The sequence below is a fragment of the Sceloporus occidentalis genome, unplaced genomic scaffold (assembly GCF_023333645.1).
Source record: "Sceloporus occidentalis isolate IW3139 unplaced genomic scaffold, rSceOcc1.0.p SCAF_3, whole genome shotgun sequence".
Lineage (NCBI taxonomy): Eukaryota > Metazoa > Chordata > Lepidosauria > Squamata > Phrynosomatidae > Sceloporus > Sceloporus occidentalis.
The window spans coordinates 238,247,798-238,516,163 of record NW_028316983.1 but is presented as its reverse complement, the minus strand read 5'-3'; the positions used below and the strand labels follow the sequence as shown (position 1 = coordinate 238,516,163).

General features: G+C 40.0%; 3 protein-coding genes across 6 annotated transcripts; 1 reads left to right on the top strand and 2 right to left on the bottom strand.

Moving 5' to 3' along the window:
- Positions 1-27,268: 27,268 nt before the first annotated feature.
- TG (thyroglobulin) lies at positions 27,269-194,300 on the bottom strand. The gene is made up of 44 exons (XM_089517988.1): positions 194,269-194,300; positions 192,245-192,351; positions 189,918-190,061; positions 188,749-188,934; positions 187,554-188,600; positions 184,376-184,963; positions 178,519-178,755; positions 176,159-176,296; positions 175,134-175,211; positions 174,198-174,310; positions 173,390-173,501; positions 171,647-171,847; positions 167,016-167,225; positions 161,768-161,922; positions 155,003-155,159; positions 150,332-150,556; positions 144,971-145,120; positions 143,832-144,002; positions 134,994-135,116; positions 133,570-133,685; positions 130,207-130,315; positions 128,968-129,165; positions 127,026-127,193; positions 125,782-125,847; positions 124,121-124,201; positions 123,221-123,358; positions 122,221-122,397; positions 121,294-121,405; positions 120,152-120,231; positions 119,859-120,002; positions 116,212-116,265; positions 105,609-105,743; positions 104,339-104,503; positions 102,106-102,328; positions 98,572-98,665; positions 94,771-94,930; positions 91,050-91,249; positions 51,793-51,957; positions 50,163-50,330; positions 45,396-45,577; positions 39,370-39,477; positions 31,397-31,537; positions 28,751-28,944; positions 27,269-27,542 (listed from the first exon to the last, which is right to left on the bottom strand). Exons 1-44 carry the CDS (start codon positions 194,298-194,300, stop codon positions 27,430-27,432), a joined length of 7,665 nt encoding a protein of 2,554 aa, XP_089374114.1. The 3' UTR covers positions 27,269-27,429.
- SLA (Src like adaptor) lies at positions 63,311-90,941 on the top strand. The gene is made up of 8 exons (XM_089517989.1): positions 63,311-63,418; positions 68,780-68,885; positions 76,061-76,160; positions 80,501-80,587; positions 82,349-82,452; positions 84,510-84,641; positions 88,030-88,162; positions 89,274-90,941. The coding sequence occupies exons 2-8, from the start codon at positions 68,822-68,824 to the stop codon at positions 89,476-89,478; spliced, it is 825 nt and encodes a 274-aa protein (XP_089374115.1). The 5' UTR covers positions 63,311-63,418; positions 68,780-68,821; the 3' UTR covers positions 89,479-90,941.
- Positions 194,301-204,376: 10,076 nt separating the features above from the next.
- PHF20L1 (PHD finger protein 20 like 1) lies at positions 204,377-266,772 on the bottom strand. Of its 4 annotated transcripts, none has more exons than XM_089517984.1 (21): positions 266,669-266,772; positions 263,974-264,087; positions 253,663-253,834; positions 253,375-253,459; positions 252,054-252,142; positions 245,675-245,737; positions 238,943-239,150; positions 238,306-238,431; positions 236,201-236,283; positions 229,798-230,050; positions 225,397-225,582; positions 224,994-225,200; positions 221,950-222,006; positions 221,426-221,530; positions 219,928-220,092; positions 218,893-219,074; positions 216,617-216,716; positions 214,556-214,751; positions 211,053-211,422; positions 208,087-208,252; positions 204,377-206,319 (listed from the first exon to the last, which is right to left on the bottom strand). In XM_089517984.1, exons 2-21 carry the CDS (start codon positions 264,054-264,056, stop codon positions 206,177-206,179), a joined length of 3,039 nt encoding a protein of 1,012 aa, XP_089374110.1. In that variant the 5' UTR covers positions 264,057-264,087; positions 266,669-266,772; the 3' UTR covers positions 204,377-206,176. The 4 variants fall into 4 exon arrangements, with proteins under 4 accessions (XP_089374110.1, XP_089374112.1, XP_089374113.1 ...); XM_089517986.1 differs by having other exon boundaries at positions 225,505-225,582; XM_089517987.1 differs by lacking the exon at positions 225,397-225,582.
- Between the last annotated feature and the right edge of the window lie 1,594 nt (positions 266,773-268,366).

Genomic DNA, 268,366 nt, shown 5'->3' with positions numbered 1-268,366 from the left:
ACATGCTCAGAGTTCACCTATAATTATGTTTATTTATGGCTGCCCTGATAACTGAGCAAGTTTGATGGTATGGAAAGAATCTGCAAGCAGCTCTGAAAAAGGTCGCTCTCAAACTATCTTTCCCAGACTACAGCCCTTGAGGTTGGGTGGGCTACAAATCCCATCACTGGGCATGATTGGGATGATGTGTATTGTAGTATATCACACCTGGAAAGCATGCACCTGGGGGAGACAGCCCTGCACTAGGAATGTTGTATGGTTATAAGGACTGGATTGCTGGATCATAGCAAAGACCACCAACTCAAGTATTGTGTTTCCATCTATATAGACACATTTTTCTGAGAATCCACATTGGAAACAGTTGTCCCCTGTGGTCTTTCTGCAGAATCTGGTCCATGCAATCAGCATTGGCTCCAGGTTTTGTAAAAGCCTTGGGAAAGATGCTCTTAGTTATCCCCTCTCTCTGAGTGATCCAAACTCTTCCTTCTTGTATGTTGTTGTACCCCTTCAAGTCATTTCTGACTGATGGTGACACTAAGATGAACCTGTTACAAGGTTTTCATGGTAAGGTTTGTTCAGAGGGAGTTTGCTTTTACCTTCCTCTGATGCTGACAGTGTGTGACTTAACCAAGGTCAACCAGTGGGTTCCCATGAGCATGACCCTGATCTTGAGCCTTGCAATCCAACACTCAAACTGCTGTAGCACACTTCACCAACTCTTCCTTCCACTGCCCATTAACTTAGAGCTTGAAAAAGTTACTTTTTGGACTATAACTCTTTGAATACCCCCCCCCCCAAACACACACGCACATCTGGACTGGCTATTCCTTCCAAGGGACTGTCCATAAATGGTAATTTGATTTTATTTAGTTAGTTATTGGATATATATCCCAACTTTCCTTCAAAATGGGATTCAAGGTGGCTAACTTCTTCAAGCCCTGTATTTATTTGCTTTCTCCTCTGAAGCAGCTGGCGTCTTTCACCTGGTAGACCTGCTATGGGTTTTATTCTAAACTTTTAAAGAGCTACTCAAACTGTAGAACATATCTGCTTCAGCACCTTGGAGACCTCCTGTAAAATTCAATCTAAAGCACAGAGAGGAGTCACGATTCACATCCCATTGATATGTATGTAAGCCATCAGTTGACAGTCTGATTTTTCACAGACAGCACATGGCCCAAACATACAAAAGCATACAAGCAACCCTCCAAATCTCAGCCAAACATGTGAACGCAACTTTTTAATTTCAGTTTTTAAAACTGTATTTACTGTAATTTTTTTACAGTAAATTTTTATTAAATCTCCCCTACATATAATTCAACAAAAGTATAAAGCACACAAGACACAGACATTTCCAAAATCCAACATACCTACCTACACATGTATAACAAATATGTAGTGTGTCTTCAATTGTATGCTTTGCTTAGGTGATAATTTTATTTGCATTTATTATGTATCACTCTGGCTATTTAAGAGCTGGAGAGCCAGCATGATGTTGTGGTTTGTACGTTGACCTGTGACTCTGGAGAAAAAGGTTCAAATCGCCGCTCATCCATGACAACCCACTGGGTGACCTTGGGCAAGTCACACTCTCTCAGCCTCAGAGGTTGGCAATGGCAAACTCCCTCTGAAGAAACTTGCCAAGAAAACCCTGTGAAATATTACCTTTAGGGCCACCATAAGTCAGAAATGATTTAAAGGTAAACAACACAGAGACATATAAATGTTAATACGAAATAGAAAAACATTCTATATGAATTAAAAGAAACAGCTTGATGCAATGAACCTTTCATGACATCTTGTTGTATTGCAGTTGTTATTGTCAAGAGATTGTGTGCCTTCACATTGTTTCTGACTTATGCTGATCCTAAGGCATCCCTAGCATGGGGTTTCTGGGTCTGAGTGTGCTTCCATGGCCAAACAAGGAACTGAAGCCTGGTCTCTAGAACTGTAAACCAGAATTCAAACCAATATACCACACTGACTCTCAAAAGATTGTAGTTGTACTGAAATACAAAAATTACAGATTCAAGATACACAACCCAGACATGAGATTGCCTCTTCCATACCCTCCAACATTTCACAGATGAAAATGGGGACACATGTGACCCATCAACATTAGAGCCTGATCAAGATGACAAGAGGTATCAGTGAGGAACAACAGACAAGGCAGAAGAGGTGGCAGCAGTTAGCTTTGCCTGTGTCCACTGGGAAGAACAAGATTTTGCCTCTTCCACTCCTCTCCTCCCCCTGAATTGAGTGTAAATTACTTTTGTACTTTGAATTCACTTTGTAGCAAGTGAAGTAAGCTGGAGACAAAGGGAGAAAGTGGGCAGAGAAATTGGGTCATTTTAAAAGAACCTGAAAGAGCGGGACAATAAAGTTTTAACCATGACTGTCCCTGCCAAACTGGGGAGGGTATATTCTCAAGCACAAGAATTACACACTCATGATGTACAGTCCAGACATGGGATAGCCTCTTCAATGAAGATCAGCACTTGAAAAAGTTACTTTTCAGGACTGCAAATCCAGAATGCCCCTGTCAGCATGGCCTTTGGCTCTGTTGGCTAGAGGATTTGGGGATGTAGCTCAAAATGGTTAGTTTTCTGAAGCCTTAGTGAAATGTAGGCCGTAGTCCTGACATAACATAAGGTTGGCATACAAGACAGGACCTCAGCTTGTCATGTGCTTAATCTGTCTCACTGGAAGTGGAAGCTCAGTGCAGTGTGATAAATGGAAAATGTTAGCATTGCCAGAAAACCTAAAACCTGCAGCCCTCTGAGCCAGCAGAGCAATGCCAAGCCACGGTGGAGTCACCCTGTCCATTCCTTGGGAAACAGGATCCCAGTCAAGGGCCTGTTCAAGTATGACCTCACACACATTAAGTAATGCATACTTCTGACTATTCCACAAATACTGAGAAAAGTAGCCAACAATGTGCATTTGGTAGGCCAGTAACCACAGGGGTCAATAACCACAGAGTCTTTCCTTCTTTCCAATTGGATGAAACTATTTATTTAGTTGAAGTGTGGGGGAATGTTTTCAGGCCCAAGAGCCATACTGGTTAAAAGATCATGTGCTGGAACATATTTAATGAGCACATTGCTGAGACGTGTGCTTTAGCATCACCTGCAAAACTGATGGATGAGATGACCATAGCTGGAATATATATCACATTTCTACTGCAATATGGTTTGTTCTGGAATTAGCGGGAAGACTAAATTGATGCAGATTACCAGCATGATGGTTCAGCATTTTAAGAAGGAGCATCATGTGATCTTACTGATGGAGAAGATTCTTTTAGTCAAGGGAGCAGGATCTGCCATGTCAGATGTCTCCCCTGCGTAGCAATGGCTTTCCAGGGCTACATGTACACTGCAGAATTAGTGAAGTATGACACCACTTTAACAGTCATGGCTCAGCCTTCTGTAGTCTGTCTGTCTATCTATCTATCTATCTATCTATCTATCTATCTATCTATCTATCTATTTATTTGAGTATTAGAGCTCTGGTACCACAATAAACAACATACCCCAGGATTCTATAGGATGGAGCCATGCCAGTTAAAACAATGTCAATCTGCATTCATTCTGTAGTGTGGTAGCAGCCCAAGAAGCTTGAACATGGATTTTCCCCAGCTCTGCTACTTCAAATACTTTAAACCAAAAGTACTGCTTAAATTATAAGTGTCTTGGGTTCAAACTTAGGATCAGAGTACTTTATCATGACACTGTGGCTCTCCCATACTTACCCTGGCGGCACAGTGGTTAAATGCCTGTACTGCAGCCACTCACTCAAAACCATAAGGTTGCGAGTTCAAGACCAGAAAAAGGGCTCAAGCTCAACTCAGGCTTGCATCCTTCCGAGGTCGCTAAAAATAAGTACCCGGATTGTTGGGGAAAATTAGCTTACAGCTGTAAACCGCTTAGACACTGCTTAGGTGGTATGAAGCGGTATATAAATGAAGCTTGTTTGTTTGTTTTGTTTACCTGGTAATGAGAAAAGAGAAAGAGAGCTTGATAGGCCTATGAACTGAACTATGTCTTTTCTACCTAGGAAGCTTCTATCTACCTAGGAACTAGAGCCTGGAAAGGTGTCTCTTTTAGACTACAGCTTTCAGAATCCCCAGTGAGCAAGGCCACTAGAGAACTGTTAAGAAAAGCCATTAAAGATGAAAAAACCAACAAACCCAAAGTCTGTTTGTGTGTGTGTGTGGGGGGGGGGGGGACCAAGACTTGGTTACAGAAGCCCCTAAAGCATGCAAGTGTGCTCCTATGGCCATCATGGAAAAACCATATGATACCCACCTTTCCCTAGTGGTAGAAGAAAAAGAAAGAAGGAAGGAAAGAAGGAATAAAAACTAAACATTGCAACTGAGAGAAGGGGGGTATCTAATAAAAACAAGGATGGACAGCTTGCTAAGCCATTTGACCATGTTCAAGGTAGTTACTACATAATACTAGTGTATTAATTTCCATCAGGGAAAGCCAGCTACAGATCTTGGTCTTTCTTCAGCACTAAAAAAACAGAAGTTGAAGAAACAGGTGTTTGCATGAGAGAAGGGGACACCTATTTAAAATTAATTCATGGTTTTGATCAATATTTATACCCCACTACATTCCAGAATACAGTCAGCCCTTCTTTTACACGGATTATGTATACACGGATTCAAAGATCCACAGTTTGAAAATGTTCAAAAAAAGTATACATTTCAAATATCAAACCTTGATTTTCCAGTTTTTATAAGGGACACCATTTTGCTATGTCATTATATTTAATGGGACTTGAGCATACACAGATTTTGTTATCCATGGGGGATCTTGGAACCAAACCCCAGCATATAACAAGGATCCACTGTAATTATACATTGTAAGCTGCAGTCACCCAATGAAAGCTCCAACTCATAGCTTGGAAATATTGTTTTTTTGGACTAAAAATCCCAGCATCCCCCAGACAGCATAGCTATCCTAGTTTAGCAGATTCTGGGAATTGCAGTATTGATTCTGGGAAATGTAGGAAGAGTGTCCTCAAGCACAGCTGGTTTCTCTATGCACATGACATGAAAACACGTTCTGTTCTTCACATCCTCCCTTCAGGAACCCTTTAACAAATATTTTCCTTCTACTAAATAATTATGTTTTTCATAAACTTGTTCCCGGCATGTGGCACAAATAAGGGGAAAACAAAGAAGCCTCTTTTTATGAGTAAGAGTTTTTTTTTAAATGGGCTAAATATACTCCATCAATACAAACAACTCAACTCCCTGAGTGGAATACAACTTAGCAAAGGAGGTATACTGTCCTGTGTTGGGATGCCCTTAAGCAGTGGTGTTGTACTTAGTATATTCGACACCTGGTGGGGATCATTTTTAATACCCCACCTCCTCTCTTCAATAGCCTTTTCATGTTTGGTGCAGCTGCTGGCTGTGTGGGAAAAAAGGAGACTCAGGGGTAAGACAGACCGCCCTGATAGAGAGCCATTCTGCCATCTCTGTCAGCACCAGATTGGGGCTGCAGCAAACGAACACCATGGGCCCAATCCAGCACTTTGCTGGCTCTAAAAGAAACAGCAAAATGCTGCTCCTTTTAGATCCAGCAAAAAGCCGCCCTTGCTGCCACGGTGACACTTTCCAGCACTCCTTTTGGCGTGCATCACCTGAACTCCATGCCAACGGAACACTGTGATGCTGCCCACTGTGTAGGCAGGCAGACAGCATCACACTGGCGTGGGGGCAGCATCGGGGCATGTGTCATCCAAACACCACACCCCCATGCCGCCCCAATGCTGGCGCTTCAAGCTGGTCTGTTCAGCAAAAAGGTAACATCCTGGTTTTTAGTCCAAACTGGAAAGCACATATTCACAGTAGAAGAATGAGAGGAAAAAGTCCCATGTGCTGTGCAAAAATTAAGTCAAAAACTTAGCCCAATGCATTTTGGCTTTCTCACCGATTGGGCTTCTTCAGGGACTCTTCTGCTGGTAATTGCAGCCTGCAACTCTCTATCCAAGTGGATATTTGATTGTTCTTGTTGTGGCTTCAGGTCATTTCTAACTTATGGAGACCCTAAGGTGAACCTATCATGGGGTTTCTTGTCACATTTCTCTAGAGGTGGTTTGCCATTGCCATCCTCTGAGGCTGAGAGAGCATGACTTGCCCAAGGTCACCCAATGAGTTTCAGTGAGTGAGCTGGGACTGAAAACCTGGTCTCCAGAGCCATAGTCCAATGCTCAACCCACTACATCACGCTGGACATACGATTACTAACATCTAATGTCCACTTGCATAGAGAGTGAAGACTGCAACTCTAGTCAGCAACTCATAGGGATTGCTGGTTTTTTGCTTTGACTTGTTGTTGTTCTTTTATTGTTGCTGTTTGGCATAACAAACAATGATTGGCATCCCATTCAGTAGTTATGAGATTGCAAGCTGGACATAGGAGTTCATAACTTTTGGAATTAATATTTACTGTTTTTAATGACTGAAAGCAACCTGAAAACCTTGCCTTTTCTGCTAAGCAGTGTCCCAACCAAAATATTTCCAAAGATCTGTAGATTAGGGCTCTGGGAAATGACATGTGTTTGTGTACCACTCTCCCAGTTTTAGGGTGCATTAAGAGAAGCAGTTATGGCAGGACCCCATGAGGTCTCCCCAGCTGCCTGGTTACTGCCATTGAAAAAAAGCAACTTCTCTAAGCTCAAATGTCAACACGATGGTGACGTATTGAAGGCAAATTATTTTCCTGGCGTGTCATAATCACTTGACTGTTTTTCATTTCTGTAAAGGAGTCCATGTGTAGCTTTTTAATTGGTCCTAACCTAGAAATGCTGAGTTAAGCCTCTCAACTTGGCCATTGTCCCACACATACACCCTTCATTATTTGAAACTATTTGGGGGAAAAATAATCGAGCTAATTTTCAAGCAGCTTGTCAAAAACTCTTCTTCTCCTTCTGATTATGTAGCTCAGAAAGCCAGGAAAACAAGACAAAGATCATACTGGATGCCAGGTAGAATCCAAATTGATCATCAAGCAGTACTAAGGTCTCAGCAGAGGATAAGGACAGTATAATGCAAAAGACAAAACAGTGAGGAGTGAAGGATGGTAAGCAGTTAGAAAGCCTGATGATTCTTGGGCAAAAGATTGATTTTAACCAGAAATCTTATATTCCCACTCTAGATCCAAATGGTGAGACAGGAAGAGCAGAGCTTTCCAGGAAGATCTGTCAAGAAATCTGGTTAAAAAAGCACCCTCTGATGGGTTAAGACCAGGGATAGAAGTCTTCACACTCTTTATCCTTATCTGCAGGGACAAAGGACTTTATCACACAAGGCTTTCTTTAAAAATATTTAAAAATTAAAGGTAAAGGTAGTCCCTTGACATGAATGTCTAGCCATAACTGAGTATAAGGGGCGGTGCTCATTTCTGTTACTAAGCTGAAGAGCCAATGTTGTCCGAAAATGAATTCAGTGCTCATGTGGCCAGCATGACTGCACTGAACCTTGCTACCTTCCCACCAAAGTGGTACCTATTCATCTACTTGCATTTGCATGCTTTTGAACTGCTAGGCTGGCAGAAGCTAGGACTAGTAACAGGAACCATCCCATCATGCAGCACTTGGGCCTAGAACTGCCAACCTTCCAATCATCAGAATTGGCATCTTAACCACTAAGCCACTGCATCCCAATCATTTTAAAATTACAAAATACCTGACAACATTTGAGTCATCAGTACAACTGCCAGAAATTATGATATCAAAAAGTGAGGTTGAAAATGTGATTACAAGGTTAAACCTGAAAATAGCAAGGTTAAGCCCTAAAGCCAACAAGCAGATACTATAACAAAGAAAAAACAAGAGATAATAGAATTTTTCATTCACTCAAGCCTTTCAAATGAGAATTAAAGCTGGATAATAGCACCTTCGGCAATACTTATCACATGACGTCACCTCTTGAGGATCTTGTCTAGTTCTTTCATCACTAGTCTTCTTCTTATCTTTTGGCTGCAGTGTCCCAGATTATGGAATGACCTGCCGGAGGAGATCCATCATATTACTAGTCTGAACAGCTGTCAAGACAGATCTCTTCCAGCAGGCCTTTCAAGAATAGCTAAGTCAGCTACTCATTCGAATGGACCATCACACTGAATATTCTGTAACCCCGTTTTCTTGTCTCTGGTTATTTTAATGGATATTTTAATGTTTAATTGTTACTTACGATGTTTTAAGGGAGGGAGGGAATAATTGGGATTACTTTTGTATTGTATGGGTTTTTATTGTAAGCCGCCTCGATCCTGACAGAAAGGTGAGGTAAAAATGATGATGATGATGATGATGATGATGATGATGATGATGATGATGATGATGATGAATGTTTGATGCATGATAGGGGAATTATTTTACTAATTACTAAAAGGAGGCCTGATGGCGCAGTGGCTAAATGACATCTGCAGTCACAAGGTTGTGAGTTTGATCCCAGGGCTCCAAGGTTTACTCAGCCTTTCATCAGGTCAGTAAAATGAGTACCCAGCTTGTTGGGGCAATTGGCTTACATAGTTTTTTGTGGGCTTTTCAGGCTATGTGACCGTGTTCTAGAAAAATGTTTTCCTGATGTTTCACTAGCATCTGTGGCCACAAAACCCACAAAAAATATGGATACCAGCCATGAAAGCTTTCGACTTCAAATTGTCTTACAGATTGTAAAACGTTTAGAGAGTGCTGCTATTTTGATTTCTTCATTGTCTAGGCTGAATTTATGAAGACCCTCTGCGATCACTATTTTTGTTTTATGTTCAGCCTTTACATTTTCTTCTTTGACCTTCCTTAATAATTGTTCCAAGCCTATGAAGTTTTCTGTTATTAGTATGGTGTCACCTGCATATCTTAGATTGTTGCTATTTCTTCCTCCTATCTTCACTCCTCTTTCTTCTGACTCTAAGCCTACTTTTTCTATGATATTTTCTGCATACAAGTTGGACAAGTAGGGTGATAAAATGCAGCTTTGACTGATCTCTTTGCTAATTGGGAACAATTCTGTCTCACAGTAATCTGTTCTACCAAAAGCCTAGAGATTCCTCATCAGAACTATCAGATGTGGTGGAAATCCCATGACTTTAAGAGCCTTCCATTTATTTGTTTTCTTAGCAGTCCACAGTATTAGTAGAACTCTCATCCAGCGCCACATTTCAAATGAGTTCATTTTCTTCATGTCAACTTTCTCCACTTTCCAGGATCTTGGCTAATACAAATTACTTTTCTATCTCAACTCATGACTAACTGGAGTCCAATTGGTATCATTTGGTCAACTCCAAGCATGACTAAGGCCTGTTACAGACAGCCAAAATAAAGCTGCTTTGAGTCACAGTGGAGGTATGGTGTTTCAATGATGCATGCGTCCTAAGAGTCCAGAACCCACACCAAAGCCACACTCCAGTCCTTAGGGCTGGAGTGTGGCTTTGGTGCAACTTGGTGCAACTTCTGGACTCTTAGGACGCATGCATCATTGAAACACCATACCTCCACTGTGACTCGAAGCAGGCCTAAGTCTCAAACCAACCCCATTTCCCCCCTTTCTCACTCCCACATTTTAAAGCCCACATTTCTGGAACAGGAAGCACTTGAATACAGTAAATGTGCAAGGATTAGATCTGAGATAATATGGAATACAAGAAATTTAGACAAAAAAGTGGGACAAGGAGTTCAGGAAGAGACATATCATTATTTTAACCTCATCAACTGCTCACTAGCTTTACTTCTAAGGAAGTAAAATAATGGCAAGCATAGAGAGAGTAATTCTTATAAGAGCAAACACATGGCTGCATTTGAGATCAACTTGAGACATACAGTACATACATAGCATCCCAAGAAACCATTATCATTGTCCATACCTATGCAAAGGGATTTGAAGGTGTGAATATATTTCAGTACACAAAGCTGTTTCTCTTTCCAGTAATCCTTTCATTTTGGTTTCTTCCTTTTTTCCTCTCTTTCTTTGAGAACTGGCATCTATAAGTCAGAGAATGTATGTCCAGGATGGTTGAAATACCCTGCAACACATTTTTTGGCTATTGCTATTTCTAATTTCAGGTTTGTATCCATTTATCCATTTGTGTGCATTTTACATAAACAATATTTGTTTGTTTGTTTGCTTATTTATTTCCTGCTCTCTCCTGGAAGATTGTCCTGTTCATCCAATGTAGGTTGTAAAAAGGCATTCGTGATATTCTCTGACACTTTCTTGTCTATCCATCCAGTGTGATTTATTCTGGGGAAAAGCAGCTTCCTATGATCCAAGGAATCCAGGGGTGACCTGTGGATCCATTGCTCTCAGGATTGTGAATCAATACATACATGTCTCATGTATACAACATATGTATACATGAGACACAAACAGGAGTCCGGCCACTGCGCTTTAGAGATGGTCTTAGGCAGGCAGATGAAATTGTTCATTATTTTAGACTCAGGCATGCTAACATTTGGAAAGAGCATGGCTTGGCTTGTTCCTTCTTCACTCCCTCCTCTTAAATTTCATTCAATCAATCATGACCTGATCTTCAGAGAACCAAATGCTGGAACACTTTTTAGGAAAGTGTTAGAAAGAGAGGGACTTAAAAGCAACATCAACCATCCATACCAGTTGTCTTGAGTGACTTGTTTGCTTTGTGGGTGCCTAGAATCAACTTAATAGTATTTGATCTAGCCTCCCCCACTGCAACTCCCACCTAAAATATGCACTGTGGATTCTGGCCAGCAGCTTCAGCCAATAAATCATCTGCTTACAATCTCTCAGCCTCCTTTCTGATTTACAAACAGGTCTCTGTGTTCTTTATGTGCCATGACAGAGTGAAGTATCTCTTGGGAACCTGCCCAGAACAATATTGTCAAAGAAATCTGCTGCCATGTGGCTCTGAGAAGTTAAGCAATTGCTATTTTTCAAAAGGCATTTCTTTTCTTTTATTAACATCCTTGTTGTTGTTGTTTTTTGTCTGCCAACATTTGCATCCTAGTATAATGTGCTTTCCATTTTATTACTTTTTTTAAAAAATGATTTAAACTGCAAAACAGTAAATTTACAAAAATCAATATATGTAGGAGCAGTTCCATCACACATCATTAAAAGATCAATTATCTTGAAATTTTTACATCACAATCAGAATCTACACTTATAACGACCAGCATCTCTCAAAACTTAGCTTCTAATTCGTTTCCTTCTTATATCTTTCACCGGCAGGTTACAGCTTGAAACTTCCAACTTTGCAAACTGGCCGTCTGAGTTGCCTGGAGTTGCATATGCATCTTGCCTGCCATAAAATATTAAATAGTAGGTGTGATGGCTTATATAGCAGAAAAGCCTACTGCAATGACATGGTGATCTGAGACACAGGTGCAGAGGTAACAACTGGAAGGAGGGAAGCATGAGTAAAGTCTGTTCATGATTGTTTCAGTGAAAAGGTATCTCCCAGCAATAACATGGAAGAGATAGTAAGGGAATGATAGAGGAAAGTGTGTTTATTAATTGTAAAAAAATAAAAAATTAAAAAAAAAGAGTGAGTCCAGACTGGAGTTGGAAACTGTGCAGAGTTTAATTAAGACATTTTAACACTTGCTGGTCAGTTCTGACAATGAATGTCGCTGGACTTTATCTATAGTTTCTTAAGAAAAGTTTTCTGAGTTTTAACTATTGAAGCTTGGTTTACAGAACTTGATATCCTGCTGGACTTGACCGCTGTGAAAAAAGTCAGGTTCTGACTGATATTCTTCTGCCTTTGAAAATCAAAAGTTTTATTTTTTATTTTTTTTTAAATGCATGAATTAGAGAGCCAGAAAGTTTTTAAGCAGAATTGGTCGTTTGGATTCAATATTCTGAAAATACAGGATCCAAACAAAGTGGTTTTCAAGAAGCAGATGTGTTCTTTTATGCTAGCTCTGTGACATTTTAAGGCAACCCACAAAGCTATATTTACAGTCTTCCTTCACACCACTGAACCCCAGCATAATTACAGAGTGTTTTCATTTCTCTCCCTTCCTTGATCATTAAAAACAGAAAGAAGGGAAAGGATGCATATAAGGCTATTTAGGGTGAGGTGGTCCTTGCAAGAGCAGAGGGAGGATGATTGTGTTTAGTAAGATTCATAGGGTACAAATGATATAATTGCTAGAAAGCCAGAGTGGCATGGTGGTTTGAGTATTGGACTATGACTCTGGGGACCTGGGTTCATTCCCAGCTCAGCCAAGAAACTGATCTTGGGATGTCCTATGCTCTCAGCCTCAGGGGAAAATAATGACAAACCTCCTCTGAACAAAATTTGCCAAGAAAACCTCATAATAGGTTCGTCTTAGGGTTGCCACAAGTTGGAAACGACTAGAAGGTAATCAACAACAGCAACATTGTCAAGATATCACAGATGATTTCCTGACTGATGTTATGTATTTTCCTATTATATTCTGCTTTCTACAGGACAGAAACTCTTTGCTATGGCAGCTTCACTGACTACTAGTTCATTTTGGGACACAGTCCAAAGTGTTGGTTATGAGTGATAAAGCCCAATATAACTTGGGTTTAGACTATCCAAAGCTCCTCCTGTGAGTCTGCCTGAGTTTGGGATCTTTGGGGGAGAGCTTTCATTGAATACCACCACCCTCATAGGCACAGTTGGTGCAGACATGAGAAAGGGCCTTCTTGGTGGCTGCTCTCAGCCTGTGCAATTGCCTTCCATGCTAGGCTGGCTACCTCTCTGCTCTTCTTCCTCTTTCCACCCAGCAAAGAAATTAATATGTATTTTTCTATGCATTCGTCAAAACGAATCCGTATCTGAACACACTGGAACAGGTACGTTTTGTATATGTCGTGTAATAATAATAATAATAATAATAATAATTTTTATTTCTATCTTCCCGGCTCTCCCAATGGATTGAAGCGGGATCACAACATGGTTAAAATTACAATTACAATATTGCAGCATTAGTTACTGCACCATTAAAACCACAGTTAAAAGAATAAAAGCATAAGAACATAAAAACATAAAAACCTGAAAACATTAACAACAATCAATCACGGGGGCAGCTGGTCTCGTTCCATGCTAGTGGTCTTCATTGGAGGTCAGGAGGATAAGCACGGTGAAAGAGCTCCCCCTTCTTGAAGGTTTCTAAGGATATAACAAGGCGGGTCTTCTCTGGGAGTCCATTCCAAAGTCTAGGGGCAGCTATACTGAATGCCTTTTGGGAAGTAGAAACATGTTTGGATTCTGGTATCTCCAACAAATTCTTCCCACTTGTTCTAAGAATGCGGGGCGGATTGTATAGGGAGATGCATTCCTGTAAGTAACCCGGACACAAGCCATGTAGGGCTTTAAATGTAATGACCAACACCTTGTACTGTGCCCGGAATGCATCATTACACACTTTCTTCAAATGTATTCAGTTTTCAGTGCACAAGGGGCATGGCTAATTACATCTGCAAATATTGAACCAAGAGTGCAAATTACATGGCATTATAGCATTTAGCAGGCTGCTCCTCTCAGCAGTCCTCCTTGTTGATTCAACTGCATGGTGACTGTCCTGAAGTAAGTCTGCTTCCGCACTGCAGAACTGATGCAGTTTGACACCATATTAACTGTGATGGTTCCATCTTATGGAATCCTGAGATTTGTAGTTTATTGTAGCACCAGAACAATCTGAGAGAGAAGGATAAATATCTCACAAAACGAGTTCCCAAATTTCATAGCACTGAGCCATGGCTATTAAAGTGGTGATAACCTGCAATAATTCTGCAGTGTAGATGCAGCCTAAAACAACTTGAACCTCCATTTTCTGTGTCTTTTTCATTTTGCATATAAAATAAAATTAAATGAATCATCACCAGGAGTCTGCTACAAAATACTGAAACAGATTGTGTTCAAAAACACAGTGACAAAACAATGCACCTGGAAAATAATGTCCATGCCTCTTCTTTCCCCTATCAGCCATCACCATGGCACTGATCCCACTCCCAAAGCTACACAGGTGTTATAGGGTTGTCAGGACTGGCCAGGGGATTTGGGAAGCTGTAGACCAATCAAGTAAAATTTTACAGTGCTTCTCAAGCAAGCTACCCCACTTCATAGAGCCTCTCTGTTTTCTATCAGATCCTGAGCATGTTTAGACTGTATTCAGTGGCCTTCATACAAATCTACAACTTAGCCTTACTTTTTTTAAAAAAAAAACACACATCTCTTTCCTTTTGCAGACCTTGCTGTTTTCTCAAACATGCTGATGCATTCTTCTTGTTTCTCAGTGGCCTTGTTTTAGGATTTGGCTACAGGACTGTTGGCACTCACCAGCTGAATTTGTTATGAGCGTGATCCAATTTCTGTGCCACCAACCTAGCACATTGCAGAAAGGGGGAAAATAGACAAAGAAACAGGGACAGGCCTGCTGGAAATAATATTGCATTGTACAGTCAGCCTGTTGGACTATTTAACTCGGCACAGGTGGCATCAGTGGTTCAAACTCTCAAGCAAGGGCCTCTTTTGATATGTGAGTTTGTTTTATTCTGAAGAGTGAATCTGGCACCTTCTGAGTCCAAGACAAAGCATGGGGTCTGCAACAAAAATATTCTGCATCCCCAGAAACTGAATGGTGGACGATTAAGTAAATATAAAAAGGAGGCACACTGTGTATAATAAAGATGTGCAGTTCACAACCACTAGTGATAATTTGGATGGCTATGCAAAGAGGAAATATATATTATTACTAAGTACAAGGTTAGCCAGTGTGATTTGAGTGTTAGATTAGGACACTGGGAGACCCAGGTTCAAATACCTGTGTAGCCATAGAAACCCACTGGGCAAGTCACACTCTCTCAGCCTCAGAGGCAGGCAAAAGGTCAAGCCCCCCTGAACAAATCTTGCCAAGAAAGCCTTTAGGTCACCATAAGTCAGAAACAACTTGAAAGCATATTGCAACAAAAAGGTTGAAGCTAATCCAGCAATAGGCCTCTCAGTATTATTTGGGGGATCCAATTACTCTATACCAAGTAAAGATTTAGTTGGTATTTTTCCTCCTAGTGCCATGCTTAGTAATAATATGTCATTTCAAAGATGCAAAGAATCTGTTTTTCCTAGCTGAGTCGCCAGCGCTCAGGGAAAAGCTGACCATATTTGTACCTGATTTAAAAGGGACCACCAATTTATCCTATAAATTAGGGCGGAAAAATAAAATGCACAAATATAGGATTGGGGACACCTGGCTGAATGAAACTATGTGTGAAAGGGATATAGGAGTCCAAGTAGACCACAAGTTGAACATGAGTGAACAGTGCAATGCAGCAGGCAAAAAGGCCATTGCAATTTTAGGGCGCATCAATAAAAGTATAGTGTCTAGATCAAGAGAAGTAATAGTGCCACTATATTCTGCTTTGGTCAGGCCCCACTTAGAATATTGTGTCCAGTTCTGGGTGCCACAATTCAGAAAGGACATTGAGAAACTGGAGCGTGTCCAAAGGAGGGTGACTAAAATGGTGAAGGGTCTGGAAACCATTTCCTATGAGGAATGACTTAGGGAGCTGGGGATGTTTAGCCTGGAGAAAAGAAGGTTAAGAGGTGATATGATAGCCCTGTTTAAATATTTGAAGGGATGTCATGTTGAGGAGGGAGCAAGCTTATTTTCTGCTGCTCCAGAGAACAGAACCCGGAACAATGGATGCTAGCTACAGGAAAAGAGATTCCACCTCAACATTAGGAGAAACTTCCTGACAGTAAGGGCTGTTCAACAGTGGAATGCACTCCCTCGGAGGGTGATAGAGTCTCCTTCCTTGGAGGTCTTTAAACAGAGGCTGGATGGCCATCTGTCGGGAATGCTTTGATTTGGATTTCCTGCATGGCAGGGGGTTGGACTGGATGGCCCTAATGGTCTCTTCCAACTCTACGATTCTATGATTCTTTGATTCTATGATTCTATGTATCACAAGCCCTTTTATCAATCATTTTTTCATATAATAGCCTAGAGTATTGTCCACCTGCTTCACTCAGTAATTTATGGGAAGTGCCATTGTTTAATAGCTAAATATTGTAACTGAGACCCAATACGGCGTAGCAGCTTGAATGTAGGGGCAGGACCCTGGAGATTGGGGTTTGATTCCCTGCTCAGCCATGGAAACCCACTGGGTGATCTTGGGTAAGTCACACTCTCCCAGCCCCAGAAATCCCTATGATAGATTCACCATAAAAAGGTAAAGGCAATCCCTTGACATGAATGTCTACTCATAACTGATTGTAGGGGGTGGTGCTCATCTCCGTCTCTAAGCCAAAGAGCCAGCTTTGTCCGAGGACTGCTCTGGTGGTCATGTAGCTGACATGACTGCACTGAACACTGTTACTTTCCTACTGAAAAGTGATACCTGTCTATCTGTTTGCATTTGCATGCTTTCAAACTGCTAGGTTGGCAAAAGCTGGAACTAGTGACAGGAGCTTACCCCATCATGCAACACCTGGGCCTTGAACTGCCAACCTTCCTATCTTCTGATCATCAGACCTGGTCTCTTAACCACTAAGCCACCATAAGGTTGCCTTAAGGTAGAAACAACTTGAGGGTACACAGGAACAACTAAATATTGTAACTAATCTGTTAGAAGAGTAAGAGGGAGGTAAATGTTTTCATTTAAGAAACTAAATGAAACTAAAAGCACTCCCAACAGATGGCCATCCAGCCTCTGTTTAAAAATCTCCAAAGAATGAGATTTCTCTTTCTTCTCCTCTGCTTCCAGCCAAGTAGGTGGTTAGCATCTTGGCACCAGTATTTCTGAAACTGTAGAGAGCCACTCTCAAGTGATGAAGACCAATGGCTTTCAACATTTGATCCTCCAAACGTTTTGGACAGCCCACATACCCAAAGGCAAGTGACTTTGGGTGCTGAAGTTTCAATTATCTAAACCACTGAGTGCAATGCTCTGAACTAGTATAAAATGGCTTTTTATGTTTGGGGGTGCTGGGGTTTAAACAGGCATTGTCCAGGGATAGTTGCATGATTTCCCTGTGAATGATTTGTTGCTGGAACATTCCTGGTTATTCCTGGGATAAGTCCTCTCTAATCGCGATGTTGTGTGAAAATCTTAGCCATGATTGCGCGACTGTACCTGGAAAATGCATATTTAACCCCCTGATTTTCTCCATGTGGTAAAGTCTGTAATGCTATGCCTTCCAAAACAGGAAGATATTTTGGGAATCAAGAGGAAAAACTGAGAGGATGGTAATTTTGCTTCCCTTTCTCTGAGGCATCTGCTTCACTTTGCCTATTGGTAGGGCCAGCCTTGGGCAAACAGTAGCTTTCCCTTCACTTGGCATCCTTCATATACTGTGTGAATAGAATGACAAAGATTTATTCTGTACCACCAGTAAGCAAGCCAAAAATCTTTAGAGTTTTACTGGTGTTGTTTTCTTTTCTTTTTTAATGTTCCAGTGTGTATAGTGTAACCTGGAAACCTGGAATCCACAGCATTTCTTGTGTCCAAAATTATCCTGCCAGTCTGAATTTTACCCTGTCCTTCTGGTATACTTTCTTGGCCAAATGAAATAAGTAATGTGAAAAAGTAAAAGAACAGCACGAAAATCATTCAGCTTCAGTTCAAAAAAAATTTTTTCACGTCAAAGGAACAGTCACAAAACCACCTCTGTAGCCATTTCAGTAGCGTAAACGACTAAATGCAAGATTAGAAGCAAGATCCTACATTGTGTAAATCTACCTGCTTGTAGTTAAGTGGTGGTTGTGCTAAACCACCCTTCAGCTGAACACCAACATCATGCAACCAAGCGCATAGGAATGAAGTGGTGCATAGAAGACACTGAGAAGTAGCTACACACCAGCCAAGAATAGAACACTGCTTACACAACTGTGAACTGAACATGAATGTTACACCATGGCCAGAAAAATACAACCACATTTGTTGTGTGTCTCCAAGTCATTTCCAACTTATGACCACCCAAAGGCAAACCTATCATGGAGTTTTCTTGGCAAGATTTGTTCATACATACAGGAATTTATGTGTGAATAAAATGCAAAACATAGCCAGCCAGCATCTCTCTGGACAAACACCAATGTTACATAAAGCTCCACATTAAGATGGAGTATTGTTTACTCATTCGATATTAAAAATATCACCCTTCCTTCAAGGATCTTTGGGTGCATTTATGGTTTTTCCCTTTCCTCCCACTCATTTTTCTCTTCTAACTGGCTTGTTGATATGGACCCAGTCCAGTTGCCTGAATTCCTGGGGTCTACTGTGGAAGCTATAATAATAAGTGCCTTCACTATAAAATTTGTGCCACAAAATTTGGCATGATTTCATGCAGCAACAAGATGGATCATTGGCTTGCAAGCAGGGTGATCAGATGTCTTCCTTTTCCAGGACAAGTCCTACATTTCAACCTTCTGTCCAGGAGGAATTTCAAAATAACCCCCCGATTTGAGCATGACTACGAAGAATGAATTTACATTTATATGAGCATTTTTAGCTTTTATTTTGTAATGTCCAGCATTTGTCTTGAATGTCCCACCTTTTGTAATGCATTGTCCTCCTTTACAGTTAGGGCATCTGGTCACCCTGGCAACAAGTTTATTTCTGGCATTGAATAATTGATATTTTGTCATGCTTAGCAGCAAGAGGGAGTACCCATAAGCAGTTTAAAAGGTGTGTTGTTGCTCCTAGACAACTCCAGGAAAGGCAATCTCTTTTGGTCAAAAAGGGGGGACAGCCTGAAGGGTTTGGGGCCATAGAACAGACTGGAGGGCAAATGTGACCCAAGAGCTGCATTTTGCAACCTTCTCTGAGCTAGTGCCTTCTCATCATTCCAGGGAATGATGGGAAGTGTAGTCCAACAGTTTTGGAAAATACCAGGTTGCGGAAGGCTGCTACACACCACTTCCATGATGGCATGATCCAGCCAAAACTGGAGGACTTTTAAACCCCATTCAGTTCAATGCAATGAACAGAGACACTTTCATCTTAGAGAGTTTCCTTCCGTTTTGGTTTCCCTCCTCGACTTATTTTATCATCTCTCTGTTCTTCTCCTTGATGGACAAGGCATTTGTGCAGAATGACTGTAATGAAGTCGCTCCCAGCTTTTCAGACATTGAGATGTCTGGATTTCATATGCAAAGGAGAGGGGGGGGGGGGATAAAACAAGTGAGGGCAAGAACTCTATGGCCGGGTCTTCATTTAAAGGCTGTGAGTCACCAATTGCTGGACGGAAATCTGGAAAGTTTTAAGCTCCCCTGGCAGTTTCAGACACTCATAATGGAGAGGTGTGTGGAGAGAGAGAATTCTTTAAGAGACAGCTGCACATTTGATCACCAACTTCAGATAGGATTTTGTGAATGATTATCAGACCACATGTCAGCTCCTTTACAAAGAATGAATTTGTTCAGTGGAAAACTGTGCAGGTTTAGAGAGTCACAGAACCTTGGGTTCCAAAAGAAGACTAGAAAAAAAGATCCTTGGACCAGCTTCCCATGAATGAGAGACCTCAGTTTAGCCATCTTGGCTTCTAGGAAGAGTCCAGTATTCATTTGCTCCTGCACCTTTTATTTGTCTTTTTTGGCAGGCCAGGGTAACTGCAGAAGTCTCCTCCAGCATTGCATTTCAAATAACTAGTACTCTGCTTCTCCCAGATTTTCTGAAGCCTGCAAAGTTAAGACATAAGCTCCCCACTGCCACCATGCCTTGGCCCCATTCCTTGTTGGTACTATTGATTTTATATTCCACAAAGCCTTCAGGTTTCTGGTTTCGTTGCAACTTAGGGTTGAAAGAAATTGTGTTGGTCTCAACAGTCTCAGTTTAAGGAGTATTTTCACATCTCCTTACCTGGTTGAAAATATGAACTTCATGTGGAGCAGTTGTATTTGTGTGACATGTCAACACACACACACACATACATAAAATGCATATTTTTTAAAAGTGGATGGGTAAAACACAGAGAAAACAGATATGTTTGTCAATAGGAAAACATTGCCTAAATTAAGCAAAATGTGCAGATCAATGCACAAATTAAGAAAAATTGTTTATAACTTGCCCAAATTGCTGCACATGGAGAAAACTCAAATTCTTGGTATCCAACAGAGAAGCAAAGTGCAAATTGGATTCAGAGAATTTCAACAATGTTGAGCAAAAGAGTTGCAACTGTAGCATAACTGAATCATTGCCAGCTTTTATTCCTTTTTTAGCTTACAATTAGCAACTCAAAAAGACTTTTACTTGGGATATTGACTTATTTGGGAGAACGCATGGTGCTCCATTATTTCAATAACTTACTGCACCTTCTTCCTTTGTGAATGAGACACAGGAATTATTATGTGCAACCTGATTAAATGAGGTTATTCTAGAGTCTAAGATGGACAAAACTGTCTGTTTTACTTTCTCGCATATTCAGTATTTTATATGTTAATTTGGAATTCAAACACTCAGTTATGTAACAAACATCAAGTTGAATGCACTCCTTTCTATCCTCAGAAAATTGCCCAAGCTGTTATTAAAGTAACTTTTTAAGCTTTGGCTGGAATCTGCTCTTCTTCATCTTCATTTCTGAACAGGTGACATTGGGTCAGATATTTGATTTCATGAGGCAGCAGGAACAGCTGGATAATTTTAGCCCTCTTCATCCAGGAGCTACATGACAGGCAAACACACTGTAGTTCTTCCCACTGTGCCATCACACCATCTTGATTTTGGCTTATTTTAGAAGCTAAGGCTGCATCTGCACTGCAGAAATAATGCAATTTGACACCGCTTTAACTTCCATGGCTCAGTGCTATGGAATTCTAGGAACTGCAGTTTGCTTTGGCATTAGAGCTCTTGGATACTAAAGGCTAAATATTGCTCACAGCTGCGAATCCCAGAATTCCATAGCATTGAGCCATGGCAGTTAAAGTGGGGTCAAACTGCATTATTTGTGCAGTGTACATTCCACCACAGTGCCATAATTTGGGTTTTGGTGTGTCCATTATTTTGGGCTGGGTGCTGTCTCTCGAACATTCCACAGTGTCTCTCCATTGACACTACTATGTCCTCAACCTCCTGAGTCCAGATCCAGATCCCTGCTAGATTTGAGGGTCCAGGTTAAGATTCAGTTAAGATTCAGGATAACCACCACACCTTCTTTTCCTGCTAATGTATTTCACCCACAGTATCTAGATAGTAAAAGAAGATCCTTAGAAGATCTGTTTTTCAGGTATGAAAAACAGTCTGTGAATCCAGCAATGTGTGTGTATGCACCTTCAAGTCACCTGCTGACTTGTAGTGAATCCCTGAAGTTTATAGGGATTTCTTAGGCTGGGAATATTCAGAGGGTTTTTTGCCAGCTCTATCCTCTGAAATATAGGTTACAACATCTGGTATTTGTGGGTGGTCTCCCATCCAACCCTTAACCAGGGCTGACCCTGCTTAGCATCCAAAATCACATGGGATCTGATGCTTTTTAAGGTACTTAGGCCCTGTTGCCGGATCAAAGGAGGCTGTTATTTTTAAAACATTCTGTTATTTTTTGTTACTGAGACAACAATAAAGTGGAACCAATAAGAAAAGAGAAAGACCACACTTTTGGTGGATGGTTTCCATCAAGGAAGCCAGAAGTCTGGGTCTGCAGGACCTGAGCAGGAACCTTAGAAATCTCTCATTGATAGGGTCATTAAAAGTCCAAGTTGACTTTACAGCAAATAATGATCGAGACAGCTCCAGTTTCCTGCAAAATAACAAGCAATATTTAGACAAAAAACAAAATAAGACAAGTGAAAACCACAATTATTTTTCTGGGTTACTGTGGTCATAATTCCACTCAGATGAGCCATAGTTTGAAGAATGTCTCAAATGTTCTTAAAAGGAGACAAACAGGCGGTTCTTTTCAGAGTTGAAACCATTCACAACAATATGGACTCCTTTGATCCCACCAGAGCTGGCTTCCACAAACAGATTTATTGAGGCTGTGTGCTGGAGGCTGGAATAGCGGGGTTCAGCTCTCTCTCTCTCTCTCTCTCTCTCTCTCTCTCTCACACACACACACACACACACACACACACACACACTTTTTTGTGACACAATTTCACATGGATGAAATATGCCTACTTCTGTCATCTCTGTGCTGCCAGGGATTTTGTTGTTGCTCCTTAAATTTTGGTCAAGTGGAATCTGAGTATGTATTTCTCCATGGTTGTCAGTTTAAGTATATGTAACTGTATTAAGTAAGTAGTATATTTCATGGAGACAGCATGGCATAGTAGTTTGAGCGTTGAACTACAACTCTCGAGACCAGGATTCGATTCCCAGCTCAACCATGAAACCCACTGGGTTACTTTGGGCAAGTCACATGCTCTCAACCTCAGGGGAAGGCAATGGTGAATCTCCTCTGAACAAGTACAGTGGGCTCTTGGTTTCTACTGGGATTTGGTACCAGGATTCCATGTGGCTACTAAAATTTGTGGATGTTCAAGTCCCAATATATACAATGGATAGTAAAATGGTTTCCTTATATAAAATGGAAAAATAAAGGTTTGCTTTTTCAAATCCATGTTTTTTTCCCAATATTTTCAAGCTGTGGGGGCTTGAATCCATAGAAAAATAATATGTGGATATAGAAGACCAACTGTATTGCCAAAAAACCCTCCAATATTGGTTTGCCTTAGGGCCATCATGAGTTGGAACTGACTTGAAGGCACACAGTAACAACAACATCATGATACACTGCATATATTAATACAAGGATGTTTTCTACTGCACTTACAACAAAAGGAAATTTTTCGAGAGAATTTTGAACCCAGAGGAACTGACTTTTGGTAAATTTATTGTTTTTACTCATCAGCACCAACTGACTGCTGTAAAGATCTGAAAGGCTTATATCATTTCACCCAGTCCTTTGAAAAATTGGGGTAAGGGACATGATTTGCATATTTCTGGATTGTGTTATGTTCTATTCAACGTCCATTGTAGAAATAGGCTTTAAAACTTGAGGCTTTACTATATTGTATTACTGTATTGCATCTGAAGGAGTGGGTTTATAACCACAAAAGCTCATGCTGAAATAATAATAATAATAATAATAATAATAATAATAAATTAGTCTTAAAGGTGCTGCCACATTCCATTTTTTCTGTCCCCTTTCTTTCCTCCTTTTAATGGCACAAAACAATAGATTCAGTCGTGAAACTGTGTATGGATTACAGTATTCCAGATTGCAGGAATAGGAGTGTGGGATGGGGGCTATTTGCATGGGCTGCCCATGAGAGTGGACATCTTTTTTGCTCTACTTTGGCTGGACTACAGTGTTCTTGCACCTGACTATCTCTGGAATTCTACATGCACTTGTTAGTTACATAACTATGTTAGTTGTGTAGCTATTAGTGTTTCCCAGCCTGACCTCCTCCAGCCATGACTTGCTAGGCATCAGCCACTGTGAGCCATGAAGATTTGTTCTTTTGTCAATCAGGACACAGCAGACTGATGTTTCCACCATCTCCTCCTGTGAGTGATCTCTGGTGCGATGGTTGGAAGTGTATCACTGTTGCAATTCCTCTTTACACAAGAGATTGCTTGTGGACGCAAGGTGGAGAGGTCAGTATGCCATGTCTCAATCAAATGAAGAACAGATTCCTATCATTCAAAGGGGGTGGGAATGCCTGGTATGTCAAGACTGGTACATTTTTAGAAGCCCTACATATTCCCTACACTATTGAATACATAGAGATCATGAATACAAATCAGTTATGAACTCTGGTTGCACATTCATAAGGGCGATTATGAATTCCAACCAGTAATGCAGTTATCCCATGATATGGAACAGATTCCTGTTGGTGTCGTGTGTGTGTGTGTGTGTGTGTGTGTGTGTGTGTGTGTGTGTAAATCCTCCTATGGAAATTGTTGGACGTTTTTATCTAATGCAGAACACCCACACACACATCAGAGCTATTCAAGTGGAGTTATGCCATTGGTGTCAGTGTGAATGCAAATGTATGTGTACATACAGGTGTGCATCTGTGGGTGTGAATGCACCTGTTGATGCAAATGTACATTCAGTTGTATATTTGATTGTGCCATCAGTTGTGCAACATTGCCATTCAGTGTAAGGGCTGAATAGCACAATCAATGACTTGAATCCTATATGTGGACCTACTAAGCTATGCTGAGCCATATCCCAATTCCTTTGACTTAATGAACAGTCTCTGAAACTCTCCCCACCATCACCATCCCCTGCATTGTGGGATGAAGACAGAATCAAAGAAGTGTGGCAGATGCAAGTTTATTATGGCAGCACTGAAATCACTGGAGGACCACATTGGATCTCAGTGCTGAGGTCATCGTTTCACATTTGGCTACTGCTCTGCAGAGGGTACATCTCACACTGGGTGACACCCGAAAAGAGAGGTGATACCCAGTCGAGCTGTTCTGGCTTGCCACAGTGCCTGCCACACTGCTGAATTAATGCAGTTTGACATGGCTTTAACTGGTATGGCTCCATCCTATGGAATCCTGGGATTTGTACAGTTGGCCCTCCATATCCAAGGGTTCTTTATCCTCAGATTCAAGCATCTACGGCTCAAAAATATTTAAAATATGTATCAATTCCAATAAGCAAACCTTGATTTTGCCATTTTATATAAGGGACCCCATTTCACTGCTCCATTATATTTAATGGGACTTGTGCGTCCACAGATTTTTATATCCACGGCAGGTCTTGGAACCAAACCCCAGTAGATACCAAGGGCCCAGTATAGTTTGTTGTGGCACAAGAGCTTTCTGACGGAGAAGGCGAAATGTCTCACAAAACTGCAGATCGCAGAATTCCACAGTATTGAATTATGGCAGTTAAAGTGGTGTCAAACTGCACTGAGTCTGCAGTATAGATATAGCCTTAGACTCAAATAGAGCATGGAATCTTTCAATAAAATTTCATCCTCTTTATTTTGACAATCAACCCTTTTTGTTGACTAATTTTAATTATGATGCTGGAATCAAAGCTTGTCTGAGAAGTTGTATTTTGTTGTTTTGCTTCATGAACAACAACTCTAAGAAATCTTCCATTCAGCATGGCCATAAAAGGTAAGTTTTCCAAGCTATGACCTTGTCTTTTAAATAAAGGTAAATTTGGCAATGGAAAATATGGAGATAGAGAAATGAGAGACTGCTAGGGCAAGCTGTGCAAAATAGAAGGCGTTTTGTACATATCCAGTGCATAGAATGTTATTTTTTGGACTGTGACGCTTATTCCCATTATTCCTCACCACCAACATGATGAAAAACCATGCTGATTGGGAGATTCTGAAAGTAACAGTTCAGTAAAAGTTTTCACCTTGCATTGTGTATTCTTTTGCTTTTATGTCTTTTAAATTTATCTTCAACACATTTTTTGTTATTGTCGTCATGTGGTTTCAAGTCATTTCTGACTTATGATGACCCTAAAGAGACCCTACTACAGGGTTTTCTGGGGCTGAAAGTGTGTGACCTGCCCAAGGAATCCCACTATGTTTCCACAGCCAAGCGGGGAATCGAACCCTGGTCTCTAGAGCTATAGTCCAATGCTCAAACCACACTGGCTCTCAACACATACACAGAAGCAAATTGAGAGAAACAATGTGTGTGTGTATTCATGTGTAAACGAAAGCACTTTCCACTTCTGTCTACTGCTACATGCCTTCCAGCTACATTGTAAATAATTTCTTCTTGAATCTTTCATCTTCCCTAGAATTAACAGGTTATGCTAACTACCTCTGCCACTGGTATTCAGCAGCTATAATTTCATACTTAAATATGGGATTCTACTATGTCATTTGCTCTGTTTCATTTTCTTTTTAATTGACTGAGTACTTGCATAGTTTTGATCTAGGAAAATAAAAATGTGAGACAGCAGGGAAGAATGAAAATGGCACTGTTCTAAGTGTGGGGAAATACTCATGTTTCCAAACCAACTTGCAAGCACAGAGGTTGCCTGGTCTCAGGGCTTGACCCTAAGTCTCCAATTTTCATGTGCCATCTCCAGGTAGGGTTCAAATCCTCCAGTTTTGATGTATTCAGCTCTGATTAAGATGAAAGGGCTACATGGTAACTTTCAGCTAAGCTAATAGACCAGCAGCTTGCTACAGTTTCCAAGACATAATGGATCTGTTGTTGCAATTTGCAAAGACTCTTATGAGGGATCTACACATTTACTTACTTAGCTTCCTCCTTGACTGCCAGTTGTTGTGATGCCAAGGCTCAAACTCCATTCTGCTTTGCATCTGCCTTCTGGGTAGAAGCAAATGTGTGTAAGTGCCCTCAAGTCACCTGTTGACTTATATGAAAATAGGCTAAGTTAAATGTTCCTTAGCCCCATCTAGATAAGGGGAAAAGAGTAATCCACTTCACCTTGAGCTGCAACCAGAACATTTCGCTAAGATTACTCTTAATTTCGAAATGGAAAAATTTCTTTGTTTTGTATATTTTGAATATATACTCCACACACTCCACAAACCAAGGGTCCTACAGGTATATATTCTTCACGTACTTTCATGTCACAACTCTTTGAAGATGCCAGTCACAGTTGCAACAGAAACGTCAGGAATAAATTTTTCTAGAACGTGGCCACACAGCCTGAAAAACCCACTGAAAACTATGGATGCTGGCCATGAAAGCCTTCAACTTCACTTTCAAAAAACAGTTAGACCTTATATCACAGGGGGACTGCATTGCCTTCTAGATATTGTTTGACACCTACAACCCCTAGTGCAGGATAATGGAGGAGCCATCCAACAACATCCCACATGTTTTCCGCATCCATTGTAAAGATACAGCTGGCCCGAAATTAATCCAAAATTAAGGAGTTTATCGCACCGCTACAAAGCCCCAGCTTACCTCTCCCAAGTTGAATTCTAATTCAGGAGGCAGCTGGGTTCTTTCACTTGTAATTTGCCACCGAATCCGCTGGCCGAATACAGCCTGACTTTGAAAAGCAGTTTGCTGAGTGCTCCTGGGACCCGGGCTTCATCCAGGCTGTATTCAGCCGGCAGATTTGGTGGCAAATTATGTGCAATAGAACCTGGCTGCCTCCCGAATTAGAATTCATCTTGGGAGAGCTAAATCAGGTTTTTTTTTTTTAGCAGTGTGATAAGCTCCTAAGTCAGTGACAGTCACAACTAGATATTATACATGCAATTAACAGGCATGCTGTCTTGAGTATTTTAAGAAACAGAGCCATTTCAGAATTGTTTTGAGGTTTTATTGAATGATGAATGTACAATCTGATGCACTGATATTCAACATATTTGATCCACTGGATAGTGTCATGTCATTTTGGACTTCACCTGTCTCACATGACAGCAACCATATTTGATATTAAAGTAATCTAGTACAGACACACCATTATGATACAACAAGGTCATTCACCAACTCAGGGGCAGAGTAACCTGACTTTGTCCAAGCAATCCAAAATCAGATGGAAAAGCTATGTTTTATTTGCTGTAGGCCACCTTGTCTTCTGGGAGCTTTGTCTGAGTAGTTTTAGAAAAAGAGGCTTCAACCAGTTCATCCCTAGGCTCACTTGTGGCAGGCTGCTCTCTTCTGCCTGAAATCATAGTACAAACAAGAATGCGTCATACAGGGAAAGTTTATGCAAATAATCCTTTCTTATTGAGGCAACCGCTTCCACCCAATATGCTCCACCAATTACTTTCTCACTTTAGTCTGGTAAACAGCCGTCTGGGATTACTCCAGTGGATTAATTCTTATTTAATAGCCTGTCTACAGTTTCCGCTACAGATAGATGGTAAATTGCTTAATGTTAATTCAATTAGTTGTGTGTTTGTTACCAGTGAAGTCTAAGCAAAACATTGTGCTGCAACAATTCTGTCTTGATACAGATGGATGTTTTCAGTATTCTTAGCTTGGCTTCAAAATTCTCATAGCAAACTTCATCAAAATATACTGCCCAGGAAGAACATTTGGGGTTCAAAGCTTTGGAATCTTTTTAAAGAAAAGCAATAATGACACTCTCTAAGATTTTTTTTTTGAAAGGCACAATTATTTAACTTCCATGCATACAAGTCACAGTTCTCAGCATTCAGAAGAGAATACTCATAGAGAATCTGATTTGTTTTGAAGAATTGTATGCTGCCTTCCAAGACCACCAGAAAATGGCGGTGTGCAGGAGCCCATTTTAACTCCGGAGGGACACCACAGCCACCAAACAGTGTGACGTCCCTCCAGCGCCCAGGTTATGTCACAAGTGCACCACTGGTGCACTCATGACGTAACAGACATGCGCAAATGTGCAGACACTGCAATCCCTTATGTAAAGATGACGGCACCCAGGTGGACAGGATGCTGCCATCAGGCTGCCGCCCACATGTAGTAGGGCTTGGGAGTGTGCGGTTGGTGCATGGTCCCGAGCCCTACTATTGCCTCCAGGACACCGCTTCCTGGTGGTGTGTACTAAGCCTAAGACATGTGTGGCCAAGCAACACCAGAGTGAGATCAAGATGTATTTGCTATAAGATGACAAAAGTTATTAAGGAGGAAAAACACACAAGCTAAGAGAAGCTGCAATAGTTTGCTTTTGCTTCAGTCCATTGGAAAGGGCAAGATTCTGTCCCTTCCTCTCCTTGCTGCTAAGTTAATAGAGAGCAAACTATTTTTGCAGTTTGAACACAGGGACTGTCCCTGACAAATTGGGAATGTTTTAGGCATGGGATTCAACCCTGGGTCAAAGGTTTTCCAACCCCTGGGTCATATAGTCCTAAAGACATACATGAAGAAAAAGAATCATATACTTACAACTTGTTGAAGCCTTGAGTGTTTTGATATAATCAGACCAGAATGAACATTCTGTTTTCTTCAGCTCTTTCCGGTTCTTCAAAGAAGCAGTAAATTCCTTATAACTGTCTCCACCAGTGTCTGCTCGAAACATAGGCCAAGGTGATGCAAGTCCAGTCATTTTTCTAGAGAATTTGTAAGGGCCATTTGGATTTCTAGAAAAAGGAACAGGGTTAAGTAGCTGATGATTCAGCCAGCTTCCAACCCCAACAACTTGCACAACTTCTATTAAAACATTAAGAATATAAAACCTGTTTGCTTTCCTTCTTTACACTATGTATTGCTCTGGATACATGGTTTTGGAAACAATAGGGTCCCATGCCTAAGTTCAAGAGAGCTATGGGAAGACAAAAGGAAGGCACTGTCCCCTAATGAAATTTTCTTTCACTCTAAAATTTCCAGCATCGCAGTAAATTAAAACTTCTGTTGACAATTCAGAAATACAGTTAAGGTATCCAGAGAAAAGGGGCAGGCAGAGTTACCAAGGGAATGAAAACACAGCAGATATAAGAGTTCTAGGTGTGAGTGGGTTTCAGTGTATCACTCTGCAGTGCTAGAAATTTGGGAACTAAAGGAAAAATTCATTTGGAAAGGGGCAAAATTCTTATTTGGAGGCAATGCCCTCCTTTTGCTCACCTTATAGCTACATGGATGAGAGAAGCCCATGCCAATAATTAAAAGGGGAAAGAGTTATTCTGCAAAATGGATTAACTTCAAAGATAATAGCTCTGCCAGTGCTAATAGTTATTAGCAATGCTAATGCTAATTAAGAACCACTGTGGCATAGTGGTTTGAGTCTTGGATTATGACTCTAGAGATCAGGTTACATGTCCTCAGCCTCAGGGGAAGGCAATGGCAAACCACCTCTAAACAAATCTTGCCAAGAAAACCCCATGATGGGTTCCCCTACATCAGAAATGATTTGATGGTACACAACAACAACAACAAAAATGCCAATTAAACTGAACTTCAATGTACAGAGACAGTAGATGCCAGAATATCAAATGGTAGATCAGATGCAAACAGAAATGAGTTTCCAGACTCATGTGACTATGGACTTTATCACACAAGGAAAATTGGTGGATTTAAACAGCTATTATCCCATGAAAATCATGCAATCACAATTAACATTTTCACACACATCGCGATTAAATTGCCATTATCCCAGGAATAAACAGCAACAAATCATTCACAGGATATCTCCTTGAATGATTTGTTGCTGTTTATTGCCTGTTTATTCCTGGGATAATGGCAATTTAATCGCAACGTCATGTGAAAATGCTAATCACGATTGCGTGATTTTCATGGGATAATCATTCTTTAAACCCCTCATTTTTCCCTGTGTGATAAAGTCCTTACTCTTGTGAAAGACTGGTTGGAAACTGCTGATCTTGCAAAAGAATCTCCATGTCCTCTTGCATACAAGTTTTGTGTTTTGCAGTACTTAAGAATATAAGAATAGCCATGCTGGATTAAAATAAGTGCTTGCTTTTGTCCAGCATTCTGCTCACATGGCGGTTTGTCTATAACAGAGGTAAGCAGATTCTGAAGTTTGAAGACCCAGTTTTAGTTTATCCCATATAGTGCATGTTGTGGTGATTTGGAACATCATCAGGAGAGATGTTGCACTACATCAGGGTTAGAAATTATGTGGTCCTCCAGATGTGGTTGGACTACAACTCCAACAGCTCTCAGTGGCATAGCCAGTGGTATGGAATGCTAGGTGCTGCAGCCCATCAACATCTAGAGAAATGCATGTGTTGTACTCCTGGACTTGATGCGCTTTGAGGTTTCTTCCAATTGTGTAATTCTAGGATATAGCCAAGCAATGTATTTACTATATCTAAATGGAATGTTCAGGGGAAACCACTGTAATTCCACCATGACAAATATGGATTTTGAAGGGGAAAAAAACCCTTTTGGAATTTTTATGTGTAATATGTGAACTGGGGTGATTGCTTCTGCTTTGTCTGGTTCTTGTCAACAGCTTCAGGGAGTGTCTTCTTTCTTTTTTTGACTTCCTCTGATCAGTTTCATTTGTTCCACTTCACTAAAACAATACTCAGCAACAGTTCTGAAAAACTTCATTATCTCAGGTTTAATGGTGTTTGCAAGTGTCTTCTTGCAATTTCAAGAGGACTTGGAAAGTTGGGTATTTCGAAAGGACAAACTCAGCTCTTTAAAAGCCACATCTTAATTCAAGAATTGATAAATGTGGAGCTGGGGGGGAAGGGGGAATTTTTCACCATCACATTCCCTGCAGAATCTGCAGATACAACTAGAAATGATGTTATCTTATTTTCAGTTTCGTTTTCTGCTAACCTTTGTCTGTTTTTTGGGGGGAGGCTACACTCTGTGGAAGGGTTCAGGGTTGTGTCCACCACATGTGCCCCTTGAATATTTCTTTCCACGTGCTTGCAATTGAAACTTCTATTAAAGTTCAAGGTACTTAGGGTGCAGCCAGTTGTGTGCCACAGAGATGCACACAGAAAGACTATGAAAAAGGAGCTCAGAAGCTTTGCTGTGCCTTTATAGCCTGTCATGCAGCCAATTGGATCACAACACTTGCAGTACACACCCAGGTTTTATAAAGCATGCAATACACACCCAGATTTTATAAAGTTGGCGAAGTACTGCATTATGGCTAAAGAGAGGTTCTTCTCTTCCAGAGGGTACTGATTTTCATACTCAGAATGGAAAGGCAACCCAAATGCATACAGAACATCAGGCAAGAATTCCAGGCTTGAACTGAAAACAAAACAAAAAGAGAAACTGAGGAAGGACATGATGAAAAACATACCACCAGTCTATTTACTGCATGTGGGGGAGGATTAAGAAAGCAAATTGAGTAGAACTGAAGATGTAAAGGGGGATGGTGCCAAACAAGAGCTCACAGAAATTCAACACCTCTTGGAAAATTGCTACATATGTAATAAGACATCACCAGGAAGACCATAAAAGATGTGATAGAAAATGTTATATTTTAAGGGGGGGGGGGGGGAAGGATAAACAGGTTGAAACTGCAGCCAGTCATTTTGTCCATATTATGTTAGGGGGGAAAAATGTTCTGACTTAACATCATGTAGCTCCCTGTTTTCATAAAATGATAGAACTGTAATGTCAGAAAGGACCCTTGGGTCATGTGATCCAGCCCTCTGCAACAGCACAGAAACATCAAATGGCATGAAATCACAGAATAATTCCTAGTGAATGAATTCTACCATTGCTACATGGCTTCAGGGCCTGAGAGCAATATATGGTGGCCAACTTCTGTTTTCATTGTATACTTTAAATATATATATATATCTACACAGAGAGATAGATCAGTAGCATGTATCCCTCCACTTTAGTCACAGTTGCTGCCAATCCAACGAAGTGGAAACAGAAATGGTACTCATGATTGGTCTTTATCACATAGGGGAAATTGGGCAAAATCGGAGGTTTAATTAGCTATTATCCCATGCAAAACACGATATTGCACTTAAGATTTTCACGCAATGTTGCTGTTAACAGGCAATAAAGAGGCAATAAAAAGGCAATAAATAGCAACAAATCATTCGTGGGGAAATCCCAAAAATGATTTGTTGCTCTTTATTGCCCCTTTATTGCCTGTTTAATAGCAATGTGTGTGAAAATCTTAAGTGCAATATCACATTTTGCATGGGATAATTGCTGTTTTAGCCCCCAATTTACCCCTGATTTTCCCTGTGTGATAAAGTCCATAGAGAGGCTGCAAATGTTTTAAGGACTGGGATGCATCTAACAGTAAAGCACTCTTCCAGAAACAGTGGTGTGGTGTTTTTTGGTTGTTTTCCAGCAGAAAATGCACTCAGATTTTTTATTTAAATTTGGGGTGATCTGGAGGCTGGTAGGGGGGTCTTTGGGCAAGGGATATAAAAATGCTCCTGATGTCACACAGCATGCAAACCATATGCTGCACTGTTCGCACTTCATTGCTCTCCCACTGTTGTGGGATGTTTTTGTTTTGTTCCACACTGGAAGTGAACTTCCAGTTAATACTGGTTTGGAGAAAAATGCCAAATAATTGGATGATTGGTAGAAGTGCTGCCAGCATCAGTTCTGGGTGAGGAGAGGAAACAAAATTAGCCCCTGAACCAACCAAAATTGTTCCTCTCTGCTGTGGACACTAGGTCTGGAACTTCAAAAAGAGCATAAATGTAATCTGGCCCTGAGCAAAAGAATGCATAACAACATACTTCTGTCTTTGTGTCAAATTAAAACTACATTGAGATACATTCCCACATAGATTCCCATGAAACATGGGACAACTCTGGCCTTTCTGTCCTCTGTCCCATCTTAAAACCTCAATAATACGATGCATATGGAAAGGGAATTATTTACCAGCAGTTGACAAAACAGACCAGAGAGAACTGAAACAAGATTAAAGCATATTTTTGTTCCATTTTCTGACTGTTTAGACAAGGATTAAGCAGGATCAGAGCTCAATAACTTTGTTTTGACAATAATATACTTGTTCCCCCCCCCCTACTTTACCACAATCTTCGCCCTAACTATTGCTCTTAAGGTAGTATGGATTTCAAGAGGAGAAGGGGTCAGGGAATGGACCACTCAGCAATGAGACCATTCAGTTAGTAAAAGGAGCTTTCTTCCAGAAAGTGGAAAAGACTACAACCTCCAGACTTCCCAACATGCATGCACACTAGATAAGGGATACTGGGAGGTGTAGTCTAAAAATGAGCTTCCAGGCTCTGCTTTATTTGGTAATATAATAACAACTGTGATATTACAAGAACTCCCCTGCCAAGTCAGATCAGTGCTCACATTGTGAATCAAGGCTTGTGGAATGCTCACAAGAAAGCATTAAACTGAGCTCCCTCCCCTTTTATTTATGTGTGGATTTGGTAGTTAGTGGTATACCGCACTTGCACTGTTCAGTGGTGATAGGTGTGTCCAATATGTATAATCTGTCTTTTCTTTTCCTTTTTTAAAAAGGTTATCTAATGTGGTGTCCATTACTTGTACCTTTTAGTTGCCATTTCCCAATGTTAAGCAAACTTGGTCTAAAACGACTGGCTTTTGGGGGGGAGGGGGAGGACAGATCCACAGTCCATTGCTAGTCAGCTCTGCTGCATGTACATTCTTATACTATGGGAACAGGGGGAAAAGTTTAGCTGCCCACTGTAAACAGATCAGAGAGGAACTAGCTACTTAGATTGCAAATGACTGTTCGGTTAACATTTGAAAATGTTCGATAATGAATCCATTTAGCCAAGATTTGATGCAGGTTCCTTTGGAACAGAATTATTTGTCATCAAGATGAATTTGTTTGATGGTAGAATTCAGAGACTTGGAGGCCACCCACACTGCAGAAATAATCCAATTTTAATTTCCATGGTCCACTGCTGGGATCTGTGCTATGTTTTGGCACCAGAGCTCTCTGACAGAGAAGTCTAAATGTCTCACTAAACTATAATTCCCACAATTCCATAGCACTGAGCCATGGCAGTTAAAGTGGTATAAAACTATTTCTGCAGTGCAGATGCAGCCATAGCCATGCTAGTCCGGAATATCAGAATGCAAAGGGATCTTGTAGCACCTTTGAGATTAACTGTGTGAAAGAAGTTGTAGCATAGCTTTTGTAGACTTGGTCTACTTCCTCAGATGACTGATGGTGATGCAACGAATAAGAGATCTCCAGGATCTACAGTCACCAACAGCCCAGCTCAAGTCTTTCAGACTCAGGGCTGTGTCTTCCTTGATTGAATCAAAACCACCTTTAATGTGGCCTTATTCTTTCCTTACTGCCTTCTACTTTACCAAGCATTTTGGTCTTTTCTAACAAGTCACATTGTCTCATGTTATGTCCAAAGTATGACAGCCTCAATTTAGTAGTCTTTGGCCCGTTCCGCACAGGCCTATAGTACGCGCTCCGCGCGTATTAGGGTTATAAAGGGGTGTCACTTCCTGATGCCCCTAACCCTAATATGCGCAGAGTGCGCACAAAATGGTGGTCCCCGTTCCACACGGGCGCTGCCATCTTGACGTAGCGGACGCGTTGCATCCGCATGTCGCACAGCACAAATGATGCCACAAGTGCGCCATTGGCGCCTTGCAGTGTCATAACTGCACCGCGAAAAGAAGCACCATTTTGGCATTTCTTTTTTGTGGCGCTGGGGAGCCCCATGGTTTGGACGCTGGGGCTCCTCTACGCCGCAAATGGCGGCGGCGGCAGACCGCCCATTTTGGGCGGTCTGTAACGCGCCTTTGCTTCTAGAGTTCAGGCTTGATTTGCTCTAAGATTCATTCATTGTCTTTTTAGCAGTCCGTTTGTCTTTCTAGCAGTTCATTTCTTTCAGCACCACATTTCTGCCTGCCAACTTTCTTCACACTCCAGCTTTTACAAACATACATAGAAAATGAATGTGTAATATGAGTATAGAAATGTCCACCCAGTAGAGCTGTTGCAAGATTTACTGTTTGAGAATTCAGAAAGAATAATAAATAAATAAAATAAAATAAAAATTATTTGTATACCGCCCTTCCTATGATCAGGGCGGTGAACAACACATTACAATTACATACAATCATATACAATAAAAACAAACTATTATGACTTACAAGGGTCCTGGTGGTAATGAAGGAGCAATGTACTCACATACCAAAACTAATGCCAAAAGGGAAGAGGACCACTACTTTACTGGGGTAACAAGTAATGGCTTCTCCTTTCAAAAGTTACTTCTAAAGGACACTATTAGAGCATTTGGACAATACTTTAAAGTATTTTAAGCCATTCTCTTGTCTGTCCTAAAGGTCCCCTCTCCCACTGAAGAAAGCAACTAAAACAATCGAAAAATAGTGAACAGAACATTATTAACATGGTAAATTACTTTTTCAGAATTGTAACCAGCAGTGGGTAATTTCTCACACAATGTTCATGGGTAACAGGAATGAACTGCTTTTTTAAACTTGGAAATTTCTAGGTTCTGCTGCTTATGAAGCATTTGGAATACTTAGAAAAATAACCAAATATAGATTGATTAAGTGGGTGTGACTCTTGTAACATTTTCAATAACGATGGAAATCATTATCTGGACATCAACGGTCAGCATTTTCAGTGAATAAATCATAGCCTCCTCATAACCAATTATCTTTCTTCTCTTCTCTGCAAAATGTTTCCAAACCTTATTGTCTAGCGCTGTATGAGCTCATCATGCTTTTTATCTGCTGCATTTTAGCTGGCTTTTGGTTTTAGCTATCAAAAAAAAAAAAGATTGAATGCATTGGGGAATGATAGACACATTACATCACTGTTCAAAAGGAGTGAGTCATAGATTTTGGAGGGGTTTTTATGGGGGAGGGTTAAACAAAAGGCAACCATAATTTTGTTATAATTGAGGAAAGACTAAAAATATAGCTGAGACAAAAATAAGTGTTCTGCTGTATGGATCACCATTTGTCTTCAAATAAAATAAATATAAGGGCAATATTTGTCCCTGCTGACTGAGGTGAGAGGGTCTGGAGTAATCCTAGAAACCAAATTAGAAGTGTAATCCAATCTAGAACCCATGTTCTTTCCTGCTATTCCAGAAGACCCAAATAGGTGGATTCAGATTAGCAGAAAGAAGATTCTGATTAAACATCAGAAAGAGCTTCCTAAAGTGAAAAGCTGTTAGAAAGTGAAATAGACTACCACTCTTTCATTGGACATGTTTAAAAAGAAGTGATATGGAGACTTCTCATGGCTACTTTGGTGGTGGATTCTAGAACTGGCCGAGAATTTGACTAGAAGGATATCCAGTTCGCTTTCAACTCTACGATTCTACAAACTGCAAGCATGTAGAGAGATGGATGACCTCTCTACAACTTCTCTGAAACGTACTTGGAAACCAAATTCTTTCAAAGAAAATTTGATAAATGTGGTGATTTTTCTGATCAAATCCAGAAAAATGAACCCTAAATGTCATCAAGGAGCATCAGGAAGGCTGCAACTGCTGTGCTATATCTCACAGATAAAAACTAGACACATGTGGCCAAGAAACAATAGTTTGCTAACATAATGAAAAATGTTAGTAAAGAGAAAGAACAAACAAGCCGGAGTCTGTAGGGAAGGCCAGGATTCCACCCACTCCTTTCCTCTTCTCCTTGCTGAGTTTGTTGAGTACAAATGATTTTGCACTTTTCACTCAGTTTGTAGCAACTGAAGTAAGCTGAAGACAAACAGGAAAAGGTGGTGATGGGAGAAACTGGCACATTTTAAAAGCAACTGAAAAAGTGAGAAGCCAAAGGGATAATCTGGATTGACCATGTCAAATCAGGACAGTTGGAGGATATGTATTGTTGCTCTCTAGAACCTACTACCTCAAACAGTTCCCTCGCTCTACCCTTGGCTATAACCTATACAGTTGCCCTCCACATTTGTGGCTTTCACCTTTGCAGCTTTGATTATTTGCGGTTTTAATTAATATGTTCTCTCTAGGAATCTCTAGGTCCTCCAGTGCAACCCTACTATAAGTTGACCATAGAGTTGTGCTGGAGAACCTAGAAGTTCTTAAAGAACACTTCTCTAGGCATTTGTAGGTCTTCCAGCATGAACATCTGGCAGATGTTGAGTTTCACTGGGGGACCTGGAGAGAGGTGTTCTTTCTGGTAAAAAGAATAGCATTTTTTATTGCTTCACTCCTAAACTCCAGAGAATGTGGAGAAACTCTCTCTCTCCCAATGCTAGGGCTGAGAAGGTCAGCAAGTAGTCTTGCAAGAAGAAGGAAGATGATACATACAGGTTTTTTTCATAGTCAGACCAGTGAAGCCAACCGAAAGCTGGAAAACAGGGTCATAAACTGTGTCTTCTCTCTGGCTTCTCCATGCCTCTTCAGGCAGAAGGAGGATTTTCAAGGCACAGAGGATTTTCAACTTTAAAAGGAGCTCTTAGCAAACAAATTTAGGAGATCCCTTGATCTCAGCTGTATATGATTTCCGATGTAAAAGGTTATACTGTCTAGCCGTCTGTTTGGTTACTGATAACCAGACCATAGGACCATACGTAAGGGAGGCGCCATGGACTCATTTTAAATATGTGGATGGAATTTATTTGATATCCTCTGAAGAAAGCTCTTTCCTTCTGCATCTATTTGCAAGTTTGGCTATGTTTCCTGGTAATATATTAAGCAAATTATAAAGACAGAGCATGAAACCCTCGTTTCCTGAGCTGCGTTGCTTTGGTTGACAAAAGATTGCAACTGGAAAAGAACATCCTGACCTGACAAGATGCTTGAGGCAAATGCTGGATAAGTATTTTGACATCAGAGGACTTTGGATCTTGCTCCCTATACAAGCCTGAAAATGAAGACCCCAATTCCTGCAGCCCCAATCAAGATCTCAACCATTTTGTTTCTATAATTGCATAAATATACTTCCCCGCCCCAATCCACTGATACCTACACAGAAAATGGCAGTGAGGTGTACTGAAAACACATGAAGGAAAATAATACCTCCTTCATGTGTTTTCTGTGCAAACCCCATATTTACTTTACATGATTGTTTAAATTTATACAATGGGTACCTTTGTTTTTTACAATTTGCATGTATACTTTGTGTGTAGGGCTCTTCCAAATTGTTCTAAAGAAGACAGAACATAGCTCCTTAGGTTTTGCTGGATTTTGAAATCTCTGTATCCACTCTTTCTGAAGTTCTGAACTTATTGTCTCATTGCCATACCCACAGATTTTTCATTTCTATGGCTACTCATACAGTCTGTATATAAAGGTCCTTCCTAGGAACCAGTTCACTCCATGCATCTGAAGAAGTAGACCAGGTGTACGAAAACTTATGTTATAACTTTGTTCACATAGTTAATCCCAAAGGTACTGCAACATCCCTTTGCATAGTGAGGTATATTTGTACTCACTTTTTAAAAGATCATTAAAAAATATCAGCTTTGGTAAAAGAATGGCATAAAACTTGAGGAGAAAAATCCCCACCCTTATCCAAATACCTCTAAAATTATTTTAAGGGAGTCTCTGAAAAGTAAATAGAAAATGCTACTCATTATAGCAAAGCAATTTCATTCTGTAATCAAAACTTGTTACTTGCAGCTCATTACTTCATAGCTCTGGTTATCATAGGTGGCCAGTGGATCCTATGGTAATGTGATAGTGAATTCACTCTTACTTTTAAAGCAGACAATAAGTTGCTGGCTGCTGAATATGTTTTGAAGATTGCTCTTTGGGTAGCTGCTTTAGAGTTCACACTAAACCCCAGAGTGGATTCCCAGCCTACTCAGAAGCCATCAGCTGGGCAAGACATCTACAGCTAAACACTGTGTGCGTGTGTGTGTGCACGCGTGTGTGTGTGAAAGGAACAGGAAGCGTCACTGGATGTGTGTGTGGAGGAGGTGCGGACTCCACACACACATCCGGGAGGTACCCGGGAGGAGGAGGTGTGGGGGGCGCGCTCCCCTCTGCTCAGACACAAGCCTTTGCTCATGGGTCAGGCTGCTGGGGAGTATCAACATAGACATAACAATGTGTTCCAAATCAAATCTTTCTCTTTATGTGGACTGATTTTTAAATGAAATCCATTAGTTCTGTCTATCTTCTTACCTGGCCACAGAAGAGCTCTCTGGCACATGGTACATGAAGACATTTCCTCGGTTGTGACCAGCCCAGTGTTTGGCCATGGCAATTGTGGGGCAAATGATGAAGTGATCCCTGGAAAAACAGCAACAGATAAAGCAATGTTATCACCTAGAAAAAAAATGCATTTAACCAAGAAGTACTGTATAAGGATTTTGAGCATCATGCTTTCTGCTTTGGAACAGAGAACTGGTATGATACGAAGCTAGGGCTTACCTAAACATGACAAACATGTATTTGGGGGAAAGGCTGCTGATAGTTTGAAAAGAAATAAATCAATTGAAGTAAGACCAGTGGTTTTCATGGAAAAGCAAAGGGCCCCCGACAGCTTATCTGCAAATTCAGAAGCAAAGGAAGATGAGTCATGGAGATTTACCTTCCCTACAGTTGCACTTACACACTTCTGCTGACTCCTCTTTTCAAGCTTCAGACATAAGGGAAATAACATGGTGTGCTTTAAAGCATATTAATTATATACTGGGTAATAGCAAAGTACCAGAAACCTTTCTACTGCTTTGTCTGAACACAGTGTGTACCCCAAGAACATGCTCCAGAATTCTTAGTATTCTATTGGGTCTCTTATGAGCGCTTAGTTAATGAAATCATTAGAGATTGAAGAAAGTTACTTTTTTGGATTACAATGACACAAGGACTGCCCTGGCACTCAGAAAATCTGCATCTTACCTGCGATATAAAGTGTCAGGAGAAAGTATGTGAATGGCCATGCTGGCTAGGGGATACTGGGAGTTGTAATCCAAAAAGTATTTAAAATGTTTTAGCTTTGGGAATCACAGCAGTAGAGAGGGACCATACATTCATTCAATCCTACTGCAGTGCCAGGTGGAAGCACAATATCCTTGAAATCTGCAAAGTTACTTAAAATGTAAGAGTTAAATAATTCAATTGAAGGGTGTCCACTACCTCTTGAGGCCTCCTGATCCACTCTAATGTATTCCTGAAAGGCCATTGCAGCTCATTACAGAAACTGAGTCCTACTGTTGTCACTATTTTTATGAAGGAAATAGTTTCAAGGAGAAGCTCGTCAGAAGAAAAATAATTCAAAGAAGGAATGCATATTCCCACCCCACCACCACCTCTAGTTCCACGTTGCTGAACTGTCCCTTCTGTAGTTTCCGCTTCCTCTCAGCATTCAAAATGCTGATGCACTGAACATCGCAGTGGGACCATGCTAGGTATGTACATGTGCAATGATTTCATGAGAAGAAACAGTTGAAGAGGGAAAGAGATACACACCAATTCCCCACCACTAGATGCTTTTTTAATCAGAATGTGATATAGCAGCTCTGTTGTACACCATGGCATATAACTTGTTGACATCTCAGGCTGCATCCACATGGCAGAAATAATGCAGTTTGATACCACTTTAACTGCTATAGCTGAGTGCTATGAAAATTCTGGGGTGTGTAGTTTTGTGAGCTATTTATTTAGCCTTCCCTGTCACAAAAACTCTGGTGACACAGCAAACTACAAATCCCACGATTCATTAGCACTAAACCATGGCAGTTAAAAGAAGTGTCAAACTGGATTATTTCTGCAGTGTAGATGTAGCCTCAGATTGATGCACGTTGGTCTCTGACTGAGCTGCGGCCATTGGGAGATTATTATTGAGTCTCTACTCTGGCCTTCTTTTCAGTCTGGTGCCTGCACTCGAGATAAGCTAGACTATAACTCTCATCATGTGCAAATGTTATGGGGTGGATGGGTGTCAGGGGTTAAAGTTAGCACACTGGAAATGCCTAGATGTGTGTGTGTCTGACCATGAGCATCTAGCACTGAGAAGGACAAGGCTGATCAAGCACAGCTGAAGCTCATAGGCTTAAGGACACCCTGGTGCCTGTGTGCACCTATGCCTGGATGATGAAACATCTGTCTGTATTGCACAGTAGGACACTTTACACTGTGGGACAGGAAGTGACTGAGTTTGGGAGACCACATGGTCTAAAGGCTATATAAATTCAGGAGCTTCCAGTGATTGCTTGTGGGTTGTAGTAGGAGAGTTGGTATTCGTGTGTGATCTGTAATATAGCGTTGGTGATTTGTAGCACTGTAAATAAAGATAGCACTTTGGGAGACTCGGCTTGTCTGGTCGTTTATCAGCAGGAGCCGGAGTCAGCGTTTGCTGGAGAGTTCCCGAAGCCTCTGCATTCTTCAGTTCCTGGAAGACATCCAGCTGCTGTTATCTCAACTGGGAGTTGTGAACCACGTTTCTGAATTTGCCAGTCATACTCTGCTGTATGCCAGCATTGGCTATATGGCTCAGATGAGTTGCTGACAATGGGGACTATGATTCAACACATCTGGATCGATTCAGGCTGGGAGGAGGTTGTTCTCTAGTCTCAACTTTAGTATGTCACCTTGATTGATGGGTTAAAGTTTTCTTTTGTAAAGTTGGGATAAAGTGCTCTGCTATTTTTGAAAAGAAAAGAAAATGGTTTTGTTTTTTCAAGCCACCACATACAGTTCTTTACCCTACCCCCATGAATTACCAAGAAATTATTTTAGGCTCAAAAAGTTCACATTTAGCAAGACCACAAAACCACAGGGTTAACTGACTGACTGCCCTGTGTTAATCAGCAATTGCATGAAGCTATTTTCATTTAAAAAACAAAACAAAACAAAAACTAATGTTCCCTCCCTGCTCTGACATGAATCAGGATAGTGTTTTTTAAGAATGCCGATGATTTGAGACTTGAAGACCTTCTGAGAAATATTAGAAAGTCATGGAAGTTGTAGTCTTGAGCAGTTTCTGTTGACTGTAGAGGGAGCAAATGACTGAGAGAGGATATGTGCTGTAATTCCCTTTTAAGGAGACGAACAACAAAATTTTCATATTATTTCATATTTTCATATGCATTTCTCTAAACACGCTGGCTTTGACGCAACACGACATAATCCAATTTCTTTCAGTGGATTATCAATTGTACTTTACCATCCACTGGACTACACTCAGAGTGGAGAGCTGTAATAGGAGAAAGAGTTAATGTACATTGGCTGCAATTCAGAGATCACACAAAATAAAAATTCCATGTACACAGTGGCATTTGTGTGTCAAATTCTGCCTAAAGCAAAATGAGGAGGGCTCTTCAGTGGAAAAGGAAAACCTCATATACAGACCGAGTATCAAGGATTTTGGAGGACAGAGTTTGTTCCCATATTAAGGCAAAATGAGTGGATTATTGTTTCTACTTTACCTAAAGAGACAGGATAAGGGACATTTAATCTATCCTGTTTTCCAGAAAGAGAATAAAGAGTAGAGCAGAGCAAAACAGATAATGAATAGTGATGTTCCAACAATGGGGAGGGAAATAAGAAAATTACTAAAGCTACATCTGCACTGCAGAATAATGCAGTTTGACACTGTTTTAACTGCCATGGCTCCATCCTATGGTATCCTGGGAACTGTAGTTTATTGTGCCACCAGAGCAATCTGATAAAGAATGCTAAATATCTCACACAACTACAAATCCCAGAACTACATAGCATTGACCAATGGAAGTTAAAGCAATGTCAAAGTGCATTATGTCTGCAGTGCAGATGCAGCCTCTGTAAACTAGATCTCCAGGAGTAAGGCTGTCAGAACTCAGGTTTTGGTCCTGAGTGTCCAGGTAAAGCAGCAGTTTGCTACAATTTGTATATTTTAGGGAGGCATGATGAGTACTGCAGTTTGGTAATATATAGAGCAGCATAAAGATTAAATAGTACTGAGTTGAAGGGACCAGTGCCTGGAATTCTATTAGTAAAATATTGCTTTCAGCAGCAGATGACACATGTTGGGATTTAGCAGATTTAGACCAATGATGAAGCAATGCTGATCCATATTACTGCTACAAATTTTTTTCTGAGCTTGGTGAAATTCATTCACCACTGTTGTTGCTGCCAAGAGAAAGGCAGGGTTTTGGAGAACAGTGCCTGAGATTTCTAATCTGTCTCAGCATTTTTTCTAGTGTTTCATCCACCTTAATATATAGTTGATGTTTGTATTTGCATTTTCATCCTAGTTACTCATCTGTCTTCTAGAATCCTCAGCAGATATTTAACCATGGGCGTATTTACAATGTTAACTTATTTGCTGGAGGTAGAGCAAGACTAGCAAGTAAGTTAATAACATCATAAATTATGAAAATGGAAGGCAAGGCTATGAGGAACAAATGTGATGTAATGGTTTGAGTGTTGCACTAGGGCTGTGGAGGATCAAGATTCAAATCCCTGCTCAGTCATGGAAACCATGACCTTGAGCAAGTCACTGTCTTAGCTTCAGAAAAGACTTGAACACACACAAGAGCAGGCTGCTAGAATGAAAAACTAGACAATTCAGCTGCACACAGGTTTGGAATTTCTAACATGTCTAGTAAGGATTGTCAGTATTCAAGATGCTTTTCTGCATGGAGAGAGAGGAAAAATAACTGCAAAGACAGAAGAGGAGCCAACCAGATACAAGTTGGTTTCTTATCAAAGAAACATATGGTGAACTGTCTAAATTTAAACCTATAAAACTACAAATAGGAGCAGCTAAATAAAATGGAAGAAATACTCTTAAACCACAAGTTACAGTATAGGAGGGTTACAATACAACCACTCAGACTTTTTAAAAGCTTATAATAACCTGATCCATAACTTAAACCACTCTAAGTTTCAGTCTCACCAGTTTCTCTGCTCCTCTATATGTTTTCACATTTCACATGCGCATAGCAAAAAGAATAGAAAGGTTTTACTTTTTTTGAATCTCAAGCCCCAGAATCCTCTAGCTAGCCATCATTACCAGTGGTTATGTTGACTTGGGGGGAAGATTCTGAAAATGGTAGTTAAAAAAATTACATTTCCAAAGTTAAGTAAATAAAAAGAGGAGTCCTTGAACTGTGAAACATACCAGGCCATTGAGCCATGGCAGTTAAAGTGGTGTCAAGATGGATTATTTCTGCAGTGTGGATGCAGCCAGAGTGATTTTGCATCATTCTGAAATTTTGTTAGGAAACCAAGCAAAATTCACAGGCAAAGGAAAATGAAACAAGGCCACTAGTGAATTCATAGTTTCTCAGTCAAGACTCATTTTGGTGTGGAAAAGAGGTAAATGTCCCATCGGAAATATGTCTGCAGGGAACCAGACCAGTGGCTCATCCATTGGTGGAACAGTGAAAACGAGTTTGGACAACAGGTGTCCCACATTCCATGACCACATTTTGATACCTGTTTGTATATACTGAAAGAGAGTAATAAAGGTAAGCATACCAACTACAGAATCCAGACATCCTATGAACCAGAGATAGGATTCATGTAGCCTTCCAGATGTTGTGTGAAAGCGAATCCTAACATCCCTCACCATGGGCGATGCTGATCAAGTGTGATTGGAGTTGCAGTCCAGCAACATGGGAAGGGCCGCACAATTCTCATCCCTGCTACATACTAGCAGCAAACTCACTCTCCAAGCCCAGATGCTTATGTAGCCAATATGGCACCATTTACACATAAAGAAGAGATATCAGCAGGATTTGGGGAATACAGATAGTTGGAGATGTCGTGCTTTTTTTTTTTAGAAAAAAATCCCTCAAGATTTAAAAAATGGGAAAAGGTGAGGGAATCACTGAGGACTGGGTGTACTTAGTAGGTACTGCATGTTAAATAACTGCTGAGACTGGGATAGAAAAAGGAAAGGAAAGGAAAGCATGGGGATGAAGACTTTATTTTTTAGCCCATTATTATATTAGTATATTATTTTAGTATATTGTAGTTTTGCGTTTTATTGTTTTGTTCTTGATTGTATATGTCTGGCATTCCACCCTTTGGTGGAAATAAATAAACATTATCATTGTTGTTGTTGTTGTTGTTGTTATACATAATTATTTTAAAAATTGGAGCAGGAAGACAAAATGGACTGTGGAAGAGGGCAAGGGTGTATATTTAACACGTACACACAAACATACAGAGAGTGAGAGAGATGAGTTTACCATCCAGAATAACATAAATGTTTGCCTTACCGAGTGGCATTTTCCAAAGCTCTGGAGAATGAGGCATATTCAGTGGATGAGTGCTCCAGGGAATAAAACCATGTGGCTGCATCCTGCACAATGAGGTTGGTATCTTCTCCCCCTAAAGAGTTTTGGAGAGCCTGGTAGAAGGCTGTTTTGCTGTCGCCACGGCCTTGGGTCTCTTCATATCGCTAGTTAGGGAAGTAAATGGATCATTATCTACCAAGATTCCAAACACTGGGTAAGACCTACCATACTACTTCTATGACTACATCTTCTTCTTCACTTTATGTATTACCCACTTTTTCCCAAACCCAAGGCTAAGAGAAGCTGTAATCCAGATAGCCTTTTCATACTTTACATTGGAGTGGATGAACCCTCAAGGTCCAGAGGCTAATTTTGCACTACCCCCTTTGGAAATCAAGGCACAAGAACCCTGAACCTCATTTTAAAGGAAGTTTGGCTCTTATGGTCCAGGAATAGCATTTTTCCTTTTTGCCAAAAAAATGTTGGGGGTGTAGGGGGGCTCTTTTGGGGGTCCAGATAAGTGGGAGAAGGGATGCATGCAATCTGCGAATTATATTATTCCCCCCACCACCACCCAATGGCATTTTCTAAGAGAAAACCCAAGTTTAGTCTGTTTTGTTTAATTTATATCCCACTTTTCTCCCAATGTGGGACATAAAATGGCATACAATGTAAGTTGAAATAAAATATAGCTAATAAAAAGTTAAATCTATTAAATCTTAAGATCTGCTAGGAGGGCTTTCTTTCGGTCCCACCACCATCACAGGCTCAGTTGGTGAGGAAGTGAGAGAGAGCTTTCTCAGTGGCTGCTCCCACCGTCTGCCATTCTCTTCCATGGAAGGCTAGCCTGGCTCCTTCCCTGTTCTCCTTTCATTGGCAGGTTTTTAATGTGAAATTATTCACAGAGATGCTCCTTATTGGGATGTGTGCTTTATTTTTATTCTACCTTTACCTTTTGTATGCTGTTAAAATATTTTATGCTGTTTTAATGTTATGATTTTAATTGCTTTCATGTTTTGTTGTCAAGCTTTAATGGCTTCTTTTTCTGAGCCACCTTGGGTCCCAGAAATAATCCAATTAAAAGATTAAGATAATTAAAACACATCCAAAAGACAGTAAAAGTATCTTATTCATTAATCTCTATCTTTTTCACTGGTTTGAGTATTGGACTATGAGGGAAAGGTTGAACCCTGCTGAGAAGGGTTCAGTTCCCAGCTCAACCATAAACCTATTGGGTGACCTTGGGTAAGTCACATGCTCTCAGCCTCAGGGAGAGGAAATGGAAAACCTTCTCTAAAGAAATCTTGCCAAGAATACCCCATGATAGGTTCACCTTAGAGTTGCCATAAGTAAAAAATAACTTGAAGGCACACAACAACAGCAACAACAACAGCAACAAGAACTCACACTCATTCATCTCATCCTCCATCTTCCTTTTTCTCCCTTTTCTCTCCCCTATTCTCTCCTCTTTTTCTCCTGGTCACCTTCATTCCCATGGCCATTTCCTACTGATGCCAGGAAAGTTGCCAGAGTAAAAATTGGAGAAGGCTCATCTACCTTGATTTTTTGTGTAGTAGAAAGCATTTCTGCATTTCATTAGTTGTTGCTTGTCATGCAACCAGGACAAAATGTGCCCTTCATACTCTACTGTCATATCAGCAAACCATAATTCAGTCTTTTAAAAACCTTTGTAAGTGCCCTAGTGCAGATCCAAGAAATTGTTACAAACAGTGCCTCAAAAGAATGGACCAAATCGACATGGAGCTGACAACAACCAACAAAACCTAGCAAACCCCAAGGTGCTGTATTATGAGAACACATGCTTCTTTAGAGCAATCTAGAAGAGGCCATAGTCTCACAGTGTCCAACAAATGATAGCTAGGACCAAACCACATCAGAGAGCAAAAGTTATAAATGAAGAAGACATAAGCTAGGAGAGGGATCCAGCAGTTTGCTTTGGCCTGAACCTACTGGGAACGGCAACATTTGATCCCCTCTTTTCCTCTCCCTGCACTAAGTTAAATACAAAGTATGTTTACACTTTCAATTCAGTTTGCAGCATTAAAGTAAGCTAAGAACAAAAGGGGAAAGTGGGAGAAGAGGAGACAAAGTGGAACATTTAAAAAGCAACTTGAAAAGTGAGACGACAGAGGATCGATTGAGGCGGTCCCTGACAAATCCAGAAATTTGGAGGGTACTGGTCTAAAGTTTGTCACAGTTCGCCAGAGAGTAATAATGAGGTTGTCGGAAGTTTCAATGATTGAAATATACTACATGAGCTCAGGTTAAGCTCTCTAGACACACATAGTACAATATATGAATCAGAAATCCAGCCAGCAACAATGAAAGCTGTCAACCATCCACCCCACATTCTCAGCAGAGCCAAGAGTTTTGGGGAGGGCTTTTTCTTCCTTGCTGTTTTAAAAAAAACCTTTAAGATAAAAATATCTTCAAAAACAGAAGGTAAAGCTTATTTATTGCAATGGGTAGGTGCCTTCTACCTCCAAACTGGATTGAATCAGTATTTGAAAAACTGGTAAGCTGAGCATTCCCTCTGCAGTGCTTTCTTGGCAGTAGATGTGTTACTGGCTCAGAAAGCTGCTCTGAATCATCTCTTTCCAAATAATTCCAGAGAAACTGACATCTAATAATAAACCACCTTCATTTCTTATCATTGGCTTGATTCAGTTCAAACTGATACCGCTGTTTCTGCACTCAAAATTACTGTGTGCACCTAGGCCTAGATTTCACATTTGGCAGATCTACATGGTAAATGTGTTTGCACTTTAAATCCACACTTTAAATGGCAGATTAGCTCTCACATGGTGGAATGCTTTTTTTCATATAGGCTAGCCATGTATGCTTCGCCAGAAAGAGGAAAGACATCATTTAAGATACAGATAGTTTTTGACATATATTTTATATAAAGTAATATGATGGGGGAGGGGGGACACTTTATATTTTGTAATGTTAAAATCTGTTTTCTTTTTGTTTGTATTTTGATTTATGTGTGTGTGCTAGTAAAAACATATTTCACAAAGAGATGGCAAAAGAGGAATTTAATTGGCAGAACACTTGTAAATACTACATTTTATTTAAATAGAAAATACCCTCTATTTTGTGCAGGAATATAAACAGAGCTTCAAAATATCATTTTAAGAACATTAATATGATATGAATGTTTGAGACACTTGAGAGACATCAGGCTACATCAGTGTATTAACCTGAACTGTGCTTGGAAAAGTTATTTTTTGACCACAGCTCCTAGAATCCTCCAGCCAGCATAGCCAGCACTACACATGCTGTCTAAGGTATTCTGGTATTTGTAGGCCAGAAAAGTAAATTTTCCAAGTTCTACCCATTTCACCATAGTCTGTTGAGCAAGTGGGACTAGTTGATGGGCAACTTCAAGGGTCCTACAAGCCCTTCTAGGTTCTTTATCATTCAACGAGACTTGAACTAGACAGCTTTTCAAAAAGAGGTCACTTTCTAATAGAGGATTCTCCTCTGTAAAGCAGGACAAGTGGCCATCCTACATCTGGGAAGAAAAACATCGTCACACAAAGAGAATTAGGTAAGTTAGAGAGAAGTCCAGGATTCTTAATTTAAACTATGTGGATTCCACCTTAGCACCCATATAAACCAGTAGTTTTCAAATTTAGTTCTACAGATGTTGGTGGTTTTCAGCACGTGTAACCCAAATAATAGGGCCAATGTTTCATTCTGGGAGTTCTTGGCCAGCAACATTTTGGGAGGTCTACATTTGGGAACCAATGGTGAAAATGATACCACAGAGCTCCCTCCACGTGACACTTTCTGAGTCTGTGAGTTCAGGTTTGGGAGCCCAGGATCCTGCAGGAACAGAGGCCCAAAACACAGTGCAGAAATAATCTAGTTTGAGACCACTTTAACTGCCCTGGCTCAATGCTAGGGAATCCTGGGAACTGTAGTTTATTCTAGCACCAGAGCTCTTTGACAAAGAAGGATAATGTCTCACAAAACTACAATTCCCAGAACCACAGGATTGTGCCTGGGCAGTTAAAGTGATCTGAAACTGGATTATTTCTGCAATGTATTTTGGACCTGAGTTAAATTTTCTGGCCTGAAAATGTATACCAGCCTGTCTTAACCTTTTTACCCTAGAGAAATCATTGAAATAATTTTCAGGTCTCAGTGAACTCCTGCATAAAATTTACTATATCTACAGCTAAAAAATGTTTTACTTTTCCAATCAGGACATCTCACAGAACCCCCTGCAGCTCCTTTTGGAATCTTAGTTCTCCAGGAAATCCTGGTTAAAAAACCCTGGCCTATATGGACTGAAACTCAAGCTAAAAGCCACACAAAAAGTGTATGTAGTGGTATCTTGATAGTTCTTTTGGAACAAAGTTGGAAAATTGTTTGGGGAGTACATGTCCCAGAGACCCCTGCTTGCTAGGTGATACTGGGAGTTGTAGTCCAAGAAGTAACTTACTAAGCTCTGTCCCATATCAATCCCATATCATCATCATGATCATTATCATCTACTCCTCATAAGAAAATCTGATTTAACCATGTTGTTCTCTGAATTTGTTTGCTAGCAGCAACCAACAATGCAGACAAGGAACCATCCAAGAAAGGCATATTGCTTCTCCCTAGTGTATAGTTTTGTATCAGCAGAAGAAAGATCCATTCTTTCTTTTCTTAGCCTGTTTCCATCATAGCAACTATGGTTCTAAATCTGCTTTACAGCTATTTTTTTCTACTTACCTTTATAGCCTTTGCTCGGCTGATCAGGCCATCTTGTTGAGCACTTCCAATGAGCAGGTCAACTTTCAAAGATTGTGGACGCTGCAGAGCTACTGCCAGAGACCCTTGGAGGTAGGACCCATCCACGACTGGACCCCAATACTGAAAAGGCCCACTTATAGCTAGGAGCTGCAATGGGAATCAAGAGACAATCAGTGCTGGGGAAGAAGAGGAAAGACATCGAGGCAATGGTGGCCAATGAAATGAGGCAGAGAATGGTTAGTGGCCACTGGCACTGAGCAGTTCCTGCAGCTAACAGAAAGGAGACCTTCATAATATTACTGAAAGGTATTTTATGAAGACAGACAACTCAGGAAGTGGTTCTCACATCACTGTCCTTGTGCATTGATGGCTAGTATTTACTAGTGCATTCCAAGGCTATCACCAACCCATAGCCACTGGGGTTCCTACTAACCGTTCATCAGTAAGACATCTGCAGCTCCAATCATTGTTGCCTGATCAAGGTGTGAGACATCTTTTCACTCTGTTGCAGCTTAGGGGTAGAGGCCATTTGTTCCTTTCATACCTGATCGCCTATACTGTCTACCTCTGAGCCATGCAATGCTGCCTTCAAACACACAACAGTAGCCCAAATGGACTGTTGTAGTTTGACCGTTAAGGCAAATTGGATTCTTAAAGACTGATGTTACCAGTTAGTCCATTAATGGTGGGCTTACTGATTAGATCAATTTAATTCTATCCTGTTCCCTTTCTAACTTATACTGGTTCTCTGCATTCAATAACAATATTTGATCCATACAAAATAAGAAACTAAAAACTAATTTCAATTGTTAGTCATAATAGCAATAGCAAGTACATTTCTATAGTGCTTATCAGTGAACTAGCACTCCCTAAGTGGTTAAGTCACAGTGAAAGCAGATGCACCGAATCAATGGGAATATGATATTTTAACATTTATGTAAGCTCCATTGATTCAGGCCTACTCTAGTTGGAACAAGCAACCAATGAGGCCTTACAATTCCATTCAGGAAAAAAGAAGAATATTAAATAAATGAATGAATAAATAAATAAATAAACATCAGAGTATATCTACATTACTAAGAGTTTGATAGCCCTTCAAGTTATGACTTCAGTCTACATAGTCCTGGGGTTTTATATAGGTGGGTATTTTGAATTCTCTGCAACAGAGCTCCAGTCTACTTTATACATTAGAGTGTTGCTGTGCACACTTGCATTATGATTTTGTGCATGATTGTTGCTTTAACTTGATATATTTTTCTCTTAATTATTTGAAAATACTTATATGTTGCTTTTCTACTAAAAGAAAGATCAGTAGCTGCCAACATAAAAGGATATTGCTCACTCTTTTAGGCACACACCAGAGCCTGGAAAAGTTACTTTTTTGACAACAGCACCTCATATTCACACTGGCTGGGGAATTCTGGGCATTGCAGCCTCAAATACACATGCACACACTGACTAGATGGTAATTTAAAAAAAAAAACAACAAGCAGAAGATTTCTAGTTTCTACTAAGACCCAGGATAACATTTTCTTTCTACCCACTATGGTGGCCCCTGAAAAACCAACCCATTTTAACTATGCCACCAAAAAAGAAGAAAGAGGTCCACCCTTGTTTGTGCATCATTGAGAGCTTTTGCAGGCAACTGGTGGAGGCAGGATAGAGTTTCTTCACTGCTGTCTGAAGGGCAGCCAAGTTCACGAGCCAAAACAGCAGCCTGCGCCCGTGCTTTCTCTTCACTGATCACTGACATGGGAGAGAACGCAGATCCTCCCTAAAAGGGAGAAAACAGATACCCAAATCAAATATATTGTCAATCCACGTGCCTCCCTAGAGCATATTTCAAAAGCAAAAGAAAAAAAAAATTAAAATCCTGGAAGGATCAATGTATTACTCACAGCAGTCTAGCACATGAAGCAACTGAACACAGAGAGTGAAAATATATATGACCCATGCATTTGTAGCAGCTTCACAGAATGGATCCATCCTATGAAATACCTAGGATTTGTACTTTAGTGAGGTACTTAGAATTCTCTGCTAGAGTTCTAGTATACTAGGGCTGCTACAAAACTCAAGTTCTGTCATTCAAGGCAGTGCATAAACTTGTTCTCCAGAGTTTGTTTTGGACTTCATCTCTCAAAAGTTTCAGCCATCTTGTTTGATGGTCATGGATTATGGGAGCCAAAATTCACAATATAATATCTAGAGAACTAAAGATGAGGGCCACATTACTTGAGCTCTAGTGCACTGAACATTAAATAAACTGACTAAACTAAACATCTCAAGATTCTGCAAGATGGACCCATGGCAATTAAAGTAGTATCAAACAATGCGTAGAGCAAATCCACTTTAAGTGTTGAGCATTATTCACAGCTCTGTCATAACTATGCTTGAATCCCTCTTGGTTGTGTGTGACATAGAGATTAAAATGTAGCAAATGTAATAAAGTGTCTGGTTAAAACTGTTAGGTAGAGGAACTGACTTTTCTGAAGCCGGAGGAGTATTGTTTAAGGTTCCACATATATGGAACCACTGTCAAGGAGATCCAGATAAGAACAGCACTTTAATTTATAGTAGGTCCAGAAACTCACCAGCAACTAATACAATATGTGTGTCACCTATTTGGATTGCCTAGCCCATAACAAGACTTGGTCAACTACACTATTTTAATCAGTTAACATTTCCTTTAAAAAAAAAAACAATTTTTATTACAGGTTCAACACACAGAATCATAGAATCATAGAATCGTAGAGTTGGAAGAGACCGCATCCAGTCCAACCCCATTCTGCCATGCAGGAACTCTCAATCAAAGCATCCTTGACAGGTGGCCATCCAGCCTCTGCTTAATGACCTCCGAGGATGGAAACTCCACTACTAAACAAGCATTTAAATATCCACAAGACAATACTTCACATTATCTTACACCATATCCCCCCACAAAACTTCATAATCTCTAAAATCTGAATATTTCTCCATCCTTTTTTCACTTTTACTTCTATTTCATATTCTATACTGCTCTAGCTTATGTTCTCAACTTAATTATTTCTTCTGTTCACTCCCTTCCAAAACAAGAGTCTTCATTTTCAGACTCTATGTTGATTTTCTTTCTTCAAGGTTGTCATTCTATAATCTGAAGTTCTTGACCATTTTTCATTAAATCTGTCTATCAGCATTTCCATATTATTGTTAGAGACATGCCACTATTAGAGACAGCTCTATATGTCAATCTCCTTATTCTAATCCTTTCTCTGGCCAATCTAGAATGCCCTGGGAAGGGATATAGTTGTGTGCTACTCACATTTCCCATGAAGGTGAATCTGTACAACAGAACATGCTCTTTTGATTCATCTTGTGGTGTGCCTTCTCTTGCATCAGTTCTAACAACATTTTTAACCAGAATGCCTCCCTAGTTCGTGAAATCATAGGTCATGACTCCTGTAGGACAGTGGTTCCATATGTTTTAGATTTCAGTTCCCAGAAGTCTACCCAGTTTGGTCAATCCACATGAATTATGGGAATCAAAGTCCCAAACATCTGGAAGACCAAAGTTTGAGAACCACAGTTATAGAACACATTTTAAACTATGCACTCAGAGGAATGACATTGCAATTCTTTTAAATATGGTATCTACATATTGAAAAAGATACTATTCAGTAATTGCAAAGAGACATTTCCTTGAGATGGAGAGAGTAGAAAATAATCAGGTACCATCTGACCTAGAATAGAAAGGCAAGGTTTCACAAATGAGTCATTCTGAATTTGGAACACTGGTTAACACTCAAGAGTTGTTGAAATTACTACGTCTTTCTTTTTAAAAAGAATAACAAGATAAGACATCCAAAATAAAATTAAAAAATCTGCACAGGGCTATGGCTTACTTTAATCGGAAAACATTCACTACATGAAAATGAACCCACTGGGAACTTTAATTAACACAACTTTGTGTGAATTAATTGTACAAGTATTTGTTCTAGAGTACATATATGGGCATAAAATGGAACTGTAACTTTTTGGCATTTGACATAAATTGTATTTTAATGCAAACTGTGTCTAAGCCTTTTGGTTGGATGCCTTTGCTCTGTGAGTCACTCAGTGCAGCAGGCATGGAAAGTCATCATCCACAAATCCAATCACACTTTCAGTTCTCCCAAATAAATAAAAAAACAAATCACAGTGCCGGGGGAAAAAAAAGATATACCTTGTCATGTGTGAAGGGGAAGCAAATGTTGGGGTTTATCCACTGCCTGCCCTTTCTGCTCCATTACTGTCAGGAACGGTCTCAAGAACCGTTTGGTACAGCACTCCCCCCCCCCCCCTGAATGTGGGTGTCATTACACTCCAAATATAATGAGAAAGAGATGTTGACTCAATCCTGTGCTTTCACCAGATGTCTATGACTCCCACTGGGCCACTTAGTTTTCTGCTGCCCAAAGATTTTGCCCTTTAACTGTCTGCCTTAAAAGTAAACTATTTTAAGAATCTGGAAAACAAAGCAGAGCTCTATGGGTTCCTGATTCATTTAAAGTTAATGGGTGCTATCCAGAGAAAGCTGAGCTTGCCTGGCTCACACCCCATTTCATCACATGAAGGCATTGAAAGCTGACTCCATATGGTGCCCTACTTACTTCTCCTGGTACGGATCTCCATGTGATTCTCTCACGTGGCATGGAGAGACATCATCCCAGAGAAATAGCTTTGTCAGGAATCCCTTGTTATAAGGGATGTTCCACCAGGCTGAAATACCCCAAGGGCCATCATATCTCATCTGATATTGGATGCTAAGCAGGATCAGGATTGGTTGGTACTTGGAATGAGGACATCCAAGAAATACCAGGTGCTGTAGGCAATGACAAATTTTCCTCCTGAGTATTCCTTGCTGAAGGAAAACCTATGAAATTCATGTTGTTGCTGCTGTGTGCCTGAAAGTCATTTCAACTTATGGTGACCCTAAGGTAAACCTATAATGGGGTTTTCTTCTCAAGAGTTGTTCAGAGGAGGTTTGCTATGACCTTCCCCTGAGGCTGAGAGTATGTGATGTGCCCAGGGTCACCCAGTGGGTTTTGTAGCCAAGCTGAGAATTAAACCCTGTTCTCCAGAGTTGTAGTCCAACACTCAAACCACTACACCATGCTGGGTTTAGGAAATTCATAGGGTTTCCATAAGTTGACAGACCACTTGCAAGTAAACACACACACACACACACACACACACTTACTGAAGGATCAAAAAGCTTACCCCTTAAAGGTCTGGCAAGTGTCCCTTTTTATAAGGGATATCCCCTGTTTGAAGGTTGGAAAGCTTTTCCTCCTATATTGATTGAACAGGATACCAATTTTAAATAAATAAATAAATAACTCCTGTATTTTGGGATATGGGCCCTTCATAAATACAGAAATGCATGCTCCATGTAATCTATGAAAAAGTACAATATGTTAATTTCACAGAGAAATATATAGCTAAGTTAACTGAAATCAATACTTTCATTTGTTGTTTAAGTAGAGCATGAACTTATTAACAGTTACAGTATTTCTATATTGTCAACCCTGCATGTCATCTTGACTGTATCTTATTATTATTTTGAAAACCTGGCAACACAACGGTGGTGGATGATGCTGGTTTCTGTGCTACACAGCTATTTTCACACCCATTTAATTTTTATGGCTCCATCCTATGGAATCCCGGGATTTGTAGTTAGCATTCTCTGCCTGGAAGCTCTAGTGTTGTAGTCTAGGGGAGTTTGCTACAATCCTCCAGAAATGAATTTTAAGTACCTTTTTATGCCACAAATCCCAGGATGCTATCAGATGGAACCATCGTAGTTAAAATGGTATCAAACTGCTCTGAGTGCATAACAATCCACATGTCAACTAGAAGAGTCAAATGGAGGGTTGAACACCACGCCAACGTTATTTTGCACTGGGGATGAAAGTTTCAGTCATGAGGGGGAAAAATCAGTTTTATTTATTCCTGGATTCATGTTTCTAAAGCTACAACTTACTTTTGTCCTGAAGAAATGACTTGTGCGCTTTAGCAAATTCTTTCAAAATTAACTGAAATCACATCCTTTCTCATGTGTGCTACTAAATTCACTTGATACAGGATTATGTTGGCCCTACCTGGCAAAGCTTGGAAGCAATGAGTCAGTTACACATTGCATAGTTAACACTTACGCTGTCCAGCGTCTGCTGTTGTTTTCTTTTTAACGTATTCTGCTTGTTTCTATATTACAGCCATTTCTTCATTATTTTTTTAAAAAATAATGTATGTATGCAGAATTTTTTGTGCTCTGTTTTTTAAAAATGTGCTTTAGGCTGTATAGCATCAGTTACGTTTGCTAATCCCTGAAAATATGTTTGAAACAACAGAAAATACTGTTTTATTAAAGGGCGTAATATTCTTTCCTTGTCCTTGGTGGAGCTCCGACTAGAAAGTAGCTAAAGACTTAATAACAAACATGTGCTAGTTCTCTTTTTTAAAATTAATAAATAAATCCACATCCGTTTATTAGCGTTTCCTCCCTTCTTGTTCTTCTGATGACCTCCAGATCAGCCACGTGAGAACACACATTGGAAAATGCCTGAAGTGAAGGTTTTTGCACAAGGAGAAAGCTTTTTCTTGTAGAACACCAAGTCCATTTTGTCTCTTCTTTTATAACTGGAGGGTTCAAATGTGATTTCTTAATAAGTCAGTTTTGGCTCAGGGCAACTTGTTGCTAACCCCATGCAAAGTTTCCAGATGCCGTGCATTTAAAAAAGTTTTAAAAATAATTCAATATCAAACAACAAAATCTTTTGAAAAATCAAGCACAAACACATCTTGAGCAGGACAGCCAAAATGAGAAACATGTTTGGAAGCCCTGTGTGGAATGACTGTAGGTGAAGAGTATGTTTGGCCTGGAGAACTGAAGATTGATTATATGAAAAGCATCTTTAAATACTTGTAAGAATGTCATAAGGCAAATGGACCAACCTAGTTTTGTATGGCTAAGAAGGTAGGGTGCAAACCAATAGATTCAAATGACAAGGAAGGAGATTTCAACTAAATATTAGAAAGAATGTGATGGTAAGAGGTGCCTTGGTGGGTAAGGTGGCCAGTCTTCTGTTCCACAACCTCAGAAGGTGGTAGCCTCTCCTTCACTGGATTTTTTTTAAAGAAATAGCTGAGTTAGTCTCTTGCAGAATAAAAAGAAAGAAGGTAACCACAGAGTCATCTAGATCTACTCCAATCTCCAAAGCCTGAGAGTGCCTGATAAGTGATTGTCCAAAGTTTCCTTTAAAATTCCAACATAAAAAGAAGGAAGGAAGGAGTAGCAAAAGAAGAAAGAAAACGAAACATGGCAACACCTTTAAGACTAACTGGTTTTAAATTTTGCATGAACTTTTATGGAAAGAAGTGCACTTATTCAGATGTACTGCATCCAAAGAAGTAGTTTATATCCATGTGAAAATAAAAAGCAACTAGTCTTAAGGGTGCTGTCACACTTCCCCTCCCTCTTCCTCCTTTTTTATGCTATGCTGAAAATTATTCAAACAGTAAACATACTGGATGGGAGATTCTGGGATCTGCAGTCCAAAAATGTAATGTTTGAATTAAAATAATCACAAACTTTACTTAAGTTCATACAACTGCTGGTGTGTAGAAATGAAAGACGGCATGTGTGTGCTAGAGGTGTAAACCTTTATTTATTTTGCTCTCACAAGAATGATTTCAAAAGTCTTCTTCTTACTAAGTGAGATCTTGAGAGTTTTCTACATTTCTTTATAATTTTTGCATTTCAGGATGTTGCTTGATGAGGGAAAATGCACATAATATTGGGTCTTTTAGGGAGAAAATGTGCAAAAACAATATATGTTATTTTGCTCAAAAATGATTTCTATATAATTTTCCTTCTCCCCATACAAACTTTTTGGGGATAATGATAGTTTTGCAAAAAAAAAAAAGTGCCAAAATATGAGAAATATCACAGGGTACTTAATTCTTCTAAATGGGGGCCAAAGTGCTGCATTGGAGGCTATGATTACTGCCTGTTTTATTGAATCATTTCCTGTATTGCTATGTATTTTATATGTATTATCCTACTAGAGGGGCAGGCTAGCTCCTACAGGCCTCCCTGGAAGAAGTTTACCCATCCATTAAGAAGCCAAGCCCTCCCTCCAGTCCATCTCCCCTGATCCAGGCCTCGGAGGTAGAGAAGAACTGCTGGACCTGATCCCATTCCCCGCCACCACTCCCTTCTCCTTTTGTGTTGTGTCTTTTTAGGTTGTAAGCCTGAGGGCAAGGAACCGCCTAATTAAAAGATTGTATGTACAGCGCTGTGTAAATTTACAGCGCTTTATAAATAAATATTATTATTATTATTATTATTATTAGTAATAATAGTTGCTACATCACTGACATGATACACAACACAGTAGTGAATTGCAATGATGCACAGCAGGGCACCTCACAAGATGTTCCATTCCACAACCAAGTTTCCCATTACAAATTGTGCATTGGAGCAAGTTGCACATGCTGCCTGCTTTGCTTGCAAATGATTCTGACAGCATAGCTATGTCTTTTCTGCCCTCCTGAGAATACAAGGCAGAACTACTGTTGAACAGAAAGATAACAAAAATAAGGGCAACGGAGATTCTAGATAAATTAAAACTAGTAGTAAAAGAGTTCTCATACCTGAGGCCAAACATTGATAGAAACGGGAACTGCAGTCAGGAAATCAGAAGAAGATTAAGAATGGGGAGGGTGGCTATGAAAGTACTAGGAAAGAGTCTAAAATGCAAAGATATACAACGGACCACAAAAGTTAGAATCGTACAAGCCATTGTTTTTCATATTACCATGAATGGGTGTGAGAGCTGGACAGTTAAGAGAGAAGATAGGAAGAAAATAAATTCATTTGAGATGTGATGCTGGAGAAGAGTGCTGAGGATCCTGTGGATGGCCAATGGGTCCTAGAGCAGATCAAGCCAGAAATTTCCCTGGAAGCCAAGATGACAAAACTGAGGCTGTCATACTTTGGACATGTCATGAGAAGGCACAACTCACTGGAAAAAACAATAATGCTAGGAAAGGTGGAGGGAAGCAGAAAGAGAGGAAGGCCACATGCTAGATGGATGGACTCTATTAGGGAGGTCAGGAGTTTGGGTTTGCAAGACCTAAGCAAAGCAGTGGAGGACAGTCTTGAAGATGTCTCATCCACAGGGTTGCCATGGGTCAAAATCGACTCGAGGACAGTTAACAACAAAAAACTTCCCAACAGGATACCAACTGGGGTGTCTGAGGCTGGCACACTATTAGTGGTATACACAACCTTAGGACTGCATATGTTTCTTCTTGGTTGATGAAGAGTTTGGTATTCCCTTCATCTCTCTGCACTAAGCAAAGGCCCTCTGGACCAGCACAGAGCCACTGCAGTCGCCATTGTGGCCATTCCATTCTTAGTCAGGTCAGTGAGAGATTAGAAAAATATCTGGCTACATCCCTGTAGCCAGATGTGAAATAATAACACTATTGATTAAGACCTCTGGAGGACAGTGGCAGAGTGCGTAACCATTTTGTGTCTTACTCAAGGGACATGGCCAGTTAAATCTCCAACCCCCTGTGTACTCACCAGGAAAAGGGTAGCTGGGAGAAGGATCAGTGACTTTATGGTAGGTTTGGGAGTTGGTACACTGGAGCATAGTTCCACAAGCAGAACTACTGTGCTATGCTGGACCATCCAGTGTTTAGGCCATAATGTGTTAAGACACCCTTTCTCATTGAGGTTAACATATGCAAGTATTATGTCCATCTCTGGTGTGCAGATGTGTATTTGTAAGTTACGGAGAGACAGAAAGTGCTGCAGAGAAGATGATCTGCTATGGTAGTTGGGAAATGGCTTTACCTCCTCCTATTGACAAAAAAGGAAGGAAGGAAGGAAGAACGAACATCACTTCTACCCTCTTGAAAATTTGTTGCTCCACTCAAGTTAAGCAATTCTGGGCCACTGGCCTCATAATGAACTTTTGCCTCTGGTTTCAACATTCAGAAGCCCGAATTAACAAATTATGCAGTCACACACATAGTGTCATGAACCATCATTTGTGGAGGAAATGACCAAAAAGATGAAGTAGCTATGCTTGGATTTTGCTGTGTACTTAACACAGTTTTTTCTACAAGACTTCCCGACACAGCCAGAGTCATTTTCTAAAAATAATAATAATAATAAGAAGAAGAAGAAGAAGAAGAAGAAGCTTTATTTGTATACCACTTTTCCGTGGACGATCAAAGCGGTTTCCAATATTTTCTTTCTTACATACTCTCCTGTCACTTCCCATCAGCTGCATGATGTCCTTTTGCCCCCCAAAACTGTTTTTCTTTCACTGGAACAACCCAGAGTAAGAAATGTCTTTCAAAACAAAAAAACTTTTTAAAACAAAAAGAGATCAAAATCATGTGCAGTAAGTGGTTTTTCCCTATTATGTTTTTCACAGAAGGATGTACCAGAGTTTTGAAAGAAGCTAGATGCCCAAAACAGGTTACTTGTATTGAGTTCCCTTTCCCATAAACAAAGGCAGAAATTCTGTGGTGGCTGATGTCCATTACAACTGATGCCATCATGGGTAAACATGTAATTTTCCTACTCTACCGAAATGCATTACTTATATTACATTTAGGGTGCATCTACACTGTAGACATAATGATGCAGTTTGGCATGTCTTTAACTGCCATTATTCCATTCTACAGAATCATGGGATTTATAGTTTTGTGAAGCAACAGCACTCTTTGGCAGAGAAGGCTAAAGATCTTATAAAACTACAAATTCCAGGATTCGATGGGATGGACCTACAGTACTTAAAGTGGTGTCAAATTGCATTATTTCTACAGTATTCACTGTACACAATTAATTAATAAAAGATTGCCTCACTTCTTGTGGTTCCACTGTAACTTTTTAGAAGTTTGTTTTTGTTTGTTTTTTGCCATTATGGGGCCATAGTCTCAATAAATGGTGGAGGGGGTTTCCATACTGGTTTCTGCCATGCCCTCTCTTGTCAATGTTGGGACAACAACAAACAAATTAGGGGAAGTGTGGATATTATTACATAGAGAGCCTTTAGGGCTGAAGTGTGGGGTATAAATACCATAAACAAACAAACAAACAAACAAACAAATAGTGGCTTATAGCATTCAGAGCAACCTCTGTCAACCTTTTTATTCTAGAGGAAATTTGGAAATAACTTTAAGCTGTCAAGGAGCCCCTGTATAAAAATGATTACTGTTCAAAAAGCTTATCTTTTTCCATTCTGATATCTCCCAGAAAACCTAGTGACTTCTTGTGGAACTCTATGGTTCCAGGGTACTTTGGCTGAGGAATCCTGATTCAGTGACTTCCACCAAAAAGTAACCTGAACCAATATTTCATACCTTCCAGCTGTCCTGATTTGGCAGTCTCAGTTAATCCTCTGTTGATCCACTTATCCAGTTGCTTTTAAAATGTTCCAATTTCTCTGTCCTACCCCCACTTTCCCCCTTTATCATCAACTTACTTCAGTTGCTACAAACTCAGGCCCTGTCCAGACCAGCCTGAAAGGCTGGCCTGGGGGCAGAGTCGGGGCATTATACTGCAACGACACACGGCCGACTCTGCCACCCCTCCAGGGCACCCTGATGTCGTGTGCCAGATGCCAGATGACACAGTGCTGGAGGGGTGCCATACAGCCATGCTGCTGTGGTTATGGTGCCCTGGAGGGGGCGCAAAAAGGAACTGCTTTTTACGGCTCCTTTTCGTGCCTCAAAAGGCCAGATTGGGGCTGCAGCATGAGGTTGTCACAGCCCCGATCCAGCTAGGAAAGGGGCAGTGTCCCACCACCTCTTTGGGGTGGTCTGTCCAGCCCCTTGCTTCAGTTGCTGCAAACTGAGTTCAAACTGCAATAGTAGGTTACACTTAATAAACTCAATGGGGGGGGGGGGGGGGGAGAGCAGAGAAAGAGCAGAATTTTGCCCTTCCTGGTGAATAAAAGCAAACTGCTACAACCTCTTTCCAGCCTGTGTGCTCTTCTTCATCTTGACCACACTCTGATGTTGATTGACGTGTTTTGGTTTTATTCACTGGAATGTTGGAGGTTAAGCTATTTTCTTGGCTTCTAGGACTCCCCTCCCCCATTTGAGATTTCAACTCTTCCACATGAAACTGGGTGCTGCAACTGGAAAAGCAATCAAAACCACTCTGTCCCATTTTGAGGCACCTACCACTGCTTCCGGATGAGTTACAGATAGTCCCCACTTTTTGCTCTAGTAACCTCACATTTGGAAATATTGACTCAAAATTCCCTACTGCAACGTGGATAACAAGCAAAAAGAATCCATCAAACTTTGAGTGGGTTCTGCCCCAGTCCTTTAAGAGAGCCAACCAAGGTATTCAGTCCTATCCCCATAGTAAGTATAGCACTATGGATAGCCCCATTAAAGTTCAGGTTAAAATCCAGAGTATATTCTGCACACCGGTAACAATGTGAGCCATCAGTTGTCATGGAAGGACCAACAAAGAACAGGGTGACTCTCTCTACCAAAATGACCCAATGTTTTCCCCCTGGCTTGGCAGTGAATGTGCTGAAAATTTGTAAGGCCTTGGCATTTCCCTGAACCATACTCAGCATTGATCATGTCTGCTGACTCTCCTGTCTACTGCCCACAGTAGAGTCCCAGGCTGGCTTATGGCTTCATGTCATGGCACAGCATGATATCCCAGGCTACTCTAAGATCTCAAATGGGAGGACAGACTACAAATGCTATAAATACTGTAATACCACCAACAAACAAAAGCCACACAGAAATCATCACACAGAGGCAGGGGACATCTGCACAGGATGACTTTGTGGTTCATTCTGCTTACATCCACGGTTTTGGCTGCAATCTCCAAAACCCTGATATGAAATCACAAACCTGCCCCCATGAGCAGCTGGACCACCTCCCAACCCAGCTAAGTCACTAGCAACAGGAACTTTGGCTTATGAAAGTGCGTCAAGTTCTTCCTCATTTCTTGCAAAGGAAGTGTGTGTGTGTGTGTGTGTTGTGTAGCTTGTTTAGCAAGTCTCTGCACTACATGACAGGCTGAACTTCCCCAAAGCTTCTTTGAGGACAGCTGTATGCATTTGATCTGAAGTTGCCTCTCCTTGTTCTGAAACATTTCCACCCAATATGAAAGCTGGATCCCACTGGTGAGAAGAAAGAGGACACTATGCTTGGAATCTGACTGCAAGGTAAGGGGTGATGTGCACCAGGGCATTGTAATTCCCTCCTGTAATTCCCTTGCAGCACCAAGGTCTCTTCTTAAATCAAGTGAAGTTGAATGTGCTTTGCTCAGGAGGAAAAAAATTAAAGACCATTCACCAGGTTTGTGCAAAGAAGAGATCCATGGTACAAAGCAGCCCAGAAACTGCGCATGTAATCTTGCATGAGAGAGCAGCCTCTGTTTATTTAAGTGATGGGGAAATGTGTGGTGCTCCAAAATATGGTCAAATTCCATTATCTCTCACCTTTCTGTGGGCTAGGGCTTTTGGAAGCTACAGCTCAGCAAATGTATGGATTAACATAGTTAATTTATATTAAAATACAGCTGAATGACAAGCGGTTTTAAAAGGACATTGACACAGAAAGTACAAACTGCCTTCCTCAGCAGCCTGTGAGTTGCCAAAGCCAATCTGTCTGCATTCTTCTACCTTGATTTAACTTGTACAGAATTTAAAGCCCAACCCTCACCAGATTTAATAATAATAGCCAGAAATAATAGCCAGGCTAATTTCAAGTAGCAAAACTGGACAAAGGAAAGGTACTTAAAATAACAAAGGTTGGGGAAATAATAAATGGGTCCAGAGAACAAATTAAAGGGGTCCTGGTGGCATTAGTGAAAAGGTTGTGAACCTGGTAAGAGCAAGGAGGAGGCCAACTGAGAATGCCATAATCACTAGCCCTGACCCATCCAAACTGTTCTAAAAAGTTGAGCTTCTTAAGGGGTCCCTTAAGAAATGAATAAAACCAACAAACATGAGGGCAGGGAACCATCCAATTAAAAAGATTGTATGTACAGCGCTGTGTAAATTTACAGCGCTTTATAAATAAAGGTTAATAATAATAATAATTGTCTCAACAAGTCTGGTTTGTTCCTATGGTTGGACAGTGACAACAGCAGCAATGTTGGTTTCTAAAGCAAGTCACAAGTGTCTTGAGAGGACAAAGGCCGCATCCACACTGCTGAAATAATCCAGGTTGGCATTGCTTTAACTGCCGTGGCTCATTAGTATGGAATTCCATGAATTGTAGTTTTGTAAAACACTTAGCTTTCCCTGTTAGAGAGCTCTGGCACCACAACAAACTAGAATTCCCAGAATTCCATAGCATTGAGCCATGGCAGTTGAAGTAGGGTGAAACTGGATTATTTCAGCATTGTGGATGCAGCCAAAGACTTGCCAAATTATTTTGTTTGCATTACAACGCCTAGTATTCCTCAGCTACCATGTCTAGTTATAGTAATTTTACCTATGAGAGAAACGTCATTTTGACGGTAAATATACATTTTTTCTTTTGTTTCATTATTCTCAGAGATCAAATGGCTTTAGAAGATTTTTAAAAATAACAAAACCTGCAAAGCCTGTTTACCAGAGGCAAAAGTTGGGTGAGTTTGCACACAACAGTTTATCACCTTCAGAAGTGTCTAAGGACTACATCTGGATAAAATGTGTGTGTCTGTAGTCTGCCTACATTGCAGGGATTGGGAAATGAAGACTATGCAAACATACTTCATCCTATAATTTTTATGTATATATAAAATCTTTTTTAAAAAAAATCTCTCATGTGTGCATGTATGTGTGTAAGACTATACATCCAGATAAATGAATTAATTTATTTATCTGGATTAAGAGAGTGTGAATGTGTTCAAGAAAATGTGGACATTTCACACACAAAATTTGAGCATGCCTCTATAAGGCCATTTGATTCATTCTGCTATTTTGAGTTCACATCCCTTCCCTCCATTTCTCTTGAACCTTTTCTCCCTTTGTCATTTTCCTTTTTTGGGGGGAGGGTATGTGCCCATTTTAGACCATTTCTTTCTCTTCATTGCAATATAATTTGGCCACTTCTGCACAGAATTACATTTTTAAAAAAGACACACAGATCTGCAAATAGGGAAGGGGGAGATGGAGAGAGAGATATCATCACCAAGAGATAGGGTGTTACTTTTGAAAATTTATTTGTTATCTTGTAACGTTAAAAACAGAAATCAGAAAAAATGAACACCAATGAAATGACTTTTGTCACCTTTCATTGGCCAGAATCTTCTTGGTGTTTTATGTGGATGGAATCACTTAAAATGTACTCAGAGTACCTTCTTATGCAAAACTTTCCCCAGGCTGTTCAAGGGCAGCTGGACAGTTACAGCTGTTATCTTAACTCAAATAGCCACTCACTGGACATGAAAAGATGCCAGGCTGTATTAGGGAATATGCCTCATGCTGCCCTTCAGCTGGCAACTTTGTGGATCTCTGTGTAACCTATGCTGGTGGAACATTATGATCCACTAACTCCAAAGAGTTAGATCCAATAACTCCATAATCAGGGACATCACTAACAGGTACAGGGAGTACGAACCAAAGCAGGTGACATCCTAAGAGGTGTGTGTGTGGGGGGGGGGGTGACACCACTGATCCCCAAACATTTGCCTTTTGGCAGAAACAGGCTATGTTGTTCACCCACGTCATTTAAAACACTGAAGAGATTATGTGAGTGGGGCAAGACACAGCAGGAGGATAAAGGAGAGCCTCCAGGTTTTAATTTAAATAAAAATTAAAAAAATTAAAAATATTTTAAATTAATATTTTTCAATAAAAGTTATTCTTTAACAATTTTCTTTAAAAACATCACATTTTTACCAAATATTCATTTTAACCACATGAAACTGGTTTGTTTGTTTTTTGGGTTTTTTTTACAAACGCTTTGCATGTAAATACACTTCAGCTGTGCATATGGCATTGGAAATTAAAGGTTCAATTTTGCTAGTTGTTTATGCCACAACTCTGGCCATTACATTCAGTGATATATGGGAATTATGATTTATGAATAACATTAGTACAAAAAACACTACTAAAGATTCTGTATGGTGCGGTTTAGGATGAAGTCAAGAGGGGAGATGACACCCTGAGTTCTCTTCAGCTGCTCCTAGACTGTGGAATGACCTGCTGGAAGAGATTTGACAGCTGAATGGACTGTCCAAATTTAAAACAGCATTGAAGACCAGTCTCTTCTGGCAGGCTTATCCAGATGATTTTTAAATTACAAATTTTAAATTATGAATTTTAAATGTGGATTGTTTTATAATGTGCATGTCTTAGTTGCACTTTCAATTGGTTGGATGTTTTAATTAATGTGTTTTAATTAACGTTGTGCATTGTTGATTTGTTGTTGCTCTCTGCCTTGATCCATAAAGACAGGTAGATAATAAAATAATAATAATAGTCCTAAAAAGCAAACCTTGATTTTGTCATATATAAAATAACAAAATCAAGGCTTGCTTTTTAGAAATATTATTATTATTACACCATTTTACTATGCCATTGTACATAATGGGATTTGAGCAGTGGATCCTGGAAGGAAACCCCAATGGATACCAAGGGCCCAAGGCAATAACTTTGTTTCTTTTAACTCTTTATTTTCAAGCTCTGCTTGAAAATTCATGGAGGAATGCTAAATTGCATTAAGCTTCATTCCTTAGAGATATGTCTGCCTCATACAGGAGTTTCATTTTCATCTACCTTGTGAGATGTCTTCTGTTCCACAATGGGAGAAAAGCAATATATTAAATAACAAACAGACAAGTAGTGCTGCCAGTCTGACTTAGAAGCAGATTTCAAAGGATGCACCTATCACTGTATCCACAATTGCTTGGCCTCTTCTTTTAAGAGCCGCATCTTCAAAATTGCAAAGCACTCACACCAGGACAGATGAGAATAGGGTTCATCTATGCAGTGAGTCCACAGGATGAGACAAAGTGAGGACACACTTCCCCATTAAATTTTGCTTCATTTCCCATATTTCCAGTATTGCAATAACTTAAAACTTCCATTGAGCATTTAGAAATACAGTTGAGACATTCAAAGTAAAGCAGCAAGCAAAGTTACCAAAGCAATGCAAACATGGCAAACATAAGACTTCTAGATGTGAATAATATTTTTTAAACTTTCTATACTGCTAGAAATTTTGTGAATGAAGGAAAATGTCATGTGGCAGCTGGCCTCTTATTGAGGAGGTCAATGTCCACGATTTCCCACCACCACCATAGATACATCCCTATCACTCCCTGAAAGAAGCAAGCACAGTTCCTCTGCAGAGCGCATGTTTTTGGCATGCCTAGTTAAAAGCTTCTTAGGTTACATGTACGGTGTAGAAACAATGCGGATTGATACCATGTTAAGTGCTGTAGCTCCATCCTATGTAATCCTGGGATCTGTAGTTTTACAAAATTCTTTGGTCATCTCTGCCAATGCCTTCTGGGGACTTGAAAAACTACAAATCCCAAGATTTTATACGATGTCAAACTGCATTATTTCTATAGGACTTATTCTCACAAGATGTTGGACAGGTGCTGCCTGCCATAGTTGATGATGATACTGGCCTTAGTTAACAATCTGATTTGGCAGAAATCTGCATTGCTGCCTAAGGTACATAACAATGATCTCACTGAAATAATTTTAAAAAACCATCTTGTACCATCCGAAAGAGGAAAAATACTTTGTTTTACATACTTCAGAAATTGGATCCCCATGAAATGATTACAACAGATCTACTCTACTAAGTCATTTAAGAGATTCATTATTATTTTTCTTTTGAAGCAGGATATGCTTTTGTATGGGCCAAAGCAATAGCTTTGGCTTTCATATCATTGCCTTTCAGGTTTCCAGGAAATAGTGCAAAGCTAGTATAAGTTGACTGTGGGGGAAGATCTGCTATTGTGGGGTAAAGTGTTCATGAGAAATGAACCTATTTTTGATTTTGGTCAGTTTGTGGTTAGGAATAGTGGTATTCTCTTCATTTCCCTATATTTCCACATAGAGGAAAAGGGGGTCAGAAAGGGCAAAACACACCCAGGCAAAAGCATTGAAGTAAGGCTACAGAGGCATGTGTGTATGTACACAAAGCTGTGCATGTATGTATACTGAGAGGGTGGGGAACAGACACCAGTGGTTTCTATGCTTTCTTGGTCCCAGTGCTCAAGATGTCTGTAAGTGAATTGTGTTATATGTGTTTATAAAACCAATGAGAATACACAAATGAAAATGACACTTCCTATTATGCTAAGGCAGCATCAATGGAAAATATTGTTTTCACACAGCAATTCTTAGCAACGTATCTTTTGGCTGTGGTTTTCTGCCCCAGATGTGATATGATGGAGATTGTGAACATTTTAAACAAATATGTGCATGTCTCCGATGCATGCAAAATGCCTGATTATTTTTTTAAAGTAAAGTGTGAATTTGATTTTCTTCTTTGTCTTCTTCTTGAACCAAAATGCTGTATCTAAGTTAAAGAAGCAGGTGCCAACCTGAACCTTTTGCATTTGTCTTTGCTAGTTCTAGAGTTACTGCTTTGAAGGAAGAAAAGAGAAGAAAACAATGGGGAACACCATAAAAACAATCAAAACCACACCTGAGATAAACCATGCAGCCTGGCAAATTGGTAAGTGTGTTTAAACTGAGATCAGGGATGTTTAAAATATGCTCAAAGTTTTCTTTCTTACATTTTTTAAAGTGCTATTTGAAAACTGAGAACATCCAGGTGAAAAATGGGAGGGAAACTAGATATATTTAAATATTTATTAAGCATTTCATAAACAGCCTATCCAGATGGATAGATTCCATCGTGGAAGACACAATACTGAGAGTTTCTCACTCATAGAATCATGTGCCTTTTTTGCACAAACAGAAACAGCACTTTCTGCATGGAAATAGTTCTGGGAAGAAAATGCTGTTTCTGTTTGTGCAAAAAAAAAAAAAGTTGCATGCAAATTTTGCATAGGATAAATCCCAAACTACAAATAGTTTTCAGAAACTATGCTGTTTTCACAGACTTTTTCACAGCAAAGAAAGAAACCAGCTAGAATTACTTGTTGCTTCCTTTAAGAATAAACTCAGCAAAGCATTACATCCTCATACTGGACATTTTCCAAAAGTGCTATAAAATATACAGGTGCATGGTTGCTTCAGTGCCGTATTGCTAAATCTGAATGTCTGGATTCAGCTGGAAGGTCAATTGGCAGGTTATTAAATTGCTGACTTCTGTTCATTAATGCCTTCATTTCTGAACCCAAATAGGGGCAAGTTTCCTCTAAACTTCCCAACATAAAACTGCTCCAGAGAGACATTTTAATTTCTGACTGAACCCCAAAGCAGAGTTTGGGAAATTTACTTTTTGGAACTACAAATTGCAGAATTTTCCATGGTTGGGAGATTCTGGGAACTGCAGACCAAAACAGTACCTTTCCCAAGCTCTGGCCCAAAGTAACACCACATCATTGTGCAGATTTAAGACTGTAGCACAAATGCAGAGATGAACCTTGCTGCTGCAGCCACCAAAAAATAAATTCAGTGTCGTGGGGCATGGAGTGGAAGAGCCCCCAGAAAACACTTTGCCAAGGGGTCCCTCAACTTTGGAGCTGGCTCTTTGGTCTATGTAAAAATGAACCTTTCAGTATAAACTGAACAGGAAAATAGCCCTGCCAACAAGTCCTTCTGGGGACAAACCTCAAAAGTTATCACACTTTTGCAAAGGAAGCCCACAAAAACTACTAGCCTGCAAAAACACATACAAAAAATAACCACTTGGAGTTTTGAAGATGTAGGTATATAGAAAGACTCAAATTTTTTGTTCTCCATACTTCTTAACAGCTTTGTTGCCTTCTCTGAACCTGTGCAACACGACTAGATTATTCTTAAAATGAAGCAATCAAATCAGAATGCAGTAGCCTATGACAAGAACAGAATACAGTAGGACTTTTACTTCTCTTGACTTGGAGACTATGATTCTATTAATTCAGGCTAAGATAGCATTTGCCTTTTTTTGCTGCAGCATCACTCTGCTGGCTCATGTTCAAGAGGCTCTTTCTGGCTCATGTTTGTCCCACCTTCACTTTAAAAAAAGTCATGTTCTTTCTATCTCAAATACAAAGCAATGTATAAATTCTCATGAATTCTTATTTTAAAAAGCCCATTCCTGTTTGGTTTGCCAGCATATGAGACTCCATGGCGCATACAATACTTGGTTACTTCTGGCTACCAAGAAAACTCTTTGACGCAAGTATGGGTTATCAGGTTTAAGTCCAGCTTGGGTTCTGAATGTAGTGCATATCAGACAGCAGTTTCCACACTGTTTACAGATTAATTCATCATTATTACCCACTATTATATTTTAAAAGTAGGTTGATGGATTATTCATTATATTTCCATTATTGTTATTGTTTTTTATTACTTTTGGGGTGAGAACACATATTAAGATTGATTTTAAAATGTCATAAAACCTGAGAATTCCTGAAAATGTCTTTTAAATATGAACCTTAAAAGTAACAAGAAAACATTACATTTTACTCCAATAAGGCAATGTTTCCACATTCATTATGTTACTTCTTGAAAGGCAATTTTGTTCCATGTTAGTTATTTGGGGGGGGGGGGGGAGTCTAGTTAAATTTAACTGCATCTTTTGTAATTAACTACTTTTACATTCTGACCTTCACCATCTTTTCTGTTTCTAGTATCTATCCTTGGCAAATCCCAGAGGATAATGCTAAGTATTTTTGCTAATATAATTGCTGTAAACTTGCCATTCTTGGCCTACTTTCCAACTTTCAAATTACTTGGAGAGGGGAGCAGGGAAGGAGCAAAGCCAACCCAGCTTTTAGGATGAGTTAGGTTATTACCACACTGCAGAAATAAAGCAGTTTGAGACCACTCTAACATCCATAGCTTGGTGTTGTGGAATTCTGGGATTTGTAGTTTGGTGAGACATTTAGCCTTCCCTATCAGCGAGCTCTGGTGCCCCACCAAACTACAAGGAGTCATGGAGCCATGGAACTTAAAATGGTGTCAAACTGTTTTATTGCTGCAGTGTGGCAGCAGCTGTGTCCCATTGACTCCATTTTATGGTGACTCTATCATAGAGTTTTTTCTTGGTAGAACTCACTCTGAGGAGGTTTTTCATTGCCTTCTTCTGAGGCTGAGAGAGTGTGACTTGTGCAAGGTCACCCAGTGGGTTTCTATGGCTGAGCGGGGATTTGAACTCTGACTGTCAAATCCTGATCCAACCTGCCCTGTCTTCTTTTTAAACTCATCTTGTGCAGCCTGCCTGATTCAGCATAGAATTTGGACTATCTGTTCATAGTTCTCAAACACTTAAATAGCATCTGTGTGCCTCTCTGTACTGGAGAATGTCTGAGCCAAAATGTACAGTAGTCACTGAAATGAAATAATAACATCCATTTCCCATAACCTGTGTTGGATGTTGGCTGCCAGTCAGAAACCAAGTTATTTTGGGGTTTATACAGTCTCAGAAGGAAGTAACTGGGAAAGGGGGCATAGATGACACATTTGCATGTCTGAGCCAGACCTTGGGAAATTACATCATAAATGTAAATAATTTGTTACCCATTGTGCTGTTTGAAAAAGGATCCATCCTTGGTATTCACTGCTGCATTTAAAAAGTAACTTGTTCTGTAGTAAATTGCTGTTCCATTATTTTTCATTTTTTTAAAAGTAAAACCTGAGGATTGATCAGACTATAACAAAGAACTTGGAGAGTGCCTAAATGCCACTAAAGCCATCCTTCAGAAGTAACTTTTTGGTGTAACTACCAAACATTACTTGCCATACCAATGAAGTAACTCAATTTCCACTTGTTGTTTTATGTTTTGGATATTACTTCTTCCCCCTCCCAATTATTGCTCTCCAGAAAGTTACTCATTGCATGTAGTAATGTTATAGGTAACTAATTTCCAACTTCTGGTTTAGACTAATCAAGATTTGAATCTTGGATATGAGAAAGAGTTGGACAAATCCAGGTGGTGAAGTATGAGCCTTTTCTATCTACATAGTACTCCAGTTATGCCAGTTTTGCACATGGCAGAAACGGCACTTAGACTCTCATATCCAGTCCATGAAAGATATTCTGTCTAAACTAGTTGGGGAAACTTAGTCTCTCCAAATATTTTTGATTTTAGTTCCCAGACGCCCAGTTGGCATGGCCAATAGTAAAGGACTGTAGGAACTGTACCCCAAAATAGCTGGAGGGACAAAGATTCTTCACCCCTGCTAAAATAAATGCCATCCATGTATGCCATCTCCTGAAAAATCTGGTGCTGTGGGCAATTTTATGAATGGCTCTTGGGTAAAGGGCCTTGTCTACCCCTAACAGGGGCCAGCGTGGTTGAGGGTTGGACTAAGACACTGGGAGATGAGGGTTCAAATCTCAAGTGGACCATGGAAACCCACTGAGTAACCTTGGGCATGTCACATTATCTCAGCCTCAGAGCATGGAAATCACAAACCTCCTTTGAACAAATCTTGCCAACATCTTTATCAATGAGTTGGATGACAGAATTGGGGGTATACTTATCAAATTTGCAGATGACACCAAATTAGGAGGAGTAACTAACACCCCTGAGGACAGGATCAAAATTCAGAATGACCTTAATACATTAGAAAGTTGGGCCAAAGCTAACAAAATGAATTTCAACACGGAGAATTGTTAAGGTACTGCACTTAGGGCAGAAAAATGAAATGAACAGATATAGGATGGGTGACACCTGGCTGAAAGAGAGACTTATACATGTGAAAGGGATCTGGGAGTCCAAGTAGACCACAAATTGAACATGAGTCAACAGTGCAATGCTAACAAGGCCAATGCAATTTTAGGCTACATCAATAAAAGTATAGTGTCTAGATCAAGAGAAGTAATAGTGCCACTGTATTCTGCTCTGGTCAGGCCCCACCTGGAATATTGTGTCCAGTTCTGGGCACCACTATTTAAAAAGGATGTTCAGAAACTGGAGCGTGTACAAAGGAGGGCGACTAAAATGGTGAAGGGTCTGGAAACCATGTCCTATGAGGAACAATTTATGGAGCTGGGGATGTTTAGCCTGGAGAAGAGAAGGTTAAAGGGTGATATGATAGCCCTGTTTAAATACTTGAAGGGATGTCATATTGAGGAGGGAGCAAGCTTGTTTTCTGCTGCTCCAGAGACTAGGACCCGGAGCAATGGATGCAAGCTCCAGGAAAAGAGATTCCACCTCAACATTAGGATGAATTTCCTGACAGTAAGAGCTGTTCGACAGTGGAACACACTCCTTCGGAGTGTAGTGGAGTCTACTTCCTTGGAGGTCTTTAAGCAGAGGCTGGATGGCCATCTGTCAGGGATGCTTTGATTGAGAGTTCCTGCATGGCAGGGGGTTGGACTGGATGGCCCTTGTGGTCTCTTCCAACTCTATGATTCTATGATTCTAAGAAAAGCCCAGGATAGGGTCTCCTTAGGTTGCCATAAGTCAGAAACAACGTGAGGGTACACAACAACAACATCTTCCCTAATCAGCACTGCCACATCATATTTTTCACAACAGAAATGTCAAGGAAAGACCTGAGATCCTCCTAGTTCAAGCTGTATACTGTATACCACTGAGCTATGACAGCCACCAGATAATATGAACCAGTCTAAATCGGATCTAAATGTACTGCTTGTTCTAAATGACAACAGCTTGGCATTTTCCCAATACTCCTGTGTGAGGATGTATAAATCAGCCTTCTTCAACCTGGTGCTCTCCTAGGCTGGACTGGAGCTCCTATCATCCCCAGCCAGCTGTAGTGCAATGCAAATGGAAGGTGTCAAGATGGGAAGGGCTATTTAAAGTGACACATCATGGGTAGAATCAAACGCTGTCTATATGCAAAACTCAAAGTTACGGTATTTTCTTCTGATCTTACATCTACAGCATGCACATACGCATGTGCATGCATGAACAAGCAGCCCAAAAATGTATTTTCCATCTTTCTGACAAAGTGAGCTGGCCAGGTTTTCTATGCTAATGGTAGATGAAATTAGTCAAGCCTAGAGAGAAAACCAACGTAACAATTTAACTGAACAGGAAAGTGACCTTGATTTTTCTGACTTCCTGTGGTTTTACATTTCCCTCTTGTACTATTTTTAAAATCTAAAACTATTTTCATACCATGGGCAAGATAAAGATATACTCTGTGTGTGTGTGGCTCATAATGAAATCAACATTGCACTCTCAATTAGCAGCCCATGGCAATGTTTCAACTGGAACAACTGTTGTTATTGTGTGCCTTCAAGTCATTTCTGACTTATGGCTACCCTAAGGCAAACCTCTCATAGAGTTTTCTTGGCAAGTTTCTTCAAAGGGGATTTGCCATTGCCTTCCTCTGAGGCTGAGAGAGCGTCACTCACCCATGGTCACCCACTGGATTTCCATGGCCAAACCAGGATTCAAACCCTGGTTTCCAGAGTCCTAGCTAACCAAACCACTTCACCACACTGGCTTCCACACTGGAACAACTACTTTGCTACAATTTTCAAACCACTATCTAGAAGTATTGTATGTCCAGGACTTAGTATATGCCTGAGTAAAGTCTTTCTGTCTTTTCTGTTGAAACTTATCCATGCCATTTGGGTTACAAAAGAGTTTTGATTACTAAACGAGGCTATTAACAGGACTATATGGGATCAGAAGGAAGACTTCCCAATAAAGAGAAACTGCATCTCTACCCTTACTTTTACTATTATTATTTTATTATTAACCTTTATTTATGAAGCGCTGTAAATTTACACAGCGCTGTACATACAATCTTTTAGTTAGACGATTCCCTGCCCTCGGGCTTACAATCTAAAAAGACATGATACAGAAGGAGGAGGGAGGGGTGGAGGGAAAGGGTAAGAGGTCCAGCAGTTCCTCTCTACCTCCAAGGCCTGGACCAAGGCAGATGGACTGGAGGGAGGGGGAGGCTTCATAATGGATGGTTAATCATTTTCCAGGGAAAATACATACTCACAAGTAGGATAATACATATACAGTACATAGCAATACAGGAAAGGGTTCAATAAACAGGCACCACAAGAACATCAAATAGTGAGCGACAATTATGCAATGCCTAGAAATGAAGTATTGGATTCAAATGCAGACTCACTTTTCATACCCTCCAACTGTCCTGATTTGGCAGAGAAAACCCTGATTTATTTAACTCTGTCATCCCATTTTTCAGCTCCTTTAAAAAAATGTCCTAGTTTCTCTTTCCTCCTCCAACTTTTCCCCTTTGGCCTCAGCTTTCTTCAATTGCTGCAAAGTGAGTTCAAAACGCAAAAATGGTTAACATTAAATAAACTCAGCATGGGGAAGGGGAGAGGTGGGTTTAAAATCTTTCCCTTTCTTGGTTGCATCTACACTGCAGAATTAATGCAGTGTGACACTGCTCTAACTGCCATGACTCAGTACTATGGAATTATAGGATCTGGAGTATTAGGAGATATTTTCCAGAGAGCTCTAGACAAATTCCAGTATTCCATAGGATAGAGCCATGACAACAGCTAAAGGAAAAGCAGACTGTTGGAGCCTCTCCTAGCTTGTGTATTCTTTGTCATTAATAACTTTTTTCATCTTGACCATACTATAATGTTGCTGAACACTTCTGTTTTTTAATCTGTGAAATGTTGGAAAATATAACTTTTTCCCATATCCCTTTCAGAATTACATACTGGGATGTGTCTAGTATGTGATTTTGCTGAATGAAGTGATCAGCACTCATTGCCCTGCTTATTTCACATTTTTTTACTCATTCACTTATTCATTCACTTTGCAGGTCACAGAAGTGATTTTCTTGCTGTTCTCCATGACTATCCCACCCCAGATATAAGCCAGCCTATTTTTCAAGTTGGAGAGAAACTACGTGTGATATCAGAGTAAGTATGTACAGAAAAATCCTATTTCCTGTGCAGAAAACATGCAAAAAAAAAACCACATGTGAATTTTGTGCAGAATAAGTCTTGAACTGCAGTGTTAAACTGCAATTTTCAAAGATTTTGTTGCAGTGAAAAAAAATACTTGTTAGTTTCCTTGAAAAGAAAGTAAGTGAAAAAAATTAGATTTCTACCAGACATCCACTTAGAATTAAAGGGCATCTCTGAGATCCCATTTAGTTAATTTGTCTTTAATACCATAGCACACACAATGAGAGTCAGTATAGTGTTAATGGTTTAAGTGTTGAACTAGGGCACTGGGAGACCAGGGTTGGAATCCCTGCTTGGCCATGGTTGGGCAAGTCACACTCTCTCAACCTCCGAGGAAGGCAACGGCAAATCCCCTCTGAACAAATTCCATCAAACAAACCCTGTGGCAGATTTGCTTTAGGGTCTCCATAAGTCAGTAATGATTTGAAAGCATACAGCAACACTATCTACACCAAGACAACATTTCTCTCATCCACACACCCAATCTCTGCTTCTCATGCCTTCAAGCATTCCTCCATTTTTTGAACAGCATGATTTGGGGTAGTATTATCTGTTGCTATTGTTAAGGCAACTGTGGGTCACGGAAATCTTGTTAGTCCAACACGGAGAGATCTACCAGTAGAGCTACCTTCTTTCCATTCCTGGATTAACACATGCAAATCCCTACCATGCATTTCCATTACGTGTTCTATCCCTAAATTATCTAGCCCCAGGTTGAAGATAATATGAGAAAATCAACATTAACTGGGCTGTCAAGAGTTTTTTAAAAAAACATTTCCATAAATTTTCAACAGCACGTTTTACCACTGTGAGGTGTGGCTTTTTCCTTGCAAAATTCTGGCGAAAGTGTGTGCAGGAGGGACAGCTGGAGGAAATGAGCTTGGCCTGCACATGTGAACCAATTCAATAACTTTAGCAGATCTGAAGATTTCTAGTACTGACTGTCCATCTGGTAATTTTTAAGGAAGGGCCTATTTTTCTAAGTCTGACAGCTCAGGGATAGTTAACATGAGGCCCTGTAGATTTTGCCCAAGCCAGCAATGGTGAGGAATGGCCAAGAGAAGCCCACAACTTTGGTCTGTGATACTTAAGTTTTGATTTACTGGGTCTTCTCTGGTTTGGATACCAGCTTAAATATATATGAACAAATAATAATAATAATAATAATAATAATAATATATTTATTTATATCCCGCCTCTTCTGCTTTGAGGATTGAGGCGAGTAACAGCAAAGTTTATAAAATATAGAACAATAAAAACAACAAGCCCCACAAGACCCCGGCCCAACCATAGAATCATAGAATCATAGAGTTGGAAGAGACCTCAAGGGCCATCTAGTTCAACCCCCTGCCATGCAGGAAATCCAAATCAAAGCATCCCTGACAGATGGCCATCCAGCCTCTGCTTAAAGACCTCCAAGGAAGGAGACTCCACTACACTCCGAGGGAGTGTGTTCCACTGTCAAACAGCCCTTACTGTCAGGCAGTTCTTCTTAATGTTGAGGTGAAATCTCTTTTCCTGGAGCTTGCATCCATTGTTCCAGGTCCTGTTCTCTGGAGCAGCAGAAAACAAGCTTGCTCCCTCCTCAATATGACATCCTTTCAAATATTTAAACATCCCCAGCTCCCTAAGTCGTTCCTCATAGGGCATGGTTTCCAGACCCTTCACCATTTTAGTCGCCTTCCTTTGGACATGCTCCAGTCAATCAACATCCTTTTTAAATTGTGGTGTCCAGAAATGGACACAATATTCCAGGTGGGGCCTGACCAAAGCAGAATACAGTGGCACTATTACTTCTCTTGATCGAGACACTATACTTTTATTGATGCAGCCTCCCTCCCAAGTATAAAATTGGTTAAAAAATATGGTTAAAAATATAAAAATACGACAAAATTAATAAACAAAGCATGAATAAGAAAAATAATAAAAGGAGGGGGATTCAATTTGTTCTGGACATTATTAATCGGGGAAGGCCTGCTGGAAGAGAAAGGTTTTTGTCGCCTTTTTAAAAGCCTCAAGTGAGGATAACTGGCGAATTTCTATGGCCAAGATCCTATATCAAGTGGGTGTTAGTGTAATGCAACAATCACACAATTCCAAATTTTTCCCCATTAGCTGTCAAACCTTGGGAGGCTCCTCTCTGCAGGTGCTTTTTACTGATGGGGCGGGAAGTGCTTCGTCTTCCCTCCCTACCAGTAAACAGGAGAAGTAGCAGCAAAGTCTCAGGGCTTGGCAGCTGGGAAGGAGGAGGATTTGTTAGGATGCAAAGGATAAGAGAATAGCTTCTTACACCCTATCCAAGAGACTGAAAGTGAGTAAGCCACAGTAAGCGAATATATAACTCTACCATATATGTGTCCTATATCGGTAGAAATCAAAGTCAGAGTCATCCATATCATATTTTTTCTGATTTCTATATATGGGTGTAAAAACTGGATGGTCAAGCAAGTTGACAGGAAGAAATGTAGCACTGGAAGGGAGGCCGACTGATACAATGGATGGTTCAGAAGACAAATATATGAGTCCTAGAGCAAATCAAACCTAAACTCTCACTAGAAGCCAAGATGACTGAATTGAGACCATTGTACTTTGGACATGTCATGCATGACTTGCTGGAAAAGTCAATAATGTTGGACATATTGGAAGGCAGGAGACAAAGAGGAAGACCACATTACCAAGGATAGATTCAATCAAGGAAGGCATTGCCCTGAAATTGCAAGAATTGAGTAAGACAGTTGATGACCAAAGCTCTTGGAGGTCTCTCATTCATAGGGTCACCATAAGTCAAAGTCAACTTGGTGGCAGATAACAATAACAACCTACTTATGTACAGTCTCTCCCAAGGTGGGACACTGAGCTAATCTGAGTGGTTTACAAAGAACTCATGGCTGGCAAATAAATTGAAGCAGGGCTTTCTCCCATGGAGTGAGGGAGTTAATTTGAGGAATCAGTTGACACAGAAGGTTAAATTGTACATTTATCACAAGCTGCCTGGTTTTCAAAAAACCCCAAAAACAACAACAACAAAAATCCAGATATTGGAAAATTTACCTTTACTGCAGTATCCAGAAAGCCCACCCAGCATGGCCAGTGGCCATACTGTCCCTCCAAAAGGGCAACTTTCCCAAACTCAACTGATGTCAGAGTTGTACCGGGCAATTCTCTGTCAGACAAAACAGCTGAATGAGAAGTCAACAAACCATGAAAGGAAAAAAAGATATAATCTCATCTGGAAACGAGAAGTCTCAGCAATGCTTTAACTCCCTCCCTTGGGAGGCCAGGTTGGCCCCGTCCTTGTTCTCCTTCTGTCAGCAAGTCAAAAGATGTTTGTGTCATCAGGTTGTGTTTGGTTTTCCTTTTTTTTTGCACTTTTAATGCTGTGTGGTGCTGTTTCTAGATAGCCTTTTAATAAATGTTGATATTTTTATGTCTAATGTTTTAACTATATTAACTCTATAATTGCTTCTTACATCCTATATTTATACTTTTAATTAATGTTTCTGTTTACTTTTTAATTTGTATTACTTTAAATACATTGTTAGCTGTCTTGAGTCCCATTACTGGGAGAAAGTTGGGATATAAATAAATGAAATGATAATAGCAACAATAAGTACTACTACTGCTACTGCTACTAAACCTTTCCGGTGTAGGGAGTATTTTTTAAAAATAATATGGAAAAAAAATCTCAGGTGGAAAGAGGAAGTCTAGTAATTTCACTGATGATCATCTTTATCCATTTTATGTGCCAGCATTCCTATGTGTTTGCTGTCCTGTTGACAAGTAACAACTTTTCTTTTACAACAGACTATGCAGAACTGATTGTAAGATGCTGTTTTACTGACTTTTGTCTTATAACGGATTTGGTAATAATAATTTTTGGTATGTTTTTACATAGGCCAGACATTTATTTGTACTTGTCTTTCCATTTTTGTAAGCCTTCTTGAGTCCAACTTTGGAGGAAAAGGCAAGATACAAATTGATTATTGAGAGCTAGCCTGGTGTAGTGGTTTGAGTGCTGGACTAGGACACTGGAGACCAGGGTTCAAATCCCTACTCAGCCACAAATACCCATGGAATGGCCTTGGGCAAATCATACTTGCTCAGCCTCTTGAGGAAAGCAATGGCAAACTTTCTTTGACCGAATCTTGTCAAGAAAACCCTAGGATAGGTATGCCATAAATCGGAGTCAACTTGAAAGTTGATAACCTAACAAAATTAATTAATTAATTGTACCCATTTTGTTGCATTTTAAGTCATTTGTTCAAAGTCATTTGGTTTGTTTGCTTTTATAGTGAAGGAGGCTGGTGGAGAGCTCGGTCCCTCACTACAGGTCATGAAAATTATATCCCAGAAAAATGTGTAGCCAAAGTTTTTCATGGGTAAGAAATTTTATAATACTTATTTGTATACTTACATCAGAGAACAGGGGTGGGTGGTGGGGGTGGGGGTAATATACTCACCTCCCTTTGTGTGTGTCTTCATATTATTTGCTTTATATATGGAGGGAAAAGTAGTAGAAACAGGATTTAATCCTGCCTCATTTTCAAAACAAGATACTGCATCCAAGGCTCAACCAACTAAAAACTTTCTTTGCCTCTCTAACACAATTCTGTGAATGTTTTATAAATGCACACAAACTTGCCAAAGTGGTAAATGTTGAAGTGCAGATACTCATCATGACCATCCCAATAGCCAACCTCAAAAATCCAAAATCACAGGCAGATGTGTTCAATCATATCAACAGAACAATTCTAGCAGTTTTCCTCTAGCAGATTGTGGCAAAGTTAATGGGTTTTAATTGCTATTCCATACCAAACCACCTTACAATGTAGCTAGCTCACATCAGTACATAGTTGCCGAGGAAATGCTTTTTCCTCCCAGTTGGTATGAATATTACAGCAAAGTTCAGAAGGTATGCAACATCCTGGGGACATGGAAGATGACATAATCATCTTTGTTAATAAAAATATGCCAGTGCTTGATACCAGCTGCCCCGGTATCACTACACCTTTGTTGCTACCATTCTGTGTTGCTATATATACTGGGTGAACAACAATCATAATCTGGGACACACAAAACCGTTCCACCTCTGGGCTCACCAGGGAGAGGAAGTCCACTGACCTTAATCCAATTGCTGCTCCCAATTGAATGACCACTGAATCTATGGGATTTACATCATATCTACCAACATTTCAAAGATTAAATCTGTAACACATGTGGCCAAGGAACCTTGGAATTATTAATGAGGGAAAACAGACAAACTAGGAGAGGCTGCAGTAGTTTGCTTTTGCCTGACCCTTCTGAAAAGGGTGAGATTCCACCTCCTCCTCTCTTCAACTTTTGCTGAGTTGAGTGAAAACTATTTTTACATTTTGAACTCGCTTTACTTGGATTTAAGTAAATGGAAGAAGAAGAGGAAAGTGGGAAGAAAAGAGAGAAACTGGGATATTTTTAAAGTAGCTGAAAAAGAGGGATGACTGAGGATTAACAGGGACTTGTTTGCATGTATGTTGACTTGCAATTTGGCCATTGATGCAGTGCTTCTAATGTTTTTTGGGATTAGGAACTGGATTTAGGCCAGATGTGAGGATTTCCATATATTCCTGAACTATAGCGCCTAGTGTGGACTACACAAATTAGGGTGTTAGACGTTGCTCTTTGAGAACATCCAGAGGACCACCCAATTCCTATCCCAGTTTATCCAACTGATTCTCTACTCAAGTGGGTTCCCCAAGAGCAGCCCTTTACTTTTCCAGTGTAAAATAAGGCTCTTAGTAAATTACAACTTTTGGAGATAATACTGAGTAACGGCAAAATCTACTTTCCTCCATTTATGTCTCAGCTCCAAGCTCGCAGGACGTGATCTGTCTTATTCTTGGAGTTGGGTTGTCTTGCAACACATACACACAGAGAGACTTCCTATACACATGTATAAACAACTATAGTTTCCCACTTCTCTCACGTCGTTCATAACTGACAATTTTCCAGCTACTGGGGGGAAGCTCAGTCTTGCAGAAAGTCAAAGTATTTCCACAGACAGATGATACTGTATTTTCCATGCTAATTCTGTACTTCAGTGGATGAAAGTGGTTTCTCCTTTCACCTGTAAAATTTTAACCTCCCCGCCACTTCTTCTGCAGTTGGTTATTTGAAGGTTTAGGAAGAGAAAAAGCTGAAGAACTTCTGCTCCTTCCCAATACCAGGATTGGATCTTTCATGATTAGAAAGAGTGAAACAACAAAAGGTGAGAATATAGAAGGTTCTTGTTCTTACTTTCACCGCTTACTTTCACCATTTAAACAATGTGAACAGTTATTTGCATATAGGAGATGGGACTCTATAACCTTTATAGAAAATCCCCCCTTTTGTCAGTGCAAGGATTGTTTGATGCTGAGTTTCAACATGATGTTGTCTTCTCACACAAGGGCTGTTGTCAGTTTGTTTTCTTATGAAGAGGGGGCCTGCCTGAAATTGCACTTGTGATGGGGGAAAACTAGAAAAGAGGGCTAGTTTTCAAATCTTAGAATCATAGAATCATAGATTCAGAAGAGATCTCAAGTACCTTCCAGTCCAGCTCCCTGTTATGCAGGAAGACAAAATCAAAGCACCCCCAACAGATGGCCATCCAGTCTCTGTTTAAAAAACATCCAATAAAGGAGGCTCCACCACTCCATGAGGGAATGTGTTCCACTGTCAAACAGCTCTTACTGTCAGGAGGTTCTTTCTAATGCTTAGATGGAATCTCTTTTTCTGTGCCTTGAATCCATTGCTTCATGTCCAAATTTCTGGAGCAGGAGAAAACAAGCTTGCTCCATCCTCAATATGACATCCCTTCAAATATTGAAACAGGGCTATCATGTCCCCTCTTAACCTTCTCTTCTCCAGGCTAAACATATCCAGCTGTCTAAATCACTCCTCATACGGCATGTTTCCCACAGTTTCTGTTGGGTTATGTAAAATCCATTATTTTATTTTTTGGAAGCAGTTCCAGACCTCTGAATATAGAATATGAGGGCTAGCCTCATCATCAGGCAAAGTGAAGTGATCGTTTCAGGTGGCAGATAATGGAGGACAGTTGTAGCAAGTCTCCTGGACTTTCTAGGCCTCCTAAACTAGCTAGGTATTAGTTTAGATTACTCTCCCAACACCATCAGTGCTGAAGACTTAATTGCCAACATAGTTTGGGTGGGGAAGATGAGGTCATTGCATTGCACATAAGCATTTCTAACATTGTAATGATTTAAAACATCAGTTGAACATTTAGAAATATAGTTTTGAAATTCAAAGAACAGGGGGAGGTAAATATAAGAACGAGCCAGTGTAGCATAGGGTTGGATTACAATTCTGAGAAATCAAGTACTGAATCCTCACACAGCCATGGAAACCTTGTGGGTGACCATAGGCAAATCACAACCCTTGAGGAAAGTAATGGCAAACAATTTTTGGCAAAAAAAAAAAAAGCCATAATAGTCTTGACCTAGGGCTGCCGTAAGCTGGAAACTACTTGAAGGCATAAAATAACATCACAAAGGGAATGTGAACATAGTAAATGTTAAGAGCTGTAGGTGTGAACCATTTTCAATGTATCATCTTATGCAGCACTAGAAATTTGGGGACTGAAGGAAAATTTCATGAGATGGGGCAGAATTATTTGGACAAACAATGACCTCATTTTGCACTATCTGTAACTACATCCTTGATGGGGAAGATGAGGCTTTGAGAGGTGGGTTGGTTAGATGGCACCATCTTGTCTGCCTCCAGCAGCAAAATACCTTCAGAGTGCCCTGCAGATAGTACAGTTTTTACCTGAGTCTTTAGCATATTACAAATATGGATAGGAGTCAGCAAGTACGTATACCATAAGCTTAGAAACATTTACCAATACCAGTCAAAAATATGACATTCTGATTGTTCATATTTTCTTATCTGTGGCTATGCACAGAGTGGGATTCCTGTCCCTAGGTTGGGCCTTGAAGTGCACCCCAGGTAACAGTGTACCCCCCCCCCCAAAAGCTCTGGCTGAGGACATAAAAGCTTAGTGTCAAACCTGATCATAGATAAGTAAAAAGACCCACCAAAACATGCAGCTTCTATTTATAATGGGTTCCTTGTGGTCCTCAGGATTTTTGCAACTTTGTTCAGAAATAAAATGTATAGAGTTAAAAGCTCATTGGTGGAACAATTGTGGAGGAGTATTCAATGGGTCTACTCAACTGTCCACATGTTTTTCAGCACTGGGACAATGGACTATTATTTCTCTTGAAAATCATTTTGTTTAACATTATATTTCTGTTTCTCTAGGTTTATATTCATTGTCAGTCCGTCATGTTCATGTAAAACATTACAGAATCTTTCGCCTACCAAACAACTGGTATTATATCTCTCCACGGCAAACTTTTCAGTGCCTTGAGGACCTTGTAAATCACTACACAGGTAAGAGAAAATCCTAATCAAAATATTTTTCTTTTCATATTTTGAACTGATCTGCATCCTGCAGCTCACAACACCATTCAGTTTTAACTTTACACTGCTTTATCAGTCCTTTTGAATTGACATATGCACAAGTAGCAATCCTCATGAAATATTCATTGTTTGAAGATGCTCTGCAAAGACCACATGCCCATTTTGGCCCATTTCCCAAATGGGATGTCACTATGTGGAAATAGGCACAAAATAAATGGATAGGATTTGTTCATCCATAAACTATGCTAATTTCCCAGGAAACACACTTTAGATCTCCATCATTTCCTGAAGTACTTCTCTTTTGTATGCCCTATTCATTTGTTGTTGTTGTTGTTTTTAACTTATATTCTGCTATTCCAAAGATCATAGCGGTGAACAGCAAGTAAGCTAATTAGCAAGTAAGCTAATTTGCCCCCAACAGTCTGGGTACTCATTTTAGCGACCTCGGAAGGATGCAAGCCTGAGTCGAGCTTGGGCCCTTTTGCTGGTCTTGAACTCGCAACCTTGTGGTTTTGAGTGAATGGCTGCAGTACAGGCATTTAACCACTGCGCCACCAGGGCTCCATATTTAGTACACAAGTGTGCAGATGTGCTGATATTGTCCCCCAAAAATTGAACATGCATTTTTTCAAGGTGAAGAGTGAAATTTTGAGGCTATGAAAACTCAGTGGGAAGATCTCTTACTTGGACATTTTGCTTATTTTGCTTGCTTGCAACCTCAGTGTGTTTCTACTTCAGGAAGGTTTTTAGTTTTGGGGAGTTTCTGCCAGAACGGTTTCAACATTACAGAGTGAATCAGATCTGGATATATTATCGCCCTGCTAGTGGATAAGAAAGCATTCACCCTGCAGTCAGTCAGAATATCATGACATTTTCTTTGCTGAGGAACAGGGTTTTCCCTCCATAACAGAGGAGTTATCCTCTCTGCTGAAGGCATGAAACACAATACGGATCTCAGCCATTTCAACTTTTAAAAACAACCTAAAACTTGTCACATCAACCACTTCCCTGCCTGTTCTCTTTTTTCATTATTTCTGAAATATCACTTTGTTGTCCCTTCTTCTCCAACGTATTTCATCGCTATGTTACTTGTAACTTATTATTTCTAAGCACTGCCTCCATGGTCTCCATGTATCACCGTCCCTCAACATATGCAGCCCTATTTGCTTCACTAGTAGATTGCAATGTGGAACGCCGTCCCCCTGGGTACTTTGCATGAACAGACATCAGCACTTTGCTACAGCAAGACAGGCCTCCAGCATGCTTTTTTCAGGGGTTTCTGCAAGTATTGCATTTATAATCTGTCATAAACTGGGAGATATCTAAAGCACCATAAGCATGCACCCCAGTCTTTGCAATCAGAAGCCAAGATCAGTTTTGAGCAGTACAATAGACACAACTCAGCATAAAGAAGACAAAAGAAGGTGGAGGCAGGTCAGAAGGGACATTCCACAGAACATTTGGAGAGGAAACACAATACTACCATTTGACAATTAATGCCAAATAATCTCACACATTTAAAATGGTGTGAAGCCACAACATTTGCCTAATAGCCAAGCAATTTCTCAGAACTCACTGCTTGTAGTGAATATGCAGGAAGGAAAACGGAGCTACAGCCTCACAACTGTAGACTTAGATAAATAGCAATGGCCAGTGTTTGCATCCCCTTTGAGGATAGACACTTTAGCTGCCAAAAGCATAGCATAACAATTTCTTTTGTGATCACACATTTCAAAGGGATTTGTTGCTGCTTCTTGTTTTGCAAATTTGCAATAGAGGATGTGAAAAAGTAGAAGACATGTGATTACCAGCAGCTAATTTTATATCCAGTTTTAGCCTGTTTTGTAGTGCTAGATCAACTAGCAAAATTTTCACATAAACTGATGTTTGATTTTAAAAAAAGGAAGCTGAAATAACATTAATTGACCATGGAACCTTGAAAATGGTACACAGATTTTCAAAAATAAGATGGGGGGGGGATAAACAACCATATCCTCCCCTTCCTTTTATACCTGAACAAGAGCTACAAATGTGAGGAATTTTAATACCCTTAATGTATTTCAAAGCTGTTGACATCTGATTAAACCTCTTCCTAGCAGTTCCCATGATTTTCTTCAAAGAATATTATAATTAATTATTTCATGGTAAAACACAGGATCGGAAATCTGTCAGTGTGCTTTCTCCAGCATTTGAATTTTGAGAATTTCCATGATTTCCAATAAAAACTGAACTGAACTGAATTTTTCACTTTTCCCCAACTAAAATTCACTGAAGTGCCAAAAGTGGTAACCCCTAGGGATGAGTGAAGTGAAGTAGTCTAGTTCTTCTCTGCCTCACCTCTGGGTTCACCCCTAAGTCTTTCTTGTTCTGTTTCTCCATAAGACTACTTTTTAGGAAAAGTACAAAAATTAGCATTTATTTCAAATATGTATTGATGTTAAAGTGTATTTCCTCACAAAATATGTATTTCTAAATGGATTCAGTCGGTCTACTTTAATCAGGATTAACAACAGGATTTAAGAGCACATATTTAAGCCAAGAAAGTTAGATTGGGTTAGTTCTTATCAAAAAATTTATCAAAATTTGCAACAATCAAAATCCATTATTTTGCTCTAAGAGAGTTTTTGCTTCATTCTAATTCTACTGAGAGTAAAAGTGATCCACATTACTCTTAGCAACTTGATACAGTGTAAGAACATGAGAAAAGTCATGCTAGGTCATACCAAAATATCTATTCTCCCATACTATACCTACAATGGGCAATTAGATGCTATTAGAAAGCCTGCCAGAACTTGATAGAAGTTGAGACATCTGTCCATGTCCCCCACCAACTACCTAGCACACTAAAGGCGATACTGTCCTTACTAGCACCCATACATAGCCCTACTCTCCATAAATCTATCCAGCCCCCTTTTAAAACTATCCACACTGTGCAGACATCACTAAATCCTGTGGCAATGAATCCACGGTTTAAGAATGTGCCGTGTGAAGATGCACTTCTTTTCATCTGCCTGAAACTCCCACCACTCAACTTCATTTGATGGCCCCAGATTCTGGTATTGCAAGAAAGAGAGGAAAAACTTGTATTGCTGTCTTTGGTTTTTAAAGAGATGTATTGATTATTACCAAATATAATGCTTTTTTAAAAATGAAATATTGTTTGTCATTTCCCTGTTGTTATAATTTCACTGTAAACTGCCCTGGGAGTCACTGAATTCCCAGGAGAGGAAATGAGGGAGACATTGAGAGAGGAAAGAAAGAAAGAAAGAAAGGAAAGAAAGAAAGAAAGAGAGAGAGAGAGAGAGAGCATGATAAAACTTTGGCTTGCAATTCATTTTGTGCTTCTTCCTTCCTTTAGAGGTAGCGGATGGTCTCTGCTGTGTACTCACTACTCCCTGCCTCACCCAACACACTCTCAACAGTGAAGGAAGGAATCAAGAGCCGCCCGTTGTGATGCGCGACAAAACCTTCAAATGGAAAGATAATCAGAGGTACCACTGGCTTGAGATAGCCTTATGCTCATGAGCCACTATTTTGAACCAGATGGGAAAGTTCTAGGATTGTGGAATCACTCCAGCATTGTAACTGGAATAATTTTTTCACTTTGACAAATCTGAAGCTTGCTTCATTTTTATACTCATTATACTGAATTGGATCCACATTTAGCTATGCTTAGAGTAGAGGCACTCAAATCATCTGTCCCTTGTTCCATTGATTTTAGTGGGTTCATGCATTTACAGTGAATGGATTCTTGCTGGTGCATTATGCTAGCAGCTCTTCTAGGGTCATGCAACTGCATTGAAGAAAGACTGCAAAAATCTCTTGCCTATTCCTCTGATGTCTTACTTGCAGCACCCATGTTGGCATACTTATATAGTGAAACGCACCAAAAGGATTCCTGCCAATTTCTGCATCCCATCTGCTCTACAGAGTTGTGAAATTTATTTTGGACCTCAGTATTCAGAATACTGGATCCAGTTTATTTTTCTTCTGAATAAAAAGAGTGGAAGAAAAGGATAGCCTTCACATATATGTGAAGAAAAAGCATGCGAAGAATAGGTCTATAAGAGAAGGAAAACAGATTAGAGGGAGTCAGGCAATGGCTGACAATTCTACTTAGGCTACATCCACTAAATCAGGGGGAGGAAACTCTCAGACTGTGGGCTGTGTTTGGTCCCACCTACTAAGTTGGAGAGTGTCAAAGCAAATGATTAATATAAAATAGCTATATTTGCTTTGACACTCTCCAACTTAGTAGGTGGTTGGTCATGAACAGGTGGGAATTGTGCACTCTTTAGTCCTATCACTGAACATGAGATATTCTGGAATTCTGTGTGCCAATTAAATGTATCTGGCATTCAGACAAATGGATATACCTAGGCAGATTCTCTGTTGATTCAAATACCAGAATGAGGATTTTTAACAGGGCCAGCATAAGTGGCATGATCTAAAATGCCATCATCTACACAGGTTTGCTTCACAAAGCCCTATTTATATACTCCCCTCCTGCTACTTTTTTATATAACTGGCTTAGTATGAAATTAAACTGCTAAGCAATTGAGATTAAATATTAAACAAACCCCAATCTCTTTCTTTTTTAAGATCAAAAGTAAGCAATGAAGATATTGTAGACATGCTCAGGATGGAGGACTCCGGCCTCAGCTATGGGCTCAGGAACAGCATAAGCTCTTATCTAGCCCTAACAGAGGAAAATGACTCTTCTTATTTGAAAAAGAAGAAAATTCACTCTGTTATATACCGGAGCAAGTATGCATCACAACCAACCTTCATGTATCATGAAAACTAAACCTGAGAAGATAGGACTTGACCAAGCAAGGAACTGAGAAATTCTACGTCTAAGAATTACTGTTTTTTGTGCTTTTGGAAATACCATAACCACCACAGACTGGTCCAGAGACTAAACTTAGAGAGTGACTTTCAAAGTTCAGAGAAAAAAGGAGCAATTGCCAGAGTTGATAAGAAAAGTTCCAGTCATAGCAACATGAAAAAAAAATTATCCCCTGGGAGGACATTCAGATTTTAATAGCTGTGTTTCTATGGATTACCATCCAATTTTACATGGCTATTATAAGCCTAAATCCAATTTGAATCTCTACTGCAGATCTACTGAATCATCTGGACCCTCTTAAGTCCACACTTACTTAAATTCCACCAATTCAATGTATTTACTCTAGCACTAGTAGCTTCAATGTCAGTGGTGTGGGAAATCCATTCTAGGTTTCAATCTGGAGCTACACAATGTGCTTAACCCTACCCTTCTTTAAAGTTTTGATTAAAATCTAGAACAGATTAATAATTCCACTGACACAGAGGCCACAATAGCAGCCACTGTACTCTAGTTGGGTTTAAGCCACAGACACACGCAGCTATGTCCTAAGACGGAACAGAGTCATCTGCTGCCTTTAAATTTAGAAGCAAACGGGAACATCCCCAAAATAAGGCAGTAAGATCTCAGTTGTCAGGAGATGCCCCAGTTGCACAGAAATATGTATAATAAGATTATACATTAAAAGACAAAGATCAAGAAAAATTTCAGTGGCAGATGACATTAGTAAATAAAGTTCATCTAAAAAGTTCAGTACACAAAGGAGCCTGCCAAGGAAACAGGTGCAGAGTTTCATGTGCAACAAAACCAAATGATGGGGTCCTTCTTCAACTTGAGACTGCAGGTGGAGGAACCACATCAAGACTCCCCACACAAAATGTTTCATTCAAGTAGAAAACTAAACAAAGGTAGACTTCTATCAGAGGGTCTATTGCATTCTTTTAAGGTGGAGTCTTCCTGCAGTCTAAACTAATGCAGCCTAGACTTAGTTGTTACATGTAGGGCTGAATTAATTACATCTGAATTAGGCTTTATCAGTGTTATCAGTGCCAGAGCTAGCACATTTTCAAGTTTTATTCAGATAACCTGATCTCATCTCCAGTGTATATGGTTACATTTTTATCCTCTCTTTCATCCAATGAGCTCAAAGCAGCACATGTATCTAATTTACTCCCCATATTCTCCTCACAACAACTTTGTGAGGTAGGTCAGACTTAGAAAGAATGGCTGACCCAAGTTCAGGGAGTTTCATGGATCAGTGGACTAGACCTTGCATTTCCTGAGTGTCAAACCAAGATTCTAACCAGTGCAACAAGTATGTATATAAACTTATTTATATGGGAGATATCTTTGTAAAATATAAATTGCATTACAGTGTATGAACCTATGGTGATGCTGGAAAAAAATGTAATATAAGTGTAAAAAATCACATGTAATAAATCATTATAAAACAAGCAGAAGCCAGTAGATAAAGGATTATGTTATCTTTCACATACTTCTAAACTAGCAATAGAGAAGAAACCAGTGCTCACCATCAGCAACATCTTCTTGAAGAGAAATGAATCTGCACCCCCTGCAAGCAGATGAATGCTGGTGATATCTGCTCCACTGCCATCAGCTGCAACTGCAATTTGATGAGGATCTCCTCCAAAACTTGCAATATTTTGCTGTGTCCATTTAAGAGCTGCTTCTTGATCCAAAAGGCCCCAATTTCCACTTGCCACCTTGGAACCTTCCAAAAAAGAATAATGATGATGATGATGATGATGATGATGATGATGATGATGATGATGATGATGCATTATTTATATAGCACTGTAGATTTGCACAGCGCTGTACATACAAACAATAAAATAGATAAGCGTAAACCTGCCCATGACACTAAGAAATAATAGCATAATACATATAAATAATACATAACAATACAGGAAAGGGTTCAATAAAACAGGCAACAAATGAGGAGATAGACAGATCATTGACCTGATACTTACAGTTGGCAAAGGCAATTGGGGGCAGATCTTGAGACTACAGACTACAGTTGCCAAAATCCTCAAGATAGCATGGCCACTAGCTAGGAGTATAGTCCCAGTAGCACAAACAAAGTGAATTTTTAAAGATAGTGCAAACAGGGTGAACTTTGCAAGCTTTGATTATGACTACGTAAAGAATAGAATGCCTTGAAGCATCTATTTTCTTACACGTCAAGCTACATTATGTGTCCATCTTCCATTTATTACATTTCCATTTTACATGTCCTTTCAAGCCTTAAATTAATGATTACTTTACCAACAAAGCTTGTTGTTGGCAGCACAACAGAGGGCTCCAGATCTTTCAGGAAGAGCAAAAAGGAAGCTTCTAAAAACCATTTTGAGGGGATACACCTTAGGTTCTGACATTGTCCAGACAGCTCATACCAGAACTGGGCACTGGGCCCTGCATTATCTGGACTACTCAGCAGGAAGATGGAGAGAGGCCATTTTATTTGGCCTGTGCAGACAGGGCCAAGGAAGTCACAATCCTGAGTTTGCAAGAGCTGACCTGTTGCTGAAGGGATGTCTTGAAGGGCTACCAAAAGTCAAAACTTTCTTGAAAGCAATTAACAACAAACTTTCATGGACTGCAGCCCACTTAGACAGACTGTACCCACTGGAAAACTTATGCCAAATAAAAATTATTGGTCTTTTTTAGTCTTAGAAGACTAGGCTGTTTTTGCCATGACAGGCTAACAGAACTAACTGCTACCCCAAATTTCTAGTAACAATGATAAACTTGAAAATATTTTGCAAGTCATCAGTTCAGAAGCAGCATAATTATCATCATGCAGTAATGATGCGTTTTTATTATAAGGGAACCAAATCTCTTAAAATAATTATGCTATTATACTGCTTTCAGACTGAGACACTAATGCAAAAGTATGCAGTTTGGCTTTTAATTCTATACTTAGGTACCTTTAAAATGAGCTAGGTTTTCATGCAGCTGCAGGAACAATGTTATGCACACACTTGTATCCCTTTTAATCACTTCTCCTGGTATGTCAGTTCTGTTCTAGTCTCTGGCATGTGGATTATCCTGGACACTCATATGGAAACCCTTTGTTTAAAAAAATGAACTTCACTACTGGAGGCTTTGTTAACTGAGTACTACCTGCTTATGTACCTATGCACATTATTCTTCTATATATGCATCTCACTCTTCTATATGTGCTTACTCCTGAAGCATCACTTGCTAGATAATATTTAAGAGATGCTGATGGAACTTGGTGTAAAAAAGGGAAATAAGAAATTCCTCTAAAGGACTTAAAGGGGACGTTGAAACCTGGGCACCTCATTTTAAGATGGATACACACGTTAGAGCAGGTTCAGAGAAGGGCAACAAGGATGATACAGGGTATGAAGAACAAAACAGTGGAGGAAGTTGAGTGTGTTCGGCTTGGTGAAGAGAAGACTAATGACATGACTGTACCCTTTAAATATTTCAAGGATTGTCACAAAAAGGAGGGGGCAGGCCTGTTCTTTGCTGCCCCAGAGGGTAGAGCCAGTTCTAAGGGTTTTAAGTTAAAGAAAAGTAGATTTTGACTGAACCTTAGAAGGAATTTCTTGACAGAGCAGCTCAGCAATGGAACCCACTGCCGAAAGAGGTGTTGGAGTCTCATCTAGATGTCTTTAAGAAAAAGCTGGCTGGCTACCTGCTGGGGACGCTTTAGCTGATTCTGCATTTAGCAGGGGGTTGGATTTGGTAGACCACGGGCCCACTTCCAGCTCTATGGTTCTATGAAACAACCATGGAATCCAAATGGACTAATCTAAGGTTACCGCAGCCTTTCATCTCACAATGGATTCCACCTCTGTTGCATAGCTCAAGTAGGTTAATGCCACAACAGCAGAACTGGACTCCACAGAAACATTCTACACCATTTGCAAGACATTCTTTGAAATAGGAAGGAAAGAAAAGGCCAAAAATAACTCCTGTGGCTTCAGATTGAGAAACTGGAGAGTAGCACAGAAGTGTAGCATTTCCTTCCCACTTAAGACTTGCACATAACTATGAACTAAGTGCATAGTGTTAAAGCATTTATCAAGCAACAATGAAATAGAGACAGTTATTATCATATCTTGAAGATAAAAGAGCTCAGATTTGGGGAACTAATGTTACAAAAGTTCCTTGGTTCCCTGATAGTAATAATGAACAGTGTCCAGTCAGCACCCAGCATCTTTCTGTAGGTTCCAGTGACTAGAACTTGGAAAAGATACCTTTTGAGACTATATACTGGATATGAAAAATTTCAGAAATCCCCCAACAAAGCTAGCCAGAAATACCAAGAGAGAAGAGGAGATGTAGAAAGTGGGTCCATGCTACTGGTGCCATCCCTGATCAGAGCTCAAGAATATTACTTTTTTGAGGACTGTACTCCCTAGTGGTCATGATAGCTGAGGGGTTCTGAAAGCTGTAATCTTTTAAAAAATTAACTTTTCCAAGTTTTGCCTAAGATACACCCTCTGACATGGCCAATGTATGGGTTGCTTGGTAGACATAAGGATATTCAGAAATATTATAATAGTATTAAAATGTTATAATAAAGAACACATGAAGGACAAATGTTGAAAATGTGTACAAAAAGCTCTTTAATAAAAGAAGGACCCTATACTTTTAGCTATGGCACATCTGTATTTCTAGTTTAATTATCACTCCATTATTACTGCAGGTTTAGAGTTGTTAAAGGTCAAGAAAGCCATTTTGAAAAGTTTGTTGACTCCACCAAAGAAGCTGGGAAGCATTTTATGGTTATGAGAAGGAACTATGGTGATGTCTACATTGTTGTTGCTGCTTCTGTGTACTTTTCAAATCATTTCTGACTTATGATGAACCTATCATGGTATTTTCTTGGCAAGCGTTGTTCAGAGGAGATTTGCCATTGCCTTCCCCTGAGGCTGAGAGCATGTGACTTGCCCAAGGTCACCCAGTGGGTTTCATGGATGGGCAGAGAATCAAACCCTGGCCTGAAGGGTCACAGTACAACACTCAAATCACTTTGAATAAGCAAAACATCAAATAAACTCTTATTTACATTTCATCTAGGCTTATATCAGGGGTATAAATCATGTGGCCTCCCATATGTCATTGAATTGTGACTCTCTGCAGTCCCAGCCAGCACAGACAATAGCTAGAAATACTGGGCGTTGTAGCTCAACAATCTCTGGAGGGCAGCATGATTCCTAACACTGGCTTATAAGTTTAGTATCATATATGACTTACCAGTGCTAAGAAAGCCAAAGACTCCAACCCGGTAATTTGCAGTTACAACAATGATATTTCCAACTCCTGCTAAATATGATCCATCAATAATTGTCCTCTGTGGATGGTGACTGCCACTTACACCATTGTGAAAGAACACCAGAACTGGTAGATTTCCATTCTGTTATAGTAAACGATAGAAGAATGAATCAGGTAAACTTTTGAAAGAATGAAGTAGAAGTAGAATGAAACAAACAAACTGGAGTCAACTTCCAGGAGTTGCAATCAGTTTTGATAAACAGCATTATGATTGTTTGTATTGCTAAGCTGCCCTCTTTCATATAAGCTGAATAGCAAGTAACAAGTAGCAAGTACACTTCTATGCCGCTTATCAGTGAACTAACTCTCCCTAACCAGTTTACAATGTGTAAGCCAATTGCCCCCAACAAACTGGCTACTCATTTTACCAACCCACAAAAGGATGGAGGGCTGAATGGACCCTGGAGGACCCTGCCTGAGATTGAACTCACAACATTGTGATTGTGAGTGGCTGCACTACTGGCATTTAACTAATGAGCCACCAGGGCTCCTATATTTAGCAAAGACTGTCTATACAAAGATTGTATTAAGTTCATAAGAGCAAGACTGGGAAAGATCCATGATCATAACTCTGGCCTGATACAGACGGGCATAAAGGCGCGCCGAGATGCCGCCCCTTTCTGCCCCACATGAAGGCTGTAGCAACCAAGCCGTGGTCTTCAGAAGCGCTAAAAAGAACCCACTCTCAACAGGTTCTTTTTAGGGTGCGCACACAGCGCTATTAACACCCTTGTGCATGTTGATGATGTCTGCATGGCGTGGCACCATTTGTATGATGTGCCACGAGTACGTCATCATGGCGGCCCACAGGTAGATGGGGGTGTGCCATTATGGCGCGGTAGGGCTTGGGAACGTGCGGTCGCTGCACGCTGTCAAAGCCCTAATTTCAGCCCCTGGACAGCGCTTGTTGCCTGTTTGTATCAGGCCTCTCTTTCCTTTTCTTATCCAGTTTGAAGCGTTAAGGAGGAAGAGCACAGATTTTTACAGAAGCAGGGTGAAGTGAGGAGCAGAACTTTGGAAAGTTACTATTTGGATTACAACTCCCAGAATCCCCAACCAGCATAGACATTGGTGATGATGGTTGGGAATGCTGGGGTTTGCAGTTCAAATAATAACTTTTCCAAGCTCTAGTTAACCCTGATTTACTTCCAGAGACAAACACCTAACCTGGTAGGATAGATAAACACCTATCCCCGTGGGACAGAGAAAACATTCTAGACTTTATAAGTCTTCTTTCACCGTTCTTTAAATGCTTATGTGTAATTTTGCATTCTTCAAAATGTCATAAATCAGCCTTGCTGTATTTGGCAGAGACCTACTGATCATTTTGATTGGATCCCTGGACATCTGTCCCAGCGTAGTGCTTGATGGTGCTTTTGGAGCCAAAGGTATCCAAGGCTTCCCAGCCACTCAGTTACTGAAGTGGTCATCTGGGGATCATCTCTGAGTGCTCAAAACTGCAGAGGAAGCTTCTAAACAGGGATACTCTCATCTCTGCTGCATCCCTTTGACTTGTTATTGCCTGATTTGCTCCCATTGTATCTTGTTGCTGTTTATATGCTCATGGTTATTATCGATGTCCTCATTTCCTGGTTTACTGACTGGAATTTTGGACCATAAATGATCCAACAATTTAGGAATCAATGAAATAGTACATAGTGTTGCATGTTCCAAGTAGTGTCACTTTTTGTAAGTGTACAATTGTGAGCCCATCTGCATAAATTTCTTCCAGAACACAATCTAGAACACAATCAAATACAAATGGATTCAAATTACAAGAAAAGAGATTCCACTTAACCATTAGGAAGAATGTCTTGAATGGAAGAGCAGCTCAATAATGCCTTTGGAGGTGGCAGACTCTCTGTCTTGGGAGGTCTTTAAACAGAGGTTGGATGAGCATCTCTCAAGAGTGATTTAAATTGTGTACACTTGCATGGCAGGGGCCATAAGATGGCCCTTGTGGTCACTTCCACCTCGAAGACTCCATGTTTTTATGATATAGATCAACACAGCTGTTTCCTATTTGGCAATGTAGGGATTATGATGATAAATTCCTACTCTTAAACATTTATCATTATACCAATCTTCCAACTACCACCACTGCTTCTCTGTTGAGGATTAAAGTCTCCTCTGGCTGATTTGAAGTAAACAGCTAGAGTATCTGGATAAAGTAAACACAATCAAGTAGCTGATCACAGATCTTCCACCCACATCACATCTGTTTTAGCCCTTTCAAACAACTTAGTAAGTCAGCCTCCCACTCTCAGACTAATACTAACACCAGCTGAGGCATCCATGTAGCTATCAACTGGAGCCTGCTTGCATGTGAGGCCTAGGCTAGGTATGACAAAAGCAGCCGTTCATGTGTATATTCTCTGGCTAATGTTTCCACATTATGGCCCTTCCATGCTACATTGCAGTACCCTACTCCCATTGGTATTGGAGCCTCAATTGCTAAAACTATAACAATACTTACAGGACATCACATGAAGGCTATCAAGCAACTAAAAAAAGCAGGTGGTTCTGCCATTCTTATTGTGTGAGATGCAGGTGTATAGGCTTTTGCAATGTATCTGGACAACTTCCCATTGCTGGGTGGAAAAAAACTGCTCAGGGACAGAGTTTGGAAGTTACTTTTTTGGACTGCAGTTTGGACTTACCATCCCATCTCAGAGATTCTGGGAACTGCAGTCAAAAAGTTACCTATTCTAAAGTTCTTGATATGGTTAGCACTAAGTGAAGCCCTTAATCACACAAGCCCCATTCTCATTACAATTGTGCTAGTAAGGAGAACTGGATGCATGCCAGTTTCTTCTGCACTCCCCCTAACCTCACCACCCTGCCCTATGTCAAACCCAGTGGGCCTTTCAGGGTTTCTATTTTATTTTTAATTTTTAATATTATTGCAGTTCTGGAGATATGCTAATATGGTTTTAGCAGGAAATGTAGAAAATAAAAGAATGTGGAGGGGGAACCTCTGTGTGGATAATTAGTGGAACAGGGAAAGGGAAGCGGGGGAGACACTGACATCGCCTGACTGCCAAAATCAGAACTGCCATGCAAAGAATTTATCACACCTGAAAACTAACGGGACAGCAGTACATTTGGGAGTTTATTGATGGATTTTCCTGGAAATGACAAAATGTACGATGCATGGAGTGTCATGTGAAAGCATTACCAAAGACTCTATTTTTGAATTGTCATGGGGATTTCAAAGTCACATGTGGTAAAATCCATAGCACTATGATTCCACTTTACCTGCCTTGGCTGCATCCTCTGGTATCATGATGTTTGTAATTTGAGTAAGCAGTAGAACTCTCTGGCTGAGAATTCTAAATAACATCCCATGAGCTTAATCAGGATTACATAGGACAGAGCCATAAAGTGGAATCATAGTATTATAACAGGACAGTGTGAAAGGGACCCAGGATGGGCTCAGTCTCCACTTCTCCACATGTAGGTTGTATACTAGGCAGGCAACAGAACAGGGCTATAATGAGAACCAGGGCTATCTAGCGGTTAGAGTATTGGTATAGGACTGGAGAGACTTGGTTTATCAGGTGCACCAGTCATTATTTCCTGACCTAACCTACCTCACAAGGTTGCTACGAGGATAAAAATTCATAAGAGGAACACATTCAGTGGTTTGAGTTCCTTGGAAAAGAAGCAAGAAATAAATGTAATTAACAAGCCAATAATATATTTCATGAATTCAGTACTTACACTGTTCTCTGGGATGTAGATGTTCAAATATAAGCAGTCTTCACTGACAGAAAAAGGACTGACTTCACCATCCCCAGGTTGCCAGCAACTAGCCCTAGAGGTCAAAAAACACTACATGAACAAGTGTTTTTACTATTAAAATTGAATAGCAAATAAAGACAAGACTAGCATCGGTCCTAATCAGAGTAGGCAGGATATAAATAAACGTTTATTATTTATTATTATTATTATTACAAAATCTTCAACATTTCACAGATAAAAAGTGGCATGCATGTGGCCTAGCAACATCAGAGTGTGATCAAAAAGGCAAAAGTTATTAATGAGGAAAAAGAGACAAGCTATCTGCAATTTGTTTTTGCCTGAGACTGCTGGGAAAGGTAGGATGCTGCTGAGTGAATGGAATACAAACAACTTTTTCACTTTGAACTCAAGTCGCAGCAATTGAAGTAAGCTGAGTACAAAAGGGAAAAGTAGAAAGTGGGGAGAGAAACTGGGACATTTTAAAAGCAGCTGGAAAAAACAGAACAACAAAGGATCAATCAGGACTGCCTGCCAAATCAGGATACTTGGAGAGTATGGACTTGGAAGTACAGTAGTTGAAGAGCAAAATCCCCATTAATCTGTACTCTGAAAAATTGGACTGAATATGTTTACACAAAAGATCCATTGTTTAAAATTATGGAATCAAAAGAGACAGACATCTCTGGCCTAGGATAGCACTCCTTGAACAAAACAAGCAAACAAAATATAAAAGAAGAATGAAAAGAGAAACAGCTGAATTACAGTATATACACAAACTCCAATCCATGAACAGTATTGTAGACTGGAGACAAAGGCTTCACACTACACATATTATAACACTGGTTAACACTCCAGCCTCACTAGGCCACTCTAAGCCAGTTTATCTGTTTAACTATTTTGTAATGTATAAGGGATACCATTTCAGTACACTTGCTCATCCATGGATTTGGGTATCCACGCAGCATCCTGGAACCAAACCCCAGCAGATGCCTTGAGAGGATTCAGGGAGTTGAAGTCCCAAACATTTTTTTTATGTACTCTGAAACTACTTAAAGCACATTTATCCTCCACTGATCTTTATTTCCTCAGCCCAACCTCACCAGATATGGTCAGATTGCCACCCACAATCCTGGAGTGTGCAGGGGGATACCAATTTTTTTTTTACCAAAAATAATAAGGATGTAAAAAGCCTTGTGAGTGCATTGGTGATGTCTGTGGCCTGTGGGTAACTTTGTTCTATAGAATGTCATGCGTACAGATGGCACTATATAAAGCAGGGGGAAACTGTAGATAGTGGTTATTACTATTGTTGTTGCTATCATTTATTTATATAGCGCCGTCAATGTACAGGTGTACAATGTAAAGTACACACAAAGGTGAAGTACATAACTAAGCAACAGTTTGCTTTGCCTTATTTACTATGTGTCACTGAGCACCTGGGTAAATAAGTTGCAGGCCTTATGGTGAACTGTGGGACGGATGTGGTTAAATCAACTACATGCACACAACTCAGGTGGGTGAGAAATTGGGTCACTGATGGTTAGGGTTCCAGCTGTCATCCAGAAGCAATAGGACTGGATGGTATAAATAATCACCACTTTTTTTTGCAACTCCCTTAAAGAAATAGCACTGAAAAGTCAGAGGATGAATTTACACAGTTTTTCCCCTCCTGGACACAGTTACAAACTGAAACAGATTGGAATAGCTGCCTTGAATTCCATCTTGGGAGCAAGAAGGGATATAAATGCAATAAACAAGCAAACTAACAAATTCAATGAGTTTGCTAAATAAATATATAAATGGTTTTTTGTCTGCTCTCCCAAACCTGGTGCCCAGGGATGGCACTGGATGTTTTGCTGCCCAAGACAAAGGTCAAAATGGTGTCCCACCTCCTTTTCAAGCACAAAACCTCTTATTTTAGCACTGCACTTAATAGTCTAGTTTAGTAAGACAGATTGTGTGCCCTTTCTTAAAAAGCATGACTGATATATTGTAGGTTTCGGCCCTGTTGGTCATACAAACGAGTAAGTTTCTTTACACACAGAGATGTGCTTTCTGGCCATTGTGTAAAGGATGTATTTATTTCATGGTTGTCTAAGCTGATTTCCACAAGTATAACCATTTCACATGGGCCAATCAACACCATTCAACAATTGACTAAACAGATCTACTCTAGCTAGGACATCCAGATGGGAAAAATATTCATCACAAAGTGTGAAATGAGTTGGTTATCAGCATATTGCTAACGTGCAAGACACACATTGGTATGATGCAATACAGTGTGGTAATATTTTCCTATGTGAGGGGAAACAAAGAGAGCTGATTATGCTCCAGTTGCATCTGCATTTCACCACATCGAGATATCATTGTAAGAATGAGTAGCACCAGAAGAACTACTACAGGGATTCTTTGTTGTAAGAATAAGTAACTCTAGAACAACTACTGTGGGAATTCAAGGACATAGTCATGTTATTCTGGATCAGTGTGCAAAGGGATCTTGTAGCAGCTTTGAAACTAGCTAAGAGAGAGAAGTTAGTAGCATAACCTTTAATAGACTTAAGTCTATGTCATCAGGTCTATGAATGCTTATGCCATCAACTTCTATGGGGATGTTTTGCTGTAAGAATGAGCAGCTCTAGAACAACTAGTATGGGGACATTTTGTTGTAACAATAAGTAGCTCTAGAAGAACTACTATAGGAATGTTTGCTTATAAGAATGAGTAATCACAGAAAACTATGATGGTGATGTTTATGAATAGCTCTAAAAAACTACTGCTGGGATTTTTGTTGTTGTTGCAGGAATGAGTTTCTTGTTCTGTGCCTTCAAGTCATTTCCAACTCATGACAACCCTAAGGCCAACTATCAAAGGGTTCTTCTTGGCAAGATTCATTCAGAAGGGGGTTGCCTTTGCTTTCTACTGAGACTGAGTGTGACTTACCCAAGGTCACCCACTGGGTTTCCATGGCTGAACAGGGATTCAAAATCCTGGTTTCCAGAGTCCTAGTCCAATACTCAAACCACTACACCACACTGGCTCTTTCAAACAAAGTGCTACAGGGATGTTTTATAGTAGCTCCAGATGAATTCCACAGGTTCATTCCATTTTACACTGAGACTTCCCTGCAAAATTTGAGGGCAAAACCCAGCTCATCCAAGCAAGTTTTGCTGTGTTGTACAGGTATCAACAGTAATGATATGTTAGCCAGAGAAAGACTTAAACGCTTTGATATCTGAGGTGAAAAGGGTGCCTTCCTTTATGGTAATAAAAATGTTACAAATAACTAATGTTCTGCTGGCCTTTAACAGCATCCCCAAATTGATGGTGGAACCTTGTATAATGATAGGGCCAGTGCTGAATTTATTGGAAATGGTGGGACTCTAAGCACATGAGATGGTTGCTGGAGATTAGACAGATACTGCTTCAGTACAGACAAACCATTCTTGTGTACGTATGAGAAGCAAAGTGATGAGAAATGTTCAGCAGACCATTAGCAACCATCACTTTTCTCACCGAGTCATTGTGGCATTCCAGGATTCCACTGGAGTAAAATCCTGGGGTGGATTAAAGCGGCTCTCTGCCACTGGAGGTGCTGCATATGGAATCCCAAGGAACTGTTTGATTCTCTTCCAGCTGGAACCCACTTGGATGACTTGAGAAGTGCCAAATAAAGTTCCTTGCAATGGGGTGTTTACAGAGGGAGCATCACCTATTTCAGCAATGGGTCCAAATGCACCTATACATACAGAAGGGAGATTACAGTAAATACATTACATTCAAGCTTTGGAGAAGACTTTGCTGTCCTGATTATTTTCTTAACGCACATAGTTTCCATCTGGGTTTCTAAAAATCTGCTAAGGGCAACATCAGCTTTTAGCATACCTGCACAAAAGCCTGCAGATGCAATACTTATCCTCAAATCAACTACTTGGGGACAGCCTAGAAAATTCTTTAAGATTTTTCAGGATTTTTACTTTTAAAAAGCTTCTGAGTCCATGCTCCTAATGCAAGGCTGAGAATTTTGTACTCTCCCAATGCAGAAATTATGCAGCCTGAGAGGGACATCACTGTAGCTCCCCCTATTGGCTCCAAAAGGAAAAATATCAATTGCCTCCAGGGTGCATCATTCTCTATTGTAACATTTTCCTTCACCATAACCTTTTTAGGGCCTCAACATTTTTTTTCCAAATAGAAAATGTTAATTTGTTCCCTTGTGGTATTGAAAAAAATTGATAGGAAAAATCCAGGGTAAAAAACAGGATAGGTTTTGTTTCAGACCCTCTCTAGCTGCCCATCTCTTCCCAAACTCATCGGATAGTATAGTCACTTGGAAAAAAGTAGCGGAGTTTCAAAAATTCCTGTTGTTCATGAAGCTGCTAGTTGAAGAAGTTCCTTTTATATTTGTTCCATCCCTGGGCTGATCATTGTGGGTGAGTGCTTTCAACATACCAGATGCAAGTTGGTGATCCCTTTCATATGTTATTCCTAGAAAATGGCTTAATGCTGAGAGAATGAACTGATAATGGAAGAAACAAGCTTTAATGTAAGAAACAAGTATTTAAAATAAAATAAAATAAAAATCTAAATAATCTGTTTTGTGGTTTAAAGTGGCTGCAACTGCAATTAAAAGATTTTATACCTTATTACCAAACCAGAACACTACGGGTATATCTACATTATCTCAGTTTCATACTGTTTCACTGTAATGGCTCAATTTTCTGAAATCCTGGGATTGTTATTTAGTGAAATACTTTCATTCCCCTGTTTTAGTTGAGGGGAAGATGGTCGAGCTCTCTGGCAGAGAATTCCACATGCCTCAACAAATATCAAATCCCAGGATCCCAGAAGATGAAGTCATGACTGGTAAAGTGTAATTTATAGATATTGCCACACTGCAAATCCAGGGTAAAAACAACACTCATCGGCCGGTTACAAACCGGCACTTTAGTGCGTGATGAGCACGCACTAGGGTTACAAAAGGGCGGTGCTTCCGCACTGCCCTAACCCTAGTGCGTGCTCATCACGCACTAAACGGCGGCCCTTCCGTACGGCCGCCGCCGTGAGGACGTCACGGCCACGCCGCCTCTAGACGGGGCGGCGTGGACGTGACGTCCTTGCTCTGCGCCAGGGCGCTTAGTGCACCCTGAACATGGAGCAGGAAGGAGCTCCGTTTTGGAGCGCCTTCCTGGTTTAGTCCGCTGGGCGCAGCCTTCAGACGGCTGTGCCCAGCGGACTAAAAGAGAAAGGGGCCAAGCGGCCCCTTTCTCTTCTCCCCGCTGCCGCGGGGTGTCCTTGGGGCTTGAAACCCCAGGGACACCCCTTTTCAGGCTGCAGGGAAGCGGCGTTTTGCTGCTTCCCCGCAGCCTGAAAAGTGGCGGATCGGGGCCTCAGCGGCTGCCGTTCTGGCCGCTGAGGCCCCGATACTCCAGGGAAAGGGGCGGGTGCAGACCGCCCCAAATGGGCGGTCTATAACCTGCCATCGTGCTACAAAATATTCCGCTCTTTCCTATTTGGGATTATCCTATTTTTTCCAAAGGCCATGGTCAATCACACTTTTTTATTCCTGCTATTAGTCTAAAAAAAAAACTTTTTTAGACAACAGCTTCCATAATTCCTTGGATAACATGAAAAGTGGTCAGCTTGCTTGGACAATTCTGGGAGCTATAGTCCAAAAAGACAATTTTTCCAAGCTCTGTTATTACCCTCCTCAAAATTCACTCCTCAAATACTTCCATAACTTACATACCTTGCCTGCGATAGATATAAGTAGCTGGCTCCTTGAGCAAAAGTTGACAGTGGTGGCCCTGGAGTCCAAGTGTGCAGGTCTGGGTTTCTGGATAAAATATGCATCGTGCGGCTGATGACTGTATTTCAACAGTAGTCACCAAGCATAACTTTTCCTTTGCACATACTGCAAAGAACAAAAAACAGAAAAATAGTGTGAATGTAATAGATCACTGACAAATAAGCACTGAGAGACTGGAGAGTAAATTGACTGAGACTTACAGATATGCAGATTACTAAAGTGAGACCTACCAACTTGGAGAGCAAGTTTCAAAGACAAACATAAAATAATTTCTCAGCTGGCCAAGAGAGCGTCCATGAAGTCCAGACACACACACACACTGGCACACTACATACATTATAACACTAGCTAACCCCCCAGCCTCACGGGGGCTCTCTTGGCCAGTTCATCACATCTTCTTTTTGGCTACCCCATTACATTCTAATACTCATTTATATACTTATCTGCTAACCTTGGCTTGAGGCAATATCCTTGCCTTGTCCCCCAAAGACAGTCACTAAAACTGGTCACCTAATCTCCACATTCACAAAGTTTTGCATTCCTACAAAAATTCTCACACAGAGACTGCTATATAGGCCTGTCCCTAGGCTTCCCAGTCCACCAAATGCATCTGAGGAAGTAGGTGCAAGTCTACAAACAGTCATGCTACCATCTTTTTCAGCTGGTCTCAAGATTCCACTGCATGCTCATATATTCAAGCACTCTTATGATTCTACATCAAAATCCCTGTTCTCCCAGAGGTCTGGACTGTAAATCATCACCTTAGCAACAGTAATTTACATCATTCATTAGACACAGACCAGATCATTGTATCCAAACAATGAAAAACACTGGAAAGTTTGCAGTCGTTTTCCTGTTACAGACCACAATGCTGATCAAAGTGGAGGAGACATAAAATCTTTATAAGGACAGTAGGAGAACTCAAAGCCAAAGTCACGTTCCAGTCTTAAGGAATGGAGAGCAGCTTTGGTGCAGCTTCTGGCCTCTTAAGATGCATGTGTCATTTAAACAGCATACTTCCAAAGTGACCCGAAGCAGCTTTATTTTGGCCTGTCTGTATGGGCCCATAGTGCCTCTTTACAAATAAATAAATACGTGGGAGGGAGGAACAGAAGAGAGAGGAGAGACAGCCTAGTATCCTTAAAGAAGTTCTGATTTTTATTAAACAGGAGGAAAACCAATTCAGGCTTAATAAAAGGGACTGTCTCACCTGTGAGGCAAAAATCTCGGACGGTGGCAAAATCACTGGAGGCATCTCTGCTGACATGCATAACATCATATTTGGAAATGGAAGGATCAATGAGAATAGCTGACCCATCAACACGTTGCCACTTGTCCAAAGTCACTAAGAAATGAACATGAAGAAATTCAAAAATAAAATTCCAGTGAATTACAGTTCATACCTGACAGAGCAATGAAGGCCAGCTTCTAGTGGGACAAATTTAGCTGCAATCCTATACTTACTTATTTGGGAACAAGTAAACTGAATTCAGTGGCAGCTTCCTTTTAATTCACCATGCATAACATTGTGCTATTAGAGAACAAAAGATCTAGCTGTGCCTAGAGAGTTTCATTATGCCTTTTTAAATCTAATGATGTAGGTTATTCTACAGCTCTATTGGGTGAAGTACAAAATAGGTGGAATGCATGAAGTAGAATTTTCTTGCTATGAAGACACAGTTATCAGACCTTTTTAAAAAATTATTGCAATAATAATGACTTGAAGCCACTATGATATGGAAATCAAGTACTGTAAGTAAGTCGAGTAAGGAATCAGTGACTCTCTAGGTGTGGTTTTACTATAATTTCCAACATTCGTGACAATCTCACAGGCTAGTTGATGCCAATGGAAGTTAGAGTCCAGCAACATCCAGAAGGCCATAGCTATCCTAGCCTTAAACAGACTCATTTACAGGATCTGTTGTTTTCACAGGCCATATTCTGAACCAAACAGGATTCAGAAGAACTACCTAGCAGACTAAAATCCCTGGGGGGGGGGGGGATTCAGCATACATTGGCTCTGTCTTACAAATACGTATAAGAACAGAGGATCTATAACTGTATTAAACAGTTTATTTTGTGTTCATGTAGATGGATCTCCTTTATGATTTTTAACAGTTTGTAACTGGTGACATGGATCAAATCTCTTTATATGCAGGTCATATACTCTTTTGAGTGGCTAATTCCTTATCTTGCATCACCATGCATGTGACCCTGTTTAGCTGCAAGGTGATGGGTTCACACTATGTTAGTGATGTGATGACCCCACTCAAACCACTGGGACAAGCTAGGCAAGACCAGCAAAGGGTGAAACATGTGTCCCTCCAGAATCCAGTCAGCTTTAGGCAGTATATTCAGCAGTGAAGGCTGATGGGAATTATATTCTAGCAACACCTAGATAAGCACACTGGATAATTCCTGGATACCAACGTGTGATTAACTTTGCCTGGATACAACCCTTTATCTTGAGTGGGACCAAGAAAGATATAAACCAGAGGTTCTTAAGATGGGGTCCACTGGTTCCCAAGGGGTCTTTGAGAGGATGTCAGCTAGCTGTCTATGAACTTGCACAGATTATATATATATATATATATATATATATATATATATATAGTTTTATTCATTAACTAGTTTTAACTATGTGTTTTTAACTTACCTTTTAATATTAATAATGTTTAATTATTTCTAAACTTTTGTACTTCTGTCTTCTTAAATTAGTGTAGCCCGCCTTGAATCCCATTGTGGGAGAAAGGTGGGATATAAATCTTTGAAATAATGGATTGAAATGAAATAGTAAATAATTTGTTAATCTCTGAAATTTAGGATTTTCTTCCATTATGAACATAGGCAACAGACCATAGTATTATCCATACCTGTGACTTTGAGACCAGTAGAAAACATAGTTATTTTCATATCATATTATAGTTGGCAGGTGTATTTCAAAATGTCATTTATGTCCATCATTATATCACAAATTTGTTTTCTTCAAAATACTGATAACTGTGTTTGAATAAGATTGGTTTGGTTTCTAATCCTAGCTATTTGATTTTATGCATTTAAAAACAACATTCTGAGAAAGGGTCCATAGGCTTCAGCAGATTGCCAAAGGAGTCCATGGCACACACAAAAAAGAATAAGTAGTCCTGATATAAACAATAGGTGCATCTACAGTGTAGAAATAAATCAGTTTGCCACCACTTTAACTGTCATGGCTCCATCCTACAGGATCCTGGGGTTTGTGGCTTTCTGAGGCACCAGCACTCTTTGGCAAAGAAGGCTAGAGACCTTGTAAAATTACAAACTCCAGGAATCCATAGTATGGAGACACAGCATGCAAAGTGGTGTCAAACTGCATTATTCCTACAGTGTAGATTCACCCAGTGACTGAACCACTCTCACAGTTGTATTTCTAGTTTGAACTTTTGCAGACTTGGACATTAAAAAAAATCACGTTAATAGCTGGGTTTTAAAAATAAAGACAGCGAGAACTACACAAGTTATGCACTTTACTTTTACCTTGAAAATAACAACAAAAATGGAGCCTCTTCAGGAACAAGAATTTAAGAAACATGTTTTAAAATGGTAATTACACATCAATTTTCTACAGTCTGCAACTGAATTGTTCACTCTTCCAACACAGTGGAGGTAGTATGTCTAGCTCCAGACACAAAGCTGCAAATAACTGGTTCTCTTTTTCAAAAAATAAAGAAAGAAAAGGTTGTGTCTGGGTTCCATTCCATTGTAAACTAAAACGTCTGGGTCCCCTAAATGGGTTTCAGAGGGATTTTTGTTGGGATATTATTCCACTAACAACCAGCCATTCAGTCAGCAAGCCATGAAACCACTTTGGTGCCACAGCTTCATCCAATTTAGAACCTACAAAGTAAAAGCAGGAAAAGAACAGCCCTCTGGGTGCGACAGAATGCTGATGAAAACAAGGCCACAACTACAATTAGGCCTATTTGCGGGACAAAAACATATCATTTCAATTGGGTGGCTAACAGCATCATGCTTTTCTAAATTCAATACTTCAGTGGAGGAGTTACACCACATAGAGGGAGTTTTAACCCTTTTTTCCCAAGCCAGGATCCCCACAAAAATGCCCACAAACTGTTGTGTGCCTTCAAATCAGAGACAACATATGGTGAACTTAAGTGAACCTATTGCAAGGTTTTCTTGGCAAGATTTGTTCAGAGTGGGTTTGCATTTGTCCTCCTCTGAGGCTGAGAGAGTGTGACTTGCCCAAGGTCACCCAGTGGGTTTCTGTGCCCAAGCAGTGAACCCTGGTCTCCAGAATCATAGTATAATGTCCACATCACACTCGCAACTTGGAACAATTGCCATTAGGCAAAATGATCCCTTTGGGACCAATGGAAGTTCTCTCCCCCAGACCCATATTAATGGCCACATTTGGAGGAAGATGGTTTTCATTTGCAGATAGAAAATGAATGATTAACTGTCCCTCCCCAGTGTATTGCAGCCCCAGTAAAAACTGAATTTCCCTGAACCAGTTAAGAAGGAAGAACTGGCCACCATGCAATCAATGGACCTCTTGAGGTTCAGTGGAGCCCAGCTTATTTTAGTGATGGGCATCTAGTTCACAAGCAAGAAGGCATTTTGACAATTCACAGACTAATATAAGACCAAAAAAAAATCTTAACACTAACTTTGCAAATCAAGAGAGGAAATATAAGACTATAGCCATGATAAAGAGAAGATCCCAGTGCATTCCAGGAAAGGGAGCAAATGTATCCAATTTGGTTCCTCCTGGTTTCCTCATCAGGTTGTTTGTGGGGATGGTGGAATTCATTTATTCTAATGAACACATTATAAACCGAAGGAAAACTTTTTCACACCTCGCTTATTGATCTGGGAAGAGCAAATTTGTTTTTTGTTGTTAACTGTCATCATGTTGACTTTGACTTATAGTGATCCTATGAATGAGAGATCTCCAAGTCACCCTATCATCAACAGCAATCCTTAGGTCTTGGACACCAGGGCCCTAGCTTCCTTGAATGAATCTATGAACCTGTAATGTGGCCTTTCTCTTTTGCTACATTCATGTCTTCACTTGATACAGCCAAAGTGTGAGAGCATCAGTTTAGTCATCCTGGCTTCTAGGCTTGATCGGCTCTAGGACCCATGTATTTGTCTTTTGGTATTCCCTGTGGATATAGAGGGCTGACTGTACTTTTTCACTATTGTAACAAGTAACGGTTATGGACTGCTTCTCAGGCATGGTAATGAACAATGGGAACAAGTTCCTTTTAAAAGCGACTTTTAAATTTACTTTTAAATTACTGTAAAAAGTAATTTCCCACTCTCTGAAGGTAACTTGCTGAATCATATTTTCCTGTTAAGCTGTAGTAGAGGAGCTACTGTTCTATTCTAGGGCCACCAGATTGAAACTGGATGAAATATTTAGATGAGTGAAAATGTACCATCCTTTCCATAAGCAGGTGCCTCTAATCTATAGAGCTTCAGTGTTGTTGTGGAATTTCTGTATCTCTTTCAAACCAGACTACAGACATCAAAACCTCATTTTGGTTCTCCTTTCATTGCATAATTATGGCCTTCTGAATCCAAGCAGTTCTGTAACTTTTATATAGGCATCTAAGGGGTGTTTCCTGTTTTCCAGAGATTCTTCAGCAGCATGTCAGATGTTCACCAGGGACAGAACTTTGAAATGTTCCTTTTTTTTTCTTTTAGCTTTTTTCGTGGGAGTGGGGAACAACAGCTCTAAGAGTCCCCTAGCCATCAGAGCCAGTTCTATGCTCTAAGAGTCCCCTATTATTATTATTATTATTATTATTATTATTATTATTATTAACCTTTATTTATAAAGCGCTGTAAATTTACACAGCGCTGTACATACAATCTTTTTAATTGGACAGTTCCCTGCCCTCAGGCTTACAATTTAAAAAGACACGACACAAAAGGAGAAGGGAAAGGGGGTGGGGAAGGGGCCTCTCTAGTAGGATAATACATATAAAATACATAGCAATACAGGAAATGATTCAATAAAACAGACAACAAAAGAACAACAAAAAGCAAGTGACAATTATGCAATGCCTGGGAACGCTTCTCTGAACAGGATGGTCTTCAGCTCCGTTTTGAAGCTGGTTAAAGAAGAGATGGCTCTTGTTTGCGGGGGAAGAAGGTTCCAGGAGTGAGGGGCAGCAATTGAAAAGGGGCAAATCCGAGATGGGGCAGAGGAAATCCTGGGCTGAGACAGCAGACCTTAACTACCATAACGGAGGGCCCTAGTGGGAAGGTGAGGAGAAATAATTTCTGATAAGTAAGGAGGGGCCAGCCCATGGAGGGCTTTAAACGTTGACAGCAAGAGCTTATACTGAATGCGGAAAGGGAGAGGGAGCCAGTGAAGGGATGCCAACGCAGGAGAGATGTGGTCAGAGCGGTGGGCGGATGTGATAATGTGTGCAGCTGAATGCTGGACAGAAATTAAAGGACGGAGGTGAGAAAGAGGAAGCCCAGCCAGGAGGACGTTACAGTAATCGAGTCGTGAGACCACTAGGGCATGGACCAGGATCTTGGCAGTAGAGGCAGAGAGATATGGTCGGATTTTGGCAATGTTGTATAAAAAGAATCTACAAGCCTTGGCTGTGGTCTGGATCTGAGGGATACACGACAGAGAAGAATCAAAGATAAAACCAAGACTGCGGGCTTGCTGGACTGGTTGAATAGAAATGTTGTCCACAGAGACAGAAAAGGAGTGTTGAAGGTTGGGCTTAGGAGGAAGGACAAGAAGCTCCGTCTTGGACATGTTGAGCTTCAAACGCTGATGGCGCATCCACTGCGAGACAGCTGCGAGACAAGATGAAACTTTTAATTTTATTGTATTTTATTTACTTATTGTATTTTATTTTATTATCTTTATTTTTACTGTTGTAACCTGCCTGGATTCCTTGTGATTGGGCGGGCTATAAATAAATCATTATTATTATTATTATTATTATTATTATTATTATTGCTGTTCAAGCCTTGGAGAAAGGTCAGGGGTGGAAAGATACAGCTGGGTGTCATCAGCGTACAGATGGTAGGAAAAACCAAAAGAACTAATGAGTTTACCTAAGGACAGTGTGTAGAGAGAAAACAGAAGGGGACCCAGAACAGAGCCCTGAGGAACACCCACAGATAAGGGAACAGAGGATGAAGTCTGTCCACCTGCAACCACTGCAAAAGATCAGCCAGACAAATAAGATCGAAACCAGTCGAGAACAGAGTCTGAGAACCCAAGGTCAGAGAGTATGTCAATTAGCCATCAGAGCCAGTTCTATGCTCTAAGTCCCCTAGCCATCAGAGCTGGAGAATTCTAGAGCTTGCAATCCAAAAATCTCTGAAAGTTTCTTAGCTCTGGCCAAGAACAAGAATAGGAGCAAGTGCTTGTGGTTGAAGGGAGAGAAGCTCAAGGTAACCTAGTCTGACTCTCTTCTGTAGTTAGCATGAATATATCTAATTGTGTGAAAATGAAGTCCATATATGAACTGGGGAACTTAACAAATAGTGGAAACCTACTAGTGGCAAACTCAGGTCTAAGTCCGCCTTACACCTGCTTATGTCTCTTCAGTCAAGGAAAGGGTTGGCATTCTCTTTCTCTATCCTTAACCAGCAAAGCACAAAAACCCAGACCTACAATAGAGTCCTCCTCTTGGCCATTCCATGCCTGGTGAAAAGAAGTGAGGGATTTGTGAAATGTCTGGCCATGTCCTTGTAGCCAGATACAAAATGATCACATCCTCCACTAAAACTTCCAGAATATCCCAGCAGACCTCAGCAGATTTCCCCTCTGAGTACAGGAAGATAGCCAGATGCTTCTCTGATCCTCCGTTGCTTTCACCAGCCATGGAATGGTCTTGGATGTTGGGAGACCTACAGTGATTCTATGGCAAGTCTAGTGATCGAAGAATGGGCAGATGTAGTGCAGTTCTGCATGTGAAACTACTATCATACTCTGGACCATACATGATCAAAGTTATTGGCTACAATCCTGTTGGGCAGTTCCAATTAGAGTAGACTTATCAGTTGTTGAAGGGTGAGTCAACATTATTATTTTATTGGTTTTTATTATTTTATATTGGTCAATGACTGAATAAACAGATTGAATTGAATTGAGTCAACATGTAGGTAACTCCAATTGATTCGGTGTTCCTAGTCTAGTCAGGACTATTCACATTCCGGGACTTATTCTGTGAAAAATTCACATATGGTATTTTTGTGTAGAAAACAGCATTTTCTGCACAGGAAACAGCTTTTTATGCATAGGAAATGCTGCCTCCTACTGAGGATGACAATGGCAAACCTTCTTGGAAGAAACATGCCGAGAAAACCCTGTGATAGGTTCTTCTTAAGGTCGGAAATGACTTCAAGGCACACAACAACTTGTGCAGAGAATGCTATTTTGTGCATAAAATACTGGCCTGTATACAAAAAAACTCATGTGGTCATGTGTGGATGTTGCATAGAAAACTGCAAAGATTCTTATCAAGAACTATGCTTTTTAAATAATTTTTTGAATATTTTTGAATATTCTTTGCGTCCCTACAAGATTATATCCCTAACAGATTCACACCCCAAGAAGGCTGGATTTTGTCCCAGGGTCTGAGGTTCCCTGACTTGGTTTTAAAAGAAAAAAGATGAACCAAAATTTAACTCTTAACATCACCATCCAAGAAATCTGGAGTAGAACAGCAATAGCACTATTTCCCTGTAACTCATCACCCAACTGCTTTTCAAACCCCCCCCCCCCAACCTTGATCTCAAAATCGGTTTGTCACAGAGGGAAAGGTGACTGTATTCTGTTCTAAATTTAAAATAAATAAATAAATAAACAAACAAAGGGGCATAGGGAAAAGCTATCAGCATGTGTGTATCTCTTTATACCAATATATTTCACATTAAAAATTGCACTGATGACTCTCATAGAAGAAGAAACTCTATGTTTCTTTTGAGAATGTTTCCTTGTGCGCACATGTTTTTTGCCAGCCTAGCTGGAAAGGATAGAATACAAACCAACATGTGCCCTTCCCTGCCCATCCACACACCCATCCCCACCAAAAAAAAAAAAAAATCCACCCAACTACTTGTATAATAACTATAATCATGCCTCTGGGACTACTACTTTTCTCTGCACACAAGGCTGTTATTTTATAGCATGGAAGAATCAAGCCAATGTGAAATAGAACCCTTCCTGCATTCTTTTGGCAGTGCCAAAGCATCAGATGGAGGGGAAAGCAAGCACACCAGATGTTTATCTGGATTTTTTAAATAGGCTACTTATAAATAGAGAAGAGCTTCACTTTCCAAAATGGGTGGTTATCAGCCTAGTAAACTGCTGCAGCAGGTCTCAGTTGCTCTTTATTCTCATGGCCCATTTGAGATGATGCACATGAATAATGTCAGTTCCATGATTTGGAAGTACACTTCAAAAGGGTTTTAAGAAAAGGAAAGCTGCACTTGAGGTTCCACAGATCCCTGGGGAGCTATGCCTGTTTAAGTGACTTGCTGACTTTGAATGTTTTGAATATTTGCTGACTAGCAATTTTGTTCAGAGGCCAAAATCAGAAGTAAGCAGAATTATAGCTATCATTGGATTGGAACGGGTTCTGGCCACCAACTGACACCTGCTTTGCCTCCAGAAACCACTGTGACAGACAAAATAGCAGCAATGGCCATGTTCATGGGCCTAATTTTTATTTCTTGTTTCCAAGCAACCAAACATTAATTTATGTTTCTGGAAGGAAGAGGAAATCCTTGATCCACTTCTGCTTGAGCACTGACTGAAGAACCTGGTAAAACTTCCCCAAAACACTTTCTTGTCACTGTTGCCCCATTGTATGAAAGCTATAATGAACAGTGTGCTACAAAAACAGAGAAAAACATTCCTGAATGGTGATGATAGGGAGGATGAATATGAATGCCACAAGAAGAAAAGAGACTCAAAAGTAAAAATTTAGGGGGAAAAACATATAAGAAACTAACCTAATATGTCAATGGAAAGGTAGAATGGATTTATTAGTTATCTTGATGCTTCAGCATCCCCTTGATGAGCTCAGTGTGTTGTGCATGGCTCTCTTCCCACTGTCTTCGCAACAACTCAGCGAAATAAGTCAGGTTGACATAGAGAGCATTGACTGTGGCAAGGTCACTCACTGCATTTCATGGTTCAGTGGGGAATAGAAACTGTGTGTCTCAAGTCCCAGTCTGACATTCTAAACTGAACCTTTTCACCCTGGAAAAACCCTTGAAATAATTTTCAGGGTTCAAGGGACCCCTGCATTTATTTTTATCTCTATGGATCAAAAAGAATGTCTTTTTTCCCCAATCAGAATTGGCCCTCTGTATCCATGGCTTCTTTATCAACAGATTCAAACATCTATAGTTTCAAAATATATATTTTTAAAAGTTTAAATTCCAAATAATAAACCTTGATTTTTGTCATTTTATATATGGGACACCATTTTAGTACACCGTTGTATTTAATGGAACTTGAGCATCTACTGGTTTCGGTATCCACAAGGAGTCCCGAAACCAAACCCTATGGGATACCAAAGGCCCACAGTACAATCTCTCACACAACACCTAATGATGTTTCACAGATTCCTAGGGTTTCAGAGAACTCTGGTTGAAAAACCCTGCCCAAACTACTATGGACATTATCATATAAGCCCTCTTTATCTCTGCAATCTTGCAAATTAATGAAAATGCATCATCATCACATCTTGTCAGTTGCATGACTGGGACTACTACCACCATCATACTTTCTTCCAGACTCCCCTTCAACCCCGCCTCCCTGCCCTATGCCCTATGCCCTATCCAGCATGCCTTTCATTCTATTCTATTTTGCTGGGTTGTTTTTTTAACTTCTACTTCTACTTTACTTTTTAAAACACTATTCTGCAGTTCTGGATTTTGTTGTTGTTGTTGTTGTTGTTGTTTTAAAAAAGAAATTAAAAAATCAGGTTGCTTGGGAATAGTGAGAGAAAAGAAAGGAGGAGACATTAACACCATATGACTGCCAAAATCATAACTAAAGTGGCAGTGACATTTCACAGAGGAATAGTTTTGGGACTGCCACACAATTGGGAGCTATTGATGTGTTTCCTTGTCAATGAAAAGGGATGCCTAACCACACTTGGCATACCAACAAATACAGGTCAGAGTGTGATACGTTTCATCAAAGGTATTATTTTATGACTAAGATCGAGATTTAAAAGCCCCTGTAGTAATTTCCTACACTACACTGTTTCTCTTCAGGCCAGAAAGCAGAATATCTTGCCAGCAGCACACTGAGTAGTCAATACAGTGGACCCTTGTTATACGCTGGGGTTTGGTTCCAAGATCCCCTGTGGATAACAAAATCCGTGTATGCTCAAGTCCCATTAAATATAATGACATAACAAAATGGTCTCCCTTATAAAAAATAGAAAATCAAGGTATGATATTTGAAATTTATACTTTTTTGGAACATTTTCAAACTGTGTATGCTTGAATCAGTGTATAAAAAATCCGTGTATAAGAAGGGCTGACTGTACCTATATTCATTTACATACACACACAAAGAGAGTTACAGATTTTTGGATTGTCCTAAAATGGTATATTATGTCTTCATGAAGCCTGTACAGAAGCCAATGCAACGCTTTGTAAATAAAGGTTTCTCATTTTCTCAGGACCAGAATTTTCAGATTTAGAACAGAAGAATGGTCTTCAAATAGCAGGCCAGACATACATAGGAGAGAGAGGCTGAAATTCAAGTAATCTTTCATTATTAATGTGCTGATTATATTTTTACTTACCATTTTCTTGCCTTTCAAGTAGAAGAACAGGTGGACACACCCTGGGAGTAGTTGCTATAAGAAGATGGAAAAGGAAGTAAAAGACAACACATTATAGTTATTTTCATTTGCATAAGGTACTTAGTACTTAAATAGAAGGAAAAGGTAAAGCCCTTCTAACCTGGAACAAGTAATGAATAAGAACCAGAACTTGGAAATACTATTTTGTGTACCAGAACTCCCAGAATCCACTCACCAATCCATCGGGGGGATTCTGAGTGTTCTACTCCAAAAACGTAATGTTTTCCAAGCTCACATAAAGGAGACTGCATTATCATTGTAACTGTGGCAAGATAACACCTACACCCAAATGAGGCACAGAGGCCAAAAGTCTCCAGATGGCCCCTATGAAGTGCTAAAAGACCATTAGAGATTTCATTTTGTGAGAGGTGATTATATACAGAACTGATAGAACAATGTGCACCTTAACTTTTATTGGAATTCACTGGATTTGTGTAATCTTAAAGTGCCTTTCTGCAATGCACTTAGTTCCATGAAGATTAACACCTTGGTGAGGTCTATAGTGCACCTAAGTCAAGTTTGTGTAACTTCAGACTTATCCATCCAAATACAGCTGTACATTCTGGCCCTCCCAGTGTTTCATATGCTGCCTGATGTTTGCAACCAGGAGGTTTACTGAGGATCTGGTGGGCTTTCATACATGGTAGGCAGCAGAAGTGGCTGGAGACTTCCAGGTCACTGGAGTGCTGACTCTGCTCTGGTATTTAGTAACTATCTAAGTTGGTGGACTTTATCCCCAAAGCAGGTTCAAAGCTTGGCTAGTTCCTTTAAAGTTGAGATCGAGGCCTTCAATAGATTCACTAACATAGCAACCATGTGATGTTACATATTGGTAGGCTACATTCAGCCCCATGTGTCACAAGTCATATAGCCATAAGGTGGGTTTGTTTGGACAGTCCTACCCTTTAGTAGTTCTTTGGACTACAGGGTCATTGGCCATAGCCATTCCTGTCTACATTTCTATGAATTTTTGACCTACATGGCTAATGTTAAACCAGCTCTACATTAAACAATCTTTAACTCAGGATTGTGGAATCTTTGGTCTTCTAGATATTTTGGATTGTAACACCCAAAATTGCCCACCTCCAGCTATGGCTTCAGGGAATTGAAACTACAAATACAGATTTGTCCAAAACAAATACACAGCAAAGTCTCTCTACACCTGGAAAGGCTGCTTTTCCTTTCCCTTCCCCTGCTGAAAAGTCTATATGCTCTTAGGGGCAGAGATCTGTTATATGCTTGATTTTGCTCTTGTCATTGGGTAAGTGATTCTTATATGTTGATAAAACTTACAAACCTCTATTTCATTTTGGCTGAGTAAAAGCTGGGGGGGAAATAACCTGGTGTTGTTGCCTTTTCTTTTCACAAGCTTTCACGTGCTTTAAAGAAAACGTGAGGAACTTCACCCCCACACACAGGATATCACTGTGGTCAGCTAGTTGCTCAGTATAGTTTAATGGCCAGCAAGAAGATGAAAATATAAACACAGTTTAGGCTGAAATATGGACATCTGAAAAAAAAGCCACTTTCAGGCTGGATTCTAATTAAAAGGCCTACATTATTATTACTTTTTAAAAGGAGGCCAGAAGTTCAGCTGAGCTCAGATACAAATCCTATTTAAGTTCCAGATTGCTTCTGCCTTTGGATTTAATGTTGTACAAAGGCAAGCTATACTGTCTCGGCCTTAAACAAATAATCATTTACACATGTGCACACAACACAATTTGAAATAGTTTTTATGCAGGCATGGGCAAACTGAAGCCACTCGTAAGTAAGGTGAAATTGTTCATCTCCGATGATAAATTATGTGGAAGCATTCAAAGACAACAACATGACTCTTATTTAGGTGTGTGTGGTATATTTTAGAGATGCAAAGAATATTTTTTGTTGTTTCCTTGACAAAAAGGGGGCTTTTTTAACACTGAAGAAACCCAAATACTAAAAATAACACAGTTGTGAGATTTCTGCACAGTTCTCCTGACATTCACACATCCTGGTGTGTTGTGGTGAATTAGATCACATAGAAAAATACATGGGTTTTCTGATGAGGGGGAGGGGGAATAAAACCAAAGCTTTTGCACAGAAAACATGTGTCTTTTGGAGCAGGCGGTGTATTTTGTACAGACATTCTTTCCTACACAGAAATATGTCTTGATCCCATGAGAAACATTTTTGGTGCAAAAACATGTGGTGTTTTGCGCAGGAAAAAACAAGTGTATTACTGCACACAATAACTGCCTGATATACTTCATAACATTTGAATACAGCAAGAACACTGAAGGGGAAAATATTCATTTTCTCTTGCCATGAGGAGAAAATTTAAAAAAATGATTTGTCCTTGCATGGGGGGAAAATGAAATAGGTGAAGATTTACATTGCTTTGTGTGCATGTGTGTCTGTGACTGCATTCACACTGCAGAAATAATCCAGTTTAGCACCACTTTAACTGCCATAGCCCAATGCTACAGAATTCTGTGCTTTGTAGTTTGTTGTGACACCAACGTTCTCTGACAGAGAAGTCTAAACGTCTCACAGAATTACAATTCCCAGAAATCCATAGCACTGAGCAATGGTACTTAAAGTGGTGCCAAATTGGATTATTTCTGCAGTGTGGTTACAGCCTGAGTCTGTGTGAGAAAGAGTTTTGGAAGGTTAATTTCATGGACTATAATCCCCATAATTCAAAATGCCATACTCACTGAGAGATTCTAGGAAACTTGGGGGAATACAGATGGGCGGCTCCATCGCGCCCATTTTTGCCCCATGTTGGTGCCGCACCAACCCCACAGTGCGGCACCAATGTGCACCCTAAAAAGAAGCCGCCTAGAGCAGCTTCTTTTTAGGAGCGCCATAATGACACTCGCGCATGTTGATGCTGCTACTTCCGGCGAGTGCCGTTTGGGTATGCGGATGCCTGTGCCTCATTGTCATGCACCCTGTGTGGGTGGGGGCATCAGCAAGATGGCGCACAGACTCCACTAGAAGGTCTGGGTACATATGGACGCCCAGCCCTCTAGAGCCCTAAAATCGGCCCTATGACGGCGCTTTTGGCAGTCTGTATTGGGCCTTAGTCTAAAAAAGCAACTGTGGGCTATTATAGACTTCTTTCTTTCTCTTCTTCTTCTTCTTCTTCTTCTGGCCTCAATGAGCACAAAAATATGTTAGACTACCTCTCCTGATGGATTTCATCCTGTTTCTGACAAAAGGCAGCCTAAAGTTTGGGGACCAGTTGTGTCTGCATCCTCGCACCCCCCTAGTGATCCCTCTGTATATAGCTATCCCATATAGTATTTCTCTAGCATAAATTAGTTATTTTCTAGGATTATCGGAGATACTGTCCAAAAATATAATTTCTCCAGGTTCTTGAGTGCCATCTCCATTCTGGGGTGGCACAATCTAAACCTCAGTATTTATCACTTCCATAGGAAGTAGACCTTTGCTCCTTCTTCCAACCCTGTCCCTGAATGCCTTCTAGGAAATTATATTCCTAGGCTAGGCAGACCCCTCCTTCTACCATCAAAAAATACCTCTGGTATAAAATATTGCTGCATTTTTTTCAGATAATAGTAAAACAAGCTGCTACACACCTGCTTTTTGATACCAGCCAAAAGGATGGACTTTGACGTCTGTTTCTGGAGATGTACAATCTGAAACCTGCCAGTCGCTTCTGAGTTCTTCAGTGCAAGTCTGAACCCCCAAACTGTTCAGAGTCAAGCACAGGACCTTGCCACCTGCATGGAAAACATGACATTATGTAGTACTACACTCACATTCTCTACATAAAATTGATCAATACAAGACAGTAATTGGTAGCCACACTTTTTACAGAGTTTCTGCTTTGCTTGAGGATAAGAACATATATGTGATAAAGAATCAATACCTGCATCTTGGGAAGTATTTAAGAGTCCAAAGCCTGAACAGCAAGGGTCAGCATCGCAGAGGCGTTCACAGTCAAAAAAGCTGTACAGAAAACACAATGCATTGGGGGAGGGGTGAATACCATAGAGAGAAATACCATAGATATTTTAAATCATAATGTGGCTGCAGCTCACTGCTGTGTTTGATGAAGAATCACAATATATGATATTCATATTTAGCCATGTATTAACAAATCTCTGTATTAAGACATTAACCTCTCTGTCAAGATATACACAAAGAGATCTCTGTATCAGGACCTTTCCTAGCTGGATCAGGGCTGCGGCAACCTCACACAGCCTTTCGAGGCCTTTCAAGGGCATGAAAAGGAGCTGTAAAAAGTGGCTTCTTCTTGTGGCCTTGAAAGGGTGCCATAGCTGCATTGCCGTGGCTATATGGTGCTCCTTTGGCGCTGTGTCATATGGACACATCACTGGAGGAGCACCATGATGCCGTGCACCATGTGGAGTGTCATGTGGTGTCAGGATGCCCAGGGGGGCAGAGTTGGGTGAGCGTTGCGAGAACACTACATCCTGACTCTGCCCCATGCCAGCCTTAATGACCGGAGTGTACAGGGCCATTGTCTTGCATGTTCGTGCTCCCTACTGTTTGTGGCATACTAGTGATATGACAGCTAGTGTGGCATAGTGGTTACAATGTTGGACTATGACTCCAGAGAACAGGGTTTGATTCTCTGCTTGGTCATGAAACCCACTGGGTGACTTTGGGAAAGTCACTCTCTCTCAGCCTCAGGGGAAAGCAATGAAATAGCTCCTCTGAACAAATCTTGCCAAGAAAATCACATGATAGGTTCACCATAGGGCCACCATAACTTGGAAATGACTTGAAGGCGCACAACAACAACAACAACAAAGTCTGGGTGATGGAGTCAATATGTATAGCACTGAATTGTACGGAGTAGACTTGCTACATTGCAAGACAATTACTCTGGACTTGAACAAGGGAGAGATAGAGCTCAAGGGCCCTTTCAGCCCTCAGATTTTAGCATCTTCCTTTTGCAAGAGAGACTTCTTATTGCTCCTATACAGCCAAAAAAAGGAAAAAAAAAACCCCATGCATGCAAAACTGAAGAGAGCAGAGCCATACCCGCTGGACACAGTTTTCCCAGACACATCCATCTTGCTGCTCACAGAGATTCTTGACATTTTTTGGAATGGTAGTCGGGTGTAAAAATTCTTTACACTCCCTTCCAGGGAGACTGCAAAATAAACAGAAGAAGAGATTGAGAATACTTATTCCCAGGGCTACTCCAGAGCCAACTGAAGTCTTTGAGTTGCATTATAGTAGAAATAGAGAAGGCCCAGAAGTATTGGGATTTTTCACTCCACCAGATTGATATGGGAACTGCTGGACCACACAAGAGGAGTATATGCTATGACCATACATTCTCCTGAACAGGAAGGGCTATACATTTCTCTATTTAGAGTGGGACTTGTCTACAGAATCATTTCCCAGCTTCAGCTTCTCTTGATTCTAGTCATTCTTTTTGGTCACTGAGTCCTAGATTGACCTCCTAGCACTGGCTCCATTTCAACAGTGCCTACAACTCAGTTGTTATACCAAGATCAAGGATGGAAATCACCTAGTCTTCTAGATGATGGTGAACTGCAACTCTCATCAGCCCTTGGTGAGGGATGTTAGGAGCTGCAGTTCAATGACAAGGCTAGAGGGCTGCACCATTCATATCTCTAGCATAGACAATTCATTACTGCAATTTTGTATAGGGTTACGAGATTCAAAACAGTGGAGAGTTTCTATACTGTTGATGATTGGGTAGAAGAGGGAATTTCAGCAAGTGTAAACCTAGCAATCCAAAATTTATATGATTCATTCCTCTGCTATGATACTTTTCTCTCAGGTGAGCTGTTGATCCATTCATATTTGTGTATTACATCTATAGACTAGAGTTCTCTGAACAGTAGGCAGAACACTTTTAAAAAAAACCCAAAATTACAAAATACATTCTAACTAATGATAATGCAAAGATGTGATAGACATACTTGCCCAACTCACCTGTCTTCTGATATAAGAGACGGGGCTTATGTGGCAACACAATGTTACAGTTTTCAGGGATGTTGTTAATAGGATTGTCACAGACTTGGGCCGCTGGATAAAGGGTGCAGGGGAAGAACACCGAAGCCGTGATATTTGGGATGTCTGCCAATTGACAGAAGTCATCCTCCACACAACCTGGAAAAGTAAAACCTATCTTAGCAAAATTCAGAGACATAGCAGTGTTAGTATGGATCAGTATGCAGTGGGATCTTGAAACATAATACTGCATTAAACTGTTCTAGTGCTAGTATTCCACTTTTACAGCTATAGCTGTCTTCTTTGGAATCCTGGGATTTGGATTTCATGGAGGGACGTTTAGAATTCTCAGCCAATGAGCTCTTCAGCCTCAGTAAACTACATATCCCAAAATACCACAGGGGGCAATCTTGCCTTTCCCCGTACACTCAGACAAAAGCAAACAGCTGCAGCCTCTCCTAGCTTTTGCCATCTTGACTATACTTTAAAGGTGCTTGGCAACGTGGATCCTGGTTTTCATCTGTGAAATGTTGGATGGTATGGAAGTGTTAGCATGGCTCCTATTATTCAAGATACAACCCAAAATATTTTTCTCTTTCTCCTTGCTAGAGAAAAGTCAAATCTCCCCCACTCTTAAACATCTACTATTTCCATGGAATGCATGTAGATAGCATAAGACAATACAATTTGTTCATTAAAATGGGTGTAGTCCCTTAGTACTTCAGTCTTCAGTGTAATGCAGAATGGAGCTGTGGAAAGAAACATTCCTACTCAAAACCTCAAGTTTACCAAGTCTCAGATTTATGGTGATGTATCTGCATCCGCTCTAGAGGTTATCTTTTCTTAATTTGGCTTTTTTGGTTTATATTTATCTCTTGGCCTACCAATGGAATGTTGCAAACATTCTCCAAGGATTAGGACATGGCTAAGACACTGACTAATTAATAGCATGAATGTTTCCCCATGACCTAAAACTTCTTACGTGCAAGACACCAGAGACGGGCCTGCTCAGCTGAGAATCTGGGCTGGAAAAGCCAGTACTCTTGAGATTGCAGAGAATGATTCTGGTCAATCAGGATTTGGCTGCTTTCCATCAGAGAAAAGAGTTCCGTTGCTGAAGCTGATCAATATGGAAAAGAAAGACAAATACAAGGCTTTCAGTTATCATAATTTGTCTCTATGAAATTTTCCATATCCTACCTTTCCAAATGCTACAACCATGGCGGCTAAGAACAAGAAATCACAGTTGCAAGAAACATAGGATGAAGTCACATGCATCAAATTACTGAAAAAGCCCGGGACCCTATTCTTCTCCCAAAGGTGGGAGCATTCTGTGGGCAAAATTTCATACATGACATGCTCCAGTGGCAGCTGGTGGCTTCCATGTCAATAGGGCAGTAAATTTGCTTTGGGTTCCAGTCCAAACTTTAAAGGAGCTATCCAAAATGCAGAAGCTATTTTGAAGATAAGACTTAGTTCCTTGAATAGTTCAATTCAAGCCTAGAATAGATTCACTGCCCCACTTACATGGAAGCCAAAAGCCACCTGCATAGTCCACACAGCCATTCAGAGAAAAGGTGGGAGGCATATTTCAGTGATTTCTGTTTTCCCTTGCAGCTCCTGTGCCCCAGAAATGTCTTCTCTGGGGGGCTATGAGACCTCCTGTAATTGGAGAGGTGCCAGCAAGAAATAAGATTTGACAAAAATTGACTCCCCCTTTCTGCCAAAGAGATTCCTCCATGGATCTTGGCCCAAATGGTATGAAGAATCCCATTTACAAAAGCCAATTTAGGATGCAAGGCATGGAAGAAGTTTTTGTTTTTAAGAGAGTTAAGAGTAAAAATTATAAGCTAACAACACTTATGCAGAGCCAGATAAATACCTGGTAGTAATGGATTCATCTCTGTTGGAGGAACAACAGCACCACATGCAGTAGATCTTGCTCTGGTCATCATATCAGAACCTAAAAGGCAAACAAAACTAAATTTAAGACACACTGCTGGTGCCATTATTCTCTAGTCTATAAAGATAGATTACCCAATCTTTACTGAGGACCGAATGCTGGCTGATGGTTTGAGGGGAGTGGGGGGGGGGGGGGAGAAGACCAAGGGAAATGGAAAAGTGAATGATTCATCCTGGAAAAAGACAGGCCTGGAATATGGTAGCCACACATCCTAGAGGACAGTCCTCTTCTTGAAAGACTATCTATGTCACTTCGTGGCTTCCACATCACTGCAGCACTGAATCAGCTCTGGGGTTTTTTAAAAAGTTAAACTTTAAAGGACTTTGGCCTGTTACAGACTGCCAAAATAAAGCTGCTTCGGGTCTCTTTGGAGGTATGCTGTTTAAATGATGCATGCACCCTAAGAATCCGGAAGCTGCACCAAAGCTGCACTCCGGTGCTTAGGAATGGAGTGTGGCTTTGGCGCGACCTCCGGACTCTTAGGACCCATGCATCATTTAAATAGCATACCTCCAAAGAGACCCAAAGCAGCTTTATTTTGGCAGTCTGTAACAGGCCTTTATCTCCTTTAAAGGGGTTATCCTTTGGGGAACCAGGGTTCAAAGAACTTTACTGGAGTTATCCTTCTAGGCAGCGGGACAGGGTGCAGCCCTTTGGACAGGTCCTTTAAGATTCAGGCTCAAACTCAGAATAAATTCATACCATCACTATCCCCAACACACTGACATGAAAGCCACCAGCTGCCTGTGAAGGCTATCAGAGAGAAGTTCTTTATTTGAAAGTGTTTATTTTAAAGTATTTGAAATGTTGTCATATTCAATAGTGGGATTCAACAAGATACTTCTGATAATAGAACTGAAGGATCCTGAAGAAAGGGGAGTGGCAATTCCCTTTTCACACATCAGTTCCCTGCTCCTTCAGGCTGAAAGGCCACGTGGAGCCATTTTAGAATGCCCCAGACAGTGTTTAGTAGGAGGAGGAGGAAAGAAATGAATAGCAGTCCTCTATGTGACATTGGAATGGACATTCAGGTGACCATTCAAGCCCATGTTAAGTCTGGGAGCCTTGGATCTGTGCATTCCCAGTCGGCATTGAGACAAAAAGCTGAATAGGCATGCATGTCACCTGGATACAACCTTTCCCACTTTGGAGTGACATATCATGCTTCTTCTGGAATAATTATAATTCTTTCTGGTTATACATCTGAATTATATATGAAAAATATGTATAACTGGGTGCCCCTTCTGCCCCCTCTTTTGGTTTTTCCTCTTTTTGTGGCAAAAGTATCAAGGACCGTCCTTTGAAAGGGAAACACCATTCCAACCTTGATTGTAGGTTCTGCTTTATTAAAATATATAGACCAGTGATTCCCAAACTTTTGGTCTTCCAGATGTTTTGTTCTTCAGCTCTCAGAATTCCTGACCCAGATGGCTGGGGCTTCTGGGAACTGGTCTAAAACACTTGGCTGACCAATGTTTGGGGATCACTGATACAGATGGAAGTTTGATAGATGGGTATATACAACCTTCCTTTCAGACTGATATCAGAAACAAATGCAGGGGGGATACCCAGCAACTTACCTCTCCATAGATAAACACGTTGAAATGTGGTAAAAGACACTTCAGTTTCTTCTATGAGATCAGATGCTGATGAAATAAAAGAATAAAGTTACTTCCACTTACAACAATGACCATCATGCCCAGCAGCAGTGGGAAATTGTGCCCGACACAACTTTCATACTTGTGCCCCCAGCAGGCTACACTCTTGCATTCTGTCTAGATTAAAATTGGACTTATTTTGGCTGGTTTGGGGCTGTTTGGGTTGAGGTCTCCACTTCAAAGAATGGTAATGGAAAACGTTCTCTTAAGAAACACACCAAGAAAACTATGTGATAGGTTTGCCTTAGGGTCACAATAAGTTAGAAATGACCTGAAGGCACAAAACAACAATGCAGAACTAGCCAAATGGTTACATTAGGGAATGGTTTGAGTGCAGTTTTCTCCATATGGGGATGATTTCACCTAAATTTTGCAAAATAGTGTAACCTGTTTTAGAGATAATCCAGAGGCCTCTGGGAGTGGGAGTGTTATACCAGCATGATGCTGGGTGCTTCCCAGAAGGAATGGAACTGTATGCAGTCCACATTTTCCCCATCCCTGATTTTTATCCATTCTTAGTGTCAAAGAAGAAAAACAGAATGGATCTGAATAGGTGCATCATCAGGTTTCATAAGAATGGAAGAAGATACATGCTAGCTTGGACCAAAAACATATCAACTGCAGCATCTTGTTGCCAACAGACGCTGATGATGAAACAGCTACATTAAGCCCACAAACAGGATGTTGGTATAAATACTCCATTCTGCTCATGCTCCCTAGCAATTGTATTCAGTGACATGCTACTTCTCATCATGGAAACAGTATATAGCCATTGTGACTAGATGTCATGGATATATTTATCATGTATGAATCTGTCTAATTTCATTTTAAAACTGTTCTTTTAAAGCTGTTTGGAGGCTTGTCCCTCCAAACAGGTGTAAATGGTAGCAACGGAAAACTTAAATACAGCAGAAACAACATCTGTATAAAATGTAGACCTGTGACTCCAATGCTGTCACCTTTTTCTTTCTCCTGTATGATATTTAAACATCTTTTGCCAAATGAAGAAGCCAGTGCAGTTTCAAAAGCCTGTATAATGTGTTTAATGCATTTTGGCTAGCCAATAAAGGTATCACTCTTTTGCGGATTTTGCATTTTGTTTCATTTTGCTGTATGGGCAGCACAGCTACCTCTAAATACGTTTAGTGGAAAACTGGGAAACTTACTTATTGTGAGCACTTGACCTCCTAAGATAAATGTGTATTTCTTCTTTTCTTCACTGTACTTCATTCTTTGACACATGTCTTCTTGTTCTCGTGTTGAGCTTCCATCCCAGTTCTTAGCATTGCAGATTAATGCATCTGGATAGCTCATGAGAGCACACAAGATACTACCTAGAAGCAACCAGCAGAAGACATACAGATTTTCAGTTCCACTTCTTTGTGGAATGGCTTTTTATGATTATTTTGATCTTGGCAGTTCAAATCCTAGATAAAAACTCCATTTTTCCAATGCATGTGAACCTTATAATCAATTTCATGGGGGAAGGGTGTTTCCTCCTTTTGCAGAGAAGAACTTATGAGCTACCTTAACACATAGAGACCTAGTGTGGTGTAGTGGTTTGAGTGTTGGACTACAACTCTGGAGACCAGGAGTCGATTTCCAGCTCAGCCATGGAAACCCACTGGGTGACCTTGGGCAAGTCATACACTCTCAGCCTAAGGGGAAAGCAATGGCAAACCTCCTCTAAAGAAAACATCCCAAGAAAACTCACTGTAAGCTCAGCTCTAGAAAACCCCATGACACCTATCATAAATTGAAAATGACTTGAAGACACACAACAATAACAACCTCACCTGTTCCAACAAAAGATAATGTTGGCCTAAGTAGGGGTGGGGAAATACTAGCACAAACATCAAAGGCCTTACACACTTCATCCCTATTACAGATTATTGCATAAACATATGCCCTACTTTATCACACTTCATCCCAAATCCACCCCTTTACCTTGATCGTGTAAACACTCTTTCAACTCACTGGATAAGCCAATTGCTCATTGGTGACTAGTGGCTCCTTCAGCAGAGTCAAGAATCCAATGCAAGTTTCAAGCCAGGCTTTAAAAGAGTTATGTAAGATGCTAACCATTTCCCCTAAAGAGCCTCAATTCCTTAGATAGCTCCTTTAAAGCTATCAAAAAGCCTTAAAGGATCCAATGCATATGGGAGTCAACAGCCACCAATGCAAATGATGGCAGGGATGCAGGGATCTCTCGCTTTACGTGCCGGAAAGCTCATTCGTTTCTGTACTGGTATTTCCGTTTATCTTTCTCCCAGCCACAACAGCCATACAAAAGGTATGTGTTGATTAATTTTTATTTTTATTCTTATTTTAGCCAATGAACAGGACAGTTGATAATTCAGGATCTTGAAGATGCTTCATTAAGAGGATTGCTGTAAGTCAATGTCAACTTCAGGACCCAGATCAGAAATCGGGATCCTAACCAAAGTTGAGGGAAGCACGCACAGCCCTGATTTCTGTTTAGGCTTTAAACACAGAGACTAGTCTGCTCTCAGTGGAAATCTGTTTTTTATTGTTGTGTCATTAACTTTTTTAAATAAAAAAAATTGGCACCTATTTTAGTTTATGCTGTACTTTTTTTGCTTTTGTGAGTCACCTTGAAAGTGTTTTGGGGAGAAAGAAAGGCTGATTAAGGCAGATTAATTGATAACATTTCAAAAGGTGGAGCAGAGAGACAGAGTTCTGTTCTCGTTCACTTCTTCCAGTTGCTATACCTTACAGATAGAGAACCTGCAACTCTCCAGTTGTTGCTGGACTACAGCTCCCATCATGCTATTGATAGGGACGATCACAGTCAGAGGACCACAATTTCTTCAGCCCTGGTATCACCTTTTCACATCCCTGACAAACCAAGTTGACGTCATGCCCAACCACCATCTAAGACCTTTCAATAAAACATCATATCATGTTCTCCACAAGTAAAGATTAATCAGGTAAGACTGTAAAATCTGAGCCTTAGCATGATAGGATCAACAAGACCTAAGTTTCTCTGCTTTGCTTGCTTTTTAAAAATGTTCCCATTAAGTGAGATAAGCGCAAGGATTCAGGATTTCTTTCTTTCTTCCACATCTGTTGTCTAAACACAGTTACCTCCATCGAGTACAATCTGGCTCAAGATAAATCCGTCACAGCAAGAATCTTGGCTGCAGGCCTGGCGGCAGAAGAGATGTACATCAGTCAATGATGTACCAGCTGCTGAAAGGACCAAGTTGTGGTACACACCAGAAACAACATCCTGGAAATCGGTCATCTCAAAGGTCTTCACTCCAGCTGTAGTGAATTCTTGTCCTTGAAAGAAGTGGGGTGGGGTAAGCATGTTCCAGAATGTAAACTGTACTGTAATGTAAACTTGATGTTTATGGGAAAGTGATAAGAATATAATGCGAAGTCCCTGAAGATTTAGGAAGGGACTGACATCTGACCTGGAGGTTTTTATTCAAGGCATTACTCTGAAAATCAGATAGTGTGACAGAGAGGTATAACTTGTGCGTGGAAGGATACCACTGGATTCTAACCCAGAAGCTGCTTCCACACTGCAGAAACAATGCGCTTTGACACCCCTTTGATTGGCATGGCTCCATCCTATGGAATTCTGGGATTTGTAGTTTGTTGTCTGACAGAGTAGACAAGAAACATACAAACTCCCCCCCCCAAAAAAAAAATACCCTGATTCCATACCATTGAGCCATGGCAGTTAAAGCAGTACCATATATATTATTATTTCAGTATTTTTGTAATGTTTTTGCCCCCAAACCAGTCAAAAGCCCCAGCCCCTCAAAGCTTCCCCCAAGTCCCCCAAAAATTCTGGAAAAAGAAAAAAATCATCCAAAAATGACCAAAGTATCAGCTGGTAATCACATTACATCACTTAAGGTGCACTCAAAATGCTCTGGTCCAGCCCAACAAGTGGGCATGGGTGGGTGGGAAATGGCCCTCACTGTCCCTGCAGTTGCCCACTTCTGTTCCAAAGCACAGATGGGAGAACACATAACCTGCAGGTTACATCTGACACCTCCCCTTGCCCAGTTCTCTTCCATTCACCTCAACTGCCATTGCAAACACCTCCCTCTAGAAACTAGCCATCCACACTTCTAAGAGCCAGCTGTCCTGTTAGGGAAAATGGTGTTAGAGGTAGCAGTACCATGTTTGCACTCCAGCAGGAGGAGGGATGGGTGTGATCCCTGAACCCAGGTTGTTCCTCACTCTGTACCAAAACAACAACACTTCTTTTTTAAAAGAGAGAGAGAGAGAGAGAGAGAGAGAGAGAATGTTTTCTTTTGTTTCATTTGTTTTGTTTCTTTTTGTTTGTTTGTTTTCTTTAGTTCTTACCTTTTTTCAAGTACACTCTCACAGCATTCTGATCTTGGCTTCTCACTCGAAGCATGCAGCTGAGACGATCAATACTTGCAGTGGCAGCATTATCCCAAGTACCCTGAACCTGAAACAGAGGAAGGTGCATGTATAGAGTGTTAATAAGGTGTTAGTTGGCCCTCCGTATCCATGGATTCTTTATCCTTGGATTCAATTGCCCATAGCTTGAATATATATATATATATATATATATATAGTGTGTGTGTGTGTGTGTGTGTGTGTGTATTACAAAAAGCAAACCTTGATTTTGCCATTTTATATAAAGGACACTATTTTACTAGACCACTATATTTAATGGGGCTTGAGCATCCACAGATTTTGGTATCCAAGGGGGGTTCTGGAATCAAACCCCAGTGGATACCACATGCCCACTATATATGTTACGGAACATAGCCTATACAGTTTTCAATCTCCAACTTTATTATTATTATTATTATTATTATTATTATTATTATTATTAGGAGAATTAGGCCCATCTACAGAAAATATTCATGGATGATGTTTAAACAAGCAGCATGAGCACCTGACACACTGGTGGAAGGGGTGGCCAGTGTGCGTTTTGGTAGAAGTTACTTTTCCAGATAGAATTGTAAGGGCTAGAAATGCATTTCATCACTAGTGATGTTAATATTCTCTGATTTTCATTTACATGCAAGAATGAATAACTGCTTGCTGGATGGTATCACAAAAGTATTTGCACACTTTTTAAAATTTTCACATGTGTGTTTGTTGTTTGTTTTTAAAAATAATTTTTCACATTAGGCTGTTTATGTTTGCTTCTTGTTGTTTTGCAAGGCATGTTTGCACAAAAGACTTGGTTTGGTCAAAAGACCATTTATGAATGATTTTTCTATACCCAATTAAAGCATTTATGTTGGAGGGAGGACAGGTTTTTTCAGCCTTCCCAAGTCTTTTGCAGAAATTAATTTTTCACAAAAACTGTCCCAAATGCTGAAAATTTTATGGAGGTTGAGCATTTTCAGTGTGTCTTGACGTGTCATGATTTCTTGTCAAGGAGGAGAAAATTTATGAGTATCCTTTATGCCCCTGTTCCCCATGCAACGTCACCACTTCAGGCATGGTCAGGACCTATATAATCAGGTCATAAATGCACAGCAGTTAACAGCTTTATCATTATAGAGCACACAAACAGAGGCCCATCCCAGAGGTTATAGAGAACATCCCAAATGAAATATGTACTTTTGTGGTCACACAGCTACTTGGATGTCAGGAGATCGTGGGGTTAATTCCTCTAGCTGAGACCAGGGAAGAAAACTGGAACAAAGCAACAGCTTGATTGAAAGAGAAAGCCATACCCAGATGGAAGAAGCCACTTACAGCTTTCCCTCAGAGGATAATGTGCCTACAAGATGTATGGATCTCTAAACATCGTAAGCTCAATGATCTAATCAAATTCCAAATTAAATTTTCAGTTAGCATCTAGGGCTGCATCTGCACTGCAGAAATAAAGCAGTTTCATATTGCTTTAATAGCCATGGCTCAATGCTATGGAATTCTAGATTGTGTAGTTTTGTGATACATTTAGCCTTCTGTGTAAACAGAGCTCTGGTACCACAACAAACTGCAAATCCTAGGATTCAATGACATTGAACTATGGCAGTTAAAGTGGTGCCAAACTGCATTATTTCTGCAGTACAGATGCAGCCTAAGTCAAGACTCTAGCAAGGAAGAAGTTAAGTATCTCCTGCAAGTGAAGACCACATCCAGACACAGCAGGTGAATTGTGCCTAGGGAATCCCAAGTCCTAGGTTTTCTTTGACCCAGCCTAGGTTTCAATTTATTATTCCTAGGCGTGTTACAGACCACCCCTTTGGGGTGGCCTGTAACCGGCCCTTTCCCTGCTGTATCGGGGCCTCAGCTGCCACAACGGCAGCCTCTGAGGCCCCGATCCGCTGGGGAAGCGGCAAAAGGCTGCTTCCCCACAGCCTGGAAACGGGTGTCCTTGGGGCTTCATGCCCCAAGGACACCCGATGGCAGCTAGGAGGAGGAGAAAGGGGCCACTTGGCCCCTTTCTCCCTTGCATCCCTGGCGCAGCCATCTAAAGACTGCACCAGCAACGCAAACCGCAGAAGGAGCTCCGTTTCAGAGCTCCTTCTCACACTGCGGAAAGGGCGCTCTAGGCGCCCTTGCGTGGCGCAACAACGTCACCACCACGCTGCCTCATTTGGAGGCGGCGCGGTGGTGACATAGTCATGGTGGCACCCATCTGTATAGGGTGCCGCCATTTTGTACGGACTGGGTCCATACTAGGGTTAGGGGCATCAAGAAGTGTCGCATACTAGGCTGTCCGTTTGTAACGGGCCCTTGAATAGCAATTTAAATCAGAGTTATACAAAAAGGTGAGTTTGGTCTTCTCTACCAACGCAGTGGAGGCTTCCTCAAGAGGAGGTCTCTGCCACTACAGTGAAGCTGATGGAGATGTGCTTGGCCCTACTAATGCTACAATGGGAGGAGGACCAGAGCAGTTGTCACTCCTTTCCTGGGATGTCACAACAGTGTTATTTGCATCGTAGCAGCTACAGAGAAGCACTATAGCAGCTACAAAAAGAGTGCATAGATATGGGGGGAAAGAAAGAAAAAGATAGAATTAACTTTTAAAAAAAGATAGCAAAAAGAACAAATGAATGGGTCCTAGAACAGATCAAGCCTGAATTTTCCCTGGAGGCAAAGATGACTCAACTGAGGCTGTCATACTCAGGCCACATGAGAAGGCATGATTTATTAGAAAAAACAATAATGTTAGGAAAGGTGGAGGGAAGTAGAAAGAAAGGAAGAACATATGCTAGATGGATGGACTCAGTTAAGGAGGTCACATGTATGAAAGTGGAAGAGCTTAGAAGAATAGTGAAGGATAGGGACTCTTGGAGATGTCTCATCTGCAGGGTCACCATGAGTCAAGATTGACTCAAGGGTGGTTAACAACAGCAACAAAGATAGGAAATTATTCACATGTAAACATGAAAACCTTGGTTAAAGCTGCTGCCCTTCTGCAGAATTAATGCAGTTTGATACTGCTTTAACTGTCATGGGTCCATCCTATGAAATTCTGGAAATTTGTAGCACCAGAGTTGTCTGACAGATCAGGCTGACTGTCTAAAAAACCCTACATATCCCAGAATTTTCCATTGCAGTTAAAGTAGTGTCAAATTGCATTAATTCTGCAGTGTAGCTGCACCTCAGGATGCAGTAAAACTGACACTGTTTCTAGAAAAGTCAAATGCGGTAAGTATCCCTCTGAACGTAATTTCTCTTGGCTGATTATCATACCAGATTCATCATAAAACAGTTGCATTCTCTTACCAATCCAGAAGCAGAACAATTGTAATTGCTCTCCTGAGCACTGTACAGCTCACACAGAACTTCTGTCCTTGCAGTAGACAATGTGAGAAATCCACATGCTTCGTCCTTCATACATTCTGAAAGCATAAAAGGATGCATGGTATAAGTCCTGCTTTTAACACCAGGTACTGCTAACACTGTTCCATCAGTCAAACAGAGCAAATGAAATTGGTGCTAACCTGATGAGGTTGTCAACCAAGGGCACACAATAGCCTAGTATCACCGTTACCTTTGATGGGTTGGAAAGTTTTGCTTCTTCTGGCTTTTGAAATTTTAAAACTCTTTCTTTTATTTATCAGAAGTGTGAATAAACTTTGGCTATTAAAGGTTGGGTCTCCCTTATCCAAAATACCTGGGACCAGAAGTTTGGGATTTCAGGGTTTTTTAGATTTTGGAATATTTGCATATACATAATAAGATGTCTTGGAGATGGGACCCAAGTCTAAACATGACATTTATTTTATGTTTTGTGTACACCTTCTACATATACCCTAGTGTACATATTAGTGTACATAAAGAGGTAAACTAGGGCAGTGTGTACAAGAAAAGGTGGTCTGTCACACAATCTGTTCCTGAACTCTATTTGTTGTTGTTATTTGTTTTCGAACTGACTTCAACTTATGTTGAAGTGACCCTATGAACAAGAGACCAACAGGTCATCAACTGCCCTGTTGAAATCTTGCAAACTCAGGGCCATGGAGTGCTGTGGAGTCTCCTTCATTGGAGGTTTTTAAAAAGAGTCTGGATGTCCATCTGTTGGGAGGTCTTTGATAGTGTATTCCTGCATGGCAGTGAGTTGGATTTGATGGTTCTTGAGATCTCTTCCAACTCTATGATTCTATGAGTCTTGCACTTTACTAAATATTACTGGTTTTTTTCCAATGAGTCATGTCATTTCTTGATACTGTAGAGCACCTTCCAAACATAAGATAACATCTTCACCATTACTTGGTATCTAATTACCAAACAATGCAGGACTTTCAGGGCCAAAAGTATACAGGCACAATACAAAGCACAAGTAAGCAGTTAGCAGCAACTTCTGGGTGAAGCCCATGAGTTAATCCCTCATAAAATGCATTCAAATAGTATATGCTTGAGATTATCTAAGCATGGGTCACTGTGGTCAGATTATCTCTGGCCAGTAATGGTTGCAGTTGTCCCACTAGAAAGAACATGTGGCATGTGCTCTTCACCACTGAGGCCACTTGGGCACTTCCAGACTGTACACATGTCCTTCTGAGTAAAGGAAGTGACATGAGTAAACAAATCAAGTCTATCAATGATCGTCTTAGTATTTTAGGCATTATGAACAAAGAAAATATATAAACAATCTAATCCCAGACTACCCTCTATGGCAAAGAGGAAATGGAAATCAGTTTCATTACCTGCAGTGCACGGTTGGAGTGCAGCCTCAAGTTCTCCTGGGATGGTTATAGATCCAACTATCTCGACTGTTTCTGCAGTGAAGGAAATCTTGGAAGCAGGAACCCTCTCAAATTGTCTGAGGGCTGAAATTAAAAAGACCCCCCAAGAACAGTCAAAATTAGATTACTGTTTATAAATTTGAGCAGTTCTTCTACGCGGTGTAAAGGCCTTTTCATTCCATTTCATTATGTACTGTAGTTATGTGCCATACAGTAACAACGTTCTTTGGACAGTCTAGAATACTATGGCCATTGATAAAAAAATAAGTAGAATAACAATGTCAGAAGCAGCAAGGATCAGGTATTGCCTTTTAACTTTCGTTATATTTTTAATGTAATTTTATATTGTTTTTAGGTGATTTTAACTGTTTTAAATTTTATTGTAATGTTTTTTAAATCTGTGAGCTGCCTTGGGTCCCTTCAGGGAGAAAGGTGGCATATAAATAAAATAAAAATAAAAAATATACAGCATCACTAAAAGTGGGAAGTTGAGAAGTGTTCAGTAGTAAGAAGTCTGATGAAACACAACTGTCCTGACACTGAAAACAGTATAATAAAGGGGTTAGGAAAAACCAAGGAGAGGGAAAGATGCCATAACTGTGGTGCCACTATGAACAGGTGCTGTCTCTACTGCTGGCGATCATACATCATTTGGCATGAACACCTGCAGAATGGCATCAAAAGATTTTTTTTTCCAGCACCTGGGAAGGTACATGTAGTAGAAGAGATCCTTCTTCATAATTCCCACATCATCTCATTTTTCCACCAATGAGTTGAAGGCACTAATAATAATGATGATAATAATAATTTATTTATACCCCGCTCTTCAGCCAAAAGGCTATCAGAGTGGCTTACAAATTATTAATTAGACATTTCCCTGCCCTCAGGCTTACAATCTAATTGTATACACATTGCCTCCACTTTCCACTTTATCCTCACAACAACCCTGCAAAGTAGGGCATGGCAAAAGTCAGGCCAAGTAAAAGTGACTAACCTAAGGTCACCCAGTGAATTTCATGGTTGTGTGGGGAAACTGAGCCTGGCTCTCTCAAGTCCAGTCCGACATTGCACTTTCTCCTGCTGAGAAGAAAGAACTGCCCCAGCCACGGTATTCTCCATCACCATGTACAGATGAGGAAAATGAATCATTAGAAAAGACAATGATGCTGGCAAAGATGGAGAGCAGTAAAAAGGAAGACCACATGCGAGATGGATAGACTCAGCTGGGGAGACCGTGGGCCTGAGTCTACAGGACATGGGCGGAAATAGAGGATAGAGGTTTTTGGAGATGTCTCATCCATAAGGTTGCCCTGAGTCAAAGTCAACTTGAGAGCATTTAACAAGTTAAGTTAGAGTTTGGTGTAGTGACCTGATGGCTGTTCAGATATGGCTGGACTCCAGATCCCATCAGCTTTGACCATGAGCCATGGTGGCTGAAGTACATGGATGTTGGAGTCCAACAGCATCTGAAAGGCCATTTGTTTCCCAGCTCAGTGAGAAACAGATAGCTTCAGCCTATGTACCCCAACAATTCAGATTTCATGCCATGTGCCACCACAGAGCACTTATTATCATTATAGCCTAATATTTTTGTATCTTTGCTAAGACAAGCCTACAAGAGAGATTCTCAAATGTTATTTTAACAAAAACAAATATATTTCTGCCTCTGTTTTCAAAGAATATATAATCTTGTGATTCTGTTTTGTTTTGGTTTTTTCACGCATAAAAACCAGCATGAACCTTGAGTAACTGGAAAATGATGAAATAGCTCAACAGAGCATGACTGTAGACATCCAAGCCCCCCTTATTAGGCTTATTAGAAGGAAGAAAAAGGAGGACAATTATATTATTTACACAACATGTGGAAATTCCAAGAAATCATGCCTCTCTAAAAGAATCCAAAGAGTGTGGTTGGACCAAGAAAATAGGCCATCAGTATATCCAAGAAATAATCTCAGTTTGTGCTTAAGACAGAAATCTCTGTGTGAGAAGATCCTTTACTTTTTCTGAAGCCATTTAAATACACTGTGACACTACTTAATAGGGCCACAAGATCTCTGTCAGAGGAAAGGGAAGAATCAGTTTGGGGTGGAACTTAGCATTACACTGTTGATGATCCCCAAACTTGCATTCCTAGATCTTGTTGGGCTGCAACTCTGAAAAGCCTCATCCTGCATGGCTAGTAGTAGCCACCCAGTGTTATGCTGTGCATATGTATACATGATCACACACACTTGCCAAGGCTCACAGTGCTGATTAAAATCTCAGAGAACTCCAAGTAGTGAGACAAATTTAGAGGGAGTGGCACTGAAGGAAAAGAAAGTTTGGGGCTTTTTTTGGGAGGGGGGAGGTGAGGTAGCTTTAAAGCACAGATGGACATAGAACCATAGAGTTGAAAGAGCCACAAGGGCCATCCAGTTGAACCCCCTGCCATGCAGGAAATCACAATCAAAGCATCCCCGACAGATGACCATCCAGCTTCTGTTTAAAGACCTCAAAAGAAGGAGACTCCACCATCATGGAGATCTCCAGATGTTATTAGAATGCAACTCCCAGCATGCCTCACCCACTAACACACAATAGCTAGTTCTTGGAGCAGGACAGGTATTCTAAACCTCTGTTAGTGAAACACTTGCCATCTCAAGTCAATCACTGTGTTAGGAGAGGATAGCTCTGGCTGAAAGTTACAGTTTGGAAAATGAAGGGGAACAAGTAACTCATCCTGTTCCAAAATTTCTTTGTTGTTGTTTACTGCCTTCAAGTAGACTTCGACCCAAAGTGACCCCATGAATGAGGGACTTCTAAGTCATGTTGTCCTCAACCAACCCTGCCCAGCTCCTGCAGAATCAGGGCTGTGGCTTCTCTAGTTGAATCCATCCATCTGGTACGCAGTCTTTCTCTTTTCCTATTGCTATCAACTTTACCAAGCATTATCATCTTTTCTAGTAAGCCCTTTCTTCTCATGATATGGCCAAAGATTTATTAAAGATTAAAACTGCAGATCCAACTGTCCTGATTTGGCTGGGACAGTCCCAGTTAATCTTTTGTCATTTCACTTTTTCCTCTGTTTTAAAAAATGTTTTAGGTTTCTCTCCTCCAACTTTTCTACTTTGTCCTGGGCTTACTTCAGTTGCTGCAAACTGAATTCAGAGTGCAAAAGTGGATTGCACTCAACTCAGCAGGAGACCAGAGCAGGATCAGAAACTTGTCTTCCATCTAGGCTCAGGCAAAAGAAAACTGCTGCAGCCTTTCCTACCTTATTTGTTCATCCTCATTAATAATGTTTGCCATTTTGACCACACCGATTTTGCTTAGCACACCAAGGGTGCATCTACACTGGAAAAAATAGTAGTTTGACATCACTTTAACTGCCAGGGCTCCATCCATAAGTGCTGTAGCTCCATCCTGCAAAATTGGTAGATTTGTTGTTTTGTGAGGCACTAACATTCTTTGACAGAGAAGGCTAAAGACCTTGTAAAACTACAAGTCCCAGGATTTCATAGGATGGAGCTACAGCACTTAAAGTGGTATAAACAACATTATTTCTACAGTACAGATGCACTCTAGTCATCTCGTTTTCATCCATGAAATGTTGGTGAGTATGAATCCTAGGCTATCATGAAGAGCATGCCATATATATATATATATATATATATATATATATATATATATATTCTCTCTTTCAATCTCTCTCTCTCTCTCTCTCTCTCTCACACACACACACACACACACACACACACAATTAATAGCAGCTGGAGGTCAGGAAATGGCAATAGAAATAAAGGGTTTAACATCCTATCCCATAGTACCACACCTCCAGCAAATGCTAGAGATTATTGTTATTACTTTCAACAAAGCAGGCTTTCGCCCATGAAACTTCATCCCTCAATAAACAGGCTAGCCTTCAAGACACCTCAGGATTCGCTGTTTTTTGCTACTGCAGACTAGCACAGTTATTCATCTGGAACTTGTCTCTTTTTACAGCCTCTCCTAAATTAATGCCAAATGTTCCATTAAGAACGTGTTGAGACAGAAATTTAAAGAGACCTGGGGTTGCCAGCTCAGTCTCAAAGGACAGGAGATACAAAACCAAATTAACTCTCATTAATGTGATTTAGGTCTATCACATCTTAGGCTTCAGGACTGCTCCCTGGTTCAAATTTCCCCGATCTTCTCATTTAAAAATGAGAAGAAAAATCTAGAAAAAATGTTGTTGAAAAGGACATGACTTGGAATTAGAATTTAAAGACATCTTCAATAAATAGCAACAGGGTAACATAAGACTGGAATTCAGCAATGCAAATGTAACCTAAACTAGTCTTCTGTAAGCCTGCACACTACACACTTCAGACATACACACTGCGTGCCAAATACAGTCTATGGCCAAATCTGTCCCACCTGGTTCTCAATTGAAGGTTTCTCCAGAACCTGGGGGACTACAATACATGGGTGGTCCAAGCTGGGGAAGGGTTTGTTTCACCACACACATTGCAGAATGAGGCTCAGACTACATAGGCCGCCACTGGCTGGTGGGCCACATTTCCATACCTTCCAACATTTCACAGATAAAAACTGGAATGCATGTGGCCAAGCAATATCAAAGTGTGGTCCAGATGGCCAATGTTATTAATAAGAAGGAATAAAAAGCCAAGAGAGGCTGCAACAGTTTGCTTTTGCTTGGCCTACTGAGAATGGCAAGATTCAACTCTCTCCTTTCTTTCCTCCTCACCACCAAGTTCACTGGGTGCAAACTACTTTTGCACTTCAAACTCAGTTTACAGCAACTGAGTTAAGCAGAGGACAAAGTGGGAGGAGGAGAGGGAAACTAGGATATGTATGAAGCAGCTGGAAAAGTGGGAGAAAATTAATTGGGACTGTCCCTGTGAAATTGGGACAGTGAGCATTTAACAGCATCACAGAATTGCAGTCTTGGAATAGACTGCAAGGGCCATCTAATCCAACTTCCTGCCATGCATCTGACTGGTAAGATACAGGTTTTTCTAACAGCTTTACCTTGCAGCTGTGTAAAGAGCAGGGTGGTAGAATATATTAATCAATGTATTTTGATAAGGGAGGATTGGGGAAACTTTAGCACCATCTTGTTTGCAGGTAAGGCAAAGATCCTATCTGAAGCTTGGAGGAACATAAAGTTCTACCAGTGTAATAACAGAGAATTCTGGATATTGAGAAAGGGAATTAATTCTTGACAACCATGTGAAAGCAGGTATAGCCCTGCACCCCATCAGTGGCTGTTTGGGTCAGGGTGAAAGCTCTACCCCCAGGAATTGTCTAGCAGTTGCTGTGCTGCCTAGCTGAAACCACTGGTGAGCCAAAGTTTTCTGATATAAATTAAATTCCAAATTCAGAACCATTCCAAAAAAGTGAAGGGGGGGATGAAGGATGGTTTCAATCATACTCCAGGACACAACAACATGCTACATTCTGCTTGGAGGATCAGGAGCACATCAGCATAAAATCCCCCCACAAAAAGAATCTTGATCCATGCTTTGATATCATCAGCCTGCTTGCTGCATTTTATACCCATGTGCATTGGAGTTATATTGGAGGTAATTTTGTAAACCGCCTTGATCCTTTCAAAAGGTGGTATATAAATAAAAAATTGTATTATTACTATTATTATTATTATTATTATTATTATTATTGAGGGTTTTAAAAAAATATTAGAGGCACATGACAGCTACAGTAAACCAGAAATGATCCAGTTCCAAAATAAACGTTCTGGTGCACCAGAATCCAGAGGGAGTAGAATAAAGTTCTAACTAAACAAGGAGAATGAAACACACAGTGTCCTTTTGTTCATAGATCTGTTTAACACCAATTTATGCTGGCTTTTTAACCAAATGTAATTTTATATTCTTCAGAATTTTGATGAAAGAATAGATACTCCATTACTTGACCCCTCTTTGGCTATCCTCCTCTATGGTTGACATTTGTTCCAGATTAGTGCAAGCCTAACACAAAGAGAGAGTTAACAGACAAGATTAAGCAGAAATTCCCTTCTACCAGCAGAATATTCTTCTACCAAGTTCAAATCTGGCAACAGAGCTGTGCATCATCAGAAATGCTTTGCTAATTAAAATCTATCTGCAGAAGAGACCAAAAAGGTATGGGTATGCAAACGGTGTGGAATGAAGTAAGCCAAATTGTGTGTTTGTGCCTTAAAGTCTCCTGCTGATTTACAGAGACACAATGAATTTCATAGAATTTTCTTAGACAAGAAATACTCAGAAGCGGTTTGGCCAGTTCCTTCCTCTGAAATATACCCTAAAGCACCTGGTATTTGTTGGTGGTCTCTCATCTAAGTACTAAGTAGGGCTGACTCTGCTTAGCTTCCAAGATTAGATGGAATCTGGTACCTTTAGGCTGGTGTTCTCCAAATTTGCTTTAACTGAGGCTTTAAACCAACCTTCAAAAGCCAAATTAGGCTACATCAAAACTCATCCAGGAACACAGCCAAAATGTTAGCACAAACCTGTGCCAAGGTGAACATTGCCCTACATAATTTGCAACATCCCTAGGCTATGACATGTTTGGATTTGGCATAGTTTCACCTGGCTTAGGGTCAGGTCAGGTGGACTTTGGCCATCTTGAACAGTTAGGATTATGCTTTTAAGCACAAGACCCGATGTTAAATAACTGACCGAAAATATTCAACAATTTCTGTGGATATCCCATGTCAGAGTGGCATGATAAAGTACCCACTAGGAGGACATGAAAGTAATGTTTGCTTTAAAATGCTCAGTCCAAGACCACAAAATGAAAACCAGAGATCAACCTTTCGAACCACTGTTTGTCCTTTGAAAGCCAAACCTGCCTAAACTAATCAGAAACAAATGGTGGCTGTTTTTCAGCACCACAGACGCTTTTGATCAAAGTGTCATTTTCTGCTTGGAAAAAGAACCACAGGATTGAGCCAGGAGCACCATGTCTCAGTTCAGCCAGAAATGGGGCTGCAATGGTGAAGAAGAATTATGATTGCAATTCAACATTATCATGGCTTATATATTTGTTGTTGTTAACTGCCATAAAGTCAACTTCAACTTATGGTGACCCCATGAAGATCTATCCGATCATCAACAGCCCTGCTCAGGTCTTGCAAACCAGGGCTGCAGGTCCCTTGATTGAGTCTATCCATCTGGAATGTGGTGCTCCTCTTTTCCTACTTCCTTGTACCTTACTAAGCATTATTCGCTTTTTGAGTGAGCCATGTCTTCTCATGATATGTCCAAAGTATGACAGTCTCAGTTTAGTCATCCTGGCTTCTAGGGAGAGCTGAGGTTTGATTTGCTCTAGGACCCATTTATTTGTTTTTGGCAGTCCATGGTATCTGTAAACATTTTTTTTTTCAAATTAGGTCATTTTTTTTTCCTACCTGCTTTCTTCACTGTCCAGCTTTCATAACCATACACAGAAATGGGAAATATGATGACATGGACAATAATAACTTTAGTATTCAATTATATATCTATACTTCAGGATCTTTTCAAGTTCCTTCATAGCTGTCTTTCATGTCCTGGTCTTCTGAGATCTTGACTGCAGTCTTGATTCTGATTAGTGTTGTTATTTTTAGTGTTATTATTTTAAGTTTTAGGGTAAGGGATAAGGGGATATGTACTTTTAGTTATGTTTGTGCTATATATTTTATTTATGTATTTCAATGTAACCCACTTGGATCCTTATGAAAAGGCAGGATATAACTAAAAACTATTATTATTATTATTATTATTATTATTATTATTTACTGAGCCAAGGTATGGAAGATATTGAACTATTTGAATGTCTTCATCATCTACTTTAAACCTAGGCAAATCACCTCTGGTAATTACTTTTGTGTAGAAAATTATATTTCCAAAATACTTCAGAATATTTCATTGCATGTTACATCAGAAAAGACCTTCAGCTGCATAAAGGTTGCAAATGTACATTTAAGAAAGGTCCAAGTCTGGAAAAAACAGGGCATAAAAGCAGGGATCAGACAGAGGTGACAAAGCCTCGAAAAATAATTGTTTAAAATCTGGAGAAAATTGAGTTTATTCCAATTTTTCCCCCTGGTCCTTCACATTTAAAAATCTACCTATCTAATCTCTCCAATCTATCTATATAAAAACAAAACAAAACCAGAGTAGAGTCTGTGTCACCTATGTCTGTGGCCATAGGGATCAGCAACTAATCTTAATCCAAACTTGAAAGAGCTGTCCACGGTGCTGAACCTCAGTCCCAAATCATTCAACACTTGGCTAGCCCCTTCAAAGTTTAGAGGAAAGTCAAAAGTGGATTCACCACTCCCATGAGGGAGAAGCTGCCAGCTACCACTGAACAGGCTTTTGAGCAGATGTACAAGCAGAGACATGTCAGGTTAGTCTTTTCTGTCTACCCAGACCAATGTTTCTCAACCTTCATTCCTCCAGATGTTTGGAACTTCCTATCCATTGACCATAGTGACTGGGACATCTGGGAGTTGAAGTCCAAATCACCTGGAAGACCAATGTCTGAGAACCTCTGGTCTAGATAGATGATCTCTTCAAGTACTCTATCAGCAGCCTCTTCCTCCCTGAAAAAGTAACCTATCCACAGCAAAAGGAAAATGAAAGGCCAAGCAACCATGGACAACATTGGCTGGAAGCAAAAAATATGTCTGTTTCTTAATTGTAAGATCTGATATTGAGCTGCTACAGATGAGCTAGCGACTTCCAGAATTGTCAATTGAAGCACATTCACAGGCACACCTTGAATTGACATTACACTTCTTTAGAAGAAAATCTTGTCTACTCCACTCACTTAAACACTGGGAGTCCATAAGTGAGCCACTCGTTTCTGTCCACTCTAGTATTTCTCCAAAGGTATCAACACAAAATGATTTTTTGGTTGTTGGGTCTGCATAGGAAGGTCGATACTGGCCATTTTCATCACACTGCATATCTCTTTCAGCCATCTGACAATCAGTAATACCTATTGTAGAAAAAGAGAAAGTCTTTGGGTAGATTTTTGTCTGTCTGTTTGTTCTCAGTTCCCAAGTAGTAAACATTTCCAGTATATCTTAAACTAACAGAACTTGAAAGCTACTTTCAAGATGGACAATATAAAGACAAGCTGAAGCCATCTATAACCAAGCAGTGACAGAATGATGGTCTGGATCCCACTGCATTCTCTCTACTCTGCTTTGTAATAAAAATTATCAACATGTTGGAATGCTTATTACCATTTCCAAGCTCTGCCTTCCAGAGGGGGAGGGTGCTATCCCACCTCCAGTGTTAAATTTGAACTCACCAACTGGGAAGTGGTGGCTCTTGTATTTTGAATGGGAGGGAGAAGCCATCTTATTCTTTGCCTCTGGCAGCAAAATATCATGAGGAATAGTTTGATGCCTCTTCATTGTACAAAATGTATAGGCAGGATCCAGATTAGTGAGAATGAGCTGCTAGAATGCATTGCTAGAGTTCTTGTGAACTACAAACTGGCAGGAAGAAGCAGAAGAAAAGTCTTCCTTCCTCATCTGCTTCCTCTGAGGGAATGTTTGATGGATAGTGCATCTCTTAATGGTTCAGTGTTCAGCTATTGTTGTTGTGGTAGTGGTTTTAAATCTTAAGTCTTGGGTTGGGATCTGTGGGGTCACTTAAATCTGATCCATGGTAAAGAAGAGGTTAAGAACCACTGGTATAGAAAGCAAACTTTATTCAATCCCTAACAAACATAAGGACTTCCTTGCCGTATTAGACCAAATATCTACCTACTTCCACTTTCTAGTCCATAATCAGTTCCCTAGGGAAAACCTAGTCATGGGTATCACTGTGCTCTTCATTTCAAATTGTCCAGACACTGATATGCAGAGGTATATTGCCTTTGATACCAGAGGCAATATATAGCCAAGCTGACTGGCAGCCAGGAAGAGGCAGTATATAATGTTTCAGGATGCTTACAGTGTTCAGATCTGAAAGCTCCAGTAGAGACAGTTGATTTCCCAAGAGGACATTTGATGCAGAAGGAGCTTCCCATTTGGTCTTGATAGAATCCAGAAGGACAGGGAATGCAGCTCTCATTCTGGAAGGAGGTGCCTGGAGGACAGGCCACTGCAAATAAGGACAATCTTTGATTACTTATATGGAAATCAAGTGTCATTTTAAATTCACCAAGACACAAGTGTATGTGCACTGACATATCTAAACAATGGAACTATATGTGATTGTTAAGTTGCCCATAGCTTTAAATGCTCACAAAGAAGCTGATCGTTAGAATCATGACATCTTTAAGCAGAATATCTTCATTTCAAAAATTAAGGGGAAATGTTTTTAGATACACAGCTACTTGATTTTTAAAAAAGTATTACATAAGTAATGTGTCTTGTTGCAAGCAGTAATATTTTCTTAAACTGCTCACTCAGCAAAATAAAAAACACATTATGCTTTTCAACAAAACTCAGCAATACCTTTGCATTTCAAAGACATATCCTGTACCTTCTTCTGCCAATAAAAGAGGCAAGCTTAGCTTCATTTACATTTGCTGAGCAATTTGCAAACATACAGAGTGGGAGTAGTTTCCAATAGAAGTGTTCTACTAGCAGAAAAGTGGGAGTAGGATGTAGCAATCCACATACATACACCCTGCAGCAACCCACAACTAAATACAGAGGGATGAAATGCCCTCTGTAGTCAGTTTTAGGCTGGTGCAAAAGGATAATGGATGGGAGAGAGAAAGGTTCCCCTGCAGCCAGCATAAAACCCTTGATATAGTCCCTGGATTCTTGTTTCTCCTACACTTTAATTTTTAAAGGGGGTTCTCACTAATTACTAGTTGTTGTTGTGTGTATTTTTATCTGCCACTCCTCTGATCTCCCAACCATTATGCCAAAAGGCATTGTGCCTTTAAATGGGGGGAGAGAGGAAATCTCCTTACCCTCCTCCATTTTAACAACAGTTAGAAAGAAAGTGGGGGGATTGGGAGGCAACATTCCCACATTCAGATTGAGGGGGGAACTTTGCCCTCACTCTCATTTGGCTTTGTGATGATGATGATGATGGTTGCACAGCCAAATCCACTTAGCTACATAGGACAATGATATCATCATGCTGGCTACTTCATGACTTGCTGGATCTAGTGTGAAAAGAGGACAGGTTTCCTTTACCTTTAACAGTTGTGCAGAAGATGGCATTTCAGCTGGTGTTGCTTGTCACACAAGCTACACCTGCTGAAATTATCTTTTCTGCACTACCATTAAAAGTACAGAAGCTCCGTCCTCTTTTTCATCTGGCCATCCTAGCTGGATCATGAGTATTCCCTTTTATTTCAAAAAGATATGTGCCACAGCACCTGATGAGAGTGGCAGTGAGTAGGAGCAGAATGACGTGCCAAAGCAAAATTGAGAGTTTGTCTTTCAGAGAATTATGTTGGACACACACCCAACTCCTTTTTTTTTCATATGTAAAGTATTTATTTGTGGAAATATGGCTCAGCCTTAATAAATTCAGATTATAAAGTATGATCATTCTGAGGACAAAAAAAATTGAAATTGGTTTGTTTTTATTTTTATATCTTTAAGCGTATCATGGTTCTATGGTCCCTTTCATATGTTAATGAGAAGAAAGGGTTTGGAAACAAAAATAATAAGATATCAGGTCATTTCCAGATGTCAGGGATTGAAGTTTCTACCTGGCAAGACAATCGAACTTCATATGTGAATTTTTGTGCTGGCAAGACCTCTGGAACTGAATGTCCTCGAAGGCTCCCTTTATGCCAAGAGCTGTCAAAGAGGGGCAAGCGCTAGAGCGCACAGGGCCTCTCAAGGTTCCACTTGCAGACACAGCCAAGCATACAATCAATTGAATTCTCACATGGAAGAACTGGAGTGCTTCACCATATTGAAGCAAATGTGCCATCCATCAAGAAACTGCAGCTGGTCCTGAGTACATGAACTGGGGGATACAAAGCAGGAACTTATTTTGTACACTGTTACTCAGCTCTGGCATAAGGAGAAAGTTCCAGGGCAGATGCCACATTGGTAGAGGAACCTCATTCCCATAACAGGGCAGAGCAAATCAGGCAACACCCCATGACCCTTATAGGAATTTGTGGGTCATATCTGCTCTCAAAGAAAAGAACTGGCTGTATTATCTACAGCTTTCCTTTGACCTGTTTTCCTCTCCACTTCACTGCCATTTTGGCCACAGAGGATCCAGATCTGCCCATATTTTCAAATCCTGTCTGGATACTTTGTACATTAGGTTTCCATCATAGGAGCCTGCCCAGGTTCTGAGAACTCTGGAGAGTTATTTCCTCAGTTCTGTCATCCTCATAGGCACATTTGATGGGAACATCCAAGAGGGCATTCTTGGTGGCTTATCCTGGGTTGTTTTCCTAAGAAAAAGTTAGGGTCTTTCCTTCCTTGCTATCCTTTTGTCAGTAGGTGAAAGACAGTTCATTATTTCAACAATCCTTTGGAAACTGATTGTTTTATAAGAATAAGGTTTTACCTGGTGTGTTTAAAAGCAAATCCTTTGCTTGCAAAAAGAAATGTGTTTAATGTTTTAATTCTATTGACTGGATGCCTTGGGATGCACTTTGAGAGAAAGGCTGGATAAAAATAAATAAATAAATAAATAAATAAATAAATAAATAAATAAATAATAAAATTTGTGCTTCTTAAGCTATGGGATGTGAGACATCAGCAACTGTTTTCTCCAGTGTGACAGGGACCAGTGTCATATTTTTGCTGTCTTGGTTACTATTGATTCTTACTTCCCTGGAAAACTAATAAAGACTGGCAGCCAAGAGCCCATGGACCAGCCTTGATACATGACTTGCCACTTTGAGTAACACTATTAAAGACAGTTTAATGCCAGTTTAAATGTGTTTTTGTGTGTTTTTAGCTGTATGTGTTTTTGCATAAATTTCTTTTTGTCCTGTAAGCTGCCTTGAGTCCCAGTTTTGGGAAAGAACCAGGTAATGACCAGAACCAGACACAGTATTCCAAGTGAGGTCTCAGTCTAGCTACTGTGCTCATATTGATGCAGCATAAAATTCCATTTACTTTTTTAGCTACCATCTGGGAGATTTGGGCATTATAAATTGAACATTTGGAAGGTCTAGTGATAGGATCTTCATGTCTTCCCTTCATTTCAAGGTGAATGCATGCCTTCTGGGAACAATGAACACATTCCTGACTATCTCAACAATTTGTTCCCATTATGTTTTGGCCATGTTTTGACCGCCTCTCCCCATACATTCTGCCCCGCACACTCAGATCTGTTGGGAAGCAATTGTTAAGAGTCCCAGAGGTAAGATATTGTACCACCACTCAGAGGGCCTTTTCTACCTCGGCCCCCAACCTCTGGAACTCGCTTCCGGACGAGCTCCGCTCGGCCACCTCCCTGGACCAGTTTAAAAAGGGGCTTAAAACTTTTCTGTTCCAGCGGGCCTACCTCTAACATTCCAATTTAACCCCCTTCTCTCTCCTCATTGTTTTTGTAAATCTGTGCTAGTTGGATAATTCTTACCTGTATTTAATAGTTCTTATATTTTGTAATTCTTGTATTTTTAATTTTATTGTTTATTGATTGTATTGTGCTTCTCGCTGTTGTAACCCGCCTTGATCCCAGGAAAGGCGGGCTAAAAATAAAGTTTTTATTTTTATTTTTATTTTTTTTAATATTGGCCATCTTCTTTATCTTTTCCATCTTGGTTTCCCTGTCATATCAACCCTCCTGCATTATTTCACAGCTGCTTAATGATCCATGCCATTTAATACCATGTGCTGCTTGTTAATGGCATGGGTGTTTCTTTCACTAATGCCTACCATACGCCTGTTACTCTCTCACCCAACATTCCTGCTTTGATTTTAGCATTCCACTCTGCATTTGACACTAGCTGAATATTGGCAGAACACAGTCCTGTGAACAGTTGCATAATATGGTTTTCCTAATTCATTTAAGGAAAAGATTTTAAAATACTGTGGGATGTTAAGTGGAACCAAAAGCTTGGCAAGAACTCGTGAAGTGATTTGAACCAAAACAAGACTCCAGAGTCTTGGACATTTTTCTGTTTATTCTTGGATGAATGAGAGTTTGAACTTTAGGCATTTACCACGACAGCTTGTGAGAGTCTATTAATTGTTATGCTGTCAATTACAAACCTCTTACAACAGGGTTACAACTGTAAGAGCAGAGTTTGAGTGAGGTTGCTGATGACTGAAAAGTCTTTGTAATGGCATGTACCAGTGGCTGATGGTTTTCATGTCAGTAGGGTGATAAGTCCATTCTAAGCTTTAGTCCAAACTTCAAGAGAGCTATCCAAGTTTCCAAATCCTATACCCCAAATAAATGGAGTACCTTGGATGCATCCTTTAAAGTTCAAACTGAAATCCATATTGGATTCACTGTTCTCTGACATGGAAACTACCAGCTGCTAGTGATGACACACAGCTGTGGTTGTATCCATTTATGGCAGGGATGGACAACTGTGTATGGGTGGAGGCCTGCAATAGCCCCCTAAGAAAACTCCAAAGGCAACACACCCCACCACACCTACAACTGAAAAATAATTAAATAATTTGTTTTGCCCCCAAATACCCTCTAGGGACATGGTGCATTTTCACCATATTTTTCAGCCTTGGAAAAGTCTTATTTTAACCACAATAACTGATTGGTTGTCAGTTCCTGTTCACTTCCTGGGCACTCATAATTTTTTTAAAAAGGAAACAAATGGAATATTTTTTTAAAAGACTGTACAAGATAAACAAATAGATGGTAGAGTGAAGACACTTCACCAAAAAAGGCCATTTACTCTAAGGTCTGAATCATATTGATATTCCCAACTAGGCCAGCCTGACTGCATCACTGGAATTAATTTAAAGGTTGAATCACTATTCAGTAATTGATTTATTGGGTCTACTTTAATTCAGACAATCAACAAGAATTTAGTTCTAAGACTGTCTCTGGCTGTACCGTTGACACGTAGTATCATAGAATCATAGAATCATAGAGTTGGAAGAGACCGCAAGGGCCATCCAGTCCAAACCCCTGCCATGCAGGAAATCCAAATCAAAGCATCCCCAGCAGATGGCCATCCAGCCTCTGTTTAAAGACCTCCAAGGAGGCAGATTCCATTACACTCCGAGGGAGTGTGTTCCACTGTCGAACAGCCCTTACTGTCAGGAGGTTCCTCCTAATGTTGAGGTGGAATCTCTTTTCCTGCAGTTTGCATCCATTGTTCCGGTTCCTAGTCTCTGGAGCAGCAGAAAACAAGCTTGCTCCCTCCTCAATATGACATCCCTTCAAATATTCACCTACCACATCCTTGGAGATTTGGCGGAGCTCCTTCAGCAGCTGCAACCTTTTGGAAACCACTTGTACATTCCAGATGAACTTGGGGGGATATGTCAAAATTTTCATTTCTTGGAAAACTAATGGATGTATCTGCTTGGAATTGCTTGTTGTCCAAATGAAGAACGAAACCGCCACTTCTGATCACTGCTTCAAAGCGTCCCATGAGATTTTCCCCAACTATTGCTTTTTCTGAATGGAAAAGGAAAGTGAACAACATGACATCACAGGGGGTGGATGGGGAAAGAGAGATTCAGAATCTGTTTGTCAAAAACACATCCCCATAATGAAATGATAGGCAAAGTGCAGCCCTGGGGTTGAAGGTGCCCTCAAGTTTTGTTTTGTGGCCCTTGCCCTATCAAGAATCTTCAAACTATCTTTTTTCTGCCCCCTCCCCAAGAAGAAGGACTTTGCTCCTGGAAGCACCCAAGCAACACAGTTTCCCTTTTAGATAGATTGCAAAGACCCCTGTGCTATTTTATCATCAAAAATACCAACTTTTCAAACCTAAACATGGACCTCTGGCCATTTCATTTTGAAGGGGGCACTTTTGGCAGTACTTGTAGCCCCAGAGGATTCCTGTTGTTAACTGTCATCAAGCTGACTTCAATGTATGACAATCCTATGGATGAGAGACCTCCAAGTCACCCTAACATCAACAGCTGTGTCAGGTCTGGCAGACTCAGGGCCATGACTTCCTTGATTGAGTCTATCCACGTGTGATGTCTTCCTACAGCCTTCTACTTTACCAAGCATTGTTGTTTTTTCTAATGAGCCATGTCTCTCATGATATGGCCAAAATGACAGCCTCAGTTTAGTCATCTTGGCTTCTAGAGAGAGTTCAAGAACTCATTTTTTTTTACTTTTTGTCAGTCCACAGTATCTGTAGAGTTCTTCTCCAGCACCACATCTCAAATGTCTGGCCCACAGAGCCACCATAGTTGTCCCTCTCTTCAATAAGGTTATTAACCAGGAAATTTAAAAAAAAAATAGTGAGCATGCTAGCTCTGGATTCTGGGCACTGTCATCCAGAAGTGACTTTTTTAAGCTCCAAAGGCTATTAATCTTGTTCATTTTTATTTGAGAAAAATAATTTCTTCCCTCCTGGTCTCCATGTTAAAAAATTGGAAAAACAGAAAACATGCAAGGCAACAAACATCAGTTTGTCATCACTGTCATGCATTCTCATGATTCATGGGGATAAATGTATTCTGCAGAACTAGAGCTGAAGAGTCTCCAACAGCCTCACCATTCATTCTAGTAGAAGTAGTCCAATTTACATTCTTTTGCATGTACAATGAGCCCTTAATACTCCCTGGGGTTTGATTCCAAGACCCCAGATGGATACCAAAATCCATGGATGTTCAAATCCTATTATATTCAATAACAAAATAATGTGAATGCAGAATCCATGGATATGGACGGACGAATGTACAGGTCTGCATCCTCTACTAAAATGACTGGGGTAGCCAGGGGGGATTGTGGGAAGAAAAGATACAAAACTGGGGCTCATCCTTGACAGAAGGCAGATAGGGAAATGACTGCAGAGAGACAGAAAAAGAATTCAGAGAGATAGAGGAAAGGTGGCATAGATATAGGTCAATCAGCTCTGGGTGGGCAAACTGAATAAGGTTTTGGAGAACTGTAGATGATTAAATAGTTCAAGGGTTAATGTGTTATCTAACTGTGTATTAATTAACTTGTTTATTATTTTCTACAAATGTGTCTAGCTGTTTCTGTTAGGTTTCGATAGAGTGACTGGCCATATTTACCACAGTGAACCCACTGGTCCATATAGGGATCTTGAAAGAAAAAGGGGAACAGTGAGTAACAGGAGCCCAAGGGTTTGGAAATGTGGGGCCAGCCTGGCGATTCATCACACATCCTGGCCACAGACTGATGTTACTTGGCCACATGTGTCCTGGTTTTCATCTCTGAGATTTTGGGGGGTAGGCAAGAGCCTTTCGTGTGTTCTTGAGAGTTTGGGTTTCATGGATCTGTAAATACATGGAACTGATATCCATCAGCAATGATGTATACACATGTAAACACCTTATTTTCTCAATGAAAGATATAGACTGAAGAGCTTGTTTCTTTCTCATACATCCTGCTCATATCCTTGGTAAGAAACAGTTGGCTTTTCACCAACCTGGAGACTTTTCTTTTTAAATTTTCTCATATGTTGTGTTATAGGGAAGAGTGTTTTATCACTTACAGTGTAGCAAAGTATTTCATGATTCTCACAAATGAGGAAGAATATAGATAGATTTAAAAAATAAATAAATTAAAACTTGTGAATTAAAAACACCCATTTGCAACTGATGCCCCATACATGTCTTTTCTACACATGTTTCCATAGGCTGTTTAGAAAAATAAGTACTTTGATGTGTACCTTCAGAGAGGAATTTGAACAAAGGTAATCAATGATTGAGTTGAAATTGAAATAACTACACAACATGGAACTATTCTACATCAATCAAAAATTTAATCCCTACATGTTCCATAATATAATATAACATAATATCGATACCCATTCTTTGTGCCACAATTGAGAAGACCCAAATTGTTCTCCTGGTGATCTACAGAGTTTTGAAACACAACATCAATACATGCCTAAACACAACTTATTCTTTGTTGTGTATGATGCATTTGATACAGATGAGAAGCTTAATACAGACCTTTCCCACATAATCTTACCCAGATGCACACATGTAAATACAAATAGTTTGCACAACTGGTTACCAGACAACCACATCCCACCAGACTTGGTTACTGGGTATGATTATAATCAGTCTTCATTAAGAAAAGGGGCAGACAGACCGACAGAGTCTAGACAATTCCAAACTTGGAAGCAAACGCATGTAAAGCCAATAAAGATAAAATAGCAAAGCTACTGATGAGGTCTGGAACCTAACCCAGATAGTAAACAGTTGTTTTAGCATGAAGGAAGCCTAAACATGGAATTCATGCTATGTCTCTTGGCTTCCTGGTTGATTAATTGTCTTTATAAACCATCTTCCTAGATTGTGCAAGAAGACAACAGCATTTTTGTCTTGGATCAGAACTGATGATGATGATCCATTTTTCTGCCTTATGCTACCAACGAAACTACTACTAATAGATTCCTCACTACCACCACATACATTTGGAAAAGTTACTTTTCATTCTCAGAGTCATCTAAACAACACAAACAGCATAGTCATCACCCCCCAAAAGTAATTTTTCCAAGCTATGCCACAGCAAGTTATGTTTCTTGGAACCTAGAGCTGGATAAAATTTGGTAACTAGCAGGTAACAAAGAAAAGACAAATGAATTACCCTTGGACAATCAGAAATAAGTCCAACTCTCCCTTAGAGCATGGTTGAACAGAGCTTTCTGTGCAGACCAGATATCAATAATCTCCCATTGGCTGCAGGGAGGCATGGCTAAAAAATACTTCCTAGCAAGGACAAAGTATCAATGCTACAGTTAGAGCAAATGTTCCATGCCACTCAGTTAGTTGTAGGGCCTATGCTGCTGCAAATGCTGGCCAAATGCTCAGAGTTGCCCATGGTTCTGATAGATACTAGCTCTGGCTGCAAGGAGGCATCCACTCAGCCTGGCAGCACTAGCATGCTTAATGTGCCACAGGGCAATGCTAGCCTTCCAACAGAAGAACATGAGCACAAGGGGATCCTTGTTTCTGGAATTGTTTTGTCCTGTATCTTGCTTGTCTGCCCGTTCTGCCCACTTCTTTCCTGTCTGTAGTGAAGGTCCTCTCTCATCCTGTTTACTAGTTCTCTCTCAGCTCTATGTTTTCTTTGGCTCCTCCTTTCTTCAGCTACATTTCTCCAATATTGTCCTCACACTGCCTTGATTTATAGCTCATGGGTCTCATTTGCTTAAACCATTGTGCCTCTTGATCACATACCTTCCAACTGTCCTGATTTGGCAAGGACAATCCTGATTAATCCTCTGTCATCCCACTTTTCAAGATGCTTTTCAAATGTTGCAGTTGCCTCCCCCTCTTCCCATTTCCCTCTCATTGTCCTTAGCTTACTTCAGTTACTGAAAGCGAAGTTCAAACTGCCTACGTAGTTTGCACTCATTTAACTCAGCAGGAGGAGAAGGGATGAGGAATATTGTCTTTCCCAGTAGACTCAGGCAAAAGCAAACAGCTGCATCCTCTCCTAGCTTGTCTGTTCTTCCTCATTTATAACTTTTGCAATCTTGGCCACACACTGAAGTTGATTGGTCACACAAGTATCAATTTTCTTCAGTGAAATGTTGGAGGAATGTGCTCATCCTTCTGAGCATCATTAGAGAAAGCAACCTAAGGATGTTTATTCATGGTAGTTGCTGCAGTCTCTGAGGAGGTGCCTAGAGTTGCTCTAGGTCTAAAAGAAGCTGGGTGTGGTACCAGGGAGGCCTCCTCTCAGCCTGCAGGCATTGCCTTGCCCAATCTGCCACAAGGCAAGGACAGCTTTTTTATTGGGGAAGATGTCCACAAAGGGAGACCTGTTTCTAGAAGTGAATATGGGCCCCAACTACCTTAATCCAGCCTTGCTTCTTGGATTTCCTATTGCAGATTATTTTCCTGGCAGAAAAACAATAATCATGGCAGAGCAGGCCACACAAGCAGAAACATTAAGCCTTACCAATATTGTGTAAATCAGGTAGTGATGCTGTTGGGACATCTTCAAGTAAAGCTTGCCATGTGATGTTCACTCCTAGACGATCTTCAGCCAAACACTGAACCAGAACTGTAGAATCACCACAGATGGGAACAGTGACCAGGTGCTCAGAAGCATTCACCTTACAGAAAGAAACCAAATCTTTAATAAAAGTCTAATTTCTATTTTTTTGAACCACATGCAAAACTGCAGGTCAACAAACTGATTTTTTTAAAAAGCTTTTAACTCAGGGTATAAAATACAAATCTAAATTGAACAATTAGATTATAATTTACTCAGAAAAAATTGAGTGATCGCTTGTGACTCGTCACTGAAGAATACAAACCACTCTTTGTTGCACCCCTTGAAATACCATCTAGCAGCCCCTCGGGGTGCAGGAACCCCAGGTTGGGAACCCCTGCTTTAAACACATAGACTGAAGGTAATTTTATGCAATATTTTAAAATAATTTTATGCATGAAACAAAGTTTTTTACATTGAACCATCAGAAAGCAAAGGTGTCACCATCTCTGACTCATGAGAAAAGTTTTGGTTTTAAGAGTATTTCAAATTTTGGAATTCCAGATAAGGAATATGCAACCTATATTACATGTCTGCTGGCCTTGAAAATTGGGAACAGATCTTTCTCCCTGGTTTTTAATCAGAGTTTAGAAACATTGCTTTTTGGACCTAAACTCCCCTGGGAGTTGTAGTCCAAAAGTAACTTCCCGAGCTCTGGAGTTACCCTCTTAACAATAGATTTGGCAAAAAACTTAACAGAAAGTGCTTGAAATCCTAAAGAGCCTGGAATCTCATTCTTCAATCTCTAAAATGCCTCACCCATCAAATTCTAGGAATATTGGGATGATGTGAAGAGAGAGGGAAACTCTCAGTATGTGGACACAGAGAGATGAGAGTTTTCAGATGGATTTGCTTAAAATGAAAACACATCTGGCTGCTTAACTAAAGGAGCTAGCCATCCTAAATAGCCTAAAGTTTCTCTGTTCTGAAACATCTCAGTCAACAAATTTGGGGAGATGGAAAGAAAGAAGCAGTCTGTATTCAGATACAAAGGGATTATAGCTTTTAGTAAATAAAATTTAGTTGGTTAAGCATTGGAGCACTCTTGGAATAGTTGTTCTATTGTAATCTGATGCAGGATTAGAAGATACACTGTTTACAGTAGGTGTCTGCCTGTTTCCAGTTATGTTCTACTTGCATATTTGTAATCCAATATATATTACAAAAACACCTGAAGTCCCCATTGCTGTTTTTCCCATCAAATGGAAACAAATCCAGTAAAGAGGTTACTCCTGCAATGTCAATTTAGAAGCAAGCCACACTTTATAGAATAACATTACATCAGCGAATGAAACATGCAAAAACAGGTTAGTAGGCATGTCTCTCCATCTTCACAGATGCACTCAAGAAATGTGCAAATACAAAGAGTCTTTTAAACTCTAGGTACATAAAGGATATCTTTCCTGTGGACATCCTGTACCCAAACCGTCCCCCCAGAGATGCTTGTGTGCATGTTTGTTGAAAACCTTCAGGTTATTATGCTCCTCAGAAGGCCTACGAAGTAGGTGTGCAAACACATAACTGGATAATAGAAGATACTTCTTGAAGTCATACTACTGGATACAATTACTCTATCAGTCTGTGCTAGTAGAATTCAAAAACATAGCCATGTTAGTCTGGATCACTATGCAAAGGGATCTTGTAGCACATCTGAAACTAACTTAGAGAAAGAAGTTGGTAGCATAAGCTTTGATAGACAACATCTATATTCAGGTGCATGAAGTGAAGTGCCTACAAACTGACTGTTAAAACTATGAATGAGCAGGTTGTATGTGTGAACAGCAAACAAAATGCAAAACTTGTGGTTATGGAAATGAGGCGGCAAGCTCAGTGTTAACTATGGTTGTGTGGGGACAAAAGCAGGAGGAAAGATGTTGCCTAAAGCCAAGGTGAATAGATAACCTTATGAATGGTGGAAGGAATTATTGCAATGTAGTGTTATGCTGGCTGGTAACCAGAATGAAGATGTGATAAACTGGGAAAGAAAGCCCTCATGAGGCTAGTATTATGTGTAGTGTGCCAAGAAATCATTGTCTCTGTTCAACTGACTGTCAATAGGCTGGGGTTTGTGGGTATATTCCAGTTCTGCTGTTTCTCTTTCTAATCTTCCGTTGTAGTTTGAGATAAGAGTAGCTATGGCGTGGTACAGACTGCACAAATGTGCCATGCTGGCACCGATTTTAGGGTTAGGGACTGCGTGGCAATCACATGGTCCCTAACCATAGCATGGAGTGGTGGCGCTATAATGGCGGTGCCCTGTCCATATGGATAATGACATAAGCAATATGCGGCATTGGCACACTCATTACATTCGCCAAGCAGCACAAAAAGAACCCAGTTTTTCCAGGTTCTTTTTCCTCCGGAAGGACGCCGCATGGTCCGGCGGCTGCGGCATCCCTCCGGGGGAAAAGGCTGCCAGCAGGCTGCCCTTTTGGGGTGGTCTGTCCCGCGCCTATGTTCCTACTCAAACCTACCTGACAGTAAGAACTTATATATTTCACACACCACCATTTTGGCAATGGGCTATGAGAAAGCAAAATGGGAAATACATCAACAAATGATAGATGATGAGTTCCAACAACATGTAAAAGCAGCTACTTTATGCCCTGATTTCAGAGACAATGGTAATGCTTTTTTGTTAGCTAACCATTTGAGCCTTCTAACCCTTCCAAAACATAGGATAGCATTCACTTTAGCAAAATTCGATGTTCTACCTTCAGCCTTATTGGAAGGGAGATACAATAATATTCCCTATGATCTATGCATATGCCCCTGTGGAACTGGTACAGTGGAGACTATAGGTCATGTATGGTTGTATTGTCCTTTTTATGATGGCTATCGCCATATTTTTAGTCATCCAATTCTTAGCCATTTTTCTGGAAGAACAGATGAATTTTATGTATCTTATTTGCTGGCAGACCAGTGTCCAGTAATAACAACAAGGGTGGCCAGTATTTGTGCAGCAGCAATGGTCTGTCGACGTAAGATGGTTTCTTAAAAGTTCATGATATTTTTAGTCTGTTAAAATTTTATAATGATTTCATACATTTATAATGGTTTTATACTTTTAAATTTTATTTTTCTTTTTAATATAATTTTATACATGAAATTTTAACTATTATTTACTTTTACAATTTGATGATTTATTGTGATGTTTGCTGATTGATGTTTGTGAAGTTTGATCAGTTGATTGTAATAAATCTCTCTCTCTCTCTCTCTCTCTCTCTCTATATATATATATATATATATATATATATAACTTATATATATCTTTTGCAGAGATGGGCAACTTTGGAAGATCTGGGGGACAATTTTCAGTAACCATTCATGTTCAGTAACCATTCATGCACACCTAGGCCCCCAAATGTGTTCATAGATAAACAGACAGAAAGATGTACAGATAGGCAGGCAGAAAGAAAGGCAGGCAGACAGACATATGTACTGTATATGCATATAGACATGACTTGGATGACAGAATTGGGGGCATACTTATCAAATTTGCAGATGACACCAAATTAGGAGGAATAGCTAATACCCCAGAGGACAGGATCAAAATTCAAAATGACCTGAATAGACTAGAAAACTGGGCCAAAGCTAACAAAATGAAATTCAACATGGAGAAATGTAAGGTACTGCACTTAGGGTGGAAAAATAAAATGCAAAGATATAGGATGGGGCACACCTGGCTGAACAAGACTACATGTGAAAGGGATCTGGGAGTCCAAGTAGACCACAAATTGAACATGACTCAACAGTGCGATGCGGCACTAAAAAGGCCAATGCAATTTTAGGCTGCATCAATAAAAGTATAGTGTCTAGATCAACAGAAGTAATAGTGCCACTATATTCTGCTTTGGTTCTGCAAACCATGTCCTATGAGGAACGACTTAGGGAGCGGGGGATGTTTAGCCTGGAGAAGAGAAGGTTAAGAGGTGATATGATAGCCCTGTTTAAATATTTGAAGGGATGTCATTTTGAGGAGGGAGCTTGCTTGTTTTCTGCTGCTCCAGAGACTAGGACCCGGAGCAATGGATGCAAGCTGCAAGAAAAGAGATTCCACCTCAACATTAGGAAGAACTTCCTGACAGTAAATGTTGTCCGACAGTGGAACACACTCCCTCAGAGTGCGGTGGAGTCTCCTTCCTTGGAGATATTTAAGCAGAGGCTGGATGGCCATCTGTCAGGGATGCTTTGATTGAGATTTCTTGCATGGCAAGGGGTCGGACTGGATGGCCCTTGTGGTCTCTTCCAACTCTTCCAATTCTTAGTTTCCACTCCCTTCTCCTCTCCCCACAGATGCTGATTTAAGTGAGTGTAAATTATTTTTGCATTTTTAATTGAGTTTGCAGCAATTGAAGTAAACTGAGGACAAAAGCAAAGGGTGGGGAAAAGAGAGAGCAACTGGGACATTTTTAAAGCACATGAAAAAGTGGAATAGATGTTTAATTGGGATTGTCCCTACCAGATCTGGATAGTGAGAGGTTATGTATCTACTGTATATTTTAACTGAATCCTACTAAAATCCATAACAAATTTGTGAGGATCCCTACTTGTTTGCTTCAAAACCATCCATCTACTGATCTATTGATCTGAAATCGGTTTGCCCAACTCCAATTTAGTTGGACTAGTATTCAAATATAGATTTGTACTATTGGAGTGGATGTATAACCTTATAGGAAATGAATGCTGGCTAAATTAACCTTAATCCAAACTGGAAGACAGGAAAGCCTCCCCCTTCTCTGTCCCAGATTGCCTAAGAATTCTGAATAGCTAAACAAGGTCTGGGATATTACAGAGATGGGGAACTTATTACATTCACTTAAAATAAGGTAGGCCCAATGGAAAACCTTTTATGTGACTTGGCAGTCATTAATGCAATGATGCTGGGATATGTATCTTTGACATTTTTCTGAAGCTGGCCAAATGAGCCAGGTTTTCCATGCACATTTGGCAAATTAATTATCCCCAATTCTGGAACGACAAATGTGAAGGAAAGAGAAATGAAAGACTCCCCAGTGCCTCAGAGTTTCTATTCTACTTTGCCGAACCGCTCTCATCATTACAAAAAGTTGGCTTTCTGTACTGCTTAAATGAGGTTCAATGGCATCCATGTTGGTTTATTTATATGCCTGACCTGTTTATTTATGAAAAGAGGGAATCATATGAGATATTTACTTTTTACAAGGTGCAAGTGAGGGAATATGGGGAGGTAAGCCCTTTCTTTCTGTAATGCATTGAATTCTGACACTCAAAGCAATTTTGTTTGCAGCCTAATTACTTATCATGAAGCTGACCTAAGAAAGACAAATTCTATAGCATCAAATACTTCAAATACCCTCAACTTTACCCACAGTTGTTTCAGACACTATCTCCAAAGCCTGATTTCTGTTATTTAGTCCTACATGGAGTAGATTCATTTAATCAATTACTGAATGGGATGTCATGTAGAAGGACAGAGCCATCTTATTTTTATTGCTCAAGAGACATGACCAAATGGATACAAATTACAAGAAAAAGAGATTCTATCTAAACATTAGGAAGAAGCTCTTTACTTTAACTTTGAATAGATTGCCTTGGAGTGTGATAGACTCTCCATTTTTTAAGGTCTTTAAGAGTGGTTGGATGGTCATCTTTTTGAAGTGCTTTAGAAGTGCATGACAGAGGGTTGAACTAGATGGTTCTTGTGGCCCCATCCGGTTCTTATTATTCCATTCTATGGTGTGAAACAGACCACCCCAAAAGTCCGGGCTGGCGGTGGCCGGTTCTCCTGTGGAAACTGCCCAGCATCCCTCTGCCCCAAAAAGAACCTGAAAAAACTTGGGGGGTTTTGTGCACTCGTGACGTATGCAACACACAGCAATGTCTATATGCTGCACATCACTTATGTCAAGATGGCGACCCCCGTGTGGAAGGGAGGCTGGCATAATTGGCGGTGGCGGCACGTTCTAGGGTTCCAGAGCGTGCAGTTGCCATGTGTTCTGGAATCCTAGAATTGGCCCGAGGACAGTGCTTTCTGCCCGTCTGTCCCAGGCTTAACATATTAAAATATATCAACACATAAGTAAATCTCATCAGTTTCATAGGTCTATTCTAGCTGGGTCTACCAGCAAGATTTAAACCCCAAAACTCCACAATCAGCATAAGCACTGTCTTTACCAGCTGAAAGATTCTGGGAGTGATCATCTGAAAAAGTAACTATTGTAAAAAAAAAAAATTAGGGAGTCTATGACTCAAAGCCACTTGCTAGCACCAGCTAGAACAGATGATAGGATGTACATAAGCTCTGTCCTAAAGGTAAAGGTGAAGGTTTTGGCCCAACTTTCTAATCTATTAAAGTTATTTTGAATTTTAATCCTCTCCTCTGGGGTATTAGGTGCTCCTTCTAATTTGGTGTCATCTGCAAATTTGATAAACATGCCCTGTATTATTTCATCTAAGTCATTAATAAAGATGTTGAATAACACTGAGCTCAGGATAGAACCCTATGGCACCCTGCTAGTCACTTCTCTCCAAGATGAAGAGGAGCTATTACTGAGCATCTTTTGGGTTCAGCCAGTCAACCAATTACAAATCCTCAAAAAAGTTGCATTGTCTAACCCACATTCTACTAGCTTGTCTGCTAGTACTGGGTGCTTTTCTTTCCTTTCTATGGATTGGTAGTATAAATACCTGGATGTGGCAAAAGCCGCGAGCCCTCATTTCATCTAGAATGAAGATCTGGAATGCTTCCAGCAACCCGGAGTAGTCTGGATTGCAGGCTTTCTCAGGAGGCAAGAGTAGCTTAAACTGAGTTTGCATTTGAACACTCTGGAATGGCTGGATTCCTAAAAGGAAACCCCCCCAAAAAAATATGAAAGGTCTCATGTCCTTTTGCATTATCATTTTTGTTGCTCTTTTTTTGTTGTTTTATATGCATTTTATAACCTCCTATTCAGTAAAATACAAAAGACAATAGACTAAATATGTCCACGTGGCAAAAATAATCCAGGTTGACATCACTTTAACTGCCATGGCTCAATGCTATGGGAGTCTGGGATTTGTAGTTTGTTGTGGCACCAGAGGTCTCTGATAGTGAAGGCTAAATGGCTCACAAAACTACAAATCCTAGAATTCCATAGCATTGAGCCATGACAGTTAAATTGGTGGAGACTGGATCAAAAAGAAGAAGAAGAAGAAGAAGGAGAAGGAGAAGGAGAAGAAGGAGAAGAAGGAGAAGAAAGGATGGGAAGGTAAAAAGAAACAATCTCTGGGTTAATCTGCCAAGGCATTGTAACAGGTAATACTACTCTAATATCCTATTGTGTTACTTTATTTTAGAACCAGTGTGGTGTAGTGGTTTAAGTGTTGGATGAGGATATGGAAGACCAGAGCTCAAATCCCCACTCAGTCATACAAAACCACTTGGGCAGATTGGCACCTTCAGAGGGAGGCAAAGGTGAACCCCCTCTGAACAAAACTTGCCAAGAAAATATCTGGCTTGTGGTGGCCATAAATTAGAGATGACTTGAAGGCACACAACAGCAAATTGTTTTATTTATATCCTGCTTGGGAAGCAAGAAACTGGGCAAGCCTGAGTAGAGGCAGTCAGTCACAGATCATGGAATATTGAGGGGGAGAAAACTTAGAGACATGTCTATTAGACAGTAAGTTAACTCTAGTTAGCAATAGAGAAAGGGCCAGTTAGAAAGATGGGACCAGAGAAGATGTGTACACAGTTTGGGTGAGCCAAGAATGTGGAAAGAGTTCAGTTAGAAGTTTTACTTTGTCTGAAACTGAGAGTTTGCTGTTTGTGGAACCAACATAAGGCTGTTAGATATTTGTTCAATTCATTGTACAATAAATCTTTACTGCTTTTATTTTTGACATCTCTGTCTGAATGTTTTGATTTAATAATCCACATGAAAATGAGTCACTCTTTACCATACTGATCTCAACAACTAACAGATCTACTTCTCCAGTCTAGTGGTCACCTTGAGGCCCAAGTACCACATCCAGGGAAGTATCTTATGGGTAAAGAGGCAAAGTGTGTGTTAGGAGCCCAAGGACTGGATCTGCAAGGACAGCCTGGTAGGCGTTCTATCACAGCTCTTTTTATCCCAAAGCTAGGACTCAATACTGTAATACAACTGTGGCGGGATACAGACGGGCAAAAAGGGGTGTGTTCATGACGTCATGAAGGTATAGCCTTCAGATGGCCCTTACCTGAATGCCGCCATGAACACGCCGCCCGCACGCCCCAAGCGGGAAGAAGCGGCATTAAAAAGGTGCTGCTTTTCCCCGCTTCTTTTCTGTATGATGCGCAGCTGCGCAGCTCTGTCTGTAAGCTGCTGCACCGGTATGCCAGAATTGTTACGCTGCTAATTTAAGTTGCCCATTTAAAAGCTCCGTGTCTGCTGCGTCACATAATGAGTCGGGGTCCTGGAACATGCGCAGTTTGCAGTCAGGCTTTAATTGCAGCGTCAGCTGCCATGCAGGTGTGGAAGCTGCAGCACAGCTGCAGCACATTTTAAGACTCGTAACCCTAACCCTAACCCTAACCCTAGAGCAACATGTATGCATGCGCTGCTTGGAAAGTTTGGACTTTAAAGTGAGCCCCTACACACATTCCTGTGCCATTTTCACCTAACAATAAAAACCGCTAAAACTGTAAATATTTACATATGTACAAGGGAGGTGATGGGGGATGGCAGGGGGACAGCGGTGGCAGCGGCGACAGCTGTGGCTGTGCATTGCAGATTCAGCAAGAGCACGGGGACCAAAGGAGAGGAGGCATCCATGATGCTGGTGACATTGGCAACGTGCAAGCGGACAAGGATGCCAACACCAGCTGATCACCAGCTGGCAGGAGACCACTATTGTTCTTGGGCAGGGCGAGGGAAAAAGTTTTAAAGGGGCTTGGGCGCTTTAAATGTGCACATAAGCTTTCTGCCACCGCTGCTGAGCGCCGCAGCTGCGCAGCTGCGCATCCGCCAGCCGGCAAAAGAAAAAAAAAGCCCCGTTTTTGGCCGCCCGTGCAGAAGCTGCCTCTCTCTTTGCAACGTCCTCTGAGGCGGCGGTTTGGAAACTGCGGGTCAGAAACGGCCCCAGGTGAGGCGTCTTCACTGCCCCCCATGTGGAAGCCCCATCACCTGAGCCACGCCCCTGGGGCGGGCGGTCTGGAGGCTCCGTATTCAGCAGAATACACCTCCAAGACGTCTTCCCCTGCCCGTCTGTATCCCATTTTCTCCCTAAGTGTAAAATATAGATAGACATTGCTGTTGCGTGCCTTCAAGTCATGTCTAACTTATGGCAACCCCACGGTGAATCTATCACATGTACTTAATTGCAAGATTTGTTCCGATGAGGTTTACCATTGCCTTCTCCTGAGGCTGAGAGAGTATGAATTGTATAAGGTCACCCAGTGGGTTTTGTGGCCAAGTAGGGAATCGAATCCTGGTCTCCACAGTCATTATCCAGCATCCAAATCACTACAGTAAACTGGTTCTTATTTGGATATAACCCAGACCAAATTTGTTTTTGCTGTTATGAGCCTGCAAGTCATCTTGGGCTTATGGTAACTTCTCATGGGGTTTTCTTTGCAAGATTTACTCAGAGAAGGTTTGCTATTGCCTTCCTCTGAGGCTGAGAGAGTGTGACAGATCCATGGTTATCCAGTGAGTTTCCATGGCTGAGTGGGAATTCAAGGGGAAAAATAGTGGTGGGCTGTCATTGACAGATACCAATGGACTTTATTCTTCCCTATAACGTTTGTCCGTGGTCTTTTCTCTTTTGAAGGATCTTTATACCATTTATTTGAGAGAATTGGTTTTTTTAACAACACACACACACACATAACCCCTAACTTCAGTTCTTTTTTCCTTTGATATTGGTTAGGTTTTAATTTCCTTTTTTGGTGATTTTCATGAGTGGGAATTCAAACCATTGTTCAAATCCTAAATTAGAATCCTAGTCCAGCACTCAAACTATTACATCACACTGGCTCTTCAAGGCCAAATTATGCACTTCCAAATCCCATCACTTTGAACAGAAAAAGGATTTACCTGCCTTGGTAAGGCACCCGCTGTAATTGCTAGGGCCTAAGTTGGCAACCCAATGTCCACTTGTATAAGAACATAAGTGCCATTGAACCTAGTTGGACCAACCTCTGAGTAAGTGTGTATAAGACAGTACCACCAAAGTGTTTCATTTTGACTGAATAATGCTCAGATGTGTTTTAGGCTGTTTAAAATATAAGACACCTGCTCCAAAAAAAAAAAAAAAAAAAGTGAGGGGGATTGGGACAGGAAAAAGAAGAGATAACAAATAAATTGCAAACAAACGTCATCCACTGTTTGGCATTGCTCAGATATTATATGTAGGTCACACTTTCTCTTGAGTCAAATATATTGACAAGCCCAGATGGCCAACCACATCAATTCAGAGTGATACATGCCAAAATTCAGGAGTTTTAGGTTCCCCCCAAGGGGGGGAAACAGTATTCTGAAAATGCCAGGAGGCATGCATGGCAGTAAAAGATATCAATAAACCTGAAGATCCAATTGCTATGGGGTGGAGGGGGGGGGGGGGTACAGAAGTAACAAACTTTAAGAGATTATATGAAGTAATAATATTTTCCAAGTTGAAACATCTGGTGCTCATCTGTTTAGCTCAAAGTAAGTGAGTCTATCAAATCCATTCTAAGCATGCTCACTTGGAAGTAAATCCTGCTGAGATCACTGGATCTTACTTTCAGACAAATGCATTTAGGAGAAAGAGGTTGGAACATTTAGGAACTACAGTTTGTAGAGGCCACAAGCTAATTGTTTTCTCTTCACTCACAAAAATACATACATAGCTACAGATGCAGAGTAACTCCTGTTAAATCATTTGATATTCCACAATATTGTTCATGAGATGTAGACAATAATAAACAATATTTTGTGGTGTAGCAGCTTGACTGTTGGGCTGCAACTCTGGAGACCAGGGTTCAGTTCCCCATTCAGCTATGAAACCCACTGGGTGACCTTGGACAAGTCACACACTCTCAGCCTCAAGAAAAGGCAATGGTAAACCTCCTTGGAACAAATCTTGCCAAGAAAACTCCTTGATAAGTTCTTCTTAGGGTTACCATAAGTCAGAAACAACATGAAGGTCCACAACAACAACAAAAGTGCAGGAATTTGGCCCTTACAGACAGAACCTAAGCAAGGGAAATGGTTCCACCACCATTTTTGATGAGGAGTGCTTCCAGGTTGTGGAATTGCCACTCAGGAGAGGCGAGATTGATCCTCTTCTTCTTCTCTCTTTGCTGTCAGGCAAAGACCTTTTCATTGAGAGAAGATATTGGGTGTTGACTAGTTGTGGCTAAACTGTAATTTTGTTTTAGGTTATACTGTTATCATCATTGCTATATTTCAGAGTTTTTAACAAGTACTTTAAATTTGTGTTTTCAGTGTGATTGCTTATTTCATTTATTGTAAAGCTTTTGCTTTATAAACTGTTTTAGCAGTATTTTGCTTTAACTTATGCAGTAAGCTGCTTTGGATCCCATATTGGGAGAAAGATGGGTTATCAGTCAATCAGTTAATTAATTAATATAGAAAGATCAGGCTGTCCTCTTCAGACACCAAAAAAAAAAATGGTGGAAAGATCTAGACAAGGAAATCATGGTGAAAGATCCTTTAACTCAAACATCCACCCATAACTTTTTAAAGCAGAAACTGAGTGGGAATTACAAAAGACAGAAGAGGTGTCTCCTCCAGAGTTAGACTACTGGATGCAAGCAGTAAATACAGAAGTCACTTTGCTATCTCCCATGTTCAAAGCCATTGAACAATCTCAACCTTGTGTTTCCATTGCCAAACTTGACCCTTTGCAAATCAAGACACAAGATCACCAACTCTAGACCACACCGCAGAACCTTAACTGCCATACTTACTCTGACAGGATGTAGAATGAGGTGGATTTCCAATCCACAGGTGACTTTCCATGTCACAGAGCAGCATTCCACTGTCTGAAAAGACATGCTGGAAGCCCAGAGAGCAGATCACTCGACACTGCTGGATTTTCGGATTTCCTGCTGAAATGTTGCAAAAAACACCACCGTTGATCACAGAAGGGACATCAAAAGGCAAGCGACACTGGGGACCTAGGAAGAACATATTGGAAAAATCAATCACCATGACCTCTCACCAAAAACTATTGTCAGGAGTTGTTTATGCACCTTGCTTGCCATAAAAAAAATAGTATAAATGTTTAAGGATGTGGTTTGAGATACACCTGGCTCTTCTTATCCACGGATTTTTTATACATGGATTCAAGCATCCACGGTTTGAAAATGTTCAAAAAAAGTATAAATTTCAAATATCAAACCCTGATTTTCCCATTTTTATAAGGAACACCATTTTGCTATGTCATTTTATTTAATGGGACTTAAGCATTCATGGATTTTGTTACCCACGGGGGATCTTGGAACCAAAGCCCAGTGTATAGCAAGGGTCCACTGTATTTGGTTCTGTGATGGGATATACAGTGAAACACATATTGCAGAGAAATGGTGATATCCACCACAGGTAGTATGATGATGTAGTAGAGGAGGCAGGCATGATTCAGACTTCCTCATGGTTATTCCTTTGGGAAGAATCTAGCTGTAGGACCAAAAAGGAACTGAGAGGTGCAAATATGTTTATCGGTTTTAATGAATGGGAATACAGCCTGCTATGATTTTGAAATTGTGTGTAGGAGTCCAAGTAGACCACAAGTTGAACATGAGTCAACAGTGCAATGCAGCAGCTAAAAAGGCCAATGCAATTTAGGCTGCATCAATAAAAGTATAGTGTCTAGATCAAGAGAAGTAATAGTGCCACTGTATTCTGCTCTGGTCAGGCCCCACCTGGAATATTGTGTCCAGTTCTGGGCACCACAATTCAAAAAGGACATTGAGAAACTGGAGCATGTCCAAAGGAGGGCGACTAAAATGGTGAAAGGTCTGGAAACATTGCCCTATGAGGAACTACTCAGGGAGCTGGGGATGTTTAGCCTGGAGAAGAGAAGGTTAAGAGGTGATATGATAGCCCTGTTTAAATATTTGAAAGGATGTCATATTGAGGAGGGAGCAAGCTTGTTTTCTGCTGCTCCAGAGAACAGGACCCGGAACAATGGATACAAGCTCCAGGAAAAGAGATTCCACCTCAACATTAGGAGGAACTTCCTGACAGTAAGGGCTGTTCGACAGTGGAATACACTCCCTCGGAGTGTAGTGGAGTCTCCTTCCCTGGAGGTCTTTAAGCAGTGGCTAGATGGCCATCTATTGGGGATGCTTTGATTGGATTTCCTGCATGGCAGAATGGGGTTGGACTGGATGGCCCTTGTGGTCTCTTCCAACTCTATGATTCTATGATTTTATGATTCATTAGGCATTGTTAATGCTTGATGCTTAGTTTTGACAATGGCCATCTCTTCTTTGATGGTATAATTACTAAATAAGGGTTTGCTGAGATTTTACTATGGAAACTTTTCTTAACTTGGTTCCTGCTGGGCCTGACAGCTACACTGGCAAGGGGACATGCAGGCTGCAGATGGATGACTGAAACAAGCAAAGCATAAGGAAATAAAATGGAGATCAAATGTTGCCTAGGCAAATAATCTGATTTAGCCTAGTTTAATATGTTTCATTTAGAATCATCTTCTTTACTTCCTTTTTATGAAAAGACCTCACATTTTGGTCAGTGGGAAAACTATGGTGACCAAGTTTCACTGAATTGTTCTACAGATAAGATGCAGAACAAGAGCCTGGTCCTTTTGATCAGAGCTACCAAGAGCTTCTTAGGAACCTGGTCTACAAGCTTGTGGATTCAATGACATGATCAGATTCTGGCTAGTCTTCTTGGCCAGTGTAAATATGCCAGGGTAAGTGCCAGAGGAAACATAGGCAGCAGCAGAATGGTGGCGGTAAAATGGCTGCAGGCGCTATAGCACTGGTAGAGGTGGCATAGGAAGTCAAGAAAGAAAGATGTCAGGCTGGGTCCTGAACTGCTTGGGAGATGGCTTTTTCTTCCATTTCTTCCATACATAACTTTGATGCATACCACTCTAAAAATGCTTTACACTGGCTTAAGGGAGCATTAGATCCAGATAATTTACCAAGATGATTCTGGCCTGATGCTGATGCTCAAGAAAACAAAGTGTATCAAAATGGTAGAAATGCATCATAGATATGTAAGTGTAGGTGTAGACCCCAGTTACGTAAAACACATTTAAGGTTAATAGGCAGACCATCCAGATATTTCAGCAATTTACAGCTGGGAGGAATAAAGTTTGAAAACAGCTGCTTGGTATCTTTTCAGAAAGCTCACCCTTCCAATGAAGCATTTGGCACAGCTCCCTAATCACCCTATTGTACTGCAGCTTTCTACAACTTGATGCCCCCCAAATGTTTTGGACTCCATCTCCCATTATCTCACACTAGCTGAGGATGATGGTGAAATGTAGCCCAGTACATCTGGAGGGCATATAGTCATGACTAGAGTATGGCATAAGCACTCTTCTCTGGTCCTGAGGAGGATAGGGCAAGAGCACAGCCTTGAAAAGTGAAAAGGTTCATTCAACCTTCCCAGTAGGCTCAGGCAAAAGCAAGCTGCTGCAGCAACTCCTAGCTTGTTTGTTCTTCCTCATTGATAACTTTTGCCATCTTGACTACTCCTGATGTTGCTTGGTCATTTGTGTCCCAGTTTTCATTTGTGAAATCTTGGAAGGAATGCAGAGTTGACTTACAGTATATAAGAATGAAGTATAAGGTTGCCAGCTGGGGAGCTCAAGTGTTGTAAAATGAAGTAGAGCTCATCAGTAAAGAAATCTAAGCACTCACAAAACCACAAATCCCAGAATTTCTTAGGATGAAACCACAGAAGTTAAAGTGAGTGGTTTTCTTCCCACCTACACATGCAGATACTTGCTGCATGTGTAGAGCAGATCTGGCATACATATGGATAGGGCATAAATACCTTAAAGGCACAAGATGCTGTCTGATATTGAGAACTAAGCAGGATCAGCTCTGTTTAGTACTTGGATGGGAGACTGCCAATGAATACCAGGTGCTGTAGGCTATACTTCAAAACAAACAACACCACCTCTGAGTATTCCTTGCCTAAGAAAACCCTATGAAATTCATGGGGTCAACATGAATGCACATGAACTTATGCACACATAGATATATAGATATAGATATATGACCATTTTAGTGTCTATGCTGGTATGTTTTTTTAAAAATGTTGCTTATATTTTCTGGTATGTGATAGACAAACTGCAACCATTGGCTCGCTGTAAATAAAATATGATTTGAACCCATCAGATGTAAAAATAAAAAAGTGGTGTTGCAATGAGATGACTGAGACATAACTTTTCTTCCTGTTGCACTAGCTTTCTTTTACCAAGGATTTCTCCAACCTTCAGCTGTTAGGGGAAGGGCATTTAAAAACTCCTTTTAAACTCCTACAGACTGAATCCTCCACCTCTTTCCTCTTGCATTTACGTTATTGGTTGATGAGAAACAGGATTAGGATGCAAGTGGGTGGGAAATTCTAACATACGTGGCATTAAAAGCCTGATCAGTGAGAAATCGCTGAATTTCTAGTCGTGTTAGATGGAAGTTTCAAGTGACCCAAGGGGAATCTCCTTCATACGGAACTGATTAGCTTAATGGAAACCCTGTTGGATGCAAGCGACATTCCAAAGTTACTACTCCCTGTCTAAACTGTCTCTTGTGATAAAAAGGATGGGATTTATTGTTCTTTCCCACAGAAGCTGTCTCATCTGCTGACAGGCCATCGAGCACAGGCCTTTTGTTATGGCAAAGACTGGAGGAAATGTCCTTACCTATGCACTGCCTTACTCTGATTGAGGAGTCGGGGAGCTTCCACCTTCAAAAATTGGCCAGCTGAGTGAGACTTTGACTTGGCAGCAGCCTCCTGACTAGATAGGCAGCGATTTAAATATAACACCCAGGGGCATCCTGGATCCCAAACTCAAGTCAGAAGAGGTAAGCCAGCTTATTTGTTAATGGGATAAGGTCCTCAGTTAAACTTTCAGCTGTAAAGCACAAGACAGAAAAAATCACTAGAGTGTATCTAAATTACATAGATACAGCAGTTCAATGCCACTAACTGCCATAACACCTGGAATCCTGGAATTCATAATTTGGTAAAGTACTTAGACTTCTGTGTTGTAGTGCAGAGGCATGAACTAGAGCTCTCTAGCAAAGAATTCTAAGGAGTTCACCAAACTACAAACCCCAGGATTCTATAGGATGAAACCATGAAAGTTGAAGTGAAAGCAAACTGTTACAACTGTGTAGGGCAGATGTATTTATTATCAACATTATCTCCAAAATCCTGGAGAGATCTGGGATTTGAATTCCTTATATTTAGCTTTGAATTGCTAAAATTAGCCACAGAAATCCTCATGATGCAAAATGATATGTTCCAGCTTGCAAATTTGAATTGTTCAAAATGCCGATCTGGAACTGTTTTAAAGAATACTCCATGTCATCTAGACTTTCACCATATGACTTACGTTCACATGAGGTCCTCTTGCCACTGATACGTGTTCCTGGAGCCTCTTCTCCATTCTCAAAGACACACCAACAACTTTCCTGGTCCTGACTACATTGCTCAGATGAGAAGACGCCACGTTCATCTTCACATTGAGGAATGTAACCTCTACCAGTTTCCCTCAAGACAGCTTTGGACCTCGCCACATTGCAGGAACCAGGGCCTTTAAATCAAGAGGCAGAGTGTGAAGGAAAGACCTTTGCCAAACAGACTTTGTTTTGAACCCCATGTAGCAAGGTTTCACCAGCATGCATTTTGGAGACATGCAAATTTTATGGCCTACATCTAAACGTTAGCCCCAACTGAAGAAAATCTATTAACTCAATGGGAACTTGGTGACTCCGTGCTTATATAAGTTTCCTTATATAAGCAATGGATCAACTGTAGATGGAACTAAACACTGGATTTAGGCCTTAGAAATTATATCCTTGCTATTTTGAAAGTTGTCCTGCTACTAGAGAATGAACTATGAGCCATGCATGCATGTTTCAGCACCATTAACTAATCTTTTTTTAATATAAATTTTATTGTTAAAAATTGACAAAAACAATCATTATACTTAAACATAAATGTATACATATACACATTACATATATTAATCTGGTACTCTGAAATGGGAAAGAGAAGGCAGTGCTTCTTGGATTGTTTTTGTTGTATGCCTTCAGGTTTCTGACTTATAGCAACCCTAACTCTATGAAGGTATTTTTTTTTGGGGGGGGGGGGGTGTTTTTGTCTTCCTCTGAAGGTGAGAGAATGCAACCAGCCCAAAGTCACCCAGGTTGAGCAGAGATTCAAACCCTAGTCTCCAGAATCCTAGGACTAGTCTACACATAAGTGCATCAAGCAAATTTTTGCACATTTACATTGATGCTTGTCTTCATTTTTCATCAGAAGTTTCCTTCTATTCGCCCTCCCTCTGGCAAAAATGTGCAGCCATGAGAATCCATGTGAGTCGGATGAAAGGCCACACTTTTTATAATAAGCATCCTTGTGGAAACTAGAGAATATTCCAGGAAAAAACACCATTTTTTTTTTTTTTTGGCAGAGTTTGTGGAGTCCCTCCTCCCTCAATGGAAAAAGCCCAAACTCCTCCAAATTATATGTGGAGGAACTGCATTCTGTTTGAATAGAATGAGGAGTATTTTAATCATGTAGTTGAACACTCAAACCACTACATACCATTCAGTTAAGAAATGGCACACATTGTCCCTCTTTGAGCTGGCTCTTATTGGCATGAGCATAAAGATGATGAGAGCCAATCAGTTTTGCTTGGGACTACTATTCAGTACTACTGTCAGTTTAGCATGCACTGTTTTGTCTACTTTACAAAGTCTGTCCAATTGTCTCACTGTCCAATTTTTGGGGAATTCCCTCCCAGCTAATTCAACAGGACACCTTGACTTTTAGTATTGCATTTTCTGGGTCTAGGAAGCACACTATGAGAATAACAAACAGGGAACTCAGCTTCTGCTAATCCAGTTTCATGTGCTCAACTCTGTTTCCAACCCAGAAAACTGTTTTTTTCTATGTCTCACCCACTAGATGTAAGTAAAAGACCTGGAAATCTCTGGTACTGTATTCCCTGGTGGTCTGACCTGGTTTAGCTTTCAAAATCAGATAGGCATTGATGTATTTAAGTTGGTACACCTTAAAATGTAGTGCAAACACACTTCTCCCTCATCCCTAGTAAATGGTAAAGACTTACACTGAGGTCCACCATTTGAATCAGTGCTGCTTTGCTGAAGTACTTCCCCCGACACAGAATCTACACACCAGGCCTTTGTGTCAGATTTCTGTAGTCCAGCATATTCACCAGTCTAAAAATAAGGGATTACTTTATTACAAACATGCTATAGAACTGTTACTAATAAGGGCTGGTATTATCTTGTTGATAAAAGGTCTGTATAATTTTTAAATAACCAAAACTAAGGTGCTTCACAAAGTTGTGCATTTATTTCTAGAAGTCACCTGGGGCTTTTTGGGAGCAACAGACATCAAAAAGGTAGACTGATGTCACTGTGGTTTATGCCATTACCCTAAGATTGAATCCTGTTGTTAATCCCAACTAGAGTAGAGCCACTGAATTAATGTAATTTATTCATGTATTTATTCAAAAAATGGTTTCTCCTGGACGGAAAGCAGCAGCACGATGGATGATCCCACTTTCGGCGCTTCTTCAACAGTTCGGCAACATTTTGGCAATTTCAGTCCCTCCATGTGATAAGGTCCCTGGTTACTTTCAGCTAAAATGTGCAAGCATTTTGGTGCCTATCCTTTTGCCCTTGGCTTCAGCCAAAGTGTGGCTCTTGTGAAGCTCTCTCAAACTAAATTCAGCCCTTGGGCTGAAAGAGATTTCCTGCTCTTGGTGTAAATCAAGGAGACTGGATATTTGAATTGCAAAGTTCTTTTTCCCTACCCTGATGAGCCCAAAACCATTAATGTTCTGAAATTCACATTTGAAATGCACATGATTGAAATTCCAAGTATGTATTTTCCAGGAACAAAGAACTTGCCTCCAGGCAGGATGGAGTAAACAGATCCCCTGAAGTACCATTAAGCTTCAGTCCATTTGGCTTCCAGCTGGAAATCAATGCATTTGCTTGAGAGTGTTGACATGGTGTCTGACCTGCATTAAAACAATTATCTTCCTCAGTAATATGAGCTTCAGTCAGGATATAACCTATCTATACCCAGTTGTTTGTTTCTGCCATGCTGTTCAGATGACAGCTGCAGGCATCAAGAACACCAAGCCATCAAAAAAGACCAGAACACAGATTCAGTCCAGCTAAGTGTATCTGCTGGTAGTTTCACACATGGGTCAAGAGGTAATGGAGCAAATCCATAGAGTAACTACAACTATTTGAGATGAGTCAGCCAAGGGATGAATGTGCTCCATAAATCACCAATGAAACTGGTATTTGGGAAGAAAGAAACAGTTGCTGTGCAAAAAAAAAAATGGCAACCAACAGTATTTGCTGCAAATATATTATGTGATTTGTAACATTGACAGTGTGCAATCTGTAGACAAAAAAAATCAATGTTTTTCCTTTTCTTTTTCCTTTGCTTGAAGCATTGCAGCAGGGTTAGGATTAAGGGTGACATTTTATGAATAGATTTTTCATATTTTATAAAATCATTATAAACTGATGCACAACTAATGGTTGCCATATTGTCAAGGGTGAATGTTGCATAATTTATTCAACTAAGTATAAAATGTTACTGGTCCAGCTACCTCAGTTTTGCCTACTCTGACTGCCAGTATCTCTCCAGAGTTTCAAACAGAGGTCTTTCCCAGCCTTACCTGGAGTTGCTAGATATTTAACCAGCTATGGTTTTCTGCATGCAGTCCACTGACCAATAGATCAATCCCTACAGTTTTGACAGCTTTATGTGATTACCCAACCTTCTTTTCTTTCTCTGCAGACAAGGACAAACATGGAATTACTTACACTGGGGCAGCCGTATTGAACGTGCCACCAAAGAGTCTTCTATATAATGTCCTCTCTCATCCACACACCAGCAGTGCCCTACAAAACAACAAAAGATATACAGGTTGAGTCTCCCTTATCCGGAATTCCAACATCTGAAATATTACAACAACCAAAACCTTTTTTCATGAGTGGCAGATATAATGACACCTTTGTTTCCTTATAGTTCAGTGTGCACAGATTCTGTTTCATGTACATAATTATTAAAAATATTGTGCATAAAATTACCTTCAGGCTATGTGTAGAAGGTGCACATGGAACATACATTAATTTTGTGTTTAGACTTGGGTCCCACCTCCAAGATATCTCATTATGTACATTTGTATATAGGAATTCCAAAATCCTCCCCCCGCCCCAATCCAAAATCCCAAACAGCTCTGGTCCCAAGCATTTCAGATAAGTGAGATGCAACCTGAATTTAATATCTATGACTGTGCAAGCCCCTTTGCAAAGAGATTCCCCATGTGATACAAACAGACTAACAATTCAAATTAATAAAATAATTGCATTGAATTTGCCCTTGAAACCAACATTGTGGCTGCAATGATTGGCCAACCCTGGCATATGATAAGACCAAAGAAGTATCATGTTGGTTTGTGAATCCCAATTTCCTAGTTTCTGTGAAGTTCCAAGGCAAGGATTTGTAACTGCGGAGGGTTGGGGGTCATTTCTGCAGTAGCTAAGTGCACATTTTGTGGTTCTGTTCATTTTTCTCTCAATGCATAAAATTAATCTTGGGAATCTAACCATTTCAGGGGTCTTCAATGGATTCAAGGGACATCAAAATAGATCCCCCAAAGCCACAGTAAGCCCATAGCCCATAGCATACAATTGTCTAACCTGAAAGCATCTGATTTCGTCTCACAAGCAATCTACAAAAAGAAAATTACAGTACTAAACAGATAATGGGAACAGTATCTAGTAGGTACCAGCCATTGAAACCCATCAATGGTTATTGAAGTAAGCATCTCCTAGCTTTCTCTCACCTGAGCTCTGATAGCACTGGACAGGTTCCCAGTATCCCAGACCATCACACTGGGGGATGTAAGGCTGAAAACCAAGGCGCACTGCCTCTCCTGCAGAATTACTTGATGCAAAGAGAGTCTTCCAGTAAAAATGCAAAGCTGAAAAAGGAAGTATGTGAGCAAGGAGAGAAGACACATACACCAGTTAAGCAAGGATATTAAATATGGATGGTCTCCTAAAAATGTACAAAGAGTTGTGGATAACTTCTAATAGAAGTGTTAAACTGGCAGCACTCCCAGCTCAGCACTGTCTACAGCAGCCTGCCCAAGAAGTTTCCATCTGCATGTGCTGGATTACAGCTGCCACCAGACTCAGCTAGCATAGCCAATGGTCAGAGACAATGAGAGCTGGAGTCCAACAACATCTGGAAGCCCTAGCTCAGGCAGGTCTAATCTACTCATACTAATAATTGTTTTCAAGCTTTCAGGCAGATGAATAATAGAATCATGGATCTGGCCATCTGATTTGACTCCTTTCTCAGTGAAAGAACTCCAGCTAGAACATCCCAGCAAGTAGCTGTATGGCTTTCATTTTGAAGAAGTCCTTGGAAAGAAACCCCATCATGGGTCATTGGTTACAAATTGGTGAACAGGTCCTACTGTCAAGAAGTTCCTTCTAATGTTCAGTTACCTCCTGTAACTTAAAACCATTAGACCTAGTCCTATCCTCTGAGGCAGTAGAGAACAAACCTGATGCCTCCTTGCTACGACAGTGCTTTAGATATTTAAAGAATGCAGTCATGTCACTCCTTGTTCATCTCTTCACCAGGCTGAACATGCCCAACTCCTTCCACCTTTCCTCATACATTTTGTACTCTGTACTTAACATACTTTTAGTATAACATAAATATATGCCAGCATAGCTTCTGCTGCTACTACTATTATTACTGTTGCTACAGGTACAACAACAACAACTAGTTGTAGTAGTAGTGTGTTTAATTCATTTGTAGCCCACCTATTTTCCAATACTAGGACTCAGGGAAGCTTAAGTTCATACATATCATTAAAAGCAGTTACATAAAGAAAAGTGAAAGCATATAAAAAGTAATGATTAGAATCAAACATTTATTAATTTAAAAGAATTAAAATGAAACAATTAATAATTTTATTATTAAAATTAAAATCCTCTGAAACAGATTCATTGAAAGACAAAAATAATGGCTATACTAGTATGCACAACTGTGCAACCAATAGTATGGGGAGAAGCATGATCTTGAGCTAACTCATCATGTAATGATCTATTAGCTCCTCACTAGGGTTGCCAGCATTTCAAAAGAATCAATAAAGAACAGTCAAGACTGACTAGGACACATGAAGCAAGTCTACATAAGCCACATCTTGTGAGAAAATGGCCTCTCATGACAGTTCCAGGTTCCTGCGAGATTTCAGATCTCATAGGAACCTGTAAACCCCTGGAAATCTTATAATATGAGGCCATCCACCATGACAAGGGGAGGAATTTTATGGCTGCCAGGCATGCAGAAGATTAAATACCCAAAAGGTTCTTAGAAGTTAAACAGGGTCAGCCCTGGTTAGTTCTTAAATGAGAGATCAACAGGCAGAACCAAGTGCTGTGGGCTATACTTCACAGGAAGGAACTGGCTAAACCAGCTCTGAGTATTCCTTGCCCAAGAAAACTCTGAAATTCATGGGGTCAACATAAGTCAAGAAACAATTTGAAGGCACATACACACATACTGGCTGAATTGTCCCTCAGCCTGGAGTGCAAATAATGGGTACTGATCATGCTCACAACAGACACCCCCCTCAAAGAAATTGGTGTATAATTTGAGGGCCACATGTTTGACAAACACTTGAAATTTTTATTATCCTGTTTAATGCCTATATGGGACAAGTTTTCTGGCTCTTGACTAAGGAGCATCCCTTATAATAAGGGACACCTAGTAACTTGATTGCTTGCCCACCAAGTCAAAAGTGGGCAAGAAAACTGTGTGTACACTTTCATCACAATTGGCTGTCCAAGGCACTACACTTGAAACCTCGTGTGTATCTATTTTTACACTAGCATAGTGCCTCAACAGGATTCTGGCCATAGTTGTTTCTCAGTTCTACCTGGAGATACCAGAAATTCAACTTGGAAGCTTTTGCATGATGGCTGTCCCAGCAAATGGGACAACAGAACCATCTCATCCAATATTCTGCAAATTTTGGAGATTGAGCAGATTCTACAGAAATATTCTGCATATTTCATTCTACCTTTAAACATCCCAGTTGGACATTAAGGTGTGGAGTTCTGTTCCCACTCCCCAAAATACATTTCATCAGAGAAACGGAAGCCACTTCCCTTTAAAAAAACATACTTGATTGTGCCGCCAGCCGGATGGCATAATCACTCCCAGCCAATAACTCTTCTGAAAATATGGTGTCCAGTTGGGAGAAATTTTTCAGAAGCTCATCATCAGTGAGCATGACCACTTTTGCCATTAAAAAACTCTGCCCAAAAGGAAAATGAGAACTGTTTGAATCTTTGATGAGTTGCTCCACTTTGTCAACAAACTGCAGGGCTTCTTGCTTGGCTGCTTCACACTTTCCAGGACCTGCAGGGAGACAACAGTATTGCTCAGTGGAATCAGGTCTTCTGGCGAGAGCTGGAAAAGTTACTTTTTTGGATGTCCCAGTCAGGATAGCCAGTATTCTGAATTTAGGCAAAATTCTTTCTATCCCCACTAGAAACATTGAAAATTATTTATTTATTTAAGTATTTATATTTAAATAGATTTACTTAGTTCCCTCTCAAACGTTATGGAGCCAGGACTCTGCATCTAGCAGAGTAGTGATTTGAATGTTGGGCTATGTTTCTGGATACCAGGGTTTGAATCCCCACTCAGCCATTGGGTGACAACGGGTAAGTCACACTGTCTCAGCCTCCAATAAGGGCAATGGCAAAACCCTCTCTAAACAGATCTCGCCAAAGAAACTCCTTAGGATCACCATGAGTCAGAAATGACTTGAAGGCACACAACAACAAAATTATATATGTGGTTACATCATTTTCTTTTTTATGTTGTTTTATTAATGCACAGCTCAGGCAAAGATCAGCCAAGTACAAGTCAGAAACAGAATTTTGATCAAATCTTATCTTCATTGTGTGTATATGTATATTTTATGATGGGGGGTTGGGGGTTGGGTTTTTTTTTTAAAAAAATGTAATTTTAATTGTTTGATGTTTTATTTATATTGTTGGAATCCGCTTTGATTCCTTTGTGAAAAAGTAGAATACAAATAAAAATTATTATTATTATTATTATTATTATTATTAGTGCCTTTAAGTTGCCTATTGACTTATGGGGATGCAGACATCTCCCAGTTTTGAGTTGCCCCTAATGCCACCTCATTTTCTTCCCATTCATGTTTCACATTATGCTTTCTTTCTAAAATGAAATTTGCAGATGTGAACGCATTTTAATCAATTTCAATAATGTTAATCAATTTAATCATATCTGTCTAAGTCTCCTATTGCATTATTTCCCCTATTGACTAAAATGTGTTTCTGCATATATATTTTTTCCAATGAAAAGCAATTTTCACTTGCATTCTAAAATATGTGGAATATTTTATCTACCCAATGAACCTCAAAAATGTGAAAATGCTCCAGCAGAGGTATACGTTTTCTTGGGTGGGGCAGAAATGCTATTTTGGTCAAAACATTCAAGTACAACTATATTTCTTTCCATGCTTTACCCAGTTACACCAGTATTTCTTTTTTTTAAAAGCCTATGATCATTTCTGAGAACATATTTTCAAGGAAGGGGAGAATTTGAGTATCAGATTGCAAAGTTAAAACTGGCATTTGGGGGCAGACTTTGGAAAATCTGTGAAGAAAGAGAGAAAGAAAGGTGAGAAAAGGTCCCAATAAACTGGTCTGGAAGTTTTAGAAATGAGAAAAGTGTGGGATTACTGCAGTTCCATGTGGGATCCTTATAGATTAGAATGACCTTGGTGTGAATTTCTCCTATTGATGCTTTAGAGTTCATGTATTTAATTTCCCTCCCCGTTCTCTTCAAAATGTATTTAATATTTGCTCCTTTGCTTATGTTATGTGTTTATATGTACGACATACTGTTCCGATCACATCTATAAATATTTCACTCTCTTAATTGAAATGCACTCATGGAATGGCGAGCTCAAAAAGAGGTTGTTTTGATGAGTTGACTTAACTGAAATTGAATTTTCATGCAACGATGGGAGAAGCATATTGTAGTCTAGTTTTCTCAATAATGTGTTTGCTCAATAATTTATAAGCACATCTAGGATACTGATAAGAGGGAACGTGTGAATGAGCTAGCAGAAATGAAAACTATGGCAAATTGGACCCACTCCAGTTCTAGAATGATGGCTTTACAGAACCAGAGGGACCAGATGTAGTATCTGCAAAGGAGGACAAGGCACTGCAAAATGTAGGACATTCAAGAAATATGTGGAACATTTAAACATAAAAGCTAAAAACACTGATATAAACTTACATTCATTTCACATGGTTTATTTACAACTATATTGCATATACAGTGGGCCCTCCACATTCACTGGGGTTAGGGGTACAGGACCCCCGAGAAAGTGGAAAAACCACATTTAAAAAAGCCACTATTTTTTTTTTACCAGAAAGAGAATCTCTCTAGGAATCTCTAGGTCCTCCAGCACATTTCCTTTAAAATTAACCACCAAAAATTAAATAGAGAGTGTTAATTTTCAAATACGATTGGGGCTGCATCTGCACTGCAGATATAATCTGGTTTGACACTACTTTAACTGTCATGGCTCAGCGCTATGGAATTCTGGGATTTTACTTTGTTGTTGCACCAGAGCTCTCTGACAGAGAAGGCTAAATATCTCACCAAACTGCAAATCCCAGAATTCCATAAGACTGAGCCATGACAGTTAAAGTAGTGTCAACCAGGATTATTTCTGCAGTGCAGATGCAGCCTTAGAGGTTTTTGGCTGGAAAGTACAAGGATGGACTCACTGGACTTTTTTTTTAAAGATCTAGCAGCTTTTGACTTACATATGTTCAATATTAGTTTTTAAAACTCTGCTAGTTATATTGCAATAATTCATTAGGTGTGAAATGCAAGGTGGACTGAAGCCATGGAACAAGAAAGGCATGAAAAGGAAATTGTCTTGAATTTCTCATTTTGTCTTATATTTCCTTCTATTTCCACTGCGCTCTCTCTCTCTCTCTCTATATATATATATATATATATGGTCACATGGAGATGGAACACTGCAACAAACTTGACATCATTTTGTTGTATCTTTCTTGAGACCCAGCAGACACAAGTCTGGTGTCACAGCACACCCCAGAGGAAGAGGGAAAAGTTTCCCAGGATCAAGATCAAAGTAGATTACAGGGATCATGACTACAATGATTTCTATCTTGAAGCTCAGTTTTGTGTTTTTCATCTAGATATTTCCTAAAGCAGCTTTGCATCTCTTAGCAGGTGAGGCTGGAAAGAATTAGTTACTTGTAATCAACTCCTTTGACCAACGAGAAAGACATATTATCGATTAAATCTAGTTGCCCCCAACTACACTAGACTGATTACATTTTGGGATTTACGTAAGCATTGATTTGTCATTCAGCAAATGCTTCAACGGGGCTGCTCTGTTTCAGACAAGCAATTGTATTTGAACCTGTGATTGTAATTTTACAAGGGATAGCCTAACTCATTTAGCAGTTCACCAAACAAATTACTCCACTCTGGTTAATTCTGATAAGGCTCTGGCATGTTGACTTGTTATGTAGCGTTATGATGTTATTATTTGTATTTTATCAATTGATTTCATCCAAATCTGTACATGTATATTATTTTATACAGTCTTAAACTGTTTAATTTAGTTTTAAACTCCTTTATGTTTTATCTTGCTAGATTCTGTAATATCCTTATGTTAATGTAAATCAAGTTTTACTGTTTTACATATTTAAAATGTATTGTGTAAGATCCCAATGATATAGATAAGAATATAACTATTATAATAAATACACAAACACTTTCACAGTTATGGGGATGGAGGGTTAATAGCACATGTGCCAGAGACTGATTCATGCTGGGCTTTTGTGCTCATTGTAGAAGTTAAGGTGACAATGAAATCAATGGGAAAGAGTGTGTTTTCTACCCCTAGTCAACAGCTTGTAACATTTAGATCCTGTTATTATTGTTGTTGTGTCAAAAAAAAACATACATAAAAGTATTTATGCACTTTTGAGACACTGGAAACTAAGGAATATGTTTTAAAATTATAACAATAATGGTAATTCTTATGTGGAAAATGCTGTATTTTGCACAGAAAATTCTGTTTTCCATGCAAATCATAATTATGCAGAATATATCCCCAATTACAGCATTTTGTACATAGAAAAAAACATTTTTGGCATGGAAAATATTTAAATCCAGAAATATTAATTCCTGCATAGTAAATGCTGGTTTTTTGCACATAAAATCCTGTTTTCTATGCAAATTACCCTCTGAGAATTTTACACAGAATTCTCAATTACAGTATTTCCTGCACAGGAATTAACATTTCTCCATTGAAATATTATTTTCCCTGCAGAAAATGCTGTTTCCGGTGCAGAAAATACTGTAATTGGGAATTCCGAGTAAAATTCGCAGAGGGTTGATTTGCATAGAAAACAGAATTCCATGTGAATTTTGCACATAATAACTCCTGAATTGTGAAGAGTCTCATCAGTTCAGGATTTGTCTATCAGGATTTTTCAATGATCGAAAAACATTTTCTGAATTTTGAAAATATGCTTTCTGTCCATAAGCAAGTGTAACTCTTGGTCTACGTTGTTCTACTGGAAAAGGAAAGTTGTCACCGGAGGCACTTTAAAAAAAAAAAAGAACAATTGCATGTGGTGACATATTGTATAGAAACACTGTGCAACCTGAGATTCTCCAGATGTTGGTAAACTACAACTCCTGTTTATTGCTCACCACTCAGCAGGTTTTCTGGGACTGATAGGAGCGGAGATACATAATCTAGATGCTCTCTGGCTCCCAGTCTTGTGCTATGGCATGCACTAGGTATTCTCAGTAATTTGCCCTGAGATACTTTGACGCCACAAACCCATTCATTTTTTGTCAGTGGAGTGAAGAATTAAAACGAAATATTGATCCCCCCCTGAAAAATTTACAAGAATACAGGCTTACCTCAATTAACAAAATCTCTGAGAAAGAAATTCCTTTTTGCAAAATCTTTTTGTGACTCTGCAGCCCACCCACCTTCACCTCTGTCTAGCTTGAAGGTGTTTTTTGTGTCTGTTGTGAGCTGGAAAAACTCAGACTTTCAGTGCTGGGTTTCATAGTGTGTACACTAAACAATGCAATAAAACAAAACCTTAGCTGGGAGAGAGTGGGATTCTACTCTAGTACTGCATCTGCACTGCAGAAATAACCCAGTTTGACACCTCTTTAACTGCCATGGCTCAATGCTGTGGAATTCTGGGAATGATGTTCTGTTGTAGCTGCAACAAACTTCCATTCACATAATTCCATAGCATTGAGTATTTCTGTAGTGCGGATGCAGTCTAGCTTTCCCTGTTGTAGTGGCTGTGCCTGCCTACAATAGGAGAAACAGCAGCTGCCTCCTGAATCCCTTACTCAGCAAAGCAGAGAGAAAATGGGGCAACAGATAGCTCTGCCTCATCAGCAAAAAGTTGAGGCTGGTGAAAGTGAAAAAAAATCAAATCTGGATGCATTTGGGAAGAGATTTTCTAGAAGATTAAAAGTGTTTTTCCCCCCATGGTTCATCTGATCTTTCTATTTCATTTTACATGTGCATATTGCTAGTATGGGATTAAACATTTGCTGAAACATGTTGTTGTAATGTGAAACATACTTTAGATGTTTCATTAGACCACATTTTTTGTCCAGATCCCACAAATATTTACAACACAAGTTCCAATAAGTGGAATATTATTTGGAATGTTGTGCATCTTCTTTTTTTTGTGGTCTACCTATCCCTATTCTTTCCGTGTTATCTCTGCCTGTAGTATCCAAGTGTTTGGTAAAGAAGCAAGTCCAGAAACATATCTATTTTGTTAAGTGAGATATATTTGTACTGTGAAACACACTATAGATGTTTAACTAGGCTATGTTTTTGGCTGGATCCCAGAAATATGCACAACACAAGAACTAGTAAGTGGCATGAATTACTTACAATTTGGAATCTTGGTCACATCAGCTTTGTCTCCTTGCCTTTGTCCCTTTTCATCCACACACCAGCAATTGCGAAGGTCAAAATGCCCAAGTGGAATGCTAAAATCCCCATAGGATCCTGGATAATGGATGAGATTTGACTGAAGAAGCTGCCAGAAAGTGAATGGCTGCAGCAAGAGATTCTGTGATGAACTGTCTGTAGACCTGCCCTCCAGCACATCTTGAGGAACTGCATTGAAGGAAGGATATTTGGAGAGCTCTGGGAAGACATTCTGATGGCCAGCTTCATAGAGAGTTTTGATGAAGTCTTCAAAGTTTTGCTGTGATCTCTCCTTATAGTCAAGGAGTATGCCCACCAAGTCAGTGATTGGAAGAGGTCTGCCATTGTTATTCTGGGTGATCCATCTTTGATACAATTCAAAAGCTTGTTCAGGAGGGCCATTACATTGGACCTGCCTCCATTGACCATCTAGGTTGCACTGTGGGATATAAACACTGGACAATTGAGGCAAGGCAGTGGGATCCAGCAGTAGTTTCTGCACCGTTTGTAAAAAGGCCTGGCCACCTGTGAGTTGGCAGTCACTAGGACCTATGGGAAAATAAACCATAAAAATTGCTAAGCAGAGATTGCATGAAATTGTTTAAGGGACTGCCTGTATTGTTTAGCTGAGCAATCTATTAAACTGGTTAGGTTTTTTTAAATTGCATGATTGCCTAATTATTTATTTACAAAGATTTTAAAGCCACTTACATCTAAGGATAAAAGGATCTACATCAAAGTGATGCATAATAATGTGTTTTGGATTTTGGATTTTTTCAGATTTTGGAATATTTACATATATATATATATATATATATATATATATTGAGATATATGGGAGATGGGACCCAAGTCTAAATATGAACTTAATTTATGTTTCATGTACATCCTATATATGTAGCCTGAAGGTAATTTCATACATAATATTTTTAACAATTCTGTGCATGAAACAAAGTTTATGTACACTGTAAGCCAAGGTGTCACTATCTCAGCCACCCGTGTGGACAATTTTGGATTTTGGAATATTTCAGACTTTGGAATTCCAGATAAGAGATAAAGAATCTGTACTAAAAGATGCAATAGAAAAGAATGAGTAAAGTCAGTACACAGTATCTACTCATCTGTAAGAGTAAGATATGTGGGATTACGAATCTTCCCCTAGAAATCTGATAACAGAGGAATGGACTTAAGCCTATTCGTATTTTAGAAGATGATGATACACTACAACTACCATCATCCCTGGCTGTTGAGATGGTATCATTGCAGAGGCTGGTGTTAAATAGAGCCCCATATAATCCAGAGGCCCATAGTTTCCTCATGAAACAGAAGCTTGTCCTCTTCTTATGATCTTCTACATTTGTATTTGTAAACTGTGAAAGGACCACATTTCTAATGTTAGGGCTGGCCCTACCATTAGGTGAAGCAAGGTGGTTACTTCAGGCACAATGTGATGGTCCAAAAACTTTTATTTCTTAAAAATCCCAATGCATTTCAGCCTTATCACCAATTGGCCTTCTTCGGGGACTATTATAAAATAAATTTACTGTAAATTTAATAAACACATTTACTTTAATTGTATTCAAACAACACATAAATCACTTCTAAAAATATAATTTCTTAAAAAATTAAATGGTGTCAATTAATTTTTAAGTAATTATGTTTTCAGAGGTTACATGTTTTTGTTTATTTTATAATAGCCCCTGAAGGTTAACTAGTGATAAGGCTGAAACACATTGGCCTTTTTAAGAAATGGAAGTTTTTGGACCATCACATAGCATGTGGGACTTTGTCTCATTTCATTCTTCTACTGCGAATACATGCTTTCCAGTTTTTTGTTCAGTTAATTCAGGGAGCAGGTTTCTAGCATCATGAAGGGACAGCAAATTTCTAGTCGGAATATATTATTGATATTTTTATTAAGTGGAGGGAGGAGAAGTACATGTAGGATTTTCTGCCTCATGCCAAGTCAGGGCTCAGCTGTGGGTCTAGAGGGTTAGTTTCCCCAAGCAGTTGCATGCACTTCCAAACATGCCCCATGTCTGGGGTGTCACAAATTGACAAAAGTGATCTATTTATCATGTGAACACAACTCCTTGAGGCCTCCAGGAAAAGCAATATCCTCATATTTTTGCCAGAAGAAGGAAAGTCTTGTAAAATCTGGGGCCACAGAAACGGATTTGTGGGCCTATGTGTAGCCTGAGAGTTGCACATTGTCCACTTCTCCTTTAATTCTTCTTTGTCTTGACTTGCATAGACAGAAACGCCATCTACTATCCCATGCTGCAAAACATCTTCAGCTATCTTTAATCAATACTTCTCCTCCAAGGGAAGCCAAAGTGGGTAGCACAGCCTCTGGGACATCTCACCTCTTGGGGAAATGGCAGATGTGTCAGAGGGGCAAGTTGTAACAATATTCCCTAGATGAGATGGCTTAGTTGAATTCAATTGCTACCTCCCTCTACAGACCCAAGTTATGACTCCAGCACCATCAGTACAATAAACCAACATTGTGGTGGAAATTCCTTGTTGAAATAAAAAGCCATATAAACATGGAGTTGCTTTGGTTAAAGAAAAATAGGTTTTTAAAATAGAGGCTTGGAGTTTAGGAAAAAAATAGAGCAAAGGAGTAAAAAGAGCATCATGACCCGTAAGAAGCTGGAACCAACAAAATTAGACATAATATACACAATTTAAGATAAGGATGCATTGTTGATGTTCAGAAGCAAGGTTAGAAGGAAAGCTACTAAATTCCTAAAGGAGGGGGTAAGGAGTGATGATGCAGTTTTAATGTATGCATGTATTTCTGTTCTGATTATAAGAATTCTGTATGTTTAAATTGTAATTAGCCAATCAGGTGTATTGAAGAAGCTTCTTTGTCTTCAATAATATAAAGAGCCATTTTGTCTTGTTTGTGATCTCAGCTTTTTGGAACTGGAATTCCACTGAGTTCAATGTTTTCCATTGTTGACAATTGGAAATAAATTTATGGATTTTCATATTACTAGGTCCTCTTGTTAATTCCTTGCTCTGCCAAAAGAACTTTAAGTTTCCTGAAATTTCTGTTACAACATCAGAAGCATCCCACAAAAAAGGAAAGAAGACAAGCAAGGTATGTAAAAATGCAAAAGATAAAACTTACACTGCATGGGCCCCCCAGTATTGTCATCTATTCCTGGAACAGTCCTGCCTTCTGAATTGACACAGAAACAGTTTCTTCCATGGCACTGAAGTGGGAGAAACTGTCCCTCTTGAGTACATGAAGGAACAAGCAGTTCAGAGCCTGCTGGCTGGCTACTTTTTAAGCGCTGAAGACTTGCCCTTTGCTTTTCACATGTTGTTGGGCACCTCAGGCGTGTGCCACGCATTCTGGTCCCTGGGATCTCTTTGCCACTCAGGTCCACACACCAGCAGTCCCCTGCATAGCACTGCATTTCCTTATATCTCCCTTCTTCTGTGCAAGCTGGGACAAACAAGTTTTTGGTCTCCTCTGTGCAGTCTTTGGATTTCAACACTAGACTTGCAACTTCACCTAAATCTTGGGCGATACTTTCTGGAACAGAAATCACATGCTCCAGAAATGAGAAAAACTCTGGGGCTTCAAAGAGGAAAGTTAGAAATTTGACAGCATTCTGATTGTCTTGCAAGTTGACAGAGCGACCAAAACTGTCTACAATAGTCCGGTTCAAATTGAACTTCTCCTGTGGTCCCCCCAGGGAGATTTGTTGGGCCAGTTCAGCAAAACCATCTCTCATCTCGATCTCCCGGAAATACTGATCCAAATTAAATTTGCCATTTGGACCAAGGGCTCCTGTGAAGTTAAACTGGATCAAATTTTTCAAGAATTTCCCCCCGAAAAGGTTTTCTTGGAACCTCTTAGGATTGCTGGTGAACTGAAGAGCAAGCTGAGCAAGGTCTCTCGAAGGAAACATCCCTCCAATTGCTTCACTGAGGATGGATTCAAGTGAGGAGAGCTGGGGAGAACTTGGATTTTCTAGGATGGAAGATAGCAGCCCAGAATCCACAAATAGTTCCTTGAATGAAGGAGGACAAAACCTTGAGGGCACAGCTGTATTCTGTGACTCTTGGGCAGTAGAGAATAAACTCTGCTGACTGAAATGTCCAATGGGGCCATAAAAAAGCTTGGACAGAGACTGCTGTCTCTCAAAGACACAACTACGTTCTTCACCTAGACAGAGAAAAAAGTACCCAGATGTAACTATTATTCACAGAGATTGTGTGGACAGTTTCAAGAAAATAATGACTTTTTTCCTGATTTTCTTAGGGTTCAAGTGTAGATCTAATGGCTCCACAGATCTATGATTGGTTTTACGTACCACAGGTTGGATGCTGCCCTTTACTTCTTGTTCCAGAGAGCTCCTGCCCCTCAGTATCCACACACCAACACTGTCCATCCAGCTGACACTGTGTTGGCTTATAGGCTCCTTTATCATCACACAATGGTCTATAATTCTCTTTTAAACGAATGGCAGTGAATCTCTCTATTTCACACTTGGTCGGGCCTAGGACATAAGTATAAGGCAAACTTTGAGGTAAACAAAACAATTTTGATACACACTTTTGTGTTGGGTTTACAGCAATGGAACATGCCAGAAAAGGAACATCTAACAGCTTAGTGTAGCTCTTAAGAGTTTTGCAGTGCTCCATCCATGTACTAGTAGGGCTCATGTAGGGTAAAGAGTTAATTCTATTTGAGGCTAACAATTGGATTTAGTCCTTTGTGTCTGCTATATATCCTGTGTAACCAAGTTGCAATCCTGTTTTGACAAGTCGTCAGCTTGGAGGCAGCCATAGGGAAGCCATTCTATATATAAATATCATGTTCTCTTGGCAATTTGTGTCGCCTGATCCATGCAGTGGTGGGGGTTGGCCAACTGCAAAGATGCCACTGAAATAAAGATCGAAATAATATTTGAAAATATTAGGGAAAAAATTGTTGAAAAATGTATTTTTGAATATTGAAAAACCCTGACAAGAAGGATCCTGGACTCCTGAGAATCTTTGCAATTTAGGACCACATTTGTTGATCTTGGGGTCTCAGCAGATGCATGATTTTACCAGTAGCAGGAGCAAGCTCTAAACAAGCTAGTAATTCCAAGTTGCCTCTGTGGCCCCTGTGGTCAGGAACTAAATTTCAAAACACTTTCCATAAAGCATCGTATCCGCTCTGTAATATTAGGGCTAGCCCTATCATTAGGCAAAGAGAAGGAGTGCTTCAAGGAGGATATACAGCAGGCCCTGTGGAGAATAGAAGTGTCTCTAAGTTATTTTGCTGTTGTCCATGACTAGATGGCCCTTTCAGACCCTTTCAACTCTAAGATTCTATTATTATTTTATTCTTTCAGTGTTGAAGTCAGTCACCTATTCAATTCACTTCTGTACAAGGAATGGTAGCAGGATATCAAATCCTTCACTTTAGGCAGCAAAATATCTTTGGCCAGCCCTATATCTTATCATGCATCCTTCTAAGCATTGGGCTACGTACATCGGAATCGGCCAGTTGTAGCAAGCTGTAATCCTAGAAAACGTCTCTGCAAGATCCTATACATGCTGGTTTCACTAAAAGTGGGAACCTGTTTCAGCGATGCAAAAACTGTGTCATAAACATTCTCTAGCAACATTTCCAACCCTGGAAGAAGAAAGGGAAAAACAGAACAGCATTTTAACACATGGCACCGTACCAAGAGCAACGCATCTCCCTGTTCTTTTCTTAATTTAGCAATGATAAATCTAAAACAAATTTTACAATCACACAGTTAAATGTGTTAATGTAATTCTAAAAGAGACATAGTGGTTCAGTAGTTTGAGTGTTAGACTAGAACCAGGAGACAAGGGTTCAAATTACCGCCTAGCCATGAAAACCTACTGGGTGGTTTTAGGCAAGTCATACTCTCTGTCAACCTCAGAGGAAGACCATGGCAAGCTTCATCTGAGTAAATCTTACCAAGAAAACTCCAAGATAGGGTCACTCTAAGTCAGAGTTGACTCAAAGGCATATAAAAACAACAGCAATTCTAAGAACATGAAACCTCTAAATGTAAATTCTGAGACATTATTGTTCAGATCCCATTGATAAACTTAGTTGAATAAGGAGGGTGATTGAAAATGTTAGTGCCAAATTTTTCTCCATAGTAAGATCTGACGTTACTAGACACAAAACCTGATTTTAAAATTTAAGCTGCTGACTATTTGTCTAGCTATTTTGAATATAGGGAATTCGTCCCACTATGAGTATCAAGTGATTTTTTTTCTCCAGCTTTAATTATTATTGGAATATTTCAGCAAAGATATAAAAAGGATAACTGGACTTTCCTTTTGAAGGGCATTTTTGTTGCTGTTTCTTCAGAACTGTGGTTCTAAATAGAAGTTATTCTGCTATTTTGAGAGCTCATTCTTCAAGGTGTGCTGGTGTGGTTTACACATTTCTATCATAGAAACACCACGACAATCACAAGTCAATTTAACACACTTCTATTTATTTGTCTCATCTGCATAACAAGTTAATTAGGGTTTAAAATATTGTACCAGTGCATTATCTGACTGCTTTAGCCTGCTGATTGATGTGTTTTGCAACTTGAGAATGGGTCATTCTTGTATTTTAAGTGATTTTTCTGCTGATTTTGTATTTAACCCTACCAAGACAAATAAAAACTTGCACTGGGTGAGTCACAATATATTTTCTGGTCAAAGTAAGAATTCTGATGTAGGAAAGGTGAGCATTGTGGTTAAAGTTAGGGGTAGAAGCGAATTTCATATATTATTCTTGTATTAACTGAACCAAATGAGAATTCCAGTGTCCTTTCCAAAATGGAACCAGGCTGTTGTTGTTGTGTGCCTTTAAATCATTTCCAACATATAGCAACCCTAAGGTGAACCTATCATGGAGCTTTCTTGGTATGTTTCTTCTGAGGCATGGAGCATTCAGGCTGAGAATTGTAAATTCTCAGCCCCTTCCTTTACTGCCAATCCCAGAACTCCATAGGATGGAGCCATGACAGTTAAAGTGGGATCATAGTGCCATATTTGTCTAATGTGAAATGGCCCCAAGATGGTTTGAAGGTGGCCTGTGTGCAACCATGTATAGGCTAGTATGTATAGCAAGAAGAGTCTTTGGTTTGTTTGACACGTGTTTTATTTACAATTAATCAGAGCTCTGGACCCCAATGATGCCAAAAGCATCATATAATGTAAAAAAGAAATCAAACTCCCTCTCCTAAAACCAAACTCCAGTGTAAAGTAAGAAAGAAACCAAACTCCCTCCCTCTCCCAAACAGTTAATAAGAGAAAACCCTAAATGCAATGCTTTGTAAAACTGCTTCCAAAAGAAATTTATTATTGATAATATGGAAGTATTTCCATATGGTATTGAACCCATATTTCTGTGTAATGGATCCACAGAGAATAAAAACATTAGCAGCTGTAATGTGCTGAACAAGTTTCTGAAGTCCCAGAAATCTAAGAGCCTTAAGAACTGATGATATCTGTGAAAGAAGAAGAACATGATAAAAAGAATAGTTGCAAGCATAGACAGGGTGCTTTTCTCTGGCTATGGAGGATTTGCAACTCATAACCACTAAATGGAGGTAGAACTCCCAAATCAACATCTGACTTGAAATCTGGAATCTCTCAGTTAAGCACAGCCAGGAAAAATGGAGGCGAGAAGGGACTGTGGGGAGAATGGAGGGGATAGAAACCTGTCCAAAGAAGACCCATTATGTTCTTTCCTCCACCAAGCTTTTCAAAGACACATACAATGGAGAGATAATACAGGATAGATAGGATAGGATACTACAGGAGTTGACAGGTACTCACCTGTATCTTCTAGTTCCCGCCCTAGACTGTCTGCACAGTAACAATAGCCAGAGACCTCTGTAAAGAAGCTGCTGAAGGAACTAAATGTTTGGAAGACATTTGGGAATCTAAAAGGAAAATTAATCCATTAGAACGGCCATGGGACCCATGATTAACTGGTGACATCACCATCCCTCTCATCATTTCTAAAGGACCCATTCTTTGCCCAGCCTTTGAAAACCCCAAATGCACTGAGATAGCAGTTTTTCCTAGGACATTGTAAGTTGCAAAGTAGACACAGCCTGGATTTTCTAGGCACGAGAAAGGCACTAATTGGTCTAGGTCACTCACTAGGTAGCCCTCCCTATACACAATGGTGCTTGGTAATTTTGAGGGAAATCCCATGAATCAACCAGAGTGTGGAGAACATGGACAGAACTGAATCCTAGGTCATATCTTGATCTTCCATCCTGATGCCTGAGACACTATGTTAGGGTGACCAAATTTCAACCCATGGACTGAATGCATCCCCAAGGTATATATACAGAAATCACCCACGTAACAGAAGCCTTTCTCATGCATGTAGCTGGCACAGGTGGGTAGAGGAGTGGGGCAGCAGTGGGAATCACCACTATGGCCCTATTAGTCTTCTCACATATCCCTTGTACATCTATTCATGTGGGGTGGGTCTCATCTCTGAACACCTCTCTGCCATATCTGGGGATGCTATATGATCACCTGGAGAGGGGCATATCACACACCTCTCCAGCTAAAGAAACCGGTTGAGTCCATCTACTCTTGCTTTTCCTTTGAAAGGCATAGGCTGTACTTAAGGGAGAAAAGCCTTGTGGCATCACACTTGTAGTGCCAGTCTAAAAGCAGAGTGAGCCCCTTGGCACGCTGACCCTTTAGATGGGGAGAAAAGAGAGGAATTTCCTTCTTTTCTCTGCACAGCCTCCTCCACACATCACAGATGATTCCAAATCCTCCTTGCAAATAAATATTGTAGTTCCTGTGCACTTTATAGTCTTACGATTTTAGGAGGACATTCTGCAAGTGGCTTAAGGCTTCATTTTAAAAGCCCTTCTTCTCTTCCACTCTGCAAAAGATATATTTGAGTGGTGATGGTTGTGCCATGTCCAGCTTGTTACAGAAGATTCTTTGAGCCAGAACAAATACAGTCTTCCAAAAAGAGGGGAAAAAATCTCTGTTTGGATTGGAGTCTATTGGATGGAAAACTAAACATCATTTTAGCCGGACATTGTGTCATCAATATTATCTTGCCCTCTAGTGGCACAAATCAATACTTGCTACATTTCTGTATGTGTAGAAATGGTATGGCATGGAAAGGTTATGTTGGGTTCATATGCTACCTAGACAAGGTGTCCCTTTAAATGTTACTACTAGCCAGAGCATTGAAGGAGGGTGATCTGGAGAGTTAGTGTTTTCCACAAAGTAGCCAGGTCCTCCTTTGTAGAAATAATCGAGAAAAAAAATCATTGGATTCAACAGTGTCAACAAAGATAGCATTTGAGAAAAATGGGCACCTTGCCTTGAGCATTCACAGATATGCAAACTTACAGGGTGCTTCTTGGAAACAAAGTAAATACAAAACCACATTAATATATATCAGAGGAATAGAGAAAATGTGTGTGTGTGGGGGGGGGGGTAGAGAATATGGCCAGAGAAAAGTGAAATGGTGGAGGAAGAAAACATACAGAAACATAGTTTCATCAGTAAAGTTATATGAAATAGATAAATTATACAAGCCAACACAGTTTCACAATGCAGTATGGAAGAAGAAAAATAAAAAAGCAACTAGGATTCAAAGAAGTTCAACAAAACTGAGACATGAATGATTTTCACACCACTTCTGTGTAGGCACAGAGCAACCATAAGGGTTCAAATGACAACATATATGAATGTCATCTATTGATACCAATAGAATCAGCCACAAATGATATGTGAAAGTCTGTGCCTCTCAGTGTCATTTTATATTTCTTACCAGTGTATTCAGCCACAGGGTACTGAGGATTGTTTTTTACCTGTTGAAATGATGAACAAGATCAAAGACCATCCTGTCTGTTGTGTTGACAAACTTGCACTGAACAGGCAAAAACTCCCCATCAGCTGAGCACTGGGGTGGGCTCTTTTCCCCCACGCCGTGCAGAATGCGACGGTCTCGGATTTCACATTTCCCAGGACCTGATGGGTAAAGGCATTACATCAGCAGTTGTATCCACTCTCCTCCCTAGGTAGGCAGGAGGAAAAGATGTCTGGGGATTTTGACATATCAGTAAAGAGATAGTGCAGTGGCCACAACACTTAAATTTTCAAGATCTAAGCTATGCTAGGGATGACTTTAACAGGTGGACCTGTTCTCTGTGCCTTAATTAGCAAATAAAAAGTTGATAGATACAAGGGCAAAGTCACATTTATGAAATTCTCTACTTTGGGAACTAATTCATTCATTCAATTTATAATTCATCTTCCTCGCACTCAGGGACCCAAGTCAGCTTACAAAATATAAAAGAAAAGTTTAGCTATCCCTTATCCAAAATGCTTGAAACCAGAAGTATTTAGGAGTTGGAATTTTTTTTGGCTTTTCAATAAAAGTATCGTAGTACATATCTTTACTGAATTTGCAAGGCTAGAGAGAGAGACGCAAGGCTGGAGAGAGAGGCAAGGCTGGAGAGAGGCATAGGGATCTGTAAAATGGTGGTAATCTAAATGTAATACTTGGTGCAAATCAATGCATTCTGTCATTTCATAGATCTTTGTGTCTCTCTCCAGGCTTCCATCCCTCTCCAACCTTACAAATATAGTACAGGTCAGATTTTAGACTTCCAGAATCTACTTTGTTTTTTATTGCAACCCTACGAAACCTCAACAAGAGGTTCACACAATTAAAGAATTCTACATTAAATCTAATTGGATAGACCGAGTCAACAGAAATTACTTGCGTGTTGAGAAGTTTCCATTGACTCAGTTAGTCTGCTGTAGCTGGGGTTAACCATTGGATTTAGGTCTCTAAGTCTGTCGGCCTTTTCACACATCATGTTTTTTTTTTATTCCATGTTAAGTGCCATGGCTACATCTTACATAGTCCTGGGATTTGTAGTTGGTCAGGTGCTAATGTTTTCTGAGTGTTGTTGTTGTTGTTGTTGTTGTTGTGTGCCTTCAGGTCATTTTCGACTCACAGAGATCCTAAGGCGACCCTATCATGAGGTTTTCTTGGCAAGATTTGTTCGAAGGAGGTTTGCCATTGCCTTCCCCTGAGGCTGAGAGCATGTGACTTGCCCAAGGCTACTCTTGCTGTACTATAATTAACTAAGGGCCTGAAGAGACAGGCCAAAATAAAGCTGCTTTGGATCACTTTGGAGGCATGCTGTTTAAATGCTGCATACATCCTAAGAGGCCGGAAGCTGCGCCAAAGCCATGCTCCAGTCCTAAGGACTAGAACACAGCTTTGGTGCAGCTTCTGGCCTCTTAAGATGCGTAGGTGTCACTTAAACAGCATACCCCCAAAGTGACCCAAAGCAGCTTTATTTTGGCCTGTCTGTTCAGGCCCTCAGTTTTGTTGGAGAGTCCAGAAAGGAAGCTGCCATGGTTGAATTTAGTTCATAATTCCATTTTAACACAGCACTACTGTACTTACATCGCTTTGGCTTCCCTTTCTGTCTTGTGCCATAAATCTCCATCCCTTCACCATCCACACACCAGCACTGCTCCAGGCGTAGGTCACACTGGATTGGATCAAAGTCACCAAAGTCCAGGCACTGTGGGATGTAAGAAGTGATGCTACTGTTGATGTAGCGACTGACCAGGATCCGCTGCTTTTGTAGCTGGCAAAATGATAAACCTATGGCAGACAGAGGCATCATTGAGCATAAGAATGTTCATGCTTTGGCAAACTGATGCCTAGCTGATCATATATGGAGATTATCTACCCTAATAAATCCAATTTATAGTTCCAACTCAAATAGACCTATTGAATTAATATTTTATTAATGATTTATTAAAGTATTGGTTTAAGCAATTCACTCAATGTGCCTGATATAGTTGGGAGTAGCACCTGGTTGTTAGCTGCCCTTAAGTCATTCCCACATCATGGTGACTCTGTGGATCTCCAAGACCCCCTGTCCTCCACTGTTCCACTTAGGTCTTATAGATTCATGACCGTGACCTCTCCTAAATCTAGCCATCTGATGTGCAATCTTCCTTTCTTTCTACTGTCTTCTACCTTTCCAAGCATTATTGTTTTGTCCAATGAGTCATGCCTTCTCATGATGTGACCAAAGTACAACAGCCTCAATTTACTCATCTTAGCCTCCTGGGAAAGTTCAGGCTTAATCTGTTCAAGGACCCATTTGTTTGTCTTTTTATCTGTCCACAGTATTCTCAGCACTCTTCTCCAGCCCCACATCTCAAACAAGTTGATTTTTTTTTAATCTGCTTTCTTCCTGTCCAGTTCTCATACCCATACATGATGATGAAGAATACAATGGCTTGGACAATTCTAACTGTAGTGCTCTGTTGCGTATCTTCACATTTCAGGATCTTGTCTAGTTCTTTCATGGCTGCCCTCCCCATTACTAGTCTTCTTCTTATTTCCTGACCTGCATTTAAACCTAAAATATTATTTGTAGCATACATAAACATTTTTGCTTCAGTAAACATGAAGCAACCTATGCTCAAGGAACAGAAAGCTAGAGAAAAGACAATTTATTGACTGATTAATTTTCTGTTGTCCCACTTTTTCAGCTGCTTTTAAAATGTCCCAGTTTCTCTCTCCTCCTACTGCTTTCCCCCTTTGTCCTCAGCTTAAAGTTAAAGGCATTCCCCGTCGACAAGGTTATCAAGTCGTGTCCGATCATAGGGGGCAATACTCATTTCCGTTACTAAGCCAAAGAGCCAGGGCCATCAGAGACTACTCTGTGATCATGTGGCCAGCATGACTGCACAGATTGCTGTTTACCTTCCCATCAAAGTGGTACCTATTTATCTACTTGCATATGCATGCTTTCAAGCTGCTAGGTTGGCAGAAGCTGGGACTAATGATGGGAGCTCACCCCATCAACCGGCACCTGGGCCTAGGACTGCCAACCTGCCGATCTTGCAATCGACAGAGCTAGCATCTTAACCACTTGAGCCACTGCTTACTTTGATGTAAACTGAATTCAAAGTGCAAATGTAGTTCATACTTAATTAATTCAGCAAGGACAGAAAGGGGTGGAATATTGCCCTTGCCTATAGACTCAGGAAAATACAAACTGTTGCAGCCTCTTTTAGCTTGTATGTTCCTCCTCATTAAAGGCTTTTCTCATCATGACCACACTTCCATGTTGCTTGGTCACATGTGTCCCACTTTTCATCTGTGAAATATTGAAGGATATGGAAAATGTAGACAGGGTTTGGAGAAATACAATTAAATGGATGCCAGGACATGTTCACATCTTTACATGAGTGATGGGCAGTCTTCCCTTTCCTAAAAGGAATAGTGGGTTGTTGCGGAGGGGGGGGGGGTGTTCTTTTGGCTCCAGCTTTTGGACCGGCCTTCCATCAAGGCACCTTGCTGGCATAGCTGTTGGTTGCTGCAGCTGGATTTCCTGGATTTCCTTCTCTACAGTTGCTAACAAACTTGCAGAGAGAGAACACTAGTGGAAAAGTGAGTAAGTAGTTGATAGCAGTGGCAGAGAAAATAAATAGGCATAAATAGTGAGTAACGCAGCTGCAGTGGGACAGGGAACTGTTGATATTAAGCCACTTGTTGGATCATGGGCAGGGTCTGGAAAAGCTAGTTTTTTATACTCTAACTCCAAAATCCCCAAGCCATCCCAGCAATGCAAAAAAGCTTTTTTCAAGCTCTGATCATGTGCCTTGGTGAGTGTCTGACTATGCCAGCCCTGATAGTGGTCTTGCTTTCTTATTTCTTCAAATATCTTCCATGTACATTGTGAAATGTGTCTTCTTACACCTCAGCCTCATATGGTAATGATGGCTTCATTGGTGTTACACTGGATGGTTTGTCTTTAGAACTGTAAAAGCAGAAAAGCAGTTGACTCACAAGCAGTAGGAGATCCAGGCTGCCTGGTTCCTGGCACCTCAGTTCCTTCGTCATCTACACACCAGCAAGAATCAGCATTTTTATTGCACTGTATGTTCCTAGTAGACAACACAGAGATTCACAGTATTATTAGACAACATATAGCTATCCCTATGAATTCTTAGGCTTTGATATTACAGATATTCCTAAAGTCTATAATCTAAGATGGGTTTGGGAACCACCATCCATAAGACAGAATCCAGACTTCCTGGCATTCCAGTGTGGCCCTCTTAACTTTCCTAAATTTTGTTGGCTGAATTTAAGACTTTATCACACACAGTTTTAAAACCATGTTTTAAGCAAATACAATACTGGGATGTTCTCCACAGAAACACTGCTGAACCTGCAGGTAGGAGAAAGGGATTGGAGGAATATGTATGACACCTAGATATTGTGATCTCCTTGCCTAAGATTGGTCACTCACTGTACTACAAGAACATTACCTTACCTGAACTGTCCACTTTCTGAGCACTGTGGAACATAGTCTTCACCTCCCTGAAAGGCTTTCTCCCTCTGAAGTTCACAAGGACGAAGAGGCTGAGTTTCTGCCTGATATTCTAAGTACAGAGAAAAGGAACTGTTGTTTCAGCAGATCTTCCCAACAACCTACTAATATTAGGGAATATACTGACATTAAGAAATATCAGTGGCTGCTAATTGTGATAGGTATAAATTCTGTCCACTATCAGAGACAATGAACCTCAGTGTGTCAGTTCTAGGAAAGCATAAGCCTGATGGTAAGAACAACATGTGAGTGGACTTCCTATGACATCTGGTTGGTCAATGTGGGAACAACATTCTGAATGAGATAGGCCCTTGGTGTGATCTTGCAGGATACTTCGTATAATTTCTCTCTCTCTTGGCAGCAGTCATAAGGAGTAGTTAAAAGATAGCCTATATTGGAACTTGTAAACTATATCAGAGTGGCCACTGGCCACTGGTCATATGAGTGGAGGATTCTGGGAGTCACTGTCCTTGTTCTAAACTCTAAGCTTGATCCACCTAAAAATGGAACAGGGATGACCCAAACAGAGCTTCCAAAGGCAGCCCCATAAAGAATATATTAGAGTAATCAGGAGGCTAATAAAATCACAAATACCTAGCTAGAGGATGAAGGGCAGCTTTTCCTTCTTCATATATGAAGATATGTGATTTGCCAAACATAGATCTCTGTCTGACTCACCCTCCTTCCAAGTGAAGAAATCAACCTCCTTTCCTACAACCATTGATGTGTAATTTTATTTGCCCTCTAGAGAAATACTGGCTGCTATTATAAAGCAAATTTTGCATCAATGCATTTTGGCAAGAGAGATGCTGGAACAAAAGTCACAGTGGTTTGGACTATGTGTGCATTCACTGTTAGTTGTTAATCTGTGGCAATGCTTATGTGTCCATTGTATACTTATATTATTTTAGAGATGTTTTAATTTTGTATGTTAATGTTTCAGATGGTACGCCGTGTGGCAGGCTTTTCATTATCTAGCATTGTTATTTTATTGTATTTTTATTCCTACTATGTAAAGTGCTGTGGAAATTTTACAGTGTTCTATGAATAAATGTTAATAATAATAACATTAGTAAATCTTAATTTTCTTTACAGTGACATACTGCCTGATACGTGCCACCATAAAAAACAATAGTATTAAAGCGTACATGGTTTTTTCCATACGCAGGGGGCTGGTTTGGAACAGATCCCCCGCATATAGGAAGGGGCCACTGTACTTAAATACTTTATATAAGTTATATTAATATGTTGTGCGGTCTTTAAATGATTGTTTCATTTCATTTATTTCAGGTCTGTAACCTCTTCACAAAGACTGATGGATATTCTAGATATAATCTGCAAATAATGGAACAAATAGAGATTCACTTACCAAAGATGTTGGCTGATGCTATATTCAGAAAGCAAAGCAGAGTGCTGAAAAGTAAGGGACCCATTCTGGGATGCAGGAAGGTTGGTCCTCTTACCAGGTAAGAGGGATCCTTACCTGCACAATCAGGGTCGCTCTCCAGCAGGTTTTTATAGCTGCTGCCACTTGAATTCCTTCACTCCTGAAATGGAAGACTGGGCAATAAAGGGGGCTAATGACGCAGGTTTTGTTTCCAAGTAAGTTACAAGGACCATCAAGACAGATCATTCCCCTCTCCTGGTTTGTTTCACTATTTTTCTCCCCTTTGTCCTGCAAGTGGGATGAGTATATCCGGCTACTTAAGGAGTCAGCACTGGGGAAGTAACGAGTGTGAAACATGTCCAAGTTCCAGGGCTCAACTGAATCAACAAAGAACAGAGGGCAATAGGAGAAACCCAAATTTGCTGATTCACTGTTACATGTGTACGTGTGTCTTTCTGTGCATGCCACAAAACCGCCCATTGACTTACGGAGATTCCATGAATTCATAGACTTTTTTTGGACATGGAATACTCCAAGGTGCTTTGCCTTACTTTTTTCTAAAGTACAACCTACAGCACCTGGTATTCCTTGACACTTGCACTGAGGCAGCAAGAAAATATGGAGCCATTTTTGCAGCTATGATGGTGTTGAAAGAATTTCTGATGAGAGTGGAGGTATTCAGGAGGCCATTGTTACTAAAGTCATACCAGTAGTAAGGGAACATAGCCAAGACTACTGTCATCCATCTCATTTAACCAAAGGGTTATTTCTCAAGGTGTACAGTTGATTGGTTAAGTGGATTTGCAACAGTTTGTTGATAACTATTTAAGTGTTCAGTAGAAACTATGAGATCCCCATCTCCATAATCTCATTCAAATGGAGCTTACACAGAGGATGCATCAACAAATCAAAGTGCCCATAAACTCTTGGTAAGCAACCCAGTTTGGCTGTCCATGTAGCTTTCTGAATCATTGACTTCTAATCACTCGTGGAAGCTCTCCGGTGGCTGGAATGCAACCTTTGACTTTTCTCACTTAGCTAGATTAGGAGCTGCCATCCAACATTTGGAGTGTTTCATGGTCCCCATCTGTCCTAAAGTAATTCCCATTCTATCATTTCATTGCTCCACTGTGTTGTGATTTCTTTATTTGTCCCCACGGTTCCATGCATGTTTGCAGTGTACACAATAAGTTGATATGGGAATAAAAGGAGTATGACATGCACAGAGGATGGGGCATGTTTGTGTAAACAGACCAGTTCAAGGAGGGGTGCTGCAGTCAACTGTAGTATGGCAGACTGAGGTGGACTGAATGACTAAATCCAAGAATTTGAGTACCAGAGGATTATGATAAAGAGTGACCGTGACACAAAAGACTAGATTGCTTTAAGTGAGTATGTAACTGTATTGCACAAAATAGAGAACTGCTTAAAACAACCATCCACAGTTCTTTATACACATTATTCATTTATTTTTATTTATTATGAAATAAATCTAGCCAGGACTGATGTCTCTGCAAGCTCTCACATTCAGGGGTAGATCAAATGTCTTACCTGTAGACAATCCCAGGCTCAGCTCCTGTTAAACCCTGTTAAAAACACCTCAAGCTACAACCCTGGAAGCAGACAATACTGGCCTAGAGGGGAGAAACGGACTGACTCTTTAGCAGCTTTCAAACTCCACAATAAAATGGTCAGAGGTTCATTTTGGAACATTCTGAAAGGCACCAGGTGATCCATAATGTTTAATCCTTTAAGCAGTATGTGAACAACAAATAGGAGATTTGGAGTGTGTGCCAACAGACTCCCTCTCCCTGACTCGCCAATGGAGAACAGGAAGCCTTGAAGATGGCTAGGCATCTGGCATAGGTGCAATAAGAGCAAGCCTACATAGCAAGCAACAGCTGCAGAGCTCTTTGGGCTGGAAGTCAGTCTGAAGAAAAAGGAAGTTCTCTACCAGCCGGTACCTCAGGAAGAACACTACCATCCCCACATCACCGTAGGCACATCTGTGCTTAAGTCCGTTCAGCAGTTCACCTACCTGGGAAGCATCATCTCCTCAGACGCCAAGATTGATAAAGAGATCGATCACAGACTCGCAAAGGCATATAGCGCATTCGGAAGGCTTCACAAAAGAGTCTGGAGTAACAAACACTTGAGGCGAAGTACAAAAATCAGTGTATATAGAGCCATTGTACTGTCTATTCTCCTCTATGGGTCTGAAACATGGGTCACCTATCGCCAACACCTACGACTCCTTGAACGCTTTCATCAGCGCTGTTTACGCACAATTCTAAATATACACTGGACTGACTGTGTGACGAATGTTGCTGTCCTTGAGCAAGCAGGGATCACCAGCATTGAGGCCATGCTATTGAGGACGCAGCTGCGCTGGGCAGGACACGTTTCTAGGATGAAGGACCATCGCCTCCCCAAAATAGTATTCTATAGTGAACTCGCCACGGGTCAGCGTAAGAGGGGCGCCCCAAAGAAGAGATACAAGGACTCCCTGAAACAACATCTCAGGCTTGGCCAGATAGATCACCAACAATGGTCCTCCCTGGCCTCGCTTCGGGAGGCATGGAGACGCACTATCCATGACGCTGCAGCCTTCTTCGAAAGCTCACGCCGAACGAGCCTCGAAGAGAAATGACAACGCAGAAAGTACTGCAACCTGGAAACATCACCCAAGGAGACTTTCTGTTGTGCTTTCTGCAACCGGACCTGTTTATCCCGAATTGGCCTTTTTAGTCACCAACGTGCTTGTACAAAGCGCGGAATGCGTCCTTCCTGAATCTTCGTTCGCGAAGCAAAGCCAGACAGACATAGAATCAGAGTTGGAAGAGACCCCAAGGGCCATCCAGTCCTACCCCCTGGCATACAGGCACACCAGTCAAAGCACCCCCAACAGATGGCCATCCAGCCTGTTTAAAAACCTCCAAAGGAGACTCCACCACTCTCCAAGGCAGCATATTCCACTGTCGAATAGCTCTGACTGTCTGGATGTTCCTCCTGAGAATTAGGTGGAATCTCACTTTCTGTAATTACAGCTTGAAGAGATGTCAGAATCAGACTAAGGGAGGGTGGAACCTGGGAATATGGCAGGGAAGGTAGCTGCAACAGGAGGAAGCTGAAAGAGTGGAAGGGTAGACAGAGAAGACACAGCAATCTGAGGGAAGGGATGACAGCCAGATGGGAAGAAACAAGGCAGAGTCAGGCAGATGCAATAAGGGTTGTGAGAGCAGGGGAAGATGGATTAGTACAGGCAGCAGGAAGAAGGGTGAGAAGAGAGGTAAAGACATTGAGAGCTGTGGAAGCTAGCAGGAGAGAACACAGCCCAATTACAGTGGGGCTTTGACATCCACTGGGGTTTGGTTCCAGGACTTTCCATGGATACCAAAATACATGGATGCTTAAGTCCCATTAAGTACAAGGACAGAGTAAAATGATATCCCTTATATAAAATGGCAAAATCAAGGTTTGTTTTTTGGTACACACACAGATACACTCAGAGTTGACACTCCTTATCCATGGATTTTTTATCCACAGATTCAAGCATCCATGTTTTGAAAATATTTTTTAAAAATATAAATTCCCAATAGCAAACCTTGATTTTCCATTTTATATAAGGGACACCATTTTACTATGCCATTGTACTTAATGGAACTTGTGCATCCAAAATTATCCATGGGGGATACCAAGGAACCAGTGTGTGTGTGTGTGTGTGTGTGTGTGTGTGTGTAAAATTTTCAATATGTGGATGACTGAATCTGTGGATCAAGAATCTGTGGATATGGAGGGCTGACAGTATATGACAGCTCAGAAAGAGTTAGGAAGTTGGCAAGGGGTGAGAGGTCCTGGTAGAGGAGAGGATGAAGCACCAGGTGGTTATTTGAGAGGGGAGTTAGAATCCCTGAAAAGTTTGAATAGGAGGACATGGAGAAAGAAAGAGGTTCTCAGGACAACATGTGAGGAAGACTGAAGTGGGTGTTTGGTGGAAGGGCAGGTGCCCAGGACTGGGGACAGAGCTCTTGGGTGTACTCTTTGGTATTTAGGCTAGTAGCAGACTATATCTGTTATCAAGGGCATGGCAGTTGGCCAGGGACCCTGCAAGCATGGAGTGAAGCCACGCTGAAGTGCAAGAACAGTGAAAGAATGCAGAGTATGCAGAATAGTTTAATAAACAGCTTTACATACAGTACCTTACATATAGAACAGTGTATCTGCAAATTTAAATACAATTTGTAATGTACAGTGGCTTGTATTCTTATCTAAGGGCAGCTTCAAGTTTGCTTCCCCTCACACAGTTCTCTTATGCTCTGTACAGATCACAGCACTGAAACAGTCAAGAAGGCCTAGAGATCAAGTATCATGTTATCGTCAGAAACAGCCTCTGTTGGACAGTTAATATTTTTCTTATTTAAAAAATCTTTTTTTTACAAATTTCAAAACCTATACATACATTATTTTCACTCTCCCTCTCTCTCTTTTTAAGAAATTGTTTGTTAAAAGGTAACATTTTAAATACTTTTGTCACCAAGGTCTTAGTCTATTGTAATAAAACTAGACTTGTCAATATAAATATGCCTCTAGAATGCACTGTGCATGAGTGTTTTTCATTCTCACACACGTGAAAGTTGTAGCACTGGGTGTAGCAAATATTTATCGACGAAAGTAAAATGAATGGTCTGGAAATATGTTTTTTTTAAATGGCAACTAGGCTGACTTTGGTTTCACAATGCTTTGCCAATTCATAACTGAACGCCTTTAAAAGATCCCAGATTTTCATTACACCTGTCCTAGAAGGGCAGCTACCTTTCCTTCTTCACACATGAGAATACATACACACACCCACACTCACTGGAGTTAATCCTCCTCCATCACTCAGTGTTTTAAACAGTATGGGGAAGATTAGTTTGGACAATTATACAACTACTACTGAGCTGTTCCAAGTTTCTTGGCATCCAACACATCTCACAGGAAGACACCTGCAAAAACACTCCTCATGTTGGGAATTCTTCCCCCTCCCCCTAACAAAATGTCTAAAAATGGCAAACACTGGAAGTGGCCTTATTGGACTGCCAGTTGCTGGCATTTTGGATGGTTCTGTCATTCCTCAGTCCAGCTGAGGATGATGAGTATTTCAGATTGCTAGTGCTAACCAGAGCTATTCAGGACAAAATCATTTAAAATGATGCTATAGCCCTGAATACTGTTATTCAGGTAATACAAACACTATATGCAGTTCTGGGTGCTTGGCTGGTAACATATGGAGGCCTCTGCTGAGGCAGAGGGCAGGGGAATAAGGAAAAACACCTTTCAATTGACTCATACTTTGTTTTAGAGGTTTTTGAAAGCATCATTTGGCACTTCTTACCATTACCCTTCCACTTCACTTTGTAAAGAGAAGCATTAAGATCGCTGCAAAGAAGGCCGCCACTGAAAACAGTCTGTTTTCAAAATGGAAGCTAGTATTTTTCAGTGTCTTGGATAACATTTGTTGCACAAGAGGGAATGGACATTGTTCAATTTTTCCACCCTTCAAGATACCAGCGGATACAAATCTCCTCCTTCTTCTATCAACACTTAAGACAACACTGCAAACTCATTCCTTCTGCGAATGCTATTTAATCATTGTAAGGTTTTCACCTCTGATATTGCCCGGGAAAATATGTAAAAATTCCTTTGCTGGGATTTCTATGCCACTGTGTATGGAGAGGAGAAACTGATGCATTCATTCCACCACTTTGCTATTCATACTGGTATGACTCTTCCTCTTTCACATTTCACTTCCTTACACTTCTTTTGATCTTCAGCATAATGAACAATCAGTACAGAACAAGAGATGGTGTTCAAGCTTCTTCTTCTTCTTTTTAAAAATACCCTTTCATCAGTTTTGTGGATCATAAAAACTCATGGTGAGAGCCTATTTGTATTTTCCCTCTAGCCTTCCTTTTGTCATACTGAACAAAGGGTGGCTATCTGCTGAACCTTCCCCATGTCAGAGATGAGTTGTTTGATCCGGCGCTTGAGCTGAGGCAATCGTGCGAGGGGATCTGGTGGCTCCAATTCTCCAGTGAAGTCAAGCCAGCTTTCTAAAACTAAAAAGAGACACAAGCCCTATGAGAAACAGCAACACTCAGACTTAGTTTGAGAATATCATAATGTTTAGTTTGTTTGCTCCCCGATCCACATCCTTTACATTTTCAGCTAACTGCATCCTGTTGCTACTGTTGTTGTGTGCCTTATTTTCTGACTCACAGCAACCCTAAGATGAACCTATCACAGGGTTTTGGCAAGATTTGTCTAGAAGGGATTAGCCTCTGTCTTCCTCTGAGGCTGAGATAGCATGACTTGCCTAAGGACACTGAGTGAGTTTCAATGGCTGAGAAGGGATTTGAATCTTGATTTCTCAAGTCATAGTCCAACACCTAAACCATGACACCATGCTGGCTTTTTACCTATTATTATCATAATTTTAACTAAGTATTACACAACATCAGCAAAAAACTATCAGCAAGATAAATAATTTTATCATTCTAGGAATATAAAAGGCCAAAGCTAAGAGAAGAGCACCTTTCCTAAAACCACCTAATGAGTTTTTAGCTGATGTATCACTTGAACTGAAGACTTCCTAACCATACTTATCATCCCAGATTGCACTGGGATGTGAGGACAGTGAGGATGCAGTCCCCCTCTCAAATCTAATGAGAGTTGGTCAGGATCCACTAGACACAATCATTCATTCTGCTCAGATCTTAGATAGTGGAAGGGGAAGCGCCTTAGGGTGCCATTTCTACTTAAACATGCATGTCCCCTCTCCAGATGTGTTGTGCCATCTCCAGAAGCTACACCACACAGTCTGACAACAATTAACTTTATATTCTTTACAATATTCTCTCAGTTTTAGTCTGCTGGTTAAAGAGTCTTGAGTTCTTGCTAGCTGAATTCAGGCCTAGCCTGAAGAAGAAGAACCCTCCCTCCATGCCATCTGACACTATTCAGCCTGGGAGGGAGTGAAAAGCCCTGGTGGCGTAGTGGGTAAATGCCTGTACTGCAGCCATAAACTCAAAACCACAAGGTTGCGAGTTCAAGACCAGCAAAAGGGCCCAAGCTCGACTCAGGCTTGCATCCTTCCGAGGTCGCTAAAATGAGTACCCAGACTGTTGGGGGCAAATTAGCTTACTTGCTAATTAGCTTACTTGATGTTCACCGCTATGATCTTTGGAACAGCGGTATATAAATAAAACAAATTATTATTATTATTATTATTAAAAGGCAGAGCCAACTCCAACAGAGCTACCCAGAGCAAGAATAAGGGTCCTTCCTCCAGTCCAACTGCCGTGGTCCAGGCCTCAGAGGGAGAGAAGAACCACTGGACTTGATCCCCTTCCTCACCACCATTCCCTTCTCCTTTTGTGTCATGTTCTTTTAGACTGTAATGCTGAGGGAAGGGAACCATCTGGATATCTGTGAGCTGCTCTGAGAGCCTTTAGGGCTTAAGAGCAAGTATAAATACAGTAAGTAAGTAAGTAAGTAAATAAATAAATAAATAAATTCTTGCTCTTTGGCCTCAAGCAGATGAGCCTGATAAAGTGGGCTGTGGCCACTCCGGCGCCATTTGCGCTGGAGCCGCAGCTACTGTATGTGCCAGGCCCCAATCTGGGCTTCCAACACGTTTTTCAATCCAGTTGGCAAAAGGGGCTGTATTTTTCTGCTCCTTTTGTGGCTGGGTTTGGGCCACCTTAGGCAGCCCCAGCGTAGTTTGTGAGTGTGTGATGTCTAAATGCCATGGCCTAATGGCAGACCTTTTGGTGGACAGAGGGTTCAATTTCAAAATATGTTCTTATTGATGCAGACATAGTTACCATCTACTTCTTTTTCAATCAGATCCATCCTGCTCGTGACTTCATTCTGTACATTCTCTATGTGGGTGAGGAGGTTTAGCTGCCATTGAAGACGGGAGTCCACATGTTCTTCCGCTCCTCTTTTTTCATTAAACACAAACACAGTGTTCCCTTCAGCAGAATGCCTCTGTGCAATGACCACAAAACAGAACAAAATTACCAAAAGAGCTTAGTCACAGTTTTCAGGCCGTCATTGTGCAACTCTTGCTGATAAACAAACTCAGGTAACTCTGAAGTAGCTGTAAGAGTGAGATGAAGTAGAACAGCTGCTTTTGAATGACACAGGACACTGAAGGGCAAACAAGGTGATTTCTCTACTGCTGAGAATATAAGAGAAATGTGAAAGGAATTATAATGAAGGGCATAAAACACAGCAATGCAAGACATAAATAAAATCCTTGTAATATGGACAGTGTACTTGGGATTTATCTGCAAAACACGCTAATGGTAGAAATGTAAGGCCCGATCCAGCAAAGGCTAATAAGCATTTCTGATCCCCACTGGTTTCAAAGGTTTTGTAAGGGCTAACCACATACAAGTTTCCCATTTCAAATCAACAAACACTTAAGAGTTAGCTTTGGCTAGAGAGTCTCCATAGATTATTCTTTTGTAAAATTTAGCATATGAAATATCTGTTTGCTGGCTTTATTAATTTAAAAAGAAGCAGCACAATTCTAGGCAGTGTGGGATACTATGACTCCAGAGACCAAGCTTCGAATCCCGGCTCAGCCATGTAAACCCACTGGTTGACTCTGGGGAGGCTACATTCCCTCAGTCTTGGAGATTAGCAATAGCGAACCCCTCTGAAGAAACTTGCCAAAAATACCCATGAAAGGTTATGCTTGTTGTTGTTGTGTGCCTCCAAGTCATTTTGGAATTATGGTGACTCTTGGGGTTTTCTTGGCAGGGGAGAGGTTGCCCTTGCCTTCCCCTGAGGCTGACAGAGTGTGTCTTCCCTAAAGTCACACAGTGGGTTTCCACAGTTGAGTGGGAATTCAATCCCAGTCTATTGGAGTCCCATTCCAACACTCAAAGCACTACATCATGCTGGCTCAGAGGAAATGACTGCAATTTGCAAACAACTTTTTGTAATTCCATTCTTCTAAACATGCTGCCTCACTCAGAGCCTCTGAGATGAATGGGTGAAAGGTACAACACTAAAATAATCAATACTATTGGTGAATAGGATTTGTATTTTAATTTTGGAGGTTCCTATTCATTGCAGATGCAATGCAATGAATCACATAAGGCCTCAAAGAGTATTTCTAATTGGTATCAGAGTGCCATGACATGCTATTCTAAACAGGCTTAGAACCACAGAGTTGGAAGAGACCATAAGGGCTGTCCAGTCCAACCAGTGCAGGAAGATACAATCAAAGCAATCCCAACAGATAGCCCTCCTGCCTGTTTAAAAACCTCCCAAGAAGGAGACTCCACCACCCTCTGAAGCAGCATATTCTAGTATCAAACAGCTCTTATGTCAGGAAGTTCTTTCTAATGTCTAATTTCTTTTTCTGTAGCTTCTAACTAGGAAAATTGTACACATGTTTAGAGAAAAGCTTCGGGCAGCTGTGACAGCTACTACTATAGTCTGGATTGGAGCTCTTTGCAAATGCCTGTAGCTTTTACCAAAATGGATGAGCTCTGGGGGCCCTTAATCACAGAGAGATGTTCACTGTTCCTATGTGAACCAAATCTGTGTATGCACTACCATTTGTGTTTTATCCAGACATGTGCTGTTATGTGCATCTGGGACCCTAGTTACCTATGTAGAAAATCTGGTCCAACAGATACCAGTGATGCAATACAGAAAAGATATCCAAGTTCAAAGCTTTGTTGTTTCAAGTTACCCATTGAAGTGTAATCTGTAACAATGGAAGAGTTTTCAGAATGCCAAGGTTCACCAATTGTTCCCTCTCAACCTACCAGCTGCATGGAGTGAGATTTCAACTGCACAGCAATGCTTGGCTTCCCAACTAAACTCTGCAGTGCACAACCAGAAACACAGAACTCTCTGGTAAACACAGACTTCTTACTTCAACATATTAACAGAGGCAGTAGAAAGCTGACTGTGACAATTACAGCGAGCTCTTGTTATCCACTGGGGTTTGGTTTCAGAACCCCCTTGGATACCACAATCAATGGATGTTTGAGTCTCATTATATACAGTGGCATAGTAAAATAGTATCCCTTACATAAAATGGCAAAATCAAAGTTTGCTTTTTAAAATTTAATTTAAAAAAATATATATTTTCAAGCCATGGATGACTGAATCTGTGGATAAAAAATTTGTGGATATAGAGGTCTGACTGTACACATATGCTACTCCATTAGCTAGGTAGATGAGCAAAAAACCAGAGTAAAGGCTAAAGTTCTTGTGTACAAAGACTACAGGAAAGGCTTTATTGCTTCCAATCTCTGCTTGAAAACATTTGTAGAATATGTAGGGCTGAGATGCAGCACAAATAAAAGTGAAGATTATTATTTGTGCACCAAGCCAAGGTGTAGCAAGCAGTGAACTGTGGTGCAATTCTGGGTAAGGACCAGGAGGCCTGGTTATGGCATATGCTACACCTTTCTCTGCAAACTACTAATGGCTAAACAGAAAAACACATGTAATATAGAATATGCCCAAGTATCACAAACTTATGCTTCAATTTGTAGCACTTGTGCTAACAAGTGCTAGCCATTACTGTCATAACCAGAAAAGAGTCAGCATACAATTTCGTTCAGCTCCCTATCAAAAAGTAACAGTATCATGTGATTTGGAATACATCTGCTTTTAAGTCAAGAAGCAACAACACAGAGCAGTGCAAAATGGACAGTCCATTTCAATATGTTAACTATTTTTAAGATGCTGCAGGACATTCTGTTCCTTTTGCCTTCCCAGTTCTTGGAAGGTTACAAAGATGAATAGGCATTTTTACCTTATGGCTGAAACCATCTCCTTTAGATGAATATTGTAAACAGTTTTTATCATCTAAGAGAAGCTCCTGATCATCTTCAAAACTGCTGGTGTCATCATCATCTGAGCTCACAGGGTCCACTACTGATTTGCAGTCCGGACCAAAACTCTGGGGTTTCTGGTAACTGTGCTCGCTTGTAATGTACGTTTCTTCCATCTTTGGGGGTAAAATAGGGGGTTCTTTATGGTTTTGACCATGACACGTCCTTTCAGGGGGATTTATGGTATCTGGCACAGCCAATATCCTTCTTTCTACTCCAAGAGTTATTTGGTCTTGATCTTTTCGCACACCTGCACAAGCCCACAGATGAAGGTCAGGATGATGTTTATTCCTGGAAAGAAGACAGAAGGCTGTAATGTCAAACAGGAACAGAAATGAATTCAACTGAAATCATAGTATTGACATGATGGGTGGCATCTCAAAAAAGATCAAATGAGTATTAAAATAGCTGATATATTCCTGTGACAACCATGTGGACTCAATTTGTCTTATAAGAAGTTCAGAAAAGTTACTTCTTGGACCACAACTCCTTGAATCCCAACATATCCAAAAAGTAACTTTTTGAGGTTGTCACATGAGTAATAGAAGTAACTGACTAGGATGCATCTTTTGAAACAGAAATAGCTTGTGTCACCACAAAGAATGTGAACTGGAAAATCACATGAGTTTGGTGAACTAACAGTGGTGTTTGTTTTCTTGAAAATAAATCCGAGGTATTGTGGGCTTTTGGTCAAACTCAGATTCTTGTGTGCATGAAACAAAGGGCACTGCTGGACTCTTGTAATTATAATATAATGGAATACTAGCTGTCAACAGTATGTCACATCAGCACTTTGTATGACACTAAACAAGCTATCTTGTCCCCCACTTTGTTTAACATTTACATGAAACTGCTGGGAGAGATCATCCAGAGACACGGGGCGCGGTATTATCAGTACGCTGATGACACTCAAATATGCTTCTCTGTCTCTCCGACTGATGCAGTGACTAAGGATGGACTCTCCTTTGAATGCCTGCCTGGAGTCAGTAATGGGCTGGATGAGGGAAAACTCAGTCTGAATCCAGAGAAAACGGAAGTGCTTGTGATAGGTTCCCCAGGCCTGGGGAAGGAAGTTTATCCACCTGTCCTGAATGGGGTCACACTTCCCCTGAAGGATGAAGTTCTCAGTTTAGGAGTACTTCTGGACTCGTCTCTGCAGTTGACATCTCAAGTAGATGCGACGGTCAGAAGTGCTTGCTATCAACTTCGGTTGATACGCCAACTGCGACCCTACCTGGGCCAAAGGGACACTGAAACTGTGGTACACGCTCTGGTAACCTCTCGTCTAGATTTCTGTAATGCACTCTACATGGAGCTACCCTTGTACCAAGCCCGGAAGCTTCAGCTAGTACAAAACATGGCAGCCAGATTGGTCACCGGTGCATCCAGGTTTGACCATATAGCACCTATTTTGAAAGATCTCCACTGGCTGCCTATTCGCTTCTGAGCACAATACAAGGTGTTGGTTATTACCTATAAAGCCCTATATGGCCTGGGCCCGAGTTACTTGAGGGACCGCATCTCCCCATATAATCCGCCCTGCACACTCAGGACGTCTGGGAAGAACTTGTTGGAAATTCCATCTTCCAAACATGTTTCTACATCCCGGATGGCCTATTCAGTGGCGGCCCCACAAATTTGGAATGGTCTCCCCGAGGAGCTCTGTCTTGTGACCTCCCTGGTAACATTTAAAAAGAGGCTCAAAACCTTCCTCTTCTGTCAAGCCTTCCCCCCTGTAAAATGAAGATGTGTATTCCCGTTCCCATCGATTCACTGCCTTAGCCTGTTGAATGATTCAGATTTTGTATAATTTGTATTAGTGGATTTTATCTATTTTTATGAGATGTTTTTAATGGTTTTTATATGGTCTGTAAACCACTTTGATCTATGGAAAAGCAGTATACAAATAAAATTTATTATTATTATTATTATTATTATTATTTAAAAATGAGCAGATCAGATCAAAACATCAGAAAACAAAAAGCAACACATTGAACTCTAAATGAGAAATGACCATTTTCCCCTCAAATCTGGCCATCCTTGCCATTTCAGTGTCAAGGTTCTTTGTGAGCATTTTGCACATATATTAAGATAAAAGGAGTAAAAGTCAACAAGTACCCAGGCTCCTTAACTCCAATAATTAATGTATACAAAGCTAAGGTTACACCTATGCTTTTATATGCAGTGGAAGTATGGGGTCTAGTAGTAGAGCTAGCCCAGTCTCAACATTTGAGAAGCATTCTGGGAGTAGATAAAAGGACCTCAGTAGCTGCTGTTAGAGCCGAATTAGAAATTTACTCTATCCACTCGCAAGCTAAAATCAGAGTGTTTAATTATTGGTGCAAAATTAATGAAATGGAGCCAGACAGTCTCCCTAGATTATGCCTATTAGAACAGTTGCACTCTCATCTGCAATCTTCATGGTCTATACTTTATAAAGAGCTGTGACTCCCCGTAGCCTGCAATATGAAAGATCAAGCAAGAAAGGGTGCAAGACAGAGAATCTTGGACATTGTGGCCCAAGAAGATATAGCCACCCTCAGCAGGGTAGGCAATTTAAAATGGTTGAACTGATATAAACGGTCCTTTCAAATGCCAACTTATCTAAAAATACCAATCCCTAAACAACTCAGAGAGGCATTCACCCGAGCTAGGTTTGACCAACTTGATACCATAGTAAGACATGGGAGATTCCATGGTATCCCTAATAATGAACGAACTTGCATTTATGGTGACCACGAAATTGAGGATCTAGCACACATTTTGTTTAGATGTAATTTGTACCAGCAGGAAAGGGACCAATACCTTGAGTCCAATATTCTGGGATACTCACATCAGAATATCATACTTTATGAGTGGACAAGATTCAAAAATATCTATTGCCACAGCTCGGTTCGTTCATAAAGCATCACTGTTGAGATCTAGATATGTGGGGATGATTGGTGTTAACTGTAAGGGTGATGAAGAGAGTTGATATATGATGATGGATGTTTTATGTTATTTCTACCTCCCATTGTAATTCTGTTTTACTTGTCTTGGTAACTATTTTACACATTTCTGTTCAATTGTGTAACCACTTTTATTCTTACCTGTTTATTTGTATATCTTTCAGTACATATTGTATATTTTTAGATTTGTATAGTTTGTATATAAGCTGTACATGTTTAGGCTATTCATACGTATATAAATTGTATTGTGGTTATTGCACTTAGTGCACTATATTAACATTTTATATATATGTGTGTGGCATTGCTTGTATTACTATGTTTTGAGTATTTTGAAATGGCCCTCGGGCTATTCAATAAACTTGTTTGTTTGCTTGAGATAAAAGGGAAAAAATATTCCTAATACCCAACACTGCAAGAGAATTGCAAGGTGAGCAAAGGAAGAGAAAGTAATCTGTACCATCAGAGCACATACTTACTTTAGGATCCCAATCTTCAGCTGTAACCCACGCAGTATTTCTGTAACACCGTACACATCAGCCAGGAGGTGGTGTGTTGACACTATCTTTTTGGCATTTAAATGAGAGTAATTCTCTTTCAAAAATGACAGGCCACACATATGGCCATTATTCAACCAGTCTTTATCATAGTGATATTTGGCACTCCATCTCTGACCTAGAGACAATGTGAGAATAATATTTTATTATGCTACAATAGTAAAAAAACAAACAAACACTTGAGGTCTACTTCTTCTGTCACAGAGTGAATAATCACACTGGGAAAAGGATATAAAAGAGCTGGAACATACACATAAGTGTAAATATGGCTGCAATTATAAACATTGGGGAATCACTTCATTTGTTAATCAGGAATTAAAATCTTCCTTATGCTATTCACACAGCTGCCTAAAACCCCTAAAAGCACCAGATTCCATCTGATCTTGGAAGCTAAATAGGGTCAGCACTGGTTAGTACTTGGATGGGAGACTGTCAACCAATACCAGGTTGCTGTAGGCTATATTTCATAGGAAGGAACTAGCAAAACCACCTCTGAGTATTCCTTGTCTAAGAAAACCCTATGAAATTCTTAATGTCACCATAAGTCAAGAGGGCACCATTCACATATGAGTTTTATTTGTTTGGAAATCAGATCAGAACAACTTCAAAACTGGAGGAAAATATACAAAAATGATTTTCTCAGTTAATGACACAGTATTCCAATGACCTTGGCATATATGCTAAAGAGACTTATTATTACAGAGAAGTTTTGCTCTCTTTATCAATTTTCTCAACACAGGTATGTTCCTAGATCTTCAGCTAAACTCAGAAGCCCAATTTATGGCACTGGCTTTTTATCAACTGATGAGACAACTATGCCCCTGGTGATTGTCGTTCATGCCAGTAGCTGCAATAACTTGCTTTGTACTCCAGGGAGAACTGAATGTGGCATTTTTGTGGCCTAAGCAACACAGATGTAACATACTTTAAAGGTTATCCCTTTGTACCACTGCTGTGTAAGATCAACCAATGGCACCTTCTTGAGAAAAACATCTGGATACAGAGAGTTGGTTTTGATGATGGACTACATTCCTCAAGTTAGATGACTCTTCCATATTGGTAAGGTAGTAAAGCTGAAGCCTGACCATTTTCAGAAGCCTTGTAAATCCAGTCTAACATTAAGCTAACATAAGGAATGGGCTTGTCGTTTAATCTTACTGAAATGCAGTCTGTCTCAGCAGAATGCATGGAATTTTAAAAATGGCCCAATGTCCTGAAAACAATGGACTAGAAATTGTAAATAAAAACAGCAAAAGAGAATAGGTGTCAGCAAAACCCATCATTAAACATCCCTGATGAAGCAAAACAGTAAGGATGCACAACATTGTTTACAGAATTCTGAAAGCAAATAAAAGAAAACAACCACAAAACCAGTCATGAATTTTGGCTTTGTGAATGGACACATGGAGCCTGAGCAGACAGGAAGAATATCATGGGCTAAGCTCATGGTATCTTGCCCCTGGCTGTTACAGAGCTCATGGTATCTTGTCCCAGGCTGTTACAGAGCTGGGCAAGCATTTACCATTATGCCAAGGACCTGCTGCTGCTGCGCACCCCATACTGACCATCACCATCATATCCATTCTGAAGGTACTCACTATAGCCCATAAAAGCAGAAAAGGGGAGCCTGGCTACACCCACATGGCCAGGTACCCCCTTCATGGAAGGGGCCTTCAGGATGGATACAACAAAGGTGGCAGGTACAGAATATGCGGGGCCATCCTAAAATCTCTACTGCAAACAGCCACTCTTTCTGAACTGAATTAAGGCTCCTTTGTGCTGCGATCAGTCCAGGACCACCAGATCAGCATCTGGACTTGCCAATCCCAGCCTGGGGCCAATGGCCTGTGCCATTTGGAAAGGATAACTCCAGGCTGAGGAGAACATGGGCGCCCCTCAGTATGTAAACAAATGGAGAGTGGTGACTGCATCAACATTACAGAGTTTAAAGCATCAGAATTGAGTTTGAAAATTTACTCATACCAGGTGGGTCCCTGCAAATGTAGCAGATGTACTGCTCTGGAATGCTGTCTTCAAGCAACCCCATGCACACACTGTGCTGCCAACACAGACACTCTTCACACTGTGATTACAATTAAAAAACAAACAAACAGAAAGGATAAAGCATGAGATAATTAAACATTGTTGTAATGTTTTTTTGATAAAAAAATAAAACAAGAAAGAGTTCTGCTAACCTACATACTTTAGCATTTTTAGTAAAATGAGCTTTGATAAGGCGGGATGCAGTATCACTACATCAGAATTAGAAGTACTATGTAACCTTGGGTCTTATGACTGTAGTAATAAAGACTGACAAACAGTATGTCATGTACAAAACAAGACCCTCTCTCAGTTGGAAGACTGCACCTGAAAACCCATATGAGAATCTTGTGCATCCAAGAAACACAAGCCAGCAAGACCATGAAGATGAAATTACAAGTATTCCCCATTTATTTGACAGGTTAGGGACCAGAGTACCCCACAGAAAAGCAGAAATTGTTGAAATGTGGGACACACTGTTTTTCTTTTTTCTTTTTAAGCCTGTGAATGCATTTTGGCATTTGCAAGCTAAAAAAACCTGGGTTACACATTTATGGCTACAAAAAAATGTTCAGGGATTATAAAATGCTTTCTGGGTGATGACAACTCTCTTGGCTTCCTAATTTAGGAATGTTATGAAAATCATTCACTTTGAGCACCAGGCAAGACTTGCCTCCAAAAGCGCTGGGTGTGTTCTTGGAGGAGGTCGGGATTGAAATCTATTTGGCAGCCTGTCCCTGCTGCTCATCCTAGGATCCTTCTAAGGTCATTGCTAACATAAACTCCATGCTATCATTCACTTCAATCAACAAAGTTTGCCCCTGAGAGCATGGGCCATGTTTTTTGGAGGAGAACAGCAAATGTGTTAAGCAATGGGCTTCAAGAGAAGGTTGAGGTCTACAGAGGATGCCTGTGTATGATTTCATATAATTATACTTACAACTATAAAATGCAGGAAATAGCTTTTAGGCAAGGACAGAATAAACCTGCTTTCCTTCTGATAGGCAGCTCTCAAATCACTATTGTTGCTTTGTTCAGAGCCAGAAGGCAATGTTTCATTTATTGTCCAAAATGGAGTCAAATGTGACTCTGTCAAAGCCAAAGGTTCTTAGTAAACAAAGCTATCTAATTTATCTTGGAACAAGAGGCAGAGAATTCCTCAATCATCTCTCCCCATATTGAACAGGAGAAAAAAATATGACCACAAAATGAATAACCAACCTTTTTGTGGATTTTTTGGGCTATGTGGCCATGTTCTAGAAGAGTTTATTCCCAGCATTTCACCAGCATCTGTGCCTGGCATCTTCAGAGAATGTTGGCATGGAAGTGTGTGTGTGTGTGTGTGTGTGTGCGCGCGCATGCGTATACACTCACTCACTCTCTCTCTCTCTCTCTCTCTCTCTCTCACACACACACACACACACTCTGTGTGACCCTGGGTAGGGAGGAATGATTTCCATGTTTATCTGTGTATTGTTCTGTTGTTGAATGGCAAGGCTTCAGAGTGGGATTATATGCAAAAAGGATTAGTGTCTGTTTAGAGATCATTGTCTGCTGGGAAAACCCCTGGCCATAGGTGGTGTTCTTTTGCATTTTGCTGGGTCCTGATTTTAGTGTTTTTCAGGACTGGTAGCCAAACTTTGCTAATATTCAGGGCTTCTTCTTTCCTGTTGAAGTTTTCTTGGTATCTGTGGATTTCAGTGGCTTCCCTGTGCATTCTGATCTGTTGGCATGGTCCAGAATTTCAGTGTTTTCAAATAGCATTTTATGCCCATATGGTTTATAACATGTTCTGCTACTGCTGATTTTTCTGGTTCCTCCCTACCCAGGGTCACACAGCATACATATACCCCAATTTCTTCCATGCCAACATTCCTTGAAGATGCCAGCCACAGATGCTGGCGAAACGTCAGAAATAAACTCTTCTAGAACATGGCCACATAGCCCGAAAAACCCACATAAAACTGGATATCAGCCATAAAAGCCTTCGACTTCACACTGAAGAACCATTTTCTGTCCTTTTGGAACATTCCCCATCTGTTGCCCAACTCTGTCTAATGGTAGGGCCTGGCTTCCCAAATATATAAAACATTTCTCTTTCTATGCACATAGACTGAATCAAGACACAATGGTAACATAAAGCAGCCTGTGCCAAATCACAGCAGCAGTTTTTAGTTAACTCTCACATAATGTCTGTTTTTAAGCAATGGACTCCTTACCTGAATCATGAAGCCATTTTCTTCATCCATTTCACAGATACACCTGACAATTTCATTTATTGTATCATCTTCATCCTGGGAGTCTTCAAAATTAGTTGAATCAAAGTCCTGATTATACTCATCACCACTCAGCAGCAAACTCTCAGTTGAGGAGTCATCCAAAAACTCCATATCAGAGAGGTCTGAAATTTAAAGTGAGGGAGGGATAACTGTTATAATGATATTTGAAAAAATGGGTAGAACAGGAAATCAAACTGAACAACAGTGTCCTCTATACAAAATGTCTTTAGATGGTTTCTGGATAACACAATGATTGCCTATTCTGCAAAAACAATTGCCATCTTATTTTATTTATTAAAAATTAATAAACTGCCTTTAATTTAGAGTATTTCCAGGCCAACAAACATTTTAAAAATCTAAACAAATCTACAAATCTACCAAAACTTCACAAAATGATATAAGAAATCACTGCATAAACAGCAGCACAATCAAAATTAGTATTAGATAAATACAAGTGCTGCAAGATCCATGATAAGGCAAGCTTTTCTGAGGACACCCACTTTATTCCATAAGGGTGAGAACATCAGGAAAAGAATCCTAGCAATCAGATAGGTTCATATAGTGTTTGCTGAATACTAAACTAAAACAACAACAATTTAAATACTAATACACCAGAATCATCCCAAAAACTTATGAAAAGGTTTTACATAGTTTCATAGGAAAACAATTCCTCAAACTTTCTCACAAACAAAATGCTAAACCAATATGGGAAGAGGACACTGTAAAAAAACACTGGGAAATGCACTGTGTTTATCCATTAGGAAATATTTAGCTAGTACAATGCAAAGCATGAGCTCAGATACACAATGGGTTCATCAGCTGTGCTCAGGCAAGACATTACCTGGAGAGTAGTAGTCACTACATCAAATGGGTTTCTGGAAGCTTGACACATATTTGCTAACATCCCAATTTCCTGTCAGTAAACATGAAGTGCCTTTATAAGAAACTGAATAGCATATTGGACAGAAAACCTACTTTCACCACTAAGGTCGACAGAAATAATAGCCCTTGGATACTGATATGGTGTATTCTTCTCCGCTGTTGTGCTTCGTAATGTCAGTGAGCTGCCAGATGACTTGGTGAAAGGAGAGGAGCACCTGTCCACATATTCAAGAGAACTATCCTCAAAATCAGAATAATCTGCAAAGTGATTACAGAACATGGTTATGCTGTACCATCTGTCTTCCAAAAATTGTAAAATTATCTTCAAACATACACGTTGGAACAAAAATTCCTGGTTATATAATATTAAACTCTTGCCCCTCTCAGAAGTGTCAGCACTTAGTTTCTTACAAGACAAAAATTAACTACTTTAAAATGAGCCACATGCTGCTTCATGATGAGAAGAAAATTATTAAATTTGCAGATTGTGATTAATGGCTAACAATCTTACAAACTTGGCCATCTCTGCACATTTAGAGAAGTGATGAATCATGGCAGTGTGACTGACTCATTCTTCCTTTTCCAGTTTCCAGTAACATGAAAAAGCAGTACTTGTACACTGCCACCATAGGCAGCCTCTAGCTGGTATTGAACTCACAACCTTGCAACGGTGAATGAGCGGCTGCAGTACCGGCATTTAACCACTGCACCACCAGGGCTCCTATATTTGGTTTCTGTGCTAGATTAAACATCTGGGACAGGAAAGTTCAAGAAGCTGTTCAGCCATGAAAACCCACAAAGTGACCTTGGCCAGATAATATTCTCTCAACTTAAGAGGAAGCCAGTCACAAACCTCTTCTAAGCATATCTTGACAAGAATACCCTGTGGTAGGATCACTATAGGTTGTGAGTCATTTTGACAACATACAGCTGGCGCTCTGTATCCATGGATTCTTTATCCACAGATTAAAGCATCCATGGCTTGAAAATATTCTATAAAAATATAAATTCCAAAAAGCAAACCTTGATTTTGCCATTTTATTTAAAGGACACCATTTTACTATCTCACTTTATTAAATGGGACTTGAGCATCCACTGATTTTGGTATCCACAGGGGTCCTGGAACCTAACACCTGGGGATACCAAGGGCCTTCTGTATAATCATCATCTAATGAAGTCATTGATGTCCAAAAGACAAAATGTCCGGATGATTAGACAGGAATTCCTAAGACCAGTCCACTTCTGTACAAAGGGCAAACATTCAGGAACAATCATTTGATCAATGTTGTATATTTAAAATACAATGGACACAAAATTAAACATATGCTATTCTTACATAGTGACACATGAAACTGAGAAACCACTTTTGCAATAGATTGCACCTCAGCTGAACTAGCAGATACCACAACCAGAAACAAAACTAAGGACAAATTTTGATTTTATGAAAATCAGGGTTGTATTGAAAACCCATAAGATACGAATGTTAACTTCATACCCCTGGTACTACAGACAAAAAAAGCAAACATTTGTGGGATTATTTTGTGGAGGGAGGGGAGAGAAAAGTAAGCTTAATATTGTATTCTAATTGTACCATGCTGCTTTGATTTCTTCTTTTTCTTCTTCTTCTTTTTCTGTTTTGACTTATGATCTTTTTCTTTCTTCTCTTTTTTTTCTATATCTTTCTCCTTCCTTTTACCTAAATTGCAATTGGGAAAGATATTTATTAAACAAAACACAGCAATAGCAAAAATAATACAGTAACACCAATGCTTACAACCCCTAATTTTAACATCAGCAAATAAACAGCCATACATGGCAAGAGAGATAAGCTAAAGCACTTTGTCCCTGCTGTTCAAAACACTAGTTACCAACCTTGTATCCTTAAATGTCTTCCTTCAATATGCATATTTCAGTCTCCAAAAGTATATAGTTTAACATATAAAACAACCTGCCAAGCCTAAACAGAAAAAAAACCCACCCTGATTGCCCTAAAGGCATTAAAAACAGATGAACACTTACATCTAAAAGAATATTAAACAATAAAAGGTAAGTGATAGGCTACGTTCTTGTTCACTGAACATTTTGCTTAAAATATATTATTATTTTTGTTCATACCAAGCAACGACGAGCATCTCTCTTCCAACTTTATTTTTCTCTCTGTTTTCACTGTTCCTATGCAAGAAAGGAAATGGAAGCTTAGCATAGGCACAATTGGTGAGAGGGTGTTAATTTTCTTGGTTGCAAACACTAAGTAGTAAGGCATCCTACTCAGATGCTGCTGTTAACAGAAATAACCTAAAAAACCCAATTCTGCACAGAGGATTTAGGGATCCAAATGTGTTGCCCTTCTGAAGCACAAGACAAGAATCACAACCTAAGTGAATCATGCATAGGAATCCCAGGGTGTGCATGGAGCCAAATACAAATTTTATATATAAGTTCATTTTATAGATCTAATTCCAAATATACTGAAGATACATTTATGCCTATGGAAGTGTCTTCAACCCTGGGTTAACTGTGAAATCTATTACTTGAAGAACTTCAAGTGTGTGAAGTAAGTTAGGCACATTCAAAGAGAACTGCAAAGCTGAGATCCTTGATGTGCCCCATATCGATTATTTCCACCTGAACAATCAATTCACAGAAATTTATTCCCACATTTCAGGGCCTCAATGGCCCTTCAATTAACCTGACTTGACAACCCTGGTTCATAGAAAATAACTGTATTGTCTTCTTAAACTCTTCATCACAGTTCTGAACATCTCACTATACAAACTTCACATTTCATCCTAATACTTATGCCATAGAAGTTTCATTTATGTATCTAGATCTGAAAATATCAAAGAGAGACATAAAGGAAACAAATAAACAACCTCTCCCCATCTTATGCTCAGTATTCCTTTGAGTAAGTGCTAGATTTCTGTGTCTGCTTTTTTAAGTCAACCTGAAAACGTAAAGCTGTAGAGTAATTAATATATCTTGGAAGTAAATAACTAAAAGTTCATTTGCTATGTCTATGAAAAGCAATGTCAGTTTATGTCATCTTGTAGTTACCAAATTCAACTTAGCAGTGGTTCCTTGAATGTGATTATGACCAAATTTGCATGAGATCATCAGCACTAAAAAGCTATTAAGAGAGTACTAATTTAAGATTTTCTGCCCAGCATAAAGAGGTGTTAAGAATGAAAATGACCAGCACGGGAAGAAATGACTCCTGCAAACCAGCACAGCAGATAAGATGTTCTTTCCTCAATACTCTGTTTAAAAGTATTGTTAGGCAGGAAAAAAATGTTGTTTTTTATTTCAATCTGTTCTTACTATATTAAACAATGTGCCATTTAAAGTGGCAGAAGGATATGTCATCTTTTATTTGGCAAAAGACCAAGAGTAAGATTTAAAATACTTCCTACAGCACCTGGTATTTCCTGGCAGTCTGCCATCCAAGCAGTAACCAGGGCTGACCCTGCTTGGCTTCCAAGATCAAATGGTATCTGGTGCCTTTAAGGTATTTAGGACAGACTGAAGTCTCCTTATGTGTTCTCTGTTGCCTATTCTTCATCATCTAGGGGGTCTTACTAGACCACAAGCTAAACATGAGTCAACATTGTGATGCAGCAGCCATACCATTCTAGGCCGCATCAATATGAGCAGATTGGAGAAAGTAGCAGTGCCACTGTATTCTGCTTCTTCAGACCTCATCTGAAATACTGCATCCAGTTCTGGGCTCCACAATTCAAGAATGATATTGACTAGCTGGAGTGTGTCCACAGGAGAGTGTAATTGTTGTTGTGTGTCTTTAAATTATTTCTGACTAAAGTGAACCTATCATGGAGTTTTCTTGGCAAGATTTGTTCAGAGGGCTTTGCCTTTATTTTCCTTTGAGGCTGAGAGAATATGAAATGCTTAAGGTCACCCTTTGCATTTCCATGGCTCAGGGGGATTCAAATCCTTGTCTCCAAATTTATAATCCAGCACTCTAACTACTACACCACAAAGGCTCTCTTAACAGGAAGGTGACTAAGACAGTAAAGGTCTGGAAACCAAGCCTTATAAAGAACACCTCAGGGAGCTGGGTATGTTTTGCTTGGAGAAGACTGAGATATGACATGAATGCTAACTTGAAACATCTGAAGGAATGTCACACAGAAGCTGGAGTAAGCTTGTTTTCTGCTGTTCTAGCGACTAGAACACATGCAACTGATTCAAATTACCGGTGGATTCCACCTAAACATCTGGAAGAACTTATTTACTTTAAGAACTATTCAACCATGAAATAGACAGCTTCAGAGGGTGGTGGACTCTCCTCCTTAGGAGGTCTTGAAATGAAGGTTAGATGGGAATCTTCAGAAGTGTTTTAGTCAAATAATCTCCATGAAATGGAACTCAACTAACCCTTGAGGCCCCTTCCAATTCTATGATTCTATGATCTTGAATGATTGTGCATGTGGCTGGGCTAACATCAGCCAAGCAAGTCAACATCTGAGATCTAAGTGAATTCCAACAGTTACTTCAAAAATTCTCCAAATGTGTAAACATGATCATGGAGAACTACTTAATATCAATGTCTATCTCAAACACAAGCACAATCATGATTAAAATTAAAATGGAGGCTTTGGGGGTTGCCAGCACACAGATTTAAAGAATCTCAGCTCCTTGGTGTACGTACCTAAGAATGTTGCAAACATAGGGTTATCACATTCACATACTGGATTTCTAGTTACTACCTGCTGGGGATACTTTAGCTGGAAAGTCTGCATTTACCGGGTTAGACTCAGTGAGGCCCCTTCCAACTCTGATTTCAATGTGTTAGAGGACTCATCTACATATTTTAAATACTCCTCATTCTAATTGAATAGAATGTGACATACAATTAGCAGGTCTGGCTTTTTTGCCCCTCCCCCTAAAAAAATTCCATGGAAAAAGGCTTTGAGGATGGCTGCACATTTTTGGCAGAGGGAGGGTGAACAGATGCAAATTTGCATAGAAAATCAAGACAATTAACTGTCAATGCAAATGTGTGAAAATGTACATCAATTTGCATAGTACACTTGGATGTAGACTACTCCAGAGATGTACATTCAGAAATATTACAAGTGGTCTAGAGTTTGTTGTATGACTCAAATATATCTAACATACTCTCAAAAGGTGACAAATTTTACCTGATGCTACTGGAACTATTTTGCCATCAGTTACTGACTTATAAGAATGACATACAACCATCTGATTATCTTCCTTCTCTTTACTGGAGAGGTCACTGCGGAAAGCAGTCTCGGTGGTTAATAATGCTGAAGTATCCAAGTTACGGCTTAAGTCAAGAGGAAGACACAGTCCACGCTTCTCAAGTGACATATGAGCAACATTGGGAACTATGTAAAAGAAAGAACAGAAGATTAACTACAGCAAAGCACTGTGTTTTTTGGGATTGCTGAGTTACACACAAAAAATGACATAAATCTCATCTATTGGTCAAGCGTTCTTGTTAGGTGCAGAATGTCTTGCAAGAGTCTTATTTTTAATACTTGGGTTTCTCTCTGGTTCTTTAATTAGATTGAAATACATTACCCTCCAGTAATGCTCGCGGCTGATTTGGGACATTGATGGAGAACACTTTTCCATCAGTGACTGGAGAGGGAGAAGGAACTTTTTCTAGAGAATCATGAGGCAACGAACCAGTCAAAAATCGTTGTGATCTTCGTCTCCGCTGGCTATTTTTGAAGGATTTAAGGGCATTCACTGGTTGTGATGGACCTAAAAAGAGACCTTGCATGTTCATGAGGTAGATACAGATCAATGACTTACTCTAGTATTTTAAAGATGATTGTAAGAAATCTGTCCTAAGTGGTTCCCATCTATCCCAGTGCCTCCTTCTTTAAATACAGGTTGAGCCTCCCTTATCCAGAATTCCAAAATACAAAATACTCCAAAATTGTCCACATGGGTGTCTTGAGAGGATACCTTTGCTTTCTGAGGGTTCAGTGTACACAAACTTCGTTTTCATGCACAAAATTATTATGTATAGAAGTACATCCAGGCTATATGTATAATGAGGTATATATGAAACATAAATGAATTCCACATTTAGACTTGGGTCCCATCTCTAAGTTATCTCATTATGTCTACGCAAATATTCTAAAATCCAAAAAAATCTAAAATCCAAAACCTCCGGTCACAAGCATTTTGGATAAGGGAGACTCAACCTGTATAAACAAGTGAGGCCTATCAAAATGCAGAAGAAAAATTTTGGGAAGTTAACCACTGAGTATAATCCCCTTATAATTAAAAGTGTATTTGAAAATAAATTGTGTGATTGTAGTTTCTTTATAAACAAGAAGATCTTCCACAAAAAAGGTACAGATAATTATTAATAAATCAAAGCTCACTGATTGATGTTTTTTTCTGACCCTTAGGTCCTTTCAACTGTTTGGTTAAACTTTAAGATGCCGAAAGTGCAGAATATACCAAGTCATAACATGCCCAGTTTAAATAAAAATCAATAAACACTCCATTCATAAGTCTTTCTGTTCCTTCTTCTATAAAATAGTACTATAGGCCTCCCTGGAAGATCCATCATGAATGCTCTGTGGGATCTTTCTAGAAACTAAGAAAAACATTGTTTTTTTTCTTATTATTAAAATAACTTATTACAGTTATTTTACTGAGTTCTGTCATAAATGAATTAATTATAAAACTTAAATTATGTTTTGTTTCCTTAATTGTTGCATAAATATTGATCATGATTTTAATTGCTTGAAAGCTTTCTGAATTCTGCTTGAATTGAAGGAGGGAAATATGTATTAGGTCAAATCTGTGTTGGGTTTTTTGTTTATTTTTGCTATTTTAGGATTTGGTTTGCCCAAACCTTTGACTTTTTAAAAAAATAAAAGGCCTGTATGTATTCATAGACATTTTGTATGAATTCCTTTTGTGACATATGAAGATATAACTTTGGTTATACCTGTATATCTGGGACTTATTGTGACAATGTATCCTGTGTATTTTTGCACAACTGCCTTTGGTCTAAGTGCACAATAGCTCTGCCACCTTGGATGCCATTAAGTTTCAGAAGCATGCCTAGGCAATTTCTGGTTGTCCTGCCATTCCCAGAGACAAAGTATCCTCACTCTGGAGATGAAGCGTGTTCCTTCTCCTGGTACATTAGGGCAGTAAAAATGAACTTGGTTGCATCCCACAGCAGATTAGCAGAGGAAGGAACAAAGCTGCAATGGTTGAAAACACAGAGCTCCAACTAAAAATCCCAGCTGCTGTTGTATACCTGGGGAAGTAGTTAAGAAGGATATGTGTCTGTCATCCAGATGGCATAAATATGCTGGCAAATTGTGTTCTAACAGTATGCTGGATTTTGGGTATTATATGCAATTCTTGCCTAATGTAGACATTATGGCAAAGGATTTTCCAAAATGATTATTTTATTTATTTACAGTATTTATACCCCGCCCTTCAGCCCTAAAGGCTCTGCTCAATTTTAAACATTTTTGTTAATATGCACTGAGTGTGTATTTCCCCCTAACCTATGCAATTCTGTCCACATAGTGGAAACGTACAAAAATAAACGAGCTCTGATTTGCATATTTAAACATGTGACAGTAAGCATGTTCATAGTAAAAGGGGGACCAGAGGATTTTCACCCTATCTCTAATAAGAGTGTAAGCAATGCTCTAACAATATGCTTGAAATATAAACATGGTGTACTGGATCCAAATTAAATGGTCATGGCTGCATCTGCACTGCAGAAGTAATGCAGTTTGGCTCCACTTTAACTGCCATGGCTCAGTGCTATGGAATTCTGGGATGTGATGTCTGCGATATATTTAGACTTCTCCTTCAGACAGCTCTGGTGCCACAATAAACTACAAATCCCAGGATTCCACAGCACGGAGCCATGGCAGTTAAAGTGGTGTAAAACTTCTATTTCAATGTGACTAAGGTGTAATTAGTAGATACTGGATTCAATGTGGCATCCTCTGTAATATACCAAGGAATCATTAATATAAAGCATTCTAGTATCATTATAGCACTCACTAAGCAAGTCCTAAAATTAGATTATTAGCTCTGGAACATTAGAACTTTGTTTTTTTGCCCAAGCTCTCTGATAATGCAATATTTTATGCTTACTAGACATCCTGAAACAATATCATATTTATGGATATATGGGTAAGTAATGATAGATCTGATTTAGCCACAGAGATATTCATGTGGAAGTTCTGTGGGACAGGAACAGTCATATAGGTCCTTTCGGTACCATTCAAGTATTTGGATGTTTTATTGAAATGACTACAATGGGACCAATCCATCTAAATTAAGCATTTTGACATTGCATTAAGGTACATGGAAAAGTCTTAAGCATATGCTAAACTCTTCCATATGGCACACAATAAAACTTTAATGTTTAGGAAAGAAGGTACCCAATGTAGTTCATTTCCACTCATCGACATTCATAGAACCACTTCAAAAATTAAAAGGAGTGATTATCACAGGTGAAGTGGTCTTGTGATTTAAAAATTGTTTGGGCTTAAAAACAAAAATGTGAGAAAGGGAAGGAAGACTTCTACAAACAGTTACATTATCTACAAAAGGGAACCATCTTAAGCAAACCTAGATCAACATTTCCAGATTAAACATTTTCAATATTCTGCTAACTTTCAACTTTAAAAAGTGCAAATCATCCTCAGTGAAGGTTACTTACCGACATCATGTGCTATTGCAACAAGTGTGGATGGTAACATTTAATGAGGGAAGATTTAAAAAAATTACACGTGAAACATTTTGGTGCAAACAGAAAGAATAGTTCATTTAAGTAAACTGGTTCTCCCACCCTCTTTCTTGCTCAGATAAGAATGCTAACTGCACAATTCAGCCAAACCTAGATTTAAGTCCCCTTGAAATCAATGGATCTTATAACAATGTGATTATAGCTGACTGTATGTTAAATTATCTTCTGCTGAATACACATTGTTAAAAGAAAAAAAAGCAGTTTTCATGCTTCCTTTTGCCACTTTTAACAAATGAAGCAAAAAATCTAGGGTAGTGTGTAACAGAACCCTGCATTCTCTAGTTCATTCCTCTACACAAGAACCCACATTCTCTAATTTCAAGGATCAAGAGAAAACTAATGTGGTCTGATACATTATGGGGAAAAGAGAAAACTATCTTCCTTTCTTTACAGGTCAAACAGATGCACATCTAAAATGGCAGACATTTCATTGGTTGGAACTTTCTTGATGTTCTGCACATTTCCCAGGCCTCATCTAAGCCTCTTGTAGACTCTTTTCCCAGAAAGTGGCCTTCATACTTGCTTCCTGTTGCACCAGAACTGGAAGAAAAAGATTAACACAAAGGATGTAGCTCCAGCAGGTGCACCATGTCAGCAGAATCTTTCCAAGAGAGGGTTGGGGGAAAGAAAAGGAGGGAAGGGACAAAAACATGAGAGTGATTTGTCTTCTCTTTTTGAAGAATTCGGTCCTCCATCAGGTCAGTTGTAGACTTTGATGTTTCATGTTATGTGAAGAGTTGTGCTCTTGGGATGAATTTTCCATCAATGTGCAAGGACATTTCTACAGTGCAATTTCATATGCCATACCATGTGCTTAAAATGAACAGTTATTTCAGTTTTGCATTGGGCTGTCACTGGAGCAAATAACAAAAAGGTGCCTCCAGGGAGCTCTGCAACCCTTGCAAACTGCAACTAAAATTCACTGATCTTTTATTTTCCCCTTTTGGGTAGTCAATGTGCAAGAAATTACTAAAATGGATGCTAAATATTCTTTTTGGGCAGCAACTCTGGTGTTGCAGTTTACTTGTATTTCAATTTCTTTTTTCTTAGAAACCCGAGCTAGTTATAAACAAGTCACATTCAGAGAGAACAATAACATTCCCAAATGATAATTACTTCCCAATATGACTGTAATAAATAATTATGGTATGTTTTAAAATGTCTGTGCTCACTAGTTTTATTAATCACAGAAGAAGGAAGCTGGGAGACCAGTGTCAAATCCTCCACTCGTATTAATTCTGGGGAAATTGGTGATTTAAGGGGCTTTATACACCCTGCAGAATCTCCAGATTCTTGTTTGCATTTCTTGCTGCGAGCCTTTCCTGAAGACAAAGTTGAGGACAACAGTGCAGATTTCTGAATGTTGGCAGAACTGCTAATATCAGCTTCATTTTTTTTCTGACTTTGAGGCTTAGGTGATATCTCCTGAATAAATAATAAGAAATTGATACTTTTATTGCAATTTCTTCATAGCAGCTCTTTTATTCTACTTTGAGTTGTTTTTTTTTTTTTAAAAAAGAATAACTTTAACACAATAGCACATTTTCAGGAAAAAAACAAACAAAGGGTTTTTTTTTAAAGTAAGAAAGTCAATACTGTAAAAGGGACTCAGACAAAGACCATCATCTCAATCCAGCAATCTGTTTAAGGTAACTGGCACAATGATATGCCTCCATAGCTCTCTCTCTCTTTGAACCGATTATTGATTTGTTTCAACCAAGGAAGGCTGATCTGAAAATCCATGCTTCTGCAAGTGCAGATGGGTTCACTCTCAACAAAAAAGAGATAACTGGATCAGGATGCAAGGCTTTAAACAGCTCTTCAGTTCTCATACTGATTCCTCCAAAGATCCTAGTATCTCCTTTACAAATCCAAATTTTGTCTTACTTCTATCTTATCATAACCAATATAATAAGGTCAAATAATTTGCTTCTAAAAATTAAACAAATGCCCATGCTTCCCCACAAATTTTGTTCAGTCTGAATACAAGACATGAAGAGGTCAGCAGAGTCCCTTTACTATTTAAAACCAACAATGATTTGAACTGTTTTGTGTTTTTTCAGCATAGCAATTTGGATGTCACAATAAGGATATCACAAGTGAAAAACTTGTTAATTAAATTGTCAGCTCTACCAAAAGAAAGAAAGAAAATGAAAGAAAACTGTAACAGCAGTAGGCTTATGAAGATGTGGGGAGGGGTGGGGTGGGGGGAGAATAACACATTTTTAAATGTGACTGTCTCCATAGTTGTCCATACATAGGTGTGGGGAGGGGGCAATTTTAGAAACACTGGCTTTTTAGGTTTATAGGTAGAAAAATATTTTCCTTAGCATTTAAACATTGCTCCATCTACCACATAAGATTATTAAAGCCCTTTGTGAAATCACTGGAGAAATTCAGAGATATATTGTATTTTTAAAAAAATAAAACACTAAACGTCACAAAACAAACACATTCATAATCTGAGACTCTTCTTCAACTTTGAAAACTTTGTATGTAAGAAAATCATTTTGGGTATTGAATGATACCATTCTTTTTCAGTGGGTCTAAACATTCAAAGTAACATATCAGGAACAGACAACTTCCAAACCAAACCAGGTAGTCTTCCCAAACCATATACCACAATCCTCCGTATCAGTAGGAGAATCACTGGCTTGGGGTAGATAGTAAACAGGACAATAGCAACAACCATAAAATGATTTAAAGCTGTGTTTAAAGTTCTGGGCTCCAAGATAGGACAGGGTGCATTTGCATCTGTACAAAACCCTGGAAGGTATCCACTCATGGTCCAAATAATAACAAGCCACACTTAGTGTGATTCTGGAAGTACCACATAAAGTATTGGAAGTGTGAAACATCTTCCTCAGTTGTTATCCACCTCTTATCATTGAACCAGTTATTCATGCATACTGAGCACAATTATCTCAAACAGCAGAAGAACTGTAGAATACATCTATGCTGATTAAGAAAATTACCAGAAATTCATTAGAGCCATAAATTGTAAATAAATGATTTTATTGTTTATCTTCACATGTGTGAAAGACAGCACTACAGCAACCATTACTTTCAAAGTTACAAAATTGTTTAAAACAAGATTTTAAAACTTGTTCTAATAAGGTGCTTAACCTCTTAACAAGGACAAAATTAAACATTAAAAAAATACCTTAATGAATGTTATTCATTCATCTAAGCAGATGTTGTTCAAAGGTAAATACAACATGGCCCAACCCTAATACAGTTAAATAGATTACTGTACCTGCATTGTGTAACCTGAGGGCTTAGGTTTAGAACAGTTGTAAACCAGAGAGGGGGAAGAGATTAATCAACAGTTTAGTAAGACTGTTGACCCTGAAGGTCTCTTTCACATTACACTTTTTTAAAAAAACGAGACACATTTTAAACTGTAAATGCTATAGACTGTAAATCGCTTGGCCATTGCTAAGCGATTCTGGCCCAGGATAGATGTACTGCTGTCTTTTCACAAACATGGACTGTAAGTTTGAAGACAGCTTCAACGAATGAAAACACTCCCTTGCCCCATTCAAGCATTAACCACGGTTTTGTTGTATATGCACTGACACCAACTATCAGGAATGCTTACCAGGGTGTTTTTTAACCATGGTTTGAAATCCTACATACATTTATTAGCAAGTTCTCTGGTCTAAAAGGAAACCAGTTTGCATCTGTAAACATGTAACTTTAAAACTGTGACTAACACCAGAATAGGGCAGAGACTGCTCTGAAGCATTCATTTCTAACTCTCAGTTATCATGACATTGTTTGCTTAAAGCCAGTGATACATCTGCACAGGGCCTTTGAGGTCTTTTTACTCATCCATTATTTTTTTCAACTGGGTTAGTAATAAATGTTTTTTAATTTCAAAAATTGCACAAATTCATAACTTTTCCTACTCAAAATAGGAAAGCTCAAATTTGGTTTCTAGACACTTCAAAAATTACATAATTTAATTTTTTGCAGAGAAACATTCGGTGGGCTGTAAATTTGCAATATAATAACCTGATGTAGTTTTGGTAACTTCCAACAGAAATAGGAACAACAAATTTTAGTTTAAAATGTACAGTGTGCTCTATATTATGTTGCTTACCAAAAAAAAGAAAAGAAAAGAAAAGAAAAGGTAAGGAAAGGAAAGTTTGCAAAATTGACATCATTTCACTGGCGACTCTGCTTGGTGAGTTACAAACTGCACTGCTGAAGAGTCGATAAATAAAATGCATTTAACTCTTTTGTTGCATCTCTGGAAGTAGCACACCGTGGAAGGAAACTGGCTGCAATACTTCAAACCATTTCCTAGGGTATATATACACAGAGATACTACTAACGATTGTTTTTCCATTGTATGTTGGCAGGCACATTTGGTGAGAAATATTTTCTGCTATTCATTACTATGGCCTGGATTATGTAATTGTATGTATGTAATTATGTAGACTAGTATGTTGAATTACAGTCTGTACTTTGTAAGGAAGAGGAAATTGTGTGCAGAGCGGCAAAGCAATGCATGAGAGACACTGACTTAATGGCAGAGGTTTTACACTTTGAGTGCCTTCCAGCACCTCTGATTTTATGAGGTCTAAAATTGAACAGGTAGGTTGCAGTCAGCAGCCTTTATCCTTAATATATACAAAATGTAAGAGCAAAACTACACATTACATATATATATGTGAGTCTGTTACCAGAAAAATACAACTCCTGTGTTGTGTTCTTCTGCATAACCCAAATTCTCTGTAATGTACAGCTTACTACATGACCCTCTGGCATTTGCAATGTGTGTTTTCCTGTCATTGCTAGCAAAAAGTCAATGCTCTACAGCAAGGATAGGGAAAGGCATATAGAAACCAGGTCGTATTGATCTGAAACAGCAATCTTAGATAAATAGGTTATGATTGACAACTGGGCCATGCTGAAGTGCCACCACCATACACTTTTTAACGTTTGTTTTGTTTTCTTTTTAAGAGATGAGGAAAGAGGAGAAGTAGAAAGCAGATAAAGAAAACAAACAAACAAACAAACAAAAAAGATGGGTGAGAACATTTAAAAAAAAAATCAAATTTGACTCTCATCTTGCAGGATGGGACTAAAGATGCTTCTTGGATATGAAGGTTTGAAGACTACTGAGCCAGACATTATTCAGATGGAAAGAATTCATCAATATCAGGCTGCTATTTTTGTTGGAAGCCTTGAATTCTTTGGAGATTGTGGTACTACCCTTAGAAGCTGTGCTGTATGGCAATATACGATCCACTTTTACATAGAAATATTGTGACAATGCGTTGACAACACAGTGAGTTAAGAAATGGCCCTTCAGGCCCAGTCAAGACTTATAACTGAACCCTAGTTTAGTGATCAAGAACAAATTGTGAAATCATACTGATTGTTTCCCAAAATAAACAACCCCTATACAGACACAGAGTTTTGACAGCTGCCAATCAAAGTTAAAATGAAAAGAGGGACCTGAGAAATGAGAGGAGTCTCCAATATCATTTTCACCTTGCTGGTAGTCAAACACCTCACCAAAACCAGTTATCAGGGGCAGGGGGAAATCTATACAGTAACATGACTTAACATGGCTTAATTCCTAAACCCAGGTTCAGTTGTTAAATCTAAACCAGTTGTGTAAAAGCCACACATACCATAAGAGTGTGCTCCCAGGACCAGCAAAGAGTTAATGAGGGGGAAAAAAGTATTTGTAATGATGACGTTGCTTGTATAGATACTTTCAATCTGATTAGGGGTCACAGTGTGAAAGTAAGTTTTCAGAAAGGGTTGGCATGAACAGAGTGGTTGAAGAAAAGCACTCTTTAAAGGGTGAATCTTTGAAAAATGCTACCCACTAAAGACAACAAAAAAGCCACATAAAAAGCAATGTTAATTCTCTGATCTGAATAAATAAACATATCTTTAAATTTAGGTTTCTTTAGCAAACCTTTTGGGAGAATTCACCAACACATAAAAACCCTCCTTTGAGCCATTTATGCCTGAAAAGCGCTGAACGTGTTGTGGGCACAGCCACATGGTTATTTATGGACATGATTCCAGTGCACACCAAAATCCAAACACATGCGTCTGTGACTTCACTGTATGGCTGTCTCCACTCATTCACATAGCAGGCCAACAGCGTTTGGAGGACCACTGCAGGAGTTTGTAGCCTATATGAATGAAGTCAGAATTACACAAAAACAAATGCTTGCTTTTTGTTTCCTGTTGAGTTCAAAAGCTTCAAAAACAGACAGGATGTCACTGCCTACATCTTGTAATTAACCTGCAAATGAGTGGTTCACGTGTTATACCCAAGAAAGGGTAGTGTGTGTGTGTTTGTCTGTATGCAAGCAGGTACCAGCAATCTCTCCCATGATACTGGGAAAATGTAGTGTTACTTGCATCAGATACCAGAATGAGATTGCCTGGACTGAAGGTATTTATCCTTTAAAAGAACCATCCGGTCCCAGCATGCTTGAACAGACTGTGTGAGCTATACTGAGTTTGCTGATTGGGAAAGTTCTCATCACAAAGAGCTACAAGCTAGCAAAAGTTCAATTTTGCAGGCTAGAAAGACTTCCATTTCCAAGTTGGAGGTTTTGATGCTCTCTGACAGTATGTCAACTTATCAATTAAGTGCTCAGGCTGTCATCTCACATAGTATAGTCAGGCTACATATTATTCAACACTGTAGGTAGGAAAAACTACAAAACCTTAAACAATGGAATCTTAGTATTCTAGGAAATGGAACAACGAAAGGGAGAATAGTGTGCACATGTCCATAAACCCATAACTAGCATTTTTCAGACATGGGCTCATTCCTAGAAGCCATTCCTATGTGTTAACTGTAATGTAAGCTGAACCTTCAAGCATGGTTAATCTAGGCCTGTTATTAGTAGGCACAGTCATGCACAAAATGTCAGATAGAGAAAATTCAACTGAACAGAATAAGCTAGAGAGTTATGTGGTCACATCCACTTTAGATGTGGACTCAAACCAACCCCCTATGATGTTTCAATGTCTCCTTTTTCATATTTATTAAAAATATACATCCTAGCAAAAAAAGATATGGCTCATTGAACAGTTTCATAAAACACATACAAGTTTACAACACCAATTCTTACAAAGAAAACTTCTTACAAAAGAAGTTTTGCTAGATGTCAAAAACCCTGTGTCACAACTACAAATTTAATTTGTGTCAAGGGTCTTCTAAGCCACTTGTGGGCAATGTTTCACCTATAATGAAATTGTACCTGGGGACAGACATCTCTAATTCTCAAGATATCTGTTTATTAAAATAATGATAACCATGATATGGGACACCAAGCTGTTCAATTCTAAGTGCATAGGGTAGAAGTCAACCCCTTAAAGAGGGACCTGCTTCCATGTTATGCAGCCTTAGGATCACAGACTTACTTTCATTACCTTCATTTGTATGCAGAATTATAAACACACAAATAGTTCTTTAGTCCCCCATCACTTTCTGTCTGGCAGGTTAATGTGAACATCATGGACCTGATACTTCCCATGGTACATTCCAGTAGGACCCTTGCAAAAGAATCAAACACTACAATTTCATACCTGCTCCAAGACTGGAGCTGCTTGTTTGGTATCTTCCTTTTTTTCAGCACCATCTGCACTTACAGCTTTGGATGCCAACAAGCCTGAGAATGAAAAGAGAACACAGAGAAACAGAATTTTAAAATAATCCTATTTATCATTTTATTGCACTTCATTGTTCAGTGATTCAGATCCACTATGGCTAAAAAAAAACCCTACACACTTTACTTGGCTTCATGGGGTATTTTCTGAGCCCCACAAAAATTCTCATATAGTTCAGAAGACAAAAATACACCATGTAGGTTCATCCTACAGTGTGCACAATGTTGGGGTAGAAAGGAGGCTAAGGCATAACAACTCATCATCCAGAGACAGAACACACATGTTCACAAAGTGAAATGCTCTGCCTAAGGTAACAAACCTCTTTTCAACAACGTATGTAACCACTTTAATTTTTGTGCCCTAAAAATACTATCACTGTTACTTTCATCTGAAAACAGAACAGAAATCCTTGCTGAAAACTGACCATGTGGAAATGGATAAAAATTCTGAAGATATTCAGCTGTTTTCAAGTATTTGCAGAAGACCCAGCATTAATGGCACTGCTGAGTAATTACACACACCCATAACAAAATAGTTTTTTTCCTTGTGCCAAGAACTCTACAGACAAGCAGAACATGTCACTCAGATGGCACAATCATCCTTGCAAGCCAATTTTCCACCTGTAGTGCACTGCCTATTGAGTTGTTTTTCTATCCATTGTCCTAAGGTAGTAACAGAGAGATGTAGAATCTGTGATTTATTCTGTCAAAAGGAGAAAGCGTGCAGTAAGTCTTTTGTTCTATGTTACATGCATCTGAGGAAGTAGGCTGAAGTCTAAGAAAGTTCATGCTACCAACGTCTTTCTTTCTGTTAGTCTCAAAGGTGTTATAAGATCCCTTTACATACTCCCTTACGAGTGCAATAACATTTTCATTTTGATCACTGCTCTGAAATGGCAGTGCTGTGACTAGATGTTATGAGCAACATGTTGCCATGTTGCTCATGACATACCTCCCCCCAAAAAACAGGACGCCAATGTATGCCTTCAGCAACATGATACCAAAAGACATCCACAGTTTGACTTTGATATTATTTCTCTTGTTGTATGCCCTGAATAAACACCATGCCTCGCTTCATGGATTATATGGTAAATAAATCTTTCTGTGAGGTCTCAAGGTTTCTATCACTGTTGTTTTGTTTTGCTTTTGTTTTTGGTGTGCATCCTTCTTTGACCCTGGACATCCCTTGATTTTGTCTTTGGTACCTGAATGACAAACTGTCTATGGATATCTACAACAGGTCCTTCTATTCCTTCCATTCTTGTCATAAGTATATTCATTTGGTCTTTCCCAGACAGGATGAAATGAGCATGCACCTATTGACCCCACCCCCAACCTTTAAGCTGTGGGATGGTTTGTTTCCCACCAGAGCTCTCACATCAGATTGTCTTACTCATAGAAACAGACACTGATTTGATCTTAATAATAAATACAGTCAGCAAAACAGCGAGAAAATTCTTTATATGCTGCCTTTCAAAAGTGCTCTCAAAAAACATGAAGTCCAAGTACTAGAGAGTTACAAAAAGCTACAGGAACACAATTTTACAATTAAAATACCAAACGAGCAAGACATCATCTCACTTTTTTTTGACAATGAAAAACAACTCATAAATGCCAACACAATTAATCCATGCTTTTTGGCTCGGTTTACTTTTTTCACTTTTCACAAGTTTCACTAGAAGAAAGTTCATTAGTTCTATAGAACATACACTTAAAATTTTCAGACTTTTCCCCCTTTTTGCAAATTCTGATATTTCTACTGTGCTCTCAACTCTCTGAGGAAACAAAAATGGTGCGCTGCAGTCCTCCAAGTGTCAGGGCAAGCCCCTTATTCTTTCTGATCTAGTGTAAATAAGGCAAAATAATCAAAAGTATGTTTTCCCAATTCTTCAACAATAATCTAAATGCAAAGAACTGATGCCCACACATACAAAACAGCAAAGAGCACCTTACGGCAGAAAGATGGATATGCAAAATCAACCACCATAAAAGCAATCCCAACAGCACTCTCAAATGAGAGCTTACCAGTGATCTTGTTAAGACGAGCCCTCTTTGCCTGAAATGAGTTTCCTAGGTTATTTTTCCTCTTGTGTGCTAATGCATTCTCTGCCTGTGCAAAGGCAATCTTTGGGACGTCCACTAGAGGGAATCCTGTATTTGTAAAAGAAGAAATACTGCAAATACATGTCTGAAAGCAAACCATATACAGTGGTACCCCGGGATACGAAAGCACCGCCTTACGAAATTCCTGGGATACGAAAAAATTCCAAAGAAAAAAACTGTTCCGGGTTACGGGTTTTTTTTCGGGTTACGAAAAAAATTTTTGGTGCTTTTCGGCGCGATTTCACACGAAATCGCGGCTTTCGCTATTAGCGCCTATGGGCTATTCGGCTAGCGAAAGTTTCCGGGTTACGAAAGCGGCAGCGGAACCAATTAATTTCGTAACCCGGGGTACCACTGTACTATAGACACTAACTTATTTCTATACAACCAGTCTTATCCAATATAACATCCTGTTGAGAAGTTATCCATCTGAAGTAATTAAGTTCTTACATCCACAAATGTTGCTTCACAAATACAAACTGCTCTTGAAAAATCGCTTACACATGTTAGCATATTGGTTACACATCACATTTTTGAGAAGCATAAAAATTTGTTCTACCAAATGTCTCACTGGATGTAGACTGCTCTTCCTTCTTCTGAACTTCCTGGACAATTGTTGAGGTTGATGTTTCTTCCTTCCTTGAAGGTACTTTAAGCCACTTTCTCTCCTCTTTGTCTTTATTGCTGTTTGCACTGGTCCGTGGTTTAACTCCTGCTTTGTTTTTGGCTGCTGCCACTGCTGCAGCTTTGACCAAAGCTATCCAGTCCTACATAAAGAGAGAAAAAATCAAGGAAATAAATTAGATCAAAATAAAATCCACATACAAGAAAAACTCTTCTGAAGAAAGCTCTTGGAAGGGAAAATTTTCATGTAACATTTTATAAATTGTTACTTTCGGTGGCTTTCTGTTGCTCATGCAAATTGGTACTTAGAGAATAATCACATTTAAAACGATCATGGAAAAGTACATAAAAAAGGCAAGTGTGCATGTCCTTGCACAGAAGAATCAAAAAATGAGTAACAGAGGTTGCTCCTGCAACAACTTTCACAGATGAAGTTTAATAATTTGATCATTTGCCCTTTTCACAATCAGAAGAAGAACTGAGATTTGGCACAAACTGCCAAGCAGAAGGATGCCTTATGCCAAGTGAGACTATTTCTCCATCTAGACCTGCAATGTCTATTCTGGCAACAGCTCTCTTAGATCATAGGCAGAGGTCCTTCCCATCACCTGTTATCTAATCCCTTTAAATGGAGATGCTAGGATTGAACCAAAGGCCTTTTGCAGGCAACACGTATGCTTTATAACACAGCTACAATACACACAGCCATTATTTACCCACCTTGTTTTTAAGCAACTTGTAAATACGATAAAAACTACTGAATAACTAAGTTTCTGGTAATTCTATTGCCTTGTCTTGCCTATGCAGCTAGAATTCAATCAAGGGAAAAACGTGTTGGTCCTCTGGCTAGTTTCTCTCTCAAAGAAGAGTCAAGTGAGACTGCTAAAAAAGCCACTACAACATCAAGTTGCAGGCAGAAAATGCAACTTGAAAATGTAACTCTGACAGAAAATGTCCAGAGCAGATAATTCAATGCAAATTCTCTGCAATAATACAACTACTACACAAATCTGAAAATCTTTAAGGCAGAATCAAGGATTGGATTGGCCTTTTGTATGGGCCTGCAAAGATATAGTCTCAACTTATATGGACTCGTAAACTCCCACAACACCAAGACAAGGTCTTAACGGGGTTGCAATCAAAAGTAATGTTCAATTTACAACCACCTTTTAAGAATAAAATTGCATCAGGCACATAAATGAGTAGATACACCAATTCCAAGCTTTCCTGACAGAGCATCAAAACTCTCTTAACAGGCAGGGTATATGCCTATTTAGGCTGGAGACACCTATGGATCTTGCCTTTATCCTACTCTCTTATTTTTTTAAAGAAGTTCATAACACTTAAGTAATAATAATAATAATTTGTATTCTGCTTTTTCACAAAGGAATCAAGGCGGATTCCAACAGTATAATTAAAACAACAAACACTTAAAAATTACAATCTAAAAAGCCACAAACCCCAACCCTCCCCCATCATAAAAACAATGATCAACCCCTAAAAAAAGATTAAAGATCAAAAAATTTAAAACTGTCCAATACGAATACACTAAAATTTCCAGCAGATTAGCGCTAAAATGAGTCTTCCTCTAGAAAAGGGGGGGGGGGGAACGGTACCAATCAATTTTGCTATCAGTATCAATAGAGGAGGAGGTAAGTCTAATGGATCTAATGGATCTAGTCTAGTGTGGAAAGGCCTGCCGGAAGGGATCTGTCTTAATAGTCTTTTTAAAGGCTTCCAAGGTGGTAATATGGCATATCTCATCCAGCAGGTCGTTCCAGAGCCTGGGAGCGGCTGATTAGAAGGTACTCTGGGTCACCGGTGAAAGTCTGGTCTTCTTAGGTTGTAGCAGATTCTTCCCAGAGGACCAAAGTGTGTGGGTTGGATTGTATGGAAGTAGACGCTCCCGCAAGTAGTCAGGGCCCGAGCCATGAAGGGCTTTAAAGGATAGAACCAACACCTTGTACCTTGCCTGTATTCATACTGTGCTATACAAAATATATTTATTCCACAAACCATATCTAGAAGGATATACCTATAAAAATAATGCCTCAAAGGAATAAAATGTGCCTTTAAACAGTACGCTGAGAAAATAAGACAGCTACTCACTTTAAAACAGAGAAAGCATATGCAATGAGATAGGTACTTGGTACCTGTATTCATTACAGGTGAATCAGATATTCACTGGGAGCTAATTTAAGACTATTTCAAAATGGAATGAATTATTCTGTGATATGCAGGTGAAGAAATCCTTATGTGACTACCCATTTTGTGAAATGACTATTTGATTTAAAAGTACTGAATGGCCACCTCCCCATATGGCCAGTCACAGTGAAGATTCATGACAGCCTATTTTAATCAGCTCTCTGACATGGGTGCGATATATTGCGTACCACCACAGGCACGAGTCCCATTGTCTTTAATGGGGGTCAAGCATATGCAGAATTTCCCTTGTGAGGGGGTCCGAAACGGATCCCCCGCGTAAGGGAAGGGACCACTGTACATGATTCAGAGCTGCTATGATAGAGATGTCTGATATGTTTATGTCAAATCATCCAGAGAACTCTATGCTAAATTTGCAAATGTTAAAATGTACAAAAGGCCACTGTTTTCTCCAAAGCTTTTTCAAACCTCCACATTTGTCATAAAGACACTGAGATACAGTCAATGTGTACAGTCGCTGTGTAGAACTTTTTTTTTGCCACAACCACATTGTGCATCTATAGGATTACATCAAAAACATAAGAAAAACAATTCTGCCTATTACCACTGTGTGAAATACATCATTCAACCGCTCTTGATTTGGAGGAAGGGAGGAGGAATTAAATAAAGATGTGGCAGCCCATTTAAATGGTTTTATTTTCACAAGAGCTTTCATGTATCTAAACCCTCTTCTTTGGATAGAATGCCTGAAGTAATGGATTTATATTAAAAAAAACACGCAAAAATAAAAACCAGTTAGTCTTAAAGGTACTGTCACATTTTTTTCCCTTTTCTCTCCTTCTCTTCCAATCTCCTCTTTAAACTACAAGGGTCTAACTCAGCTACTGCTTTGAAAACTATAGTACCACACCTGATTTGCTTTATTTTCATCTTTATGAACATAAATGGTACATTCTGAACACAATTCTTCTAAATATATTGTTAGTATTTGGTATGTGAACAATGGGGCTTAGCAAGCTCCAAAGGACTTTAAGGTTGTTGCTGTGTGCTTTCAAATCATTTCTGACTTATGGCGACCCTAAAACAAATCTATCATGGGATTTGCTTGGCAAGATTTGTTCAGGGGAGGTTTGCCATTGTTTTCCTCTGAGGCTGACTTGCCCAAGGACATTCAGCGGGTTTCATGGCTGAGCAAGAAATTATCCCTCATCCACAGAGTCATAGTCCAACACAGAAACTACTAAGCCACGCTGGCTCTTCTCATACACCATTGGTAGCACTTGCATATTTCCCATCCTAAAGTAAATAATGACTACTATTTTTCTACAAGATGTGCTGTATTTTTGATAGGCCGTTTACTATCAAAGCCTAACACTACCCAGTCTGTAGACAACTTGGATCTTTCCAGAAATTTTTGAATGAGAATATTCCCCAATGGCTTAGGATCAATCAGGACCAAATTTTGCTCCTATTTTGTACATAAAACAGCCGTGCAACCTGAAATAAATTAGTATTCAGGTTACTCTTATGAAGAAGTGACGTTTCAATAAAAGTATCTGATGACTACCTCCTTACCTAGCCACCCCATCAGAATTAACCTTTAAAGCCTTTTTTACTTACTAATAAGTTTAAGGATAAAGTGTGTCTGTAATAAAAGACAACTAAATGAGGATTACGTTTATGATAACTAAAATGCAAAATCTTTACTACTGAATTTTTAAAAAAAAAAATTGTGTTAATGCATTCATTTTAGAACCATACACTTATAATGACTGTATACATATATACTGCTCAGAGTAACAGCCACTACAGTATCATTAACATATGAAGTTACACACACATACACGATACATAAAACAAATTTTCAGCAGAAAATTTACCAGCTGAAAAGTTTGTGAAAAAATTTCCACCCCACCTCACCTATTGTACCTAGAAGTCAGCTCTTGTCCCAGTTCTAATTATGAAGTCACTTTACTTGCATATATGGCTCTCCTGCATATATAAAGCTATATTTAAAAATAAAGTGTTTTTTCATCTGCTCACTCTCCCTGTATATATGGTTCTCCTGCGTATATAAAGCTGAAATTAAAAATAAAGTGTCTTTTCATTTTGCTCCAAAGCTCCTAAAACCTGTGTTAGAGAGGCCAAATGGCTTGTACGAGATTCCAGTCAATCCTCTGATACTTAAATCTTTACATTCAAGTGTTTGCCATCTGTATATTAAATTGTTTGTGTGTATGTACCAAACACCGTAATACATAAAACAAGCAAAATGGAGAATGAACACACAATACTATCCCCCCAAAGAGTGAGTGTTCATGTTACAAAGGACAAGAAATTACAAACCAGATTTGAGGAACTAATTTCAATTCAACATGTGCAAGTTTTCACCCTTTCTGACAAAAATCTTGGACAATCTGATCAACTGAACTTGATCTCCTGATAACTTGGTATTTTAACTACTTTGGGCATATTTGCCAGATAGCATCTTTTTGTTTACAAAGCTGAAGTTCTTTGTCCAAATTCACTCAAAATTAATATTGCCATTGATATTCCACATGTGTAGGTTGGGTTCAGGAAAGGGAGAGGCTCCCAACTGGAAAGGGAGTGAGACGAGAATGAGTCTTATCATCCTATTTGTTCAACTTATATGCAGAAAATATTATACAAAAAGCAGGCTATGGCGGGATACAGACCATCCTTTTGGGGTGGCCTGCACCCGCCCCTTTCCCCGACAGATCAGGGCCTGAGTGGCCACAGCGGGAGCCCTGGAGGCTCCGATCCACCACTTTTCCAGGCCTTGGGGAAGCGGCAAAACACCGCTTCCCCGCGGCCTGGAAAGGGGTGTCCTTGGGGCTTCATGCCCCAAGGACATCCTGACAGCGGTGGGGAGAGAGAGAGAAAGGGGCCACTCGGCTCCTTTCTCTTCCATATCGCTGGCGTGGCTGTGTAAAGCCCGTGCCAGCGATACACGTGACAAAAGGCGCTCTGTTTTGGAGCTCCTTTCGGTGCCTCTGAAAGGGCACCACAAGCGCCCTGTAGTGGAGCCAGCATGTCACAGCTGCGCTGCGCCATTTGGATGCAGTGCGGCCGTCACATCAAAATGGTAGCGCCCATGTAGACAGGGTGCCGTCATTTTGACATACGGAGGACATACTAGGGTTTGGGAGTGTCTGAATGGTGCGCGCCCCCTAACCCTAGAATCGCTGCCGCCATGCTACATTTTGGTGGTCTGTGTCCCGCCTATGATTCAGAGGAAGGAGGAGTTAAGATTGGAGGAAGGAACAACCTAAGATATGCAGGTGCCACATTCCTAAAGTGCAAAGATATACTATATAACTGAATACTAAAACGAGCATTGTTCACACCATCATATTTCCCATCACTATATAAGAATGTGCAGGTCTGACACTGAAGAAAGCTGATAGAAATAAAATCAATTTATTTGAGTTGTGGTGCTGGAAGAGAGTTGTGTGAGTACTGTGGATGGCTAAAAAGGCAAACAAATGGGTACAAGATCTGAACTTTCCTTAGAACCCAAGATGACTAAACTGAGGTTGCCATATTTTGGCCATATCATGAGAAGGTATGACTTGCTAGAAAATACAATAATGCTAGGAAAGATAAAAGGCAGTAGAAAGAGAGGAAGACAATGGATACGATTCAATCTATCCACCAGATGGATAAACTCAATTAAAGCAAACATGGCTCAAAGTCTGCAGAAATTGACCAGAGTTGTTGAGGATAGAGTGCCTTGGAGATGACTAATTCACAGGGACATTAGAGGTCAAAGTCAGCCTGAGGGCAGTTAACAACAAATTGATTATTGTATCATAACCACTAGGCTCTCATTAAAAATTAGATACTGTTTTTTCCCATTCTGGACTTTCATCATTCCACACTTCTAGAATAATTGAAACAGCTAGCCAAGAGGTACTATGTTTGACTATTTACAAACGATAAAGGCTACAGTGTCTGAAAATTGCTACCCTGAGGCAAAGTACTAGCAAATGTATGAGCTACATATAGCAACAACAAGAACTAAATCTAAATCCTCAGCAGCTATATATTCCATTGTGCAAATATATTCCTTAAAGCAATTCTGCTAGAGAAACATTTCATATCTTTCACCCACACAAGTAGGAAGGTGAAACAGAGTAAGACTTCACTACTTCCTAGGTTCCTTTATTCCTATATATAGTATCAACAACCTCCCTCAGTTCCACATAATAGATTTTTGTCCGGTACAAAAAAAAGCTTTCATTCTCACCTGAAGCATTACCTCTACCTGAAACATTATCCATCCACAGCTCACCCAAATCAGTATTGAACTGCTTGCTCTCACCTTCGGAGGATCTACACAGTTCTGCCCCACCTCTCTCACAGCTCTCATTTTCCAGCTATTGACACCTCTTCTGCTGCTTCAGGTTTTCATGGGTCCTCCTCAGCTTCTGCTTCCTGTGTGCAAGAGCCCTCCCTCTCCTTTAAATCCCTCAAAACTCACTTCATGAGGCTCGTTATCCGTCACTAATCTCAGCTCCGGTGCTATCTGTTGCCTCTCGCACGCCTAATTATATTGAAGATAAAACACAAATATGGAAACAAAACAAGTTATCACAAATGCCTCTCCACTAGCAGACTCCATTCAGTAATGCTTTCTACAGTATTTCACCCTCCCTTCCTGTCCTTAACCCAAACTCAACAATGAAATCCCTTTTAAAACAGAGTTTTAAATTGCAAAATCTAAAAACAAACAAACAAACAAACATGGATGCAAATATTCTGCCTTGCAACCTCTCAGAGCCATGGTCTGGTTAAAAAATTCAAAATGCATAATAATATGTATTTGAGTGCTAGAAGATTAGTCATGCAAAAGGGAAACTACCTCTGCTAAATTAAGCAGAATTCATTACAACTTCTAAGATAAACTAAAATAAGAGATAATGTACTTTTTTCCAACAGGTTGATAATTTCTTTGTGTATATGTGTACATAATACCATCCCATTCATTTACGTGTTTTCAATTAAATGAAAGCAACAAATCAGATATCTGAATGAAAAAGTTAAGCAACTTCAATATGTATCTGGAATTGCATCAACTTACAATTTCAAAGTTACAATATTATAAACCAAGTATGTTTCATTTCTATATCAATCATAACATATTGTTGGAGGTGCACACAACCAAAAAATAATCTGACATTTCATTTTCATTTTCCACCTAAACAGAATGAGGCTGCGGGTTGTGTTATCGCCATAGTGCTGGGAAATATCCTTACATTTATATATTTGATGCAACTGTACCCTTCCCTTTAGGCAAATAAACAAAGGTGATCTTACTGTTGTCTGAATGTGGCATACAGATAGTTAAATCAGTGGCTCTTGCCCTCAGGCTTACAATCTAAACTAGAGAAGACAAACGGATGAGGAGAAGAGCAGCTAAATCCATCATGATGGAGGTGCTTGGTTGTTCTTTTCCTTCAGTGGCTAGAACAGTGGCAGCTAGAAAACCTAAGGAAGGGGCCTTGCTACTGTTCTTTTCCTTCAGTGGCAGAACAGAGAGAGATGGAAGCTGGAGGGAGGGACCCTTGAGGTCAGGCATGATGAAGGTGCGCTTGGCTACTCTTCTGCAGAGGATAAATAAGAAGCATTTCTCATCTGCTGGGTGGGTTTTCTTGCTTTGTTTTGCTTTATCAAGGAACAACTTGTTGGAAAGGTCTTGAATCATGCTTTGGAAGAAGCAGCAAACTGTAATCTGTAATAGTGAAGGAAGAATGGACCATGCTGCAGCCTTGCTAGTATATATTCGAGATGGGATGGTGCCAGGCTGACCTTGTTGTTGATAGAATGGGCCAGTATTACTTCTGCCACAACAGCAAAAATAGAGGCTTCAGAGCATGTGAAGATGCTGGCTTTCCATCTGGCCAGTGTTGGGCCAGAATGATATGAACTGATTGCCTGAGATAATGCTTCATTATGCTTAATATATAGTGCGGCTACGCTTTCATGCCTATGATGTGCTGTTCCTTTTCCTGCAATTGGCTAAGTTGAAGGAAGGAGGAGGATAGAATTCATGAGTCCTATGAAACCATGACATTTATACTGATTATTAATGTCAATCTCTTCAAAAGACCACTGGCTCCTGATGGAAGTCACAGGCAGAGTTCCTTCCAAATCGAATATCATTCAGTTTAGATTACCTGTATGATGATATCAGTGGTATCAGGAACACCTTCCATGATAATAATTTGAGCACTACTATGTTCAGCATAGTATTTATAGTTTATTACAGGTTTTCAGTACCTTCTGGGGATTCCATATGAGACACCTAGAGACTGTGGCAGATGAGGGAAAATGCTTTTCTCAACATTCTCTTGATGTCACAGTGTGAAGGTGGGGTGTAGGTGGCACCTGGAATTATGGTGGAGATTCTGATATCTGTTTTTTCAGTATATTTGGTTGCAGGCCAACTTGAATGAAGAAGATGATTCCTTTGAAGTTAATCTGATTTAGGTTAAATCTCTTCTATATGTTCAAACATTCTCCACATGACCTCACAGATTCTATTAGCTGAGTTTGTGTGGGAGGCAAACATTGTGCCTATCTACATATCTTGCCAGGGGGTTAGATTTGGCCACTCAAGAATCAGGCATTAAGTTGTAATTAGGCTGGGGTGGGACTGCCTTGATTATGAAGATCTTCTCATGCTCTAAGTGCCCAGGGTTTTCTGACTGACATGGCTCTGCTTTCCAAGAACCATACTATCCTGAGACAGTAAGATGTTCTTAGAACTGCTGTAATTCTTTGCCCTCTGACCTTAAGGGAGTACTTGTCCCAGTAGTGGTGTGGCTAGGATGTACCTATCTTCAAATGTATGTACAGTTCTGTTGGTGGGGATGTTTGTCCAATATGAACTTAGAAGAACTTGGCCAGTTTATGATCAGTTGGGGTCTTTCAATGGTGTCCCACTGTCCGCATTGGTCTCCAATGGCCACTGACTCAGAGTCTGCTCTCCCTGGCTGATGGTCTGTCTGCTTAGCCAACCTGTTTTATTTGCTCTGCAACTGAATTCTCCCGGCATGTGCTGCACTGATAAGGATTCTAATTTGGGTTCTGTTAGTAGGCTGCTTGCTTCCTGCCTGAATGAATGTAATCTCATGTAATCTTCTTGACCATGTAGTATGTGTAAAAAAAAGCTTCCACAAGCAGAAGGATTCCCCTCTGCACTGGCCGGTTTATGCGGTACTGCTCTTCTTAGGCTGACCATAATCTCTGGGCTACAGTGCCATGAAAGTCGGTGTCTGTGAGGATCTCATGTATCAAATACACAGCGCCCTTCTCCTTAGCAGGGCTGAGGGGAGCCACCAGGCCTGGGTTCTAAATAGGGTTGTATCCTTTTACTATTTCTTTCATTAATTGAAAGTGAAACTGCTACAATGGTCACCAGTACCCACTTGGTCACAAGACACTCTCTATGCAGTCTATCATTGCCTCCTCAAGAACAGCAAATAGTATTACGTCAGTGTGGAGGCAAGAGCTATCTTTTCTCTTCCTTCTAGGGGCAGGACCAAACTTTGTGTCCAGTGCTGGATCACATGTATAGGGGAGTAAGGCTACACCTCTGTGTACTGATGAAGTAGGCACATAGTCATGCTCCTGCAACTGTTGAAGGATGATCTGGACTCTGAAACCAAGGAAAAGGCACTGATACTGAATAGTGTGAAATTAGAGACAAATAATTTGGGACTTAGTTAGCACAGAGATCAACTTCTCTCCTATAGACCAATTCAACCTTGAAATAATCTAAAGAGCTTTCTATCAAGCAAAGTGTCTACCATACTCCTGAAATCCATTCTGTAATTTTCTGGAGTGGATCATTTAGCACAGTGGCATCTACTATATGGAATATGCTTCCCTTAGAAATTTTCATGACCCAACAATTCATAGTGCAGATATACTGAAAATCTCTTTTTCTTTTTCTTTTTGGCAAGACTTCTCTGTGAGGCTCTGTGAGGACACCCTCACCCCCACGTAAGGAAAATTTCACGTATGCTGGAGTCCCATTTAATTGAATGGCGGCACACTACCACACATAACGAAACACACACATCTCCAGTACAGGCACCATTTTGTCCCTCGCCTCCCACTGTCCGCGTAAACTGGAATCCATGTATGGAGAGGGCACGTATGCCAAGGGCAAACTTTGGACAAAACTTCATGAAAGAGTGAAGTGTGGCCTTGGGGCTTTACTTATTCCCCCAAATGCTGTTTTTGTGGGCCTTAAAAGTTTAACATTAAAAATAAATAAATTCAAGCCAAAAGTGAACTTCCATCCATTACTTTTGTTTTGAAGCATTAATGACAATCTTTGTGACCCCAGCAAGGCTTCATGGATAGAAAACTGGTCCCAAAATCAGTTACAATTAGTTACCCTTCTGCACTGTAGTGCTTAAGAATGGTCAAAATTCTGCAGTAAAACAGGTAGAAAGTACAACCTCTCCATCTATTTTTTTTAATGCATTAAAGAACACGGCATGTAAAAACAAAACAGGTAAAATGGTGTATGAAGAAGTTATAAATATAATTAATGATATTTTTCACATCTCCAAAAATGATTGTTAACTTGATTGGAATGTATTTCCCTCAAATGCTGTTTGTGGGAGGGGGGAGAGGGGAGAAAAGCATATTATGAAATGTGGATTGTGCAATTTGCATTATGTACTGTGTAATAAAGAAACAATAAAAAATGGGGGGGGGGGGGGGACAGGAACTTCTTTCTCTGTCCACTTCAAGTCTGCAATGTGAAACCCAAAGTGGTTGTGTAGACACAGTTCAATTATTGAATGACAGCACACAAAACAAAATTTACTACAAAAAATGGCTTCTGTAGAACATCATATAACTCTACTTGTTACAAAGGCTTGCTTTATTTGAAAGTTCAGTAGCTTATGTGATGTATATCACATGATAGTTCATTTTACACAATGTGTCATTTCTCATAAGATGCACTTCATAAAAATGCTATCATGCTTACTTTTAAAAATGCCGTAAGGAAAAGAAAAATAAGACAACCAAGAACAACCAATCGAAATCTAGATAGGAAGACCTGCCTCATGCTGAGCAAGCTCAGGTAGCCAGATAAGTCAGGAATTTATGTGATCTAGGCTTATCATCTACCAACAGTGTACCAGTGCATGCTGCTTAATCATTCTCAGCAGCTGGAGTGACTAAACAAACTATAGAACTTCACTGCCTGTTTTACTTTATGATCTACATGTTTTTATGGATTATCTGGATCCAAGCTCTTTCTTTTCACCTTCTTCCTTCCCCCCAAAATTGAGAAAGAATCCAACATATGCTGTATGATTTCCACCATAAAATCCTAAGAAGCCAGAGAAGAGAAAGATTCCAAAGAAGACAGAGTGACCATGTTCAGATGACATAATATTTTGTTTTGCCACTCTCACCAAAACAGAGCAAGCTATCATTCCTGTACTTTTCTGGTTTGCCCTGTTCTGCAAACAGAGTCAGTCAGTGAGATCATTCACTGAGTCATCCAGCCCAATGGTTTTCAAACTTTGGCCCATCAAATACAGTGGGCTCTTTGTATCCACTGGGGTTTGGTTCCAGGACCCCTCGTGAATACTAAAATCCATAGATGCTTAAGTCCCATTAAATACAGTGAAACAGTAAAATGTGTCCCTTATATAAAATAGCAAAATCAAGGTTTGCTTTTGGGGATTTATATATTTTTTAAAAATATATTTTCAAGCCATGACTGGTTGAATCCATGGATACAGAGGGCAACTGTACTCTGGACTTCCATCATCCAATTGGCCAAGGTGACTGGAGCTTCTGGAAATGAGGGTCCAGAACAAGAGAAGAAGCAAAGACAGACAACCACTGATCTAGTTCAATATTATCTTCTCCGACTAGCAGCAGCTTTTCCAGGTGTCAAGCAACATTCTTGACTGGTTTAGTTATCCATGTGCTTTTATCAAGACATCACAAGGATGGCACATAGCAGTATGTGCAAGTTGAGCTGTCTCTTCTGCTGCTGAATTTTAAATAATGTAACCAAGGATTCATTTTGATTCTACACACCAATTTATACCTTCAGTTAGAGGGATTCTTGGCAAACTGAAGTCCAATATAAAGGGGATTTTTTTCAGCACAATTACCTAGCAAGGAATGAAGTCGCAAGCCCAAGAATAGTGGAGAAGTAATATCATGTCTAGATATGTAATTAGCAGACCACTAACCATATACAGTAGATGTGAACAGCTGTGATCCTCCACATATTTGACTAAAATTCACATCAGCTGTAGCAAATGGTGAGAGGTTGCATCTACAGTTGCTCACTCCGACACACAGCAAAAGCTCACCACATTCAGCCTGCTGTCCTTAAACCAAGCAGCAATTTTTTTTGCAGTTACCACCTAACAGTATTTAACTGTGCACACAGCCTAAGTATGTTTGGGTATGAGAGTTTCTTCTCTTATTCCCTCTTGGGAGTGAAAGCATTGTATGCATAACCATGGGAGAAAATTCCATCCCACCTTACAACTCTATGTGAGAAATGGCTACCAGGTAAAAATGTTGTGTCTAAGGATTAAGAAATGTATGCCATGACCTTCTAGTGGAGAAAGAAACACCTATCTCCTATTATCAAAGCAGGGTTATCTTTTTTTTTTAAGACAAATACTGCATTTCCAAAATTATCCTATCTAGAGAAGGATAACGGTTTGTTTCCTCACTATCAATACAATTTGTGTGCAGGACTGTAAATAATAATGGATGGCTTCAATTATTCTGAGCAGACTAATTAAGAAGAATGAATGAATGCAGAGGTGAATACAAAGGTTAGTTGAACATTCACTTACCTGCCCTTTGGCATCTTCTGGCATTGATTTTATATGCATTCTTTTAAGACAACGAATCACTCCATCATAGAATTGTACAGTGAAGGTTCCTAGAATGCAGCAACAAGGGAATGTCAAATGTCAGCATTAGCTGTACAAGGTTTGAGCACTGGACTACAAGTCTGGAGACCAGGGTGCAAATTTCTGCTCGGCCATGGAATTCCACTGGGTCTCAGCCTCAAGAAAGGCAAAAGCAAGCCCCCTCTGAACAAATCTTGCCAAGAAAAAAAACCATGATAAATTTACCTGAAGGCAAACAACAACAACAACAACTATCTCAAAATACATCTCATGCAATCCTATTCTTGTAAAAAATTTTCTAATTACAGCGGGATACAGACCTCCCAAAAGGGCAGTCTGCCGCCGCCCTAGTTTGCTGCACGAGGGAGCCGCAGCGGACAAACCGCGCAGCTCCCTCGTGCAGCAAAAAGAACCCGCAAAAAGCGGGTTCTTTTTGTGGCGCCATTGTGACGCCACAAGGTGCCAATGGCGCACTTGCAGTGTCACAACCATGCCGAGACGTGCGGATGCTAGGCATCTGTCACATCAAAATGGCGGCGCCCATGTGTATAGGGTGCTGCCATTTTTACGCCGCCCCCTCGCACGTGACGGGGGGTGACTCATAGCGTCCATTTAAATCGGGCCTACATGTACTTGTTTTAAATATATGATTTATAGGATCTACCTTTTATTCTCATATCCTGCTTAAAGCCACATAATAAATTAACAAGAATTGAGATGCATTTTTACAAAGATCAACTAGTGAAGAATTTACCAAGTGAATAAATACATTAAAACCTACTCACAATGTACATGTTTAAATCCCGTCATTGTTCACCTCACATGGTCAAATCTTTAGCTGTTACTTTCTAAATCTGTTACTTTTTAAACTTTCTAAATCTGTTACTTTGTAAAAACTTCAGTTCATTATTTCAGTAATCTTTACAGCGAGCACTACTGCCCACACACTTGCAAAGTAGAGCTTTATTACTCCCATGACACTAGGGCATGTGGCAGAATAACTGTAACTTTCCTAAAGTCCATAATAACATCACAGCAGATGTGACATAAGGACTGACAATTTCCTGCTCCACAGTTTAGTGTTACCAGTATATTACACTCTCAGATTCTGAAGATATACTTATTTGTTACCTAAAAGATCGTGTCAAATCAGTTTTTGGTTTCTCTGAAGCTTCTCAAAGATACTTGGATGCTGTTGGAAAAATAATGTTACATCATAAGAACTACTGGTGTGACCCAGAAGAAATGATCTTATACATACCTTCTTTGTTAATTGCTTCAATCTTTGCAGGATAGTATCGACAGTCTGTCCAGCGGGCTAGAACCTCTTCTCCAGGTTTAAAATCCTGTTTTATGAGAAAGTTTAAGAACAGACTGAATTACCTGTTCTAAATACTAAGATACTAAGAATATTTTGGTCTATGAATATCAAGTTATTGCCAACAATCAAAGTACCAACTTTCAAAAACTGAAAACTATTATGTAGCAGTTATGGTTTACATGTTTTTATGGATTCTGCTTCCTTGCTTGTTGAAGTCTGAATACTTACAATAAACTCATCATCATCTTTCAAACCCTCTTTCCTTAAAGAGGGCCTTTCAAGAGGGCGCAATCGATTGCTGTCCCAGTAAATCCATTCATCATAACGATGACTCCAGCGTTCGAAATGGACAAGCATCCTCCCCTCTTCATAGTCTATCTTTTCAATACGTGATGGATACCTTCACAAAAAGTAGAAGAATATGTTGTTTTGTCAGGATTTGCAGAAGGAAAAGAAAAAGAAAAACCAAAGAAATTACTTGGCTGTACTTATGGCTTTCTTGTGAACTTTTAACACTGTTTATGTTTTAGCCTCAGTTATTCAGACATGAAGGTGTCCATCTTATATCTCAGGCATACACTGTGGATTGCCTCCTGAGGTGCGCCTATGGAACAATTTGCAACACAAATACCTATAATATTTTTGTGCTTCCATAAATAATACAGAATTATAGGTCTATACATCACTTGTAGAACACTAACTAGCTGGATTTATTGGTTCTGAAAATTTTCACATGATAGATACAGCCTATCACCTCTTGCTTACACTGCCAACTCTGAAGGAAAACTCAACTAAATTAAGTGTTAACATAGGTAAAGAGATTACAATCACTCCTCATAAAAATGAGATACATGCAGCCCAATCTCAAGTTTGAGTAAGTTTAAAACTTTAGTCATAAATGGTCATAACATGAATGAGAGAAAAATTGAGAGCAGAGCTCCTATATGAGAAAAATGTCATGGTGGCTCAGCTTGCATACCTTGCTTATTAAGCAAATACATAAATGGGCCTTGTGTCTTTTTACATCTGTCCTCATTTTGCCCCATTCTTTCTACGTTCACTGAATGGTGTCAGGGTTAATACATCACAGCTTCCCACAATGACTAAACTAAGAAAAAAATGCTTCCAAGTTGTGAACAATTTAGAATTTCAAACTATAGTAAGAAGTTTGTTTGAACCTGCTAATCAAGTTTTGTAGCTTAGGCAAAATGGCAACTAGAGGCTGGAGCACACAGGCAGGAAGGAGTGGCCCGAGTCCACTCTGGCCAGAACCTGGTCAGGACTGCACTGACCACATGACCCAAAATGACCTGTGGCTGCTGGCCCCAATCCACGCCACCAGGAGCTGGAATATCCCAGCTCCTTTTTGCTCCTGTCCAAAAGACTGGAGTGTAGCACTGGAGCAGCTTCGGGCCACATTAGAGGCATGCGTTGTTTGAATACAACACCTCCAAAGTGGCCAGAAGCTGCTTCTTTGGGCCCATCCGGTCCAGGCCTTCATTCACAGTGGGATGCCAAGAAGGAAAGGGGCAGCTCAAGGATAAAGATGGCAGACACAGCACTATAAATACCATAGTCTAATGAGCTAAGGCTGTAGAATTGGAGCTCTGACTAGGATCCTTTGTGGGGCAAATCACTTGCACAAAAGACAGTAACATTTATTGCATGAATGGATGCTATGTTTTCTCATTCTCTGCTATGTCACTCTCTGCTTGTGCCACAACATACATAGGATTAAACCGAAGGATGCTGGTGCGACTTTTCATTCTACTGGCATTCAATTGGATCTTATTTATTTATTTCATTTATATGCCACCTTTCTCCCAGAGTGGGATCCAAAGGGACTCATTTAAAAAACCTTAATCACAGTTTTTAAAACAATTAAAACTTCATACATTAAACAACATAAATTTTTTTAACAAAAGTTAAAAAAATAAAATAGAACACACACCTAAGTAAGAATCCTTCCTGCTTACCAATTATATTGTATTTATGGCCTTGGTATTTGGCAGAAACAGGAACATTACAGCAGATTTGTAGAAAATTAATTTTGCTGAATAACAACAAGAACATCAGTCATATATTCCTGCTCATACACAGGTCGGGGTGAGAGAGTTGGATTATGAAGAAGTCAGGCATGTTCATCATATGAGGGATGCAACACCAAATGGCAATCTAGCTCCAGAAACAGAACTATCATTGTTGTGGGCCTTCAAGTTGTTTCCGACTTATGGTTATCCTAAGGTGAACATAGCACAAGGTTTTCTTGGCAAGATTTGTTCAGAGGGGGTTTGCCATTGCCTTCATTGGAGGCTGAGAAAATTTGACTTGTCCGAGTGGGGATTTGAACCCTGGTCTTCAGATGTGTGGTCCAACACTCAAACCACTACACAATATTAACTCTGCAAAAGCTCATGTTGACAATTTCTTTCTTTCAGTTAGTCTCAATGGTCCTACACGATACCTCTACATACTGATTCTACAGACTAACACAGATGTATCTTCAAATTCTGCTATCCTAAACATACTATAATAATAATTTATATATATTTTCCCGCCTCTCCCAAATGAATTGAGGCAGGATCACAACCCAGTAAAATACATGCAAAGACATCAACAAAATACAGTAGAAATAATTACATTATAACAATTACTATCATATCACCCCAAATATACTGGTTTGAATCACAAGGCAAGGTGAAGGAGTTTCCCTTTGCCTCCTTAAACCCCTTAAAAAGCCTCTCAGTATGCTAGGGGGTGAAGCACTTTTTTATAGTGTCAGATGTTCCAAAGGCTGTGAACAAAATAATCCTGTAATCAGGCAGCTCGGGTTATCCTTGTGCAATTGAACCCCTCCCCTTCTCCCGGCACTGCATCCCCCATTGGGGAGGAGTATTCTGGCATAGGAAATGAAATAAAATTTTATTTTGGGAAATTTCCTGTACAAAGGATCCAAAATAATGTGGTTTCAATGGAGTGCCCGTAAAACATTCAATTGGCAATCACAAAGAGGAGAACACTCAAACAGGAGAGCTGAATGACAGAGGCACATATGTGTGTGAACCAGATCTCTATCTATCTCATGGAACAAAGCAAATCATGCTTGTGCTTTGTTTATGCAACCTTCTAATATATAAAGATATGCCAACATTGCTATAAATAATCTCTTAGGGTGCATACTACCTGACGTTACATAAATGCTGTTAATTCAGGCCTTTTGTTATAGTTGCGGTAACTCTCATTTCAACATTTAACAGGGTACACAATAAAAATGTGTTTCTGAATCATATTTTGATACATCCTTAAATTTCAGTAGCATCCTTTTCTATTCATCATCAAATCTAAAGAATTAAAGATTAACCTAATATCCATATAAACTAGACTCTGGCAAAAGTAACCACACACAATAACTTAAAAACAGATGCATGTGTCAGAAACAAACCCATGTGGTAAACAAAGAGTTATTCTCTGAAGATGCCAGCCACAGATGCTGGCGAAACGTCAGAAAGAAACTCTGCTAGAACATGGCCACATAGCCCAAAAACCCACAAAAAACTCATTAACTCATATTTTACCTGGTCAACTAGCCGAAGTATCATAATTTTGGCCATATACGGCTTACTAATATGAGGGGAAAGTTGCAAGTTGTGTTCCAATTTTCAAAAGCCTCTCTGCCTTGCTAGCCAGTGACGAATGATACTTTCTATAAGCAACCACATAAATGTCTATTTACAAGCCTAACCTAGCCCAAGATAGTATGCATGGAAGATTTTGTGAGGAAATGATCTAACTTTAACATGTCAGTGATACCCTTTTAACCACTACATCGAGTAACCCTTGCATACAAAATTCACACCCACCTTTCTTTCATTCACACAACCACTCTTATTAGTACCTGTTTGCACATTTTAAGAACCTAAGAAGAGCTGGGCTGAAGTTCAAAATTTTACCTATTTCAGCATTTTGTTCCCAGTAGGGCTGGGGAGTAGTGGTGAGTTTGGGGTTACTCCTTTTATTACTCTGGAGTAAGATATTTTTTCTTAATGTTACTTCTACTCCTGTAAAAACCTTTTACTCCTTTACTCCTTACTACTACTGCTACTCCCCAGCCCTGAGGAAAAGCCCTAGTTGCTTTGTAAGGCTGGCGTGTGTGTGTAAGTGTCTCTCTTTGCCTCCCAGTCCCTTTCCCAGTGCAATATAATACAATTGTTTGTTGATGTTTGCATGTACAATATAATAACAGGAATATTTCCTACTCCTATTCCTGTAAAAACCTCTCACTCCTTTACTCCTTACTCCTACCCCCCACTCCTGGTTCCCAGAGGAGGCAATCAGATCAGGTGAGGAATAAAAAGAGAAAGGAATCTTGTCCTAAAGGAATGACCAAACTTACGGTACAACACTATATTATTTTCAAACATAGGCAATGATCCAATTATTATACAGTGGGCCCTTGGTATCCACTGGGGTCTGGTTCCATGGACGCTCAAGTCCCATAGATACAATGGCATAGTGAAATGGCGTCTCTTTTATAAAAAGGCAAAATCATGGTTTGCTTTAGGATTTTTTAAAGTATTTTCAAACCATGGATGGCTGAATCTGTAGATACAAAGGGCTGACTATACAGAACATGTAATTAAGTACACATTTTATCCCAACATCACACACTATCCCTGCACTCATAGCATGGAAGAGGCCTCCATCATTTCTCATTCCTTGTACAAATCACAACCAGCTTTGCCAGCTTTCACCAATCTACAATAAAATGCCTACCTGCTGGCTTAACCTGCCAGTGGCTACAGTCTTCAGGGGCTTCTGCTCTTTGATTTTTCCCTCAAAAATAATCACAAAAAATCTGCTTGCTTACATCTGCAGTTTTCAGCAGAAACATACCACTTATATTCTGAGCATCTATAATCAGATTATATGCTTTATTACTCAAAATAATACTCAGTGGACAAGCATTTCTGACCTTGGGCAAGTCACACTCTCTCAGAGGAAAGCAATTCCACCCCCCCCCCCTCCAACAAATCTTTCCAAGTAAACCCCATGACAGATTCACCTTAGGATCACAGTAAGTTGGAAACAATTTGAAGGGACACAACAACTTCTGTCCTAATCATGCTTCTTCATCAGAACTATGGCATATACTTATGTATAAGTCTAGAAATTTTAGTCAAAAAATTGACCCCAAAAAACTGAGCTGACTTATCCACGAATTACTGTAAATACTGTACTTTAACTTTTCCCCTAGTAAAAGGCAAGAGTGTGATGTTTCCTGGGAGCAATACCTCTTTTACTCTTTCATCCATCCAGCCTTTCGTGTCAGTGCAAACAGTTATGCCCGCTGGAATTTTCTACATTCCTTGGTATTGTTTTCCTTTGCTTAATTCTTTAATCCTTTGTTATATGCCCCTAAGATTTACCCCGACTTATCCAGGAGTCATAGCAAAAAACATAATTTTGGCTCCAAAACCTGCCCTCAACTTATACATGAGGTTGACTTGTAGTTGAGTATATACAGTACAGTATGTTGCAACAGACCATGACACTCTTCCTCATCATTCAATTTTCCCCAGAAATGATACTAGCGACGATTTCATTTAGGAGCTGACTCGATTAGTCTACCTTCTAGTTAATGAACCCCTCTATTTATGCATACATGAACCTTGCTATATACCCTGCGTGTCCCTATTGTCGTCTTATGATCAGAACGTTGCACTTTGGGCAGGATTAAAAGGATTCACCTTGATTAATCATGTCTTCTGATTTCTTTCTGCCCACTTTAGTTCATAAAAAGTTTCTGCAACTGTGGTGTAAGAAAATGTGGGAAGTGGGAGTTATAACCTTAATTCTCTTGGGGTGCATCTACACTGTACAAATCATGGAGTTTGACACCACTTTAAGTGCCGTAGCTCATCTGATGGGTTTCTAGAATTTGTAGTTTTACATGGTCTTTAGCACTCTCTGCCAAAGAGTGCTGCTGCATCACACGAATGCTGTAGGATGGTGCCATGGCAGTTAAAGTAGTGTCAAACTGAATTATTTCAACAATGCACCCTTGGTTTTACCAAGAATCTAGGAGTAATCTGACATATGTTTGTACAAACTGGGAGCAGAGATTCAAATCTTTACTATAGTTTTCATTGTATAATTTTATTTATTTTACTTGTGACCTGCTATATTTCATTATTTAATGTTAATGTGTATTAATGTGTATTAGGTTAAATTATTTTTATAGAATGTACGCCATAGATACACTTATTTTATTTCATTTTATTCTATTTGTAACTGATTGTATGTAAAGCATATGCAAATTTAAGGCACTCTATAAATAAAGCTTAATAATAATAATAATAATAATAATATAAACACTTTCAAAACACATCTATGAACACATAGTAGTATAATGAACTGGAAGGTTCATTTCCCAAAAACACCCAGTTACAGCAAAAATTAACCTTCCAGTTTGTATCACTAAGTCAAATGCTCCTTGAATCTAAAAAGTCAACAACTAGTGCATCAATTTACAGGGGAAAATATGTCCAGGGCAGTGGCACCTCTTCTGAAAAAACCCTCCTTGCACTTGAGATATGACAAAGCCAGATCCACCCCCCCCCCCCATCAAAACAGTAATCACTTGGTTACTAGGACAAGTCAGTTTATTTTAACCAACTTCAACTGAACCTACTTAATAGCTTTCTTTTCTTAATGAAGGTTTGTCAAATAAAAATAAATGAACAAACAAATGAACATGCTGACACTCAAAGCAGACAGCACGAAGAACTGTTTCTTATTTCCAAGAAATGTAACTCGAGTGTAAGAAATAAGATTTTTATTTTTATTCTTCAGTGTGGCATAGTTTGAGTGTTGGACTATGACTGAGAAGCAGGTTTTGTATCCCTGCTTGGCCGTGAAAACCTACTGGGTGACCATGGGCAAGTCACACCCTTTCACCCTGAGGATGGCAATGGCAAAGCCCCTTTGAAGAAACTTGCCAAGAAAACCCTGTGACAGGTTGGCCTTAAGATCACCATAAGTCGGAAACGACCTGAAGGCAAACAACACATTTACAGCGCTTTATAAATTTACAGCGCTTTATAAATAAAGGTTAATAATAATAATAATAACACAGACACAAAAAGTAAAATCAATGCCAGTGTTTCTCTCTGCTGTGCCTTTTCACACAGCAGAAGTTTAAGCTGGACATAAAGTAGACAGGTTTCATTATACAGGACAGACATAACAACAACATTTATTGATTAGTCCATGGCCATCAAGGGCAGACATAACCTTTCTATACCATCTGCTGTATCTGAAAGGATAGGACATGGATAGGAGTTCGCCAACAAATACCATGGATCTCCAGGAAGGACTAAGGAAGAATCCTGCCACTGTCAGATGTAGTTGTATGTGCTGAGAAGGAAGGATCCGTGGTCTGACTCTGCGATAATCAAAAACCAGCCAGGTGTCTAGTTCAAGAGAAGTAACAGTACCCACTCTATTCTGCTTTGGTCAGGCCTCACCTGGAATACAGTACTGTGTCCAGTTCTGGGTAGCACAATTCAAAAAGGGTGTTGACAACTGGACTGTGTCCTGAGGAGGGCAACCAAAATGGTGACTGGCCTGGAAACCCTATGAAGAGAGACTTAGAGCTACACAGATTAAGACCTGAAGCAATGGATGCAAGCTACAGGAAAAGAGATTCCACCTCAACATTACGAAGAACCTCCTGACAGTAAGAGCTGTTCAACAGTGGAGCACACTTCCTCAGAGTGTTGTGGAATCTCCTTCTTTGGAGGTTTTTAAACAGAGACTGGATAGCCATCTGTTGGAGGTGCTTTGATTGTTTGTTCCTGCATGGCAGGGAGTCAGACTGGATGGCTCTTGTGATTTCTTCCAACTCTATGATTCTACAACTAGGTTACTAAAGTAGAGAAGGTCTTTTAAATGCATTACCCCCAACATAGGAACTAAGAGCTGCTTTTGGTCACTTAATACACAAACAATTTTACACTAGGACAGATGTTCCTAAAACAGAGGTCCCAGATATTGATCAGGTTTAGACATCATCACTGACAACCTGAATTCAGATGGGAATTGAATCAGCAGTCAGTCAGCTCATTTAAAACTGATGTTGTATAATTTGGTACTGAGTTTCTACCACCACTAGTTGCAGTCTCACCAAAGCAGTGCTTCTTAAACAGTGTGATGTGGTGGAGAGAAGCAGGGTGTTTCTCCTAGTAAGTACAACTGTTTCTTTCCTGAAAGCATGTTGCAGACCATCCCACTTTGGAAAGCACTGATTTACACTACATCACAGGAATCAGTCTAGTACATGCTATTGCCAGATTATCCCTATCCAGGAAAAACCAGTTTAGCTTGACACCTCATCAAACAGATTTTAAAAATAGCCATTTCTGTTTGGGAAACATTGTAAATTATGACAGCAGAGCATAAGATCAGTGAGAAGGAAAGTATTTTTGTGATAACATACCATACAAAACATACCTTCACCTATTAAGATGTACAGGTGTGGTTTATCTTAATTTTGAATGTAAATTAAGAAGAAATGTAACAAAGGGACAAAGTAAACTGAAAGATAGGAAGTGGCAAGTCATTTTAAATGTCACAAGGGTGTTTGTATCATGGTGGTGGTAGTGTGTTATGTGTAAATGCAAATGTGTTTTATGTGTAACTGTGAGTTATGTTGTTCAAAACAGTGTGAATTTATATGTAAATAAAATTATTTTAATATTTTTTAAAAAACACCTTCACCTATGTAAAGTTTCTGATCATACTGATTTTAATTAACCCTTAAAACTTTAAACAATAGTAAAACATTATTAGAAACCTTATCTAGTTCTTTTATTATAATAATGGACCCTTTTCTAACTAGAAGTGTTCATGTCCAACTGGTTGTTCAACCCTGAATGGACCTTCAACCAAATAATCCTCTCTTAAAAAAACAGGGTGGCCTTGGAAAAGTCACACACTCTCAACCTCAGAGGAAGGTAAAGGCTAACCTCCTCTGAAGAAATCTTGCCAAGAAAACTCAATGATAAGGTCGTCATAAGTTGGAAATAACTTGAAGGCACACAACAACCACCACAACAAGCATGCTCCTTAGATTGTTATTCTTCTCAAGGGAAAGTTTGGGTGTTGGGCTAACAAAAGTATTTTTCCCTCTTTCTCACATATTCAGATTGCCAAATAACATCAGGTTTGGAAAATCTCATGTATACCACCAGACTAATTGTTGAACAAGGTGACAAAGTCATCATGATAAAAAATAAACCTTCTTGGGCTGCTGATATGGAATACAAAGTGGTATCTTAACTGATGCCATTAATACTCTTTCCCATGTGATGAGAATCCCAAAAGCTAGACTTGTGTTTTGTTATGCTTCCTACCCAGTAATTATTTTTACACACCAGACTTGAGACAAAATAGAGTTCCTACTGGTCAGAGATACTGAAAATGAGGCATTATCTAAGCAGATTAATTTGATTCCTCTTATTTAAGGGACAATTATGTTGCACTCAAAGCAAGTTACCAAATTAACTGAATCACATTATCCAATATGTAATCACAACCATACAATTAAATTATAACACCAAATTAGCCTTTAAAATGGGTTTCACCTTCATTTCAATCAAAAAGAATTAACTTAAATTAACCAAAAAAGGCAATAATATGGGAACTCTTCATAATGGTAGACAAGGAAGAAAACTCCTCAGCAGATGTATAGATGGAAAGCATACCTTGAGGCAATCACTATAAAAGCAGTTTTTCACAGTGGGTAACCTTACTGATTATAGCAAAGTAAGGCCTATTCTGAAGGCTAATAAAGGAGGTTAATAAAGGGCAGCTGTCTCCAAATTGCTCTTCCCTTATATTCTGGACTACAGTAAGTCCCCTTCAGAACTTCTGGTGGCCAGGGAAGATAGAAACTCCAGTCCAAAACATCTTAAGGGAACCATGATGGGAAATGTTGATACTGGGAAACCATCTCTTATGTGAAGGCTACAAAAGACTATGGTCATACCTCTGTTAGAAGACAGAAAGCACCTCCAGCTGAAGCGTCAAAGTCATTTTTAAGGGCAGACTTGTGAATTCTACCATGTATCTTTCAGTGCAACCCTAACATTCCTTTTATCAACCAACCTAGTGATCTCAGATATGCTATCAAATAGCCCCCTCCAACAAATGGTTATTGCTTATTCTTTACAGTGAACTGGTATTTTAAAAAAATCCTGTCTTGCTATTAGTAGAATACCCACAAGGGAGATAAATCATATTCATGGGACACCAGAATCCATTAATGCATTTAAAATGCAATCATCAGACAAGTAAACCTGACATGTATTTTCTGCCCATTACTTTCCATTACCTTAATATCTCTTTCATAAGAGATGACCTTACCTGAAGCTACTTTATGGCGAAACAGTGAAAATACAGGTGTGCATACATACTTATTAAGAGTGTCATGCAAAATCACTTCTGACCTAAACCAACCAGAGGCACCAGCTTCCATACCATTTCTGTAGATAATCCAGTGCTTCCAAGCGAGCACCAATCTCAAAAGTGATCCCAGGGCGATTTGGAGGCTTTCTGCTCATCTTGAGAACTTCTATCCCTTTCTCTTCTCAACTACAGACAGAAAGAAAAAGTGTTAGTGCCAAGAAGACTTTAACAGCAATCTTGCATTCATTTTTAGGACAATAAAAAGATGGGATGTCAACCAAACTGTAAGTATGCAAACACTTCAGACCTAAAGCAGTCCTCAGAGTGAAATTCTAGGCATGCTTATACAGAAGTCTCATTGAAGTCAATAGTTCACTAAAATGCAGACTAGAAATGTGTTCTTTCCAACTGGTCATGAAAGTGCTGTTGGTTTCCTTTATGCCTTCTTATGTTAAAGCAAGCATGGCTATATCTTTGAATTAAATAGTGGTTACATTTAAGAAGCGGGTACAATGTGAAGGCTTTCATGGCTGGCATCCATAATTTTGTGTGGGTTTTTTGGGCTATGTGGCCATATTCTAGAAGAGTTTGTTTCTGACACAAATGAAAAACCATCCAGCGTCAAGGGTTTTCCCAGCCAGCAATGGATCTCTAATTTAAACAGACACAAACCCTCTTTGCATATCCTCCCACCCTGAGGCCTTGCCATTCAACAACAGAACAATATACAGATTAATATGGAAATCATTTCTCCCAACCCAGGGTCTCATCCTCTGTGTGTATGTGTGTGTGTGTGTGTATCCAACTCCTTTCCAGGCAAACATTCTCTGAAGATGCCAAGCACAGATGCTGGCGAAATGTCAGAAACAAACTCTTCTAGAACATGGCCACATAGTCTAAAAGCCCTCACAAAAAACCAAGTGGGTAAAAGTTTGCAGTGTAGGATTTACAATGTTAACTGAAGACATGCCACACTGATTTGGTCCAAATCATTGACAGTTATCAGCAAGGTAATCATGTAATCTTCTCTGAAACTATATACATCTGAAAGCAACTCAGCAGCGTAGATGCAACTATACATAAAAAGAGGCAGCACTCTCAACTCTAAACTAAAACCACTTTAAAAAATCAGAACTCAAAATGAAATGCAAACCATAAACCACACCTGCTTTCAGGGCACCCAATGTAGCTCTCCTATAAATTTAGGCTGCCTCTACACTGCCAAATTAATGCAGTTTGACGCCACTTTATCTGCTGTGGCTAATTCTGGGATTTGTAGCTTTGTGAAATATTTAGCCTTCTCTGTCAGAGAGCTACGGTGCCACAACAAACTACAAATGCCAGGTTTCCATAGGATGGAGCCATGGCAGTTAAAGAGGGGTCAAACTGCATTGATTCTGCTGTGTAGCAGCAGCCAAGAGTTGTGATTTCAGAGAGGCAGAATATCCAGTCAGGAGGGAGAACTAATTCGGGTTCTGAGGCGTGTAAAAGAGCAGAATACTCCAAGATTCATGTATTGTCCCAACTGAGTCTCAGTGAAAATGTTCAAGTGAAGGTGACCAAAATGGCAAAAGGTCTGGAAAAAATGACCTATGAGGAGAGGCTTAAGGAGCTGGGGAAGAGACGGTTAAGAGGTGATATGAGAGCCCTGTGTTTGAAAGGATGTCATAGGAAAGAAGGAACAAGCTTGTTTATCACTGCTCAGAAGGGTAGAACATGGAGCAATGGGTTCAAACTAGAGGAAAAGAGATGCTGTACCAACATTAGGAAGAACTTCCTGATGGTAAGGGCTGATTGACAGCGGAAGATGATGCCTCAAAGAGTGCTGGAGTCTCCTTCCTTGGAGGTCTTTAAACAGAGGCTGGATGGCCGTCTGTCAACGATGCTTTGATTTTGAGTTCCTGCATGGCAGAATGGGGTTGGACTGAATGGCCCTTGGGGTCCCTTCCGACTCTATGATTTTATGGTCCCATGATTTACTAGCAAAGATTCAAGAGGGATGTGCAGAAACTGGAGCCATGTGTCCAAAGGAGGGCCACCAAAATGGTGAAAGGTCTGGAAACTATCTCCTATGAGGAAGGACTCAGGGAGCTGGGGATGTTTAGCCTGGAGAAGAGAAGGTTAAGGGGTGATATGACAGCCCTGTTTAAATACTTGAAGGGATGGCATATTCAGGAGGAGGGAGCAAGCTTGCTTTCTGCATTTTGGAGACAAAGGTCCAGAACACACCACAGAAATGATCTGGTTTGAGACCGCTTTAACTTCCGATGGGGGTCAGTGCTAGGGAATCCTGGGAACTGTGGCTTATTGTGGCCCCAGAGCTCTCTGACAGAGAAGGCTCAACGTCTCACAAAGCGACAGTTCCCAGGCTTCCTGAGCACTGAGCCATTGGCAGTGAAAGCGGTCTCGAACTGCTTGGTTTCTCATGACCAACACACTTGTCTCCAGGGCATGTGCAGAGGGCCCTGGCCAACGCTGCAAAGGAGGCAGTGTCAAGGCTTCCCCTGTTGGCTGTTTTGCAGGAACAATCCAGCTGGGCGCCACTTTAACTGCCTTGGCTCAAGGCTGTGGAATTCTGGGAGTTGGAGGCCCCACAACATACTCCAACTCCCAGAATTCCACAGCCTTGAGCCAAGGCAGTTAAAGCGGCGCCAAACCGGGTTATTTCTCCAGTATGGATGCAAAGAGAGGCCCAGACTCCTCTCGCCCGGGCTGGACTCCACCGAGGCCCGGCTCCCTTCCCAGACCGGCCTCGGCCTCTCCTTACCCGCAGAGTACCGCCTTCTCACTCGCTCAGCAGCAACGGGGCCGCCGTCCCCGCCGCCTCCGTCCCGCTCCTTCCTCCTCAGGCAGCCCCATCGCCCTCTCTCCTCCACAGGCCCCGCCTCCGGCGCCGACACACGACGTCATCGCACCTGCGACGCGCGTCCAGGCGTAAGCGAAGCCAACCCCGGCGCCGCCATCTTGGGGAATCGACGGATTGGCTGCGCCCTCGTCACGTGACACGGGGAGGGTGAGAAGAGAGGAAGGTGAAGAGGGGGGGAATGGTAAAGAGAGCCGGGACGTAACGCGCCTGCGCAGAAGAGGAGGACCCGGGCTCTAGGGACTGGACGCCAGCAATGTATCGACACTTCCGGCTTCCAATGGAATGTGAGGGTCTAATTGGGAGGCCAAGGAATGTGTCTGGAGGAATGTATAACTAAAGAGGGGCATGTCATTATAAGACATGTGTACATATGCATTTTATATACATAGATGTAATATTTTAATGTATAATATATACATATATATATGCACACACAAATATATATATTACAGTGTATAACATTATAATATAGATATACATATACATATATATATATATATTACAATGGATAACATCACAAATATGATATATATATACACACACACAAATATAGATTACAATGTATAATATATATATATTTATATAAATAATAATAATAAAATAAATATTTTATTTCTATCCCGCCTTTCCAGGGATCAAGGCGGTGTACAATGATGGGATTTATCATCCCAATGACAGATAAAATACAATAAAAACAGTTACAATATCAGGATAAAAGCACAACAATACACAAAAGCATTTCCAAGCATCCAGGCTAGCAATGGGGGAGGGGAACATAATAGGGCTATTGGGGGTAAGCCTGTTTGAACAAATACATTTTCAGCCCTTTTTTAAATTGGGCTAGGGAGGGGGCCGAGCGGAGCTCATTGGGGATCAAGTTCCAGAGCTTAGGGGCCGCAATTGAGAAGGCCCTTTGCGTGGTGACAATCGTCTCGCATCTGGAACCTTTAAAAGATGTTTATCCCCAGATCTGAGAGTGCGGGGCGGATTATATGGAGAGAGGCAGTCCTCTAAGTACCCTGGGCCCAAGCCATTTAGGGCTTTATAGGTAACGACCAACACCTTGTATTGCGCCCGGAAGCGAATAGGCAGCCGATGAAGATCTTCAAGTACCGGTGTTATGTGGCAAGCCCTGGAAGATCCAGTGACTAGCCTTGCTGCCATGTTCTGGACCAGTTGAAGCTTCCGGGTTTGGTACAAGGGTTGCCCCATGTAAAGCGCATTGCAGAAATCCAAACGAGAGGTTACCAGAGCGTGTACCACTGTTTCAAGGTCCCCCCGGCCCAGGTAGGGTTGCAGCTGGCGTATCAACCGAAGCTGATAACAGGTACTCCTGACCGTCGCATCCACCTGAGATGTAAGGTGGAGCGACGAGTCCAAGAGCACCCCCAGACTGCAAACAGAGTCCTTCAGGGGAAGCGTGACCCCGTCAAGGACAGGTGGACAAACCTCCAAACCTGGACCTGGGGAACCTATCACAAGTACTTCTGTTTTCTCTGGATTCAGCCTGAGTCTGTTTTCCCTCATCCATCCCATTACTGACTCCAGACAGGCATCTAGAGGAGAGATGCCATCCCTGGTCACTGCATCAGTCGGAGG

Bases quoted from the DNA above. Each gene is read 5' to 3' on its own strand.
- SLA (XM_089517989.1), top strand. From the start codon at position 68,822: ATGGGGAACACCATAAAAACAATCAAAACCACACCTGAGATAAACCAT. The intron at 84,642-88,029 runs GTAAGAGAAAAT...TCCTTCCTTTAG, and splicing joins CCTTGTAAATCACTACACAG to AGGTAGCGGATGGTCTCTGC. The intron at 88,163-89,273 runs GTACCACTGGCT...TTCTTTTTTAAG, and splicing joins AAATGGAAAGATAATCAGAG to ATCAAAAGTAAGCAATGAAG.
- PHF20L1 (XM_089517984.1), bottom strand. From the start codon at position 264,056: ATGAGCAGAAAGCCTCCAAATCGCCCTGGGATCACTTTTGAGATTGGT. The intron at 225,583-229,797 runs GTGAGCACAGAC...GTCTCTTTTTAG, and splicing joins TTCTGTGATTAATAAAACTA to GTCCATCACAACCAGTGAAT. The intron at 208,253-211,052 runs GTAAAAATGCCT...GTCATTGCACAG, and splicing joins GAGATGGTTTCAGCCATAAG to AGGCATTCTGCTGAAGGGAA.
- TG (XM_089517988.1), bottom strand. From the start codon at position 194,300: ATGGTCTTTGATCTTGTTCATCATTTCAACAG. The intron at 122,398-123,220 runs GTAAGAAGTTTT...TTACTTTTCCAG, and splicing joins CCGTCTCTGGTGTCTTGCAC to GTTGTGTGGAGGATGACTTC. The intron at 105,744-116,211 runs GTAAGTAAAAAT...TTCATTTCTTAG, and splicing joins ACTTGAAAGGCAAGAAAATG to TGACTTTGGACAAGTGGCAA.